Source organism: Bombina bombina, chromosome 10, assembly GCF_027579735.1.
Source record: "Bombina bombina isolate aBomBom1 chromosome 10, aBomBom1.pri, whole genome shotgun sequence".
Lineage (NCBI taxonomy): Eukaryota > Metazoa > Chordata > Amphibia > Anura > Bombinatoridae > Bombina > Bombina bombina.
In genome coordinates this window covers 8,080,541-8,333,040 of record NC_069508.1, presented here as the reverse complement: position 1 = coordinate 8,333,040, position 252,500 = coordinate 8,080,541, and the positions used below count along the sequence as shown (strand labels likewise).

Below are 252,500 nucleotides of genomic sequence, written 5' to 3'. Positions count from 1 at the left end.
GCGTCAAATATGGCGCGAAGTGCAGAATGGGACTTGTATTACATCGCTTAAACATGGTGCACATAGATTTTTCCAACAAATAAAAAGGAAGTTAGCTATATTATGTTGTGTATTTATTTCATTTTTATCTCTATATCTATTAGTGCGACAGGTTTGGGGCAAAACTTTCTACATATTTGGGGCACCAAATATGTAGAAATAATATTGTTTTGTAATGAGAGACAAAGTTGTAGCATAATCCATAAGTAGTAATGTATTTTTATCCCTATATCTACTAGTGCACCAAATGTGGAGCAATAATATTGTTTGATTTAGAAAGGGTATACAATTTTATTAGAGTTTCTAATTTACTTTTATTATGTAATATACTTCATTCTCTTGCAGCATCGAACATAAGCTTTCTGTGTTTTCAGACTCCTATTGAGTTCTATGGCATCCGCGACCTGAAGGATGGCAGATTGAAAACCAGGTATGCTGAGTCAGAAAAGACACGAGCGTAACTGTAGAAATTTTGATAACTTCGTGAGAGCCTCAAATAGTGTCGAATAGTAGGGCAAATGAACAGGAATCCGCTCAAATTCCACGGGTTTTCAACTTGCATCGATGTGCGTCGGATTGAGATCGCAAGATCGTATGTTACATCACAAATTTCAACATTTGCTGACCTTGATGCTTTGATAACTACGGCGAATCAATCTCGTGACAATTACGACGCAGAATTCCAGCATATTTTCAGTTGACGCTTTGATAAATATCCCCCATTGTGTGCACATTTACATGTTGTTTGCTGCAGTTGATTTTAATCAGGCAAACCCCCTACTACAACACTTGCCTCATTAGGAGGAGCCAAACCGGACTTGTAATGTAGTAGTCACAGCGACTGTGTAGCAGTATCTTATTTTCTCTTATCCCCTCTGATACAGACAGTTAGGGACAGGGTCAGGCTTTTGCAGTCTGCAGTGTGCGCTTCCTCTTCTCAGAACTGGAAAGACCACACCTTGCAGAGCTAAATTACATGAAGTGGGAGATAGGTGGTGAAAGTATCTTGCAAAGGTTTTTACTACACATAACAAACCATTTATAGAACAATTTCAATGTGCTCGGAATCTTCAGAAGAAATTGAGACTATTTACGTTGCTTTCACTTACAAACAACAAATCTGTTATGTAATATCAAGTTTTTCAAATGCTTCTAATTTTAAATGTTGTGGAAATGTTGCAACTTCGCGCTGTAGTAGAACCACATATATGGAACTGTAAGTGTGTTAAAGTGAAGCTCAATTTTGATGAATTAGTGTTGGGTTTTTAAATAATCTTATTAAAAACAAGGGCACTTTAATTCATGAAAATTGACATTTCCTTGACTTACCTTTTAATCCCTCGGTCGTCGGAAGCCTCTTCATACATCAGAAATGACGAATCTGGCTTCCTCCAATCGCGGCTTCCCATCCAGGGGAATCATGGCCTGAGGCAACGCTGTGATTGGAGGAAGCCGGATTCGTCATTTTGGACCCGCAAAGAGGGTTTGCGATGGGCGAAGGAAGCGCTGCAGCTGCTGTCAGGATTAAAAGGTAAGTTTATGAAGAAAACGAGTGAAATGTAAATTTGCAGTGGGAATGGCTGGATGCTGAGTAAGGGCTTTGCATTCAGTGCTGCACAGTGCACATCTAAAACAGCACATAGCACTAGCTTGGCTTGTCACTTGACACCGGCACGGTCTGGCACAGTATCTCATAAATAAATATAAGCAGAGAACGTTTTACTGTGACTGTATTAGGACTGAATGTGTGTGTTCCCCATGTCACATGACACCGGCACGGTCTGGCACAGTATCTCACAAATAAATATAAGCAGAGAACGTTTTACTGTGACTGTATTAGGACTGAATGTGTGTGTTCCCCATGTCACATGACACCCGCACGGTCTGGCACAGTATCTCACAAATAAATATATCCAGAGAACGTTTGACTGTGACAGTATTAGGACTGAATGTGCGTGTTCCCCATGTCACATGACACTGGCACGGTCTGGCACAGTATCTCACAAATAAATATATCCAGAGAACGTTTGACTGTGACAGTATTAGGACTGAATGTGCGTGTTCCCCATGTCACATGACACCGGCACGGTCTGGCACAGTTTCTCACAAATAAATATAAGCAGAGAACGTTTTACTGTGACAGTATTAGGACTGAATGTGCGTGTTCCCCATGTCACATGACACCCGGCACGGTCTGGCACAGTTTCTCACAAATAAATATAAGCAGAGAACGTTTTACTGTGACAGTATTAGCACTGAATGTGCGTGTTCCCCATGTCACATGACACCGGCACGGTCTGGCACAGTATCTCACAAATAAATATAAGCAGAGAACGTTTGGCTGTGACTGTATTAGGACTGAATGTGCGTGTTCCCCATGTCACATGACACCGGCACGGTCTGGCACAGTTTCTCACAAATAAATATAAGCAGAGAACGTTTTACTGTGACTGTATTAGGACTGAATGTGTGTGTTCCCCATGTCACATGACACCGGCACGGTCTGGCACAGTATCTCACAAATAAATATAAGCAGAGAACGTTTTACTGTGACTGTATTAGGACTGAATGTGTGTGTTCCCCATGTCACATGACACCCGCACGGTCTGGCACAGTATCTCACAAATAAATATATCCAGAGAACGTTTGACTGTGACAGTATTAGGACTGAATGTGCGTGTTCCCCATGTCACATGACACTGGCACGGTCTGGCACAGTATCTCACAAATAAATATATCCAGAGAACGTTTGACTGTGACAGTATTAGGACTGAATGTGCGTGTTCCCCATGTCACATGACACCGGCACGGTCTGGCACAGTTTCTCACAAATAAATATAAGCAGAGAACGTTTTACTGTGACAGTATTAGGACTGAATGTGCGTGTTCCCCATGTCACATGACACCGGCACGGTCTGGCACAGTTTCTCACAAATAAATATAAGCAGAGAACGTTTTACTGTGACAGTATTAGCACTGAATGTGCGTGTTCCCCATGTCACATGACACCGGCACGGTCTGGCACAGTATCTCACAAATAAATATAAGCAGAGAACGTTTGGCTGTGACTGTATTAGGACTGAATGTGCGTGTTCCCCATGTCACATGACACCGGCACGGTCTGGCACAGTTTCTCACAAATAAATATAAGCAGAGAACGTTTTACTGTGACAGTATTAGCACTGAATGTGGGTGTTCCCCATGTCACATGACACCGGCACGGTCTGGCACAGTATCTCACAAATAAATATAAGCAGAGAACGTTTGACTGTGACAGTATTAGCACTGAATGTGTGTGTTCCCCATGTCACATGACACTGGCACGGTCTGGCACAGTTTCTCACAAATAAATATAAGCAGAGAACGTTTGGCTGTGACTGTATTAGGACTGAATGTGCGTGTTCCCCATGTCACATGACACCGGCACGGTCTGGCACAGTTTCTCACAAATAAATATAAGCAGAGAACGTTTGGCTGTGACTGTATTAGGACTGAATGTGCGTGTTCCCCATGTCACATGACACCGGCACGGTCTGGCACAGTTTCTCACAAATAAATATAAGCAGAGAACGTTTGACTGTGACAGTATTAGGACTGAATGTTTGTGTTTCCCCATGTCACATGACACCGGCACGGTCTGGCACAGTTTCTCACAAATAAATATAAGCAGAGTACGTTTTACTGTGACAGTATTAGCACTGAATGTGCGTGTTCCCCATGTCACATGACACCCGCACGGTCTGGCACAGTTTCTCACAAATAAATATAAGCAGAGAACGTTTGACTGTGACAGTATTAGCACTGAATGTGTGTGTTCCCCATGTCACATGACACCGGCACGGTCTGGCACAGTATCTCACAAATAAATATAAGCAGAGAACGTTTGACTGTGACAGTATTAGCACTGAATGTGTGTGTTCCCCATGTCACATGACACCGGCACGGTCTGGCACAGTATCTCACAAATAAATATAAGCAGAGAACGTTTGACTGTGACAGTATTAGGACTGAATGTGCGTGTTCCCCATGTCACATGACACCGGCACGGTCTGGCACAGTTTCTCACAAATAAATATAAGCAGAGAACGTTTTACTGTGACAGTTTTAGGACTGAATGTGCGTGTTCCCCATGTCACATGACACTGGCACGGTCTGGCACAGTTTCTCACAAATAAATATAACCAGAGACCGTTTGACTGTGACAGTATTAGCACTGAATGTGTGTGCTCCCCATGTCACATGACACTGGCACGGTCTGGCACAGTTTCTCACAAATAAATATAAGCAGAGAACGTTTGACTGTGACAGTATTAGCACTGAATGTGCGTGTTCCCCATGTCACATGACACCGGTACGGACAAATAAATATATCCAGAGAACGTTTGACTGTGACAGTATTAGCACTGAATGTGCGTGTTCCCCATGTCACATGACACTGGCACGGTCTGGCACAGTATCTCACAAATAAATATAAGCAGAGTACTTTTTACTGTGACAGTATTAGGACTGAATGTGCGTGTTCCCCATGTCACATGACACCGGCACGGTCTGGCACAGTATCTCACAAATAAATATAAGCAGAGAACGTTTTACTGTGACAGTATTAGGACTGAATGTGCGTGTTCCCCATGTCACATGACACCGGTACGGACAAATAAATATATCCAGAGAACGTTTGACTGTGACAGTATTAGCACTGAATGTGCGTGTTCCCCATGTCACATGACACTGGCACGGTCTGGCACAGTATCTCACAAATAAATATAAGCAGAGTACTTTTTACTGTGACAGTATTAGGACTGAATGTGCGTGTTCCCCATGTCACATGACACCGGCACGGTCTGGAACAGTTTCTCACAAATAAATATAAGCAGAGAACGTTTGACTGTGACAGTATTAGCACTGAATGTGTGTTCCCCATGTCACATGACACCGGCACGGTCTGGCACAGTATCTCACAAATAAATATAAGCAGAGAACGTTTTACTGTGACAGTATTAGCACTGAATGTGCGTGTTCCCCATGTCACATGACACCGGCACGGTCTGGAACAGTTTCTCACAAATAAATATAAGCAGAGAACGTTTGACTGTGACAGTATTAGCACTGAATGTGTGTTCCCCATGTCACATGACACCGGCACGGTCTGGCACAGTATCTCACAAATAAATATAAGCAGAGAATGTTTGACTGTGACTGTATTAGGACTGAATGTTTGTGTTCCCCATGTCACATGACACCGGCACGGTCTGGCACAGTTTCTCACAAATAAATATAAGCAGAGAACGTTTTACTGTGACAGTATTAGCACTGAATGTGCGTGTTCCCCATGTCACATGACACCGGCACGGTCTGGAACAGTATCTCACAAATAAATATAAGCAGAGAACGTTTGACTGTGACTGTATTAGGACTGAATGTGCGTGTTCCCCATGTCACATGACACCGGCACGGTCTGGCACAGTTTCTCACAAATAAATATAAGCAGAGAACGTTTTACTGTGACAGTATTAGGACTGAATGTGCGTGTTCCCCATGTCACATGACACCAGCACGGTCTGGCACAGTATCTCACAAATAAATATAAGCAGAGAACGTTTGACTGTGACAGTATTAGGACTGAATGTGCGTGTTCCCCATGTCACATGACACCGGCACGGTCTGGCACAGTATCTCACAAATAAATATAAGCAGAGAACGTTTGACTGTGACAGTATTAGGACTGAATGTGCGTGTTCCCCATGTCACATGACACCGGCACGGTCTGGAACAGTATCTCACAAATAAATATAAGCAGAGAACGTTTGTGACAGTATTAGGACTGAATGTGCGTGTTCCCCATGTCACATGACACCGGCACGGTCTGGAACAGTATCTCACAAATAAATATAAGCAGAGAACGTTTGACTGTGACAGTATTAGGACTGAATGTGCGTGTTCCCCATGTCACATGACACTGGCACGGTCTGGCACAGTATCTCACAAATAAATATAAGCAGAGAACGTTTGACTGTGACAGTATTAGGACTGAATGTGCGTGTTCCCCATGTCACATCAGCAGTCTGGTATGAACCAAATTTTTTTTTTTTTTAAGGACTCTTGGGCCCCTCAACAAAGATTGGGCCCTGGGCAGCTGCCCCTTTTGCCCTGTGTTAAAGACGGCTCTGGGTATCACACTTTCCATAGCGCTGCAATAATGAGTTACTGAAAAACCTCCCTATGCTGTGCGGTATGATGCCATAAGCTGCATACCGCACAAAACTCAAGGCCTGACTTAACGTGCTCGTGCACGTTTTCCCCCATAGACATCAATGATTTGAACAGCCAATAGAATTTCAGTAGCTCTAATCCTATTGGCTGATTTGAAAATGTCAGCCAAAAGGAATGCAAGGTACCCCATTTTTACACGGGTACCTGGCATTCAAGCTTCAGTGAACGGCGGTAATCGTATGAAGAGGATGCTCCCCACTGGATGTTATCGCCGGTCCTGGACAGCTCCACGCATCCACAGCTCTGCCCCACCGGGATGAAGATACAAGATGGTCCCGCGATGGAGGAAGATGTTTCCGCTTGGATGAAGACTTCTCGCCGCCTGGATGAGGATAAATGACCGGACTTCAGGAACCGTGAATACATATTCTGCGGTTAATGTTAGGTTTTCTTTTAATTTTTTGGGTTTTTTGGGTTTTTTTTAGATTAGGGATGGGCAGTAAAAGAGCTGAATACCCCTTTAAGGGCAATGCCCATACAAATGCCGCTTTAGGGGCAATGGGTATCTTAGGATTTTTTTAGATTTAGGTTTTTTATTTTGGGGGGTTGGTTGGGTGGGGTTTTTTTATTTATAGGGGAGACTGTATTTTTGTAATGTAAAATAGCTGTTTAACTTAGGGCAATGCCTGGTTTATTGTTACATTAGGGGGTGTTTTTATTTTGGGGGCTGTTTTATTTTTATAGGGCTATTAGATTAGGTGCAATTGTTTTTATTTTTATAGGGCTATTAGATTAGGTGCAATTGCTTTTATTTTTATAGGGCTATTAGATTAGGTGTAATTGTTTTTATTTTTATAGGGCTATTAGATAGGTGTAATTGTTTTTATTTTTATAGGGCTATTAGATTAGGTGTAATTGTTTTTATTTTTATAGGGCTATTAGATTAGGTGTAATTGTTTTTATTTTTATAGGGCTATTAGATTAGGTGTAATTGTTTTTATTTTTATCGGGCTATTAGATTAGGTGTAATTGTTTTTATTTTTATCGGGCTATTAGATTAGGTGTAATTGTTTTTATTTTTATAGGGCTATTAGATTAGGTGTAATTGTTTTTATTTTTATCGGGCTATTAGATTAGGTGTAATTGTTTTTATTTTTATCGGGCTATTAGATTAGGTGTAATTGTTTTTATTTTTATCGGGCTATTAGATTAGGTGTAATTGTTTTTATTTTTATAGGGCTATTAGATTAGGTGTAATTGTTTTTATTTTTATAGGGCTATTAGATTAGGTGTAATTGTTTTTATTTTTATAGGGCTATTAGATTAGGTGTAATTGTTTTTATTTTTGATAAATTTGTTTATTATTTTTTGTAATCTTAGAGTTTTTAATTTTTCGTATTTTTACTGTTTATTATTTTTTATAATTTTTGTAGTATTAGCTTTATTTAATTTTTTTTATTATTATTTTATTAGAATAGTAATGTTAATTTATAGTTTAATGTTAGTTTGTTTTTTTTATTTCACAGGTAAGTTTTTATTTATTTAAAGTGAATGTAAATTTTGATGCTAAAGTGCCCGGTTTTTAAAAAATTTGATTAAAAACAGGGGCACTTTAATTTATCAAAATTTACATTTCACTCGTTGTGAAAATACTTACCTTTTAATCTTGACAGCTGCTGCATCGCTTCCTCCGCCCGTTGCAAAGCTTCTTCCTGGGTCTAAAAGGAGGAATCTGGCTTCCTCCAATCACGGCGTTGAATCAGATACTGATTCCCTGGGGGGGAAGCCGTGATTGGAGGATGAATTTCCATCATTTCTGACATCAGAAATGGCTTGCGACGACCGGAGAAAACTGGAGCTGCTGCAATGTTTAAAAGGTAAGTTTTTTTTCACAACAGGAGTGAAATGTAAATTTTGATGAATTAAAGTGCCCCTGTTTTTAATCGATTTTTTAAAAACCGGGCACTTAAGCATCAAAATTTACATTCACTTTAAAAATAGTTATATTGGGGGGGGTGTTAGGTTTAGGGGTTAACAGTTTAATTTAGTGTTTTGCGGTTTAGTTAAGATGTGGGGGGCTGGTGGTTTAGGGGTTCATAGATTTAGTTTATTAGTTGAGATGTGAAGGGGGTGGCGGTTTAGGGGCTATTAGATTTATTTAGTGTTGGCAATATGGGGGGCCGGCGGTTTAGGGGTTCATAGATTTACATAGTGTTGGTGATGTGGGGGCCGGCGATTTAGGGGTTAATAAATTTAGTTTATTAGTTGCGATGTGGGGGGGGGGTAGCGGTTGCTAGATTTATTTACTGTTGGTAATGTGGGGGGCGGTGGTTTAGGGGTTAATAGGTTTATTTTACTGTTGGCGATGTGGGTGGGCAGCAGATTAGGGGTTAATAAGTTTAATATATTATTTGCAATGCTGGAGGGTGGCGGTTTAGGGGTTAATAGGTAGTTTATGGGTGTTAGTGTACTTTGTAATATTTTAGTTATGAGTTTTGTGAAACATTTTTGTTTCGCAAAATCTATAACTACTGGCCTCAGATTGCGGAATGGCTCATGGCGGTATAGGCTGAAACGCAAGCATTTTAGCCACACTGCACAACCTGTAATACAGCGCTATGGAAAATCCTGCACTCAAACATAATTTATTGAGTGTGGAATTGACGTTGCGTTACAGGCTAAAATGCTAATAGCTATACCGCCGTGACTCGTAATATGCATTACCGGCCATTCCACGCGCAATGGCCAATTTTTCAGCAGTATTTTTTTCTTTCATGATTTCGAGCAGCAATTGTATGGCAATTTCCAAATTTAATCCTATTATCAATTTATCTTTGTTCTCTTGGTATTATCTTAGGATCTGGCCAATTTTTGGTTCAGCACCTGGTTAGTGCTTGCTGATTTGTGGCTAAATTTAGCGCTAGCCAAGTGCTGAACCAAAAATGAGCCGTCTCCAAAGCTTATATTACTACTTTTCAACTAAAGATAGCAAGAGAATGAAGAAAAAATGATAATAGGAGTAAATTAGAGTACATAGAGTACAGAAGTTACACTAGTGACTAGATAGGTTACTTATACTCACACAGATAGTGCAGAAGTGACACTAGTGACTAGATAGGTTACTTATACTCATACAGATAGTGCAGAAGTGACACTAGTGACTAGATAGGTTACTTATACTCACACAGATAGTGCAGAAGTGACACTAGTGACTAGATAGGTTACTTATACTCACACAGATAGTGCAGAAGTGACACTAGTGACTAGATAGGTTACTTACACTCACACAGATAGTACAGAAGTGACACTAGTGACTAGATAGGTTACTTACACTCACACAGATAGTGCAGAAGTGACACTAGTGACTAAATAGGTTACTTATACTCACACAGATAGTGCAGAAGTGACACTAGTGACTAGATAGGTTACTTATACTAACACATAGAATACAGAAGTGACACTAGTGACTAGATAGGTTACTTATACTCACACAGATAGTGCAGAAGTGACACTAGTGACTAGATAGGTTACTTATACTCACACATAGAGTGCAGAAGTGACACTAGTGACTAGATAGGTTACTTATACTCACACATAGAGTGCAGAAGTGACACTAGTGACTAGATAGGTTACTTATACTCACACAGATAGTGCAGAAGTGACACTAGTGACTAGATAGGTTACTTATACTCACACAGATAGTGCAGAAGTGACACTAGTGACTAGATAGGTTACTTATACTCACACATAGAGTGCAGAAGTGACACTAGTGACTAGCTATGTTACTTATACTCACACATAGAGTGCAGAAGTGACACTAGTGACTAGATAGGTTACTTATACTCACACATAGAGTGCAGAAGTGACACTAGTGACTAGATAGGTTACTTATACTCACACAGATAGTGCAGAAGTGACACTAGTGACTAGATAGGTTATTTATACTCACACAGATAGTGCAGATGTGACACTAGTGACTAGATAGGTTATTTATACTCACACAGATAGTGCAGATGTGACACTAGTGACTAGCTATGTTACTTATACTCACACAGATAGTGGAGAAGTGACACTAGTGACTAGATAGGTTACTTATACTAACACATAGAGTACAGAAATGACACTAGTGACTAGATAGGTTATTTATACTCACACAGATAGTGCAGATGTGACACTAGTGACTAGATAGGTTATTTATACTCACACAGATAGTGCAGATGTGACACTAGTGACTAGATATGTTACTTATACTCACACAGATAGTGCAGAAGTGACACTAGTGACTAGCTATGTTACTTATACTCACACAGATAGTGCAGAAGTGACACTAGTGACTAGCTATGTTACTTATACTCACACAGATAGTGGAGAAGTGACACTAGTGACTAGATAGGTTACTTATACTCACACAGATAGTGCAGAAGTGACACTAGTGACTAGATAGGTTACTTATACTAACACATAGAATACAGAAGTGACACTAGTGACTAGATAGGTTACTTATACTCACACAGATAGTGCAGAAGTGACACTAGTGACTAGATAGGTTACTTATACTCACACAGATAGTACAGAAGTAACACTAGTGACTAGTTATGTTACTTATACTCACACAGATAGTGCAGAAGTGACACTAGTGACTAGATAGGTTACTTATACTAACACAGATAGTGCAGAAGTGACACTAGTGACTAGATATGTTACTTATACTCACACAGATAGTGCAGAAGTGACACTAGTGACTAGATAGGTTACTTATACTAACACAGATAGTGCAGAAGTGACACTAGTGACTAGATATGTTACTTATACTCACACAGATAGTGCAGAAGTGACACTAGTGACTAGATAGGTTACTTATACTCACACAGATAGTGCAGAAGTGACACTAGTGACTAGATAGGTTACTTATACTAACACAGATAGTGCAGAAGTGACACTAGTGACTAGATATGTTACTTATACTCACACAGATAGTGCAGAAGTGACACTAGTGACTAGCTATGTTACTTATACTCACACAGATAGTGGAGAAGTGACACTAGTGACTAGATAGGTTACTTATACTCACACAGGACACCAGGGCTCCCACTGAACCAATCAGGAAATATCCCCCTAGTTATTTAATTCGTCCCTAGCCAGCTGCACACATATAATATAGTGAGAGTCCTGTATTTAGGAGGGGGAGGGGGGGGGGGCAACCAACCTGCAGAGCCCTGGATTTGGGGAGGGTCCTGGGATTTTGGAAGCTGAATACTATTTGCTGGTAGCAGAGAGCTAGGAGAGCCGACTCAGGGGTCTTAGCCCTGCCCTCTGACGGTGGGACTTTAGGAGGAGAGAGGGAGCTTTGCATTTTGATTAAAGCCCTCAACCCTTCCTCAGTCTTAGGCAGGGGTCTGGGGAGGAACACTTCTCAGCTGGGCACAGGAGAAGAAAATTCACCCAAAAAATCCCTCCCCCAGCTTCTCTCTGGGCTCCGTCCTCCCTATGGCTGTGTAGATCACTTGGACTTTGCAAGAAACTGGTTCTTTGGTACTGAGAGTTCTTTACTTTCTGGGGGTTTCCCAGTACTTGGAGTTTGAGATGGAGAGGTGGAGCACTAGGTGGAAAACGAAAAGGAGGTTGTGGGACCCATCCTTCAGCTCCATCATTGTCATCACATTGACTTTCTTACTGCAGACTGCAGAGGTCAGAGCAGGTAAGAACCCAACCCAAAGGAGTCAGACCTTAGCCCCACGGTTCCCACAGGTCCGGGCTGCAAGGAGTCCTACTCTCACTTGTACTTTGTCTCCAACCTCTCTCTGCGTGTCAGGGACTTTATTCATCACCAAAGTCTTAATATCTCCTCAGTGTGTATAAGTGTAGTGTGTGTGTTTGTTTGTATGTATATATATATATGTGTGTGTGTGTGTGTTTTTGTGCTTATATGTGTGTGTATATATATATGTCTGTGTGTAGTGTGTGTTTGTGTATATATGTATATATGTGTAATGCCTGGGTGTGTGTATCTGTGTGTACATGTGTAAAGTGTGTGTGTATATCTATATATATGTTTACATAAGTATATATTAGTGCATGTGTGTCTATATTATTGTGTATGCATGTGTGTGTGTATATGAGTGTATTTTTTGTATATGCATTGCATGTGTGTGTGTGTGTGTATATATATATATATATATATATATATATATATATATATATATATATATATATATATATATATATATTTATTTATATATATATTGTATGCATGTGTGAGTGTATATTTGTATGTGCATATGTTTGGATTTAGTTCCATTCTCAATACCAGAACAAATCTAACCTTAGATACTATTATGTAGTTGGTTGAGAGGTAACAGAGTACCTATTTGCCCTTATATGAGATGAAATAAGGATAATAAAGACATATTCTATATATGTGCATTCAGTACAGTAATATGTCAGGGCATACAGTAATATGTCAGGGCATACTGTAATATGTCAGTGCATACAGTAATATGTCAGGGCATACAGTAATATGTCAGGGCATACAGTAATATGTCAGGGCATACAGTAATATGTCAGTGCATACTGTAATATGTCAGTGCATACAGTAATATGTCAGGGTATACAGTAATATGTCAGGGCATACAGTAATATGTCAGGGCATACAGTAATATGTCAGGGCATACTGTAATATGTCAGTGCATACTGTAATATATCAGGGCATACTGTAATATGTCAGCTCACACAGGTTAATTTGATTCACTAGTCTAATCCAGTGATTCAGACACAACACATTGACAAGTAGGTGCACCTATATTATTATGTACAATGTCAGGTATGTGCCAGGCACGGTGCCCCACCTTCGTGCTTGTCTTGTGGATGCAGTGACTGGTGGTCCGTTAGGGGTCTTTAGACAAGGCTAGAAGGGAGGAATGTTTAGTGTAGTGATCCCTCTGTGCTTGGAATTCCCCCCCCCCCCCCCAGGATGTCACATTCAGACTTGTCTTTGTGAGGGGAGGTCCCAGACAGATTCAGTGGGGTAACATGGCAGCAGGTTTAGGGTCCCTCACCTTTACTGATATCTAGTATGTGCTCACAGGATGGACTTGCTACAGCATCATTTCTCACATATATGACAAGGGTACAAAGTTATTAGTTTTTGTATCAGTGAAACTTTTTTGTTTGTTACTCAGATACCTCAGCCCCTAGTTAGATGTGATGCACTTCTGTGTTTTATTCATTTATGTCAGGGGGAGATGTGCTGCACTCTTGTGTTTTATTCACTTATGTCAGGGGGAGATGTGCTGCACTCTTGTGTTTTATTCACTTATGTCAGGAGAGATGCACTGCACTCTTGTGTTTTATTCACTTATGTCAGGGAGAGATGCACTGCACTTCTGTGTTTTATTCACTTATGTCAGGGAGAGATACACTGCACTTCTGTGTTTTATTCACTTATGTCAGGGAGAGATGCGCTACACTTCTGTGTTTTATTCACTTATGTCAGGGAGAGATGCACTGCACTTCTGTGTTTTATTCACTTATGTCAGGGAGAGATACACTGCACTTCTGTGTTTTATTCACTTATGTCAGGGAGAGATACACTGCACTTCTGTGTTTTATTCACTTATGTCAGGGAGAGATGCACTGCACTTCTGTGTTTTATTCACTTATGTCAGGGAGAGATGCACTGCACTTCTGTGTTTTATTCACTTATGTCAGGGAGAGATGCACTGCACTTCTGTGTTTTATTCACTTATGTCAGGGAGAGATGCACTGCACTTCTGTGTTTTATTCACTTATGTCAGGGAGAGATACACTGCACTTCTGTGTTTTATTCACTTATGTCAGGGAGAGATACACTGCACTTCTGTGTTTTATTCACTTATGTCAGGGAGAGATACACTGCACTTCTGTGTTTTATTCACTTATGTCAGGGAGAGATGCACTGCACTTCTGTGTTTTATTCACTTATGTCAGGGAGAGATGCACTGCACTTCTGTGTTTTATTCACTTATGTCAGGGAGAGATGCACTGCACTTCTGTGTTTTATTCACTTATGTCAGGGAGAGATGCACTGCACTTCTGTGTTTTATTCACTTATGTCAGGGAGAGATGCACTGCACTTCTGTGTTTTATTCACTTATGTCAGGGAGAGATGCACTGCACTTCTGTGTTTTATTCACTTATGTCAGGGAGAGATGCACTGCACTTCTGTGTTTTATTCACTTATGTCAGGGAGAGATACACTGCACTTCTGTGTTTTATTCACTTATGTCAGGGAGAGATTGTCAGGGAGAGATACACTGCACTTCTGTGTTTTATTCACTTATGTCAGGGAGAGATTGTCAGGGAGAGATACACTGCACTTCTGTGTTTTATTCACTTATGTCAGGGAGAGATGCACTGCACTTCTGTGTTTTATTCACTTATGTCAGGGGGAGATGCGCTGCACTTCTGTGTTTTATTCACTTATGTCAGGGGGAGATGCACTGCACTTCTGTGTTTTATTCACTTATGTCAGGGAGAGATACACTGCACTTCTGTGTTTTATTCACTTATGTCAGGGAGAGATTGTCAGGGAGAGATACACTGCACTTCTGTGTTTTATTCACATGTCAGGGAGAGATGCACTGCACTTCTGTGTTTTATTCACTTATGTCAGGGGGAGATGCGCTGCACTTCTGTGTTTTATTCACTTATGTCAGGGGGAGATGCACTGCACTTCTGTGTTTTATTCACTTATGTCAGGGAGAGATTGTCAGGGAGAGATACACTGCACTTCTGTGTTTTATTCACTTATGTCAGGGAGAGATACACTGCACTTCTGTGTTTTATTCACTTATGTCAGGGAGAGATTGTCAGGGAGAGATACACTGCACTTCTGTGTTTTATTCACTTATGTCAGGGGGAGATGCGCTGCACTTCTGTGTTTTATTCACTTATGTCAGGGAGAGATGCACTGCACTTCTGTGTTTTATACACTTATGTCAGGGGGAGATGCGCTGCACTTCTGTGTTTTATTCACTTATGTCAGGGAGAGATGCACTGCACTTCTGTGTTTTATTCACTTATGTCAGGGAGAGATGCACTGCACTTCTGTGTTTTATTCACTTATGTCAGGGGGAGATGCGCTGCACTTCTGTGTTTTATTCACTTATGTCAGGGAGAGATGCACTGCACTTCTGTGTTTTATTCACTTATGTCAGGGAGAGATGCACTGCACTTCTGTGTTTTATTCACTTTTGTCAGGGAGAGATGCACTGCACTTCTGTGTTTTATTCACTTATGTCAGGGAGAGATGCACTGCACTTCTGTGTTTTATTCACTTATGTCAGGGAGAGATGCACTGCACTTCTGTGTTTTATTCACTTATGTCAGGGAGAGATACACTGCACTTCTGTGTTTTATTCACTTATGTCAGGGAGAGATTGTCAGGGAGAGATACACTGCACTTCTGTGTTTTATTCACTTATGTCAGGGAGAGATGCACTGCACTTCTGTGTTTTATTCACTTATGTCAGGGAGAGATGCGCTGCACTTCTGTGTTTTATTCACTTATGTCAGGGAGAGATGCACTGCACTTCTGTGTTTTATTCACTTATGTCAGGGGGAGATGCGCTGCACTTCTGTGTTTTATTCACTTATGTCAGGGAGAGATGCACTGCACTTCTGTGTTTTATTCACTTATGTCAGGGAGAGATACACTGCACTTCTGTGTTTTATTCACTTATGTCAGGGAGAGATGCACTGCACTTCTGTGTTTTATTCACTTATGTCAGGGAGAGATTGTCAGGGAGAGATACACTGCACTTCTGTGTTTTATTCACTTATGTCAGGGAGAGATACACTGCACTTCTGTGTTTTATACACTTATGTCAGGGAGAGATGCACTGCACTTCTGTGTTTTATTCACTTATGTCAGGGAGAGATGCACTGCACTTCTGTGTTTTATTCACTTATGTCAGGGAGAGATTGTCAGGGAGAGATACACTGCACTTCTGTGTTTTATTCACTTATGTCAGGGAGAGATACACTGCACTTCTGTGTTTTATTCACTTATGTCAGGGAGAGATGCACTGCACTTCTGTGTTTTATTCACTTATGTCAGGGAGAGATTGTCAGGGAGAGATACACTGCACTTCTGTGTTTTATACACTTATGTCAGGGAGAGATACACTGCACTTCTGTGTTTTATTCACTTATGTCAGGGAGAGATGCACTGCACTTCTGTGTTTTATTCACTTATGTCAGGGAGAGATTGTCAGGGAGAGATACACTGCACTTCTGTGTTTTATTCACTTATGTCAGGGAGAGATACACTGCACTTCTGTGTTTTATTCACTTATGTCAGGGAGAGATGCACTGCACTTCTGTGTTTTATTCACTTATGTCAGGGGGAGATGTGCTGCACTTCTGTGTTTTATTCACTTATGTCAGGGAGAGATGCACTGCACTTCTGTGTTTTATTCACTTATGTCAGGGAGAGATGCACTGCACTTCTGTGTTTTATTCACTTATGTCAGGGAGAGATACACTGCACTTCTGTGTTTTATTCACTTATGTCAGGGAGAGATACACTGCACTTCTGTGTTTTATTCACTTATGTCAGGGAGAGATGCACTGCACTTCTGTGTTTTATTCACTTATGTCAGGGAGAGATGCACTGCACTTCTGTGTTTTATTCACTTATGTCAGGGGGAGATGCGCTACACTTCTGTGTTTATTCAAGTCAAGTGAAGAATACTTTATTAGCATGACATTATTACACGTGTTGTCAGGGGGAGATGCGCTGCAGTCTTGTGGAATGTGATCCAGTGTCTAGATTTATAGAATGAAGCCATTTAGAACAAATGGAGCTTTGCAGATATCCCCCACAGCTCCTGGTCTGACTGAATCTGCAATGAGGGGAACAGGTGAGGGCTTGCAGGCCCCTCTGGCACCAAAGGTGTTAAATGTAGAGGAATGCAGTAATGGGACATATGGCTGTGTGCAGTGTGCTGCTGGGTATGTGTCTGCAATGTGCAGTCATATGTGAAATAGAATGTTTCATTATTAAGGCAGAATGGGACAAAATTTATAAGGATGTGGGTAGTAATATTCTGTGAAGTAATAGTTACTTAAGTATGTGTAGTAATTAGCTTGATCTGGAAGACTTTGTGCATAATATATTTATTGTACAGATCCTGTGCTACAGAGGGGTATCAGGCAAAGGGTGCTGCAGAGGGGTATTAGGCAGAGTGTGCTGCAGAGGGGTATTAGGCAAGGTGTGCTACAGAGGGGTATTAGTCAGAGTGTGCTGCAGAGGGGTGTCAGGCAGAGGGTGCAGCAGAGGGGTATTAGTCAGAGTGTGCTACGAAGGGGTGTTAGGCAGAGTGTGCTACAGAGGGGTATTGGTCAGAGTGTGCTACGAAGGGGTGTTAGGCAGAGTGTGCTACAGAGGGGTATTAGTCAGAGTGTGCTACGAAGGGGTGTTAGGCAGAGTGTGCTACAGAGGGGTATTGGTCAGAGTGTGCTGCAGAGAGGTATTAGACAGAGTGTGCTGCAGAGGGGTATTAGGCAGTGTGTGCTGCAGAGGGGTATTAGGCAGAGTGTGCTACAGAGGGGTATTAGTCAGAGTGTGCTACGAAGGGGTGTTAGGCAGAGTGTGCTACAGAGGGGTATTGGTCAGAGTGTGCTGCAGTGGGGTATTAGGCAGAGTGTGCTGCAGAGGGGTGTCAGGCAGAGGGTGCAGCAGAGGGGTATTAGTCAGAGTGTGCTACGAAGGGGTGTTAGGCAGAGTGTGCTACAGAGGGGTATTGGTCAGAGTGTGCTGCAGAGAGGTATTAGACAGAGTGTGCTGCAGAGGGGTATTAGGCAGTGTGTGCTGCAGAGGGGTATTAGGCAGAGTGTGCTACAGAGGGGTATCAGGCAGAGGTTGCTGCAGAGGGGTATTAGGCAGAGTGTGCTGCATAGGGGTATTAAGCAGAGGGTGCTGCAGAGGGGTATCAGGCAGAGTGTGCTGCAGAGGGGTATAGGCAGAGTGTGCTGCAGAGGGGTATTAGGTAGAGTGTGCTACAGAGGGGAATTAGGCAGAGTGTGCTGCAGAGATGTATTAGGCAGGGGGTGATACAGAGGGGTATTAGGAAGAGTGTGCTACAGAGGGGTATTAGGCAGAGTGTGCTGCAGAGGGGTATTAGGCAGAGGGTGCTGCAGAGGGGTATTAGGCAGAGTGTTCTGCAGAGGGGTGTCAGACAGAGGGTGCTGTAGATGGGTATTAGGCAGAGTGTGTTGCAGAAGGGTATCAGGCAGAGGGTGCTACTTAAGGGTATCAGACAGAGGGTGCTGCAGAGGGGTATCAGACAGAGTGTGCTGCAGAAGGGTATTAGGCAGAATGTGCTGCAGAGGGTATCAGGCAGAGGGTGCTGCCGAGGGGTATCAAGCAGAGTGTGCTGCAGAGGGGTATCAGAGTGTGCTATAGAAAGGTATCAGGCAGAGTGTGCTGCAGAGGGGTATCAGGCAGAGTGTGCTGCAGAGGGGTATCAGGCAGAGTGTGCTGCAGAGGGGTATTAGGCAGAGGGTACCGCAGGGGGGTATTAGGCAGAGGGTGCCACAGGGGGTAATTAGGCAGAGTGTGCTGCAGAGGGGTATCTGGCAGAGGGTGTTGTAGGTCATTTACACTGTGTGACGAATAATGAACCAAGCACTCTGTCTCTTACTCTTTCTCACATCTTCAAAGGTGAATTGAGGATTCTTTATGCTGCTGAAAGTTAACAGAAATCCTCTCAAGTGATTAGAGACGGGCAGCTTAGTGTGGCAGGGAGTAGTGCAGGAATGTGTGCACGTCTGTAACGGGCAGCAGAGTCACATATACAGGCTGTGTAAGTCACAGCACTGTCACACATACACACTGTACTGTCATAGCATTGTCACACATACACACTGTACTGTCATAGCACTGTCACACATACACACTGTACTGTCATAGCATTGTCACACATACACACTGTACTGTCATAGCACTGTCACACATACACACTGTACTGTCATAGCACTGTCACACATACACACTGTACTGTCATAACACTGTCACACATACACACTGTACTGTCATAGCACTGTCACACATACACACTGTACTGTCACAGCATTGTCACACATACACACTGTACTGTCATAGCACTGTCACACATACACACTGTACTGTCATAACACTGTCACACATACACACTGTACTGTCACAGCACTGTCACACATACACACTGTACTGTCATAGCACTGTCACACATACACACTGTACTGTCATAGCATTGTCACACATACACACTGTACTGTCATAGCATTGTCACACATACACACTGTACTGTCATAGCACTGTCACACATACACACTGTACTGTCATAGCATTGTCACACATACACACTGTACTGTCATAGCACTGTCACACATACACACTGTACTGTCATAGCACTGTCACACATACACACTGTACTGTCACAGCTCAGTCACACATACACACTGTACTGTCACAGCTCAGTCACACATACACACTGTACTGTCATAGCACTGTCACACATACACACTGTACTGTCACAGCTCAGTCACACATACACACTGTACTGTCACAGCTCAGTCACACATACACACTGTACTGTCATAGCACTGTCACACATACACACTGTACTGTCACAGCTCAGTCACACATACACACTGTACTGTCATAGCACTGTCACACATACACACTGTACTGTCATAGCACTGTCACACATACACACTGTACTGTCATAGCATTGTCACACATACACACTGTACTGTCATAACACTGTCACACATACACACTGTACTGTCATAGCATTGTCACACATACACACTGTACTGTCATAGCATTGTCACACATACACACTGTACTGTCATAACACTGTCACACATACACACTGTACTGTCATAGCATTGTCACACATACACACTGTACCTTCATAGCATTGTCACACATACACACTGTACTGTCATAGCACTGTCACACATACACACTGTACTGTCACATCTCAGTCACACATACACACTGTACTGTCACATCTCAGTTACACATACACACTGTAATGTCACAGCTCAGTCACACATACACACTGTACTGTCACAGCTCAGTCACACATACACACTGTACTGTCACAGCTCAGTTACACATACACACTGTACTGTCACATCTCAGTCACACATACACACTGTACTGTCACAGCTCAGTCACACATACACACTGTACTGTCACAGCTCAGTTACACATACACACTGTACTGTCACATCTCAGTCACACATACACACTGTACTGTCACAGCTCAGTTACACATACACACTGTACTGTCACATCTCAGTTACACATACACACTGTACTGTCACAGCTCAGTCACACATACACACTGTACTGTCATAGCTCAGTCATACATACACACTGTACTGTCACAGCTCAGTCATACATACACACTTACTGTCACAGCTCAGTTACACATACACACTGTACTGTCACAGCTCAGTCACACATACACACTGTACTGTCACAGCTCAGTCATACATACACACTGTACTGTCACAGCTCAGCTACACATACACACTGTACCGTCATAGCATTGTCACACATACACACTGTACCGTCATAGCATTGTCACACATACACACTGTACTGTCACAGCTCAGTCACACATACACACTGTACTGTCACAGCTCAGTTACACATACACACTGTACTGTCATAGCTCAGTCACACATACACACTGTACTGTCACAGCTCAGTTACACATACACACTGTACTGTCACAGCTCAGTTACACATACACACTGTACTGTCACAGCTCAGTTACACATACAAACTGTACTGTCATAGCAGTCACACATACACACTGTAGTGTCACAGCTCAGTTACACATACACACTGTACTGTCATAGCTCAGTCACACATACACACTGTACTGTCACAGCTCAGTTACACATACACACTGTACTGTCACAGCTCAGTTACACATACACACTGTACTGTCATAGCTCAGTCACACATACACACTGTACTGTCACAGCTCATTTACACATACACACTGTACTGTCACATCTCAGTCACACATACACACTGTACTGTCACAGAACCATCACACATACACACTGTACTGTCACAGCTCAGTCACACATACACACTGTACTGTCACATCTCAGTCACACATACACACTGTACTGTCACAGAACCGTCACACATACACACTGTACTGTCACAGCTCAGTCACACATACACACTGTACTGTCACAGAACCGTCACACATACACACTGTACTGTCACAGCTCAGTCACACATACACACTGTACTGTCACATCTCAGTCACACATACACACTGTACTGTCACAGCTCAGTCACACATACACACTGTACTGTCACAGCTCAGTTACACATACACACTGTACTGTCACAGCTCAGTCACACATACACACTGTACTGTCACAGCTCAGTCACACATACACACTGTACTGTCACATCTCAGTCACACATACACACTGTACTGTCACAGCTCAGTCACACATACACACTGTACTGTCACAGCTCAGTTACACATACACACTGTACTGTCATAGCACTGTCACACATACACACTGTACTGTCACAGCTCAGTCACACATACACACTGTACTGTCACAGCTCAGTCACACATACACACTGTACTGTCACAGCTCAGTTACACATACACACTGTACTGTCACAGCTCAGTCACACATACACACTGTACTGTCATAGCTCAGTCACACATACACACTGTACTGTCACAGCTCAGTCATACATACACACTGTACTGTCACAGCTCAGTCACACATACACACTGTACTGTCACAGCTCAGTCACACATACACACTGTACTGTCATAGCTCAGTCACACATACACACTGTACTGTCACAGCTCAGTCACACATACACACTGTACTGTCACAGCTCAGTTACACATACACACTGTACTGTCACAGAACCGTCACACATACACACTGTACTGTCACAGCTCAGTCACACATACACACTGTACTGTCATAGCTCAGTCACACATACACACTGTACTGTCACAGCTCAGTCACACATACACACTGTACTGTCACAGCTCAGTCATACATACACACTGTACTGTCACAGCTCAGTTACACATACACACTGTACTGTCACAGCTCAATTACACATAGACACTGTACTGTCACAGCTCAGTCATACATACACACTGTACTGTCACAGCTCAGTCACACATACACACTGTACTGTCACAGCTCAGTCACACATACACACTGTACTGTCATAGCTCAGTCACACATACACACTGTACTGTCACAGCTCAGTCACACATACACACTGTACTGTCATAGCTCAGTCACACATACACACTGTACTGTCACAGCTCAGTTACACATACACACTGTACTGTCACAGCTCAGTCATACATACACACTGTACTGTCACAGCTCAGTCACACATACACACTGTACTGTCACAGCTCAGTCACACATACACACTGTACTGTCACAGCTCAGTCACACATACACACTGTACTGTCACAGCTCAGTCATACATACACACTGTACTGTCACAGCTCAGTCACACATACACACTGTACTGTCATAGCACTGTCACACATACACACTGTACTGTCACAGCTCAGTCACACATACACACTGTACTGTCACAGCTCAGTCACACATACACACTGTACTGTCACAGCTCAGTCATACATACACACTGTACTGTCACAGCTCAGTCACACATACACACTGTACTGTCACAGCTCAGTCATACATACACACTGTACTGTCACAGCTCAGTTACACATACACACTGTACTGTCACAGCTCAGTTACACATAGACACTGTACTGTCACAACATTGTCACACATACACACTGTACTGTCACAGCTCAGTTACACATACACACTGTACTGTCACAGCTCAGTCACACATACACACTGTAATGTCACAGCTCAGTCACACATACACACTGTACTGTCACAGCTCAGTCACACATACACACTGTACTGTCACAGCTCAGTTACACATACACACTGTACTGTCACAGCTCAGTCACACATACACACTGTACTGTCACAGCTCAGTCACACATACACACTGTACTGTCATAGCTCAGTCACACATACACACTGTACTGTCACAGCTCAGTCATACATACACACTGTACTGTCACAGCTCAGTCACACATACACACTGTACTGTCACAGCTCAGTCACACATACACACTGTACTGTCACAGCTCAGTCATACATACACACTGTACTGTCACAGCTCAGTCACACATACACACTGTACTGTCACAGCTCAGTCACACATACACACTGTACTGTCACAGCTCAGTCACACATACACACTGTACTGTCACAGCTCAGTCACACATACACACTGTACTGTCACAGCTCAGTTACACATACACACTGTACTGTCACAGCTCAGTCACACATACACACTGTACTGTCACAGCTCAGTCACACATACACACTGTACTGTCACAGAACCGTCACACATACACACTGTACTGTCACAGCTCAGTCACACATACACACTGTACTGTCACAGCTCAGTCACACATACACACTGTACTGTCATAGCTCAGTCACACATACACACTGTACTGTCACAGCTCAGTCATACATACACACTGTACTGTCACAGCTCAGTCACACATACACACTGTACTGTCACAGCTCAGTCACACATACACACTGTACTGTCACAGCTCAGTCACACATACACACTGTACTGTCACAGCTCAGTCACACATACACACTGTACTGTCACAGCTCAGTCATACATACACACTGTACTGTCACAGCTCAGTCACACATACACACTGTACTGTCATAGCACTGTCACACATACACACTGTACTGTCACAGCTCAGTCACACATACACACTGTACTGTCACAGCTCAGTCACACATACACACTGTACTGTCACAGCTCAGTCATACATACACACTGTACTGTCACAGCTCAGTTACACATACACACTGTACTGTCACAGCTCAGTTACACATAGACACTGTACTGTCACAGCTCAGTCATACATACACACTGTACTGTCACAACATTGTCACACATACACACTGTACTGTCATAGCTCAGTCACACATACACACTGTACTGTCACAGCTCAGTCACACATACACACTGTACTGTCACAGCTCAGTCATACATACACACTATACTGTCACAGCTCAGTCACACATACACACTGTACTGTCACAGCTCAGTCATACATACACACTGTACTGTCACAGCTCAATTACACATAGACACTGTACTGTCACAGCTCAGTCATACATACACACTATACTGTCACAGCTCAGTCATACATACACACTGTACTGTCACAGCTCAGTCATACATACACACTGTACTGTCACAGCTCAGTCACACATACACACTGTACTGTCACAGCTCAGTCATACATACACACTGTACTGTCACAGCTCAGTTACACATACACACTGTACTGTCACAGCTCAATTACACATAGACACTGTACTGTCACAGCTCAGTCATACATACACACTGTACTGTCACAGCTCAGTCACACATACACACTGTACTGTCACATCTCAGTTACACATACACACTGTAATGTCACAGCTCAGTCACACATACACACTGTACTGTCACAGCTCAGTCACACATACACACTGTACTGTCACAGCTCAGTTACACATACACACTGTACTGTCACATCTCAGTTACACATACACACTGTACTGTCACAGCTCAGTCACACATACACACTGTACTGTCACAGCTCAGTCACACATACACACTGTACTGTCACAGCTCAGTCACACATACACACTGTACTGTCACAACATTGTCACACATACACACTGTACTGTCATAGCTCAGTCACACATACACACTGTACTGTCACAGCTCAGTCATACATACACACTGTACTGTCACAGCTCAGTCACACATACACACTGTACTGTCACAGCTCAGTCATACATACACACTGTACTGTCACAGCTCAGTTACACATACACACTGTACTGTCACAGCTCAATTACACATAGACACTGTACTGTCACAGCTCAGTCACACATACACACTGTACTGTCACAGCTCAGTCACACATACACACTGTACTGTCACAGCTCAGTCACACATACACACTGTACTGTCACAACATTGTCACACATACACACTGTACTGTCATAGCTCAGTCACACATACACACTGTACTGTCACAGCTCAGTCATACATACACACTGTACTGTCACAGCTCAGTCACACATACACACTGTACTGTCACAGCTCAGTCATACATACACACTGTACTGTCACAGCTCAGTTACACATACACACTGTACTGTCACAGCTCAATTACACATAGACACTGTACTGTCACAGCTCAGTCATACATACACACTGTACTGTCACAGCTCAGTCACACATACACACTGTACTGTCACATCTCAGTTACACATACACACTGTAATGTCACAGCTCAGTCACACATACACACTGTACTGTCACAGCTCAGTCACACATACACACTGTACTGTCACAGCTCAGTTACACATACACACTGTACTGTCACATCTCAGTTACACATACACACTGTACTGTCACAGCTCAGTCACACATACACACTGTACTGTCACAGCTCAGTCACACATACACACTGTACTGTCACAGCTCAGTCACACATACACACTGTACTGTCACAACATTGTCACACATACACACTGTACTGTCATAGCTCAGTCACACATACACACTGTACTGTCACAGCTCAGTCACACATACACACTGTACTGTCACAGCTCAGTCACACATACACACTGTACTGTCCCAGCTCAGTTACACATAGACACTGTACTGTCACAACATTGTCACACATACACACTGTACTGTCATAGCTCAGTCACACATACACACTGTACTGTCACAACATTGTCACACATACACACTGTACTGTCATAGCTCAGTCACACATACACACTGTACTGTCACAGCTCAGTCACACATACACACTGTACTGTCACAGCTCAGTCACACATACACACTGTACTGTCACAGCTCAGTCACACATACACACTGTACTGTCACAACATTGTCACACATACACACTGTACTGTCATAGCTCAGTCACACATACACACTGTACTGTCACAGCTCAGTCACACATACACACTGTACTGTCACAGCTCAGTCACACATACACACTGTACTGTCACAGCTCAGTCACACATACACACTGTACTGTCACAACATTGTCACACATACACACTGTACTGTCATAGCTCAGTCACACATACACACTGTACTGTCACAGCTCAGTCACACATACACACTGTACTGTCACAGCTCAGTCACACATACACACTGTACTGTCACATCTCAGTCACACATACACACTGTACTGTCACAGCTCAGTCATACATACACACTGTACTGTCACAACTCAGTCATACATACACACTGTACTGTCACAGCTCAGTCACACATACACACTGTACTGTCACAGCTCAGTCACACATACACACTGTACTGTCACAGCTCAGTCACACATACACACTGTACTGTCACAGCTCAGTCATACATACACACTGTACTGTCACAGCTCAGTCACACATACACACTGTACTGTCATAGCACTGTCACACATACACACTGTACTGTCACAGCTCAGTCACACATACACACTGTACTGTCACAGCTCAGTCACACATACACACTGTACTGTCACAGCTCAGTCATACATACACACTGTACTGTCACAGCTCAGTTACACATACACACTGTACTGTCACAGCTCAGTTACACATACACACTGTACTGTCACAGCTCAGTCACACATACACACTGTACTGTCACAGCTCAGTCACACATACACACTGTACTGTCACAGCTCAGTCATACATACACACTGTACTGTCACAGCTCAGTTACACATACACACTGTACTGTCACAGCTCAATTACACATAGACACTGTACTGTCACAGCTCAGTCATACATACACACTGTACTGTCACAGCTCCGTCACACATACACACTGTACTGTTACAGCTCAGTTACACATACACACTGTACTGTCACATCTCAGTCACACATACACACTGTACTGTCACAGCTCAGTCACACATACACACTGTACTGTCACAACATTGTCACACATACACACTTTACTGTCATAGCTCAGTCACACATACACACTGTACTGTCACATCTCAGTCACACATACACACTGTACTGTCACAGCTCAGTCATACATACACACTGTACTGTCACAACATTGTCACACATACACAATGTACTGTCACAACATTGTCACACATACACAATGTACTGTCACAGCTCAGTCATACATACACACTGTACTGTCACAACATTGTCACACATACACACTGTACTGTCACAGCTCAGCTGAGTGAATGTGATGCTTGTTGTTATTTCCTTACACAATCAGTAGGCTGCTAGTCTTGCTAATATTGTATGTGAACTTTTGTATTCTTATATTTTAAATGAAGATATTGTAAATTCATCTGAGTTTTTATCTTGATGATTATATTACGTGAGCACCATATTCTGTAGCGCTGAGTACATGAGCAGGGAGATATAATAATACATTACAGTAGGACAAATACATAGTAATGATACATGAGACAATGGCCCTGACCCAAGATCTATCTACATTTGATCCGAGATCTAGACAGAGCCAATACATTTTACAGCAGAATACCCACATGTAGTCAGTCTCCCAGCCCATAGTTCCCTCAGTGTGGGATGCAGAACAGATCAGGGGGTCTCTAGAACCACTTTACGAGGCTCTTCCTCCCACAGGGAACTATTTAAGCATTTGTCTGCTATTTCTTTGCTTTAGTATTATATCATGTGCTTGTCAGTGTGAAATATGAGGGCAGATAGTCATTACTAATAGGGCGATAGTCATTACTAATAGGGCGATAGTCATTACTAATAGGGCGATAGTCATTACTAATAGGCGATAGTCATTACTAATAGGGCGATAGTCATTACTAATGGGGCGATAGTCATTACTAATAGGGCAGATAGTCATTACTAATAAGGCGATAGTCATTACTAATAGGGCGATAGTCATTACTAATGGGGCGATAGTCATTACTAATAGGGCGATAGTCATTACTAATAGGGCGATAGTCATTACTAATAGGGCGATAGTCATTACTAATAGGGCGATAGTCATTACTAATAGGGCGATAGTCATTACTAATAGGGCGATAGTCATTACTAATAGGGCGATAGTCATTACTAATAGGGCGATAGTCATTACTAATGGGGCGATAGTCATTACTAATAGGGCAGATAATCATTACTAATAGGGCGATAGTCATTACTAATGGGGCGATAGTCATTACTAATAGGGCGATAGTCATTACTAATAGGGCGATAGTCATTACTAATAGGGCGATAGTCATTACTAATAGGGCAGATAGTCATTACTAATAGGGCAGATAGTCATTACTAATAGGGCGATAGTCATTACTAATAGGGCGATAGTCATTACTAATAGGGCGATAGTCATTACTAATATGGCGATAGTCATTACTAATAGGGCGATAGTCATTACTAATGGGGCGATAGTCATTACTAATAGGGCGATAGTCATTACTAATAGGGCGATAGTCATTACTAATAGGGCAGATAGTCATTACTAATAGGGCGATAGTCATTACTAATAGGGCGATAGTCATTACTAATAGGGCGATAGTCATTACTAATAGGGCGATAGTCATTACTAATAGGGCAGATAATCATTACTAATAGGGCGATAGTCATTACTAATAGGGCGATAGTCATTACTAATAGGGCGATAGTCATTACTAATGGGGCGATAGTCATTACTAATAGGGCGATAGTCATTACTAATAGGGCGATAGTCATTACTAATGGGGCGATAGTCATTACTAATAGGGCAGATAATCATTACTAATAGGGCGATAGTCATTACTAATGGGGCGATAGTCATTACTAATAGGGCGATAGTCATTACTAATAGGGCGATAGTCATTACTAATAGGGCGATAGTCATTACTAATAGGGCAGATAGTCATTACTAATAGGGCAGATAGTCATTACTAATAGGGCGATAGTCATTACTAATAGGGCGATAGTCATTACTAATAGGGCGATAGTCATTACTAATAGGGCAGATAGTCATTACTAATAGGGCGATAGTCATTACTAATAGGGCGATAGTCATTACTAATAGGGCGATAGTCATTACTAATAGGGCGATAGTCATTACTAATAGGGCGATAGTCATTACTAATAGGGCGATAGTCATTACTAATAGGGCAGATAGTCATTACTAATAGGGCGATAGTCATTACTAATAGGGCGATAGTCATTACTAATAGGGCGATAGTCATTACTAATAGGGCGATAGTCATTACTAATAGGGCAGATAGTCATTACTAATAGGGCGATAGTCATTACTAATAGGGCGATAGTCATTACTAATAGGGCGATAGTCATTACTAATAGGGCGATAGTCGTCATTACTAATAGGGCGATAGTCATTACTAATAGGGCAGATAGTCATTACTAATAGGGCGATAGTCATTACTAATAGGGCGATAGTCATTACTAATAGGGCGATAGTCATTACTAATAGGGCATTATTATTATTTATAAAACATCAACATATTCTGGATTATTATTACAATTACATAAAACAAAGGAATGTGCTCATATGTATCAGGGTGTAATGTGTGTCTAATGTTCTATAAATGGGTTGTAATGAGACCCCTCAGGTTCCAAAAAGTGGAGGCAAAAGCCGCACAAAAATCCCTCAGTAAAGCTGAATTGTAGGAAAAATAACATTGTAGAAACCCAAACCCCTGCTAAAAATACCAGCAGACGTGATAGAGGTTTGGGGGTAATGTCTGCCATCTGCTCAGGTCTGGAAGTTGCAATAAGACTCACTGCAAATTGTCTGTGAAATAGATTTATTCAGGTTGGATCAGAGTTTAACAAATAAATATGATTTAATAAGATTTATAGCTGGAATCTACCTCTTAATAACAAACCCTTTGCCATAAACCAGATAAATATCTGTTCTGCAGAATATCTAGAAAAAAACAACAGTATTTTTTGCTCAGTATTTAGATGTTGAATGTTATTCCAGACTGACATTAGACCTTTAGATTGTGAGGTTTCTAAACACTGTTTTGTAGCTGTGCCAGAAACCTAGTTTGGGCAGAAAAAGTATAGAAACTGTTAAAAAATGTGAGCGAGGAGCCGGCACACAATTGGTGCTCTGTTATTGCAATGAATCAGTCCCAGTGAGACCAAATGATCACACAGTGTGAGGTGAGGAATTGCTGCTTGGTGGTAGAGTCCCAGGGATCTGCAGGTGAAATGGTTCCTTCTAAAGAGCACACACTCAGGGCTTGCTAACAAAACAGTCTCACAGGCATGGCTTTTTACTCAGTCTGTCTCCCCTTTCATGGCCAAGGGGGCGTGGGTAAGGCTGCTCGCACCTCTGACTGTAGCTGACACACAAGTATGAAAGTTATGCAGATTTGTAGAATGTCCCTTTCAGCTGAATTCTCAGTGAGCACCATTGATCAGACCATGTAGATAAAGCATTCCTCATTCCTGCTGTAATTCATAAAAAATGACACATTAATGGAAAGTTGTTATTCAGTGTCTCAAGCTGTATGGGCTACTGTAGGTGAAAGTAGATCTCAGAGCTAGCTGTGTGCTCTGAGGGCTTTTTCCACAGTGTAGTTCTTACACAAGTGGGTCTGAGGGAGAGTCCAAGATGAGTATTGTGCTCTCTGACCCCTGGGCAGTCAGTGTGTGAAATGTGCGGATGTGAAGGACAGTTATGGACATCAGCCGTTGTACCTGCCAGTTATAGGCACAGCTTATATGAATGTGATGTTTGTCTGCTGACCTGACATCTAGAGGCACAGCTTATATGTAATGTGTGTCTGCTGACCAGACAGCTATTGGCACAGTTATACTTTATGTTTGTCTGCTGACCTGACATCTAGAGGCACAGCTTATATGTAATGTGTGTCTGCTGACCAGACAGCTATTGGCACAGTTATGCTTTATATTTGTCTGCTGACCTGACATCTAGAGGCACAGCTTATATGTAATGTGTGTCTGCTGACCAGACAGCTATTGGCACAGTTATGCTTTATGTTTGTCTGCTGACCTGACATCTAGAGGCACAGCTTATATGTAATGTGTGTCTGCTGACCAGACAGCTATTGGCACAGTTATGCTTTATGTTTATCTTCTGGCCTGACATCTAGAGGCACAGCTTATATGTAATGTGTGTCTGCTGACCAGACAGCTATTGGCACAGTTATGCTTTATATTTGTCTGCTGACCTGACATCTAGAGGCACAGCTTATATGTAATGTGTGTCTGCTGACCAGACAGCTATTGGCACAGTTATGCTTTATGTTTATCTTCTGGCCTGACATCTAGAGGCACAGCTTATATGTAATGTGTGTCTGCTGATCAGACAGCTATTGGCACAGTTATACTTTATGTTTGTCTTCTGGACTGACATCTAGAGGCACAGCTTATATGTAATGTGTGTCTGCTGACCAGACAGCTATTGGCACAGTTATGCTTTATATTTGTCTGCTGACCTGACATCTAGAGGCACAGCTTATATGTAATGTGTGTGTGCTGACCAGACAGCTATTGGCACAGTTATGCTTTATGTTTGTCTTCTGGCCTGACATCTAGAGGCACAGCTTATATGTAATGTGTGTCTGCTGACCAGACAGCTATTGGCACAGTTATGCTTTATGTTTGTCTGCTGACCTGACATCTAGAGGCACAGCTTATATGTAATGTGTGTCTGCTGACCAGACAGCTATTGGCACAGTTATGCTTTATGTTTGTCTGCTGACCTGACATCTAGAGGCACAGCTTATATGTAATGTGTGTCTGCTGACCAGACAGCTATAGGCACAGCTTATATGTAAGGTGTGTCTGCTGACCAGACAGCTAAAGGCACAGTTATGTTTTATATTTGTCTTCTGGTCTGACAGTTATAGGCACAGCTTATATTTATTGTATGTCTGCTGACCTGGCAGTTATAGGCACAGCTTATGCATAATGTGTGTCTGCTGACCTGACAGCTATAGGCACAGCTTATATGTAAGGTGTGTCTGCTGACCAGACAGCTATAGGCACAGTTATGCTTTATATTTGTCTTCTGACCTGACAGTTATAAGCACAGCTTATATGTAATGTGTGTCTGAGGACCTGGCAGTTATAGGCACAACTTATATGTATTGTATGTCTGCTGACCTGGCAGTTATAGGCACAGCTTATATGTATTATATGTCTGCTGATCTGGCAGTTATAGGCACAGCTTATGCATAATTTGTGTCTGCTGACAAGACAGCTATAAGCACAGTTATGCTTTATGTTTGTCTTCTGACCTGACAGCTATAGGCACAGCTTATATGTAATGTGTGTCTGTTGACCTGACAGCTATAGGCACAGATTATATGTAATGTGTGTCTGCTGACCAGACAACTATAGGCACAGTTTATATGTGATGTGTGTCTACTAACCTGGCAGTTATAGGCACAACTTATGCATAATGTGTGTCTGTTGACAAGACAGCTATAGGCACAGCTTATATGTGATATGTGTCTGCTGACCTGACATCTATAGGCACAGCTTATATGTGATGTGTGTCTGCTGATCTGACATCTAAAGACACAGCTTATATGTAATGTGTGTCTGCTGACCTGACATCTATAGGCACAGCTTATATGTGATGTGTGTCTGCTGATCTGACATCTATAGACACAGCTTATATGTAATGTGTGTCTGCTGACCTGACATCTATAGGCACAGCTTATATGTGATGTGTGTCTGCTGATCTGACATCTATAGACACAGCTTATACATTATGTGTGTCTGCTGACCTGGCAGTTATAGATACAGCTTATGCATAATGTGTGTCTGCTGACCTGACATCTATAGGCACAGCTTATATGTGATGTGTGTCTGCTGATCTGACATCTATAGACACAGCTTATACATTATGTGTGTCTGCTGACCTGGCAGTTATAGATACAGCTTATGCATAATGTGTGTCTGCTGACCTGACATCTATAGGCACAGCTTATATGTGATGTGTGTCTGCTGATCTGACATCAGTTCTTGCAAACTGCTGGTGCAATGCTGCCCCTAGCAGGGGGTGTCAATCAACCCAATCGTATTTGATCGGGTTGATTTCTCTCCGCAGCCTCAGAGCAGGCGGACAAGTTATGGAGCAGCGGTCTTTAGACGGCTGCTTCATAACTTCTGTTTCCGGCGAGCCTGAAGGTTCGCCGGAAACAAGGGGCCTCAAGCTCCGTATGAAGCTTGATAAATATGCCCCTTTGTGTTTACCACCTCAAATGGAAGTTTATTCCACAAATCCACCACCCTTTCTGTAAAAAAATGCTTCCTCACATTTCTCCTGAATCTGCTACCCTCTAACTTTAGATTGTGACCCCTTGTTCTGGCTTTTATTTTTATGTGAAAATACTTTCAGCTCTCACTTTATTAAGCCCCTTCATGTATGTGTCACCTCTTTCCCTTCTATCCTCTAAACTATACATATTTAGATCATAGAGTTTTTCTTTGTACGTTTTATATTTTAGACCATGTACCAATTTAGTAACCCTCTTTTGGAAAGCTTCTAGTTTAGTTATATCTTTCTGAAGATATGGGGCATATGTATCAAGCTCCGAATGGAGCTTGATGCCCCGTGTTTCTGGCGAGTCTTCAGGCTCGCCAGAAACAGCAGTTATGAAGCAGCGGTCACAAAGACCGCTGCTCCATAACCTGTCCGTCTGCTCTGAGCAGGCGACAGACATCGCCGGAAATCAACCCGATCGAGTACGATCGGGTTGATTGACACCCCCCTGCTAGCGGCCTATTGGCCGCGAGTCTGCAGGGGGCTGCGTTGCACCAGCGGCTCTTGTGAGCTGCTGGTGCAATGATGAATACGGCGAGCGTATTGCTCGCCGTATTCAGCGAGGTCTGGCGGACCTGATCCGCACTGTCGGATCAGGTCCGCCAGACTTTCATAACTAGAGGCCATGGTCTTCAGATATGATGTGTGTCTGCTGACCAGACAGCTATAGGCACAGCTTATGCGTAATGTGTGTCTGCTGACCTCACAGCTATAGGCACAACTTATATATGATGCATGTCTCCTGACCAGGCTGCTATAGGCACAACATATACCGGTATTATGCGTGTCTGCTGACCAGACAGCTATAGGCACAGCTTATATATGATGTGTGTGCTGACCTGATGTCTATAGGCACAGCTTATGCATAATGTGTGTCTGCTGACTTGACAGCTATATTCACAGCTTATATATGATGTGTGTTTGCTGACCTGATGTCTATAGGCACAGCTTATGCATAATGAGTGTCTGCTGACTTGACAGCTATATTCACAGCTTATATATGATGTGTGTCTACTGACCTGAGGTCTGTAGACACAGCTTATGCATAATGTGTGTCGGCTGACTTGACAGCTATAGGCACAACTTATATGTAATGTGTGTCTGCTGATCTGACAGTTATAGATACAGCTTATATGTAATCTGTGTCTGCTGACCTGGCAGTTATTAGACACAACTTATACATGATGTGTGTCTGCTGACCTGACAGCTGTAGGCACAAATTATATGTAATGTGTGTCTGCTGACCTGGCAGTTATAGATACAGCTTATATGTAATCTGTGTCTGCTGGCCTGGCAGTTAATAGGCATAACTTATATATGATGTGTCTGCTGACCTGACAGTTATAGGCACAACTTATACATGATGTGTGTCTGCTGACCTAACAGTTATAGGCACAACTTATACGTAATGTGTGTCTGCTGACCTGACAGCTATAGGCACAACTTATACATGATGTGTGTCTGCTGACCTGACAGCTATAGGCACAACCTATATGTAATGTGTGTCTGCTGACCTAACAGTTATCGGCACAACTTATACGTAATGTGTGTCTGGTGACCTGACAGCTATAGGCACAACTTATATGTAATGTGTTTCTGCTGACCTGACATCTATGGGCACAGCTTATATGTAATGTGTGTCTGCTGACCTGACAAGCTATATGCACAACTTATATGTGATGTGTGTGCTAACCTGACAGCTATAGGCACAACTTATGTGTAATGTGTGTCTGCTGACCTGACAGCTATAGACACAGTTATATGTAAGGTGAATCTGCTGACCTGACAGTTATAGGCACAGCTTATATGTAATGCGTCTCTGCTGACCTGACAGTTATAGGTACAGCTTATATGTAATGTGAATCTGCTGACCTGACAGTTATAGACACAGCTTATATGTAATGTGTGTCTGCTGACCTGACAGTTATAGATACAGCTTATATGTAATGTGTGTCTGCTGACCTGACAGTTATAGGCACAACTCATATATGATGTGTGTCTGCTGACCTGACAGTTATAGGCACAGCTTATATATAATGCATGTCTGCTGACCTGACAGTTATAGGCACAGCTTATATGTAAGGTGTGTCTGCTGACCTGACAGTTATAGGCACAGCTTATATATAATGCATGTCTGCTGACCTGACAGTTATAGGCACAGCTTATATATAATGCATGTCTGCTGACCTGACAGTTATAGGCACAGCTTATATGTAAGGTGTGTCTGCTGACCTGACAGTTATAGGCACATCTTATATGAAACGTGTGTCTGCTGACCAGACAGCTATAGGCACAGCTTATATATAATGCATGCCTGCTGACCTGACAGTTATAGGCACAGCTTATATGTAACGTGTGTCTGCTGATCTGACAGTTATAGGCACAGGTTATATATAATGTGTGTCTACTGACCTGACAGTTATAGGCACAGCGTTTATGTAATGTGTGTCTGCTGACCTGTTAGTTAATAGTCACAGCTTATATGTAACGTGTGTCTGCTGACCTGACAGTTATAGGCACAGCGTATATGTAACGTGTGTCTGCTGACCTGACAGTTATAGGCACATCTTGTATATGATGTGATAATAGAAACAAATTGGACATTTTTTGTTTTTTTTAGTGACTGGTGGGCTGGAAAACCCATTCATTATTAGATCAGTTTATTTCTATGTTTATATTCTATCATTTTATTAGATCAGTAAAGTCCAATGATTCTGCCGCACGTGAAAAAAGAGTCACATAAGCTTTTAAAGTGCACCAGGCAATCTCAGGTGTAGTCATTAGTGGTGGTCTTACTGACAGAGCTGCATCAATTCTGTAACTATTGGGGTGGTTAGCCCCCAGTACTCTCACTTTTAAGTACGTAAAATCAGAAGAATTATTTGCTCCTCTGCTTGATGGCCTTGTGTTTGTCACCAATTACTGTAGTACTTTGTCTATGAGCACTCAGTTTTACCAAACTCAATTGTGCTTTTAATAATAGAAAACTAACTGGGCACAAAGTGTGTGTAACTTACAGACAGTGCTGGTGTTAGGATCATTTTTCAGCCTATTTCTGTCCATCTGTTTTTTACCTCTTGCATTATGTCAGGCTGGTGACCCATAAACTGGTGAGTAAAAATAAACACACATGGTATGAATATGTCCCCAGGAGCAGACAGAGAAGCCCTTACCACCCAGGGGAGGTGTGAATATCCTGTGTGTGTGGGGGGGTGAGGAGCTTACAGAGGGCTGATGTATTCTGCATGTGGCCGGGGTCTGACACAGAGACCCCTCATATCCTGGCAAGTCCTCCTCCTCCAGAACACCACTCTATGATCTTCTGGGGTATGAATGAGGCTTTATTAATGTATCCCACATGGGGAAATGTCATTTTACATATTATAAGGGCTGAGGTGTCCGACAGTCACAGATAACTAGCCTGACATATGACATCATTACAGGGGATGTCTAATAAGAATCAGCTAAAATATATCATATAATATAATAATGTAATATATAATATATAATGTAATATAATGTAATATATAATATATAATGTAATATAATGTAATATATAATATATAATGTAATATATAATATATAATGTAATATATAATGTAATATATAATATATAATGTAATATAATGTAATATATAATATATAATGTAATATATAATATATAATGTAATATATAATATATAATGTAATATAATGTAATGTATAATATATAATGTAATATATAATATATAATGTAATATAATGTAATATATAATATATAATGTAATATATAATATATAATGTAATATATAATGTAATATAATGTAATATATAATATATAATGTAATATAATGTAATATAATATATAATGTAATATAATGTAATATAATATAATGTAATATACTGACCTCACAGTTATAGGCACAACTTGTGTCTGCTGACCTGAGGTCTATAGACACATTATGCATAATGTGTGTCTGTTGACTTTACAGCTATATGCACAGCTTATATATGATGTGTGTCTGCTGACCTTACAGCTATAGGCACAACTTATACATGATGTGTGTCTGCTGACCTTACAGCTATAGGCACAACTTATACATGATGTGTGTCTGCTGACCTGACAGCTATAGGCACAACTTATACATGATGTGTGTCTGCTGACCTGACAGCTATAGGCACAACTTATACATGATGTGTGTCTGCTGACTTGACAGCTATAGGCACAACTTATAAATGATCTGTTCCTGGTGACCTGACAGCTATAGGCACCGCTTATATATGATATGTGTCTGCTGACCTGACAGCTATAGGCACAACTTATACATGATGTGTGTCTGCTGACTTGACAGCTATAGGCACAACTTATACATGATGTGTGTCTGCTGACCTGACAGCTATAGGCAAAACTTATACATGATTTGTGTCTGCTGACCTGACAGCTATAGGCACAACTTATAAATGATGTGTGCCTGGTGACCTGACAGCTATAGGCACCGCTTATATATGATATGTGTCTGCTGACCTGACAGCTATAGGCACAACTTATAAATGATGTGTGCCTGGTGACCTGACAGCTATAGGCACAACTTATAAATGATGTGTGTCTGCTGACCTGACAGCTATAGGCACAACTTATAAATGATGTGTGCCTGGTGACCTGACAGCTATAGGCACCGCTTATATATGATATGTGTCTGCTGACCTGACAGCTATAGGCAAAACTTATACATGATGTGTGTCTGGTGACCTGACAGCTATAGGCACAACTTATACATGATGTGTATCTGCTGACCTGGCAGCTATAGGCACAACTTATACATGATGTGTGTCTGTTGACTTTACAGCTATATGCACAGCTTATATATGATGTGTTTCTGCTGACCTTACAGCTATAGGCACAACATATACATGATGTGTGTCTGCTGACCTGACAGCTATAGGCACAACTTATACATGATGTGTGTCTGCTGACCTGACAGATATAGGCACAACTTATACATGATGTGTGTCTGCTGACCTGACAGCTATAGGCACAACTTATACATGATGTGTGTCTGCTGACCTGACAGCTATAGGCACAACTTATACATGATGTGTGTCTGCTGACTTGACAGCTATAGGCACAACTTATATATGATGTGTGTCTGCTGACCTGACAGCTATATGCACAGCTTATATATGATATGTGTCTGCTGACCTTACAGCTATAGGCACAACATATACATGATGTGTGTCTGCTGACCTGACAGCTATAGGCACAACTTATACATGATGTGTGTCTGCTGACCTGACAGCTATAGGCACAACTTATACATGATGTGTGTCTGCTGACTTGACAGCTATAGGCACAACTTATATATGATGTGTGTCTGCTGACCTGACAGCTATAGGCACAACTTATATATGATGTGTGTCTGCTGACCTGACAGCTATAGGCACAACTTATATATGATGTGTGTCTGCTGACCTGACAGCTATAGGCACAACTTATACATGATGTGTGTCTGCTGACTTGACAGATATAGGCACAACTTATACATGATGTGTGTCTGCTGACTTGACAGCTATAGGCACAACTTATATATGATGTGTGTCTGCTGACCTGACAGCTATAGGCACAACTTATATATGATGTGTGTCTGCTGACCTGACAGCTATAGGCACAACTTATATATGATGTGTGTCTGCTGACCTGACAGCTATAGGCACAACTTATACATGATGTGTGTCTGCTGACTTGACAGATATAGGCACAACTTATACATGATGTTCTTACTATGGAGACAGCTCTGATTGGCTAAAATGCAAGTCTGTCAAAAGAACTGACATAAGGGGGTAGTCTGCTGAGGTTTAGATACAAGGTAATTACAGAAGTAAAACGTGTATAATTATAACTGTGTTGGTTATGCAAAACTGGGGAATTGGTAATTAAGGGATAATCTATCTTTTAAAACAACACCAATTCTAGTGTTGACTGTCCCTTAAATGAAAGAAATATACCTATCCTTCTATCCCTATCCCTCTATTCATCTATCCCTATCCCTCTGTCTCTATCCCTATCCCTCTGTCCCTATCCCTCTATCTCTATCCCTATGCCTCTATCTCTATCCCTGTCCCTATCCCTCTGTCTCTATCCCTCTATCCCTGTCCCTGTCCCTCTATCTCTATCCCTGTATCCCTATCCCTCTATCCCTGTCCCTATCCCTCTGTCTCTATCCCTGTATCCCTATCCCTCTATCTCTATCCCTGTCCCTATCCCTCTGTCTCTATCCCTGTCCCTATCCCTCTATCTCTATCCCTGTCCCTATCCCTCTGTCTCTATCCCTGTCCCTATCCCTCTGTCTCTATCCCTCTATCCCTGTCCCTGTCCCTCTATCTCTATCCCTGTATCCCTATCCCTCTATCCCTGTCCCTATCCCTCTGTCTCTATCCCTGTATCCCTATCCCTCTATCTCTATCCCTGTCCCTATCCCTCTGTCTCTATCCCTGTCCCTATCCCTCTATCTCTATCCCTGTCCCTATCCCTCTATCTCTATCCCTGTCCCTATCCCTCTGTCTCTATCCCTGTCCCTATCCCTCTATCTCTATCCCTGTCCCTATCCCTCTATCCCTCTATCCCTATCCCTCTGTCTCTATCCCTCTATCCCTGTCCCTATGCCTCTATCTCTATCCCTGTCCCTATCCCTCTGTCTCTATCCCTCTATCCCTGTCCCTATCCCTCTATCCCTATCCCTCTGTCTCTATCCCTCTATCCCTGTCCCTATCCCTCTATCCCTATCTCTCTGTCTCTATCCCTCTATCCCTGTCCCTATGCCTCTATCTCTATCCCTGTCCCTATCCCTCTGTCTCTATCCCTCTATCCCTGTCCCTATCCCTCTATCTCTATCCCTGTCCCTATCCCTCTGTCTCTATCCCTGTATCCCTATCCCTCTATCTCTATCCCTGTCCCTATCCCTCTGTCTCTATCCCTGTTCCTATCCCTCTATCTCTATCCCTCTATCCCTGTCCCTATCCCTCTATCTCTATCCCTGTCCCTATCCCTCTATCCCTATCCCTCTGTCTCTATCCCTATATCCCTGTCCCTATCCCTCTATCCCTATCCCTCTGTCTCTATCCCTCTATCCCTGCCCCTATCCCTCTATCCCTGTCCCTATCCCTCTATCTCTATTCCTCTATCCCTGTCCCTATCCCTCTATCCCTGTCCCTATCCCTCTATCTCTATCCCTCTATCCCTGTCCCTATCCCTCTATCCCTGTCCCTATCCCTCTATCTCTATGCCTGTCCCTATCCCTCTATCTCTATCCCTCTATCCCTATCCCTCTGTCTCTATCCCTCTATCCCTGTCCCTATCCCTCTATCCCTGTCCCTATCCCTCTATCTCTATCCCTCTATCCCTGTCCCTCTGTCTCTATCCCTCTATCCCTGTCCCTATCCCTTTATCTCTATCCCTCTATCCCTATCCCTCTATCTCTATCCCTCTATCCCTGTCCCTATCCCTCTATCCCTATCCCTCTATCCCTATCCCTCTATCTCTATCCCTGTCCCTATCCCTCTATCCCTGTCCCTATCCCTCTATCCCTATCCCTCTATCCCTATCCCTCTATCTCTATCCCTGTCCCTATCCCTCTATCTCTATCCCTCTATCCCTGTCCCTATCCCTCTATCTCTATCCCTCTATCCCTGTCTCTATCCCTCTATCCCTGTCCCTATCCCTTTATCTCTATCCCTCTATCCCTATCCCTCTATCTCTATCCCTGTCCCTATCCCTCTATCTCTATCCCTCTATCCCTGTCTCTATCCCTCTATCCCTGTTCCTATCCCTCTATCTCTATCCCTGTCCCTATCCCTCTGTCTCTATCCCTGTTCCTATCCCTCTATCTCTATCTCTATCCCTGTCCCTATCCCTCTATCTCTATCCCTCTATCCCTGTCCCTATCCCTCTGTCCCTGATCCCCCGTCAAACAGCTCTCTAACCCCCTATAACTATTACCCCCTTTTTTAAAAAATTATTTTTTATTTAAAAAAAATTCTGTAGTGTAGTGTCCCACCACCTGCCCCCCTAGAGATCACAATTTAGTCACCCCTGCACCCCCAAACCCCTTTTCTGTAGTGTAGCTGCCCCATCCCTCCCTGTTCCTTTAATGTCTGTAGTGTAAGGCCCTCCCACTCCCTCCCCCCTCCGCTGCTCAGCCGCCCACTCGCCACCCGCCTCCCGCCCAATCTCTCACCAGCACCAGCAGAAGATCGTTACAGACAGTGACACACACAGTATTACCGTCTGTAACGATCAGGCATCTGCCCTCATATGGAGGCGGAGCTCCAACTCTCGGCTGTAACATAACAACTGAGAGGGCTGGAGGTTCCTGAAGCTGTCTCGCGCAGCCGACATTCTTTTGGCTGCACGCTCAACTGATGACGGCAACGGACGCATTACAAACGCCTTTATTATATGATATATATGTGTGTGTGTGTGTGTGTAAATATGTGTATCTGTCTATGTATACATGTATATATATATAGATATATGTGTGTGTATATGTGCATTAGTATATATATATGTGTGTGTGTGTATATGTGCATTAGTATATATATATATATATATATATATATATGTATCTATATATGTATATATGTGCACATACATATTTACCCCTTTAAATACATAAATACACATGTATACACATATATAGACATGTACTCTCTCTCTCTCTCTCTCTCTCTCTCTCTCTATATATATATATATATATATATATATATATATATATATATATATATAAATATGTGTATCTGTGTTTGTAGACATAAAGGGGCATATTTATTAAGCGTTGAGTCTTCAGGTTAGTTATGAAGTTATGAAGCAGCGGTCTAAAGACTAACTTGTCTGCCTGCTCTGAGGCGGTGGACAGAAATCAACCCGATCCAATACGATCGGGTTGATTGACACTCCCTGCTAGCGGTCGATTGGCTGTGAATATGCAGAGGGCGGCATTGCACCAGCAGTTCACAAGAACTGCTGGTGCAATGATAAATGCTGACAGCGTATGCTATCAGCATTTTTCGATGTGCAGCAATGTGCAGTGGACATGATACGCTACTTTATTTTATGCTAGCTCGCACATTGTTAAATATGCCCCATATTATACCTTGGAGCCCTTTCCAGTCAAACACCTTGCCATATACCATATCCATTTTAACCCTTTTAAAACATTTAATAAAAAGTGTATATATGAGTATAATACTTTATTTTAATATGTTTTTTTAAATCCTTACACTTTACTGAAGGTCTCAGGTTGGGCTAATTCTTCTAAAGCTATTTGGGCTTTTGCTCAAGCGCAGCTCGTAACTTTTAACTTGTAATATCATTGCTATTTAGTGCAGTTGCGATATCCATTGAAAATAAGGGGTGCACTAGAGTGATGTTGGATGTGCTAACCCTTCTCTGAGGAATCTGATTTACCATGGACTTGTAATATCAATTTGTGCGCTAATGTTATTGCGGTCCAGCAATACTGCTCATCGCATCTCGTGCTATCATTAGTGCAGGGTGCCTTTGGGCCTTTGGGAAGGTGAATGAAGTCATTATAGTATTTACATCTGTACCTGTGTTGGGAACTTTACACCTTTAGAGCAAGCTAATATCTCATATCAATCAGATATTGTAATTCACTAAATGCTGTATAGGCAGAATCTGTGAAGCAGCCAGCAAATGTAACATCATATATCAGCCAGCGCACACACTGTATGTCACCGTAAAGAGCTACGGACACGATTTATTATCTGATTGGGAAACTCTGTGATCTAAAACAATCAGACTAGATAAACACAAAGAAATAGTGCATCAATTTATTTATTAGCTCAGTAGGGCAGGGCAGGAAAGAAGCTGAACTGGTCTCCATAATAAAGAGAAATAAGCAATAAAACATATAGATCAGATGCTCTCTGTGTACTGTACATATATCAGAAGCTCTCTGTGTACTGTACATAGATCAGACGCTCTCTGTGTACTGTACATATATCAGACGTTCTCTGTGTACTGTACATATATCAGACGCTCTCTGTGTACTGTACATATATCAGACGCTCTCTGTGTACTGTACATATATCAAACGCTCTCTGTGTACTGTACACATATCAGGCGCACAGTGCTACTCTCTCTAGTGTACGCTTTTTATTTTCCCTTGTTCAATAGCTGACAAATGTCTTCATAAAGCAACATTTTTCTTTATCTCTCTTTTGTTACATTTTTAGCGGCTTGTAAACAAAATACATTGTTACTAAAGGCTGATACAATTAATATACTGTTACTAAAGGCTGATACAATTAATATACTGTTACTAAAGGCTGATACAATTAATATAATGTTACTAAAGGCTGATACAATTAATATACTGTTACTAAAGGCTGATACAATTAATATAATGTTACTAAAGGCTGATACAATTAATATACTGTTACTAAAGGCTGATACAATTAATATACTGTATATTTTTTATTTTTAAATTGATAAAGATACTTAGCTGAGTTGTTTAGGTTCTTTGTAGTAAAATATCAGATGCTATAAACCCCAGTCATTTGCAGTAACAGCTGGGAATACCCTCTCTGGGAGGTTTTGCACCTTTTACAGTAAAGTGATAAAATGTGCAGCGTCTCAGCCCCAACTGAAATCATCATTGCTTAGAGCAGTAGACAAGTTGTGTTGCACATTAGTGAGCGATGCAGATTCTGTTATCTGCTGTTGTTTCCAGGAATCAGTAATTAGGTCTCACCACAGAGGAACAAGTAGTTTATTAGTCACAAATAACAGAACCAGAAGTAAAATGATATGAAGCCAGGGTTGTTAGTGCCCAGATGTGTCAGCACATGGTGAAAGGGTTAAAAGGACATGGAATTCAAAATTAAACTTTCATGTTTCAGATAGAGTTGCAATTTTAAAATATTTTTCCGTTTAATTCCATTATCAAAGCTCCCAGGTGCAGGACTTACACATTGGAGCAGGACTTACACATTAGAGCAGGGTTTACACATTAGAGCAGGGTTTACACATTAGAGCAGAGCTTACACATTAGAGCAGGGTTTACACATTAGAGCAGGGCTTACACATTAGAGCAGGGCTTACACATTGGAGCAGGGTTTACACATTGGAGCAGGGTTTACACATTAGAGCAGGGCTTACACATTAGAGCAGGGCTTACACATTAGAGCAGAGCTTACACATTGGAGCAGGGTTTACACATTGGAGCAGGGCTTACACATTGGAGCAGGGCTTACACATTGGAGCAGGGTTTACACATTGGAGCAGGGCTTACACATTGGAGCAGGGCTTACACATTAGAGCAGGGTTTACACATTGGAGCAGGGTTTACACATTAGAGCAGGGCTTACACATTAGAGCAGGGCTTACACATTGGAGAAGGGCTTACACATTGGAGCAGGGTTTACACATTGGAGCAGGGTTTACACATTAGAGCAGGGCTTACACATTGGAGCAGGGTTTACACATTAGAGCAGGGTTTACAAATTAGAGAAGGGCTTACACATTAGAGCAGGGTTTACACATTAGAGCAGGGCTTACACATTGGAGCAGGGTTTACACATTAGAGCAGGGCTTACACTTTGGAGCAGGGTTTACACATTGGAGCAGGGCTTACACATTAGAGCAGAGCTTACACATTGGAGCAGGGCTTACACATTAGAGCAGAGCTTACACATTGGAGCAGGGCTTACACATTAGAGCAGGGTTTACACATTGGAACAGGGCTTACACATTAGAGCAGGGTTTACACATTGGAGCAGGGCTTACACATTAGAGCAAGGTTTACACATTAGAGCAGGGCTTACACATTAGAGCAGGGTTTACACATTTTAGCAGGGCTTACACATTAGAGCAGGGTTTAACATTACAGCAGGGCTTACACATTGGAGCAGGGTTTACACATTAGAGCAGGGTTTAACATTACAGCAGGGCTTACACATTTGAGCAGGGTTTACACATTAGAGCAGGGCTTACACATTAGAGCAGGGTTTACACATTGGAGCAGGGCTTACACATTGGAGCAGGGTTTACACATTGGAGCAGGGCTTACACATTGGAGCAGGGCTTATACATTAGAGCAGGGCTTACACATTAGAGCAGGGCTTACACATTGGAGCAGGGCTTACACATTGGAGCAGGGTTTACACATTAGAGCAGGGCTTACACATTAGAGCAGGGTTTACACATTGAAGTAGGGCTTACACATTAGAGCAGGGTTTACACATTGGAGTAGGGTTTACACATTGGACCAGGGCTAACTCATTGGACCAGGACTATCTCATTGAATCAGTTCTTACACATTAGAGCAGGGCTTACACATTAGTGTAGGGCTAACTCATTGGAGCAAGGCTAACTCATTGGAGCAGGGCTAACTCCTTGTGACATGGTGCATAATTTTACAATTTACTGCAGGGATTATACAGTGAAGCACAGCCTACACATGGGAGTAATGCTTACACTCAAGAGCTTTGTTTAAGTATAGCCAGAATGCCAAATCCAAGCATTTTTTATGGCTGGATAGATTTTATATACAATAGAACAAACACACAGGAGAACAAACATTAGCCAGTGCTTCCAGGCACAGACAAGGGAATAGACATTAGCCAGGGCTGCCAGGCACACACAGGGGAACAGACATTAGCCAGGGTTGCCAGACACACACAGGGGAACAGACAGTTAGGACCACTGGTCACACCTAAGAGATCAGTCAAAAGCCAAGCCCACTAAGCACTCACAGGAGAGTAGACATCAGCACATATAGGGAGGCAGGCATTAGCCAGGTTCTGCTGGGTACACATAGGGGGGCAGGCATTAGCCAGGTTCTGCTGGGTACACATAGGGGGGCAGGCATTAGCTAGGTTCTGCTGGGTTCACATAGGGGGAAGACATTAGCTAGGTTCTGCTGGGTACACATAGGGAGGCAGGCATTAGCTAGGTTCTGCTGGGAACACATAGGGGGAAGACATTAGCTAGGTTCTGCTGGGTACACATAGGGGGAAGACATTAGCTAGGTTCTGCTGGGCACACATAGGGAGGCAGGCATTAGCTAGGTTCTTCTGGGTACACATAGGGGGAAGACATTAGCTAGGTTCTGCTGGGTACACATAGGGGGAAGACATTAGCTAGGTTCTGCTGGGTACACATAGGGGGGCAGGCATTAGCTAGGTTCTGCTGGGAACATATAGGGGGAAGACATTAGCTAGGTTCTGCTGGGTACACATAGGGGGAAGACATTAGCTAGGTTCTGCTGGGTACACATAGGGGGAAGACATTAGCTAGGTTCTGCTGGGCACACATAGGGAGGCAAGCTTTATCCAGGTTCTTCTGGGTACACATGAGGGGGGGCAGGCAATAGCCATGTTCTTCTGGGCTCACATGGGGGGAAGGCATTAGCCAGGTTCTTCTGTGCACAGATAGGGGGCAGACATTAGCCAATTTGCTGCTGGGCACACACAGGGGGGCAGGCATTAGCCAGGTTCTTCTGGGCACACACAGGGGGGCAGGTATTAGACAGGTTCTGCTGGGCACACATAGGGGGGCAGGCATTAGCCATGTTCCTCTGGGCACACATAGGGTGGCAGGCATTAGCCAGGTTCTTCTGGGCACACACAGGGGGCAGGTATTAGCCAGGTTCTGCTGGGCACACATAGGGGGCAGGCATTAGCCAGGTTCCTCTGGGCACACATAGGGGGGCAGGCATTAGCCAGTTTTTGCTGGGCACACATAGGGGGCCGGCATTAGCCAGGTTCTGCTGGGCCCACATAGGGGGGCATGCATTAGCCAGGTTCTGCTGGGCACACATATGGGGGCAGGCATTAGCCGGGTTCTTCTGGGCACACATATGGGGTTAGTCATTAGCCAGGTTCTGCTGGGCACACATAGGAGGCAGGCATTAGCCAGATTCTGCTGGGCACACATAGGGGAGCAGGCATTAGCCAGATTCTTCTGGGCACACATGGGAGGCAGGCTATTGCCATGTTCTGCTGGGCACACATAGGGGGCAGGCATTAGCCAGATTCTGCTGGGCACACATAAGAAGGCAAGCATTAGCCAGGTTCTGCTGGGCACACCTAGGGAGGCAGTCATTAGCTATGTTCTGCTGGACACACATAGAGAGGCAGGCATTAGCCAGCTTCTGCTGGGTACACATAGGGGAGCAGGCATTAGCCAGATTCTTCTGGGCACATATAGGGGGCAGACTATTGCCAGGTTCTGTTGGGCACACATAGGGGGGGCAGGCAATAGCCAGCTTCTGCTGAACACACATAGGGGGCAGACTATTGCCAGGTTCTGTTGGGCACTTATAGGGGGCAGGCATTAGCCAGGTTCTGCTGGGCACACATGAGGGGGGCAGGCATTAGCCAGGGCCTCTGGGCATACACAGTGGGGCAATCATTAGCCAGAGCCTCTGGGCATACACAGGGGGACAGGCATTAGCCAGTTTCTGCTGGGCACTTATAGGGGGCAGGCATTAGCCAGGGCTGACAGGTAGGAGCAGCTGCAAATGAACATACATATTTCAACTTGTCAGACATAATATCCTGTGACTTTGAGGCACGTTAAAACAGATCCCTCTGCCATAAATGTATGCCTCTTATTTCCCTTCTGGGCACATATCACACTAAGATGGACACGCTGAGGATGATATGGCTCATCTCAGGAAAGGCTTTATTGTTACGTGTTATGTATGACACTGTACCGACAAGCCTGCTTTATGCTGGTTTTAATTATTTTAAGAGTGAAGTCTTCAGTACATTATTCAGCACCACACTGAGCTGGAATTCCCTGTGCTTGAGCATAAACTTCTAATCATTTGCAGCAGGGTCCAACAAGTCCCCGGCTGCTGTGGGGGGCAGCCCCTTTGGGATGTAAATATAATGTAGCATGTGACAGTGTTTATTAGCAGGAACTATTCTCTGCAGTTAACAGACCCCAGCTTCCCGTATTATCCCACAGCTCTGATTGTAAGTGGCCAGATAAATAGGAGAACGTTCCTCATCTAATGTCTCCTATAGGAAGCCTCACCAGCCATAAATAGACAACTCCTGATGTGCAGGAAAATGTAAGATGTTTATGACTCAGTTGTTATGTTTGGGGAGCCCATGTTGCTTTCACAAAGTCTGCTGGTTGCTCCAGATAACTCTTTATATTCCCATTGCTTTATGTGTTCCTGACACCCTGTGTGCACGAGCACCTTTACACTATGAATCTTCTACACAAGTTAAATATAAAGATCTAAAGTGCAGTTAAGTTTTTGGAAGTTTAAAAATTTTAAAGGACCACTCAATGCAGTAGAGTTGCATAATTAACAGGTGCATAATAAAAAGACAATGCAATGATACCTACACTGAATTTTAAATACACAGTAGATTTTTTTACTGGCAAATTATTTGTTTTTCTGCCATTTTCCGGCCCCCTGTATCATGTGACAGACATCATCCAATCACAGACAAGTATAGTATACCCAGTGAGCTTGTGCACATGCTCAGTAGGATCTTGTTCCCCAAAAAGTGTTAATATAAAAAGACTGTGCAAAATGTTATTATGGAAGTAAATTGGAAAGTGTCTTTAAACTGCTGCTCTTTCTGAATCATTAAGTTTATTTTGACTTGCGTGTCCCTTTAAGAATAACATGAAATAAAATGATGGATAAATGAATTCTCTGTCGTGTTTTGCTTTGTGTGGACCCCTCCTAAAATCTGCATTTAGCCCGCTCCTTGCTGTTCTTTCTTTGCTTTTTATGTGTTTATTTAATCGCGAGCCAGGAAAATACAAAAGACCCAAAATATTTTCATGTTTTTTTAAAACGTATCTGGTGTTTTCAGTTATTGATTAGAGCAACTTTGACATTGATGATAAAAAATGTTTTCAGTTATTGTTTGTTCTCGCAAATATTTAAATCCAGGCAGATGAAGATGATAGTAATCTCCAGTGTTGCTTTCGCTCAGGTCCCAAGACATTAACGGGACACTACTTTATTTTGTGTTTGCTGTAACTGAGGGTTCATTATGTGTTGAAATGATCCTATGACTAAAAGGTCATTTTTGGGGGATATGATGCTGTGACTGAAGGTGACTGAAGGCCAGTCAAGTGGTGATATGATATTGCAACTAAGGGCCCATCTTCTGGTGATATGCGGCTATGACTGGGGGCCCGTTATAGGGTAAAATTATGCTTTGAATGAGTTTCATCACATTGTGATATGATATAGCTAGTGGACCATCATTGGGTTATATGATTCTATAACTAGTGGTCTATCATTGGGTGTTATGATGCTATAACTAGCGGACCATCATTGGGTAATATGATGCTATAACTAGCGGACCATCATTGGGTAATATGATGCTATAACTGTTGGTCTGTCATTGGGTGATATGGTGCTATAACTAGTGGTCTATCATTGGGTGATATGATGCTATAACTAGTGGTCTTTCATTGGGTTATATGATGCTATAACTAGTGGTCTATCATTGGGTGATATGATGCTATAACTAGTGGTCTATCATTGGGTGATATGATGCTATAACTAGTGGTCTGTCATTGGGTAATATGATGCTATAACTGTTGGTCTGTCATTGGGTGATATGGTGCTATAACTAGTGGTCTGTCATTGGGTGATATGATGCTATAACTAGTGGAACATCATTGGGTGATATGATGCTATAACGTTTGGTCTGTCATTGGGTGATATTATGCTATAACTAGTGATCTGTCATTGGGTGATATGATGCTATAACTAGTGGACCATCATTGGGTGATATAATGCTATACCTAGTGGATCATCATTGGGTGATATGATGCTATAACTGTTGATCTGTCATTGGGTGATATGATGCTATAACTGTTGGTCAGTCATTGGGTGATATGATGCTATAACTGTTGGTCTGTCATTGGTTGATATGATGCTATAACTAGTGGTCTTTCATTGGGTGATATGATGCTATAACTAGTGGTCTTTCATTGGGTGATATGATGCTATAACTAGTGGTCTTTCATTGGGTGATATGATGCTATAACTAGTGGTCTGTCAGTGGGTGATATGATGCTATAACTAGTGGTCTTTTATTTGGTGATATGATGCTATAACTAGTGGTCTGTCAGTGGGTGATATGATGCTATAACTAGTGGTCTTTCATTTGGTGATATGATGCTATAACTAGTGGTCTTTCATTTGGTGATATGATGCTATAACTAGTGGACCATCATTGGGTGATATGATGCTATAACTAGTGGTCTGTCAGTGGGTGATATGATGCTATAACTAGTGGTCTTTCATTTGGTGATATGATGCTATAACTAGTGGTCTTTCATTGGGTGATATGATGCTAGAACTAGTGGTCTTTCATTGGGTGATATGATGCTATAACTAGTGGTCTTTCATTGAGTGATATGATGCTATAACTAGTGGTCTTTCATTGGGTGATATGATGCTATAACTAGTGGTCTGTCAGTGGGTGATATGATGCTATAACTAGTGGTCTTTCATTTGGTGATATGATGCTATAACTAGTGGTCTGTCAGTGGGTGATATGATGCTATAACTAGTGGTCTTTCATTTGGTGATATGATGCTATAACTAGTGGACCATCATTGGGTGATATGATGCTATAACTAGTGGACCATCATTGGGTGATATAATGATATAACTGGTGATCTGTCATTGGGTGATATGATGCTATAACTAGTGGTCTTTCATTTGGTGATATGATGCTATAACTAGTGGACCATCATTGGGTTATATGATGCTATAACTAGTGGACCATCATTGGGTGATATAATGATATAACTGGTGATCTGTCATTGGGTGATATGATGCTATAACTGTTGGTCTATCATTGGGTAATATGATGCTATAACTAGTGGACCATCATTGGGTGATATGATGCTTTAACCGGTGGTCTGTCATTGGGTGATATAATGATATAACTGGTGATCTGTCATTGGGTGATATGATGCTATAACTGTTGGTCTGTCATTGGGTGATATGATGCTATAACCAGTGGTCTGTCAGTGGGTGATATGATGCTATAACTAGTGGTCTGTCAGTGGGTGATATGATGCTATAACTAGTGGTCTGTCAGTGGGTGATATGATGCTATAACTAGTGGTCTTTCATTTGGTGATATGATGCTATAACTAGTGGACCATCATTGGGTGATATGATGCTTTAACCGGTGGTCTGTCATTGGGTGATATGATGATATTATGATATAACTGCTGGGCCATCACTGGGTGATATGATGCTATAACTAGTGGACCATCATTGGGTGATATGATGCTATAACTAGTGGACCATCATTGGGTAATATGATGCTATAACTAGTGGACCATCATTCACACAAAAATAAGCAGGAAAAATTGTATTGTTAAGGCGCATCAAAAATCGTAACAAAATTCTTCACCAAAAATCAAATGTAAACAAAAAAGTTAAAATTTTATGTAATTTACACAGGAATAAATCAAATGAAATATGCACAGCGTAAATCGTAATTGTAGTACACTGGATTTGCAAAAATCACACAGAAATTTGAACTTATAAATACAAAATGCAAAGCGTAATTGTTGTTTTTTCTTAATTTGGGCTGAACATGGGCGTTTCATGGGCGTATATGACAATGTCTCACTAATCCCTGCGTAATTCTATAAAGATTATCGCACTGCAAATATCACAGTTTTTTCTCACCAACTAAAAGGTGGCAAGCTTTTGTCAGAACACAAAATAATTATAACCCTAATAGATAAACACATATATACGAAAATATAGGCAAATGTAAGATGCTCTATGCAGAAAGCAGCATAATGTAACTTATATTGGCTGCAGGATTTTAATTTTAATGTGCTCCCCCTGCTCCCTTATAACTTCGCTCTAAGGAGTGAAGTGTCCCTATCCAGCGAGCCCCTATACTTTTAATAGGAGCCATCTCACCACTTGCAGGGACTGCCTCTTTTTTATGATCATTCCACTGGGGCAGCCCTACAAGTGTCAACGAGAAAAAGTGGCTTTGAGCAGGCAAAGTTTATATCATCGAGCCCTATGACTGAGATTCCCTCATTGGTTGATATGATGCTATGACTGAGGTTCTATCATTGGGTGATTTGAGGCTATAACTAAGATTCCATCATTGGGTGATATGATGCTATGACTGAGGTTACCTCATTGGTTGATATGATGCTATGACTGAAGTTCTATCATTGGGTGATATGAGGTTATAACTGAGATTCTATCATTGGGTGATATGATGCTATGACTTAGGTTCTATCATTGGGTGATATGATGCTATGACTGAGGTTCTATCATTGGGTGATATGATGCTATGAGTGAGGTTCCATCATTGGGTGAAGAGATGCTATGAGTGAGGTTCTATCATTGGGTGATGTGATGTTATGACTAAGGTTTTATCATTGGGTGATATGATGCTATGAGTGAGGTTCTATCATTGGGTGGGGTGATATAATGCTATGACTGAAGTTCTATCTTTGGATGATATGATGCTATGACTGAGGGTCTATCATAGGGTGATGTGATGTTATGACTGAGGTTCTATCATTGTGTGATATGATGCTATGACTGAGGTTCTATCATTGGGTGATATGAGTCTGTGACTGAGGTTCTATCATTGGGTGATATGATGCAATTACTTAATTGGGTGATTACCTTCTGTTATTAAATGCACCTCTTCCTCTTGTTAACCTTTGTTGAATGTAATTACTTACATACTGAGGTAGAGTCTGGAATGTGCACATTTGAGCACTATATGTGTAAACACCTCTGCCAAATGCATACTACTACCTTAGTATGCTGTCACAGGAAGGAGATACGTTTCAACAAACGAGGCCAAGATAATGTAATGCATTAAAAAAAAGTAATGCTATGAGAAATAAATTGGGCATTTTTTAAACTTGATTTTCTATCTCAAAATTAATACTTCATTTGGAATTTTGTGTTGTTTCAAGCATGAGTTAAATAAAAGTGTAATGTAATATTGTGGTGTAACAGGGTTTGAATGATGTTACAGATGGTAGACCCAGTTGTTTAGTATTTAGCTAACAGAACGTGGCACTAATCTATACACGTTTTGTGCCACTTGAGAGGGTCACAGTAGCCATCAAAAGTCAGTATTGGTTTGCTTCAGATTACTTAAAATCAAAGTGCTTTATCATAACAGAGCTGGATATTCAGTTATAAAGAGGCATTGCTGTAACAAATGACATGTTTAACTCCACTCTGAATATTATTCCTCTTGTCAAAAGTATTGCTTTGAGGTCTTTCTTCTTCTGTTCTGATGAGTATCAGAGATAGTGCTATGATAGCGCAGACGGAGGAGGTTCTGTGTAGATAAGCTCTGTTAGTATGGATGCAGGATCCTGCCCTTAAGCAACCCTCAGTGTAGCCCAAACATAAAAAAGAAAACTCAGGTATCTGTCACACTAGCCCACAACACACATACACATGGTGGGTAAATCTGTGTAGGGCTTTTAAGTGGTGCTGTGAGTCAACCATAGAATTATGACTTCCGAATGTGAGCATCCTATGGTGCACTAGTGATGTGACGATGTGACAGTAATGTGAGCATCCTATGGTGCGCTAATGATGTGACCATGTGACAGTAATGTGAGCATCCTATGGTGCGCTAGTGATGTGACCATGTGACAGTAATGTGAGCATCCTATGGTGCGCTAGTGATGTGACCATGTGACAGTAATGTGGGCATCCTGTACTAGAACTGTTTCACTGCATAACCATTAACCTTACTTTCTCCTTTTTTGTTTGTCTTCCAGCTAGATCAGTCGATGTCCTCAAAGCATTAGAATTGAACAGTTTACCAAATGGAGTGTCGAGAACAGCAGGATTTTGCACAAACAGAAGAGCAACCAAAGGATCGGACACTGCCTTCCGAATTCACAAAGAGGCACAAATTAGTGCTCCCACTAGGCAACTATTTCCAGGTAAGTTGTGCTCAGCTCATGTATCATGTAATTCTAGTGACATTTTCTGTTTATGCACCTTTGTCATTTAGAATAAGTCACAAACCTAGAACAGTCTATTTCACATATTTACATATTAAATATCATTCTGTGGACACTAGCATTTCTCTCTTGGTATTAACCTCTCTCATCATTGTTCATAGAGTACATTGATTGTTTGATTCCTATGCTATACACCATGTTAGGCTCCTCAGCTATACACTCTCTTTGGCTCCTCAGCTATACACCATGTTTGGCTCCTCAGCTATACACTCTCTTTGGCTCCTCAGCTATACACCATGTTAGGCTCCTCAGTTATACACTCTCTTTGGCTCCTCAGCTATACAACATGTTAGGCTCCTCAGTTATACACTCTCTTTGGTTCCTCAGCTATACACCATGTTAGGCTCCTCAGTTATACACTCTATTTGGCTCCTCAGCTATACACCATGTTAGGCTCCTCAGTTATACACTCTATTTGGCTCCTCAGCTATACACCATGTTAGGCTCCTCAGTTATACACTCTCTTTGGCTCCTCAGCTATACAACATGTTAGGCTCCTCAGTTATACACTCTCTTTGGCTCCTCAGCTATACACCATGTTAGACTCCTCAGTTATACACTCTCTTTGGCTCCTCAGCTATACAACATGTTAGGCTCCTCAGTTATACACTCTCTTTGGCTCCTCAGCTGTGCATCATGTTCGGCTCCTCAGCCATAAACCATGTTCGGCTCCTCAGCTATAAACCATGTTCGGCTCCTCAGCTATACACCTTGTTTGATTTGTAAGCTATACACTATGTTAGGCTCTTCAGTTATACACTCTCTTTGGCTCCTCAGCTATACACCATGTTTGGCTCCTCAGCTATACACTCTCTTTGGCTCCTCAGCTATACACCATGTTTGGCTCCTCAGTTATATACTCTCTTTGGCTCCTCAGCTATACACCATGTTAGGCTCCTCAGCTGTACACTCTCTTTGGCTCCTCAGCTCTACACCATGTTTGGCTCCTCAGCTGTACACTCTCTTTGGCTCCTCAGCTATACACCATGTTTGACTCCTCAGCTATACATTCTCTTTAGCTCCTCAGCTCTACACCATGTTCGGCTCCTCAGCTATACACTCTCTTTGGCTCCTCAGATATACATTCTCTTTGGCTCCTCAGCTATACACCATGTTTGGCTCCTCATCTATACACTCACTTTGGCTCCTCAGCTATACACCATGTTTGGCTCCTCAGTTATACACTCTCTTTGGCTCCTCAGCTATACACCATCCAATATGGCGTCCCTTCAATTCTGATTGTCTGATAGAATTCTATCAGCCAATCGGAATTAAGGTAGAAAAAATCCTATTGGCTGATGCAATCAGCCAATAAGATTGAACTGGCATTCTATTGGATGATTGGAACAGCCAATAGAATGCCAGCTCAACCCTATTGGCTGATTGGATCAGCCAATAGGATTGAAGTTTTTCTACCTTAATTCCGATTGGCTGATATAATTCTATCAGCCAATCGGAATTGAAGGGACGCCATCTTGGATGACGTAACTTAAAGGAACCTTCATTCAGTCATCGGCCGTCGTATGAAGAGGATGCTCCGCGTCGGATGTCTTGAAGATGGACCCACTCCGCACCGGATGGATGAAGATAGAAGATGCCGTCTGGATGAAGACTTCTGCCCAGTTGGATGAAGACTTCTCCCGGATTCGTTGAGGACTTCGACCCAGTTGGGTGAAGATGTCTCACAGTAGGGTGATCTTCAGGGGGTTAATGTTAGGTTTTTTTAAGGGGGGATTCGGTGGGTTTTAGAGTAGGGTTGGTTGTGTGGGTGGTGGGTTTTAATGTTGGGGGGGGATTTGTACTTTTTTTTACAGGCAAAAGAGCTGATTACTTTGGGGCAATGCCCCGCAAAAGGCCCTTTTAAGGGCTATTTGTAATTTAGTGTAGGGTAGGGATTTTTATTTAGTGTATGGTGGGATAACTTTATTATTTTGTTAGGGGGATTAGATTAGGTGTAATTAGTTTAACAATCTTGTAATTTCTTTATTATTTTCTGTAATTTAGGTTTTTTTTTGTACTTTAGATAATTTTATTTAATTGTATTTAATTGTATTTAGTTTAGGGAATTAATTTAATTATAGTGTAGTTTTAGGTGTTAGTGTAACTTAGGTTAGGTTTTATTTTACAGGTAAATGTGTATTTATTTTAACTAGGAGGTTATTAAATAGTTAATAACTATTTAATAACTATTCTACCTAGTTAAAATAAATCCAAAGTTGCCTGTAAAATAAAAATAAACCCTAAGATACCTACAATGTAACTATTAGTTATATTGTAGCTATCTTAGGGTTTATTTTACAGGTAAGTATTTAGTTTTAAATAGGAATAATTTAGTTAATTGTAGTAATTTTATTTAGATTTATTTTAATTATATTTAAGTTAGGGGGGGGTTAGGGTTAGACTTAGGTTTAGGGGTTAATAACTTTATTATAGTGGTGGCGACGTTGGGGGTGGTAGATTAGGGGTTAATAAATGTCGGTAGGTGGCGGCGATGTTAGGGACGGCAGATTAGGGGTTAATAATATTTAACTAATGTTTGAGATGCGGGAGTGCAGCAGTTTAGGGGTTAATATATTTATTATAGTGGCGGCGATGTCCGGTTCGGCAGATTAGGGGTTAAAAAATGTATTTTAGTGTTTGTGATGTGGGGGGGGGGGCTCGCTTTAGGGGTTAATAGGTAGTTTATGGGTGTTAGTGTACTTTTTAGCACTTTAGTTAAGAGTTTTATGCTACAGCGTTGTAGTGTAAAACTCTTAACTACTGACTTTTAAATGCAGTACCAGGCTTGACAGGAGAGGGTGTACCGCTCACTTTTTGGCAGACTCGTAATACCGGCGCTATGCAAGTCCCATTGATAATATAGGATACGCAATTGACGTAAGTGGATTTGCAGTATTTCCGAGTCTGGCCAAAAAAGTGAGCGGTGAGCCTGTCATTTTAAGACTCGTAATACCAGCGGGCGTTAAAAACTTTTTAAGTCTAACGCAAGACTTGTAATCTAGCCGCATGTTTGGCTCCTCAGCTATACACCATGTTTGGCTCCTCAGCTATACACCATTGTTCGGCTCCTCAGATATACACTCTCTTTGGCTCCTCAGCTATACACCATGTTTGGCCTCTCAGCTATACACCATGTTTGGCTCCTCAGCTATACACCATTGTTCGGCTCCTCAGATATACACTCTCTTTGGCTCCTCAGCTATACACCATGTTTGGTTCCTCAGCTATACACCATGTTTGGCCTCTCAGCTATACACCATGTTTGGCTCCTCAGCTATACACCATTGTTCGGCTCCTCATATATACACTCTCTTTGGCTCCTCAGCTATACACCATGTTTGGCTTCTCAGCTATACACCATGTTTGGCTCCTCAGCTATACACCATGTTTGGTTCCTCAGCTATACACCATGTTCGGCTCCTCAGCTATACACTCTCTTTGGCTCCTCAGCTATACACCATGTTTGGTTCCTCAGCTATACACCATGTTCGGCTCCTCAGCTATACACTCTCCTTGGCTCCTCAGCTATACACCATGTTTGGCTCCTCAGCTATACACCATGTTTGGTTCCTCAGCTATACACCATGTTCGGCTCCTCAGCTATACACTCTCTTTGGCACCTCAGCTATACACTCTCTTTGGCTCCTCAGCTATACACTCTCTTTTGCTCCTCAGCTATACACTCTCTTTGGCTCCTCAGCTATACACTCTCTTTGGCTCCTCAGCTATACACTCTCTTTGGCTCCTCAGCTATACACTCTCTTTAGCTCCTCAGCTATACACTCTCTTTAGCTCCTCAGCTATACACTCTCTTTGACTCCTCAGCTATACACTCTCTTTGGTTCCTCAGCTCTACACCATGTTTGGTTTCTCAGCTATACACCACGTTTGGCTCATCAACTATATACTCTCTTTGTTTCCTCAGCTATACACTCTCTTTGTTTTCTCAGCTATACACACTCTTTAGCTCCTCAGCTCTACACCATGTTCGGCTCCTCAGCTATACACTCTCTTTGGCTCCTCAGCTCTACACCATGTTTGGCTCCTCAGCTATACACTCTCTTTGACTCCTCAGCTATACACTCTCTTTGGCTCCTCAGCTGTGCACCATGTTTGGCTCCTCAGCTATACACTCTCTTTGGCTCCTCAGCTATACACTCTCTTTTGCTCCTCAGCTATACACTCTCTTTGGCTCCTCAGCTATACACTCTCTTTGGCTCCTCAGCTATACACTCTCTTTGGCTCCTCAGCTATACACTCTCTTTAGCTCCTCAGCTATACACTCTCTTTAGCTCCTCAGCTATACACTCTCTTTGACTCCTCAGCTATACACTCTCTTTGGTTCCTCAGCTCTACACCATGTTTGGTTTCTCAGCTATACACCACGTTTGGCTCATCAACTATACACTCTCTTTGTTTCCTCAGCTATACACTCTCTTTGTTTTCTCAGCTATACACACTCTTTAGCTCCTCAGCTCTACACCATGTTCGGCTCCTCAGCTATACACTCTCTTTGGCTCCTCAGCTCTACACCATGTTTGGCTCCTCAGCTATACACTCTCTTTGACTCCTCAGCTATACACTCTCTTTGGCTCCTCAGCTGTGCACCATGTTTGGCTCCTCAGCTATACACTCTCTTTGGCTCCTCAGCTATAAACCATGTTCGGCTCCTCAGCTATACACTCTCTTTGGCTCCTCAGCTATAAACCATGTTCGGCTCCTCAGCTATACACTCTCTTTGGCACCTCAGCTATACACTCTCTTTGGCTCCTCAGCTATACACTCTCTTTGGCTCCTCAGCTATACACTCTCTTTGGCTCCTCAGCTATACACTCTCTTTAGCTCCTCAGCTATACACTCTCTTTAGCTCCTCAGCTATACACTCTCTTTGACTCCTCAGCTATACACTCTCTTTGGTTCCTCAGCTCTACACCATGTTTGGTTTCTCAGCTATACACCACGTTTGGCTCATCAACTATACACTCTCTTTGTTTCCTCAGCTATACACTATCTTTGTTTTCTCAGCTATACACACTCTTTAGCTCCTCAGCTCTACACCATGTTCGGCTCCTCAGCTATACACTCTCTTTGGCTCCTCAGCTCTACACCATGTTTGGCTCCTCAGCTATACACTCTCTTTGACTCCTCAGCTATACACTCTCTTTGGCTCCTCAGCTGTGCACCATGTTTGGCTCCTCAGCTATACACTCTCTTTGGCTCCTCAGCGATACACCATGTTCCACTCCTCAGCTATACACCATGTTCGGGTTACCCAGTACACAGCTTTTGATCCTGTAGGCATGAAACATGTTTTCCATTTTTTCAGGTGGTGTATTCCCTAAGGACTTCTCCATCCTGCTGACCGTGAAAGCTAAGAAGAACCTGCAATCATTCCTCTTGTCTATATACAGTGAAAAAGGTGTTCACCAAGTAGGCGTGGAAGTCGGCAGGTCCCCTGTATTCCTGTATGAAGATAATGCAGGACTCCCCGTACCAGAGGAGTACCCGATCTTTAGCACTGTCAACATTGCAGATGGAAAGTAAGTACACATAAAATCTATATGTAGTGTGTCTGCTTCAGTCTTATTTTTATGTGTGTCTTTGTCAATGTATGTGTGCATATTCTATATGGGTATCACGTGTATGTATCTCACTGTGTGCCTCTGGCAATGAAGGGGTTCTCCTAAAGGACTCTAGCAGTGAAGGGGTTCTCATGCTGGTCTCTGGCAGTGAAGAAGTTATCATGCTGGTCTCTATAAGTAAAAGGGTTCTCATGCAGGTCTTTGGCAGTGAATGGGTTTGCATGCAGGTCTCTGGCAGTGAAAGGATTCTCATGCAGGTCTCTGGCAGTGAAGGGGTTTTCATGCTGGTCTCTGGCAGTGAAAGGTTTCTCATGCAGGTCTCTGGCAGTGAAGGGGTTTTCATGCTGGTCTCTGGCAGTGAAAGGTTTCTCATGTAGGTCTCTGGCAGTGAAGGGGTTATCATGCTTGTTTCTGGCAGTTAAAGGTTTCTCATGCAGGTCTCTGGCAGTGAAGAGGTTATCATGCAGGTCTCTGGCAGTGAAAGGATTCTCATGCAGGTCTCTGGCAGTGAAGGGGTTTTCATGCTGGTCTCTGGCAGTGAAAGGTTTCTCATGTAGGTCTCTGGCAGTGAAGGGGTTATCATGCTTGTTTCTGGCAGTTAAAGGTTTCTCATGCAGGTCTCTGGCAGTGAAGAGGTTATCATGCAGGTCTCTGGCAGTAAATGGGTGTGCATGCAGGTCTCTGGGAGTGAATGGGTTTGCATGCATATCTCCGGCAATGAAAGGGTTCTCATGCTGGTCTCTGGCATTGAAAGGTTTCTCATGCAGGTCTTTAGCAGTGAAGGGGTTCTCATGCAGGTTTCTGGCAGTGAAGGGGTTGTCATGCAGGTCTTTAGCAGTGAAGGGGTTCTCATGCAGGTCTCTATCAGTAAAGGGTTATCATGCTGGTCTCTGGCAGTGAATGGGTTGTCATGCTGGCCTCTGGCAGTGAAGGGGTTCTCATGTTGGTCTCTGGCAGTGAAGAGGTTCTCATGCCGGTCTCTGGCAGTGAATGGGTTTGTATGCAGGTCTTTGGCAGTGAAGGGGTTCTCATGTTGGTCTCTGGCAGTGAAGAGGTTCTCATGTTGGTCTCTGGCAGTGAAGAGGTTCTCATGCCGGTCTCTGGCAGTGAATGGGTTTGTATGCAGGTCTCTGGCAGTAAAGGGTTATCATGCTGGTCTCTGGCAGTTAATGGGTTATCATGCTGGTCTCTAACAGTGAAGGGGTTCTCATGCAGGTCTCTGGCAGTGAAGGGGTTTTCATGCTGGTCTCTGGCAGTGAATGGGTTTGCATGCTGGTCTCTGGAGTGAATGGGTTTGCATGCAGGTATCAGGCAGTGAAGAGGTTCTCATGCTGGTCTCTGGCAGTGAAGGGGTTTGCATGCACATCTCTGGCTGTGAAGGGGTTCTCATGCAGGTCACTGGCAGTGAAGGGGTTCTCATGCAGGTCGCTGGCAGTGAAGGGGTTCTCATGCAGGTCGCTGGCAGTGAAGGGGTACTCATGCAGGTCTCTAGGAGTGAATGGGTTTGCATGCAGGTCTCTGGCAGTAAAGGGTTCACATGCAGGTCTCTGGCAGTGAATGGATTTGTATGCAGGTCTCTGGCAGTAAAGGGTTATCATGCAGGTCTCTGGCAGTAAAGGGTTATCATGCAGGTCTCTGGCAGTAAAGGGTTATCATGCTGGTCTCTGGCAGTAAAGGGTTATCATGCTGGTCTCTGGCAGTGAAGGGGTTATCATGCTGGTCTCTGGCAGTGAAGTGGTCTTGGAAATAAACTGTAGTAAAATAGCTAGTTACAAGGAGATTGGACAAAAGTGCCCTTCCTGCTGTGCACTAAAATAACCTTTATCTTTCTGACTTAGCCGGCACTTTGATTAAAATCTGCTGTGTTGTTTGTGCCAGAAAACTCAGCTGCTCGGCGCTGACTGCATAAACTCTGCACTCTGAGCCACTCTTTGTTGGTTTTGGTGAATTAAGAAGATCTCTAGTGAGTTACTGAGAGGAAGGCGCAGTGAATAAGATGTTAGCAGTTAGTGATCAGACAGCTGGGGGCATCAGATACACAAATATTCCCTCTCCCAGTCAGCTTATTCAGTTGTGCACCTACTGCCCTGGATACAAATCACCCTTCTTTTCTAAATGTGCAGCGCTCTGTAAGGGGAGCCAATAAAATACATATTAATGTGCATGAGGAAGGAGCTGGGTGAGGTACCATGAGGATTTCTGGGTTTGCCGCCTGGATATATACACAGCCGCCTTGAGTATACCAGGGGCTCAGTTACCCTGATGTCTTTTCAAGCTGTGTTAATTCATTGTTTTCCAACCATGATGTCATCTACAATAATAGATCTCAAGTTTCTGTTAAAAACATCAAACATTATTAATATATTATTTGCAATGGAATAAAAAAAACGCTCCAGGGGTCACGATCCCAGCCCTGTCTTATTATTGATAAAATTCATTTATATTATTGAGACTGCTTTAGTTACAGGGATATGAAACCCAACATTTTTCTTTCAGGATTCAGATACAGCAGCAATTTTAAACAACTTTCTAATTTACTTCTATTATCACTTTTTATTCATTCTCTTGGTGTCTTTTGTTGAAAAGCAGGGGCATATGCTTAGGAGCCGGACCATTTCTGAAGCACTATATAGCAGTAGTTTGGCAAGAATTATTCATTTGCAAGAGCACTATAGGGCAGCACTATTTCCTGCCATTCTGTGCTACAGATGCCTACCTAGGTATCTCTTCAACACAAAACATCATTGGAACGAAGCAAGTTTGATAATAGAAGTAAATTGGAAGCTCTGTCTGAGTCATAAAATAACATTTTGGGGTTCATATCTCTTTAATCAGTATCCAGTGCAGACTTTGCTGGCATTTTGGATGCACCCTTCTGATTGGTTAATTACACTTATTAACACTATTAAATGACATAATGAATGCATCCAGGCAACAGTGGTGACCCCAACCAGTAACACACATTGCCCTTGATATAATGCTCTTGGGATAAATCATAAGACCCAGAGGTGTCCCTGCTTGAGAATATCACGGTAGTAATTACACAGATCTTCACACAGTTATTTTATGGCTGTGTATTTGGTGATGCGGCTGCTGTGCCATTTACACGTTACTATGTGCATGATGAGTACAATGGCTGCTTTCGTACTGCTTACAACTTGGCACTAGGTTTTTGGCACAAGAAGGGAGCAGGTTACGGGCTTTGATTCCTGCTGAAGACTCATTTCATAAAGGTTCATGAACACTAACCATCCCTCTCCCTCTAACAGGTGGCACCGAGTCGCTATCAGTGTGGAAAAGAAAACAGTAACTATGATAGTAGATTGTACAAAGAAGGTCGTAAAACCTCTTCCAAGAAGTGACAAACCCATCGTTGACAGCAATGGGATTACTGTATTTGGCACCAGGATCCTGGACGCGGAGGTGTTTGAGGTGAGTGCGCATGTAATAGCACCTCTGTCAGCTGATTGTCTCTCTGCATATAATATTAATAATGTTCTGCCCACCGCTAGATTGTTACCTGAGATAGCCCAGCACAGGTGATGCTCTACGATGTCATTGCTATGGCGCCTGTGCTGTTCAGCAGTCATGTTACTTATGATTAAATAACAATATTTATTAAATAAAATGTCATGGATTCCGGCATCACTGTGCAGGGCTGCAAACTTTTTTTATGAAGACCGACAAATAACATAAAAAACAACTGCTAAATATATCAGGTTATTTTATGTGCCAGCCATAAATCACAATAATCAGTTTGTGACAGCAAAACAAGTTATTGTATCTTCTGCTTGTGAAGCGAACACAGAATTAGCAGTGACATCTGTATCTGACTTATAGCATTGCTACAATCTGGCACCCAAATGCCTCTACTTGGGTGTTTATTATCAAGATTTATGGGTCCCTGTGGAATCTGATTGTGTTGTTCCAGATGGGATCCGTTACACTTTGTAGGCGGCCCGAGCAATTTGTTGTATAAACAGCCTGACAGTGACACTTCTAATGCTAATTGTTGTGATAAATACGCACTGGATGTTTCTGCTACTTACAGAATAATATTCACTCATGATTTGTTTTACTTACTCTGAAGTGTCTCTAATGGTTTAACCCTTACAAATAAGTGACTTTATCCTGAAACGTTACAGTATTGAGAGTCTTGTTCCCAGCGAGTAATACTTGCTACCACTTTAACCAATAGCGTTTAAGGGGTGCTATTATTTTGTAACAGGCACTAGGGACAATACTGTATATGTCCAGTCAGTGTGAGGCTGCATAGGTGCAGCGATATTCTAAATTTGTTTAGGTGCCCAGGCTTCTGACTCTATTAGATCACGCTTTCCACTAAATCAGGGAGATACTTAACATCAGCAGTTAGGTTACCTGAGATATATCAGCAATTATTATAAAAAATCTGTGTTTTCTCAGATTGTGCGGAAGTGAAAATAAGTATTTGTTACCCACATTTGCACAGGGCAACAATGTATTCTATATAAATACTGTTAGTGAATCTAGTACGATATGATGTTTTTTATAATACGGTAGTTGTGCATTTCTGGTACCTGGTATATATACCTATATACCTTTCTATACTCCCTATCTACATATCTCTCCCCCATATATACCTATCTATATCCATATATCTAGCTATTTATGCAATTATATAATCATCCAAATCCATCTGTTTTTTTACCACCTGCCTAAATATCCCATTCCCTGCCTGCATATGTATCCCATTCTCTACCTATATATCTCATTATATATCTGTCTATATATCCCATTTAATGTCTACCTATATATGTCATTATACTGTATATCTCTATATATCTTATTACCTGTCTGCATATGTATCTCAATATATATCTGTCTATATGTAACTGTATATCTCTATATATATATATCTTATTACCTGCCTGCATATGTATCCCATTCTCTGTTTACCTATATATCTCATTATATATCTGTCTATATGCAACTGTATATCTCTATATATATATATCTTATTACCTGTCTGCATATGTATCTCAATATATATCTGTCTATATGTATCTCTTTCCCTGCCTGTATAACGTATTGCCTTTCTACCTATGTATCTCAGAACCTATGTGCCTAATTCTGTTCATTAGCTGCCTTTCTATGTATCTCATTCCCTGCCTATATATCTCATCATCTATCTGAAACTGTATCTCATTCCCTGCCTAAATAACTCATTCCCTTCCTATGTAACTCATTCCCTGCCTATATTACTTATTCCTTGCCAGTATAACTCATTCCCTGCCCATATAACTATTTCCCTGTCTATATAACTCATTCCCTGCCTATGTAACTCATTCCTGCCTATATTACTCATTCCGTGCCAATATAACTCGTCCTCTGCCTATATAACGAATTCCCTGTCTATACAACTAATTCCCTATCTATATAACTCATTCCCTGCCTAAATAACTCATTCCCTGTCTATATAACTCATTCCCTGCCAATATAACTAATTCCTGGAAATATAACTCGTTACTTGTCAATATAACTCATTCCTTGCCTAGAATCCTATATAACTCATCCCCTGCCTATATAACTCACTCCCTGCCTATTTAACTAATTCCCTGTCTATATAACGCATTCCTTGCCAATATAATTCATTACTGCCTATATAACTCATCCCCTGCCTATATAACTAACTCCTTGCCAATATAACTAATTCCTTGCCTATATAACTCATAACACAAAGCCTTTTCTTTCTCTCATGGTTAATGTTTGGCTGAAGCCATTTATTATCAATCAACTGTGTTTACTCTTTTTAAATCATAATGACAACAGAAACTACCCAAATGACTCTGATCAAAAGTTTACATACCCTGGCGATTTTGGCCTGATAACATGCACACAAGTTCAAACCCCTTGTGTCAACTTGTGTGCATGTTATCAAGCCAAAATCACCAGGGTATGTGCATTTTTGATCAGGGTAAAAAGAGTAAACACAGCTGATTGATAATAAATGGCTTCAGCCAAAACTAACCATGAGTGAAAGAAAAGGTTTTGTGTTATCATTCATATTCTCTGAAAAATGGCCAAGAAATCATAAATTCTGCCAGGGTATGTAAACTTATGAGCACAACTGTAACTCATTCCCTGCCTATATAACGTATTCCTTGCCTATATAACTTATTCCCTGCCTATACAACTAATTCCTTGCCAATATAGCTCATTCTTTATCAGTATAGCTCATTCCTTGTCAATGTAACTCATTCACTGCCTATTTAACTCATTCCCTGCCCATATAACTCATTCCCTGTCTATATAACTCATTCCTTGTCAATATAACTCATTCCTTATCAATATAACTCATTCCTTCTCAATGTAACTCATTTCCTGCCTATATAACTCATTCCCTGTCTATATAACTCATTCATTATCAATATAACTCATTCCTTGCCTATATAACTTCTTAATTACCTATATAGCTCATTCCCTGCCTATATAACTCATTCCCTGCCTATATAACTCATTCATTGCCTATATAGCTCATTCCCTGCCTATAAAACTAATTCCAGCCTATATAACTCCTTCCCTGTCTATATAATTGATTACTGCCTATATATCTCATTCCCTGCATATATAACACATTCCTTACCTATATAAATCCTATCCTGCCTATATAACTCGTTCCTTGCCTATATAACTTATTCATTGCCTATATAGCTCATTCCCTGCCTATATAACTAATCCCAGCCTATATAACTCCTCCCCTGCCTATATAACTCGTTACCTGCCTATATAACTCATTCCATGCCTATATAACTAATTCCAGCCTGTATAACTCCTTCCCTGCCAATATAATTCATTACTGCCTATATAACTCATTCCCTGTCTATATAACTCATTCCCTGTCTATATAACTCATTCCCTGTCTATATAGCTAATGCCCTGCCTATATCGCTAATTCCCTGCTTATATAACTAATTCCCTGCCTATATAATTCCTTCCCTGCCTATATATCTCATTCCCTGCCTATATAACTAATTCCAGCCTATATAACTTATTCTCTGCCTATATAACTCATCCACTGCCTATATAACTCATTCCATTCCAATATAACTTATTCTCTGTCTATATAACTAATTCCCTGCCTATATAACAAATTTCCTGCCCATATAACTCATTCCTTGCCAATAAAACTAATTTCTTGCCTATATAATTCATTACTGCCTACATAACTCATTCACTGCCTATATAAATTATTCCCTGCCTATAAAACTTATTTCATGCCTATATAACTAATTCCAGCCTATATAACTCATTCCCTACCTATATAACCCATTCCCTACCTATATAACTTATTCCCTACCTATATAACCCATTCCCTACCTATATAACTTATTCCCTGCCTATAAAACGAATTCCTTGTCAATATAACTAATTCCTTAGAAAAACACGTATGGTTCAAGCACAGTACAACTTCTGTGCTAACCAAAGAGAAAACAGAGGTGCGCCAGTTGACAAAACCACAAAATTATAATATTGGACTTATGAAATGCCAATATCAACGTTAGTTATACTCAATAAAATACAGTATAAAAGATGTTATTATGTTATAATAATACAGATAATTCCCAACATAGGAAGGGGGAGAGAAAGTTATGAATACTTATAATGTGTCCCTCTGGTAGATGCTCAGACCGATATTGGTCAATATGGGTAAAAAGTCCATCATTCAGATGATGAGCAGCTCTCTCCAAGATGTATGCAGAAATCATGAATGTCCTAAAAGACAAAAGAGTGCAGCAAGTTCCAATCAGCACGACAACCAGTGATTCGTAAAATAGGTAAGAAACTCACAAACAAATATGCACATGCAGTGCAATAATGGGCGGACCGAAACTTCAGAGCCGTTCGGCTGAGTCCTCAGTGGCAACTCTGCCAAGCGACGCTGTAACACCAGATAATGAATGCTGGAATCCAATCCTCCGTGATAACATCCGTAGCGACCTAGGATGATCGGCTGGGAGGTGAACGTAAAGTTCACAGACTGCTATGAGTAACAAACGATTATCCAGAGCAAGGAAGAGTGGTAAAAAGTTCTGTTTTATTAAAAACGCTTAAAAGTTGCTTTGCAACTCGTTTTTCGGCTAACAATGCCGTTTCATCAGGCTAGCTACAATGCCGTTTCATCAGGCTATTTTACGAATCACTGGTTGTCGTGCTGATTGGAACTTGCTGTACCAAGAGCGCCTCTTTTTCTTTTGTCTTTTAGGACATTCATCATAACTAATTCCTTGCCTAGATAACTAATTCCTTGCCTATATAACTAATTCCCTGCCCATATAACTCATTCCTTGTCAATATAACTAATTCCTTGCCTATATAACTCATTCCCAGCCTATACAACTAATTCCTTGCCAATATAACTCATTCTTTATCAATATAACTCATTACTTGTCAATGTAACTCATTCCCTGCCTATATAACTCATTCCTTGTCATTATAACTCATTCCTTGTCTATATAACTCATCCACTGCCTATATAACTCATTCCATTCCTATATAACTTATTCTCTGTCTATATAACTCATTCGCTGCCTATATAACAAATTCCCTGCCCATATAACTCATTCCTTGCCAATAAAACTAATTTCTTGCCTATATAATTCATTACTGCCTATATAACTCATTCACTGCCTATATAAATTATTCCCTGCCTATAAAACTTATTTCATGCCTATATAACTAATTCCAGCCTATATAACTCATTCCCTACCTATATAACTCATTCCCTACCTATATAACTTATTCCCTGCCTATATAACTAATTCCTTGTCAATATAACTAATTCATTGCCTAGATAACTAATTCCTTGCCTATATAACTAATTCCCTGCCCATATAACTCATTCACTGCCTATATAACTAATTCCCTGCCTATATAACTCATTCCTTGCCAATATAACTGATTCCTTGCCTATATAACTAATTTCCAGCCTATACAACTAATTCCCAGCCTATACAACTAATTCCTTACCAATATAACTCATTCCTTATCAATATAACTCATTACTTGTCAATGTAACTCATTCCCTGCCTATATAACTAATTCCTTGTCAATATAACTAATTCCTTGTCTATATAACCCAATCATTGCCTATATAACTCATTCCCTGCCAATATAGCTCATTCCCTGCCTATATACCACATTCCCTAAATATATAATGCATTTCCTGCCTACATAACACATGTCCTGCCTATATAACTCATTCCCTGCCTATATAACTCTTTCCCTACCTATATAACTAATTCAATGCCTATATAATTCATTCCTGCCTATATAACTCATTCCCTGCCTATATAACTAATTCCAGCCTATATAACTCATTCCCTACCTATATAACTCATTCCCTGCCTATATAACTCATTCCCTACCTATATAATTCATTCCATGCCTATATAACTAATTCCCTACCTATCAGAGGTGTAACTAGAAACCACAGAGCCCAGGTGCAAGAAGCTAAGAAGCCCCTCCCCCCCCCCCCAAAAAAAATGAATTTGATACATATCTTTTTTTTTTTTTTAACACAGAAAATAAAATGTGAATCAGATTACATGTCTGCAAAAGGAGGTACCCTGTGCTCACAGTCTGTGAGATGGTCTGACCCCCTATTACTGTATATAGTGACACTGTTTAACCCCCCAGTACTGTATATAGTGAGTTAGTGACACAGTCTGTAATCTGCCTGTGAGATGGCTGGCCTGACCCTACCCACCCCAGTACTTTATAAAGTGACCACAGTAGTCTGTGACATGGTGACACTGTTTACTCCCGCCCCCTCATGCTGTATTAACAAGGTCTGTAATTTGCTGGTTCCACAAACATACACACACATACACACACACACACATACATGCATAAATATACACACAGTCACATACATACATACACACACACACACACACACACACAAACATACACACACATACACACACACATATATGCATAAATAAACACACAGTCACATACATACATACACACACACACACACACAAACATACACACACACACATACATGCATAAAATACACACACAGTCACATACATACATAGATACACACACACATACATGCATAAATATACACACAGTCACATACATACATATACATACATACACACACAGTCAAATACATACACACACACATACATACATATATACATACACACACAAACATACACACACACATACATGCATACACACACAGTCACATACATACATACACACACACACATACATACATAAATACACACACATAAACACCAATGGGTAAAACAGAAAGACTAACCCCTGTACAAATAACGCATTTCCTGCCTATATAACGCATTTCCTGCCTATATAACTCATTCACTGCCTATATAACTCATTGCCTGCCTATATAACTAATTCCCTACCTATATAACTCATTCCCTGCCTTTATAACTCATTCCCTGCCTATATAACTCATTACTGCCTATATAACTCATTACTGCCTATATAACTCATTACTGCCTTTATAACTCATTACTGCCTATATAACTAATTCCTGCCTTTATAACTCATTACTGCCTATATAACTCATTACTGCCTATATAGCTAATTCCTGCCTTTATAACTCATTACTGCCTATATAACTAATTCCTGCCTATATAACTTATTACCTGCCTATATAACTTATTACCTGCCTATATAACTAATTCCAGCCTATATAACTCATTCCCTACCTATATAACTCATTCCCTGCCTATATAACTCATTCCCTACCTATATAATTCATTCCATGCCTATATAACTAATTCCCTACCTATCAGAGGTGTAACTAGAAACCACAGAGCCCAGGTGCAAGAAGCTAAGAAGCCCCTCCCCCCCCCCCAAAAAAAAATGAATTTGATACATATCTTTTTTTTTTTTTAACACAGAAAATAAAATGTGAATCAGATTACATGTCTGCAAAAGGAGGTACCCTGTGCTCACAGTCTGTGAGATGGTCTGACCCCCTATTACTGTATATAGTGACACTGTTTAACCCCCCAGTACTGTATATAGTGAGTTAGTGACACAGTCTGTAATCTGCCTGTGAGATGGCTGGCCTGACCCTACCCACCCCAGTACTTTATAAAGTGACCACAGTAGTCTGTGACATGGTGACACTGTTTACTCCCGCCCCCTCATGCTGTATTAACAAGGTCTGTAATTTGCTGGTTCCACAAACATACACACACATACACACACACACACATACATGCATAAATATACACACAGTCACATACATACATACACACACACACACACACACACACACAAACATACACACACATACACACACACATATATGCATAAATAAACACACAGTCACATACATACATACACACACACACACACACAAACATACACACACACACATACATGCATAAATATACACACAGTCACATACATACATAGATACACACACACATACATGCATAAATATACACACAGTCACATACATACATATACATACATACACACACAGTCAAATACATACACACACACATACATACATATATACATACACACACAAACATACACACACACATACATGCATACACACACAGTCACATACATACATACATACACACACACATACATACATAAATACACACACATAAACACCAATGGGTAAAACAGAAAGACTAACCCCTGTACAAATAACGCATTTCCTGCCTATATAACGCATTTCCTGCCTATATAACTCATTCACTGCCTATATAACTCATTGCCTGCCTATATAACTAATTCCCTACCTATATAACTCATTCCCTGCCTTTATAACTCATTCCCTGCCTATATAACTCATTACTGCCTATATAACTCATTACTGCCTATATAACTCATTACTGCCTTTATAACTCATTACTGCCTATATAACTAATTCCTGCCTTTATAACTCATTACTGCCTATATAACTCATTACTGCCTATATAGCTAATTCCTGCCTTTATAACTCATTACTGCCTATATAACTAATTCCTGCCTATATAACTTATTACCTGCCTATATAACTTATTACCTGCCTATATAACTCATTACTGCCTATATAACTAATTCTCTGCCTATATAACTAATTCCCTGCCTATATAACTAATTCCCAGCCTATATAACTAATTCCTGCCTATATAACTAATTCCTGCCTATATAGCTCATTACTGCCTATATAACTAATTCCTGCCTATATAACTAATTACTGCCTATATAACTAATTCCTGCCTATATAGCTCATTACTGCCTATATAACTAATTCCTGCCTATATAACTAATTCCTGCCTATATAACTCATTACTGCCTATATAACTAATTCCTGCCTATATAACTCATTCCTGCCTATATAACTCATTACTGCCTATATAACTAATTCCTGCCTATATAACTCATTCCTGCCTATATAACTCATTACTGCCTATATAACTCATTACTGCCTATATAACTAATTCCTGCCTATATAACTAATTCCTGCCTATATAACTCATTACTGCCTATATAACTAATTCCTGCCTATATAACTTATTACCTGCCTATATAACTTATTACTGCCTATATAACTAATTCCTGCCTATATAACTAATTCCTGCCTATATAACTCATTTCTGCCTATATAACTCATTACTGCCTATATAACTAATTCCTGCCTATATAACTAATTCCTGCCTATATAACTCATTCCTGCCTATATAACTTATTACCTGCCTATATAACTTATTACTGCCTATATAACTAATTACTGCCTATATAACTAATTCCTGCCTATATAACTCATTACTGCCTATATAACTCATTCCTGCCTATATAACTCATTCCTGCCTATATAACTCATTACTGCCTATATAACTAATTCCTGCCTATATAACTAATTCCTGCCTATATAACTCATTCCCTGCCTAAATAACTCATTACTGCCTATATAACTCATTACCTGCCTATATAACTCATTACTGCCTATATAACTCATTCCTGCCTATATAACTCATTCCTGCCTATATAACTCATTACTGCCTATATAACTAATTCCTGCCTTTATAACTCATTACCTGCCTATATAACTAATTCCTGCCTATATAACTAATTCCTGCCTTTATAACTCATTACTGCCTATATAACTCATTACTGCCTATATAGCTAATTCCTGCCTTTATAACTCATTACTGCCTATATAACTAATTCCGGCCTATATAACTTATTACCTGCCTATATAACTTATTACCTGCCTATATAACTCATTACTGCCTATATAACTAATTCTCTGCCTATATAACTAATTCCCTGCCTATATAACTAATTCCCTGCCTATATAACTAATTCCTGCCTATATAACTAATTCCTGCCTATATAGCTCATTACTGCCTATATAACTAATTCCTGCCTATATAACTAATTACTGCCTATATAACTAATTCCTGCCTATATAGCTCATTACTGCCTATATAACTAATTCCTGCCTATGTAACTAATTCCTGCCTATATAACTAATTCCTGCCTATATAACTCATTCCTGCCTATATAACTCATTCCTGCCTATATAACTCATTACTGCCTATATAACTAATTCCTGCCTATATAACTCATTCCTGCCTATATAACTCATTCCTGCCTATATAACTCATTACTGCCTATATAACTAATTCCTGCCTATATAACTCATTTCTGCCTATATAACTCATTACTGCCTATATAACTAATTCCTGCCTATATAACTAATTCCTGCCTATATAACTCATTCCTGCCTATATAACTTATTACCTGCCTATATAACTTATTACTGCCTATATAACTAATTACTGCATATATAACTAATTCCTGCCTATATAACTCATTACTGCCTATATAACTCATTCCTGCCTATATAACTCATTCCTGCCTATATAACTCATTACTGCCTATATAACTAATTCCTGCCTATATAACTAATTCCTGCCTATATAACTCATTCCCTGCCTAAATAACTCATTACTGCCTATATAACTCATTACCTGCCTATATAACTCATTACTGCCTATATAACTCATTCCTGCCTATATAACTCATTCCTGCCTATATAACTCATTACTGCCTATATAACTAATTCCTGCCTTTATAACTCATTACCTGCCTATATAACTAATTCCTGCCTATATAACTCATTCCTGCCTTTATAACTCATTACTGCCTATATAACTCATTACTGCCTATATAGCTAATTCCTGCCTTTATAACTCATTACTGCCTATATAACTAATTCCGGCCTATATAACTTATTACCTGCCTATATAACTTATTACCTGCCTATATAACTCATTACTGCCTATATAACTAATTCTCTGCCTATATAACTAATTCCCTGCCTATATAACTAATTCCCTGCCTATATAACTAATTCCTGCCTATATAACTAATTCCTGCCTATATAGCTCATTACTGCCTATATAACTAATTCCTGCCTATATAACTAATTACTGCCTATATAACTAATTCCTGCCTATATAGCTCATTACTGCCTATATAACTAATTCCTGCCTATATAACTAATTCCTGCCTATATAACTCATTACTGCCTATATAACTAATTCCTGCCTATATAACTCATTCCTGCCTATATAACTCATTACTGCCTATATAACTAATTCCTGCCTATATAACTCATTCCTGCCTATATAACTCATTCCTGCCTATATAACTCATTACTGCCTATATAACTAATTCCTGCCTATATAACTAATTCCTGCCTATATAACTCATTACTGCCTATATAACTAATTCCTGCCTATATAACTTATTACCTGCCTATATAACTTATTACTGCCTATATAACTAATTCCTGCCTATATAACTAATTCCTGCCTATATAACTCATTTCTGCCTATATAACTCATTACTGCCTATATAACTAATTCCTGCCTATATAACTAATTCCTGCCTATATAACTCATTCCTGCCTATATAACTTATTACTGCCTATATAACTAATTACTGCCTATATAACTAATTCCTGCCTATATAACTCATTACTGCCTATATAACTCATTCCTGCCTATATAACTCATTCCTGCCTATATAACTCATTACTGCCTATATAACTAATTCCTGCCTATATAACTAATTCCTGCCTATATAACTCATTCCCTGCCTAAATAACTCATTACTGCCTATATAACTCATTACCTGCCTATATAACTCATTACTGCCTATATAACTCATTCCTGCCTATATAACTCATTCCTGCCTATATAACTCATTACTGCCTATATAACTAATTCCTGCCTATATAACTAATTCCTGCCTATATAACTTATTTCCTTCCTATATAACTCATTACTGCCTATATAACTAATTCCTGCCTATATAACTCATTCCTGCCTATATAACTCATTCCTGCCTATATAACTTATTACCTGCCTATATAACTCATTCCTGCCTATATAATTAATTCCTGCCTATATAACTAATTTGTGCCTATATAACTCATTCCTGCCTATATAACTAATTCCTGAATATATAATTAATTCCTGCCTATATAACTAATTCCTGCCTATATAACTCATTCCTGCCTATATAACTAATTCCTGTCTATATAACTAATTCCTGCCTATATAACTCATTCCCTGCCTATATACCTAATTCCTGCCTATATAACTAATTCCTGCCTATATAACTAATTCCCTGCCTATATAAATAATTCCTGCCTATATAACTAATTACTGCCTATATAACTCATTACTGCCTATATAACTCATTACTGACTATATAATTAATTCCTGCCTATATAACTAATTCCTGCCTATATAACAAATTCCTGCCTATATAAATCATTACTGCCTATATAACTAATTACTGCCTATATAACTCATTTCCTTCCTATATAACTAATTCCTTCCTATATAACTCATTCCTGCCTATATAACTCATTCCTGCCTATATAACTCATTACTGCCTATATAACTAATTCCTGCCTATATAACTAATTCCTGCCTATATAACTCATTCCCTGCCTAAATAACTCATTACTGCCTATATAACTCATTACCTGCCTATATAACTCATTACTGCCTATATAACTCATTCCTGCCTATATAACTCATTCCTGCCTATATAACTCATTACTGCCTATATAACTAATTCCTGCCTTTATAACTCATTACCTGCCTATATAACTAATTCCTGCCTATATAACTAATTCCTGCCTATATAACTTATTTCCTTCCTATATAACTCATTACTGCCTATATAACTAATTCCTGCCTATATAACTCATTCCTGCCTATATAACTCATTCCTGCCTATATAACTTATTACCTGCCTATATAACTCATTCCTGCCTATATAACTAATTCCTGTCTATATAACTAATTCCTGCCTATATAACTCATTACTGCCTATATAACTAATTCCTGTCTATATAACTAATTCCTGCCTATATAATTAATTCCTGCCTATATAACTAATTCGTGCCTATATAACTCATTCCTGCCTATATAACTAATTCCTGAATATATAATTAATTCCTGCCTATATAACTAATTCCTGCCTATATAACTCATTCCTGCCTATATAACTAATTCCTGTCTATATAACTAATTCCTGCCTATATAACTCATTCCCTGCCTATATACCTAATTCCTGCCTATATAACTAATTCCTGCCTATATAACTAATTCCCTGCCTATATAAATAATTCCTGCCTATATAACTAATTACTGCCTATATAACTCATTACTGCCTATATAACTCATTACTGACTATATAATTAATTCCTGCCTATATAACTAATTCCTGCCTATATAACAAATTCCTGCCTATATAAATCATTACTGCCTATATAACTAATTACTGCCTATATAACTCATTTCCTTCCTATATAACTAATTCCTTCCTATATAACTAATTCCTGCCTATATAACTAATTCCTGCCTATATAACTCATTCCTGCCTATATAACTAATTTCCTTCCTATATAACTAATTCCTGCCTATATAACTCATTTCCTTCCTATATAACTAATTCCTGCCTATATAACTCATTTCCTTCCTATATAACTAATTCCTGCCTATATAACTAATTCCTGCCTATATAACTCATTACTGCCTATATAACTAATTCCTGCCTATATAACGAATTCCTGCCTATATAACTCATTTCCTTCCTATATAACTAATTCCTGCCTATATAACTCATTTCCTTCCTATATAACTAATTCCTGCCTATATAACTAATTGCTGCCTATATAACTAATTCCTGCCTATATAACTAATTCCTTCCTATATAACTAATTCCTGCCTATATAACTAATTCCTGCCTATATAACTAATTACTGCCTATATAACTAATTACTGCCTATATAACTAATTCCTGCCTATATAACTAATTCCTGCCTATATAACTAATTCCTGCCTATATAACTCATTACTGCCTATATAACTCATTCCCTGCCTATATAACTAATTCCTGCCTATATAACTCATTTCCTTCCTATATAACTAATTCCTGCCTATATAACTAATTCCTGCCTATATAACTCATTACTGCCTATATAACTAATTCCTGCCTATATAACTAATTCCTGCCTATATAACTCATTCCCTGCCTATATAACTAATTCCTGCCTATATAACTCATTTCCTTCCTATATAACAAATTCCTGCCTATATAACTCATTTCCTTCCTATGTGTATCACCCTGGCCTCCCTCTTTGGCAGCATCTGCATCACCCTCCCTTACTACCTATGTATTGCCCTCTAAGCATACACGTCCCCTTCATGTCTATGGCTCCTTGCCGGCATCTGTACCTTCCTGATGTTTCCTATCACATTATGTAGCAGTGACTCATTTATCATTATTTGGCCAAGGTGCAACCTTACCTGAACACAAATAGACCACATGTGACACTCATACAACTAGCTCAGCGCCATAAAGACATTGTTGTAGTATGTTTGTGAAAGAGTTAATGTGCGTCTTTATGATTCTGGCACACATGGGCACTGTGTCTGGGCTGCTGAGAGTAGGACAAATAATGACTTTCCCAGAGATGAAATTTACAGGTCTCAGACGAGTATTTTTCCGGTATTTGCGTCCTGTTACATTCCTTTCTGATGAGGTGTAATCCGCTCAGTGCAGCCGGGCAGAAGTATGCAGCGCATAGGGCTCTTAAAGAGCTTTTTTTCTGTTGGGGCGATATGCTCAGACGCCCGGGATGTCTCATAGCCACTCCTCTAATCTTCTCATCTATAAGTGACATTAAGTTTCATAATATTCATTTCACTAAATCTATTTTTGTGTGGTTTTGTTAATATTGCATAAATGTAATTGACAGCAGGTGAAAACCTTGTGGTATTGGGGTTATCAAGCCGACAAACTTACACCACTCTCTATAGGGCAGGATCCTAGAATATTATGTGGTTGTAAGGCACAGGGGATTTGCTCTGAAAGGAGGTGTTTGTGGGTGACATAGAATATAATATGCCATTTATGTATGTAGTTATGTCATTTACTTTGTGCTATAATAGAATATCATATGTTAATAACAGTTGTTGTCTCTTTTACAGGGCGATATCCAGCAGCTACTGATTGTCAATGACCCCAAAGCGGCACATGACTACTGTGAGCATTACATGCCAGACTGTGACACCCCTTCCCCTAATATACCCCAGGCACAGGAACCACAGGTAGACGAGGTAAGTTGCCAGCCTTTTGTTCAGTGGGGTTAGTTGGCTGTGTGATTGCCAGCCTGCTATTTGCTGTGTATGATCAGGTGACAAATATATAGTGATGACATCTCCTCATTATACCGATATAGGGCTAGATAAAACGTGTCGCTCTAATGTTAGTGCAGGTGCAATAAGCAATATCACCACCGCTCTAATACACATATTACAAGTTGAAAGTAAACGGTTGTGCCCCAACACAAACTGTGTAAAGTGTAAGGGTTAAAAAATAAGACACTGTGATATGTCACTAGGTCATCCAGGACAATAAGGTACACAGAGATAGATACCTAGTGTTGTGATCCCCTATAAGCTACTGAGATATGTCACTACATAACGTCATCCAGGGCAATAAGGTACACAGAGATAGATAGTGTTGTGATCCCCTATAAGCTACTGAGATACGTCACTACATAACGTCATACAGGACAATAAGGTACACAGAGATAGATAGTGTTGTGATCCCCTATAAGCTACTGAGATATGTCACTACATAACGTCATACAGGGCAATTAGGTACACAGAGATAGATAGTGTTGTGATCCCCTATAAGACAATGAGATATGTCACTACATAACGTCATACAGGACAATTAGGTACACAGAGATAGATAGTGTTGTGATCCCCTATAAGACAATGAGATACGTCACTACATAACGTCATACAGGACAATAAGGTACACAGAGATAGACAGTGTTGTGATCCCCTATAAGACAATAAGATACGTCACTAGATAACGTCATACAGGACAATAAGGTACACAGAGATAGATAGTGTTGTGATCCCCTATAAGTAACTGAGATATGTCACTACATAACGTCATACAGGACAATAAGGTACACAGAGATAGATAGTGTTGTGATCCCCTATAAGACAATGAGATATGTCACTACATAACATCATACAGGACAATAAGGTACACAGAGATAGATAGTGTTGTGATCCCCTATAAGACAATAAGATACGTCACTAGATAACGTCATACAGGACAATAAGGTACACAGAGATAGATAGTGTTGTGATCCCCTATAAGACAATAAGATACGTCACTACATAACATCATACAGGACAATAAGGTACACAGAGATAGATAGTGTTGTGATCCCCTATAAGACAATAAGATACGTCACTACATAACGTCATACAGGACAATAAGGTACACAGAGATAGACAGTGTTGTGATCCCCTATAAGACAATGAGATATGTCACTACATAACATCATACAGGACAATAAGGTACACAGAGATAGATAGTGTTGTGATCCCCTATAAGACAATAAGATACGTCACTAGATAACGTCATACAGGACAATAAGGTACACAGAGATAGATAGTGTTGTGATCCCCTATAAGACAATAAGATACGTCACTACATAACATCATACAGGACAATAAGGTACACAGAGATAGATAGTGTTGTGATCCCCTATAAGACAATAAGATACGTCACTACATAACGTCATACAGGACAATAAGGTACACAGAGATAGACAGTGTTGTGATCCCCTATAAGACAATGAGATACGTCACTACATAACGTCATACAGGACAATAAGGTACACAGAGATAGATAGTGTTGTGATCCCCTATAAGACAATGAGATACGTCACTATATAACATCATACAGGACAATAAGGTACACAGAGATAGATAGTGTTGTGATCCCCTATAAGACAATGAGATACGTCACTACATAACGTCATACAGGACAATAAGGTACACAGAGATAGATAGTGTTGTGATCCCCTATAACACAATGAGATATGTCACTACATAACGTCATACAGGACAATAAGGTACACAGATAGATAGTGTTGTGATCCCCTATAAGACAATGAGATACGTCACTAGATAACGTCATACAGGACAATAAGGTACACTGAGATAGATAGTGTTGTGATCCCCTATAAGACAATGAGATACGTCACTATATAACGTCATACAGGACAATAAGGTACACAGAGATAGATAGTGTTGTGATCCCCTATAAGACAATGAGATACGTCACTACATAACGTCATACAGGACAATAAGGTACACAGAGATAGATAGTGTTGTGATCCCCTATAAGACAATGAGATACGTCACTACATAACGTCATACAGGGCAATAAGGTACACAGAGATAGATATTATTGTGATCACCTATAAGACAATGAGATACGTCCCTACATAACGTCATACAGGGCAATAAGGTACACAGATATAGATAGTGTTGTGATCCCCTATAAGACAATGAGATACGTCACTACATAACATCATACAGGACAATAAGGTACACAGAGGTAGATAGTGTTGTGATCCCCTATAAGACAATGAGATACGTCACTACATAACGTTATACAGGACAATAAGATACACAGAGATAGATAGTGTTGTGATCCCCTATAAGACAATGAGATACGTCACTACATAACGTCATCCAGGGCAATAAGGTACACAGAGATAGATAGTGTTGTGATCCCCTATAAGACAATAAGATACGTCACTACATAACGTCATACAGAACAATAAGGTACACAGATATAGATAGTGTTGTGATCCCCTATAAGACAATAAGATACGTCACTACATAACGTCATACAGGACAATAAGGTACACAGAGATAGATAGTGTTGTGATCCCCTATAAGACAATGAGATACGTCACTATATAACATCATGCAGGGCAATAAGGTACACAGAGATAGATAGTGTTGTGATCCCCTATAAGACAATAAGATACGTCACTATATAACATCATACAGGGCAATAAGGTACACAGAGATAGATAGTGTTGTGATCCCCTATAAGACAATAAGATACGTCACTATATAACATCATACAGGGCAATAAGGTACACAGAGATAGATAGTGTTGTGATCCCCTATAAGACAATAAGATACGTCACTAGATAACGTCATACAGGGCAATAAGGTACACAGAGATAGATAGTGTTGTGATCCCCTATAAGACAATAAGATACGTCACTACATAACATCATACAGGGCAATAAGGTACACAGAGATAGATAGTGTTGTGATCCCCTATAAGACAATGAGATACGTCCCTACATAACGTCATACAGGACAATAAGGTACACAGAGATAGATAGTGTTGTGATCCCCTATAAGACAATAAGATACGTCACTACATAACGTCATACAGGACAATAAGGTACACAGAGATAGATAGTGTTGTGATCCCCTATAAGACAATGAGATACGTCCCTACATAACGTCATACAGGACAATAAGGTACACAGAGATAGATAGTGTTGTGATCCCCTATAAGACAATAAGATACGTCACTACATAACGTCATACAGGACAATAAGGTACACAGAGATAGATAGTGTTGTGATCCCCTATAAGACAATAAGATACGTCCCTACATAACGTCATACAGGACAATAAGGTACACAGAGATAGATAGTGTTGTGATCCCCTATAAGACAATGAGATACGTCACTAGATAACGTCATACAGGGCAATAAGGTACACAGAGATAGATAGTGTTGTGATCCCCTATAAGACAATGAGATACGTCCCTACATAACGTCATACAGGACAATAAGGTACACAGAGATAGATAGTGTTGTGATCCCCTATAAGACAATAAGATACGTCACTACATAACATCATACAGGACAATAAGGTACACAGAGATAGATAGTGTTGTGATCCCCTATAAGACAATAAGATACGTCACTACATAACATCATACAGGACAATAAGGTACACAGAGATAGATAGTGTTGTGATCCCCTATAAGACAATGAGATATGTCACTACATAACGTCATACAGGACAATTAGGTACACAGAGATAGATAGTGTTGTGATCCCCTATAAGACAATGAGATATGTCACTACATAACGTCATACAGGACAATAAGGTACACAGAGATAGATAGTGTTGTGATCCCCTATAAGACAATGAGATATGTCACTACATAACATCATACAGGACAATAAGGTACACAGAGATAGATAGTGTTGTGATCCCCTATAAGACAATAAGATACGTCACTACATAACATCATACAGGACAATAAGGTACACAGAGATAGATAGTGTTGTGATCCCCTATAAGACAATAAGATACGTCACTACATAACATCATACAGGACAATAAGGTACACAGAGATAGACAGTGTTGTGATCCCCTATAAGACAATAAGATACGTCACTACATAACATCATCCAGGGCAATAAGGTACACAGAGATAGATAGTGTTGTGATCCCCTATAAGACAATGAGATACGTCACTACATAACGTCATACAGGGCAATAAGGTACACAGAGATAGACAGTGTTGTGATCCCCTATAAGACAATGAGATACGTCACTACATAACGTCATACAGGGCAATAAGGTACACAGAGATAGATAGTGTTGTGATCCCCTATAAGACAATGAGATACGTCACTACATAACATCATACAGGGCAATAAGGTACACAGAGATAGACAGTGTTGTGATCCCCTATAAGACTATGAGATACGTCACTACATAACGTCATACAGGACAATAAGGTACACAGAGATAGACAGTGTTGTGATCCCCTATAAGACAATGAGATACGTCACTACATAACGTCATACAGGACAATAAGGTACACAGAGATAGATAGTGTTGTGATCCCCTATAAGACAATAAGATACGTCACTACATAACGTCATACAGGGCAATTAGGTACACAGAGATAGATAGTGTTGTGATCCCCTATAAGACAATGAGATACGTCACTACATAACATCATACAGGGCAATAAGGTACACAGTGATAGATAGTGTTGTGATCCCCTATAAGACTATGAGATACGTCACTACATAATGTCATACAGGGCAATAAGGTACACAGAGATAGATAGTGTTGTGATCCCCTATAAGACTATGAGATACGTCACTACATAACATCATACAGGACAATAAGGTACACAGTGATAGATAGTGTTGTGATCCCCTATAAGACTATGAGATACGTCACTACATAATGTCATACAGGGCAATTAGGTACACAGAGATAGATAGTGTTGTGATCCCCTATAAGACAATGAGATACGTCACTATATAACGTCATACAGGACAATAAGGTACACAGAGATAGATAGTGTTGTGATCCCCTATAAGACAATGAGATACGTCACTACATAACGTCATACAGGACAATAAGGTACACTGAGATAGATAGTGTTGTGATCCCCTATAAGACAATGAGATACGTCACTACATAACGTCATACAGGACAATAAGGTACACAGAGATAGATAGTGTTGTGATCCCCTATAAGACAATGAGATACGTCACTACATAACGTCATACAGGACAATAAGGTACACAGAGATAGATAGTGTTGTGATCCCCTATAAGACTATGAGATACGTCACTACATAACATCATACAGGACAATAAGGTACACAGTGATAGATAGTGTTGTGATCCCCTATAAGACTATGAGATACGTCACTACATAATGTCATACAGGGCAATTAGGTACACAGAGATAGATAGTGTTGTGATCCCCTATAAGACAATGAGATACGTCACTATATAACGTCATACAGGACAATAAGGTACACAGAGATAGATAGTGTTGTGATCCCCTATAAGCTACTGAGATACGTCACTACATAACGTCATACAGGACAATAAGGTACACAGAGATAGACAGTGTTGTGATCCCCTATAAGACAATGAGATACGTCACTACATAACGTCATACAGGGCAATAAGGTACACAGAGATAGACAGTGTTGTGATCCCCTATAAGACAATGAGATACGTCACTACATAACGTCATACAGGGCAATAAGGTACACAGATATAGACAGTGTTGTGATCCCCTATAAGACAATGAGATACGTCACTACATAACGTCATACAGGACAATAAGGTACACAGAGATAGATAGTGTTGTGATCCCCTATAAGACAATAAGATACGTCACTACATAACGTCATACAGGACAATAAGGTACACAGAGATAGATAGTGTTGTGATCCCCTATAAGACAATGAGGTACGTCACTACATAACGTCATACAGGACAATAAGGTACACAGAGATAGATAGTGTTGTGATCCCCTATAAGACAATAAGATACGTCACTACATAACGTCATACAGGGCAATAAGGTACACAGAGATAGATAGTGTTGTGATCCCCTATAAGACAATGAGATATGTCACTACATAACGTCATACAGGGCAATAAGGTACACAGAGATAGATAGTGTTGTGATCCCCTATAAGACAATAAGATACGTCCCTACATAACGTCATACAGGACAATAAGGTACACAGAGATAGATAGTGTTGTGATCCCCTATAAGACAATGAGATACGTCACTACATAACGTCATACAGGGCAATAAGGTACTTAGAGATAGATAGTGTTGTGATCCCCTATATAAGCTACTGAGATAAGTCACTACATAACATCATCCAGGGCAATTAGGTACACAGAGATAGATAGTGTTGTGATCCCCTATAAGACAATGAGATACGTCACTACATAACGTCATACAGGACAATAAGGTACACAGAGATAGATAGTGTTGTGATCCCCTATATAAGCTACTGAGATACGTCACTAGATAACGTCATACAGGGCAATAAGGTACACAGAGATAGATAGTGTTGTGATCCCCTATAAGCTACTGAGATACGTCACTACATAACATCATACAGGACAATAAGGTACACAGAGATAGATAGTGTTGTGATCCCCTATAAGACAATAAGATACGTCACTACATAACATCATACAGGGCAATAAGGTACACAGAGATAGATAGTGTTGTGATCCCCTATAAGACAATGAGATACGTCACTACATAACGTCATACAGGACAATAAGGTACACAGAGATAGATAGTGTTGTGATCTCCTATAAGACAATAAGATACGTCACTACATAACATCATACAGGGCAATAAGGTACACAGAGATAGATAGTGTTGTGATCCCCTATAAGACAATGAGATACGTCACTACATAACGTCATACAGGACAATAAGGTACACAGAGATAGATAGTGTTGTGATCCCCTATATAAGCTACTGAGATACGTCACTAGATAACGTCATACAGGGCAATAAGGTACACAGAGATAGATAGTGTTGTGATCTCCTATAAGACAATAAGATACGTCACTACATAACATCATACAGGGCAATAAGGTACACAGAGATAGATAGTGTTGTGATCCCCTATAAGACAATGAGATACGTCACTACATAACGTCATACAGGACAATAAGGTACACAGAGATAGATAGTGTTGTGATCTCCTATAAGACAATAAGATACGCCACTATATAACGTCATACAGGACAATAAGATACACAGAGATAGATAGTGTTGTGATCCCCTATAAGACAATGAGATACGTCACTATATAACGTCATACAAGGCAATAAGGTACACAGAGATAGTGTTGTGATCCCCTATAAGACAATAAGATATGTCCCTACATAACGTCATACAGGACAATAAGGTACACAGAGATAGTGTTGTGATCCCCTATAAGACAATGAGATACGTCCCTACATAACGTCATACAGGACAATAAGGTACACAGAGATAGATAGTGTTGTGATCCCCTATAAGACAATGAGATACGTCACTATATAACATCATACAGGACAATAAGGTACACAGAGATAGATAGTGTTGTGATCCCCTATAAGACAATGAGATACGTCACTACATAACGTCATACAGGACAATAAGGTACACAGAGATAGATAGTGTTGTGATCCCCTATAAGACAATGAGATACGTCACTACATAACGTCATACAGGACAATAAGGTACACAGAGATAGATACTGTTGTGATCCCCTATAAGACAATAAGATACGTCACTACATAACATCATACAGGACAATAAGGTACACAGAGATAGATAGTGTTGTGATCCCCTAAAAGACAATAAGATACGTCACTACATAACGTCATACAGGACAATAAGGTACACAGAGATAGATAGTGTTGGGATCCCCTATAAGACAATGAGATACGTCACTACATAACGTCATACAGGACAATAAGGTACACAGAGATAGATAGTGTTGTGATCCCCTATAAGACAATAAGATACGTCACTACATAACGTCATACAGGGCAATAAGGTACACAGAGATAGATAGTGTTGTGATCCCCTATAAGACAATGAGATATGTCACTACATAACGTCATACAGGGCAATAAGGTACACAGAGATAGATAGTGTTGTGATCCCCTATAAGACAATAAGATACGTCCCTACATAACGTCATACAGGACAATAAGGTACACAGAGATAGATAGTGTTGTGATCCCCTATAAGACAATGCGATACGTCACTACATAACGTCATACAGGGCAATAAGGTACTTAGAGATAGATAGTGTTGTGATCCCCTATATAAGCTACTGAGATACGTCACTACATAACATCATCCAGGGCAATTAGGTACACAGAGATAGATAGTGTTGTGATCCCCTATAAGACAATGAGATACGTCACTACATAACGTCATACAGGACAATAAGGTACACAGAGATAGATAGTGTTGTGATCCCCTATATAAGCTACTGAGATATGTCACTACATAACATCATACAGGGCAATAAGGTACACAGAGATAGACAGTGTTGTGATCCCCTATAAGACAATGAGATACGTCACTAGATAACGTCATACAGGGCAATAAGGTACACAGAGATAGATAGTGTTGTGATCTCCTATAAGACAATAAGATACGTCACTACATAACATCATACAGGGCAATAAGGTACACAGAGATAGATAGTGTTGTGATCCCCTATAAGACAATGAGATACGTCACTACATAACGTCATACAGGACAATAAGGTACACAGAGATAGATAGTGTTGTGATCTCCTATAAGACAATAAGATACGCCACTATATAACGTCATACAGGACAATAAGATACACAGAGATAGATAGTGTTGTGATCCCCTATAAGACAATGAGATACGTCACTATATAACGTCATACAAGGCAATAAGGTACACAGAGATAGTGTTGTGATCCCCTATAAGACAATAAGATATGTCCCTACATAACGTCATACAGGACAATAAGGTACACAGAGATAGTGTTGTGATCCCCTATAAGACAATGAGATACGTCCCTACATAACGTCATACAGGACAATAAGGTACACAGAGATAGATATTATTGTGATCCCCTATAAGACAATGAGATACGTCACTATATAACATCATACAGGACAATAAGGTACACAGAGATAGATAGTGTTGTGATCCCCTATAAGACAATGAGATACGTCACTACATAACGTCATACAGGACAATAAGGTACACAGAGATAGATAGTGTTGTGATCCCCTATAAGACAATGAGATACGTCACTACATAACGTCATACAGGACAATAAGGTACACAGAGATAGATAGTGTTGTGATCCCCTATAAGCTACTGAGATACGTCACTACATAACGTCATACAGGGCAATAAGGTACACAGAGATAGATACTGTTGTGATCCCCTATAAGACAATAAGATACGTCACTACATAACGTCATACAGGACAATAAGGTACACAGAGATAGATAGTGTTGTGATCCCCTATAAGACAATGAGATACGTCACTATATAACATCATACAGGACAATAAGGTACACAGAGATAGATAGTGTTGTGATCCCCTATAAGACAATAAAATATGTCACTACATAACATCATACAGGACAATAAGGTACACAGAGATAGATAGTGTTGTGATCCCCTATAAGACAATGAGATACGTCACTACATAACGTCATACAGGGCAATTAGGTACACAGAGATAGATAGTGTTGTGATCCCCTATAAGCTACTGAGATATGTCACTACATAACGTCATACAGGGCAATAAGGTACACAGAGATAGATACTGTTGTGATCCCCTATAAGACAATAAGATACGTCACTACATAACGTCATACAGGACAATAAGGTACACAGAGATAGATAGTGTTGTGATCCCCTATAAGACAATGAGATACGTCACTACATAACATCATACAGGACAATAAGGTACACAGAGATAATGTTATACAACACTAAGTTTTGATAAGTTGGAGGGAAAATATACTTTGAGACACTTTGTGAGCTCACTCGTCCCCTCGTGTTGTTATGTCAGATATATCCTCGTAGAGTGTTACCCTCACATCATTAGATATAAAACTGCAGCTCATGGAGTCAGGATTACAGATGTCCCCTTTTCTAACATATTAATCACATTTATGCTTATTCTGAGAAATACATCCCAGCCATTTAATTCCGCTGGAGAACCGGGCGCCCCACATCTGCTTAGTTAGCTGGTATATCAGTGGCACGTACTTCCTGCACTGGGGGGTAATTTCAAGCATCATTCGAGAGACTTTCTGCGTCAGGTATTTGTAGAAGAATAGACTTATATATAAGAGGAAGGAATTGCTGCTCTAACCACGGGACCTCACAGCTGCCTTTGTGTCTGCTGTCGATGAGAACCATATGTGTGTGCCTTGGAGAGACCTCTGGGGCCCAGCTTCTGATTCGTCCCCTGATCCAGATGTCTCTCTCTGCTACTGTGTAACACGATAACGTCGTGTCTTGTGGGAAATAGGGGAGCTCAGATTGCTATGGAAATATTCTGGGGCATAAAGGAAATATACATCTAGAAAAAAACATTTTACCTTTAATGATTTTTCCAGACAATGTCTCAGCAGAGCTTTAATTTATGGCACATTTAACCCTCCCCCACTATGGTATGCATTGGAACACTCACATGATGTGTTTGGCAGGACAAGGGTTAATCTATAAAAATATTCTGGTCGCCAGTTCCTTGCAAAGAGACAGAAGGATTTGTACTATTGTTGGCGCTTTACGTGAATCACTGTGCGCAGTCTCACAACACAAGGCCCAGTTCCTGGGTAAAATAAGACTCATAACACGTTAGGGTGTTGTAGGTAATTCGTAGGCTGGATAGTAAAGAGCAGTGGCTGCAGCATACATGTGTATCCTCTTAGTGCTGAGGGTGAGGTGTCTGTGTGCTCATCTGTCTAATTGTCCTTAGGTAGTAACTAGAAACAAAACTAGATTTATAATCAGGACAAGGAATTTACTGACATTGTTACGTTAATCTGCTGCTCACAGAGGCACAAGATATGGCAGAACACAAGCTCATTAGGGAGAATTCACAAATGCTTTAGGCCTCAGATTTGGAAATATGAAGTAAGTTTATGTACGCTAAGAAAGATACTTACAATTAGCATGTTATGTGTTTGTGCTAATGTTTGTGTACGTGTGTATTTATGGGGACAGTACATACATGATCATGTGATACAAAGAATTTAAACTAATTGAAGCAAAACAAGTGTGATACCTTCATTATATGTTATTTTCCTTTTACAGCCAGTGTCACGGTCATTATCTTTAAGTAAATAAGTTGCTTTTGAAGGAAATATATGACCAAATAAATCCTAGTTGGATACCTACTGTATTATTTCCTTAAATAAAAAGACAAACAATACCTGGGGCTGAACGAGGAAAATTAGTGTGTACTTAAAATTAGCGCATTTATTATAAACCACATTGAACTATAAACTTCTAGGCTATGTAATTGCTTTGGTAAAAACACATTGACATTGCTGTGCTGAATTACAGAGAATCCACAGACACCTTAGGAAAAATGTAAAGTGATGTCTACGCGTTTCACTCTTATGTAGTAGCAGATACTGTATGTTTTATTTTCATGTGGTCTAGAATAGAAGTGTATTTTAAGTAAAGACAGAATTTCCTTTTTCCTCACATGTAACTCAGGGGAGTGAGAGGGAGGAGAGAAACTGACCCCTAAAGAGGGAGATCCAGGGGAGTGAGAGGGAGGAGGGAGACTGACCCCTAAAAAGGGAGATTCAGGGGAGTGAGAGAGAGAAGGCAGACTGACCCCTAAAAATGCTATTCAGGGGAGCGAGAGGGAGAGAGAGACTGACCCCTAAAAAGGGAGATTCAGGGGAGTGAGAGGGAGGAGAGAAACTGACCCCTAAAGAGGGTGATACAGGGGAGTGAGAGGGAGGAGAGAGACTGACCCCTAAAGATGGAGATACAGGGTGTGAGAGGGAGGAGGGAGACTGACCCCTAAAGAGGGAGATTCAGGGGAGTGAGAGGGAGGAGAGAGACTGACCCCAAAAGAGGGAGATTCAGGGGAGTGAGAATGAGGAGAGAGACTGACCCCAAAAGAGGGAGATTCAGGGGAGTTAGAGGGAGAAGAGAGACTGACCCCAAAAGAGGGAGATTCAGGGGAGTGAGAGGGAGGAGAGAGACTGACCGAAAAGAGGGAGATTCAGGGGAGTGAGAATGAGGAGAGAGACTGACCCCAAAAGAGGGATATTCAGGGGAGTGAGAGGGAGGAGAGAGACTGACCCCAAAAGAGGGAGATTCAGGGGAGTGAGAGGGACGAGAGAGACTGACCCCAAAAGAGGGAGATTCAGTGTATTGAGAGGGAGGAGAAAGACTGACCCCAAAAGAGGGGGAGTGAGAGGGAGAGAGACCCCAAAAGGAGGGGGATTCAGGGGAGTGAGATGGAGACTGACCCAAAAGAGGGGGATTCAGGGGAGTGAGAGGGACTAGAGAGACTGACCCCAAAAGAGGGAGATTCAGTGTATTGAGAGGGAGGAGAAAGACTGACCCCAAAAGAGGGAGATTTAGGGGAGTGAGAATGAGGAGAGAGACTGACCCCAAAAGAGGGAGATTCAGGGGAGTGAGAATGAGGAGAGAGACTGACCCCAAAAGAGGGAGATTCAGTGTATTGAGAGGGAGGAAGGTAACCCTACATGAGAGATACTTATTGGATCTCTGGAGAACTTATGGAATAAAGCTGCTATTTCTGTGCTACTTTATTAATAAGTAAAATTGTTGTTTGGTAGAAATGTCATTACCGTTACTATAGTAACATCTGACCAAAGATTCATAGAATTGGTGACAAGATTGTTAGACTTAACAATTTGTAATAAATTGCACATTCAAAAATAAAAGACACATTTCCACCAAACTTTATACTTTGCAGCCGGTCATGTTTCTGCCATAAATCCCCTGTGCCTCAGTATATAGGGGATCTATGGTGTCATTATGTGGGTAACATGGGTGAGTATCTGCATTGTAATGGACTCACTGACAAAGAGAGCCTGGTGAATAGTATATGACAGGGTCCATTCCAATCTTGCTTGTTGTCTAGTTGTGTGACATTGTCTGCCGCATTCACCCTGTGAGACATCACAGTCAGTATGCCGATGCCATTTAAATGTCTGATGATCACAAAAAGCACATCAGGTGCCTAATACTGGGTCCTATTAGTTCCCCCACTCTAGTCCCTTCTCAATGAAGGATTTTGGCCAACGTCGCCAATACCATGAAAGCTTCTCCGACTTCTTTTTGTTTGGCTTCACATGGCTTATTGCTCATCCTGAGATACCTGAACATGATTTAGATTCATATTTATTTTACAGTGACCCAAATAAAGCAAATATCTATTTTGTGTTTACAATTATATATCAAAAGCTTTGCATTTTTCATTTATTTGTTGAGCATTTCTTGATAATGAATGGATTAAACATCAGAATGACACCTACATATGGTGCTGAAAGACTTAAAGGGCCATTATGCACTCATTTTTTCTTTGCATAAATGTTTTGTAGATGATCTATTTATATTGCCCATAAAGTTTTTTTTTTTATGTATAGTTTTGCTTATCTTTAAATACCATTGCTCTGATTTTCAGACTCCTAACCAAGCCCTAAAATTTTATGAGAATACTGACGTATACCTACTCCAGCTTGCTCCTGTTTGTGTAAAGGGTCTTTTCATATGCAAAAGAAGGGGGAGGGGGGGGGAGTGTCTTATTTCCCACTTGCAGTGGGCTTTCCAGCTACCTTTTCAACAGAGCTAAACTGACAGCTTCTAAGTAAGATTTTAACCAGTTTTATACTGGATTTTTATATCAGTATCTGTGCATCTTATTCTTTATAGTAGTGTCTATTACATGCAGTTATATGAAAATGAGTGTATATTGTCCCTTTAATGAATGTGTTTCTGAGGGTTTTAACTGTTGGTTTAACTTATGGGAGATTTTTGTCCAGTAGCTTCTATAGGTATAAGCTGTAGTTTGTGGCAAGATTGGAATCTACCCCTAGGCTCAGCTATAGTGTGAGGTTGTTGTGCCTGATACTGCCACCCCTGGTACCCTCATATGGCTTTACTACCCTTAGTGCTTCATGTCATAAGTGACCCATGGCTCTACCTACCCAGGACCATCTTGGTCAAGTCAGATTACATGGCATGAAGGCTCTGGGCAGCCCCCGCTCACTAACACAGCTTGGCTTAACGCATTTCCCTCCTGCTGTATAGTATGCACCTGAGGAACTGATTGAGTATGACTATGAATACGGCGATTACAAGGAGTCTGATCTTGTAACTGATGCCCCGGCACTCACCGAGCAACTGGTGGCTCAGACAGAGGTACAGTATCTAAATGTCACATGTGTGTCTCTGTGCAGCAATTGCATGCCACATGTGTATATAGCTGCGTGTTATGTCTGTGCTCTGTATATAGTATCTGCTTGTCACAAGTGCATGGTCTGTCCCGTGTATGGTATCTGCATGTCACCTATGTGTGTAAGTGCATGCCACATGTGTATATAGCTGCGTGTTATGTCTGTGCTCTGTATATAGTATCTGCTTGTCACAAGTACATGGTCTGTCCCGTGTATGGTATCTGCATGTCACCTATGTGTGTAAGTGCATGGTCTGTTTCGTGTATAGCAGATGTTTGTTACATGTCACTGATATGTACCTTGATTTATATTAAGTAATTAAGTAACTGCTTATCATGTAAATACATATAACGTGCATGTCCTGCCCTGCTAGTGTGTGTGTTCCTTGTACACTGTTTGTACACATAAGTGTGCCCTGCTCTTTGCACAATCATTGCATTTCATGTGTTTATCGTTACATGTAAAATAATGTCACATGTGTAGCCTACACTGTGTTTCATGTAACATACAATGCATATGCAGTCACGCCCTGTATGTGCAGCTATTCCTTATCATGTATTTCTTTTGCTGTGTAAGTATCACAAGTCTATAGATGTCACCTGTCCTCATGTACAACAAATATGTGTGTACATGTTTCTATGTTTCTTTTATGTTTGGGGCATGTGTCTATTGTCTCTGTTATGTTACGTGCCTGTATCATATGGTGTGCTTGTGTCTTGTACATATGTTGTTGTCCTATATATGTGTATGTGTCTTGTAAACATGTCTTTGTCCTATATATGTGTCTGTGCCTTGTACGTGTCTCTTTGTTCTATATATGTGTCTGTGTCTTTTATGTGTGTCTTTGTTCTATATATGTGTCTGTGTCTTTTATGTGTGTCTTTGTTCTAAATATGTGTCTGTGTCTTTTACGTGTGTCTTTGTTCAATATATATATGTTCCTGTGTCTTGTATGTATGTCTTTGTACTATATATATGTCTGTGTCTTTTACGTGTGTCTTTGAAATATATATGTGTCTGTGTCTTTTACGTATGTGTTTGTTATATATATATATATATATATATATATATATATATATATGTCTATGTCTTGTACATATGTTTTTGTACTATATATGTGTCTGTGTCTTTTACGTGTGTCTTTGTTCTATATATATATGTGTCTGTGTCTTGTACATATGTCTTTGTACTATATATGTGTCTGTGTCTTGTATGTATGTCTTTGTACTATATATATATATATGTCTGTGTCTTGTACGTATGTCTTTGTACTATATATGTGTCTGTGTCTTGTACGTATGTCTTTGTCCTATAAATGTGTCTGAGTCTGGTACGTATGTCTTTGTCCTTTATATGTGTCTGTCTTTTACATATGTCTTTGTCCTTTATATGTGTCTGTGTCTTGTACGTTTGTCTTTATCCTATTTATGTGTATCTGTGTCTTGTACATATGTCTTTGTCCTATATATGTGTCTGTGTCTTGTACTTATGTCTTTGTCCTATTTATGTGTCTGTGTCTTGTACATATGTCTTTGTCCTATATATGTGTCTGTATATTTTATGTATGTCTTTGTCCTATATATGTGTTTGTGTCTTTCTCCTATATATGTGTCTGTGTCTTTTACGTGTGACTTTGTTCTATATATATGTGTCTGTGTCTTGTACATATGTATTTGTACTATATATGTGTCTGTGTCTTGTATGTATGTTTTTGTACTATATATGTGTCTGTGTCTGGTACGTATGTCTTTGTCCTTTATATGTGTCTGTCTTTTACATATGTCTTTGTCTTTTATATGTGTCTGTGTCTTGTACGTTTGTCTTTGTCCTATTTATGTGTCTGTGTCTTGTACATATGTCTTTGTCCTATATATGTGTCTGTATATTTTATGTATGTCTTTGTCCTATATATGTGTTTGTGTCTTTCTCCTATATATGTGTCTGTGTCTTTTACGTGTGACTTTGTTCTATATATATGTGTCTGTGTCTTGTACATATGTATTTGTTCTATATATGTGTCTGTGTCTGGTACGTATGTCTTTGTCCTTTATATGTGTCTGTCTTTTACATATGTCTTTGTCTTTTATATGTGTCTGTGTCTTGTACGTTTGTCTTTGTCCTATTTATGTGTATCTGTGGCTTGTACATATGTCTTTGTCCTATATATGTGTCTGTGTCTTGTACTTATGTCTTTGTCCTATTTATTATGTGTATCTGTGCCTTGTACATATGTATTTGTCCTATATATGTGTCTGTGTCTTGTAAATATGTATTTGTACTATATATGTGTCTGTATCTTGTACATATGTCTTTGTTTTATATATATATATATATATATATATATATATATATATATATGTGTGTGCCTGTGTCTTGTATGTATGACTTTGTACTATATATGTGTCTGTTTCTTGTATGTATGTCTTTGTCCTATACATGTGTCTGTGTCTTGTACATATGTCTTTGTCTTTTATATGTGTCTGTTTCTTGTATTTATGTCTTTGTCCTATACATGGGTCTGTGTCTTGTACATATGTCTCTGTCCTATATATGTGTCTGTGTCTTGTACATATGTCTTTATCTTATATATGTATCTGTGTCTTTTACATATGTCTTTGTCCTATATATGTGTTTGTGTCTTGTACGTATGTCTTTGTACTATATATGTGTCTGTGTCTTGTACGTATGTCTTTGTCCTAAATATGTGTCTGTGTCTTGTACATATGTCTTTGTCCTATATATGTGTCTGTGTCTTGTACGTGTGTCTTTGTCCTATGTTTGTGTCTGTGTTTTTTACGTCTGCCTTTGTTCTATATATGTGTCTATGTCTTGTACGTAAGTCTTTGTCCTACATATGTGTCTGTGTCTTTGACATATGTCTTTGTCCTTTATATGTGTCTGTGACTTGTACGTATGTCTTTGTACTATATATGTGTCTGTATCTTGTACATATGTCTTCGTCCTATATATTTGTCTGTGTCTTTGACATATGTCTTTGTCCTTTGTATGTGTCTGTGACTTGTACGTATGTCTTTGTACTATATATGTGTCTGTGTCTTGTACATATGTCTTCGTCCTATATATGTGTCTGTGTCTTGTACATATGTCTTTGTACTATATATGTGTCTGTGTCTTGTACGTATGTCTTTGTCCTAAATATGTGTCTGTGTCTTTGACATATGTCTTTTTCCTTTATATGTGTCTGTGTCTTGTATGTATGTCTTTGTACTATATACAGTATGTGTTTGTGTCTTGTACATATGTCTTTGTCCTATACATGTGTCTGTGTCTTTGACATATGTCTTTGTCCTTTATATGTGTCTGTGTCTTGTACATATGTCTTTGTCCTATATATGTTTCTGTGTCTTGTACATATGTCTTTGTCCTATACATGGGTCTGTGTCTTGTACATATGTCTTTGTCCTATATATCTATCTGTGTCTTTTACATATGTCTTTGTCCTATATATGTGTTTGTGCCTTGTACGTATGTCTTTGTCCTAAATATGTGTTTGTGTCTTGTACATATGTCTTTGTCCTATTTATATATCTGTCTTGTACATATGTCTTTATCCTATATATTTGTCTGTGTATTATACATATGTCTTTGTCATATATATATATATATATATAAATATATATATGTGTGTGTGTGTGTGTGTGTGTGTCTGTGTCTTGTACGTGAGTCTTTGTTCTATATATGTGTCTGTGTCTTTTACATATGTCTTAGTCCTATATATATGTCTGTGTCTTGTACGTGAGTCTTTGTCCTTTATATGTGTCTGTGTCTTGTACGTCCTTTATATGTGTCTGTGTCTTGTACGTATGTCTTTGTCCTATATATGTGTCTATATCTTGTACCTATGTCTTTGTCCTATATATGTGTCTGTATCTTGTACGTATGTGTCTATCCTATATATGTGCCTGTGTCTTGTATGTGTGTCTTTGTCCTATATATGTGTCTGTGTCTTGTATGTGTGTCTATGTCCTATATATGTGTCTGTGTCTTGTATGTGTCTGTGTCTTGTATGTGTGTCTTTGTCCTATATATGTGTCTGTGTCTGGTATGTGTGTCTTTGTCCCATATATGTGTCTGTATCTTGTACGTATGTGTTTGTCCTATATATGTGTCTAGAGTTCTCCCAAACCTCCCAATGTTCCCTATGTGAGAGGGACAGTTTTCCTATGTGAAAGGGACAGTCCTGATTCTGAGTTATGTCCCTCTGAGGCAGCCATTTGTCCCTCTTTACCGAACTTCCCTTAGCCACATACACAGAACACACAGAAACACCCATAAACTTTCCAGACACATCTACACACCACCCAGACACACCCACAATTCTGCCCACTAACAACCCATGATCCCTCCCAACATGGCTCCACCCAAAAAAGAGTGACAGGCCCTCATCAACTTTTTGAGTCCCTGATACCCAGCCACACATGTGTGGAGGTTTGCTGTCCACAAAAATACTGGAAAATCTCTAGGTGACCTCCCACAGTTGTACCTGGGGTCACACAATTCTCCCCCCAAAAGCCCCCACAATGGGTTCAACCATATATATTTTTCACAATTGATCAGTTTTTTTTACACAAGTGACTTTCAAATCAACCATTTTACCTCTTCAGCTACAGCACCACACAAGCAGTAGTGATTTGACCCCTTGACTGTCACTTATTTCTCTCTGCTCCATATTTTTAATAGATTGAGGCATAGGTGGCCTTTAAATTTAATTAAAACCCACATATTTAAAAAAATAATAATAATTAAAAACTGAACATTTAAGTATCCAGTATGTTTGTGAAGATTTTATTGGACAGCCTGCTAAAATACCGTTTGGTTAAATACTGGACACCTGGCAACCCTATGTGTGTCTAAGTCCTGTTTGTGTGTCTGTGTCCTGTATGTGTATTTGTCTATGTTCTGTTTGTGTGTCTGTATCCTGAATGTGTGTTTGCCTCAGTCCTGTTTGTGTGTCTGTGTCCTGTATGTGTGTGTGTCTATGTCCTATTTGTGTGTCTGTGTCCTGCATTTGTGTTTGTGTGTCTATGTCCTATTTGTGTGCCTGTATCCTGTATGTGTGTATGTCTGTCATATTTGTGTGTCTGTGTCCTGTATGTATGTGTGTCTATGTCCTATTTGTGTGTCTGTGTCCTGTATGTGTGTGTGTGTTTATGTCCTATCTGTGTATCTATGTTCTGTATGTCTATGTCCTGTATGTGTGTCCATTTCCTGTATGTGTGTCTATGTCATGTGTGTCTATTTCTTGCATGTGTGTCTATGTAATGTGTGTCTATTTCTTGTATGTGTGTTTATTTCCTGTATGTTTGTCTATTTCCTGTATGTGTGTCTATGTCCTGTATGTTTGTCTATTTCCTGTATGTGTGTCTATGTCCTGTACATTTGTCTATTTCTTGTATATGTGTCTATGTCCTGTATGTGTGTCACTGTGCTGTACGTGTGTCTGTAGATTTGTCTATATACCATATGTGTGTTTATGTCATGTATGTGTCATTGTGCTGTTTGTGTCTGTAGGTCTGTATACCCTTTGTGTGTCTGTGTCATGCATGTGTGTTATTGTGCTGTATGTGTGTCTATGTCATGTATGTATGTCATTGTGCTGTATGTGTGTCTATGTCATGTATGTCTATGTCATCTATGTGTCATTGTGCTGTATGTGTGTCATTGGGCTGTATGTTTGTAGGTTTGTCTGTATAGCATATGTGTGTATATGTCATGTATGTGTGTCTATGTCATGTACGTGTGTCACTGTGCTGTATGTGTGTCTGTAGTTGTGTCTGTAAAGCATATGCATGTCTATATCATGCATGTGTATCATTGTCTTGTGTGTGTGTCTGTTGGGTTGTCTATATACCATAAGTGTGTCTTTGTCCAATGCATGTGTCTCTGGCCTGTATATAGCTGTGTTTTTCATGTGTGTGCTTGTCTATGTCCTGTATATAGCTGTGTGTTTCATGTGTGTGCTTGTCTCTGGCCTGTATATAGCTGTGTGTTTCATGTGTGTGCTTGTCTATGTCCTGTATATAGCTGTGTGTTTCATGTGTGTGCTTGTCTCTGGCCTTTGCACTGTCATGATTTAATCTCTTTCTAGCGACATTAGGGCAGGCACCTTTGCCTTTATCTCTCTGTGGCTCTAATGGTGCTGCCCCTTCATTTCCATATCAGTGAATCTGTATGTGAGGGGGTGCAAAATCATTATTAGCCCCCTGGGCAGTTAGGAGTTTGCTGTTTGAAAAGCACAGCATAGTGAAATTTATTATTCATCAATCTACGTCAGCACAGTCCTGGCCTAGCGTATAGCAGGAGGAGTCTCATGACACATTTCCTCTCTTACTGTGATTCCAAAACACAAGATTGTTGTCTAGGTCAAGGCTGGCCAACTCCAGACCTAAAACCCCACAAACGGGCCTGGTTTTAATTTTCAGCACAAGTTCTGATGCTTTATTTTACTATAGAGGGAATGGTAAAACCAGCCCCGTTTGGGTGGGGCTTAAAGAATGCAGTTGACCCCCCCTTGTCTAGATCATGCTTTATAAATTCAGATCATTCAGGATTGCTCTGCTCACACTCTCTGTCCACAGCCTTCTGCTCAGCTGGTAAATCTGTATGAAAATAGTAGAGTACTGGCACATCCATAGCTCTAATCCAGTATGTTAGTTAAATGCCTTGGCTTCAGGTCTCTAAACCAAGTAGCGCAGGTGTCTCCCAGTGCATCTTTATTGAGTAAATGATTCAGAATTCTATTGAATGTTTGCAAAATTTGTATTTGCTTATTTTTTTTCACAGTTATCTTCTATACGTCACTTGTTACCTGTGACTTAAAGAAGGGAATCCATGTGTTCCACGTTGCAATGCAACAATAACCCTCATACTGTGGATTCAAATGTTTTATTGAGCAAGAAAGTATTCCTGAGAATAGCATGTAATAGAAAATCTAATTTTATAAAAAAGGCATTAGTCTTAGTCTTAAACGTCCGCCTCCACGCCTTCTATTTGCTTTTTATTTATGGTTTCCATTCGGTCTTTCACCACATTTTTGCAGAAGAAGAAACACAATCCTAAATTGAAGAAGAAGCCAGTGCCCTTTAAATCAAAGGACAAACCAAAAAAAGTCACGTCCAAAAACTCATTTGCAGCTAAGAAGAAGAAAAGCAGAAACGGTTATCAAGCGTCTGCAAGAAAAACTATAGGGGTAAAGGTAGCAGACAAAAAATCAAGATCTTCAGTAGGGTCGGCCCTGAAGATCTGTGATCATGAGACATGCAATGTCCTAACCCCACTAGATATCTCCACCAGCTATGGCTAATCCCATAACATGACTATACCTAAACTCCCGCTTAATCCCATGTGACCTTTTGCTTTTTTGTAGTCTGAATAAACTTGTTTTTGTTTCCAGGCCAATGTGGTTGAAGATTTCCAGTACAGTGAAGGAGACTATGGATACCAAACCGATCCACCTGCTCTAACCACTGGACCCAATGAGGTATAAACTGTTATGCATTGGTGTCTGTCATTATTATGGCTTGTACATTTTTCCTTCTGTTTTAGAACACAAATCTAAGGTGAAGTTTGTTTATCTGGATGTCTTAGAAAATATATCAGTGTCAGTGAACTTTCAAAAACAGTCCTCTCTGACAACCACGTGCTGGCAAGTCTACATACTTGGTGTAATTTTCCATATCCAGTTAGAGCAGCCTGGAAGATAAATCAGATATAGTGTATCTTAGTGTAGTAAATCATTAATAGATAAGATTCTGACAAAAAGAGTAAGTGGAGAGCGAAACCACTCTTAGCACAATGGTAATGTAACTATCATAAACCTGCTTTTGCTTCTGCTATTAGACTCCAAGTCTACACATTGATTTTGCTTTGCCAGAAAATATTTTGATGATTATGCTATGAATAAAAATGGCAGAACGTCTGTGACTTGTCACATGGGAAGTATTTACCATGAAGTCACTCTCTGTATGATCACAACATACATTGTCTTGTTGCAGAACAAAACATTTCTGCTTCAGTAAACTTACATGTTCACTCAATAATTAATCATGCAACTTATTTAAAGTATTTTACCAATTTTTTGCAAGACAAGTGGAAAATCTCAGCTCTTATATTGGGAAATTTTATTGTTTCTTGTTTAAAATAATTAACTTTAGGAAAAAGTTATTTTCACGTTGTAAAATATGAGAATTTCTACTTTGTGTTGTCACATGTTGGTTTGCACACAGTGATTTTGGTGATGTGATTTTAAAATATATTTAAATCAAGTTAAATAATCCAATGCTTTCAGAATTTGCTAAAATATTTTATGAATGTCATCATATAGCAAATGTGAATATTCCTTGTTTTTTTTTTACTAAACTGATATTTAAAACATCAATGAACAAAAATGTAATTATATGATGGATTTGTTGGACAGAATATGTATCATATATTTAATAACATTTTCTAATTTACTGAATATGATCATCTAAAAATACTTTTTGAATAAATTAAAAGTATTTTTTTTTATATACTAAAAGAAATGAATCTGGGGTTCACATTTGTATATGAAAACATTTGCTACCGCATTTTTAGGAGCTTTGTATCTTGATATGTTTAATATAAATATCTTTTGTGCTGGACATCTGCTGGCATCAAAGATGTTTGCACTTTGCTTTCAAAGTGGCAGCAACTCTTAAATCTTAGTTTTATAATATGTTGAAATTAAAATATTGTTGTAGAAAATATTTTGACCTCAGCACCAGTTTGACATTATTATGTCAAAGGCAAAACGGAAGAAAGTGTAATAATAACACCATAGTAGATCTCACTAAATTGCTTTTAAATAAATATGACTTTCTTCCTTCTACGTCTAATAATGTGTATGCCATTTGGTTCTTCTGCTGCTGCTTTGCTCTTAGCACCCCATTTGAAATCTTTTAATTAGTTTGGGGATTGCCCTTCAAATGGAATTAAAAGATAAACAACCTTGAGTATGATATATTGATGACATCTCCAAGAGCCTCACTGCCTAAATGCATCTAACAGCTTTTTACTAACCATAACCCGTGTGTTCCTCCCACTTCTCACTTCCATGCGGATAGCAAGCCCCTGTGGAGGAGACTTTTGTGGATGAGTCCTTTGCAGAGGAGTACATAACCGGAGAGGATTATGACTCAGAGAAAAAGCTGGTTGAGGAATCAGACTATGGCTTGACAACTGTAGCCCCCACACAGTCTGAGACAGTGGTGGGAGGTGATTTAGGAGAATATGATATGTATGAATATAAAGAATATGACGAGAAGCCGACTAATCCCTCCAGGGAGGAGTTTGGACCAGGAGTACCCGCTGAGACTGATATCACAGAAAGCAATGTAAGTTTGTTCATACTGGTATGGTCCATCTGTCAGTCTGGTACTCAACAACCACTTCTCAACAGGTTGTTATATCATCATACCTTAAAACCTTAAAAACACACACACATATATATATATATATATATATATATATATATATATATATATATATATATATATATATATATATCTCAATAGTGGAGAAGCGCACTCCCACTCGCTCATAAAACTAGTACCAGGGTCACGGGTGCAAAAATCCTTAATAAACACAGTCCAGCAATAGCACTCCTCTGTGACTTAAATCCAGAGAGTTCTATTGCTGGACTGTGTTTATATATATATAATATCTAGTGGTTCTTTATAGGGTATATGTCTAAAGGGTGCAAGTTGTTTGTGTTTATATTCTTGTATTGTTGCACTTTTATAAGTGATTGAATAACATTGAACATGTACATATGTTGTTATAATCTGCTGGTGATGATATTACAGGTGAATCAATATGGTGCTTATGGTGAGAAAGGTCAGAAGGGAGAGCCAGCTGTGATTGAGCCGGTAAGTTAAGTGTTTTATGAGATTACATGCCACACGTCAACAACATGAAGGGTATACACTTTAGGAATGTGAAAATGCACTTTAATGAAGCTGGTTTCAGTTAGCATTGTTTTCCTGTTATTATTTTATGCTGTGAGGAGTTTTTGTTCTGGATTGCAATGTGTTTTGGATCACACATTATGGACCATTTTCTTAAATTCACAGTATGGTGGATTACACTCAAGGAATATATGTTTTGGATTACCTTTTTGAAAACTATGTTCTGGATTACTAAAAAGGACTATATGTTCTGGAAAGCTCAATAGGGATTTATGATCTGGACTGCAAAAAAGAACTGTGACCTGGATTACAAAGATGCATGTTCTAGGTAACCTGATATCCTTCAGTTCTCTGAATCATATGATAGGAATTTATTGTGGATTGAACAGTATGTCTCTCTCCAGGATTATACATATCCGTTTTCTGGATTACACAATATATCTGCTCTGGATAACTATAGAGCTCTGCATTCTGGATTCCATGTTTTGGATTTAATTATACAATTGTGTGTTCTAAACTACATGATACGACGTACACATCATTTTAGATCTGTATTTCAATTTGGACTTGGACTCTGACATAGGACTAAATTGTCTTTTTATGAGCCCAATAAGTGCATTGAAGACCTTCAGCCTTGTATGATGTCATATATTGAAACAACATATAATAGACCATATACACTAAACAATGCTATCTGAAATCAGCTGTGTATTAATTGTATGATAGTGTTAGCCTTGTTTGGCTTTCATCTTATTGATATTATATTTTTTTCATTAAAGGGGATGCTGATTGAAGGACCATCTGGACCAGAAGGACCTGCTGTATGTAACTGTCTACTGTTCCTTCTATTACATGTTCATATATAAATGGGGGCTCAGACAGGACACATTGTTGATTCTTGGTTAAGAAAAAAATAATAATGTGATATTACTCTAACTTTTAGGGTCTTACTGGTCCACCTGGTTTGCAAGGACCTCCTGGTACCCCTGGGGATCCCGGTGAGAGAGTAAGTATTCTCCTTTGTTTTTATTTGTTCTTACCTGGTCCTTCCTGAGCTCAACCTATCACATCAGACACCTCTGATTTTTATCCTATTATAATCCATGTCTGATATGATTGTCTTCTTCTCATCTTCCCTCTTTATTATTACTTTTCTTCCCCCATCCTTCATCTCTCACCACTTTTATTCTTCTTTTCACTTATCCTCCCCTTTCTCTCATTCCACCTTTGTTATTTGATTCTCAGCATCTTCCGATTCTGTGGTCCTGGGCTCTTCTCACCTCCCTATCTAATCTAGTTGTCCCCCACCTAATCTTGTTGCCTCCAACTTAATCTAGTTGTCTCCCACCTAATCTTGTTGTCTCCCACCTAATCTTGTTGTCTTCCAAAATTATCTAGTTGTCTCCCACATTAACTAGTTGTTCTCCACCTAATCTAGTTGTCTCCCACCTAATCTATTTTTCTCCCACCTAATCTTGTTGTCTCCCACATTATCTAGTTGTCTCAAACCTAATCTAGTTTTCTCCCACCTAATCTTGTTGTCTCCCACCTAATCTTGTTGTCTCCCACCTAATTTAGTTGTCCCCCACCTAATCTTGTTGTCTCCCACCTAATTTAGTTGGCCCCCACCTAATCTTGTTGTCTCCCACCTAATCTAGTTGTCTCCCACCTAATCTTTATGTCTCCCACCTAATCTAGTTGTCTCCCACCTAATCTTGTTGTCTCCCACCTAATCTTGTTGTCTCCCACATTATCTAGTTGCCTCCCACATTATCTAGTTATTATCCACATAATCTATTTGTCTCCCACCTAATCTTGTTGTCCCCCTAACCTATTTGTCTTCCACCTAATCTAGTTGTCTCCTATCTAATCTAGTTGTATCCCACATTATCTTGTTATCCCCCACCTAATATAGTTATCTCCCACCTAATCTAGTTTTGTACCATAATCTGGTTGTCTACTACCAAATCTAGTTGTCTTCCATCTAATCTAGTTGTCTCCCACCTAATCTAGTTGTCTTTCACCTAATCTAGTTGTCCCCATCTAATCTGGTTGTCTCCCACCTAATCTTGTTATCTCCCACCTAATCTAATCTAGTTGTCTCCCACCTAATCTAGTTGTCTTCCACCTAATCTAGTTGTCTTTCGTTGTCTTCCACCTAATCTAGTTGTCTTCTACCTAATCTAGTTGTCTTCCACCTAATCTAGTTTTCTACTACCACATCTAGTTGTCTTCCATTGTCTCCCACCTAATCTAGTTGTCTTTCATTTTATCTATTTGTCCCCACCTAATCTGGTTGTCTTCCACCTAATCTTGTTATTTCTCACCGAATCTTGTTGTCTCCCACCTAATCTAGTTGTCTTCTACCTAATCTATTTGTCTTCTACCTAATCTAGTTGTCTTCCATTGTCTTCAACCTAGTCTAGTTGTCTTCTACCTAATCTAGTTGTCTTCCACCTAATCTTGTTGTCTTCTACCTTATCTAGTTGTCTTCCACCTAATCTAGTTTTCTACTACCAAATCTAGTTGTCTTCCATTGTCTTCTACCTAATCTAGTTGTCTCTCGTCTAATCTAGTTGTCTCTCACCTAATCTAGTTGCCCCCCACCTAATCTGGTTGTCTTCCACCTAATCTAATCTAGTTGTCTTCTACCTAATCTAGTTGTCTCCCACCTAATCTAGTTGTCTTCTACGTAATCTAGTTGTCTCTCACCTAATCTAGTTGTCTTCCTCCTAATCTCGTTATCTCCCACCTAATCTAGTTGTCTTCCACCTAATCTAGTTGTCTTCCATTGTCTTCCACCTAATCTAAATGTCTTCCACCTAATCTAGTTTTCTACTACCAAATCTAGTTGTCTTCCGTTGTCTACCACCTAATCTAGTTGTTTTCCTTCTAATCTAGTTCTCTTCCACTTAATCTAGTTGTTTTCTACCTAATCTAGTTGTTTTTCACCTAATCTAGTTGTCCCCCACCTAATCTGGTTGTCTCCCACCTAATCTTGTTATCTCCCACCTAATATAATCTAGTTGTCTTCTACCTAATCTAGTTGTTTCCTACCTAATCTAGTTGTCTTCCACCTAATCTAGTTGTCTTTCACCTAATCTAGTTGTCTTCCACCTAATCTAGTTTTCAACTACCAAATCTAGTTGTTTTCTGTTGTCATCCACCTAATATAGTTGTCTTCTACCTAATCTAGTTTTCTCCCACCTAATCTAGTTGTCCCCCACCTAATATGTTTGTCTTCCACCTAATCTTGTTATTTCTCACCTAATCTAGTTGTCTTCTACCTAATCTAGTTGTCTTCCATCTAATCTTGTTATTTCTCACCTAATCTAGTTGTCTCCCACCTAATCTAGTTGTCTTCTACTTTATCTAGTTGTTTTCCACCTAATCTAGTTGTCTTCTCTTGTTTTACACCTAATCTGGTTGTCTTCCACCTAATCTAGTTGTCTCACCTAATCTAGTTGCCCCCCGCATAATCTCTTTTTCTCACATAATCTAGTTGTCTTCCACCTAATCTAGCTGTCTTCCATTGTCTTCCACCTAATCTAGTTGTCTTCCACCTAATCTAGTTTTCTCCCACCTAATATAGTTGTCTTTTACCTAATCTAGTTGTCCCCCACCTAATCTTGTTATTTCTCACCTAATCTAGTTGTCACCCACCTAATCTAGTTTTCTTCTACCTAATCTAGTTGTCTCACCAAATCTAGTTGTCTCCTGTTGTCTTCCACCTAATCTAGTTGTCTTCTACCTAATATAGCTTTCTCCCACCTAATATGGTTGTCTTCCACCTAATCTTGTTATTTCTCACCTATTCTAGTTGTCTCACTGAATCTAGTTGTCCCCCACCTAATCTATTTTTTCTCACATAATCTAGTTGTCTTCCACCTAATCTGGTTTTCTCACCTAATCTAGTTGTCTTCCACCTAATCTAGTTGTCTTCTACCTAGTCTAGTTGTCCTCCATCTCATCTGGTTTTCTAACCTATTCTAGTTGTCTCATCTAATCTAGTTGTCCCCCATATCATCTGGATTTCTCACCTAATCTAGTTGTCTTCCACCTAATCTAGTTGTATTCTATCTAATCTAGTTGTCCCCCATCTAATCTAGATGTCTCACCTAATCTAGTTGTCTAATACCTTATCTAGTTGTCCCCCATCTAATCTAGTTGTCTCACCTAATCTAGTTGTTTCACCTAATCTAGTTTTCCCCCATCTAATCTGGTTTTCTCACCTAATCTAGTTGTATTTCTTCAATTCTCTTCTACCTTCTGGTCATTAAACTCATACCCCACCAGTGCTTTCTGGTCTTATTCCTCTCATTTTTCTCCAATTTAAACTATATGTTTTGTTCATCTTTTACCATTTTCTTCTCATCATCCCACCACCTCTAGGTTTCATTTTCCTTGTCTGCCATTTTCTCTTCATCTACTGATGTTGTATATTCTGTCTATGCAGGGACCTCCCGGTCGGGCTGGATTGCCTGGAGCTGATGGATTACCTGGACCTCCTGGCACTATGCTAATGTTACCAGTGGGTAAACTTTCATATATAGGGGACAATGTGAACACTGTAGTGTGATACATGATATTTATGTTACTTTAAGACTATAACGCCAGATTATGTCTGCTCTTGTGGTGAAATAAACTGCAATGTTTCTATGCTAACTTTAGTAAGAGAGAAGCAACCAATTGCTTTTTGTCTTCTACTAAAGTCAATCATCATAATCTTGTCTCACAGTTTCGATGGGGGAGCGATGGAGAGAAAGGACCACCCATTTCTGCTCAAGAAGCACAAGCCCAGGCTATCCTTCAGCAGGCAAGGGTGAGTGACACCCAAAAATGTTATATATATATATATATATATATATATATATATATATATATATATATATATATATATATATATATATATATATATATATATATATATCTGGCTTCCAGAGATTGCAACAGACATTCCAGGTCATTATATTAACTAAATCTCATCCCTGAGAGATGGCACATTGTCATATAACCCTGAGAGATGGCACATTGTCATATAACCCTGAGAGATGGCACATTGTCATATAACACTGATAGATGGCACATTGTCTTATTACCCTGAGAGATGGCACATTGTATTATAACACTGAGAGATGGCACATTGTATTATAACACTGAGAGATGGCACATTGTCATATAACACTGAGAGATGGCACATTGTATTATAACACTGAGAGATGGCACATTGTATTATAACACTGAGAGATGGCACATTGTCTTATAACACTGAGAGATGGCACATTGTATTATAACACTGAGAGATTGCACATTGTATTATAACACTGAGAGATGGCACATTGTATTATAACTATGAGGGATGGCACATTGTCATATAACACTGAGAGATGGCACATTGTATTATAACACTGAGAGATGGCACATTGTATTATAACACTGAGAGATGGCACATTGTCATATAACACTGAGAGATGGCACATTGTATTATAACACAGAGAGATGGCACATTGTATTATAACACTGAGAGATGGCACATTGTATTATAACACTGAGAGGTGGCACATTGTATTATAACACTGAGAGGTGGCACATTGTATTATAACACTGAGGGATGGCACATTGTCATATAACACTGAGAGATGGCACATTGTCATATAACACTGAGAGATGGCACATTGTATTATAACACTGAGAGGTGGCACATTGTATTATAACACTGAGGGATGGCACATTGTCATATAACACTGAGAGATGGCACATTGTCATATAACACTGAGAGATGGCACATTGTATTATAACACTGAGAGATGGCACATTGTATTATAACATTGAGAGATGGCACATTGTCATATAACACTGAGAGATGGCACATTGTCATATAACACTGAGAGATGGCACATTGTATTATAACACTGAGGGATGGCACATTGTCATATAACACTGAGAGATGGCACATTGTATTATAACACTGAGAGATGGCACATTGTATTATAACACAGAGAGATGGCACATTGTATTATAACACAGAGAGATGGCACATTGTATTATAACACTGAGTGATGGCACATTGTATTATAACACTGAGAGATGGCACATTGTCTTATAACACTGAGAGATGGCACATTGTCATATAACACTGAGAGATGGCACATTGTATTATAACACTGAGAGATGGCACATTGTCATATAACACAGAGAGATGGCACATTGTATTATAACACAGAGAGATGGCACATTGTATTATAACACAGAGAGATGGCACATTGTATTATAACACTGAGAGATGGCACATTGTATTATAACACTGAGAGATGGCACATTGTATTATAACACTGAGAGATGGCACATTGTATTATAACACTGAGAGATGGCACATTGTATTATAACACTGAGGGATGGCACATTGTCTTATAACACTGAGAGATGGCACATTGTATTATAACACTGAGAGATGGCACATTGTCATATAACACTGAGAGATGGCACATTGTATTATAACACAGAGAGATGGCACATTGTATTATAACACAGAGAGATGGCACATTGTATTATAACACTGAGTGATGGCACATTGTATTATAACACTGAGAGATGGCACATTGTATTATAACATTGAGAGATGGCACATTGTATTATAACACAGAGAGATGGCACATTGTATTATAACACTGAGAGATGGCACATTGTATTATAACACTGAGAGATGGCACATTGTCTTATAACACTGAGAGATGGCACATTGTATTATAACACTGAGAGATGGCACATTGTATTATAACACTGAGAGATGGCACATTGTCTTATAACACTGAGAGATGGCACATTGTATTATAACACTGAGAGATGGCACATTGTATTATAACACTGAGAGATGGCACATTGTCATATAACACTGAGAGATGGCACATTGTATTATAACACTGAGAGATGGCACATTGTCATATAACACTGAGAGATGGCACATTGTATTATAACACTGAGTGATGGCACATTGTCATATAACACTGAGTGATGGCACATTGTATTATAACACAGAGAGATGGCACATTGTATTATAACACTGAGAGATGGCACATTGTCATATAACCCTGAGAGATGGCACATTGTCATATAACACTGAGTGATGGCACATTGTATTATAACACTGAGTGATGGCACATTGTCTTATAACACTGAGAGATGGCACATTGTCATATAACACTGAGTGATGGCACATTGTATTATAACACTGAGGGATGGCACATTGTCATATAACACAGAGAGATGGCACATTGTCATATAACACTGAGAGATGGCACATTGTATTATAACACTGAGAGATGGCACATTGTATTATAACACTGAGAGATGGCACATTGTCATATAACACTGAGAGATGGCACATTGTATTATAACACTGAGAGATGGCACATTGTATTATAACACTGAGAGATGGCACATTGTCATATAACACTGAGAGATGGCACATTGTATTATAACACTGAGGGATGGCACATTGTCATATAACACTGAGAGATGGCACATTGTATTATAACACTGAGAGATGGCACATTGTATTATAACACAGAGAGATGGCACATTGTATTATAACACTGAGAGATGGCACATTGTCTTATAACACTGAGAGATGGCACATTGTATTATAACACTGAGAGATGGCACATTGTATTATAACACTGAGAGATGGCACATTGTATTATAACACTGAGAGATGGCACATTGTATTATAACACTGAGAGATGGCACATTGTATTATAACACTGAGAGATGGCACATTGTCTTATAACACTGAGAGATGGCACATTGTATTATAACACTGAGAGATGGCACATTGTATTATAACACTGAGAGATGGCACATTGTATTATAACACTGAGAGATGGCACATTGTATTATAACACTGAGGGATGGCACATTGTATTATAACACTGAGAGATGGCACATTGTCATATAACACTGAGAGATGGCACATTGTATTATAACACTGAGAGATGGCACATTGTCATATAACACTGAGAGATGGCACATTGTATTATAACACTGAGAGATGGCACATTGTATTATAACACTGAGAGATGGCACATTGTCATATAACACTGAGAGATGGCACATTGTATTATAACACTGAGAGATGGCACATTGTCATATAACACTGAGAGATGGCACATTGTATTATAACACTGAGTGATGGCACATTGTCATATAACACTGAGAGATGGCACATTGTCTTATAACACTGAGAGATGGCACATTGTATTATAACACTGAGAGATGGCACATTGTCATATAACACTGAGAGATGGCACATTGTATTATAACACTGAGAGATGGCACATTGTCATATAACACTGAGTGATGGCACATTGTCATATAGCACTGAGTGATGGCACATTGTCATATAACACTGAGAGATGGCACATTGTCATATAACACTGAGAGATGGCACATTGTATTATAACACTGAGAGATGGCACATTGTCATATAACACTGAGTGATGGCACATTGTCATATAACACTGAGTGATGGCACATTGTCATATAACACTGAGAGATGGCACATTGTCATATAACACTGAGAGATGGCACATTGTATTATAACACTGAGGGATGGCACATTGTATTATAACACAGAGAGATGGCACATTGTCATATAACACTGAGAGATGGCACATTGTATTATAACACTGAGAGATGGCACATTGTCATATAACACTGAGAGATGGCACATTGTATTATAACACTGAGAGATGGCACATTGTATTATAACACTGAGGGATGGAACATTGTATTATAACACTGAGAGATGGCACATTGTATTATAACACTGAGAGATGGCACATTGTATTATAACACTGAGAGATGGCACATTGTATTATAACACTGAGAGATGGCACATTGCATTATAACTATGAGGGATGGCACATTGTCATATAACACTGAGAGATGGCACATTGTATTATAACACTGAGAGATGGCACATTGTATTATAACACTGAGAGATGGCACATTGTCATATAACACTGAGAGATGGCACATTGTATTATAACACTGAGAGATGGCACATTGTATTATAACACAGAGAGATGGCACATTGTCATATAACACTGAGAGATGGCACATTGTCTTATAACACTGAGAGATGGCACATTGTCATATAACACTGAGAGATGGCACATTGTCATATAACACTGAGAGATGGCACATTGTATTATAACACTGAGAGATGGCACATTGTCTTATAACACTGAGAGATGGCACATTGTATTATAACACTGAGAGATGGCACATTGTATTATAACACTGAGAGATGGCACATTGTATTATAACACTGAGGGATGGCACATTGTCATATAACACTGAGAGATGGCACATTGTATTATAACACTGAGGGATGGCACATTGTATTATAACACTGAGGGATGGCACATTGTCATATAACACTGAGAGATGGCACATTGTCATATAACACTGAGTGATGGCACATTGTATTATAACACTGAGTGATGGCACATTGTCTTATAACACTGAGAGATGGCACATTGTCATATAACACTGAGAGATGGCACATTGTCATATAACACTGAGAGATGGCACATTGTATTATAACACTGAGAGATGTCACATTGTCTTATAACACAGAGAGATGGCACATTGTCATATAACACTGAGAGATGGCACATTGTCATATAACACTGAGATATGGCACATTGTATTATAACACTGAGAGATGGCACATTGTCATATAACACTGAGAGATGGCACATTGTCATATAACACTGAGAGATGGCACATTGTATTATAACACTGAGAGATGGCACATTGTATTATAACACTGAGTGATGGCACATTGTCATATAACACTGAGAGATGGCACATTGTCTTATAACACTGAGAGATGGCACATTGTATTATAACACTGAGAGATGGCACATTGTCATATAACACTGAGAGATGGCACATTGTATTATAACACTGAGAGATGGCACATTGTCATATAACACTGAGTGATGGCACATTGTCATATAGCACTGAGTGATGGCACATTGTCATATAACACTGAGAGATGGCACATTGTCATATAACACTGAGAGATGGCACATTGTATTATAACACTGAGAGATGGCACATTGTATTATAACACAGAGAGATGGCACATTGTCATATAACACTGAGAGATGGCACATTGTATTATAACACAGAGAGATGGCACATTGTCATATAACACTGAGAGATGGCACATTGTATTATAACACAGAGAGATGGCACATTGTCATATAACACTGAGTGATGGCACATTGTCATATAACACTGAGAGATGGCACATTGTATTATAACACTGAGAGATGGCACATTGTCATATAACACTGAGAGATGGCACATTGTATTATAACACTGAGAGATGGCACATTGTATTATAACACTGAGAGATGGCACATTGTATTATAACACTGAGGGATGGCACATTGTCATATAACACTGAGAGATGGCACATTGTATTATAACCCTGAGTGATGGCACATTGTATTATAACACTGAGAGATGGCACATTGTCTTATAACACTGAGAGATGGCACATTGTCTTATAACACTGAGAGATGGCACATTGTCATATAACACTGAGTGATGGCACATTGTCTTATAACACTGAGAGATGGCACATTGTATTATAACACTGAGAGATGGCACATTGTCTTATAACACTGAGTGATGGCACATTGTCTTATAACACTGAGAGATGGCACATTGTATTATAACACTGAGAGATGGCACATTGTCATATAACACTGAGAGATGGCACATTGTATTATAACACTGAGAGATGGCACATTGTATTATAACACTGAGAGATGGCACATTGTCATATAACACTGAGAGATGGCACATTGTCATATAACACTGAGAGATGGCACATTGTATTATAACACTGAGAGATGGCACATTGTATTATAACACTGAGGGATGGCACATTGTATTATAACCCTGAGTGATGGCACATTGTATTATAACACTGAGAGATGGCACATTGTCTTATAACACTGAGAGATGGCACATTGTATTATAACACTGAGAGATGGCACATTGTCATATAACACTGAGAGATGGCACATTGTATTATAACACAGAGAGATGGCACATTGTATTATAACACTGAGAGATGGCACATTGTCATATAACACTGAGAGATGGCACATTGTATTATAACACTGAGAGATGGCACATTGTATTATAACACTGAGAGATGGCACATTGTATTATAACACTGAGGGATGGCACATTGTATTATAACACTGAGGGATGGCACATTGTCATATAACACTGAGAGATGGCACATTGTATTATAACACTGAGAGATGGCACATTGTATTATAACACAGAGATGGCACATTGTCATATAACACTGAGAGATGGCACATTGTATTATAACACTGAGAGATGGCACATTGTATTATAACTATGAGGGATGGCACATTGTATTATAACACTGAGGGATGGCACATTGTATTATAACACTGAGAGATGGCACATTGTATTATAACACTGAGGGATGGCACATTGTATTATAACACTGAGGGATGGCACATTGTCATATAACACTGAGAGATGGCACATTCACCAGTATTCCTATTAGCTACCATTTGATTTTCACTAATAACCATATTGTATTTCTATTTCAGATCGCTATGAGGGGACCCCCAGGGCCTATGGGTCTAACTGGCAGATCTGGCCCAGTGGTAAGTACTTTATGTGATAGTGTGAGCCAAGATAATAAAGGATATTATTACAGACTGATAAATATTATAAGAGGACCCATTTTTTTAACATGATATAAAAATATACTATTCTTGCAATACTTCAGGAATAGCAGCTGTAAAATGCTCAGATTTTCAGTTTTTCGACCACATTAAACCAGATTCAGATCACACAAGTTCCAGGCTAAATGTACTGAGCACAACATAATTTACTAAATTAGCCTTTTGTGCAAATAAAATGTATTTGTATAACCCAATAACTCACTCACTACACAGCAGCGGAGCGCTTCATATTGATTGTGGTCACGTTGTTAATACTTATTTTGTCAAATTAAACAGCAGAATAACAAACCATCTGCAATAAAATATAATCATAAGGTTTTCATATAGGACTGACTGTGTGATGTAAAGTAGCAACATCAAAACAGCTCAGACATAACATTTAACTGTAAATGTGCTGCAGGTTAGTGCAGGACTGTGCTATAGATTAGTGTAGGGCTGTGCTACAGATTAGTATAGGGCTGTGTTACAGATTAGTGTAGGACTGTGTTACAGATTAGTGTAGGACTGTGCTATAGATTAGTGTAGGACTGTGTTACAGATTAGTGTAGGACTGTGCTATAGATTAGTGTAGGACTGTGTTACAGATTAGTGTAGGACTGTGTTATAGATTAGTGTAGGACTGTGTTATAGATTAGTGTAGGGCTGTGCTACAGATTAGTGTAGGACTGTGCTACAGATTAGTGTAGGACTGTGTTACAGATTAGTGTAGGACTGTGCTACAGATTAGTGTAGGACTGTGTTACAGATTAGTGTAGGACTGTGCTACAGATTAGTGTAGGACTGTGCTACAGATTAGTATAGGGCTGTGTTACAGATTAGTGTAGGACTGTGTTACAGATTAGTGTAGGACTGTGTTACAGATTAGTGCAGGACTGTGCTATAGATTAGCATAGGGCTGTGATACAGGTTAGTTTAGGGGTGAGTTACAGATTAGTGTAGGGCTGTGTTACAGATTAGTGTAGGACTGTGTTACAGATTAGTGTAGGGCTGTGTTACAGATTAGTGTAGGACTGTGTTACAGATTAGTTTAGGACTGTGTTACAGATTAGTGTAGGACTGTGTTACAGATTAGTGCAGGACTGTGCTATAGATTAGCGTAGGGCTGTGATACATGTTAGTTTAGGGGTGAGTTACAGATTAGTGTAGGGTTGTGTTACAGATTAGTGTAGGGCTGTGTTACAGATTAGTGTAGGGCTGTGCTACAGATTAGTGTAGGGCTGTGTTACAGATTAGTGTAGGGCTGTGTTACAGATTAGTGCAGGACTGTGCTATAGATTAGCGTAGGGCTGTGATACAGGTTAGTTTACGGGTGAGTTACAGATTAGTGTAGGGCTGTGTTACAGATTAGTGTAGGGCTGTGTTACAGATTAGTGTATGACTGTGTTACAGATTAGTGTAGGGCTGTGTTACAGATTAGTGTAGGACTGTGTTACAGATTAGTGTAGGGCTGTGTTACAGATTAGTGTAGGGCTGTGCTATAGATTAGCGTAGGGCTGTGATACATGTTAGTTTAGGGGTGAGTTACAGATTAGTGTAGGGCTGTGTTACAGATTAGTGTAGGGCTGTGTTACAGATTAGTGTAGGACTGGGTTACAGATTAGTGTAGGGCTGTGCTATAGATTAGCATAGGACTGTGATACAGGTTAGTTTAGGGCTGTGTTACAGATTAGTGCAGGACTGTGCTATAGATTAGCGTAGGGCTGTGATACAGGTTAGTTTAGGGGTGAGTTACAGATTAGTGTAGGGCTGTGTTACAGATTAGTGTAGGGCTGTGTTACAGATTAGTGTAGGACTGTGTTACAGATTAGTGTAGGGCTGTGTTACAGATTAGTGTAGGGCTGTGCTATAGATTAGCATAGGACTGTGATACAGGTTAGTTTAGGGGTGTGTTACAGATTAGTGTAGGGCTGTGTTACAGATTAGTGTAGGACTGTGATACAGATTAGTGTAGGACTGTGTTACAGATTAGTTTAGGGCTGTGTTACAGATTAGTGTAGGGCTGTGTTACAGGTTAGTTTAGGGCTGTGCTACAGATTGGTGTAGGGCTGTGCTATAGATTAGCATAGGACTGTGATACAGGTTAGTTTAGGGGTGTGTTACAGATTAGTGTAGGGCTGTGTTACAGATTAGTGTAGGACTGTGTTACAGATTAGTTTAGGGCTGTGTTACAGATTAGTGTAGGGCTGTGTTACAGGTTAGTTTAGGGCTGTGCTACAGATTGGTGTAGGGCTGTGCTACAGATTAGTGTAGGGCTGTGTTACAGATTAGTGTAGGGCTGTGTTACAGATTAGTGTAGGGCTGTGCTATAGATTAGTGTAGGGCTGTGATACATGTTAGTTTAGGGGTGAGTTACAGATTAGTGTAGGGCTGTGTTACAGATTAGTGTAGGGCTGTGTTACAGATTAGTGTAGGACTGTGTTACAGATTAGTGTAGGGCTGTGCTATAGATTAGCATAGGACTGTGATACAGGTTAGTTTAGGGGTGTGCTACAGATTAGTGTAGGACTGTGCTATAGATTAGCATAGGACTGTGATACAGGTTAGTATAGGGCTGTGTTACAGATTAGTGCAGGACTGTGCTATAGATTAGCGTAGGGCTGTGATACATGTTAGTTTAGGGGTGAGTTACAGATTAGTGTAGGGCTGTGTTACAGATTAGTGTAGGGCTGTGTTACAGATTAGTGTAGGACTGTGTTACAGATTAGTGTAGGGCTGTGTTACAGATTAGTGTAGGGCTGTGCTATAGATTAGCATAGGACTGTGATACAGGTTAGTTTAGGGGTGTGTTACAGATTAGTGTAGGGCTGTGTTACAGATTAGTGTAGGACTGTGTTACAGATTAGTTTAGGGCTGTGTTACAGATTAGTGTAGGGCTGTGTTACAGGTTAGTTTAGGGCTGTGCTACAGATTGGTGTAGGGCTGTGCTACAGATTAGTGTAGGGCTGTGTTACAGATTAGTGTAGGGCTGTGTTACAGATTAGTGTAGGGCTGTGTTACAGGTTAGTTTAGGGCTGTGCTACAGATTAGTGTAGGGCTGTGCTACAGATTAGTGTAGGGCTGTGTTACAGATTAGTGTAGGGCTGTGTTACAGGTTAGTTTAGGGGTGAGTTACAGGTTAGTGCAGTACTGTGCTATAGATTAGTGTAGGACTGTGTTACAGGTTAGTTTAGGGGTGTGTTACAGATTAGTGCAGGGCTGTGCTATAGATTAGTATAGGACTGTGATACAGGTTAATTTAAGGGTGTGCTACGGATTAGTATAGGACTGTTCTACAGATTAGTGTAGGGGTGTGCTACAGATTAGCGTAGGACTGTGCTACAGATTAGTGTAGGGCTGTGTTACAGATTAGTGTAGGGCTGTGCTACAGATTGTTGTAGGACTGTGCTACTGATTAGTTTAGGACTGTGCTACAAATTAGTGTAGGACTGTGTTACTGATTAGTGTAGGACAGTGCTACAGATTAGTGTAGGGCTATGCTACAGATTAGTGTAGGGGTGTGCTACAGATTAGTGTAGGACTCTGCTACAGATTAGTGTAGGGCTGTGCTACAGATTAGTATAGGGCTGTGCTACAGATTAGTGTAGGGCTGTGCTACAGATTAGTGTAGGGCTGTGCTACAGATTAGTATAGGGCTGTGCTACAGATTAGTGTAGGGGTGTGCTACAGATTAGTGTAGGGGTGTGCTACAGATTAGTGTAGAGCTGTGCAACATATTAGTGTAGGACTGTGCTACAGATTAGTGTAGGGGTGTGCTACAGATTAGTGTAGGGGTGTGCTACAGATTAGTGTAGGACTGTTCTACAGATTAGTGTAGGGCTGTGCTACAGATTAGTGTAGGACTGTGCTACAGATTAGTGTAGGACTGTGCTACAGATTAGTGTAGGGCTGTTCTACAGATTAGTGTAGGGTTGTGCTACAGATTAGTGCAGGACTGTGCTACAGATTAGTGTAGGGGTGTGCTACAGATTAGTGTAGGGCTGTGCAACATATTAGTGTAGGGGTGTGCTACAGATTAGTGCAGGGGTGTGTTACAGATTAGTGTAGGGGTGTGTTACAAATTTGTGTAGGGGTGTGCTACAGATTAGTGTAGGGCTGTGCTACAGATTAGTGTAGGGGTGTTCTACAGATTAGTGTAGGGGTTTGCTACAGATTAGTGTAGGGGTGTGCTACAGATTAGTGTAGAGCTGTGCTACAGATTAGTGTAGGGCTGTGTTACAGATTAGTGTAGTGGTGTGCTACAGATTAGTGTAGGGGTGTGCTACAGATTAGTGTAGGGCTGTGTTACAGATTAGTGTAGGGCTGTGCTACAAATTAGTGTAGGGCTGTGGTACAAAATAATGTAGGGCTGTGCTACAGATTAGTGTAGGGCTGTGCTACAGATTAGTGTAGTGCTGTGCTACTGATTAGTATAGGGCTGTGCTACAAATTAGTGTAGGGGTGTGCTACAGATTAGTGTAGGTCTGTGCTACAGACTAATGTAGGACTGTGCTACAGATTAGTGTAGGGCTGTGCTACAAACTAATGTAGGGTTGTTCTACAGATTAGTGTAGGGCTGTGCTACAGATTAGTGTAGGGCTGTGCTACAGATTAGTATAGGGCTGTGCTACAGATTAGTGTAGGGGTGTGCTACAGATTAGTGTAGGGCTGTGCTACAGATTAGTGTAGGGCTGTGCTACAGATTAGTGTAGGGCTGTGCTACAGATTAGTATAGGGCTATGCTACAGATTAGTGTAGGGCTGTTCTACAGATTAGTATAGGGCTGTGCTACAGATTAGTGTAGAGGTGTGCTACAGATTAGTGTAGGGGTGTGCTACAGATTAGTGTAGGACTGTGCTACAGATAAGTGTAGGACTGTGCTACAGATTAGTATAGGGCTGTGCTACAGATTAGTGTAGGGCTGTGTTACAGATTAGTATATGACTGTGATACAGGTTAGTTTAGGGGTGTGCTACAGATTAGTGTAGGGCTGTGCTACAGATTAGTGTAGGGCTGTTCTACAGATTAGTGTAGGGCTATGCTACAGATTAGTGTAGGGCTGTGCTACAGATTAGTATAGGGCTGTGCTACAGATTAGTGTAGGGCTGTGCTACAGATTAGTATAGGGCTGTGCTACAGATTAGTGTAGGGCTGTGCTACAGATTAGTATAGGGCTGTGCTACAGATTAGTGTAGGGCTGTGCTACAGATTAGTATAGGGCTGTGCTACAGATTAGTGTAGGGGTGTGCTACAGATTAGTGTAGGGGTGTGCTACAGATTAGTGTAGAGCTGTGCTACAGATTAGTGTAGGGCTGTGCTACAGATTAGTATAGGGCTGTGCTACAGATTAGTGTAGGGGTGTGCTACAGATTAGTGTAGGGGTGTGCTACCGATTAGTGTAGAGCTGTGCAACATATTAGTGTAGGACTGTGCTACAGATTAGTGTAGGGGTGTGCTACAGATTAGTGTAGGGGTGTGCTACAGATTAGTGTAGGACTGTTCTACAGATTAGTGTAGGGCTGTGCTACAGATTAGTGTAGGACTGTGCTACAGATTAGTGTAGGACTGTGCTACAGATTAGTGTAGGGCTGTGCTACAGATTAGTGTAGGGATGTGCTACAGATTAGTGCAGGACTGTGCTACAGATTAGTGTAGGGGTGTGCTACAGATTAGTGTAGGACTGTGCTACAGATTAGTGCAGGACTGTGCTACAGATTAGTGTCAGGCTGTGCTATAGATTAGTGTAGGGCTGTGCTACAGATTAGTGTAGGGGTGTTCTACAGATTAGTGTAGGGGTGTGCTACAGATTAGTGTAGGACTGTGCTACAGATTATCGTAGGACTGTGCTATAGATTAGTGTAGGGGTTTGCTACAGATTAGTGTAGGGTTGTGCTACAGATTAGTGTAGGACTGTGCTACAGATTAGTGTAGGGCTGTGCTACAGATTAGTGTAGGGGTGTGCTACAGATTAGTGTAGGACTGTGCTACAGATTAGTGTAGGTCTGTGCTACAGATTAGTGTCGGACTGTGCTACAGATTAGTGTAGGACTGTGCTACAGATTAGTGTCAGGCTGTGCTACAGATTAGTGTAGGGCTGTGCTACAGATTAGTGTAGGGGTGTTCTACAGATTAGTGTAGGGGTGTGCTACAGATTAGTGTAGGACTGTGCTACAGATTATCGTAGGACTGTGCTATAGATTAGTGTAGGGGTTTGCTACAGATTAGTGTAGGGTTGTGCTACAGATTAGTGTAGGACTGTGCTACAGATTAGTGTAGGGCTGTGCTACAGATTAGTGTAGGGGTGTGCTACAGATTAGTGTAGGACTGTGCTACAGATTAGTGTAGGTCTGTGCTACAGATTAGTGTCGGACTGTGCTACAGATTAGTGTAGGACTGTGCTACAGATTAGTGTAGGACTGTGCTACAGATTAGTGTAGGTCTGTGCTACAGATTAGTGTCGGACTGTGCTACAGATTAGTGTAGGACTGTGCTACAGATTAGTGTAGGGGTGTGCTACAGATTAGTGTAGGGCTGTGCTACAGATTAGTGTAGGGCTGTGCTACAGATTAGTGTAGGACTCTGCTACAGATTAGTGTAGGGCTGTGCTACAGATTAGTATAGGGCTGTGCTACAGATTAGTGTAGGGCTGTGCTACAGATTAGTGTAGGGCTGTGCTACAGATTAGTATAGGGCTGTGCTACAGATTAGTGTAGGGGTGTGCTACAGATTAGTGTAGGGGTGTGCTACAGATTAGTGTAGGGCTGTGCAACATATTAGTGTAGGGGTGTGCTACAGATTAGTGCAGGGGTGTGTTACAGATTAGTGTAGGGGTGTGTTACAAATTTGTGTAGGGGTGTGCTACAGATTAGTGTAGGGCTGTGCTACAGATTAGTGTAGGGGTGTTCTACAGATTAGTGTAGGGGTTTGCTACAGATTAGTGTAGGGGTGTGCTACAGATTAGTGTAGAGCTGTGCTACAGATTAGTGTAGGGCTGTGTTACAGATTAGTGTAGTGGTGTGCTACAGATTAGTGTAGGGGTGTGCTACAGATTAGTGTAGGGCTGTGTTTCAGATTAGTGTAGGGCTGTGCTACAAATTAGTGTAGGGCTGTGGTACAAAATAATGTAGGGCTGTGCTACAGATTAGTGTAGGGCTGTGCTACAGATTAGTGTAGGGCTGTGCTACAGATTAGTGTAGTGCTGTGCTACTGATTAGTATAGGGCTGTGCTACAGATTAGTGTAGGGGTGTGCTACAGATTAGTGTAGGGCTGTGCTACAAACTAATGTAGGGTTGTTCTACAGATTAGTGTAGGGCTGTGCTACAGATTAGTGTAGGGCTGTGCTACAGATTAGTATAGGGCTGTGCTACAGATTAGTGTAGGGGTGTGCTACAGATTAGTGTAGGGCTGTGCTACAGATTAGTGTAGGGCTGTGCTACAGATTAGTGTAGGGCTGTGCTACAGATTAGTATAGGGCTATGCTACAGATTAGTGTAGGGCTGTTCTACAGATTAGTATAGGGCTGTGCTACAGATTAGTGTAGAGGTGTGCTATAGATTAGTGTAGGGGTGTGCTACAGATTAGTGTAGGACTGTGCTACAGATAAGTGTAGGACTGTGCTACAGATTAGTATAGGGCTGTGCTACAGATTAGTGTAGGACTGTGTTACAGATTAGTATATGACTGTGATACAGGTTAGTTTAGGGGTGTGCTACAGATTAGTGTAGGGCTGTGCTACAGATTAGTGTAGGGCTGTTCTACAGATTAGTGTAGGGCTATGCTACAGATTAGTGTAGGGCTGTGCTACAGATTAGTATAGGGCTGTGCTACAGATTAGTGTAGGGCTGTGCTACAGATTAGTGTAGGGCTGTGCTACAGATTAGTATAGGGCTGTGCTACAGATTAGTGTAGGGCTGTGCTACAGATTATTATAGGGCTGTGCTACAGATTAGTGTAGGGCTGTGCTACAGATTAGTATAGGGCTGTGCTACAGATTAGTGTAGGGCTGTGCTACAGATTAGTGTAGGGCTGTGCTACAGATTAGTGTAGGGCTGTGCTACAGATTAGTGTAGGGCTGTGCTACAGATTAGTATAGGGCTGTGCTACAGATTAGTGTAGGGCTGTTCTACAGATTAGTATAGGGCTGTGCTACAGATTAGTGTAGGGCTGTGCTACAGATTAGTGTAGGGCTGTGCTACAGATTAGTGTAGGGCTGTGCTACAGATTAGTGTAGGGCTATGCTACAGATTAGTGTAGGGCTGTGCTACAGATTAGTGTAGGGCTGTGCTACAGATTAGTGTAGAGCTGTGCTACAGATTAGTGTAGGGCTGTGCTACAGATTAGTATAGGGCTGTGCTACAGATTAGTGTAGGGCTGTTCTACAGATTAGTATAGGGCTGTGCTACAGATTAGTGTAGGGCTGTGCTACAGATTAGTGTAGGGCTGTGCTACAGATTAGTGTAGGGCTGTGCTACAGATTAGTGTAGGGCTATGCTACAGATTAGTGTAGGGCTGTGCTACAGATTAGTATAGGGCTGTGCTACAGATTAGTGTAGGTCTGGGCTACAGATTAGTGTAGGGCTGTGCTACAGATTAGTGTAGGTCTGGGCTACAGATTAGTATAGGGCTGTGCTACAGATTAGTGTAGGGCTGTGCTACAGATTAGTGTAGGTCTGTGCTACAGATTAGTGTAGGTCTGTGCTACAGATTATTGTAGGGCTGTGCTACAGATTAGTGTTGGGCTGTGCTACAGATTAGTGTAGGTCTGTGCTACAGATTAGTGTAGGTCTGGGCTACAGATTAGTGTAGGGCTGTGTTACAGATTAGTATATGACTGTGATACAGGTTAGTTTAGGGCTGTGCTACAGATTAGTGTAGGGGTGTGCTACAGATTAGTGTAGGGCTGTGCTACAGATTAGTATAGGGCTGTGTTACAGATTAGTGTAGGGCTGTGCTACAGATTAGTGTAGGGGTGTTCTACAGATTAGTGTAGGGCTGTGCTACAGATTAGTGTAGGGGTGTTCTACAGATTAGTGTAGGTCTGTGCTACAGACTAATGTAGGGCTGTGCTACAGATTAGGATGAGACTGTTCTACAAACATTAAGCTTTAGCAAATTCATTGAGCACATTATACTGATATATACCAGATGACATTTGAGTTGAAGAGATATTAATGAGTTACATCTGAGAAGGTTTATGTTGTGGTTACTTAAACATCAGATCATCTCTGAAGCACTGTTATATTCAGTGAATAAAGGGTTGTGACAGTTTTTATTCAGCCTGCACTTCCTGATTATTGCCAGAAGGAGGCAGTAAACTCACAGTGATTTTGCCCTCCTGCACTTGTCTATAGGTCATAAAATCTCATTACAATGAGTGCACTTTATTTATATTCTGAGCTGTGCTGCTGCATTAGGTGTTTTATAGAATCATTGAGATGCATCCCCTATATTTATTTTGTATCTGAGCATTCTTGTTTCAGATATTTTAGCCATTTGTTTCCATAGCAACAATAAATACAATCTTTGTAAATAATTAGCTATTGTTGGTGTGTTGGGGAGGTGAATATTGCTGTGGTCTAAAGCGCTTACACCAAATGTTCCAGTATATTTTTACCTGTTACTGATACATTAGCATTGAATTATACACCAGTTATCTTTTCCCCTCTAGCTCTTTATTTCATAGGGGGATTTTCAATACTGAGATTAATTAATTGTTTTTCCAAAAAAGATATCAAAATATCAACAGTGTGAAAAACAGCAAGCGAGCTAACCCGCCCAGTAAAATCCTGTAGCCTTACAAAAACAAACAATAAGAAAAATAACTCACTGTGCAAAGCACACAACTCCTGCTTAGAATTATCCAAAATTATCTGCTTCATTTAAATATTAGCGGCTAGATTACGAGTTGTGCATTAGGGTAAAAAAGCAGCGTTAACAGGTCCTAATACTGCTTTTTTACTCCCGCTGGTATTACGAGTCTTGAAGTTTTGGTGTACCGCACACTTCTTTGGTCTTACCGCAAAACGACTTACGTAAACTTCGTAAAGTCTTTTTTCTATGGGACTTCCATAGCGCCGGTTTTACAAGTCTGTCCTGGGAGGCCAAAAAGTGAGCGGTACACCCAACCCCGTCAAGAGTCCTAACGCATTTAAAAGTCAGTAGTTAAGAGTTTTATGGTACAACGTCGTAACATAAAATTCATAACTAAAGTGCTAAAAAGTACACTAAGACCCATAAACTACCTATTAACCCCTAAACCGAGGCCCTCCCACATCGCAAACACTAAAATAAAAATTTTAACCCCTAATCTGCCACTCCGGACACCACCGCCACCTACATTATATTTATGAAACCTTAATCTGCTGCCCCCAACATTGCCGACACCTACATTATATTTATTAACCCCTAATCTTCCGCCCCCAATGTCGCCGCAACCTACCTACACTTATTAACACCTAATCTTCCGCCCCAATGTCGCTGCCACTATAATAACATATTAACCCCTAAACCGCTGCACTCCCGCCTCGCAAACATTAGTTCAATATTATTAACCCCTAATCTGCCGTCCCTAAAATCGCCGCCACCTACCTACATTTATTAACCCCTAATCTGCCTCCCCCAACGTCACCGCCACTATACTAAATGTATTAACCCCTAAACCTAAGTCTAACCCTAACCCTAACACCCCTTAACTTAAATATAATTTAAATAAATCTAACTAAAAATTCCTATCATTAACTAAATAATTCCTATTTAAAACTAAATACTTACCTGTAAAATAAACCCTAAGCTAGCTACAATATAACTAATAGTTACATTGTAGCTAGCTTAGGGTTTATTTTTATTTTACAGGCAAGTTTGTATTTATTTTAACTAGGTACAATAGTTATTAAATAGTTATTAACTATTTAATAACTACCTAGCTAAAATAAATACAAAAGTACCTGTAAAATAAAACCTAACCTGAGTTATAATAACACCTAACACTACACTATCATTAAATTAATTACATAAAATACCTACAATTAATTACAATTAAATTAAATATACTAAATTACACTATAATTAAATAAATTAACTAAATTAACAACAATTAAATAAATAAAATTAAATTAACTAAAGTACAAAAAAAACACACTAAATTACAGAAAATAATAAACAAATTACAAGATATTTAAACTAATTACACCTAATCTAATAGCCCTATCAAAATAAAAAGCCCCCCCAAAATAAAAAAAAAACCTAGCCTAAACTAAACTACCAATAGCCCTTAAAAGGGCCTTTTGCGCGGCATTGTCCCAAAGTAATCAAAAGTCACTAACCTAAAAATAAAACCCACCCAATACACCCTTGAAAAAACCAAACACTAACCCCCTGAAGATCGACTTACAGTTCTGAAGACCGGACATCCACCCTCAAGGAAGCGGCAGAAGTCTTCATCCAACTGGGCCGAAGTCCTCAACGAAGCCGGGAGAAGTCTTCATCCAAGCCGGGAGAAGTGGTCCTCCAGACGGGCAGAAGTCTTCATCCAGACGGCATCTTATATCTTCATCCATCCGACGCGGAGCAGCTCCATCTTCAAGACATCCGACGCGAAGTACCCTCTTCTTTGACCTCTTAAGACTAATGAAGGTTCCTTTAAGTGACGTCATCCAAGATGGCGTCCCTTAGATTCTGATTGGCTGATAGAATTCTCTCAGCCAATCGGAATTAAGGTAGAAAAAATCCTATTGGCTGATGCAATCAGCCAATAGGATTTTTTCTACCTTAGTTCCGATTGGCTGATAGATTCCAATCGGAATCTAAGGGACGCCATCTTGGATGACGTCACTTAAAGGAACCTTCATTCGTCTTTAGTCGTCGGAAGAAGAGGATGCTCCGCATTGGATGTCTTGAAGATGGAGCCGCTCCGCGTCGGATGGATGAAGATAGAAGATGCCGTCTGGATGAAGACTTCTGCCCGTCTGCAGCATCACTTCGCCCGGCTTGGATGAAGACTTCTCCCGGCTTCGTTGAGGACTTCGGCCCGGTTGGATGAAGACTTCTGCCGCTTCCTTGAGGATGGATGTCCGGTCTTCAGAACTGTAAGTCGATCTTCAGGGCGTTAGTGTTAGGTTTTTTTAAGGGTGTATTGGGTGGGTTTTATTTTTAGGTTAGGGACTTTGGGCCGCAAAAGAGCTAACTGCCCCTTTAAGGGCAATGCCCATCCAAATGCGCTTTTCAGGGCAATGGGTAGCTTAGGTTTTTTTAGATAGTATTTTATTTGGGGGGGTTGGTTGTGTGGGTGGTGGGTTTTACTGTTGGGGTGGTTGTTAGTATTTTTTTTATAGGTAAAAGAGCTGATTACTTTGGGGCAATGCCCTGCAAAAGGCCCTTTTAAGGGCTATTGGTAGCTTAGTTTAGGGTTTTTTTTTATTTTGGGGGGGCTTTTTTTTATTTTGATAGGGCTATTAGATTAGGTGTAATTAGTTTAAATATCGTGTAATTTGTTTATTATTTTCTGTAATTTAGTGTTTTGTTTTTTTTGTACTTTAGCTAATTTAATTTAATTTATTTAATTGTTGTTAATTTATTTAATTTATTTAATTATAGTGTAGTGTTAGGTTTTATTGTAACTTAGGTTAGGTTTTATTTTACAGGTACTTTTGTATTTATTTTAGCTAGGTAGTTATTAAATAGTTTATAACTATTTAATAACTATTCTACCTAGTTAAAATAAATACAAACTTGCCTGTAAAATAAAAATAAACCCTAAGGCCTAGATTTGGAGTTCGGCGGTAGCCGTCAAAACCAGCGTTAGAGGCTCCTAACGCTGGTTTTGGCCGCCCGCTGGTATTTGGAGTCAGTGATTAAAGGGTCTAACGCTCACTTTTCAGCCGCAACTTTTCCATACCGCAGATCCCCCTACGCCATTTGCGTAGCCTATCTTTTCAATGGGATCTTTCTAACGCTGGTATTTAGAGTCGTTTCTGAAGTGAGCGTTAGAGCTCTAACGACAAAATTCCAGCCGCCTGAAAATAGCAGGAGTTAAGAGCTTTCTGGCTAACGCCGGTTTATAAAGCTCTTAACTACTGTACCCTAAAGTACACTAACACCCATAAACTACCTATGTACCCCTAAACCGAGGTCCCCCCACACTGCCGCCACTCGATTAAAATTTTTAACCCCTAATCTGCCGACCGCCACCTACGTTATATTTATGTACCCCTAATCTGCTGCCCCTAACCCCGCCGACCCCTGTATTACATTTATTAACCCCTAACTTGCCCCCCACAACGTCGCCGCCAGCTACTTAAAATAATTAACCCCTAATCTTCCGACCGCAAATCGCCGCCACCTACGTTATCCCTATGTACCCCTAATCTGCTGCCCCTAACATCGCCGACCCCTATATTATATTTATTAACCCCTAATCTGCCCCCCTCAACGTCGCCGACACCTGCCTACACTTATTAACCCCTAATCTGCCGAGCGGACCTGAGCGCTACTATAATAAAGTTATTAACCCCTAACCCGCCTCACTAACCCTATCATAAATAGTATTAACCCCTAATCTGCCCTCCCTAACATCGCCGACACCTACCTTCAATTATTAACCCCTAATCTGCCGACCGGAGCTCACCGCTATTCTAATAAATGTATTAACCCCTAAAGCTAAGTCTAACCCTAACACTAACACCCCCCTAAGTTAAATATAATTTAAATCTAACGAAATAAATTAACTCTTATTAAATAAATGATTCCTATTTAAAGCTAAATACTTACCTGTAAAATAAATCCTAATATAGCTACAATATAAATTATAATTATATTATAGCTAATTATATTATAGCTATATTATAGCCAATCAGCCAATCAGATTGAGCTCGCATTCTATTGGCTGTTCCGATCAGCCAATAGAATGCGAGCTCAATCTGATTGGCTGATTGGATCGGCCAATCGGATTGAACTAGATTCTGATTGGCTGATTCCATCAGCCAATCAGAAAATTCCTACCTTAATTCCGATTGGCTGATAGAATCCTATCAGCCAATCGGAATTCGAGGGACGCCATCTTGGATGACGTCCCTTAAAGGAACAGTCATTCGTCGTTCAGTCGTCGGTCCGGATGGATGTTCCGCGCTGGATGTCTTCAGGATCCTGCCACTTCGCTCCAGATGGAAGAAGATCGAAGATGCCGCCTGGATGATGACTTCAATCGGATGGAAGATCCTCTTCTGCCCCGCTTGGATGAAGACTTTGACCGGATCATGGACCTCTTCAGCCCCCGCTTGGGCTTGGATCAGGACATCGGAGGAGCTCTTCAGGACGGATCGGTGAACCTGGTATGGTGAAGACAAGGTAGGAAGATCTTCAGGGGCTTAGTGTTAGGTTTATTTAAGGGGGGTTTGGGTTAGATTAGGGGTATGTGGGTGGTGGGTTGTAATGTTGGGGGGGGGGGGTATTGTATGTGTTTTTTTTACAGGCAAAAGAGCTGAAATTCTTGGGGCATGCCCCGCAAAGGGCCCTGTTCAGGGCTGGTAAGGTAAAAGAGCTTGTAACTTTTTTAATTTAGAATAGGGTAGGGAATTTTTTATTTTGGGGGGCTTTGTTATTTTATTAGGGGGCTTAGAGTAGGTGTAATTAGTTTAAAATTGTTGTAATATTTTTATTATGTTTGTAAATATTTTTTTATTTTCTGTAACTTAGATCTTTTTTATTTTTTGTACTTTAGCTAGTTTATTTAATTGTATTTATTTGTAGGAATTGTGTTTAATTAATTTATTGATAGTGTAGTGTTAGGTTAATTGTAGGTAATTGTAGGTAGTTTATTTAATTATTTTATTGATAGGGTAGTGTTAGGTTTAATTATAATTTAGGTTAGGACTTATTTTACAGGTAATTTTGTTATTATTTTAACTAGGTAACTATTAAATAGTTCTTAACTATTTAATAGCTATTGTACCTGGTTAAAATAATTACAAAGTTGCCTGTAAAATAAATATTAATCCTAAAATAGCTATAATATAATTATAATTTATATTGTAGCTATATTAGGATGTATTTTACAGGTAAGTATTTAGCTTTAAATAGGAATCATTTATTTAATAAGAGTTAATTTATTTCGTTAGATAAAAATTATATTTAACTTAGGGGGGTGTTAGTGTTAGGGTTAGACTTAGCTTTAGGGGTTAATACATTTATTAGAATAGCGGTGAGCTCCGGTCGGCAGATTAGGGGTTAATAATTGAAGTTAGGTGTCAGCGATGTTAGGGAGGGCAGATTAGGGGTTAATACTATTTATGATAGGGTTAGTGAGGCGGATTAGGGGTTAATAACTTTATTATAGTAGCGCTCAGGTCCGCTCGGCAGATTAGGGGTTAATAAGTGTAGGCAGGTGTCGGCGACGTTGAGGGGGGCAGATTAGGGGTTAATAAATATAATATAGGGGTCGGCGATGTTAGGGCAGCAGATTAGGGGTACATAGGGATAACGTAGGTTGCGGCGGTTTACGGAGCGGCAGATTAGGGGTTTAAAAAAATATGCAGGGGTCAGCGATAGCGGGGGCGGCAGATTAGGGGTTAATAAGTGTAAGGCTAGGGGTGTTTAGACTCGGGGTACATGTTAGAGTGTTAGGTGCAGACGTAGGAAGTGTTTCCCCATAGGAAACAATGGGGCTGCGTTAGGAGCTGAACGCTGCTTTTTTGCAGGTGTTAGGTTTTTTTTAAGCTCAAACAGCCCCATTGTTTCCTATGGGGGAATCGTGCACGAGCACGTTTTTGAGGCCGGCCGCGTCCGTAAGCAACTCTGGTATCGAGAGTTGCATTTGCGGTAAAAATGCTCTACGCTCCTTTTTTGGAGCCTAACGCAGCATTTGTTTGAACTCTCGATACCAGAGTTAAATTTATGGTGCGGCCAGAAAAAAGCCCGCGGAGCGTTAGCAGCCCATTTACCGCCGAACTCCAAATCTAGGCCTAAGTTAGCTACAATGTAACTATTAGTTATATTGTAGCTAGCTTAGGGTTTATTTTATAGGTAAGTATTTAGTTTTAAATAGGAATAATTTAGTTAATGATAGGAATTTTTAGTTAGATTTATTTAAATTATATTTAAGTTAGTGGGTGTTAGGGTTAGACTTAGGTTTAGGGGTTAATACATTTAGTATAGTGGCGGCGACATTGGGGGCGACATATTAGGGGTTAATAAATGTAGGTAGGTGGCGGCGATGTTAGGGTTGGCAGATTAGGGGTTAATAATATTTAACTAATGTTTGCGAGGCGGGAGTGTGGTGGTTTAGGGGTTAATATGTTTATTATAGTGGCAGCGACGTTGGGGCAGCAGATTAGGGGTTGATAAGTGTAGGTAGGTTGCGGCGACATTGGGGGCGTAAGATTGTGGGGGGTAGTTATCAAGCCGTCAACCTCAAATACGCTGCGTATTCCGCAGCGTATTTGTGGCGAGGCTGATACGCCTTAGTTATCAAAGGCTCGAGACCGGCAAAAGTAGAATTTTGTGACGTCAGCTTCGATCCGCCGGACTCAGTCCGACACAGATCGATTCTTACGTCACTCCAGATGTTCCGCACACAAGTGCGGCACATTCTCACTACTTTTGCTAGCTATCAAAAAACTAGCAGGTACGCTCTGCACTTTTACGGCCCAGCGTACCTGGTTTTCAAAGCGCCAGCCTGGAGGCGGCGGATCCCATAGGAATCAATGGGAGTCTGACCATAGCGAAAGTACAAGTTCGCTGCTGACAGACATCCCATTGATTTCTATGGGAGCTGTCTACACCTAACACCCTAACATGTACCCCGAGTCTAAACACCACTAATCTGACCCCCCCTACACCGCCGCAACTAAATAAAGTTATTACCCCCTAAACCGCCGCTCCCGGAGCCCACCGCAACTATAATAAGTGTATTAACCCCTAAACCGCCGCTCCCTGAACCCGCCGCAACCTATATTAAATGTATTAACCCCTATCCTGCCCCCCCTACACCGTCGCCACCTATAATACATTTATTAACCCCTAATCTGCCCCCCCTACACCGTCGCCACCTATAATAAATTTATTAACCCCTATCCTGCCCCCCACTACGCCGCCGCCACTGTAATAAAATGATTAACCCCTAAACCTAACCCTAACCCTAACGCCCCCTAACTTAAATATTAATTAAATAAATCTAAATAAATTAACTCTTATTAACTAAATGAATCCTATTTAAAACTAAATACTTACCTTTAAAATAAACCCTAATATAGCTACAATATAAATAATAATTATATTATAGCTATCTTAGGATTTATATTTATTTTACAGGTAACTTTGTATTTATTTTAGCTAGTTAGAATAGTTATTAAATAGTTATTAACTATTTAATAACTACCTAGCTAAAAGAAATACAAAATTACCTGTAAAATAAATCCTAACTTAAGTTACAATTAAACCTAATACTACACTATCATTAAATTAACTAAATAAACTACCTACAAAGAACTACAATGAAATACAATTACATAAACTAACTAAAGTACAAAAAATAAAAAAAGCTAAGTTACAAAAAATAAAAAATTAAGTTACAAACATGTTAAAAATATTACAACAATTTTAAGCTACTTACACCTAATCTAAGCCCCCTAATAAAATAACAAACCCCCCCAAAATAAAAAAAATCCCTACCCTATTCTAAATTACATAAATTTCAAAGCTCTTTTACCTTACCAGCCCTTAAAAGGGCCATTTGTGGGGGCATGCCCCAAAAAGTTCAGCTCTTTTGCCTGTAAAATAAAAATACAACCCCCCCCCCAACATTAAAACCCACCACCCACATACCCCTAATCTAACCCAAACCCCCCTTACAAAAACCTAACACTAATCCCCTGAAGATCATCCTACCTTGAGTCGTCTTCACTCAGCCGAGCCACCGATGGAACTGAAGAGGACATCCGGAGCGGAAGAAGTTAATCCTCCAAGCGGCGCTGAAGAAATCTTCCATCCGATGAAGTCATCATCCAGGCGGCGCTGAAGAAGTCTTCGATCCGGCCGATGTCATCTTCAAAGAGGCGCTGAAGAGGTCTTCTATCCGGGCGAAGTCATCTTCCAAGCCGGGTCTTCAATCTTCCTTCCGCCGACGCGGAACCACCTTCTTCACCGACGGACTACGACGAATGATGGCTCCTTTAAGGGACGTCATCCAAGATGGCGTCCCCTCAATTCCGATTGGCTGATAGGATTCTATCAGCCAATCGGAATTAAGGTAGGAAAATCTGATTGGCTGATAGAATCAGCCAATCAGATTCAAGTTCAATCCGATTGGCTGATCCAATCAGCCAATCAGATTGAGCTCGCATTCTATTGGCTGATCGGAACAGCCAATAGAATGCGAGCTCAATCTGATTGGCTGATTCCATCAGCCAATCAGATTTTCCTACCTTAATTCCGATTGGCTGATAGAATCCTATCAGCCAATCGGAATTGAGGGGACGCCATCTTGGATGACGTCCCTTAAAGGAGCCGTCATTCGTCGTAGTCCGTCGGTGAAGAAGGTGGTTCCGCGTCGGCGGAAGGAAGATTGAAGACCCGGCTTGGAAGATGACTTCGCCCGGATAGAAGACCTCTTCAGCGCCTCTTTGAAGATGACATCGGCCGGATCGAAGACTTCTTCAGCGCCGCCTGGATGATGACTTCATCGGATGGAAGATTTCTTCAGCGCCGCTTGGAGGATTAACTTCTTCCGCTCCGGATGTCCTCTTCAGTTCCATCGGTGGCTCGGCTGAGTGAAGACGACTCAAGGTAGGATGATCTTCAGGGGATTAGTGTTAGGTTTTTGTAAGGGGGGTTTGGGTTAGATTAGGGGTATGTGGGTGGTGGGTTTTAATGTTGGGGGGGGGGTTGTATTTTTATTTTACAGGCAAAAGAGCTGAACTTTTTGGGGCATGCCCCCACAAATGGCCCTTTTAAGGGCTGGTAAGGTAAAAGAGCTTTGAAATTTATGTAATTTAGAATAGGGTAGGGATTTTTTTTATTTTGGGGGGGTTTGTTATTTTATTAGGGGGCTTAGATTAGGTGTAAGTAGCTTAAAATTGTTGTAATATTTTTAACATGTTTGTAACTTAATTTTTTATTTTTTGTAACTTAGCTTTTTTTATTTTTTGTACTTTAGTTAGTTTATGTAATTGTATTTCATTGTAGTTATTTGTAGTTCATTTATTTAATTAATGTAATGATAGTGTAGTGTTAGGTTTAATTGTAACTTAAGTTAGGATTTATTTTACAGGTAATTTTGTATTTCTTTTAGCTAGGTAGTTATTAAATAGTTAATAACTATTTAATAACTATTCTAACTAGCTAAAATAAATACAAAGTTACCTGTAAAATAAATATAAATCCTAAGATAGCTATAATATAATTATTAATTACATTGTAGCTATCTTAGGGTTTATTTTACAGGTAAGTATTTATTTTTAAATAGGAATAATTTATTAAAGTATAGTGTAGTGTTAGGTGTAATTGTAACTTAGGTTAGGATTTATTTCACAGGTACATTTCTCTTTATTTTAGCTAGGTAAGCTATTAAATAGTTAATAACTATTTAATAGTTATTGTACATGGTTAAAATAAATTGAAAGGTACCTGTAAAATAAAAATAAATCCTAAGATAGCTAGAATATAATTATTATTTATATTGTAGCTATATTAGGGTTTATTTTAAAGGTAAGTATTTAGTTTTAAATAGGATTCATTTAGTTAATAAGAGTTAATTTATTTAGATTTATTTAATTAATATTTAAGTTAGGGGGGCGTTATGGTTAGGGTTAGACTTAGGTTTAGGGGTTAATCATTTTATTACAGTGGCGGCGGCGTAGTGGGGGGCAGGATAGGGGTTAATAAATTTATTATAGGTTGCGGCGGGTTCATGGAGCGGCGGTTTAGGGGTTAATACATTTATAAGACTTGCGGCGGGGTCTAGGAGCGGCGGTTTAGGGGTTAATACATTTATAAGACTTGCGGCGGGGTCTAGGAGCGGCGGTTTAGGGGTTAGTAACTTTATTTAGTTGCGGGGGCCTCCGGGGGCGCCGGTATAGGGGGTAGAACAGTGTAGTTTAGTGTGAGTGCTTAGTGACAGGCTAGCAATAAAGCTGGGAAAAAGCCGAAGGGCAGCGAGATCGGATGAGTGATAACTGTCACAGTCCGCTGCTCATCGCCCCGCGGCTTTTTGACAGCTTTATTTGATAACTTAGGCGAACGTATTCAAGGTCCACGGCGGCGAAGGTAGGCGAGCTTAGGCGGACGTATTGGGCCGGCGAAGCCAGAAAAGTAGACGGCTTGATAAGTAGCCCCCTAGGGGTTAATAAATAAAATGTAGGTGTCTGCGATGTTGGGGGCAGCAGATTAGGGCCTCTATTTATCATAGCCTGGCTGACCTGATCCGACAGTGCGGATCAGGTCCGCCAGACCTCGCTGAATACAGCGAGCAATACGCTCGCCGTATTCAGCATTGCATCAGCAGCATTGCACCAGCAGCTCACAATGGGCCGCCAGCAGGGGGGTGTCAATCAACCCGATCGTACTCAATCGGGTTGATTTCCGGCGATGTCTGCAGGCTCGCCAGAAACACGGGGCATCAAGCTCCATACGGAGCTTGATAAATATGCGCCTAGGGGTTCATAAGTGTAAGAGTAGGGGTGTTTAGACTCGGGGTTCATGTTAGGGTGTTAGGTGTAAACATAACTTTTATTTCCCTATAGGAAACAATGGGGCTGCGTTAGTGAGTTTTACGCTGCTTTTTTGCAGGTGTTAGACTTTTTCTCAGCCAGCTCTCCCCGTTGATTCCTATGGGGAAATCATGCACAAGCAGGTACGACCAGCTCACCGCTGACTTAAGCAGCGCTGGTATTGGAGTGCAGTAAGGAGCAAAATTTTGCTCAATTCTTGCCGGGTTTATACAAACCTGTAATACCAGCGCTGTAGGTAAGTGAGCGGTGAGAGAAAACTGCTCGTTAGCACCACATAGCCTCTAACGCAAAACTCGTAATCTAGCCGTAGGTGTTCTCTGAAGTGTTTACAAATAACTGAATTCTTCACGCAAACATTAACGTGATAGTAATGATGTCACATTAACGTGATAGTAATGATGTCACATTAACGTGATAGTAATGATATCAGATTAACGTGATAGCAATGATGTCACATTAACGTGATAGTAATGATGTCAGATTAACGTGATAGTAATGATGTCACATTAACGTGATAGCAATGATGTCACATTAACGTGATAGTAATGATGTCAGATTAACGTGATAGCAATGATGTCACATTAACGTGATAGTAATGATGTCACATTAACATGATAGCAATGATGTCACATTAACGTGATAGTAATGATGTCACATTAACGTGATAGCAATGATGTCACATTAACTTGATAGTAATGATATCACATTAACGTGATAGCAATGATGTCACATTAATGAATATTCTCATCAATATAATCCCTTACAATCCCTCCAAATATCTTCCCCACTATTGATGTCAGACTAACTGGTCTATAGCTACCTGGATAATCCCTGCTTCCCTTTTTGAAGAGTGGCACAACATCAGCTTTACGTCAATCCTGGGGTACTATGCCTGAGGATAATGAGTCTTGAAAAATTAAGAGGAGAGGTTTGTCTATAACAGTGCTAAATTCCCGTAACACCCTTGGGTGTATTGCATCTGTGCCTGGAGTTTTATTCACCTTAATATTATCCAGTTTTTGTTTCCTGATATCCTTTAGACATAACCCAGTTAATGGTATGGGCTGGAATGTTCTAGTTTGTTCCAAAATATCCTCCATTGGTTCCTCTCTTGTGTAAACAGAAGAAAATAACTGGTTTAGTACCTCAGCCTTCTCCCTGTCACTGTTAATCATGCTACCCTCCACGCATTTTAATGTAGCTACTTTGTCTTTCTTAGATTTTTTGCAGTAACCAGGATATTTATTAGTGTGTGACCAGGAAATTTATTAATGTGTGACCACGATATTTATTATTGTGTGACCAGGATATGTATTAATGTGTGACCGAGATATTTATTATTGTGTGACCAGGATATTTATTAATGTGTGACTGAGATATTTATTATTGTGTGACCAGGATATTTATTAATGTGTGACCAAGATATTTATTATTGTGTGACCAGGATATTTATTAATGTGTGACCAGGATATTTATTAATGTGTGACCAGGATATTTATTATTGTGTGACCAGGAAATTTATTAATGTGTGACCAGGATATTTATTATTGTGTGACCAGAATATTTATTAATGTGTGACTGAGATATTTATTATTGTATGACTGAGATATTTATTTATGTGTGACCGAGATATTTATTATTGTGTGACCAGGATATTTATTATTGTGTGACCAGGATATTTATTAATGTGTGACCAGGATATTTATTATTGTGTGACCAGGCTATTTATTATTGTGTGACCAGGATATTTATTAATGTGTGACCAGGATATTTATTATTGTGTGACCAGGATATTTATTATTGTGTGACCAGGATATTTATTAATGTGTGACCAAGATATTTATTAATGTGTGACCAGGATATTTATTATTGTGTGACCAGGATATTTATTAATGTGTGACCAGGATATTTATTAATGTGTGACCAGGATATTTATTATTGTGTGACCAGGATATTTATTAATGTGTGACCGAGATATTTATTATTGTGTGACCAGGATATTTATTAATGTGTGACCGAGATATTTATTATTGTGTGACCGCTATATTTATTATTGTGTGACGAGGATATTTATTAATGTGTGACCAGGATATTTATTAATGTGTGAGCAGGATATTTATTAATGTGTGACCAGGATATTTATTATTGTGTGACCAGGATATTTATTAATGTGTGATCGAGATATTTATTATTGTGTGACCAGGATATTTATTATTGTGTGACCAGGAAATTTATTAATGTGTGACCAGGATATTTATTATTGTGTGACCAGAATATTTATTAATGTGTGACTGAGATATTTATTATTGTATGACTGAGATATTTATTTATGTGTGACCGAGATATTTATTATTGTGTGACCAGGATATTTATTAATGTGTGACCAGGATATTTATTATTGTGTGACCAGGCTATTTATTATTGTGTGACCAGGATATTTATTAATGTGTGACCAGGATATTTATTATTGTGTGACCAGGATATTTATTATTGTGTGACCAGGATATTTATTAATGTGTGACCAGGATATTTATTAATGTGTGACCAGGATATTTATTATTGTGTGACCAGGATATTTATTAATGTGTGACCAGGATATTTATTAATGTGTGACCAGGATATTTATTATTGTGTGACCAGGATATTTATTAATGTGTGACCGAGATATTTATTATTGTGTGACCAGGATATTTATTAATGTGTGACCGAGATATTTATTATTGTGTGACCGCTATATTTATTATTGTGTGACCAGGATATTTATTAATGTGTGACCAGGATATTTATTAATGTGTGAGCAGGATATTTATTAATGTGTGAGCAGGATATTTATTAATGTGTGACCAGGATATTTATTATTGTGTGACCAGGATATTTATTAATGTGTGATCGAGATATTTATTATTGTGTGACCAGGATATTTATTAATGTGTGACCAGGATATTTATTAATGTGTGACCTGGATACTTATTAATGTGTGACCGAGATATTTATTATTGTGTGACCAGGATATTTATTAATGTGTGACCGAGATATTTATTATTGTGTGACCAGGATATTTATTAATGTGTGACCAGGATATTTATTAATGTGTGACCAGGATATTTATTATTGTGTGACCAGGATATTTATTAATGTGTGACCAGGATATTTATTAATGTGTGACCAGGATATTTATTATTGTGTGACCAGGATATTTATTAATGTGTGACCAGGATATTTATTAATGTGTGACCAGGATATTTATTAATGTGTGACCAGGATATTTATTATTGTGTGACCAGGATATTTATTAATGTGTGACCAGGATATTTATTAATGTGTGACCAGGATATTTATTATTGTGTGACCAGGATATTTATTAATGTGTGACCAGGATATTTATTAATGTGTGACCAGGATATTTATTATTGTGTGACCAGGATATTTATTAATGTGTGACCAGGATATTTATTAATGTGTGACCAGGATATTTATTATTGTGTGACCAGGATATTTATTAATGTGTGACCAGGATATTTATTATTGTGTGACCAGGATATTTATTAATGTGTGACCAGGATATTTATTAATGCGTGAGCAGGATATTTATTAATGTGTGACCAGGATATTTATTATTGTGTGACCAGGATATTTATTATTGTGTGACCAGGATATTTATTAATGTGTGACCAGGATATTTATTATTGTGTGACCAGGATATTTATTAATGTGTGACCAGGATATTTATTATTGTGTGACCAGGATATTTATTATTGTGTGACCAGGATATTTATTATTGTGTGACTGGGATATTAAGTGTTTAGAATATTTAAAAATATAAAGAATTAAAAGCAACTGTACAGAAAAAACAGATGTTCTGTTCTCTACCAAGTAGTTTAATAAAGTTTAATTGGATAAAAAAAACTTGAGCATAAAGTGTTTTGTGCTGGAGGCATAAGCTGCATTGTCCCTCTGTACAGCAGCATATGATGTCACTCAGTGGTGTCACTGCAGGTCACAGACGCACAGGTGAATAGGACTGGACTCTCCCTTCTGGCTATAACTCTTTTTTTTATCTCAAACACAGGGATCCCCTGGTGCTCCGGGAATTAAAGGCGAGTCCGGAGATCCAGGACCTCAGGTAACATCTCATTACTGCAGCATTAATCTCTAATTTCCCTCCTGTTCTCAACTCCATCTGCTATATATCTCTCATAACCCAACTCCTTGTAACTTAAACCTCCCAGTCCTCTATAGAATCCACCTCGTCTGCCTCTGACTTCTATAGAACCCACCTCGTCTGCCTCTGACCTCTATAGAACCCACCTAATCTGCCTCTGACCTCTATAGAACCCACCTCGTCTGTCTCTGACCTTTATAGAACCCACCTCATCTGCTTCTGACCTCTATAGAACCCACCTTGTCTGCCTCTTAACTCTATAGAACCCACCCCATCTGCCTGTGACCTCCATAGAACCCACCCTGTCTGCCTGTGACCTCTATAAAACTCACCTTGTCTGCCTCTAACCTCTATAGAACCCACCTAATCTGCCTCTGACCTCTATAGAACCCACCCCACCTGCCTGTGACCTACATAGAACCCACCCTGTCTGCCTGTGACCTCTATAGAACTCACCTTGTCTGCCTCTAACCTCTATAGAACTCACCTCATCTGCCTCTGACCTCTATAGAACCCACCCCATCTGCCTGTGACCTCCATAGAACCCACCCTGTCTGCCTATGAGCTCTATAGAATTCACCTTGTCTGCCTCTAACCTCTATAGAACCCACCTCATCTGCCTCTGACCTCTATAGAACCCACCCCATCTGCCTGTGGCCTCCATAGAACCCACCCTGTCTGCCTATGAGCTCTATAGAATTCACCTTGTCTGCCTCTAACCTCTATAGAACCCACCTCATCTGCCTCTGGCCTCTATAGAACCCACCCCATCTGTGACTTCCATAGAACCCACCCTGTCTGCCTGTGACCTCTATAGAACTCACCTTGTCTGCCTCTAACCTCTATAGAACCCACCTCATCTGCCTCTGACCTCTATAGAACTCACCCTATCTGCCTGTGACCTCCATAGAACCCACCCTGTCTGCCTGTGGCCTCTATAGAATTCACCTTGTCTGCCTCTAGCCTCTATAGAACCCACCTCATCTGCCTCTGACCTCTATAGAACCCACCCCATCTGCCTGTGACCTCCATAGAACCCACCCTGTCTGCCTCTGACCTCTATAGAACCCACCCCGTCTGCCTCTGATCTCTATAGAACCCACCCCATCTGCCTCTGACCTCTATAGAACCTACTTCATCTGCCTCTGACCTCTATAGAACCCACCCCATCTGCCTGTGACCTCTATAGAACCCACCCCGTCTGCCTGTTACCTCTATAGAACCAATCTCTTCTGCCTCTGACCTCTAAATAACCCACCCATCTGCCTGTGTGACCTCTATAGAACCCACCCCATCTGCCTGTGACCTTTATAGAATCCACCCGTCTGCCTGTGTGACCTATATAGAACCCACTCCATCTGCATGTGACCTCTTTAGAACCCCCCTGTCTACCTGTTACCTTTATAGAACCCACCCCGTCTGCCTGTTACCTCTATAGAAATTACCCTGTCTGTCTGTGACCTCTATAGAATCCACCCTGTCTGCCTGTTATCTCTATAGAACCCACCCCGTCTGCCTGTTACCTCTATAGAACCCACCCCGTCTGCCTCTGTGACCTATATAGAACCCACCCCATCTGCTTGTGACCTCTATAGAACCTACCCCATCTGCCTGTGTGATCTATATATAATCCACCCTATCTGCTTGTGACCTCTAAAGAAACCACCCCATCTGCCTGTGTGACCTATATAGAACCCACCCCATCTGCTTGTGACCTCTATAGAACCCACCCCATCTGCCTGTGTGACCTATATAGAATCCACCCCATCTGTTTGTGACCTCTATAGAACCCACCCCATCTGCCTGTGTGACCTATATAGAATCCACCCCATCTGCTTGTGACCTCTATAGAACCCAACCTGTCTGCCTGTGTGACCTCTATAAAACACACCCCATCTGCTTGTGACCTCTATAGAACCCACCCCGTCTGCCTGTGACCTCTATAGAACAGACCCCATCTGCCTGTAACCTCTATAGAACACACCCCATCTGCCTTTGATCTCTATAGAACCCACCCCTTCTACATGTGACCTCCCCAGTCTCTATGCATGTGTCTTTCACAGGCCCCCGCCTCTCTTTGTGTGGCCTCCACAGCATGCAGCCTCTCTTCATGTGACCTCCCCAGTACCCAGCTTATGTAAATATGACCTCTATAGATCCCACCCCATCGATCTGTGGCCTCTATAGAATCCACCAAATCTGTCTGTGACCACTAAAGAACTTGCCATGTCTGCCTGTGACCTCTATAGAATCCACCCATTCTGCATATGACCTCTATAGAACTCACATCTTCTACATGTGACCTCCCCAGTACCCAACCTCTATACATGTGACTTTCCCAGGCCTCAGCCTCTCTACATGTGACCTCCATAGAACCTGCCCCTTCTATATGTGACCTCCCTAGTACCCAGACTTCTACATGTGACCTCCATAGAACCCATCCTGTCTGCCTGTGACCTCTATAGATCCCACCCTTCCTGTCTGTGACTTTTATAGAACCCACCCCATCTGCTTGTAACCTCTATAGAACTCCCCCTTCTGTAAGTGACCTCCCCAGTACCCAGCCTCTGTGCATTTTAATTACTCAGACCTCAACCTCTCTACATGTGCCCTCCCCAGTACCCAGCCTCTATACATGTGACTTTCCCAGGCCTAAGGCTCTCTACATGTGCCCTCCCCAGTACCCAGCCTCTATACATGTGACTTTCCCAGGCCTAAGGCTCTCTACATGTGCCCTCCCCAGTACCCAGCCTCTATACATGTGACTTTCCCAGGCCTAAGGCTCTCTACATGTGCCCTCCCCAGTACCCAGCCTCTATACATGTGACTTTCCCAGGCCTAAGGCTCTCTACATGTGCCCTCCCCAGTACCCAGCCTCTATACATGTGACTTTCCCAGGCCTAAGGCTCTCTACATGTGCCCTCCCCAGTACCCAGCCTCTATACATGTGACTTTCCCAGGCCTAAGGCTCTCTACATGTGCCCTCCCCAGTACCCAGCCTCTATACATGTGACTTTCCCAGGCCTAAGGCTCTCTACATGTGCCCTCCCCAGTACCCAGCCTCTATACATGTGACTTTCCCAGGCCTAAGGCTCTCTACATGTGACCTCCCCAGTACCCACCTCTTTTACACATGACCTCCCCAGTACCCACCCTTTTTACACATGATCTCCTCAGTACCCACCCTGTTTACACATGACCTCCCCATTACCCACCCCTTCTACATGTGACCGCCATATAAATCACCTCTTCTATATGTGACCTCCCCAGTACCCAGCCTCTATACAGGTGACTTTACCAGGCCTCAGCCGCTCTACATGTGACCTCTCCAGTACCCACCCCTTCTACATGTGACCTTCCCAGGACACATCCTCTCTACATGAGACCTCCCCAGTACACACCCCTCCTGCATTTGACCTTCAAAGAACTTGCCCCATCTTCATGTGACCTCCACAGAACCCAACCCTTCTACATGTGACCCCCATAGAACCTGCCCCTTCTACATGTGACCTCCCCAGTACTCAACTCTTGTACATGTGTCCTCCATAGAACCTACTATATGTGACCTCCATATAATCCACCCCTACTATATGTGACCTCCATCGAACCCAACCCTTCTACCTGTGACCTCCATAGGACCCACCCCTTATACATGTGTCATCCATAGAAACCACCCCTTCTACATTTGACCTATAGAACCCACACCAATTACATGTGATCTCCATATAACCCACTCCTTCTATATGTGATCTCCCCAGTACTAGAGTGACCATATTGCTGCTTTTAAAAGGGACACATATGAAAAATACATATGTCAGGGTTCTTATACAAAACATTTCTTTAAATAATCCTGAAAGGACAGCCCTGACATATGTATTTTTCATATGTGTCCCTTTTTAAAGCAGCAATATTGTCACCCTACCCAGTACCCATCCCTTCTACATGTGATCTCCTCAGTACCCACTGCTTCTATATTTGACCTCTATAGAACCCACTCCTGTACATGTGATCTCCATAAAATCCACCCCTCTGCATGGGATTTCCCCAGTACTCACCCCTTCTTCATGTGATCTCCCCAGTACCCACCCATTCTACATGTGATCTCCCCAGTATCCACCCCTTCTACATGTGACTACCACAGGACCTACCCCTCTACATGTGATCTCCATAAAACCCACCCCTCTAAATGTGATGTCCCCAGGATCTACCCCTCTACATGTTATCTTCATAGCCATGGAACCCCTTCTTCAAATGACCTCCCCAGTAAACAAACCTTCTACATGTGACTTCCCTAGCTCTTCTACATGTGACTTACAGTACCCATCCCTCCTACACGTGTCCTCCCCAGTATCCACCACTTCTACACTTAACCTCACCTGTTTACACTCCTCCTACATTTGTGCTCCCCAGTACCCTCCCCCTCCACATTTGACCTCTCTAATACCCACCCCTTCTACAAGTGACCTCCTAGTATCAATGTATTCACTCGCTCAAGCACTACGGGGCTATTGTTTGAACTGTCTAACAATAAATTCATTACCGCAGTACACCGATCTGTGCTCCTCTACTTTTTCTTTATCAATTTATTCTACATGTGACCTTCCTAGTACCTGTTTCTTTCTGCATGTGAACTTCCCAGGACTCTGCCCTTCTACATGCGACCTCCCTAGTACCCACAACTTCTATATTTGACCTTTCCAGTACCGTCCCCTCCACATGTGACCTTCCAGTACTCACTCCATCTACATGTGACCTGTCTGGTGCTCATCTCTTCTCTATGATCCTTCATAACATCTTTGTCCATCCACCCACAAACACCCTTTACCGCATTACATTTCTGCATGGGCTTATCTTCTTTTGTTTGCACATTAGGGTCCAAGAGGAATTCAAGGTTCTTCAGGTCCAATGGGAAAAGCTGGTAAGAGGGTAAGTTTGGGGATATATAGATATATATTTATACATATATATATATAAATAAAGAAAATATATTTAGATCTTAGCATGGCACCAACACATTTTAACATTTCCTGGGTAAATGTAACTGTCTCACTGTATTACATCAGTGTGATATTGTGACTCTATATTAAATGTGTCACACTGTGTCTGCATATTATAGCTTAGGTGACGTACAGTATGTTCTTGGATAGCACTAACACCTCAGGATGGCATGGCACTGTATTACAATACTGTATGTTCTTGGATAGCATTAACACCTCAGGATGGCATGGCACTGTATTACAATACTGTATGTTCTTGGATAGCATTAACACCTCAGGATGGCATGGCACTGTATTACAATACTGTATGTTCTTGGATAGCATTAACACCTCAGGATGGCATGGCACTGTATTACAATACTGTATGTTCTTGGATAGCATGGCACTGTATTACAATACTCATTATGTTACTTTGAGTCATCAGTGTAAAGTTTAGTTCTATATTGTGCTATATGGTGATTCTATATTATTTACATAACTTTAAAGGACCAGTAAAAACAGTAGATTTGCATGATCAACAAATGCATGATTAAAAGACATTACAAAATCACTTAGGGGCCCATTTATCAAGCTCTGGATGGAGCTTGAGGGCCCGTGTTTCTGGCGAGCCGAATTGTTTAAAATTACATGTTCTATCTGAATAATGAAAGTTTAATTTTGACTGAGTGTCCCTTTATGGGAATCTGCTCCATTATACCTCTTGTGGGCATGACACAACGTCTTCTACCTTGGGGTGCCATTAGTATGAGCCCTTTTAATGGTATTACCTTGTATAATTATATTTGTTTTGTTTTTATTCTTTGGATCCTTGTTGAGGATTTGAAGAGGACAAATGTTTCAGTTTGCATCATGTAAATAGGTTGCAAGGAATGATCTGCTGTGGGTTAGAAGAAGGTCATTTACTTTGTTCATGTGACACATTTTTCTTTTAGGGACGCCCTGGTACTGATGGAGCTCGTGGGATGCCAGGAGAGCCTGGATCTAAGGTACACCATGATAAAGTTATGGCAATGTCCACAAGAAGCAGCCACTCAGCTTAAGTTGAGACAATGAGAGGTGAATGACAGCTTCCTCTAATAGGCCTCCTTCTTTTGCAGGGAGATAGAGGGTTTGATGGTCTTCCCGGTCTGCCTGGTGAGAAAGGACACAGGGTGAGTCTTTTCCTTTGTAAAGAAGCAGAAGTTTCCTGATGAGCTACTCCAATCATTATTGTACTCTAAGAACTACTTTGTTATGACACCAGCAGAAATGGGACACCTGGGTGTGATCTTGGGTTTGGGTCTTACCCCTCAGCTCCAGCATGGGGTGTTAGATATCAGGTGCTCAGCATGTCTTTAAGTTCCATTTATTTTAGTGGTCAAAGGTTAGAGGCAAGGAGGAGATTTTATCCCTATTGAACTTTTTGTTGACACTGACACAATATATCAGTTATTTGTGTCTTCACATAAGAAGTTGTTATTGTTTGTTCATAGGGCCAATGAACGCATTCCAGAAATGAAATTCACTGAAACAAAATATATAATGTATTCTACAGCATCAGCAGACATTTCAGTGCATGCGTTATACGGATTCATTGAAAAAGTAGAAAAAACAATGTAGGATCATAGTGAAATGTTTCCCTAGAACATCACACAATGACTCAAATGTTTGTGACACAAAAGACAAATGTATGTGACACAAGACACATGTATGTGACACAAAAGACAAATGTATGTGACACAAGACACATGTATGTGACACAAAAGACACGTGTATGTGACACAAAAGACAAATGTATGTGACACAAGACAAATGTATGTGACATGAAAGACACATGTATGTGACACAAAAGACAGGTGTATGTGACATGAAATACACATGTAAGTGACATGAAAGACACATGTATGTGACACAAAAGTCACATGTATGTGACACAAAAGACACATGTATATGACACAAAAGACATGTATGTGACATGAAAGACACATGTATGTGACACAAAAGTCACTTGTATGTGACATGAAAGGCACATGTATGTGACACAAAAGACACGTTATGTGACACAAAAGACACATGTATGTGACACAAATGGCACATGTATGTGACACAAATGACACATGTATGTGACATGAAAGATACATGTATGTGACATAAATTACACATGAATGTGACACAAAAGACACATGTATGTGACATGAAAGACACATGGATGTGACACAAAAGACATATGTATGTGACATGAAAGACACATGTATGTGACACAAAAGACACATGTTATGTGACACAAAAGACACATGTATGTGACACAAGCCACATGTATGTGACACAAATGACACATGTATGTGACACAAAGACACATGTATGCTGGAATAATGGTAATATTTTAAAATAAATGATTGATAACAACATTTGCTGTAATTGAGCATCTTGTAGTAACTTACAGTTTACAAAATACACCAACAGATTAGATAGTTATGTTCTATATTGTGAGCACATTTTGGGGAGGGGTAGACCTGGAAATCACATCCTATATCTGTATATGAACATTTATACCCAATTAAACATACTTTATATGGTGCTCTGACAAAATGCCGACGGACATTTGGCCGACAGACAGAATGCCGACGCATGTTTCAAGTTGTAATTCTCTGTCTGTAAAATTATCTATCTATCGAATCTATCTATTTATATATCTATTGAATCTATCTATCTATCTATCAAATTTATCTATCTATCTATTGCATCCTTTTATCTATCTATCTACCTATCTACCTATCTATAAAATCTATCGATCTATCAAATCTATCTATTTACCTATCTTGTGGCCGGACTTTTATTTGACAGCCACTTGTGTGTCGGACTATTATCCGTCGGTCAAATGTCCGTCTGCCAAACGTCTGTCGGCCAAATGTCCGTCGGCTAACAGTCCGGCCACAACTTTATTTTCACTTAAATTCAGCTTAGATTGAGGTGTTGAAGCCCTATATTATATTATGTTATATTATGTTATATTATGTTATATTATGTTATATTATTTTACATTATATTATGTTACATTATATTATTTTACATTATATTATGTTATATTATGTTATATTATGTTATATTATTTTACATTATATTATGTTACATTATATTATTTTACATTATATTATGTTATATTATATTATTTCGCATTATATTATGTTATATTATGTCATATTATGTTATATTATGTTATATTATGACTATAGACCCCATGGTTTGTGAACTTATATATTAATCATGCAGATTTCCCACTTAAACCTGAGAGCCATTCATAGCCTTAGTGTCCATACTGTAGATTAACCCATTGGATCCCAGCTAGGTCTGCAACCTATTACTATGAAAACCATTGCACCAAAAGCCATTACTTCTAACTCATTGTAATGTATTTTATTGGTATACAACTGGGATCTCATGGGTTTATAAGTGTATAAACTGGGCTCAATTCTCATGGATTTATTTTAGGGTTCCTTGTTTCTGCAGACAAATCCTGCTGTGGGCTTCCATATATTTGAAGCTTTGCTCTAGAAAGAATGTAAATAAATGCTTATGCCTTCAGGACCATAAATGCTGCAAGTTTAAATTTTCTGTAGTCAGATACTATTTCTAGTGCTAGCTGTCATCTCAAAAGGAGGAGGGAGGAGTTTCACCATGTGATTGACACCTTGCTTCCCTCATGCACCAATAGTTGGAGGGAGGAGTTTCACAGTGTGAGTGACACTTTGCTTCCCTCTTGCACCAATAGAAGGAGGGAGGAGTTTCACACTGTGATTGACACCTTGCTTCCCACATGCACCAATAGAAGGAGGGAGGAGTTTCACAGTGTGATTGACACTTTGCTTCCCTCTTGCACCAATAGAAGGAGGGAGGAGTTTCACAGTGTGATTGACACTTTGCTTCCCTCTTGCGCCAATAGAAGGAGGGAGGAGTTCACACTGTGATTGACACCTTGCTTCCCTCTTGCACCAATAGAAGGAGGGAGGAGTTTCACAGTGTGATTGACACCTTGCTTCCCTCTTGCACCAATAGAAGGAGGGAGGAGTTTCACAGTGTGATTGACACCTTGCTTCCCTCATGCACCAATAGTAGGAGGGAGGAGTTTCACAGTGTGATTGACACTTTGCTTCCCTCTTGCACTAATAGAAGGAGGGAGGAGTTTCACAGTGTGATTGACACCTTGCTTCCCTCATGCACCAATAGGAGGGAGGAGTTTCACAGTGTGAGTGACACCTTGCTTCCCTCTTGCACCAATAGAAGGAGGGAGGAGTTTCACAGTGTGATTGACACCTTGCTTCCCTCATGCACCAATAGGAGGGAGGAGTTTCACAGTGTGATTGACACTTTGCTTTCCTCATGCACCAATAGAAGGAGGGAGGAGTTTCACAGTGTGATTGACACCTTGCTTCCCTCATGCACCAATAGGAGGGAGGAGTTTCACACACATGCACCAGCATCAGCTTCAGTCATTCATCTCTCCTATAATGTCTCTAGGCTTGTGTTCTATTAAAATGATTCTTAACACTAAGGGCCAGATTACAAGTGGACTGGATTGCACTAGTATTACAATTTGAAAGTAAACAAGACCGCTTAAGCACAATTCAAGTTAAAGCTCGTTGGGGTTAGCGCATCCTCAGAGCTGTGGTTAACTGTTTCTGCGAAACAAAAAAAGTCTCACAAAACACATCTAAAATACATTACAAAATACACTCGTAATAACACCATCTAATAATAATGATAAAAAAAATATTGCACAAAAAAGTTATAAAGGTTCAAGATATGAGATCTCAGGTGTTAGAAAAAAAGGCTGCAAAAGGCTTTAACATTGACATACATATATATACATGTCTAAAGATGTATTGGTATGTATATATAAATGTCTATATATGTGTACATATGTATTTATATGTGTACATATGTATTTATATGTGTATATATCTTTATATGTGTATATATGTATTTATATGTGTACATATGTATTAATATGTTTATATATGTATTCATATGTGTACATATGTATTTATATGTGTATATATATATATATATATATATATATATGTATTTATATGTGTATATATGTATTTATATGTATACATATGTATTTATATGTGTATATATCTTTATATGTGTATATATATATATATATATATATATATATATGTATTTATATGTGTACATATGTATTTATATGTTTATATATGTATATATATATATATGTATTTATATGTGTATATATATATATATATATATATATATGTATTTATATGTGTATATATATATATATATGTATTTATATGTGTACATATCTATTTATATGTGTACATATGTATATATATGTATTTATATGTGTACATATCTATTTATATGTGTATATATATATATATATATATATATTTATATGTGTACATATGTATTTATATGTTTATATATGTATTCATATGTGTACATATGTATTTATATGTGTATATATATATATATATATGTATTTATATGTATACATATGTATTTATATGTGTATATATGTATTTATATGTGTATATATATATATATATATATTTATATGTGTACATATCTATATTTATATATGTATATATCTATTTATATGTGTGTGTATATATATATATATATACATATATATATATATATATGTGCACATATCTATTTATATGTGTGTATATATATATATATATATATATATATATATATATATATATATATATATATATATATATATGTATTTATATGTGTACATATGTATTTATATGTGTCAGCCAAGGTCAGCCACCTGGGTGCAAACAAGCTTATAATAGTCCTGAAACAAAAGATGCACTCTCAGGAATTTCACTCAAAAAGTGTCAGCTTTATTAGATGACGTTTCAGAGACCAACCGTCTCTTTTATCAGATCAAAGTGACAGTTGGTCTCTGAAACGTCATCTAATAAAGCTGACATTTTTGAGTGAAATTCCTGAAAGTGCATCTTTTGTTTCAGGACTATTTATATGTGTATATACTGTATGTATTTACATGTGTACATATGTATTTATATAAGTATATATGTATTTATATGTGTATATATGTATTTATATGTGTATGTATGTATTTATATGTGTATATATGTATTTATATGTGTATATATGTATTTATATGTGCATATATGTATTTATATGTGTACATATGTATTTATATATGTGCATATGTATTTATATGTGTATATATGTATTTATATGTGCATATATGTATTTATATGTGTACATATGTATTTATATGTGTACATATGTATTTATATGTGTATATATGTATTTATATGTGTACATATGTATTTATATGTGTACATATGTATTTATATGTGTATATATGTATTTATATGTGTACATATGTATTTATATGTGTATGTATGTATATGTGTACATATGTATTTATATGTGTATATATGTATTTATATGTGTACATATGTATTTATATGTGTACATATATATTTATAGGTGTACATATGTATTTATATGTGTATATATGTATTTATATGTGTACATATTTATTTATGTGTGCATATATGTATTTACAGATTTATATACACATATAAACACATAAATACATATGTATACATATATAGGCATTTATATATGTGCATTGGAACCCTTTGCAGTTAAGTAGATGAAAACATGAAAAAACATATTTATGCAATATTCATATTTAATAAAGTGTTTAACTATGTTTTACTGTACGTATATCACTAATCACAATATTGACAGCACCACTTAAACTAGAATTTAAAGCAAATACATTAAAGAGAAGATGCACAGGAAAAAATGCTGCCGTGCATTTCCTAAACCTTATATAAACAAATATAGAGCTATAACTTTTTTACTTTCAACACCAGCGCAATCCGACACGCACAAAAGGTTTACTTCCAGTTCAATTAGCGAGCTAGTGAAAGCTCTAAATAGCGCTCCACTCGTAATCCGGCCCTAAATACATTACATGTACCACCCTCTAATTATTAGTACTGCTATTTTGGAACCTAAGTTACACTGCAGGTATCTGAAGGAGAGTTACTGCAAACGCATCAGCAATGGAATGTAGTGATAGATAGAATTCAACATGGCGGCACCATGACTAGAGGAAGGCGGCAAATAACCTTAAAGGGAAATGAAACCCAAAAATGTTCTTTCATGATTCAGATAGATAATACAATTTTAAACAACTTTCCAATTGACTTCTTTTATTTAATTTGCTTCCTTCTCTTGATATCATTTGCTGAAAGGTTTATCTAGGCTCACCCATGTGGTCAGTTAGAAACCAGTAGTGCATTGCTACTCCTTCAACAAATGATACCAAGAAAATGAAACAAATTGGATAATATAAGTAAATTAGAAAGTTGTTTAAAATAGTTTTCTCTATCTGAATTATGAAAGAAAATATTTGGGTTTCATGACCCTTTAATACTATGCTTTAAAATGTAATGATATCTGCCCTGGGAGAGCACAAGACTATTGAGTTTTTGTTCTAAAGATGGTGCAGAGTTATATTTATATGTTTTGTGTATTTGTTTAATGATAGAGTGGAGAGTAAAATTAGTTTGGGTCTGTATTCTGAATTTAAATGAACTGAGCAGAATCAGTGCTAAACCACCATTAGCAAAGAGTGCTGGGTTTGTATGTGTAGGTCTCTTTATATCACTCCTACTGCACGTGTGTGAACCATGATGCATGTCCATACTGTATCCATATGGGATAAATACATTAGCAATACAAGCATAGAAATATTTTTATTTTAGAAAACAAAGTTCTGTTAGTAATGGTAAACTGAGTATCAGATGTGAAGCTGCTCTTCAGGAAACTACAGCAAAGACAAAACAGGCTGATGAGAGCATTAAATAATAACAATTTAATTCATGCAGTATTTACACTGAAGCCAGAGACAACTTATAAATGTCTTTATAGAAACAGCTGTCTGTGGGTAGGCTTGCTGGCTCTGCATTACAACCTAAGCATAGATAGATAGACATCTTCTTTAAATTAATGATGACCAAAAACAATGACACTGTGATGTCTCTGGCTGCAGTTGGGACATTGCATGCTGGCATTTTTCTCATGAGTAGTTTTTCTCTTTGCTGTACTTTGTACGGTTTTATCTATTTTACAAAGACTGCAGCTGCTTTGGATGTCTGGTACAGAGGTTTCTATGACAGCTTCAGTCTGCAGAGTCAGTTACCGGCACGACACTGATGAGACTTAAAGGTCGAAACGGCTGTCTATGGGTAGGTTTACTGGCTCTGCACCCCAAAGCCTTGAATATGGGGAGTAATTACCAATGGAATTGTTTGTCTCAGGGAGTAATAGATTCCAAAAAAGTCATATTTAATTGAAGTTTTATTTTGTTTGTTTTTAGTTTAGAGGGCTGAGTCAGGTTTATATACCACAAGTACATGGATATGTTTAACCATTTGGCTACTAGAGGAGTTTGCGCTGCATTGCTATGATAAATGTTACTGCTCTGATTAGCTTACAATAGTCTGCTCTTGTGGTCTACAAAGGAGATCATTTCTCAAAGTTATATAGAATTTGAATCATAAAGAGGTCATTGATAAGGTTAACATAAGATTGAAAGAAATGACCCGTTTTAAGATTAATTTTATATTCTAACCTTCTGTTTATATTCTAACCTTTTTTGTTTGGACTTTATTTGGAAATTTATTTCCTAAGAAATACGTCCATTAGTAATTACCACCCTTAGGGCTCGTTTTCATTAAGCGGTAATTAGGTTTGCGCAAGGTCGCAAACCAATAAATATGCTGTCGGAAACAATTTAGTTTTTCGACTGCTTCCAATTACGCGGTATACCTCAATATGGGCAGCCAGGGTCCGGCTGCCGAAAACATTTCCGCGTCCCATGGAAAGTATTAGAAGCAGTTAAGTGATAACTTATATCAGGTTTCCAATGAAAGCGCAAATCGTTAATACACTGTCGGAAGCTGTCGATATATTTAAAAACATGGCAACCAGCTCATCTAGGTGTAAAAGAGGAAACTTGAGCTTTTTGAGACCATTTTTTTGCAAGTGTTTCATGTGGAAATAAATTGTAATATGTCATATTTATTGTTGTCCCATGTATAGTAATAGTTGCACTTATGTTCTTATGGAAATATCAGTAGGTATTTATATATAAAAATATATGCAAGCACATACTGTATCTACAGAATTCAAACTAGACCTATGCCTAGGGCAGCAATACATATTACATATATTAATAAAGTGGAAACTATAATTATAATAAAAATAGTATTTGCTTGTAGTTAAAAAAAATCTGTATTATAAATAAGTGTATCTATGTGTTTTGTTTGTCTTTAGAGGTGATAACAGGTAAGGAGCCCAGACATTAAACATACATTTTATAGTGTAAGGTCGGGTTACCATAGCAACTAATTGAAATCCAACGTTGCATGTAAGCATTAACACAACATTAAACAGACAATCTACACCAGATGTTTTATTGTTTAAATAGATAGATAATCCTTTTATTACCCATTCCCTAGTTTTCCATAACCACACAGTTATATAAATACATTTTTTACCTCTGTGAATACCTTGTATCTAAGCCTTTGCAAACTGCCCCCTTATTTCAGTTCTTTTGACAGACAGCCATTTTAGCCAATCAGAGCTGGCTACCTGGAACTCCACGTGCGTAAGCACAGTGTTATCAATATGACACACATGAACTAACACCCTCTAGTGGTGAAAAACTGTCAAAATGCCCTGCGAGAAGAGGCGGCCTTCAAGGGCTTAGAAATTAGTATATGAACCTCCTAGGTTTAGTTTTCAACTAAGAATACCAAGAGAATAAAGCAAAATCGGTGCTAAAAGTAAATTGGAAAATTGTTTAAAAATACATGCCCTATCTGAATCATGAAAGTTTATTTTGGACTAGACTGTCTCTTTACACCTTTACACCTACCCAAAAAGAGCGACTGCACGAAATGCGGAAAATATTTCACTGGAAACCTAATTACTTTTAGCTGTTGTCCACTTCAGAAGATTACGGCTCCATTTTTAAAGTCTCAATGGAAGTGAGCCCTTAATGCTTTAATTCCGTTTTCATGTGAATGTCATTGTTTTCCCATCTCATACAGGGTTATTACAGAATAGAATTTATTTCTGCCATCATGAATACTTGTCACAGCTTTTGTTCTTTTCCAGGGTGATAAAGGTCCACAGGGTCCCCCTGGGTCACCTGGTGAAGACGGAGAGAGGGTAAGATCATTTCACCTCTATCAGGATAGGCAAATTGGCTCCTGAGGACCAGGGGATCATTATTAAACATATAAACCAACCTATATCAAATATAACCACTTATTTTTATAAATAATCTTGTACAGAGAAAAGAGCATTTAATAAATTTACAGTGATATATACAGAAAGTGATAAATGCAGATAGTGGTCATATATATAGGCACTTGTGATATGTACAGATTATAGGGATATATATATATATATGTACACACTGTAGTGATATAAATCTATACAGACACTAGGGATACACCGTGTCATGCACAGGTTCTGGTGATATATTGTGTAAAGACCACTCTCACTCTGAGTTTATGTTTACCATCACTCTGGTTTGTTTATCACTCTCACGTTTTGTTCTTTTCTGCACAAAGGGAGAAGATGGAGAGGTTGGACCCAGAGGTCTGCCCGGTGAGCCTGTAAGTCATATGTTAATCATACAGAGGTTTAGTCTTTATGTTTGTCTGAAAGGGACTGTCCTCTCACAATGCTCCAGACTGCATTTTTATGTATTTTCTGCTCAGTTACCCTTTGATCAGGAATAAATATTTTACCTCTTTATCTATGCAAGGATACAAAATAACTGTTAGGTGTTGGTTGGTACCTGTGTCCCGGTATTTACCTGCTCAGTGTGATTGCAAGGGGATTCGGGTGCTAAATATCATCCTAAGGGTGACAGACTAACTTGTTATAAGGAGGTGGTGGCCTAATTAAACCATTTGTGAAGAGAAAAGACAATTCAACAGCTTATGGCGACACTGAATTATTTCATTTTGTTTTGTTTTTCAGGGTGAACGAGGATTGTTAGGGCCAAGAGGACCCCCTGGACCTACAGGACAACCTGTAAGTATTGATAAGATTAATGAAAAGGTAGTACCCATTAATTAGAGACCTGAGAAAATGATAAGGTAGTAACCATTGATTAGAGACCTAAGACAATGATAAGGTAGTACCCATTGATTAGAGACCTAAGGCAATGATAAGGTAGTACCCATTGATTAGAGACCTAAGGCAATGATAAGGTAGTACCCATTGATTAAAGACCTAAGGCAATGATATGGTAGTACCCATTGATTAGAGACCTAAGACAATGATAAGGTAGTACCCATTGATTAGAGACCTAAGACAATGATAAGGTAGTACCCATTGATTAGAGACCTAAGGCAATGATAAGGTAGTACCCATTAATTAGAGACCTGAGAAAATGATAAGGTAGTACCCATTGATTAGAGACCTAAGGCAATGATGAGGTAATACCCATTGATTAGAGACCTGAGACAATGATAAGGTAGTACCCATTAATTAGAGACCTACGGCAATGATGAGGTAATACCCATTGATTAGAGACCTGAGACAATGATAAGGTAGTCCCCATTAATTAGAGACCTGAGAAAATGATATGGTAGTACCCATTGATTAGAGACCTAAGGCAATGATAAGGTAGTACCCATTGATTAGAGACCTAAGACAATGATATGGTAGTACCCATTGATTAGAGACCTGAGACAATGATGAGGTAATACCCATTGATTAGAGACCTAAGACAATGATATGGTAGTACCCATTGATTAGAGACCTAAGACAATGATATGGTAGTACCCATTGATTAGAGACCTGAGACAATGATGAGGTAATACCCATTGATTAGAGACCTAAGACAATGATATGGTAGTACCCATTGATTAGAGACCTAAGACAATGATAAGGTAGTACCCATTGATTAGAGACCTAAGGCAATGATAAGGTAGTACCCATTGATTAGAGACCTAAGGCAATGATAAGGTAGTACCCATTGATTAGAGACCTAAGGCAATGATAAGGTAGTACCCATTGATTAGAGACCTGAGACAATGATAAGGTAGTACCCATTGATTAGAGACCTAAGGCAATGATAAGGTAGTACCCATTGATTAAAGACCTAAGGCAATGATAAGGTAGTACCCATTGATTAGAGACCTAAGACAATGATAAGGTAGTACCCATTGATTAGAGACCTAAGGCAATGATAAGGTAGTACCCATTGATTAAAGACCTAAGGCAATGATAAGGTAGTACCCATTGATTAGAGACCTGAGACAATGATAAGGTAGTACCCATTGATTAGAGACCTAAGGCAATGATAAGGTAGTACCCATTGATTAGAGACCTGAGACAATGATAAGGTAGTACCCATTGATTAGAGACCTAAGGCAATGATAAGGTAGTACCCATTGATTAGAGACCTAAGGCAATGATAATGTAGTACCCATTGATTAGAGACCTAAGGCAATGATAAGGTAGTACCCATTGATTAGAGACCTAAGGCAATGATAATGTAGTACCCATTGATTAGAGACCTAAGACAATGATAATGTAGTACCCATTGATTAGAGACCTAAGACAATGATATGGTAGTACCCATTGATTAGAGACCTAAGGCAATGATAATGTAGTACCCATTGATTAGAGACCTAAGGCAATGATAATGTAGTACCCATTGATTAGAGACCTAAGGCAATGATAATGTAGTACCCATTGATTAGAGACCTAAGACAATGATGAGGTAATACCCATTGATTAGAGACCTAAGACAATGATGAGGTAGTACCCATTAATTAGAGACCTGAGAAAATGATAAGGTAGTACCCATTGATTAGAGACCTAAGGCAATGATAAGGTAGTACCCATTGATTAGAGACCTAAGACAATGATAAGGTAGTACCCATTGATTAGAGACCTAAGACAATGATAAGGTAGTACCCATTGATTAGAGACCTAAGACAATGATAAGGTAGTACCCATTGATTAGAGACCTGAGACACTAATAAAGAGGTACCCATTGATTAGAGACCTGAAACAATAATGAGGTAGTACCCATTGATTAGAGACCTGAGACAATGATATGGTAGTACCCATTGATTAGAGACCTGAGACAATGATATGGTAGTACCCATTGATTAGAGACCTGAGACAATGATATGGTAGTACCCATTGATTAGAGACTTGAGACAATGATAAGGTAGTACCCATTGATTAGAGACCTGAGACAATGATATGGTAGTACCCATTGATTAGAGACCTGAGACAATGATAAGGTAGTACCCATTGATTAGAGACCTGAGACAATGATAAGGTAGTACCCATTGATTACAGACCTAAGACAATGATAAGGTAGTACCCATTGATTAAAGATCTGAGAAAATGATGAGGCAGTACCCATTGATTAGAGACCTAAGACAATGATAATGTAGTACCCATTGATTACAGACCTAAGACAATGATAAGGTAGTACCCATTGATTAGAGACCTGAGACAATGATATGGTAGTACCCATTGATTAGAGACCTAAGACAATGATAAGGTAGTACCCATTGATTAGAGACCTGAGACAATGATATGGTAGTACCCATTGATTAGAGACCTGAGACAATGATATGGTAGTACCCATTGATTAGAGACCTGAGACAATGATATGGTAGTACCCATTGATTAGAGACCTAAGACAATGATAAGGTAGTACCCATTGATTAGAGACCTAGGGGTCTCTAATATAGCTATATTGAATCATCTTCGCCATGCATCGCTAAATGCCAACAGCATATGCTGTCAGCATTTAACATTGCACAAGCATTTCTGGTGAAATGCTTGCACAAAGTTGCCCCCTGCACATTCACAGCCAATTGGTTGCTAGCAGGGGGTGTTAAAGGACCAGTCAACACAGTAGATGTGCATTATCAACAAATGCAAGATAACAAGACAATGCAATAGCACTTAGTCTGAACTTCAAATGAGTAGTAGATTATTTTTCTGACAATTTTAAAAATTATGTATTTTTCCACTCCCTCTGTACCTTGTGACAGCCATCAGCCATTCACAAATGCATACACGTACCATGTGACAGCCATCAGCCGTTCACAAATGCATACACGTACCATGTGACAGCCATCAGCCGTTCACAAATGCATACACGTACCATGTGACAGCCATCAGCCGTTCACAAATGCATACACGTACCATGTGACAGCCATCAGCCATTCACAAATGCATACACGTACCATGTGACAGCCATCAGCCGTTCACAAATGCATACACGTACCATGTGACAGCCATCAGCCGTTCACAAATGCATACACGTACCATGTGACAGCCATCAGCCGTTCACAAATGCATACACGTACCATGTGACAGCCATCAGCCGTTCACAAATGCATACACGTACCATGTGACAGCCATCAGCCGTTCACAAATGCATACACGTACCATGTGACAGCCATCAGCCGTTCACAAATGCATACACGTACCATGTGACAGCCATCAGCCGTTCACAAATGCATACACACTTATTCTTGCACATGCTCAGTAGGAGCTGGTGACTCAAAAAGTTTAAATGTAAAAAGACTGTGCACATTTAGATAATGGAAGTAAATTGGTGGCGAATGAGTTAAGGGGGCCGATTTATTAATGTCCACCCCACATCGATAAATGCAGACAGCATACGATGTCAGCAATTATTATTGCACAATCATTTCTAGTGAAATGCTTGTGCAATGCTGCCCCCTGCACTAGCAGGGGGTGTCAATCATCCCGATCGTATCCGATCGGCGTGATTGTTGTCCGCCACCTTAGAGGTGCTTCTTAACTTATGTTTCCAGCGAGCCTAAAGGCTGGCACGGAAACAGCAGCATACACTGCTTCTTAAATCGGCCCCATAGAGCAGCGGTCTTTCGACCGCTGCTTCTTAACTTATGTTTCCGGTGAGCCTGAAACATTGGGCGGAGCAAGCAGCATCCGCTGCTTGATAAATCTCCCCCCTAATCTCTAATGAGAAGCTTTGGATGCTGTGCTACATTACACAGTTTGCTGTCCCCAAATTATCCCACACATGGTGCTCTATGCTATGATGTCACTATAATAGCTCTCTATGTGATGATGTCACTATAATCGCTCTCTATGCTATGATGTCACTATAATCGCTCTCTATGCTATGATGTCACTATAATTGCTCTCTATGCTATGATATCACTATAATCGCTCTCTTTGCTATGATGTCACTATAATCGCTCTCTTTGCTATGATGTCACTATAATAGCTCTCTATGCTATGATGTCACTATAATCGCTCTCTATGCTATGATGTCACTATAATCGCTCTCTTTGCTATGATGTCACTATAATTGCTCTCTATGCTATGATGTCACTATAATCGCTCTCTATGCTATGATGTCACTATAATCACTCTCTATGCTATGATATCACTATTATCGCTCTCTTTGCTATGATGTCACTATAATTGCTCTCTATGCTATGATGTCACTATAATCGCTCTCTATGCTATGATGTCACTATAAACGCTCTCTATGCTATGATATCACTATAATCGCTCTCTTTGCTATGATGTCACTATAATCGCTCTCTTTGCTATGATGTCACTATAATAGCTCTCTATGCTATGATATCACTATAATCGCTCTCTTTGCTATGATGTCACTATAATCGCTCTCTTTGCTATGATGTCACTATAATAGCTCTCTATGCTATGATATCACTATAATCGCTCTCTTTGCTATGATGTCACTATAATCGCTCTCTTTGCTATGATATCACTATAATCGCTCTCTTTGCTATGATGTCACTATAATCGCTCTCTATGCTATGATGTCACTATAATAGCTCTCTATGCTATGATATCACTATAATCGCTCTCTATGCTATGATGTCACTATAATCGCTCTCTATGCTATGATGTCACTATAATCGCTCTCTATGCTATGATATCACTATAATCGCTCTCTTTGCTATGATGTCACTATAATCGCTCTCTATGCTATGATGTCACTATAATCGCTCTCTATGCTATGATATCACTATAATCGCTCTCTATGCTATGATGTCACTATAATCGCTCTCTATGCTATGATGTCACTATAATCGCTCTCTTTGCTATGATATCACTATAATCGCTCTCTATGCTATGATGTCACTATAATCGCTCTCTATGCTATGATGTCACTATAATCGCTCTCTATGTTATGATGTCACTATAATCTCTCTCTATGCTATGATATCACTATAATAGCTCTCTATGCTATGATGTCACTATAATCTCTCTCTATGCTATGATGTCACTATAAACGCTCTCTTTGCTATGATGTCACTATAATCGCTCTCTATGTTATGATATCACTATAATCGCTCTCTTTGCTATGATGTCACTATAAACGCTCTCTATGCTATGATATCACTATAATAGCTCTCTATGCTATGATGTCACTATAATCGCTCTCTATGCTATGATGTCACTATAATCGCTCTCTATGCTATGATGTCACTATAATCGCTCTCTATGCTATGATATCACTATAATTGCTCTCTTTGCTATGATGTCACTATAATCGCTCTCTATGCTATGATATCACTATAATCGCTCTCTTTGCTATGATATCACTATAATCGCTCTCTATGCTATGATATCACTATAATCGCTCTCTTTGCTATGATATCACTATAATCGCTCTCTATGCTATGATATCACTATAATCGCTCTCTTTGCTATGATGTCACTATAATCGCTCTCTATGCTATGATGTCACTATAATCGCTCTCTATGCTATGATGTCACTATAATCGCTCTCTATGCTATGATATCACTATAATCGCTCTATATGCTATGATGTCACTATAATCGCTCTCTATGCTATGATGTCACTATAATCGCTCTCTATGCTATGATATCACTATAATCGCTCTCTATGCTATGATGTCACTATAATCGCTCTCTATGCTATGATATCACTATAATCGCTCTCTATGCTATGATATCACTATAATTGCTCTCTATGCTATGATGTCACTATAATCGCTCTCTATGCTATGATGTCACTATAATCGCTCTCTATGCTATGATATCACTATAATCGCTCTCTTTGCTATGATATCACTATAATAGCTCTCTATGCTATGATATCACTATAATAGCTCTCTATGTTATGATGTCACTATAATCGCTCTCTTTGCTATGATATCACTATAAACGCTCTCTATGCTATGATGTCACTATAATCGCTCTCTATGTTATGATGTCACTATAATCGCTCTCTTTGCTATGATGTCACTATAAACGCTCTCTATGTTATGATGTCACTATAATCGCTCTCTTTGCTATGATGTCACTATAATCGCTCTCTATGCTATGATGTCACTATAATCGCTCTCTTTGCTATGATGTCACTATAATCGCTCTCTATGCTATGATGTCAATATAATCGCTCTCTTTGCTATGATGTCACTATAATTGCTCTCTATGCTATGATGTCACTATAATCGCTCTCTATGCTATGATGTCACTATAATCGCTCTCTTTGCTATGATGTCACTATAATCGCTCTCTTTGCCATGATATCACTATAATCGCTCTCTATGCTATGATGTCACTATAATCGCTCTCTTTGCTATGATATCACTATAATCGCTCTCTATGCTATGATGTCACTATAATCGCTCTCTTTGCTATGATATCACTATAATCGCTCTCTATGCTATGATATCACTATAATCGCTCTCTTTGCTATGATATCACTATAATAGCTCTCTATGCTATGATGTCACTATAATCGCTCTCTATGCTATGATGTCACTATAATCGCTCTCTTTGCTATGATATCACTATAATAGCTCTCTATGCTATGATATCACTATAATTGCTCTCTATGCTATGATATCACTATAATCGCTCTCTATGCTATGATATCACTATAATAGCTCTCTATGTGATGATGTCACTATAATAGCTCTCTATGCTATGATATCACTATAATCGCTCTCTATGCTATGATGTCACTATAAACGCTCTCTATGCTATGATGTCACTATAATCGCTCTCTATGCTATGATATCACTATAATCGCTCTCTTTGCTATGATGTCACTATAATCGCTCTCTTTGCTATGATGTCACTATAATAGCTCTCTATGCTATGATGTCACTATAATCGCTCTCTTTGCTATGATGTCACTATAATCGCTCTCTATGCTATGATGTCACTATAATCGCTCTCTTTGCTATGATATCACTATAATAGCTCTCTATGCTATGATATCACTATAATTGCTCTCTATGCTATGATATCACTATAATCGCTCTCTATGCTATGATATCACTATAATAGCTCTCTATGTGATGATGTCACTATAATAGCTCTCTTTGCTATGATGTCACTATAATCGCTCTCTTTGCTATGATGTCACTATAATCGCTCTCTATGTTATGATATCACTATAATCGCTCTCTTTGCTATGATGTCACTATAAACGCTCTCTATGCTATGATATCACTATAATAGCTCTCTATGCTATGATGTCACTATAATCGCTCTCTATGCTATGATGTCACTATAATCGCTCTCTATGCTATGATGTCACTATAATCGCTCTCTATGCTATGATATCACTATAATTGCTCTCTTTGCTATGATGTCACTATAATCGCTCTCTATGCTATGATATCACTATAATCGCTCTCTTTGCTATGATATCACTATAATCGCTCTCTATGCTATGATATCACTATAATCGCTGTCTCTTTGCTATGATATCACTATAATCGCTCTCTATGCTATGATATCACTATAATCGCTCTCTTTGCTATGATGTCACTATAATCGCTCTCTATGCTATGATGTCACTATAATCGCTCTCTATGCTATGATGTCACTATAATCGCTCTCTATGCTATGATATCACTATAATCGCTCTATATGCTATGATGTCACTATAATCGCTCTCTATGCTATGATGTCACTATAATCGCTCTCTATGCTATGATATCACTATAATCGCTCTCTATGCTATGATGTCACTATAATCGCTCTCTATGCTATGATATCACTATAATCGCTCTCTATGCTATGATATCACTATAATTGCTCTCTATGCTATGATGTCACTATAATCGCTCTCTATGCTATGATGTCACTATAATCGCTCTCTATGCTATGATATCACTATAATCGCTCTCTTTGCTATGATATCACTATAATAGCTCTCTATGCTATGATGTCACTATAATAGCTCTCTATGTTATGATGTCACTATAATCGCTCTCTTTGCTATGATATCACTATAAACGCTCTCTATGCTATGATGTCACTATAATCGCTCTCTATGTTATGATGTCACTATAATCGCTCTCTTTGCTATGATGTCACTATAAACGCTCTCTATGTTATGATGTCACTATAATCGCTCTCTTTGCTATGATGTCACTATAATCGCTCTCTATGCTATGATGTCACTATAATCGCTCTCTTTGCTATGATGTCACTATAATCGCTCTCTATGCTATGATGTCAATATAATCGCTCTCTTTGCTATGATGTCACTATAATAGCTCTCTATGCTATGATGTCACTATAATCGCTCTCTATGCTATGATGTCACTATAATCGCTCTCTTTGCTATGATGTCACTATAATCGCTCTCTTTGCCATGATATCACTATAATCGCTCTCTATGCTATGATGTCACTATAATCGCTCTCTTTGCTATGATATCACTATAATCGCTCTCTATGCTATGATGTCACTATAATCGCTCTCTTTGCTATGATATCACTATAATCGCTCTCTATGCTATGATATCACTATAATCGCTCTCTTTGCTATGATATCACTATAATAGCTCTCTATGCTATGATGTCACTATAATAGCTCTCTATGTGATGATGTCACTATAATAGCTCTCTATGCTATGATATCACTATAATCGCTCTCTATGCTATGATGTCACTATAAACGCTCTCTATGCTATGATGTCACTATAATCGCTCTCTATGCTATGATATCACTATAATCGCTCTCTTTGCTATGATGTCACTATAATCGCTCTCTTTGCTATGATGTCACTATAATAGCTCTCTATGCTATGATGTCACTATAATCGCTCTCTTTGCTATGATGTCACTATAATCGCTCTCTTTGCTATGATGTCACTATAATCACTCTCTTTGCTATGATGTCACTATAATCGCTCTCTATGTGATGATGTCACTATAATCGCTCTCTTTGCTATGATGTCACTATAATCGCTCTCTATGCTATGATGTCACTATAATAGCTCTCTATGCTATGATATCACTATAATAGCTCTCTATGCTATGATGTCACTATAATCGCTCTCTTTGCTATGATGTCACTATAATCGCTCTCTATGCTATGATATCACTATAATCGCTCTCTATGCTATGATGTCACTATAATCGCTCTCTATGCTATGATATCACTATAATCGCTCTCTATGCTATGATATCACTATAATTGCTCTCTATGCTATGATGTCACTATAATCGCTCTCTATGCTATGATGTCACTATAATCACTCTCTATGCTATGATATCACTATAATCGCTCTCTTTGCTATGATATCACTATAATAGCTCTCTATGCTATGATATCACTATAATAGCTCTCTATGTTATGATGTCACTATAATCGCTCTCTTTGCTATGATATCACTATAAACGCTCTCTATGCTATGATGTCACTATAATCGCTCTCTATGTTATGATGTCACTATAATCGCTCTCTTTGCTATGATGTCACTATAAACGCTCTCTATGTTATGATGTCACTATAATCGCTCTCTTTGCTATGATGTCACTATAATCGCTCTCTATGCTATGATGTCACTATAATCGCTCTCTTTGCTATGATGTCACTATAATCGCTCTCTATGCTATGATGTCAATATAATCGCTCTCTTTGCTATGATGTCACTATAATTGCTCTCTATGCTATGATGTCACTATAATCGCTCTCTATGCTATGATGTCACTATAATCGCTCTCTTTGCTATGATGTCACTATAATCGCTCTCTTTGCCATGATATCACTATAATCGCTCTCTATGCTATGATGTCACTATAATCGCTCTCTTTGCTATGATATCACTATAATCGCTCTCTATGCTATGATGTCACTATAATCGCTCTCTTTGCTATGATATCACTATAATCGCTCTCTATGCTATGATATCACTATAATCGCTCTCTATGCTATGATATCACTATAATAGCTCTCTATGCTATGATGTCACTATAATCGCTCTCTATGCTATGATGTCACTATAATCGCTCTCTTTGCTATGATATCACTATAATAGCTCTCTATGCTATGATATCACTATAATAGCTCTCTATGCTATGATATCACTATAATCGCTCTCTATGCTATGATATCACTATAATCGCTCTCTATGTGATGATGTCACTATAATAGCTCTCTATGCTATGATATCACTATAATCGCTCTCTATGCTATGATGTCACTATAAACGCTCTCTATGCTATGATGTCACTATAATCGCTCTCTATGCTATGATATCACTATAATCGCTCTCTTTGCTATGATGTCACTATAATCGCTCTCTTTGCTATGATGTCACTATAATCGCTCTCTTTGCTATGATGTCACTATAATAGCTCTCTATGCTATGATGTCACTATAATCGCTCTCTTTGCTATGATGTCACTATAATCGCTCTCTTTGCTATGATGTCACTATAATCACTCTCTTTGCTATGATGTCACTATAATCGCTCTCTATGTGATGATGTCACTATAATCGCTCTCTTTGCTATGATGTCACTATAATCGCTCTCTATGCTATGATGTCACTATAATAGCTCTCTATGCTATGATATCACTATAATAGCTCTCTATGCTATGATGTCACTATAATCGCTCTCTTTGCTATGATGTCACTATAATCGCTCTCTTTGCTATGATGTCACTATAATCACTCTCTTTGCTATGATATCACTATAATCGCTCTATATGCTATGATGTCACTATAATCGCTCTCTATGCTATGATATCACTATAATCGCTCTATATGTTATGATGTCACTATAATCACTCTCTTTGCTATGATATCACTATAATCGCTCTATATGCTATGATGTCACTATAATCGCTCTCTATGCTATGATGTCACTATAATCACTCTCTTTGCTATGATGTCACTATAATCACTCTCTATGCTATGATGTCACTATAATCGCTCTCTTTGCTATGATGTCACTATAATAGCTCTCTATGTGATGATGTCACTATAATCGCTCTCTTTGCTATGATGTCACTATAATAGCTCTCTATGTGATGATGTCACTATAATCGCTCTCTTTGCTATGATGTCACTATAATAGCTCTCTATGTGATGATATCACTATAATCGCTCTATATGTTATGATGTCACTATAATCACTCTCTATGCTATGATATCACTATAATCGCTCTCTATGCTATGATATCACTATAATCGCTCTCTATGCTATGATATCACTATAATCGCTCTATATGTTATGATGTCACTATAATCACTCTCTTTGCTATGATATCACTATAATCGCTCTATATGCTATGATGTCACTATAATCGCTCTCTATGCTATGATGTCACTATAATCACTCTCTTTGCTATGATGTCACTATAATCGCTCTCTATGCTATGATGTCACTATAATCGCTCTCTTTGCTATGATGTCACTATAATAGCTCTCTATGTGATGATGTCACTATAATCGCTCTCTTTGCTATGATGTCACTATAATAGCTCTCTATGTGATGATGTCACTATAATCGCTCTCTTTGCTATGATGTCACTATAATAGCTCTCTATGTGATGATGTCACTATAATAGCTCTCTATGCTATGATGTCACTATAATCGCTCTCTATGCTATGATGTCACTATAATCGCTCTCTTTGCTATGATGTCACTATAATCGCTCTCTTTGCTATGATGTCACTATAATCGCTGACTGATTCTTCTTCATTCAGGGTGTTGCTGGTGTGGATGGACCTCCAGGTCCCAAAGGAAACTTGGTGAGTATCTTTGTTCTTTAAATTCCTATCATTTCTTTTTTAACCAGGTTACAGAAATTATAGTATTTTTTTAGATAGTGGGGAGGGGGGAGAGGTAAAAAAAAACTTGTGACCTTTCAGGTAGCGGCTTTGGTGAATTATTTCACCACACTTAATGACATTCATTAAGAGAGTACATTTATAGACAGGTGGCACCTGGATATTCCTATAACATCCTGTTCTAAGCCAAAAGAATAAGCAATCTGTTGGTGCTCTACAAATACCATATACACAGGCACACATATAAACATGCACACACATATAAACATGCACACACATACACGCATATAAACATGCACACACATACACACATATAAACATGCACACGTATAAACATGCACACACATACACACATATAAACATGTACACGTATAAACATACACACATATAAACATGCACACACATACACACATATAAACATGCACACACATACACACATATAAACATGCACACACATACACACATATAAACATGCACACACATACACGCATATAAACATGCACACACATACACACATATAAACATGCACACGTATAAACATGCACACACATACACACATATAAACATGCACACGTATAAACATACACACATATAAACATGCACACGTATAAACATACACACATATAAACATGCACACACATACACACATATAAACATGCACACACATACACACATATAAACATGCACACACATACACACATATAAACATGCACACGTATAAACATGCACACACATACACACATATAAACATGCACACGTATAAACATACACACATATAAACATGCACACGTATAAACATACACACATATAAACATGCACACACATACACACATATAAACATGCACACGTATAAACATACACACACATACACACATATAAACATGCACACGTATAAACATGCACACACATACACACATATAAACATGCACACGTATAAACATGCACACACATACACACATATAAACATGCACACATATATACATACACACACACATATACACACACATATAAACATGCACACATATAAACATGCACACACATACACACATATAAACATGCACACATATAAACATGCACACACATACACACATATAAACATGCACACACATACACACATATAAACATGCACACACATACACACATATAAACATGCACACACATACACACATATAAACATGCACACACATACACACATATAAACATGCACACGTATAAACATGCACACACATACACACATATAAACATGCACACACATACACACATATAAACATGCACACACATACACACATATAAACATGCACACACATACACACATATAAACATGCACACACATACACACATATAAACATGCACACACATACACACATATAAACATGCACACGTATAAACATGCACACACATACACACATATAAACATGCACACGTATAAACATGCACACACATACACACATATAAACATGCATACATATATAAACATGCACACACACATACACACACATATATAAACATGCACACATATAAACATGCACACATATACACATGCACACATATATAAACATGCACACATATACACATGCACACATATATAAACATGCACACATATACACATGCACACATATATAAACATTTACACGTATAAACATGCACACATATACACATGCACACATATATAAACATTTACACGTATAAACATGCACACATATACACATGCACACATATATAAACATGCACACATATAAACATGCACACATATACACATGCAAATATATACACATGCAAATATATACACATGCACACATATACACATGCACACACATATACACATGCACACACATATACACATGCACACAAATATAAACATGCACACATATACACATGCACACATATATAAACATGCACACATATACACATGCACACATATATAAACATGCACACATATACACATGCACACATATATAAACATGCACACATATACACATGCACACATATATAAACATGCACACATACACACATGCACACATATATAAACATGCACACATATACACATGCACACATATATAAACATGCACACATATACACATGCACACATATATAAACATGCACACATATACACATGCACACATATATAAACATGCACACATATACACATGCACACATATATAAACATGCACACATACACACATGCACACATATATAAACATGCACACATACACACATGCACACATATATAAACATGCACACATATACACATGCACACATATATAAACATGCACACATATACACATGCACACATATATAAACATGCACACATATACACATGCACACATATATAAACATGCACAGATATACACATGCACACATATAAACATGCACATTGCACTAGAACTGCTTGTTTATGTGACCATATGTTGCTGTACAATGTCACATGGGTGTCACGCTGTCATCTCTCTGCACGTTACGTATCATGCCACCTATCTGTCTGTGTAGTCTGAGCTGTACAGTATACGAGGATGTTTATTAATGCTCTTTCTTTAGCAAATTAATTACCCTCTTTTCTAGCCTTTAGACAAATGATATTTATGTTGCCATTCTTTGCTATTACATTAGCCTCTCATGCTGTACCCTGAGGCTGGGAAGGTTAATTAACTTTGCGCATCTTTTCCGTGATTGAACTCTGAAAACCACTTTTACACCACACAGTTACTTCCTAATTCCTTTTAATTTTATTATAAGAATATAACAGGGTTTTCTGCAAAGGTCTAATGCTGCCATCATGCTGCCCCGGCAACGCAGTGCCCCTGCCAAGGGAAAGGTTAATTTAAACGACCAAACTTTTGTAAAATGAATTAATACTCTGTGACAAATGGAAATGTATTCTCTGGAAGAACATTTGTGTTAATGAAGAAACGTGAGACAGTGAAACTGAAGTCTTCCTATTCTGTAACGTGTGTTTTAGGGTCCCCAAGGAGAGCCAGGCCCTGCAGGTCAACAAGGAATTCCCGGCCCTCAGGTGAGTGTCACAAGTAGGACCCTGTGGTGCAGAGCACAAGTCTGCGGGGGAGGAGTCAGCAGGAGTGTATATGACAGATTTAGGGGCGAGGTCTAGTGTGCTGAAGTGTTAATGCTGCAGCTGAATTGTCCCTAAAGACAAATTATACTCAAAATATATTTCACCAGTTAAAGTTTAATTATGTATAGAGAAATCCTTTGCAATGCACTTGCATTATTTTGCCTGCTTTCCCTGGAATTAAGATCTGAAACATTGTAGTTTTTCATAGACCAATAGAGGCTAGCATGCATTCCATGGAATTCAGGAAACTGATCTTCCTACATGGTTCACAGTGATTGATTAGTGTACTAACTAATTTGTTTATGACCCTGAACAACAGAGATGAGATAACAGGCTTTTAAGAAAACACAGGAAAGGAGGGCAAATGGTGCTATATGTAACAAGGCTGAGTTTGCTTCTCCACATAAGACAAGTGGTCTGTGGGGGTATTGTTTCAGCAAACAAGGTATTAACGTATTTAGAATGTTTTCACACTATGCTGATATTATTTATTGCAAGTTTGTAAAATAATTGTTGTCATTAAATCTCACCAAAGGCTGTAAGAATAAATATATTTTTGGCATCGGGCAGCCTGTTACTTGCCACTGAAGTAGACTGACACCATTTGCAATGAAAACTAAGCAAGACATTTATTCACCATATAACACTTCCTCTACTGTAAGCTACTGTTGCGCACCTTCACTGTGAGTTCCTGGAGAAGAATGAGGGATTGTGGGTTTAGGAATGAAGCGCGTAGAGCCAGTGACATAAACGCTGCTCTGTTCTCAACACACAGTAATGAATGAGGTGCTCACATGTAATGTTTTCTTTCTCTGCAGGGTCTTCCAGGGCCACAAGGTCCCATCGGTCCTCCTGGTGAAAAGGTAAATGATTTGTGTTGTGTCCCTTTGTTCTGTTACTGTGAGGTCCTAAGGTAGAAGAAGGGAGGTGATAGTAACATCAGTTAGGGGAGGACATTAATATCCTGCTGGTTCTGTAGAGTCTTTATTGGTTCTGTAGAGTCTATATTGGTTCTGTAGAGTCTATATTGGTTCTGTAGAGTCTTTATTGGTTCTATAGAGTCTTTATTGGTTCTGTAGAGTCTATATTGGTTCTGTAGAGTCTATATTGGTTCTGTAGAGTCTTTATTGGTTCTATAGAGTCTTTATTGACGCATTTATATTTCCTACATTTGTTTGAATTCTGATCACACCAAAGGAAAAGAATCAGGGTAGCTGTGAGAACTTCACACAACCCTTTGTATTAAACTCGTTTTACTTCTGTGTATTTAGGGGCCACATGGAAAGCCTGGTCTTCCTGGATTACCCGGATCTGATGGTCCCCCGGTGAGTATCAAAAGCAGAGGAAGCTCAGGTGGAATTATAAATGCATTGTGCAACCCTTCTATAATACCCCATCAGTGTCACCTGATAAAGGCTATCGGCCAGATTACGAGTTTTGCGTTAGAGGCTATGTGGTGCTAACGAGCAGTTTTCTCTCACCGCTCACTTACCTGCAGCGCTGGTATTACAGGTTTTTACAAACCCGGCGTTAAAAGGCAAGAAGTGAGCGTAGAGCAAAATTGTGCTCCTTACCGTACTCCAATACCAGTGCTGCTTAACCCCTAATCTGCCGCCCCCAACGTCGCCGCCACTATACTAAATGTATTAACTAGTGATGTCGCAAACATAAAAATTTGGGTTCGCGAACGGCGAACTTCCACAAATGTTCGCGAACCGGGCGAACCGCCATAGACTTCAATAGGCAGGCGAATTTTAAAACCCACAGGGACTCTTTCTGGCCAGAATAGTGATGGAAAAGTTGTTTCAAGGGGACTAACACCTGGACTGTGGCATGCCGGAGGGGGATCCATGGCAAAACTCCCAAGGAAAATTACATAGTTGATGCAGAGTCTGGTTTTAATCCATAAAGGGCATAAATCACCTAACATTATAAAATATGAGGAAAAAATGGAAGAAAACACACTTTTTCTAACTTTAACCCCCAAAATCTGTTACACATCTACAACCACCAAAAAACAACCATGCTAAATAGTTTCTAAATTTTGTCCTGACTTTAGAAATACCCAATGTTAACATGTTCTTTGCTTTTTTTGCAAGTTATAGGGAAATAAATACAAGAAGCACTTTGCTATTTCAAAACCACTTTTTTTCAAAATGAGCGCTAGTTACATTGGAACCCTGATATCTCTCAGGAATACCTGAATATCCCTTGACATGTATATATTTTTTTTTAGAAGACATCCCAAAGTATTGATCTAGGCCCATTTTTTTATATTTCATGCCACCATTTCACCGCCAAATGCGATCAAATAAAAAAAAATTGTTCACTTTTTCACAAACTTTAGGTTTCTCACAGAAATTATTTACAAACAACTTATGCAATTATGGCATAAATGGTTGTAAATGCTTCTCTGGGATCCCCTTTGTTCAGAAATAGCAGACATTTATGACTTTGGCGTTGCTTTCTGGTAATTAGAAGGCCGCTAAATGCTGCTGCGCATCACACGTGTATTATGGCTAGCAGTGAAGGGGTTAATTAGGTAGTTTGTAGGGAGCTTGCAGGGTTAATTTTAGCTTTAGTGTAGAGATCAGCCTCCCACCTGACACATCAGACCCCCTGATCCCTCCCAAACAGCTCCCTTCCCTCCCCCACCCCACAATTGTCCCCGCCATCTTAAGTACTGGCAGAAAGTCTGCCAGTACTAAAATAAAAGGTTTTTAAAAAATGTTTTTATTATTTTTAGCATATTTACATATGCTGTGGTGTAGCATCCCCCCTTAGCCCCCCAACCTCCCTCATCCCCCCCAAAATAGCTCTCTAACCCTCCCCATCTGCCTTATTGGCAGCCATCTTGGGTACTGGCAGCTGTCTGCTATTATTTCACAGTCAAAAAAGTGTTGTTTTTTTTTAAATGTACACTACTGTTACACCAGATATGAGTGGTGGCACTGGGCAAGTGGGCACAGTATACGCTGTGAGTCTGACACACACGCTGGCAGGCAGGCAACTGCAATTAGATTACACAGGAAAAAAAAAAAGCAGACTGATGTTCTAGCTCTAAAAAGGGCTTTTTGGGGTTCTGTCCTTAGAGCAGAGATCAGATGAGTCCTTCAGGACTGTAGTGGACACTGAATACACTAGCCTAGCTATCGATTTCCCTATAAAATCAGCAGCAGCTACACTGTCCCTCCTCTCTCTATGAATACAGCTTCCGAATGAATCTAAAATGGATGCTGTCCAGGAGGTGGGAGGCTGGAATGTGTCTACTGACTGTGAGGTACAGGGTCAAAGTTTACTCAATGATGACGAATAGGGGGCGGATCGAACATTGCATATGTTCGCCCGCCGCGGCGAACGCGAACAAGCTATGTTCGCCGGGAACTATTCACCGGTGAACTATTCGCGACATCACTAGTATTAACCCCTAAACCTGTCTAACCCTAACACCCACTAACTTAAATATAATTACAATAAATCTAAATACAAATTAATATTATTACCTAAATAATTCCTATTTAAAACTAAATACTTACCTATAAAATGAACCCTAAGCTAGCTACAATATAACCAATTACATTGTAGCTAGCTTAGGGTTTATTTTTATTTTACAGGCAAGTTTGTATTTATTTTAACTAGGTACAATAGTTATTAAATAGTTATTAACTATTTAATAACTACCTAGCTAAAATAAATACAAAAGTACCTGTAAAATAAAACCTAACCTAAGTTACAATAACACCTAACACTACACTATGCTTAAATAAATGTACTAAATTAAAAACAATTAAATAAATTAAATTAGCTAAAGTACAAAAATAACAAACACTAAATTACAGAAAATAATAAACAAATTAAAAGATATTTAAACTTATTACACCTAATCTAATAGCCCTATCAAAATAAAAATAAATAAAAAATAAAAAAAACCTAGCCTAAACTAAACTATCAATAGCCCTTAAAAGGGCCTTTTTGCGGGGCATTGCCCCAAAGTAATCAGCTCTTTTACCTTTAAAAAAAAATACAAACAAACCCCCCAACAGTAAACCCACCACCCACACAACCAACCCCCCAAATAAAATACTAACTAAAAAAACCTAAGCTCCCTATTGCCCTGAAAAGGGCATTTGGATTTACATTGCCCTTAAAAGGGCAGTTAGCTCTATTGCAGGCCCAAACCCTAGCCTAAAAATAAAACCCACCCAATACACCCTTAAAAAAACACTAACCCCCTGAAGATCAACTTACTGTTCTGAAGACCGGACATCCATCCTTAAGGAAGCGGCAGAAGTCTTCATCCAACCGGGCCGAAGTCTACAACGAAGCCGGGAGAAGTCTTCATCCAAGCCGGGTGAAGTGGTCCTCCAGACAGGCAGAAGTCTTCATCCAGACGGCATCTTCTATCTTCATCCATCCGACGCGGAGCGGCTCCATCTTCAAGACATCCGATGCGGAGCATCCTCTTCCTCTGACGACTACCCGACGAATAAAGGTTCCTTTAAGTGACGCCATCCAAGATGGCGTCCCTTAGATTCCGATTGGCTGATAGAATTCTATCAGTCAATCGGAATGAAGGTAGAAAAAATCCTATTGGCTGATGCAATGAGCCAATAGGATTGGAGTTCAATGCTATTGGCTGATCCAATCAGCCAATAGGATTGAGCTTACATTCTATTGGCTGTTCTAATCAGCCAATAGAATGCAAGCTCGATCCTATTGGCTGATTGCATCAGCCAATGGCATTTTTTCTACCTTAATTCCGATTATTTTAGCTAGGTAGTTATTAAATAGTTAATAACTATTTAATAACTATTCTACCTAATTAAAATAAATACAAACTTGCCTGTAAAATAAAAATAAACCCTAAGCTAGATACAATGTAACTATTAGTTATATTGTAGCTAGCTTAGGGTTTATTTTATAGGTATTTCGTTTTTAATAGGAATAATTTAGTTAATGATAGTAATTTGTATTTAGATTTATTTAAATTATATTTAAGTTAGGGGGTGTTAGAGTTAGGGTTAGACTTAGGTTTAGGGGTTAATAAATTTAGAATAGTGGCGGCGATGGTGGGAGCGGCAGATTAGGGGTTAATAAAAATAATTTAGGTGTCAGCGATGTTGGGGGCAGCAGATTAGGGGTTACTAAGTATAATGTAGGTGGCAGCGATTAGGGGTTAATCAAAATAATGTAGGTGTCGGCGATGTTGGGGGCAGCAGATTAGGGGTTACTAAGTATAATGTAGGTGGCGGCGATGTCCGGAGCGGCAGATTAGGGGTTAATAAGTATAATGTAGGTGGCGGCTATGTTAGGGGCGGCAGATTAGGGGTTAATAATATTTAACTAGTGTTTGCGAGGTGGGAGTGCGGCGGTTTAGGGGTTAATATGTTTATTATAGTTGCGGCGATGTCCAGAGCGGCATATTAGGGGTTAAAAATTTTATTATAGTGTTTGTGATGCGGGAGGGCCTCGGTTTAAGGGTTAATAGTTAGTTTAGGGGTGTTAGTGTACTTTTTGGCACTTTAGTTATGAGTTTTATGCTACGGAGTTGTACCATAAAACTCTTAACTACTGACTTTAAAATGCGTTAGGGATCTTGGAGGTAGAGGGTGTACCGCTCACTTTTTGGCCTCCCAGGACAGACTCGTAATACCAGCGCTATGGAAGTCCCATCGAAAAAAGGGTTTACGAAGTTTACGTAAGTCGTTTTGCGGTAAGGCCAAAGAAGTGTGCGGTGCCCCTAAACCTGCAAGACTCGTAATAGCAGCGGTAGGGAAAAAGCAGCGTTAGGACCTGTTAACGCTGCTTTTTCAGCCTAACGCACAATTCGGAATCTAGCCGAATGTATACAAAGCACATCTAAACCTTCTACTTCTTGTATCTAATATAACCATTGGCCTGAAGGAACTGTTACACTGTCTAGTTTTGGCTTACAAATTAAACTTCCCATCTATCTATCTTTTTTAAACGTTGTTTTGTCTATTTTAGGGACACCCAGGTAAAGAAGGTCCTCCAGGAGAGAAGGGCGCAGTGGTAAGTGTTGTTTTTTTATGACTGAATTACTTAATAAATTTATGGTAAATCATATAAAACACAATAGCCAGATACACACTGCGTATCATTATGTAATCTGAGGCTGTATCACACAGGGGAGACAAAGACAATAGCCAGACACACACGGGGTATCACTATGTAATCTGAGGCTGTATCACACAGGGGAGACAAAGACAATAGCCAGGCACACACCGCGTATCACTATGTAATCTGAGGCTGTATCACACAGGGGAGAGAAAGACAATACCCAGACACACACTACGTATCATTTTGTAATCTGAGGCTGTATCACACAGGGGAGACAAAGACAATAGCCAGACACACACAGAGTATCACTATGTAATCTGAGGCTGTATCACACAGGGGAGAGAAAGACAATAGCCAGACAAACACCGGGTATCATTATGTAATCTGAGGCTGTATCACACAGGGGAGACAAAGACAATAGCCAGACACACACCGAGTATCACTATGTAATCTGAGGCTGTATCACACAGGGGAGAGAAAGACAATAGCCAGACAAACACCGGGTATCATTATGTAATCTGAGGCTGTATCACACAGGGGAGACAAAGACAATAGCCAGACACACACCGAGTATCACTATGTAATCTGAGGCTGTATCACACAGGGGAGAGAAAGACAATAGCCAGACAAACACCGGGTATCATTATGTAATCTGAGGCTGTATCACACAGGGGAGACAAAGACAATAGCCAGATACACACCGCGTATCATTATGTAATCTGATGCTGTATCATACAGGGGAGAGAAAGACAATAGCCAGATACACACTGTGTATCGCTATGTAATCTGATGCTGTATCATACAGGGGAGAGAAAGACAATAGCCAGAGACACACCGGGTATCACTATGTAATCTTAGGCTGTATCATACAGAGGAGAGAAAGACAATAGCCAGAGACACACCGGGTATCACTATGTAATCTGATGCTGTATCATACAGGGGAGAGAAAGACAATAGCCAGAGACACACCGGGTATACCTCTGTAATCTGAAGCTGTATCATACAGGGGAGAGAAAGACAATAGCCAGAGACACCCCGGGTATCACTATGTAATCTGATGCTGTATCATACAGGGGAGAGAAAGACAATAGCCAGAGACACACCGGGTATACCTCTGTAATCTGAAGCTGTATCATACAGGGGAGAGAAAGACAATAGCCAGAGACACCCCGGGTATCACTATGTAATCTGATGCTGTATCATACAGGGGAGAGGCAGACAATAGCCAGATACACACCGGGTATACCTCTGTAATCTGATGCCATATCATACAGGGGAGAGAAAGACAATAGCCAGAGACACACCGGGTATCACTATGTAATCTGATGCTGTATCATACAGGGGAGAGAAAGACAATAGCCAGAGACACCCCAGGTATCACTATGTAATCTGATGCTGTATCATACAGGGGAGAGAAAGACAATAGCCAGAGACACACCGGGTATACCTCTGTAATCTGATGCCATATCATACAGGGGAGAGAAAGACAATAGCCAGAGACACACTGTGTATCACTATGTAAACTGATGCTGTATCATACAGGGGAGAGGCATACAATAGCCAGAGACACTCCGGGTATACCTCTGTAGTCTAATGCTGTATCATACAGGGGAGAGAAATACAATAACCAGATACACTCTACATATCGTTATGTAATCTGATGCTGTATCATACAGGGGAGAGAAATACAATAACCAGATACACTCTACATATCGTTATGTAATCTGATGCTGTATCATACAGGGGAGAGAAATACAATAACCAGATACACTCTACATATCGTTATGTAATCTGATGCTGTATCATACAGGGGAGAGAAATACAAAACCCAGATACACACCGCGTATCGTTATGTAATCTGATGCTGTATCATATAGGGGAGAGGCAGACAATAGCCAGATACACACCGCGTATCGTTATGTAATCTGATGCTGTATCATATAGGGGAGAGGCAGACAATAGCCAGAGACACACCGGGTATACCTCTGTAATCTAATGCTGTATCATACAGGGGAGAGAAATACAATAACCAGATACACTCTACATATCGTTATGTAATCTGATGCTGTATCATACAGGGGAGAGAAATACAAAACCCAGATACACTCTACATATCGTTATGTAATCTGATGCTGTATCATACAGGGGAGAGAAATACAATAACCAGATACACTCTACATATCGTTATGTAATCTGATGCTGTATCATACAGGGGAGAGAAATACAATAACCAGATACACTCTACATATCGTTATGTAATCTGATGCTGTATCATACAGGGGAGAGAAATACAATAACCAGATACACTCTACATATCGTTATGTAATCTGATGCTGTATCATACAGGGGAGAGAAATACAAAACCCAGATACACACCGCGTATCGTTATGTAATCTGATGCTGTATCATATAGGGGAGAGGCAGACAATAGCCAGAGACACACCGGGTATATCTCTGTAATCTGATGCTGTATCATACAGGGGAGAGGCAGACAATAGCCAGAGACACACCGGGTATCACTATGTAATCTGATGCTGTATCATACAGGGGAGAGAAAGACAATAGCCAGAGACACACCGGGTATACCTCTGTAATCTGATGCTGTATCATACAGGGGAGAGGCAGACAATAGCCAGAGACACACCGGGTATCACTATTTAAAATGATGCTGTATCATACAGGGGAGACAAAGGCAATAACCAGATACACTCTACATATCGTTATGTAATCTGATGCTGTATCATACAGGGGAGAGGCAGACAATAGCCAGAGACACACCGGGTATATCTCTGTAATCTGATGCTGTATCATACAGGGGAGAGAAATACAAAACCCAGATACACACCGCGTATCGTTATGTAATCTGATGCTGTATCATATAGGGGAGAGGCAGACAATAGCCAGAGACACACCGAGTATACCTCTGTAATCTGATGCTGTATCATACAGGGGAGAGAAATACAATAACCAGATACACTCTACATATCGTTATGTAATCTGATGCTGTATCATACAGGGGAGAGAAATACAAAACCCAGATACACTCTACATATCGTTATGTAATCTGATGCTGTATCATACAGGGGAGAGAAATACAATAACCAGATACACTCTACATATCGTTATGTAATCTGATGCTGTATCATACAGGGGAGAGAAATACAATAACCAGATACACTCTACATATCGTTATGTAATCTGATGCTGTATCATACAGGGGAGAGAAATACAATAACCAGATACACTCTACATATTGTTATGTAATCTGATGCTGTATCATACAGGGGAGAGAAATACAAAACCCAGATACACACCGCGTATCGTTATGTAATCTGATGCTGTATCATATAGGGGAGAGGCAGACAATAGCCAGAGACACACCGGGTATATCTCTGTAATCTGATGCTGTATCATACAGGGGAGAGGCAGACAATAGCCAGAGACACACCGGGTATCACTATTTAAAATGATGCTGTATCATACAGGGGAGACAAAGGCAATAACCAGATACACTCTACATATCGTTATGTAATCTGATGCTGTATCATACAGGGGAGAGAAATACAAAACCCAGATACACACCGCGTATCGTTATGTAATCTGATGCTGTATCATATAGGGGAGAGGCAGACAATAGCCAGAGACACACCGAGTATACCTCTGTAATCTGATGCTGTATCATACAGGGGAGAGAAATACAAAACCCAGATACACACCGCGTATCGTTATGTAATCTGATGCTGTATCATATAGGGGAGAGGCAGACAATAGCCAGAGACACACCGAGTATACCTCTGTAATCTGATGCTGTATCATACAGGGGAGAGAAATACAATAACCAGATACACTCTACATATCGTTATGTAATCTGATGCTGTATCATACAGGGGAGAGGCAGACAATAGCCAGAGACACACCGGGTATATCTCTGTAATCTGATGCTGTATCATACAGGGGAGAGAAATACAAAACCCAGATACACACCGCGTATCGTTATGTAATCTGATGCTGTATCATATAGGGGAGAGGCAGACAATAGCCAGAGACACACCGAGTATACCTCTGTAATCTGATGCTGTCTCATACAGGGGAGAGAAATACAATAACCAGATACACTCTACATATCGTTATGTAATCTGATGCTGTATCATACAGGGGAGAGAAATACAAAACCCAGATACACACTGCGTATCGTTATGTAATCTGATGCTGTATCATATAGGGGAGAGGCAGACAATAGCCAGATACACACCGCGTATACCTCTGTAATCTGATGCTGTCTCATACAGGGGAGAGAAATACAATAACCAGATACACTCTACATATCGTTATGTAATCTGATGCTGTATCATACAGGGGAGAGAAATACAAAACCCAGATACACACTGCGTATCGTTATGTAATCTGATGCTGTATCATACAGGGGAGAGAAATACAATAACCAGATACACACCGCGTATCGTTATGTAATCTGATGCTGTATCATACAGGGGAGAGGCAGACAATAGCCAGAGACACACCGAGTATACCTCTGTAATCTGATGCTGTATCATACAGGGGAGAGAAATACAATAACCAGATACACTCTACATATCGTTATGTAATCTGATGCTGTATCATACAGGGGAGAGAAATACAAAACCCAGATACACTCTACATATCGTTATGTAATCTGATGCTGTATCATACAGGGGAGAGAAATACAATAACCAGATACACTCTACATATCGTTATGTAATCTGATGCTGTATCATACAGGGGAGAGAAATACAATAACCAGATACACTCTACATATCGTTATGTAATCTGATGCTGTATCATACAGGGGAGAGAAATACAATAACCAGATACACTCTACATATCGTTATGTAATCTGATGCTGTATCATACAGGGGAGAGAAATACAAAACCCAGATACACACCGCGTATCGTTATGTAATCTGATGCTGTATCATATAGGGGAGAGGCAGACAATAGCCAGAGACACACCGGGTATATCTCTGTAATCTGATGCTGTATCATACAGGGGAGAGGCAGACAATAGCCAGAGACACACCGGGTATCACTATGTAATCTGATGCTGTATCATACAGGGGAGAGAAAGACAATAGCCAGAGACACACCGGGTATACCTCTGTAATCTGATGCTGTATCATACAGGGGAGAGGCAGACAATAGCCAGAGACACACCGGGTATCACTATTTAAAATGATGCTGTATCATACAGGGGAGACAAAGGCAATAACCAGATACACTCTACATATCGTTATGTAATCTGATGCTGTATCATACAGGGGAGAGGCAGACAATAGCCAGAGACACACCGGGTATATCTCTGTAATCTGATGCTGTATCATACAGGGGAGAGAAATACAAAACCCAGATACACACCGCGTATCGTTATGTAATCTGATGCTGTATCATATAGGGGAGAGGCAGACAATAGCCAGAGACACACCGAGTATACCTCTGTAATCTGATGCTGTATCATACAGGGGAGAGAAATACAATAACCAGATACACTCTACATATCGTTATGTAATCTGATGCTGTATCATACAGGGGAGAGAAATACAAAACCCAGATACACTCTACATATCGTTATGTAATCTGATGCTGTATCATACAGGGGAGAGAAATACAATAACCAGATACACTCTACATATCGTTATGTAATCTGATGCTGTATCATACAGGGGAGAGAAATACAATAACCAGATACACTCTACATATCGTTATGTAATCTGATGCTGTATCATACAGGGGAGAGAAATACAATAACCAGATACACTCTACATATTGTTATGTAATCTGATGCTGTATCATACAGGGGAGAGAAATACAAAACCCAGATACACACCGCGTATCGTTATGTAATCTGATGCTGTATCATATAGGGGAGAGGCAGACAATAGCCAGAGACACACCGGGTATATCTCTGTAATCTGATGCTGTATCATACAGGGGAGAGGCAGACAATAGCCAGAGACACACCGGGTATCACTATTTAAAATGATGCTGTATCATACAGGGGAGACAAAGGCAATAACCAGATACACTCTACATATCGTTATGTAATCTGATGCTGTATCATACAGGGGAGAGAAATACAAAACCCAGATACACACCGCGTATCGTTATGTAATCTGATGCTGTATCATATAGGGGAGAGGCAGACAATAGCCAGAGACACACCGAGTATACCTCTGTAATCTGATGCTGTATCATACAGGGGAGAGAAATACAAAACCCAGATACACACCGCGTATCGTTATGTAATCTGATGCTGTATCATATAGGGGAGAGGCAGACAATAGCCAGAGACACACCGAGTATACCTCTGTAATCTGATGCTGTCTCATACAGGGGAGAGAAATACAATAACCAGATACACTCTACATATCGTTATGTAATCTGATGCTGTATCATACAGGGGAGAGAAATACAAAACCCAGATACACACTGCGTATCGTTATGTAATCTGATGCTGTATCATATAGGGGAGAGGCAGACAATAGCCAGATACACACCGCGTATACCTCTGTAATCTGATGCTGTCTCATACAGGGGAGAGAAATACAATAACCAGATACACTCTACATATCGTTATGTAATCTGATGCTGTATCATACAGGGGAGAGAAATACAAAACCCAGATACACACTGCGTATCGTTATGTAATCTGATGCTGTATCATACAGGGGAGAGAAATACAATAACCAGATACACACCGCGTATCGTTATGTAATCTGATGCTGTATCATACAGGGGAGAGGCAGACAATAGCCAGAGACACACCGAGTATACCTCTGTAATCTGATGCTGTATCATACAGGGGAGAGAAATACAATAACCAGATACACTCTACATATCGTTATGTAATCTGATGCTGTATCATACAGGGGAGAGAAATACAAAACCCAGATACACACTGTTACGGTACCAACAGTGTACCAAGGGTTAATACCAGGGAACAACGTCCTGCATAGGGAATCAGCAATTCACAAACCAGCCAGTTTTCAGGTTTAAACAGAATATATGCTTTATTTGAAGGCAGCACACAGATTTATATCCCTGGCTTCAGGTTACAAAGGGCATTGGTTTAACAGTAAAGCAAACATATGAACAATGCATCAAACAATTGTCTATTCACAGGTAAAACAGATTAACATATTAAGTTAATTAACTAGGGAAGGACGTTTACTCAGACAATCTGATGTTGGGCAGTCTAGTTAACATAATCACACAATGACACAATCAGTTTACCCAGACAGACTCCTGAGACACAATCAGATCTTAAACATACATAGAATACATCTTATTACAGAATATAGGAACAGTTCTTATTAGCTATAAAGTCTTTTATGCCCACTTTGCTTATAGAGTCACAATTGCTCCCACAAGGGGCACTCACACCCTGTACCCATCCTGTATTTATGGATACAGGGTGACATAGACATAAGACAGAGGTATGAAAGTACATGGGGTGTCCAGCATATAAAATTCCATATTTCCATGCAGTCTCTGGGTATCCTTAAGCCCATGTACCTCCAGCCCAAAGAATGTTCCATAACAGGCCCTCCAATGTACAGTGGCGAGATTGGTTTTGTCACATCTCTCCCCTTTTCCAAACAGACTAACAGGGTATCTGACCTCCTGCCGGTCAGTGCCCTGGTTAGTCCAGCAACCCACCCATAAAACACAATTAGTAGTACAGCCCACCCACAATAAATGGTTACTACACCTGAGTACGGGGAAAACTTGTCCATGTCCAGGTGCCTCACCACAGCTGTGTGGGGGACTGGTACGCTGAATTGGTGGGTTGCGAGGTGGGCAGAGACCAGCTGTACTCTGCCCGGGTGCCAGCACTACCATGGAAGTAGCCTGGTGGGAGCCTGGTTGCTGGAGGGGAAGACCGACTGTCTCCCCTTCGGATACATAGCTGTGCTGCTGGAGGGGGAGACCAATCGTCTCCCCTTTGGCTAAACAGCCGTGTTGCTGGGGGACAGGACCATCAAACTCCTCTCCCTCTGGTTTGTCATGCTCGGCTGTCCAGGGTATATACTGTGGCATATACCACCAGAGCGCCTGGTAGGCATGTCAGTTTGCTGGGACAATCCATCTGTATTCCCGTTATGAGAGAGAATTCCTGTCCATACAAACAAGGGTTCAAATTCCTCAGTGCCCAGACCAGGGCCAAACAGTCCTTCAAAATCCCATCAGCTTCTTTACGAGTTTTCTGTACCTGCTCTTTATAGGTATCCACAATCCCTTCATACTGACATAGGGTGCCCTTGAGTTGCTGCACCTCACTATGAGCCAGCGTCAGCTTCTCCTCCAGTGTCACTAAGTTTGTCTTTAATGTTTCATGTTCCACTCTCAAGCTGGTGTTTTCTGCAGTTTGTCGGTGCAGCTTGTCTAGCAGAGATTCCTGTTCTAAACGTGCTTTTTCCTCTGCGCTCCTCTTCTCCTTCATCAGCGCATTGTAACGGGACCTCCACATATCAATAGCGGATAGAGATTTACTGAGCTCAGCGTCCTGGGGCTTAGCAGCAGGTGGGTCAGTCTCTGCTGCACGGATCTGGGCACGGGTAGTCACAGAGTTAACATCAGCGGGACCCATAGGAGCGTAGGCAGAAACAAGGGGGGCCAAGTCATTTCCAAGAAGAACATCAGCAGGTAAGTCCTTCTTGACCCCCACATTCACAGGTCTAGCGCCCACTCCCCAATCCAAATGTACCCTGGCAACAGGTAGGCTGAACACATCGCCCCCTGCTACCCTCACAGCCACAGTGTCTCCAGTGTACTGTTTCTCAGACACCAAGTTCTTTTGAAGCAAGGTCATGGTAGCACCAGTATCCCGTAGACCACTGACCTTCTTCCCATTCACTTTAACCAGTTGCCGGTTATTCCGGTGGGCAGCTTGCACAAGGTCTGCCTCATGTAGGATGCTCCAGCATTCTTGCGCCTCTACGTAGCGGGCCGCAGGCTGAGGATTACGTGGGATTCCGCCGGCGGGTCTTCTCCAGGACTGCGCTTGGTTCGCTGCGTTTAGGGGACACTCTGGTCTTTTGTGCCCTAGTTGCTTACATCTAAAGCACCGAATAGGTTGTGAGTAGCCCCGCGAATTGAACAGGGCTCTCTGAGGGTAGTTCGTGGCCGGAGGCCGTGTGGTATAGCGTTGCGCCGGGGTTTGGTAACTGGCAGCTGCTGGGGTGACTGGGGGTCTGTACTCCACTCTAGCAGGGGGCTTAGTGGTAGCAATGTCCAGTTTGCGGGCATCCGTATACTCATCTGCCAAGCGAGCCGCTTCCTGCAGGGTGGAGGGTTTACGGTCCCGAACCCACTCTCGAACTCCTGCGGGTAATTTGTCGAAGCAATGTTCCAACAGGAATAGCTGCAGCACCTCTTCCCCAGATATGGCTTGGCACCCCGCTATCCAGTGAGCTGCTGTGCGGTGCACCTTACATGCCCACTCAAGGTAGGAATCTCCAGCTAATTTAACAGTGTCTCTGAACCGTCTCCGGTATGCCTCCGGTGTAACCGCATACCTGGAGAGCAGAGCCTCTTTTACAGTATTATAATCCCTGACTTCCTCATCTGGAATGGCCCGAAAAGCCTCTCTGGCCCGGCCGGATAATTTTCCAGATAATATCGTGACCCAGTCCTCTGCGGGTACCTTGTGTAGTGCACATTGCCTCTCAAAATCCGCAAGGTACCCATCAATCTCTCCTTCTGTTTCCAGGAAGTTTTTAAAAGCTGCAAAATTTACTTTTCTCTTTTCCATCTTAGTCAGTATTGTAATAATCCCCCTCTTCCTGAGGTTACTGGCTTGTGTAGTTGCTCTTCTGGGCGATAAGGTTCATTCCGTCGCTGCCACCAATGTTACGGTACCAACAGTGTACCAAGGGTTAATACCAGGGAACAACGTCCTGCATAGGGAATCAGCAATTCACAAACCAGCCAGTTTTCAGGTTTAAACAGAATATATGCTTTATTTGAAGGCAGCACACAGATTTATATCCCTGGCTTCAGGTTACAAAGGGCATTGGTTTAACAGTAAAGCAAACATATGAACAATGCATCAAACAATTGTCTATTCACAGGTAAAACAGATTAACATATTAAGTTAATTAACTAGGGAAGGACGTTTACTCAGACAATCTGATGTTGGGCAGTCTAGTTAACATAATCACACAATGACACAATCAGTTTACCCAGACAGACTCCTGAGACACAATCAGATCTTAAACATACATAGAATACATCTTATTACAGAATATAGGAACAGTTCTTATTAGCTATAAAGTCTTTTATGCCCACTTTGCTTATAGAGTCACAATTGCTCCCACAAGGGGCACTCACACCCTGTACCCATCCTGTATTTATGGATACAGGGTGACATAGACATAAGACAGAGGTATGAAAGTACATGGGGTGTCCAGCATATAACATTCCATATTTCCATGCAGTCTCTGGGTATCCTTAAGCCCATGTACCTCCAGCCCAAAGAATGTTCCATAACAGGCCCTCCAATGTACAGTGGCGAGATTGGTTTTGTCACACACACCGCGTATCGTTATGTAATCTGATGCTGTATCATATAGGGGAGAGGCAGACAATAGCCAGAGACACACCGAGTATACCTCTGTAATCTGAAGCCATATAATGCTATTGTCTGTGGATGTGACTTTGGACTTTATCTGCGTCCCTCCCTAATGTGCAAATTTTCTAAATATCCCTGAAAATTAACCACTCTTATAATAATGTACAATTCTTCCTTGTTTTATAGGGTCCTAATGGTCCCCAAGGTCCAATTGGTTACCCTGGACCTCGAGGTGTAAAGGTAAGTAGAGCTTTGTCTGTATATGATGACTGCGCATACAGGTATATCACTCTCACTCACATGTTTGTCCTGTGATACACGTGTATGACTACTGCTCACATGAACAAATGTATTAGTACAACTGTCGTACCCACAGTTATACCTAAATACACAGCACTGGGAAACATACATATATGAAAACATGGTGTCTCGCTATATCTTGTCTTGCTGTGGTGTCTCACTATAACTTATCTTGCTTTGGTGTCTCACTATATCTTGTCTTGTTTTGGTGTCTCACTATATCTTGTCTTGTTTTGGTGTCTCACTATATCTTGTCTTGCTATGGTGTCTCACTAAATCTTGTCTTGCTATGGTGTCTCACTATATCTTGTCTTGCTATGGTGTCTCACTATATCTTGTCTTGCTATGGTGTCTCACTATATCTTGTCTTGCTATGGTGTCTCACTATATCTTGTCTTGCTTTGGTGTCTCACTATATCTTGTCTTGTTTTGGTGTCTCACTATATCTTGTCTTGCTGTGGTGTCTCACTATATCTTGTCTTGCTATGGTGTCTCACTATATCTTGTCTTGCTGTGGTGTCTCACTATATCTTGTCTTGCTGTGGTGTCTCACTATATCTTGTCTTGCTGTGGTGTCTCACTATATCTTGTCTTGCTATGGTGTCTCACTATATCTTGTCTTGCTGTGGTGTCTCACTATATCTTGTCTTGCTATGGTGTCTCACTATATCTTGGCTTGCTTTGGTTCCTCGCTATATCTTGTCTTGCTATGGTGTCTCACTATATCTTGTCTTGCTGTGGTGTCTCACTATATCTTGTCTTTCTTTGGTGTCTCACTATATCTTGTCTTGCTTTGGTGTCACACTATATCTTGTCTTGCTGTGGTGTCTCACTATATCTTGTCTTGCTTTGGTGTCTCACTATATCTTGTCTTGCTGTGGTGTCTCACTATATCTTGTCTTGCTTTGGTGTCTCACTATATCTTGTCTTGCTATGGTGTCTCACTATATCTTGTCTTGCTATGGTGTCTCACTATATCTTGGCTTGCTTTGGTTCCTCGCTATATCTTGTCTTGCTATGGTGTCTCACTATATCTTGTCTTGCTGTGGTGTCTCACTATATCTTGTCTTGCTGTGGTGTCTCACTATATCTTGTCTTGCTATGGTGTCTCACTATATCTTGGCTTGCTTTGGTTCCTCGCTATATCTTGTCTTGCTGTGGTGTCTCACTATATCTTGTCTTGCTTTGGTGTCTCACTATATCTTGTCTTGCTATGGTGTCTCACTATATCTTGTCTTGCTATGGTGTCTCACTATATCTTGTCTTGCTCTGGTGTCTCACTATATCTTGTCTTGTTTTGGTGTCTCACTATATCTTGTCTTGTTTTGGTGTCTCACTATATCTTGTCTTGCTCTGGTGTCTCACTATATCTTGTCTTGTTTTGGTGTCTCACTATATCTTGTCTTGCTATGGTTTCTCACTATATCTTGTCTTGTTTTGGTGTCTCACTATATCTTGTCTTGCTGTGGTGTCTCACTATATCTTGTCTTGTTTTGGTGTCTCACTATATCTTGTCTTGCTCTGGTGTCTCACTATATCTTGTCTTGTTTTGGTGTCTCACTATATCTTGTCTTGTTTTGGTGTCTCACTATATCTTGGCTTGCTTTGGTTCCTCGCTATATCTTGTCTTGCTGTGGTGTCTCACTATATCTTGTCTTGCTTTGGTGTCTCGTTATATCTTGTCTTGCTATGGTTTCTCACTATATCTGGTCTTGCTATGGTGTCTCACTATATCTTGTCTTGCTTTGGTGTCTCACTATATCTTGTCTTGCTTTGGTGTCTCACTATATCTTGTCTTGCTTTGGTGTCTCACTATATCTTGTCTTGCTATGGTGTCTCGTTATATCTTGTCTTGCTATGGTGTCTCGTTATATCTTGTCTTGCTTTGGTGTCTCACTATATCTTGTCTTGCTCTGGTGTCTCACTATATCTTGTCTTGCTATGGTGTCTCACTATATATTGTCTTGCTGTGGTGTCTCACTATATCTTGTCTTGCTGTGGTGTCTCACTATATCTTGTCTTGCTATGGTGTCTCACTATATCTTGTCTTGCTTTGGTGTCTCACTATATCTTGTCTTGCTTTGGTGTCTCACTATATCTTGTCTTGCTATGGTGTCTCACTATATCTTGTCTTGCTTTGGTGTCTCACTATATCTTGTCTTGCTATGGTGTCTCGTTATATCTTGTCTTGCTGTGGTGTCTCACTATATATTGTCTTGCTGTGGTGTCGCACTATATCTTGTCTTGCTGTGGTGTCTCACTATATCTTGTCTTGCTTTGGTGTCTCACTATATCTTGTCTTGCTGTGGTGTCTCGTTATATCTTGTCTTGCTTTGGTGTCTCACTATATCTTGTCTTGCTATGGTGTCTCACTATATCTTGTCTTGCTGTGGTGTCTCACTATATCTTGTCTTGCTTTGGTGTCTCACTATATCTTGTCTTGCTGTGGTGTCTCACTATATCTTGTCTTGTTATGGTGTCTCACTATATCTTGTCTTGCTATGGTGTCTCACTATATCTTGTCTTGCTTTGGTGTCTCACTATATATTGTCTTGCTGTGGTGTCTCACTATATCTTGTCTTGCTATGGTGTCTCACTATATCTTGTCTTGCTTTGGTGTCTCACTATATCTTGTCTTGCTGTGGTGTCTCACTATATCTTGTCTTGCTATGGTGTCTCACTATATCTTGTCTTGCTTTGGTGTCTCACTATATCTTGTCTTGCTATGGTGTCTCGTTATATCTTGTCTTGCTTTGGTGTCTCACTATATCTTGTCTTGCTATGGTGTCTCGTTATATCTTGTCTTGCTGTGGTGTCTCACTATATCTTGTCTTGCTATGGTGTCTCGTTATATCTTGTCTTGCTTTGGTGTCTCACTATATCTTGTCTTGCTATGGTGTCTCGTTATATCTTGTCTTGCTGTGGTGTCTCACTATATCTTGTCTTGCTTTGGTGTCTCACTATATCTTGTCTTGCTATGGTGTCTCGTTATATCTTGTCTTGCTTTGGTGTCTCACTATATCTTGTCTTGCTATGGTGTCTCGTTATATCTTGTCTTGCTTTGGTGTCTCACTATATCTTGTCTTGCTATGGTGTCTCGTTATATCTTGTCATGCTTTGGTGTCTCACTATATCTTGTCTTGCTGTGGTGTCTCGTTATATCTTGTCTTGCTTTGGTGTCTCACTATATATTGTCTTGCTATGGTGTCTCACTATATCTTGTCTTGCTTTGGTGTCTCACTATATCTTGTCTTGCTTTGGTGTCTCACTATATCTTGTCTTGCTATGTTGTCTCGTTATATCTTGTCTTGCTTTGGTGTCTCACTATATCTTGTCTTGCTATGGTGTCTCACTATATATTGTCTTGCTATGGTGTCTCACTATATATTGTCTTGCTATGGTGTCTCACTATATATTGTCTTGCTTTGGTGTCTCACTATATCTTGTCTTGCTATGGTGTCTCACTATATATTGTCTTGCTATGGTGTCTCACTATATATTGTCTTGCTTTGGTGTCTCACTATATCTTGTCTTGCTATGGTGTCTCGTTATATCTTGTCTTGCTTTGGTGTCTCACTATATCTTGTCTTGTCATGGTGTCTCACTATATCTTGTCTTGTCATGGTGTCTCACTATATCTTGTCTTGCTATGGTGTCTCACTATATATTGTCTTGCTATGGTGTCTCACTATATATTGTCTTGCTATGGTGTCTCACTATATATTGTCTTGCTATGGTGTCTCACTATATCTTGTCTTGCTGTGGTGTCTCACTATATCTTGTCTTGCTGTGGTGTCTCACTATATCTTGTCTTGCTGTGGTGTCTCACTATATCTTGTCTTGCTCTGGTGTCTCACTATATCTTGTCTCGCAGTTGTTTTTCACTATAACTTGTCTCGCCGTTGTGTCTCACTACATGTTGTCTCGTCGTTGTGTCTCGCTATATCTTGACTTGTGGTTTTGTCTCACTATATCTTGTCTCGTGGTGGTGTATCGCTTTCACTTGTTTCGCTGTTGTGTCTCACTATAGCTTGTCTTGCGGTGTTGTCTCACTATATCTTGTCTCACGGTGGTGTCTCACTATATCTTGTCTCGCACTCAAGTCTCGCTATATCTTGTCTTGCTGTGATGTCTTGCTATATCTTGTCTCATGGTGGTGTCTCACTATATATTGTCTCGCCGTGGTATCTCGCTATATCTTGTCTCATGGTGGTGTCTCACTATATATTGTCTCGCCGTGGTATCTCGCTATATCTTGTCTCATAGTGGTGTCTCACTATATTTTGTCTCGCGGTGGTGTCTCTCTATATCTTGTCTCATGGTGGTGTCTCACTATATATTGTCTCGCGGTGGTGTCTCGCTATATCTTGTCTTGCTGTGGTGTCTCACTATATATTGTCTCGCGGTGGTGTCTCGCTATATCTTGTCTCATGGTGGTGTCTCACTATATATTGTCTCGCGGTGGTGTCTCGCTATATCTTGTCTTGCTATGGTGTCTTGCTATATCTTGTCTTGCTATGGTGTCTTACTATATCTTGTCTTGCTGTGGTGTCTCACTATATCTTGTCTTGCTATGGTGTCTCACTATATCTTGTCTTGCTATGGTGTCTCACTATATCTTGTCTTGCTATGGTGTCTCGTTATATCTTGTCTTGCTGTGGTGTCTCACTATATCTTGTCTTGCTGTGGTGTCTCACTATATCTTGTCTTGCTTTGGTGTCTCACTATATCTTGTCTTGCTATGGTGTCTCACTATATATTGTCTTGCTGTGGTGTCTCACTATATCTTGTCTTGTCATGGTGTCTCACTATATCTTGTCTTGTCATGGTGTCTCACTATATCTTGTCTTGTCATGGTGTCTCACTATATCTTGTCTTGCTGTGGTGTCTCACTATATCTTGTCTTGCTATGGTGTCTCACTATATCTTGTCTTGTCATGGTGTCTCACTATATCTTGTCTTGTCGTGGTGTCTCACTATATCTTGTCTTGCTGTGGTGTCTCACTATATCTTGTCTTGCTGTGGTGTCTCACTATATCTTGTCTTGCTGTGGTGTCTCACTATATCTTGTCTTGCTTTGGTGTCTCACTATATCTTGTCTTGCTATGGTGTCTCACTATATCTTGTCTTGCTGTGGTGTCTCACTATATCTTGTCTTGCTGTGGTGTCTCACTATATCTTGTCTTGCTGTGGTGTCTCACTTTATCTTGTCTTGCTGTGGTGTCTCACTATATCTTGTCTTGCTGTGGTGTCTCACTATATCTTGTCTTGTTATGGTGTCTCACTATATCTTGTCTTGCTATGGTGTCTCACTATATCTTGTCTTGCTATGGTGTCTCACTATATCTTGGCTTGCTTTGGTTCCTCGCTATATCTTGTCTTGCTGTGGTGTCTCACTATATCTTGTCTTGTTATGGTGTCTCACTATATCTTGTCTTGCTATGGTGTCTCACTATATCTTGTCTCGCGGTTATGTCTCACTATATCTTGTCTTGTCATGGTGTCTCACTATATCTTGTCTTGCTGTGGTGTCTCACTATATCTTGTCTTGCTGTGGTGTCTCACTATATCTTGTCTTGCTATGGTGTCTCACTATATCTTGTCTTGCTGTGGTGTCTCACTATATCTTGTCTTGCTGTGGTGTCTCACTATATCTTGTCTTGCTGTGGTGTCTCACTATATCTTGTCTTGTTATGGTGTCTCACTATATCTTGTCTTGCTATGGTGTCTCACTATATCTTGTCTTGCTGTGGTGTCTCACTATATCTTGTCTTGCTATGGTGTCTCGCTATATCTTGTCTTGCTATGGTGTCTCACTATATCTTGTCTTGCTATGGTGTCTCACTATATCTTGTCTTGCTGTGGTGTCTCACTATATCTTGTCTTGCTGTGGTGTCTCACTATATCTTGTCTTGTTATGGTGTCTCACTATATCTTGTCTTGCTGTGGTGTCTCACTATATCTTGTCTTGTTATGGTGTCTCACTATATCTTGTCTTGCTGTGGTGTCTCACTATATCTTGTCTTGCTGTGGTGTCTCACTATATCTTGTCTTGTTTTGGTGTCTCACTATATCTTGTCTTGCTGTGGTGTCTCACTATATCTTGTCTTGCTATGGTGTCTCACTGTCTCTTGTCTTGCTGTGGTGTCTCACTATATCTTGTCTTGTTATGGTGTCTCACTATATCTTGTCTTGCTGTGGTGTCTCACTATATCTTGTCTTGCTGTGGTGTCTCACTATATCTTGTCTTGTTTTGGTGTCTCACTATATCTTGTCTTGCTGTGGTGTCTCACTATATCTTGTCTTGCTATGGTGTCTCACTATATCTTGTCTTGCTGTGGTGTCTCACTATATCTTGTCTTGTTTTGGTGTCTCACTATATCTTGTCTTGCTGTGGTGTCTCACTATATCTTGTCTTGCTTTGGTGTCTCACTATATCTTGTCTTGCTATGGTGTCTCACTATATCTTGTCTTGCTGTGGTGTCTCACTATATCTTGTCTTGCTATGGTGTCTCACTATATCTTGTCTTGCTTTGGTGTCTCACTATATCTTGTCTTGCTCTGGTGTCTCACTATATCTTGTCTTGCTGTGGTGTCTCACTATATCTTGTCTTGCTGTGGTGTCTCACTATATCTTGTCTTGCTATGGTGTCCCACTATATCTTGTCTTGCTGTGGTGTCTCACTATATCTTGTCTTGCTGTGGTGTCTCACTATATCTTGTCTTGTTATGGTGTCTCACTATATCTTGTCTTGCTATGGTGTCTCACTATATCTTGTCTTGCTATGGTGTCTCACTATATCTTGGCTTGCTTTGGTTCCTCGCTATATCTTGTCTTGCTGTGGTGTCTCACTATATCTTGTCTTGCTATGGTGTCTCACTATATCTTGGCTTGCTTTGGTTCCTCGCTATATCTTGTCTTGCTATGGTGTCTCACTATATCTTGTCTTGCTATGGTGTCTCACTATATCTTGTCTTGCTGTGGTGTCTCACTATATCTTGTCTTGCTGTGGTGTCTCACTATAACTTATCTTGCTGTGGTGTCTCACTATATCTTGTCTTGCTGTGGTGTCTCACTATATCTTGTCTTGCTATGGTGTCTCACTATATCTTGTCTTGCTATGGTGTCTCACTATATTTTGTCTTGCTGTGGTGTCTCACTATATCTTGTCTTGCTGTGGTGTCTCACTATATCTTGTCTTGCTGTGGTGTCTCACTATATCTTGTCTTGTTATGGTGTCTCACTATATCTTGTCTTGCTATGGTGTCTCACTATATTTTGTCTTGCTATGGTGTCTCACTATATCTTGTCTCGCAGTTGTGTCTCACTATATCTTGTCTCGCGGTTATGTCTCACTATCTCTTGTCTTGCTTTGATGTCTCACTATATCTTGTCTCGTGGTGGTATCTCGCTATATCTTGTCTCGCAGTTGTTTCTCACTATATCATCTCACTATATCTCATCTCGCAGTCGTGTCCCGTTATAATTGCTGACAAAGTTGTTTTGGTTTATATATTGTTTTTTTTCTCTTTAACTGTCTACAAACTTTTTTCTTGCATATGTTAGTGCGGGCAGATACTTTTTTTCTATACAGTTTAGAAGGAATTTTGTGATCTCAGTATCCTTCACAGTTGAGATTGTTCTATGCCCTGAGAAGTGATTGGTTTATTTATATATATGATGAGTTGTGGGTACCAATCTATTTGATTTGTGCAACTCATTTGAGATGTTAATCTCACAGCAGATGATTTTAGGCCATTAACTTATACCACAAGGGGAGGGGATGCATATTTATGATATAGTAACAATATATACATATATTATACATATTATAGCTAATGCATGCGAAATGTATTGTGCCTCTGATGTTTAATAACAATAAATTATGTTATAGGGAGCAGATGGTGTCCGTGGTTTGAAGGGAGGTAAAGGAGAAAAGGTACGTAAGATATATGTTATATATACATACATATATACATTCTTAAATACTTACAGTGTGTATCTGTTAATGTGTCACTGTGTACCTATATTTGTCTGTGTGTGTCATGATATGACTGTGTGTGTGTGTCACTGTGTACCTATGTGTCTGTGTGTGTCATGATATGACTGTGTGTGTGTCACTGTGTACCTATATGTGTCTCTGTGTGTCATGATATGACTGTGTGTGTGTCACTGTGTACCTATATGTGTCTGTGTGTGTCATGATATTACTGTGTGTGTCACTGTGTACCTATATGTGTCTCTGTGTGTCATGATATGACTGTGTGTGTGTCACTGTGTACCTATATGTGTCTGTGTGTGTCATGATATGACTGTGTGTGTGTCACTGTGTACCTATATTTGTCTGTGTGTGTCATGATATGACTGTGTGTGTGTGTGTCACTGTGTACCTATATGTGTCTGTGTGTGTCATGATATGACTGTGTGTGTGTCACTGTGTACCTATATGTGTCTGTGTGTGTGATGATATGACTGTGTGTGTTTCACTGTGTACCTATATGTGTCTGTGTGTGTCATGATATGACTGTGTGTGTGTCACTGTGTACCTATATGTGTCTGTGTGTGTCATGATATTACTGTGTGTGTCACTGTGTACCTATATGTGTCTCTGTGTGTCATGATATGACTGTGTGTGTGTCACTGTGTACCTATATGTGTCTGTGTGTGTCATGATATGACTGTGTGTGTGTCACTGTGTACCTATATGTGTCTGTGTGTGTCATGATATGACTGTGTGTGTGTCACTGTGTACCTATATTTGTCTGTGTGTGTCATGATATGACTGTGTGTGTGTCACTGTGTACCTATATGTGTCTCTGTGTGTCATGATATGACTGTGTGTGTCACTGTGTACTTATATGTGTCTCTGTGTGTCATGATATGAGGGTGTGTGTCACTGTGTACCTATATGTGTCTGTGTGTGTCATGATATGACTGTGTGTGTGTCACTGTGTGTCATGATATGACTGTGTGTGTGTCACTGTGTACCTATATGTGTCTTTGTGTGTCATGATATGATTGTGTGTGTCACTGTGTACCTATATGTGTCTCTGTGTGTCATGATATGAGGGTGTGTGTCACTGTGTACCTATATGTGTCTGTGTGTGTCATGATATGACTGTGTGTGTGTCACTGTGTACCTATATGTGTCTGTGTGTGTCATGATATGATTGTGTGTGTCACTGTGTACCTATATGTGTCTCTGTGTGTCATGATATGAGGGTGTGTGTCACTGTGTACCTATATGTGTCTCTGTGTGTCATGATATGATTGTGTGTGTCACTGTGTACCTATATGTGTCTCTGTGTGTCATGATATGATTGTGTGTGTCACTGTGTACCTATATGTTTCTCTGTGTGTCATGATATGACTGTGTGTGTCACTGTGTACCTATATGTGTCTGTGTGTGTCATGATATGACTGTGTGTGTGTCACTGTGTACCTATATGTGTCTGTGTGTGTCATGATATGACTGTGTGTGTGTCACTGTGTACCTATATGTGTCTCTGTGTGTCATGATATGACTGTGTGTGTCACTGTGTACCTATATGTGTCTCTGTGTGTCATGATATGACTGTGTGTGTGTCACTGTGTACCTATATGTGTCTGTGTGTGTCATGATATGACTGTGTGTGTTTCACTGTGTACCTATATGTGTCTCTGTGTGTCATGATATGACTGTGTGTGTGTCACTGTGTACCTATATGTGTCTCTGTGTGTCATGATATGACTCTGTGTGTCACTGTGTACCTATATGTGTCTCTGTGTGTCATGATATGACTCTGTGTGTCACTGTGTTCCTATATGTGTCTGTGTGTGTCATGATATGACTGTGTGTGTGTCACTGTGTACCTATATGTGTCTCTGTGTGTCATGATATGATTGTGTGTGTGTGTCACTGTGTACCTATATGTGTCTCTGTGTGTCATGATATGATTGTGTGTGTCACTGTGTACCTATATGTGTCTCTGTGTGTCATGATATGATTGTGTGTGTCACTGTGTAACTATATATGTCTCTGTGTGTCATGATATGACTGTGTGTGTGTCACTGTGTACCTATATGTGTCTCTGTGTGTCATGATATGACTCTGTGTGTCACTGTGTACCTATATGTGTCTCTGTGTGTCATGATATGATTGTGTGTGTCACTGTGTACCTATATGTGTCTCTGTGTGTCATGATATGACTCTGTGTGTGACTGTGTAACTATATGTGTCTCTGTGTGTCATGATATGACTGTGTGTGTGTCACTGTGTACCTATATTTGTCTGTGTGTGTCATGATATGATTGTGTGTGTCACTGTGTACCTATAAGTGTCTCTGTGTGTCATGATATTACTGTGTGTGTCACTGTGTACCTATATGTGTCTCTGTGTGTCATGATATGATTGTGTGTGTCACTGTGTACCTATATGTGTCTCTGTGTGTCATGATATGACTGTGTGTGTGTCACTGTGTACTTAAATGTGTCTCTGTGTGTCATGATATGACTGTGTGTGTCACTGTGTACCTATATGTGTCTCTGTGTGTCATGATATGATTGTGTGTGTCACTGTGTACCTATATGTGTCTCTGTGTGTCATGATATGACTCTGTGTGTCACTGTGTACCTATATGTGTCTGTGTGTGTCATGATATGAGGGTGTGTGTCACTGTGTACCTATATGTGTCTGTGTGTGTCATGATGTGACTGTGTGTGTGTCACTGTGTACCTATATGTGTCTCTGTGTGTCATGATGTGACTGTGTGTGTGTCACTGTGTACCTATATGTGTCTCTGTGTGTCATGATATGATTGTGTGTGTCACTGTGTACCTATATGTGTCTGTGTGTGTCATGATGTGACTGTGTGTGTGTGTCACTGTGTACCTATATGTGTCTCTGTGTGTCATGATATGACTGTGTGTGTGTCACTGTGTACCTATATGTGTCTCTGTGTGTCATGATATGACGGTGTGTGTCACTGTGTACCTATATGTGTCTCTGTGTGTCATGATATGACTGTGTGTGTGTCACTGTGTACCTATATGTGTCTGTGTGTGTCATGATATGAGGGTGTGTGTCACTGTGTAACTATATTTGTCTGTGTGTGTCATGATATGACTGTGTGTGTGTCACTGTGTACCTATATGTGTCTGTGTGTGTCATGATATGATTGTGTGTGTGTCACTGTGTACCTATATGTGTCTCTGTGTGTCATGATATGACTGTGTGTGTGTCACTGTGTACCTATATGTGTCTCTGTGTGTCATGATATGACTGTGTGTGTGTCACTGTGTACCTATATGTGTTTCTGAGTGTCATGATATGATTGTGTGTGTCACTGTGTACCTATATGTGTCTCTGTGTGTCATGATATGACTGTGTGTGTGTCACTGTGTACCTATATTTGTCTGTGTGTGTCATGATATGACTGTGTGTGTGTCACTGTGTACCTATATGTGTCTGTGTGTGTCATGATATGATTGTGTGTATCACTGTGTACCTATATGTGTCTCTGTGTGTCATGATATGACTGTGTGTGTGTCACTGTGTACCTATATGTGTCTGTGTGTGTCATGATATGACTGTGTGTGTGTCACTGTGTACCTATATGTGTCTGTGTGTGTCATGATATGATTGTGTGTATCACTGTGTACCTATATGTGTCTCTGTGTGTCATGATATGACTGTGTGTGTGTCACTGTGTACCTATATGTGTATTTGTGTGTCATGATATTACTGTGTGTGTGTCACTGTGTACTTATATGTGTCTCTGTGTGTCATGATATGACTGTGTGTGTCACTGTGTACCTATATGTGTCTCTGTGTGTCATGATATTACTGTGTGTGTCACTGTGTACCTATATGTGTCTCTGTGTGTCATGATATGACTGTGTGTGTGTCACTGTGTACCTATATGTGTCTCTGTGTGTCATGATATGACTCTGTGTGTCACTGTGTACCTATATGTGTTTGTGTGTGTCATGATATGATTGTGTGTGTCACTGTGTACCTATATGTGTTTGTGTGTGTCATGATATGACTGTGTGTGTGTCACTGTGTACTTATATGTGTCTCTGTGTGTCATGATATGATTGTGTGTGTCACTGTGTACCTATATGTGTCTCTGTGTGTCATGATATGACTGTGTGTGTGTCACTGTGTACCTATGTGTCTGTGTGTGTCATGATATGACTGTGTGTGTGTCACTGTGTACCTATATGTGTCTATGTGTGTCATGATATGACTGTGTGTGTCACTGTGTACTTATATGTGTCTCTGTGTGTCATGATATGACTCTGTGTGTCACTGTGTACTTATATGTGTCTCTGTGTGTCATGATATTACTCTGTGTGTCACTGTGTACTAATATGTGTCTCTGTGTGTCATGATATGACTGTGTGTGTGTCACTGTGTACCTATATGTGTCTGTGTGTGTCATGATATGACAAGGTATAATAAATACTTATTGTAGGGCCCAGATATCTATACACCTTACGTCCTGGCTATTAGAAAGGACTACAAAGTTTTTCTGCAGTAGTCAGTGGCCATCTGATTACAGGTGCTCATTCATTTAGCACATTAGTGGCCATATTGCAGTGTGTGTTTGCCAAGCACAGGGTCCGGCCTGCGTCAGTCACTGCGGATTAGTCTTTATTAGCAGCTGGCTGAGGACTTATCTATCTGACTCAAGACAAGTTGTCGCGTTTGCTTTGTTAGCTGAGCTAATAGCACTTAAGCCCCATCCCGGTGGTGAGCGGCTCATGTATTCTGCTGTACAAGTGGACCTAAGACGTGAGCAAACACACTAATCCTGTGCTCTCTATTAGTGCAGTCTGTGTCACTGTCCTCAAGCCCTGAGTCTGCAGGCTGCTGCTGCCGATAATATTTACTGGGAAGATCTCTTCCTAAATCCCACAGCGATGTCAGAACCCATCTTAAATATCTTTATTAGTTGTACACAGGTCAACATCTTACTGAGACACAAATATGTGTACACAATATACACCAGCCCAAGCTATGTCAGAACCCATCTTAAATATCTGTATTAGTTGTACACAGGTCAACATCTTACTGAGACACAAATGTGTGTACACAATAAACACCAGCCCAAAGCTATGTCTTGTGGTCAAATGAAAAAAAACACAGGGGGTCTATTTATCAAGCTTCTGAATGGAGCTTGATGCCGCGTGATTCCGGCAAGCCTTCAGGCTCACCAGAAACACAAGTTATGAAGCAGCGGTCTAAAAACCGCTGCTCCATAACCTGTTCGCCTGCTCTGAGGCGGTGCACAGAAATCAACCCGATCGAATACGATCGGGTCGATTGACACCCCCTGCTAGCGGCTGATTGGCCGCAAATCTGCAGGGGGCGGTATTGCACCAGCAGCTCACAAGAACTGCAATGATAAATGCAGAGAGTATGCTGTCTGCATTTATCGATGTGCGGCGGACATGGTTCGCTATAGCGGATCTTGTCCGTCCGCACAATGATAAATGAACCCCTAAAGGTTTTTTGGCAAAGCTCCCAAAGGGGTCTAAAGTGACGTTAAAGGGATAGGACATTTTAAGCAACATTCCAATTTACTTCTATTATCTAATTTGTTTTGTTCTCTTGTTATCCTTTGTTGAAAATGATACCTAGGTAGGCTCAGGAGCTGCTGGTTGGTTGCTGCACCTATATGCCTCATATTATTAGCTCACCCAAAGTTTAGCTAGCTCCCAGAAGGGGATTGCTGCTTCTTCAACAAAGAATACCAAGAGAGTTAAGCAAACTCGATAATAAATTGGAATTTTTTTTAAATTGTATTCTCTGTCTGAATAATGAAAGAATTATGGCAAATGAAAAGTTTATCCCAGATGCCATTGGTTATTGCTGATAGCTGCCTGGTGTTTTTGTTTATGGTTTTAATAAAGCTCAGTACATGACGTGTGCCCATCAGTTTGTATCCAGAATTCATAATGTTTATGACGTCCAAATATTTGTTACAATCATGAAGATGAATATTATGAAATTCTCACCATTTAAGAGTGCGATTAATGGTATCGAGCCTGTGCAGGAGTGAGAGCCCAAAAACAGGAGGAGACAAAACAGAAGGTGGAAAACTGACCACAATGTTTCTCAAGAGATAAAAGCACTAGAATTACAGAAAATAAAAAAAATCACTGGTGCAAAAGGTGTGAAGGAAAAGAATAGATTTGTTTACGCAGCACAAACTCTTTTTAAAGCCTTTAGGAAATCTGATTTTCTGGTTCATTGGAATTGGTTCAAAACAGTTTACAAATATCTCCTCCAACAGACGGTAATCTGAAAAAGAGTATAAAATGCGCTGGGTTTTAACTTTAAGAGACATGATTAAGTTATAATAAAATATTCAAATGCGCTAGAGAACTTTATCATTTCACATTTAGTTGCACAGAACTATTTCCATGCAAAAGGGTAAACACATAGTTAAGGTCAGATCTGTACCAGCAATGAGCTACTGATTCTGAGCTGAACACAGCTGCTGAGCTAATCAGGAGTGGGATATCTCCATAGCCACCAAACACCAGCCGTATTCAGCTATGGAGCACAAGTTTATTGCCAGAATGGAGCTGACTGCTGTCAGACAAAGTTCCCAGCTAGGCAACATGTCTGCATGAATTTGTGGCAAGTGAACAACACTTTCCGCCTGCATTTATCATTCCGCAACCGCTTGTTAATTTAATTATTTGAATATATTTCTTTTTATTTTAATCTTAATCTGGTCATTATTTACAGCATCTTATAAGAGCTCAGTGTAAATATGACTGTCCTGTGCCATTTTAGTAACTGGCTAAGGACCCAATAAATATCGAATAAAACAATGAGAAACATTATACATAAGAAATATAATACTTGTAAACTATAAGTTGATTTTATTTAATAACTATCGGCTAGATTACGAGTTTTGCTGTAAGAGCGGCTCGGTACTAATTTGCAAGTTATTTCCACCGCTCACCTCCCTATAACGCTGCTATTACAGGTTTTAATAAACCCGGCGTTAGCAGGCAATATTGAAGCGTTGAGCAAAATTGAGCTCCATACCGCACACAAATACCAGCGCTGCTTTGAGCTGGTTTTACGTGCTTGTGCAAAATTTCCCCATAGAAATCAATTGGGAGAGCAGGCTAAAAAAAAAGTCTAACACCTGCAATAAAGGAGCGTAAAGCTCCGTAACGCTGCCCCATTGATTCCTATGGGGAAAGAAAATTTATGTTTACACCTAACACCCTAACATAAACCCTGAGTCTAAACACTCCTAATCTGCTGCCCCCGTCATCGCCGCCACCTACAGTACACTTATTAACCCCTAATCTGCCACCCCTAACATCGCCGCCACCTGCCTACACTTATTAACCCCTAATCTTCCGCCCCCAACGTCGCTGCCACCACTATACTAAAGTTATAAACCCCTAAACCTAACCCTAACACTCACTAACTTTAATATAATTAAAATAAATCTAAATAAAAATTACAATTAATACCTAAATAATTCCTATTTAAAACTAAATACTCACCTATAAAATAAACCCTAAGCTAGCTACAATATAACTAATAGTCTCTATCAAAATAAAAAAGCCCCCCCAAAATTAAACCCACCCTAGCCTAAACTAAACTGCCAATAGCCCTTAAAAGGGCCTTTTGCGGGGCATATGTATGGGCATTTAGCTCTTTTTCCACGCAAACCCTAAGCTAAAAATAAAACCCACCCAATAAACCCTTAAAAAAAGCCTAACACTAATCCCCGAAGATCCATTTACAGTTTTTAAAGACTCGACATCCATCCTCAACGAAGCGGCAGAAGTCCTCATCGAAGTCGGCAGAAGTCTTCATCCAGACGGCATCTTCTATCTTCATCCATCCGGCACGGAGCGGCTCCATCTTCAAGACATCAGGCATAGAGCATCCTCTTCAATCGATGGCTCTTCCAGAATGAAGGTTCCTTTAAGGGACATCATCCAAGATGGCGTCCCTTGAATTCCAATTGGCTGATAGAATTCTATCAGCCTATCGGAATTAAAGGGTAAAAAATCCTATTGGCTGAGACAATCAGCCAATAGGATTGAGCTTGCATTCTATTGGCTGATTGGAACAGCCAATAGAATGCGAGCTCAATCCTATTGGCTGATTGGATCAGCCAGTAGGATTGAAGCTCAATCCTATTGGCTGATTGCATCAGCCAATAGGATTTTTTACCCTTTTATTCCGATTGGCTGATAGAATTCAGAAAATCGGTATTCAAGGGACGCCATCTTGGATGACGTCCCTTAAAGGAACCTTCATTCTGGAAGAGCTGTCGATTGAAAAGGATGCTCTGCGCCGGATGGAGCCGCTCCACGCCAGATGGATGAAGATGCCGTCTGGATGAAGACTTCTGCCCGGCTTGGATGAAGTCTTCGGCCTGCTTGGATGAAGACTTCTGCCGGCTTCAATGAGGACTTCTGCCACTTCATTGAGGATGGATGTCGGATCTTCAAAAACTGTAAGTGGATCTTCGGGGGTTAGTGTTAGGTTTTTTAAAGGGTTTATTGGGTGGGTTTTATTTTTAGCTTAGGGCGGAAAAAGAGCTAAATGCCCTTTTAAGGGCAATGCCCATTCAAATGCCCTTTTCAGGGCAATGGGGAGCTTAGGTTTTTTAGATAGGATTTTATTTGGGGGGTTTGGTTGTGTGGGTGGTTTAGTTTAGGCTAGGGTTTTTTTATTTTGGGGGGCTTTTTTATTTTGATAGGGCTATTAGATTAGGTGTAATTAGTTTAAATATTTGATAATACGGAAAAATGTAAGGTTCTACATTTTGGAAGTAAAAATAAGCAGGCTATGTATTTTTTAAATGGGACAAGACTTAGCCAAACACAGGAGGAAAGGGATTTGGGAGTAGTAATAGATAACAAGCTAAAGATGAGTGCACAATGCAGGGCAGCGGCTTCAAAGGCTAATACGATACTAGCATGTATTAAAAGAGGCATTGATTCAAGGGAGGAAAGCATAATTCTGTCATTATATAAAGCCCTGGTAAGACCTCACCTTGAGTTTGGAGTGCAGTTCTGGGGACCGATTGCTAAAAAAGATATTGCAGAACTAGAAAAAGTTCAGAGAAGGGCCACAAAGCTAATAAGGGGATTGGAGAAATTAACCTATGAGGAGAGGCTAGCCAAACTGGGTCTGTTCTCTTTAGAAAAAAGGCGCTTGAGAGGTGACATGATTACTTTATATAAATATATTCAAGGCCCATATACAGAGATGGCAGAAGCTCTTTTTATTCCAAGAAAATTGGTTCTGACAAGAGGTCATAATTTAAGGTTGGAGGAAAGGAGATTTAATCTCCTGCAACGGAAACGTTTTTTCACTGTAAGAGCAATAAAATTGTGGAACTCATTACCAAAGGAGGTAGTGAATGCCAATACCATAGATACATTTAAAAATAGTCTGGATAAATTTCTGTATATAAACAAAATTCATGGATATGATTACTAGTATTAAATGGGTCACATTTTAATGGGGTTATTTAAGCTTAACTGGAGCTTTTTGTAAGTATTTTAGATTTGTATAGGTTGAACTCGATGGACTTCAGTCTTTTTTCAACCTTATCTACTATGTTACTATGTTACTATAATTTCTTTTTTATTTTGTGTAATTTAGTGTTTGTTTTGTAATTTAGTTAATTGTATTTAATTAATGTAATTTATTTAATTGTAGTGTAAGGTTAGGTGTTAGTAAAACTCAGGTTAGGTTTTATTTTACAGATAAATTTGTATTTATTTTAACTAGGTAGTTAGTAATTAGTTAATAACAATTTACTAACTAATCTACCTAGTTAAAATAAATACAAACTTGCCTGTGAAATAAAAATAAACCCTAAGCTAGATACAATGTAACTATTAGTTATATTGTAGCTAGCTTAGGGTTTATTTTATAGGTAAGTATTTAGTTTAAAATAGGAATTATTTTGTTAATTATAGTAATTTTTATTTAGATTTATTTTAATTATATTAAAGTTAGGGGTGTTAGGGTTAGGGTTAGACTTAGGGTTAGGTTTAGTGGTTAATAACTTTAGTATAGTGACGGCGATGTTAGGGACAGCAGATTAGGGGTTAATAATATTTAACTAGTGTTTACGATGTGGGAGTGCGGCGGTTTAGGGGTTAATATGTTTATTATAGTGACGGTGATGTCCGGAGCGGCATATTATGGGTTAATAATTTTATTTTAGTGTTTGCGTTGCGGTAGTTTATGGGTGCTAGTGTACTTTTTAGCACTTTAGTTATGCGTTTTATGTTACGGCTTTGAAGCATAAAAGCCATAACTACTGACTTTCAGTTTACGGTATGGATCTTGATGGTATAGGCTGTACCGCTCACTTTTTGGCCTCCCAGGCAAACTCGTAATACTGGCGCAAAGGAAGTCCCATTGAAAAAGGACTTTTGGAAAGCTTCGGTAGTTACGTTGCGTTACGGCCAAAAAAGTGTGCGGTGCATCTAAACCTGCAAGACTAGTAATACCAGCGGTAGTGAAAAAGAGCCATAACGCTGCTTTTTCACTCATACCGCAAAACTCGTAATCTAGCCATATATTATTATTATTAAATTTAAGTCACAACATAAAGTGAGCTTGCATGCTTTGGAATACGATAGTTAATCAATGTTTTAAATTTTAGGCTGCAGATTACAATTATTTGCATTCTGATATTTAAATTATTATATCGCTAATAATTTATTGGACTGACAGCATCTAAGCAGCTATATTTATAGGGTTTAGTCAGTTATTGTATTGGGCAGTTATATTTATAGGGTTTAGTCAGTTATTGTATTGGGCAGTTATATTTATAGGGTTTAGTCAGTTATTGTATTGGGCAGTTATATTTATAGGGTTTAGTCAGTTATTGTATTGGGCAGTTATATTTATAGGGTTTAGTCAGTTATTGTATTGGGCAGTTATATTTATAGGGTTTAGTCAGTTATTGTATTGGGCAGTTATATTTATGGTAAATATGTTAATGCAGGAAACAAACATTTTGTTTATGTAAAGCTAAGGATAGTGCAACAGTATTAGCTTTTAGTTTGTAAAATGTGGCCAAATTGTGTCCTTGTAGTCACTTATTTAGACTGGAATATTATAAATGACTTGCAACATGAACCTGAACAGAAACAATTAAAATGTGATTCATTTTTAAACATTTCTTGGAAGCGGAGTGAGTCGGAGAAGCAATCTGATCATATTGACTGTTATAAATCATTTTTTGTTACAAGCCTCTCTGCAGAATAGTAATACGCAGGGTGTATAAGGTCAGCAGTTATGTTCTGCTGGTTACAGAGTGACTCAGGATCTGCTCTTGCAAATCATAAGTGATACTCTGATTGTTCAAACCTTCTGTTAACAGGTAAAACACATACTAATGGGTATTTAAATAGAAAGCAGTTAAATTATATGTTTTTTGTGCCTCAATATATATTTCCCATAGTGCTGAGATTTCCTACACATGGGAATTTTTAATAGTCCCTGTAAATTGCTTAAATTATCTTGTTAATTGCAATTCACCTCTTCCACTGTAGGGTGAAGACGGGTTTCCTGGATTTAAGGGCGATATGGGACTCAAAGGAGACCGGGTGAGTATAAAAAGTTGTCATAAACATGAAATTAACAGTGTGTTTGGAGATTTAGTAAGCTCCCTCTATTGAGTAAACCCCTGCAGAAGATCTCTTACCTCTTCAGTTTCCTTCAGAATCATTCAGGTCCTTCTGTCTCTGTTGCTTACACGGCTTGTGATTCTGGCTTCTCATTTTAGGGAGAGGTTGGTCCATTAGGTCCAAGAGGAGAAGATGGTCCAGAAGGTCCAAAGGGAAGATCTGGTCCCAATGGGGACTCTGGTCCTACTGGTCTAGCTGGTGAAAAGGTGAGTGGTTCTGATGTTATGTAAAAGCAAAGCCCTGACGTTGGTGCTGAGCTGTCCATGGTGCTGAAACATCAATATGCACCCTTCTAATACATACCGGCACAGATTCACCAGCAAATACATCAATATGCATCCAGACTGATACATCCTGGCACAGATTCACCAGCAATACATCAATATGCACCCAGACTGATACATACCGGCACAAATTCACCAACAATACATTAATATGCACCCAGACTGATACATACCGGCACAGATTCACCAGCACATACATCAATATGCACCCTTCTGATACATACTGGCACAGATTCACAAGCAATACATCAATATGCACCCAGACTGATACCTACCGGCACAGATTCACCAGCAAATACATCAATATGCACCCTTCTGATACATACTGGCACAGATTCACCAGCAATACATCAATATGCACCCATACTGATACATACCGGCACAGATTCACCAGAACATACATCAATATGCACCCAAACTGATACATCCTGGCACAGATTCACCAGCATTTACATCAATATGCACCCTTCTGATACATACTGGCACAGATTCACCAGCAATAGATTAATATGCACCCAGACTGATACATCCTGGCACAGATTTACCAGCATTTACATCAATATGCACCCTTCTGATACATACTGGCACAGATTCACCAGCAATAGATCAATATGCACCGACTGATACATACCGGCACAGATTCACCAGCACATACATATATATGCACCCAAACTGATACATTACGGCATGGATATACAAACACAAATATACTGATATGCATATAAACAAGGACACAGATATATCAGAATAAACATACTGATATGTATGCTCATGTACACATATACACATAATGACATGTATTGTATACACACATGTACCCTTACACACCAGCCAAAATATGCTAACATAAATATGCACATGTACATATATACAGCAGCCTAAAAATAGTGACATAAATAAACGCATGTACACATATACACCAACATTCTTGGACAGACAACTGATTGTGATCTTTGTATTTTAGGGTAAACTTGGAGTTCCAGGATTGCCCGGCTACCCAGGAAGGCAGGGGCCCAAGGTACGTTGTCTTTCTTGGTGCTGATATGTGAGTGAACTCTAGCGATCCTGTACTACACATACAATAGTGTCACTGTATCACAGTCATCTGGTAGGAATCCTACAGGGACGTGTTAATCAGTGACAGAGGATAAAATGCTTCATAGCTCACCTTTCATATTGCACCTAGTTTCCTGAATATGTTTTATCACTATCCTAGAACGTGCCTCTTAGTTCACCTTCCTGCCGTATATAATATAATACCCTAGCGCGTCCCTCTAAGTATTCAGTTCACCTTCCTGCCGTATATAATATAATACCCTAGCACGTGCCTCTCAGTATTTAGTTCACCTTTCTGCTGCATATAATATAATACCCTAGCGCGTGCCTCTCAGTATTCAGTTCACCTTCCTGCTGTATATAATATAATACCCTAGCGCGTCCCTCTAAGTATTCAGTTCACCTTCCTGCCGTATATAATATAATATCCTAGCACGTCCCTCTCAGTATTAAGTTCACCTTCCTGCTGTATATAATACCCTAGCACGTGCCTCTCAGTATTTAGTTCACCTTCCTGCTGTAGTTAAAGAGTTTACCTTGCTGACCAAGTCTGTATCCCAATAAACTAGTGGATATACTTTGACAATCCAGCGTGTTTCTTTTTCCTCATTTTATATATAATATAATACCCTAGTACGTGCCTCTCAGTATTCAGTTCACCTTCCTGCTGTATATAATATAATACCCTAGCACGTGCCTCTCAGTATTTAGTTTACCTTCCTGCTGTATATAATATAATACCCTAGCACGTGCCTCTCAGTATTAAGTTCACCTTCCTGCTGTATATAATATAATACCCTAGCACGTGCCTCTCAGTATTCAGTTCACCTTCCTGCTATATATAATATAATACCCTAGCTCTTCTCTCTCAGTATGTAGCACCTACCGGTGCTTGATCATGTTTGCTGACTCCTGTATATAATATAATACCCTAGCTCTTCCCTCTCAGTATTTAAGTTCACCTTCTTGCTGTATATAATATAATACCCTAGCTCTTCTCTCTCAATATGTAACACCTACCGGTGCTTGATCATGCTTGCTGACTCCTGTATATAATATAATACCCTAGCGCGTCCCTCTCAGTATTTAAGTTCACCTTCTTGCTGTATATAATATAATACCCTAGCTCTTCTCTCTCAGTATTCAGTTCACCTTCTTGCTGTATATAATATAATACCCTAGCTCTTCCCTCTCAGTATTCAGTTCACCTTCTTGCTGTATATAATATAATACCCTAGCTCTTCTCTCTCAGTATGTAGCACCTACCGGTGCTTGATCATGCTTGCTGACTCCTGTATATAATATAATACCCTAGCTCTTCCCTCTCAGTATTCAGTTCACCTTCTTGCTGTATATAATATAATACCCTAGCTCTTCTCTCTCAGTATTCAGTTCACCTTCTTGCTGTATATAATATAATACCCTAGCTCTTCCCTCTCAGTATTTAAGTTCACCTTCTTGCTGTATATAATATAATACCCTAGCTCTTCTCTCTCAATATGTAACACCTACCGGTGCTTGGTCATGCTTGCTGACTCCTGTATATAATATAATACCCTAGCTCTTCCCTCTCAGTATTCAGTTCACCTTCCTGCTATATATAATATAATACCCTAGCTCTTCCCTCTCAGTATGTAACACCTACCGGTGCTTGATCATGCTTGCTGACTCCTGTATATAATATAATACCCTAGCGCGTCCCTCTCAGTATTTAAGTTCACCTTCTTGCTGTATATAATATAATACCCTAGCTCTTCTCTCTCAGTATTCAGTTCACCTTCTTGCTGTATATAATATAATACCCTAGCTCTTCCCTCTCAGTATTCAGTTCACCTTCTTGCTGTATATAATATAATACCCTAGCTCTTCTCTCTCAGTATGTAGCACCTACCGGTGCTTGATCATGCTTGCTGACTCCTGTATATAATATAATACCCTAGCTCTTCCCTCTCAGTATTCAGTTCACCTTCTTGCTGTATATAATATAATACCCTAGCTCTTCTCTCTCAGTATTCAGTTCACCTTCTTGCTGTATATAATATAATACCCTAGCTCTTCCCTCTCAGTATTTAAGTTCACCTTCTTGCTGTATATAATATAATACCCTAGCTCTTCTCTCTCAGTATTCAGTTCACCTTCTTGCTGTATATAATATAATACCCTAGCTCTTCCCTCTCAGTATTCAGTTCACCTTCTTGCTGTATATAATATAATACCCTAGCTCTTCTCTCTCAGTATGTAGCACCTACCGGTGCTTGATCATGCTTGCTGACTCCTGTATATAATATAATACCCTAGCTCTTCCCTCTCAGTATTCAGTTCACCTTCTTGCTGTATATAATATAATACCCTAGCTCTTCCCTCTCAGTATTCAGTTCACCTTCTTGCTGTATATAATATAATACCCTAGCTCTTCTCTCTCAGTATGTAGCACCTACCGGTGCTTGATCATGCTTGCTGACTCCTGTATATAATATAATACCCTAGCTCTTCCCTCTCAGTATTCAGTTCACCTTCTTGCTGTATATAATATAATACCCTAGCTCTTCTCTCTCAGTATTCAGTTCACCTTCTTGCTGTATATAATATAATACCCTAGCTCTTCCCTCTCAGTATTTAAGTTCACCTTCTTGCTGTATATAATATAATACCCTAGCTCTTCTCTCTCAATATGTAACACCTACCGGTGCTTGGTCATGCTTGCTGACTCCTGTATATAATATAATACCCTAGCTCTTCCCTCTCAGTATTCAGTTCACCTTCCTGCTATATATAATATAATACCCTAGCTCTTCCCTCTCAGTATGTAACACCTACCGGTGCTTGATCATGCTTGCTGACTCCTGTATATAATATAATACCCTAGCGCGTCCCTCTCAGTATTTAAGTTCACCTTCTTGCTGTATATAATATAATACCCTAGCTCTTCTCTCTCAGTATTCAGTTCACCTTCTTGCTGTATATAATATAATACCCTAGCTCTTCCCTCTCAGTATTCAGTTCACCTTCTTGCTGTATATAATATAATACCCTAGCTCTTCTCTCTCAGTATGTAGCACCTACCGGTGCTTGATCATGCTTGCTGACTCCTGTATATAATATAATACCCTAGCTCTTCCCTCTCAGTATTCAGTTCACCTTCTTGCTGTATATAATATAATACCCTAGCTCTTCTCTCTCAGTATTCAGTTCACCTTCTTGCTGTATATAATATAATACCCTAGCTCTTCCCTCTCAGTATTTAAGTTCACCTTCTTGCTGTATATAATATAATACCCTAGCTCTTCTCTCTCAATATGTAACACCTACCGGTGCTTGGTCATGCTTGCTGACTCCTGTATATAATATAATACCCTAGCTCTTCCCTCTCAGTATTCAGTTCACCTTCCTGCTATATATAATATAATACCCTAGCTCTTCCCTCTCAGTATTCAGTTCACCTTCTTGCTGTATATAATATAATACCCTAGCTCTTCTCTCTCAGTATGTAGCACCTACCGGTGCTTGATCATGCTTGCTGACTCCTGTATATAATATAATACCCTAGCTCTTCCCTCTCAGTATTCAGTTCACCTTCTTGCTGTATATAATATAATACCCTAGCTCTTCCCTCTCAGTATTCAGTTCACCTTCTTGCTGTATATAATATAATACCCTAGCTCTTCTCTCTCAGTATGTAGCACCTACCGGTGCTTGATCACGCTTTCTGACTCCTGTATATAATATAATACCCTAGCGCGTCCCTCTCAGTATTTAAGTTCACCTTCTTGCTGTATATAATATAATACCCTAGCTCTTCCCTCTCAGTATGTAGCACCTACCGGTGCTTGATCATGCTTGCTGACTCCTGTATATAATATAATACCCTAGCGCGTCCCTCTCAGTATTCAGTTCACCTTCCTGCTGTATATAATATAATACCCTAGCACGTGCCTCTCACTATTTAGTTCACCTTCCTGCTGTATATAATATAATATTGGGTTTGTACTCATTGCAACTAAACAGAATCCAGAAACCTGACTTTGCTCTAATTTATGACGTTCATATGAACAAATCTAAGCCAAGTATAACAGGCGTCTGATGGTGAATACATGACTGAAATGTCTAGTCTGGAGCACAGAATATGGCTTGTATGGCTGTTCACTGACTTGATCCCTGACTTAGCCAGACTCCAGTAATGAGACATCTGAGATGTAATAATGACTTAGTTTTGAGTTGCAGCTGGTTTGATCACACATTATGTTTTTTTCCCCTTGCATCTGGATTCTGTTGGTAAGAGACTCATCACATATCTATGTGCTGCATACGTAGGAGATGTTGTGCTTTTGTGCATATAGTAAATGGTATCTGTGGTCTTCTCTGCACATTATTTAATATAATCTTGGCTTTAATTTATTCCCTGTCAGGGGTCTACAGGTTTCCCCGGATTCCCAGGAGCCAACGGTGAAAAAGGAGCTCGGGTATGATACTGTTCTGCATTATTCCCACAGCAAAGACAGCAGTAGAACATTGTAACCATAGACTATAGATTTGCCACACAGCTCCAACACCAAGAGGATACACTGGGATACAAAGAGTTTGTAGACGAGAGAACTGAAACCTTCAAAGAGAATGTCATGCAAAATAGAAACCAATAGGATCCTTAGAACAAACTGCAACCACCTGCTAGTTTATTGTTGACAATTATAACAGCTTTAGATAAATAAAAAAAGATATTATACCAGGTATAATGGTCATTATAAGTCACTTTGCTCCTGTGACATTGGGTGGGTCACATGATATGTTTTCCATTCACCAGATTAGCACAGTGTGGGTAAATAAACCTTGTTCTGTGCCTCCCTCATATAGACACATCACACTAATTAGTCTTTTTGCCTTTTCGCAGGGTGTAGCTGGCAAACCGGGTCCAAGGGGGCAACGAGGTCCAACGGTGAGTTTCTGCCTCGTTTACCTTGTTCATTTGTTGTGTAGTTCAGTTCCAGGTGTTAACCAGTTCTGTCATGATATCTAATGGAGTTCATCTTGTTTCTCAGGGTCCACGAGGTGCTAGAGGTCCCAGAGGTCCTACTGGAAAACCAGGTCCTAAGGTAAGTGTCCTTATACGATATTGTTCATATCACATGGTGCTCATGTGACACTGACATACTCAGGTATGCCCATACAGATGAGATCAGGGCTTATACAGTGGGCATTGTTCATATCACATGGTGCTCATGGGACACTGACATACTCAGGTATGCCCATACAGATGAGATCAGGGCTTGTACAGTGGGCATTATTCATATCACATGGTGTTAATGTGACACTGACATACCCAGGTATGCACCTGCCCATACAGATGAGATCAGGGCTTGTACAGTAGGCATTGTTCATATCACATGGTGCTCATGGGATACTGACATACTCAGGTATGCACCTGCCGATATAGATAGATCAGAACTTGTACAGTGGGCATTTTTCATATCACATGGTGCTCATGTGACACTGACATATTCAGGTATGCACCTGCCCATACAGATGAGATCAGGGCTTGTACAGTAGGCATTGTTCATATCACATGGTGCTCATGTGACACTGACATACTCAGGTATGCCCATATAGATAGATCAGAACTTGTATGAGGGGCATCAGGCAAGGGGCTGGGGTTGCTTTTGATAAACCTTTTTATTTTCTACTGTTTGGTATTTGTTTTTGAATCTTGTTGACTGATTTATTAATTTCCTCTATATATTGTAGGGCACAGCAGGAAACGATGGTCCTCCCGGCCCACCTGGTGAAAGAGTAAGTGCATCTTATACTCTACTGAGCTAAACCCAAGAAAGGGCAGATTATAGATGCTCTCTTATAAAATAATATTGTTCCTTTATCTAGTTTTCTTCTTCTGTACCTATTGCTAAATCTGTATTCACCACTGTCACTTAACAAGGACAAGGGAATGAATAACACTAGTATCTGCCGCTGGGTACCCACTGCCGCCAGTAACATTTGCTTTCTATATGTATCTTTTATTTTCATAATTCTGCCCATTTCAGCTGAGCACCTCTCTGGTCCTCTGGAAACGGCACTTACTGAGCATAGTGACATTGATGGTGCATGCCTGGAGGGCGCTACTCACAATGATAAATCTTCTTGTGAAGCTGTCACAACGGTGCTACCAAAGATAAATGAGATTCTATAACAGACGGTGTCCATCATGTATCTGCTAACCAGCAACAAGATGACTATACATGAGTCTGTCGTATTGTCATGTGCTGTGCGCTAAGACTACAAAGCTGCAGCTTTCAGATTAGCATCATGGGAAAACAGCAGAAAGAATGCAGCGATAAAATAAACCAGCAGAGTAATCTGTGCAAGTTGCATATTAGATGTGTACGCTGTGTCTTAATCCATAAAAACTTGCATGTGATCTTTCTACAAGACAATATCTGTCCCAATAAAATGCCTTCCCCTCCAGAATAAATTACTTCTTGTATTGCAGTTGTTCTTCTTAGTTCTGTAAAGCAAATGATTTGTCCCCATAGACTGTCATGGGGCCCCTCTACAGTAAATGATTTGTCCCCATAGACTGTCATGGGGCCCCTCAACAGTAAATTATTTGTCCCCATAGACTGTCATGGGGCCCCTACAGTAAATAATTTGTCCCCATAGACTGTCATGTAACCCCTCTACAGTAAATTGTTTGTCTCTATAGACTGTCATGTGACCCATCTACAGTAAATGTTTTGTCCCATAGACTGTCATGTGACCTTTTTAGAGTAAATTATTTGTCCCCATAGACTGTCATGTAACCCCTCTACAGTAAATTATTTGTCTCTATAGACTGTCATGTGACCCCTCTACAGTAAATTATTTGTCTCTATAGACTGTCATGTGACCCCTCTACAGTAAATTATTTGTCTCTATAGACTGTCATGTGACCCCTCTACAGTAAATTATTTGTCCCATAGACTGTCATGTGACCTTTTTAGAGTAAATTATTTGTCCCCATAGACTGTCATGTAACCCCTCTACAGTAAATTATTTGTCTCTATAGACTGTCATGTGACCCCTCTACAGTAAATTATTTGTCTCTATAGACTGTCATGTGACCCCTCTACAGTAAATTATTTGTCTCTATAGACTGTCATGTGACTCCTCTACAGTAAATTATCTGTCTCTATGGATTGTCATGTGACCCCACTACAGTAAATTATTTGTCTCTATAGACTGTCATGTGACCCCCTCTACAGTAAATGATTTGTCTCTATAGACTGTCATGTGACCCCTCTACAGTAAATTATTTGTCCCCATAGACTGTCATGTGACCCCTCTACAGTAAATTATTTGTTACTATAGACTGTCATGTAACCCCTCTACAGTAAATTATTTGTCTCTATAAACTGTCATGTGACCCCTCTACAGTAAATTATTTGTCTCTATAGACTGTCATGTGACCCCTCTACAGTAAATTATTTGTCCCCATAGACTGTCATGTGACCCCTCTGCAGTAAATGATTTGGCTCTATAGATTGTCATGTGACCCCTCTACAGTAAATTATTTGTCTCTATAGATCGTCATGTGACCCCTCTACAGTAAATTATTTGTCTCTATAGACTGTCATGTGACCCCTCAACAGTAAATTATTTGTCTCTATAGACTGTCATGTAACCCCTCTACAGTAAATGATTTGTCTCTATAGACTGTCATGTGACCCCTCTACAGTAAATTATTTGTCTCTATAGACTGTCATGTGACCCCCTCTACAGTAAATTATTTGTCTGTATAGACTGTCATGTGACCCCTCTACAGTAAATTATTTGTTACTATAGACTGTCATGTGACCCCTCTACAGTAAATGATTTGTCTCTATAGACTGTCATGTGACCCCTCTACAGTAAATTATTTGTCTCTATAGATTGTCATGTGACCCCTCTACAGTAAATTATTTGTCTCTATAGACTGTCATGTGACCCCTCTACAGTAAATGATTTGTCTCTATAGACTGTCATGTGACCCCTCTACAGTAAATTATTTGTCTCTATAGACTGTCATGTGACCCCTCTACAGTAAATTATTTGTTACTATAGACTGTCATGTAACCCCTCTACAGTAAATTATTTGTCTCTATAGACTGTCATGTGACCCCTCTACAGTAAATTATTTGTCTCTATAGACTGTCATGTGACCCCTCTACAGTAAATTATTTGTCTCTATAGACTGTCATGTGACCCCTCTACAGTAAATTATTTGTCTCTATAGACTGTCATGTAACCCCTCTACAGTAAATTATTTGTCTCTATAGACTGTCATGTGACCCCCTCTACAGTAAATTATTTGTTACTATAGATCGTCATGTGACCCCTCTACAGTAAATTATCTGTCTCTATGGATTGTCATGTGACCCCACTACAGTAACTTATTTGTCTCTATAGATCGTCATGTGACCCCTCTACAGTAAATTATTTGTCCCTATAGACTGTCATGTGACCCCTCTACAGTAAATGATTTGTCCCCATAGACTGTCATGTGACCCCCTCTACTGTAAATGATTTGTCTCTATAGACTGTCATGTGACCCCTCTACAGTAAATTATTTGTCTCTATAGACTGTCATGTGACCCCTCTACAGTAAATTATTTGTTACTATAGACTGTCATGTGACCCCTCTACAGTAAATTATTTGTCTCTATAGACTGTCATGTGACCCCTCTACAGTAAATTATTTGTTTCTATAGACTGTCATGTGACCCCTCTACAGTAAATTATTTGTCTCTATAGACTGTCATGTGACCCCTCTACAGTAAATTATTTGTCTCTATAGACTGTCATGTGACCCCTCTACAGTAAATTATTTGTCTCTATAGACTGTCATGTGACCCCTCTACAGTAAATTATTTGTTTCTATAGATTGTCATGTGACCCCTCTACAGTAAATTATTTGTCTCTATAGACTGTCATGTGACCCCTCTACAGTAAATTATTTGTCTCTATAGACTGTCATGTGACCCCTCTACAGTAAATTATTTGTCTCTATAGACTGTCATGTAACCCCTCTACAGTAAATGATTTGTCTCTATAGACTGTCATGTAACCCCTCTACAGTAAATGATTTGTCTCTATAGACTGTCATGTGACCCCCTCTACAGTAAATGATTTGTCTCTATAGACTGTCATGTGACCCCTCTACAGTAAATTATTTGTCTCTATAGACTGTCATGTGACCCCTCTACAGTAAATTATTTGTCTCTATAGATCGTCATGTGACCCCTCTACTGTAAATTATTTGTCTCTATAGATCGTCATGTGACCCCTCTACAGTAAATTATTTGTCTCTATAGATTGTCATGTGACCCCTCTACTGTAAATTATTTGTCTCTATAGACTGTCATGTGACCCCTCTACAGTAAATGATTTGCCTCTATAGATCGTCATGTGACCCCTCTACAGTAAATTATGTGTCTCTATAGATCGTCATGTGACCCCCTCTACAGTAAATTATTTGTCTCTATAGACTGTCATGTGACCCCTCTACAGTAAATTATTTGTCTCTATAGACTGTCATGTGACCCCTCTACAGTAAATTATTTGTCTCTATAGACTGTCATGTGACCCCTCTACTGTAAATTATTTGTCTCTATAGACTGTCATGTGACCCCTCTACAGTAAATTATTTGTCTCTATAGACTGTCATGTGACCCCTCTACAGTAAATTATTTGTCCCCATAGACTGTCATGTGACCCCTCTGCAGTAAATTATTTGTCTCTATAGACTGTCATGTGACCCCTCTACAGTAAATTATTTGTCTCTATAGACTGTCATGTGACCCCTCTACAGTAAATTATTTGTCTCTATAGATTGTCATGTGACCCCTCTACAGTAAATTATTTGTCTCTATAGACTGTCATGTGACCCCACTACAGTAAATTATTTGTCTCTATAGACTGTCATGTGACCCCTCTACAGTAAATTATTTGTCCCCATAGACTGTCATGTGACCCCACTACAGTAAATTATTTGTCTCTATAGACTGTCATGTGACCCCTCTACAGTAAATTATTTGTCCCTATAGACTGTCATGTGACCCCTCTACAGTAAATTATTTGTTACTATAGACTGTCATGTGACCCCTCTACAGTAAATTATTTGTCTCTATAGACTGTCATGTGACCCCTCTACAGTAAATTATTTGTCTCTATAGACTGTCATGTGACCCCTCTACAGTAAATTATTTGTCTCTATAGACTGTCATGTGACCCCTCTACAGTAAATTATTTGTCTCTATAGACTGTCATGTGACCCCTCTACAGTAAATTATTTGTCTCTATAGACTGTCATGTGACCCCTCTACAGTAAATTATTTGTTTCTATAGATTGTCATGTGACCCCTCTACAGTAAATTATTTGTCTCTATAGACTGTCATGTGACCCCTCTACAGTAAATTATTTGTCTCTATAGACTGTCATGTGACCCCTCTACAGTAAATTATTTGTCTCTATAGACTGTCATGTAACCCCTCTACAGTAAATGATTTGTCTCTATAGACTGTCATGTAACCCCTCTACAGTAAATGATTTGTCTCTATAGACTGTCATGTGACCCCCTCTACAGTAAATGATTTGTCTCTATAGACTGTCATGTGACCCCTCTACAGTAAATTATTTGTCTCTATAGACTGTCATGTGACCCCTCTACAGTAAATTATTTGTCTCTATAGATCGTCATGTGACCCCTCTACTGTAAATTATTTGTCTCTATAGATCGTCATGTGACCCCTCTACAGTAAATTATTTGTCTCTATAGATCGTCATGTGACCCCTCTACTGTAAATTATTTGTCTCTATAGACTGTCATGTGACCCCTCTACAGTAAATGATTTGCCTCTATAGATCGTCATGTGACCCCTCTACAGTAAATTATGTGTCTCTATAGATCGTCATGTGACCCCCTCTACAGTAAATTATTTGTCTCTATAGACTGTCATGTGACCCCTCTACAGTAAATTATTTGTCTCTATAGACTGTCATGTGACCCCTCTACAGTAAATTATTTGTCTCTATAGACTGTCATGTGACCCCTCTACTGTAAATTATTTGTCTCTATAGACTGTCATGTGACCCCTCTACAGTAAATTATTTGTCTCTATAGACTGTCATGTGACCCCTCTACAGTAAATTATTTGTCCCCATAGACTGTCATGTGACCCCTCTGCAGTAAATTATTTGTCTCTATAGACTGTCATGTGACCCCTCTACAGTAAATTATTTGTCTCTATAGACTGTCATGTGACCCCTCTACAGTAAATTATTTGTCTCTATAGACTGTCATGTGACCCCTCTACAGTAAATTATTTGTCTCTATAGACTGTCATGTGACCCCTCTACAGTAAATTATTTGTCTCTATAGATTGTCATGTGACCCCTCTACAGTAAATTATTTGTCCCCATAGACTGTCATGTGACCCCACTACAGTAAATTATTTGTCTCTATAGACTGTCATGTGACCCCTCTACAGTAAATTATTTGTCCCCATAGACTGTCATGTGACCCCACTACAGTAAATTATTTGTCTCTATAGACTGTCATGTGACCCCTCTACAGTAAATTATTTGTCCCTATAGACTGTCATGTGACCCCTCTACAGTAAATTATTTGTTACTATAGACTGTCATGTGACCCCTCTACAGTAAATTATTTGTCTCTATAGACTGTCATGTGACCCCTCTACAGTAAATTATTTGTTTCTATAGACTGTCATGTGACCCCTCTACAGTAAATTATTTGTCTCTATAGACTGTCATGTGACCCCTCTACAGTAAATTATTTGTCTCTATAGACTGTCATGTGACCCCTCTACAGTAAATTATTTGTCTCTATAGAATGTCATGTGACCCCTCTACAGTAAATTATTTGTTTCTATAGATTGTCATGTGACCCCTCTACAGTAAATTATTTGTCTCTATAGACTGTCATGTGACCCCTCTACAGTAAATTATTTGTCTCTATAGACTGTCATGTAACCCCTCTACAGTAAATGATTTGTCTCTATAGACTGTCATGTAACCCCTCTACAGTAAATGATTTGTCTCTATAGACTGTCATGTGACCCCCTCTACAGTAAATGATTTGTCTCTATAGACTGTCATGTGACCCCTCTACAGTAAATTATTTGTCTCTATAGACTGTCATGTGACCCCTCTACAGTAAATTATTTGTCTCTATAGATCGTCATGTGACCCCTCTACTGTAAATTATTTGTCTCTATAGATCGTCATGTGACCCCTCTACAGTAAATTATTTGTCTCTATAGATCGTCATGTGACCCCTCTACTGTAAATTATTTGTCTCTATAGACTGTCATGTGACCCCTCTACAGTAAATGATTTGCCTCTATAGATCGTCATGTGACCCCTCTACAGTAAATTATGTGTCTCTATAGATCGTCATGTGACCCCCTCTACAGTAAATTATTTGTCTCTATAGACTGTCATGTGACCCCTCTACAGTAAATTATTTGTCTCTATAGACTGTCATGTGACCCCTCTACAGTAAATTATTTGTCTCTATAGACTGTCATGTGACCCCTCTACTGTAAATTATTTGTCTCTATAGACTGTCATGTGACCCCTCTACAGTAAATTATTTGTCTCTATAGACTGTCATGTGACCCCTCTACAGTAAATTATTTGTCCCCATAGACTGTCATGTGACCCCTCTGCAGTAAATTATTTGTCTCTATAGACTGTCATGTGACCCCTCTACAGTAAATTATTTGTCTCTATAGACTGTCATGTGACCCCTCTACAGTAAATTATTTGTCTCTATAGATTGTCATGTGACCCCTCTACAGTAAATTATTTGTCCCCATAGACTGTCATGTGACCCCACTACAGTAAATTATTTGTCTCTATAGACTGTCATGTGACCCCTCTACAGTAAATTATTTGTCCCTATAGACTGTCATGTGACCCCTCTACAGTAAATTATTTGTCCCTATAGACTGTCATGTGACCCCTCTACAGTAAATTATTTGTCCCCATAGACTGTCATGTGACCCCTCTGCAGTAAATTATTTGTCTCTATAGACTGTCATGTGACCCCTCTACAGTAAATTATTTGTCTCTATAGATCGTCATGTGACCCCCTCTACAGTAAATTATTTGTCTCTATAGACTGTCATGTGACCCCTCTACAGTAAATTATTTGTCTCTATAGACTGTCATGTGACCCCTCTACAGTAAATTATTTGTCTCTATAGACTGTCATGTGACCCCTCTACAGTAAATTATTTGTCTCTATAGACTGTCATGTGACCCCTCTACAGTAAATTGTTTGTCTGTATAGACTGTCATGTAACCCCTCTACAGTAAATTATTTGTCTCTATAGATCGTCATGTGACCCCTCTACTGTAAATTATTTGCCTCTATAGATCGTCATGTGACCCCTCTACAGTAAATGATTTGTTACTATAGACTGTCATGTGACCCCTCTACAGTAAATTATTTGTCTCTATAGATCGTCATGTGACCCCTCTACAGTAAATGATTGGTCTCTATAGATTGTCATGTGACCCCTCTACAGTAAATTATTTGTCTCTATAGATCGTCATGTGACCCCTCTACTGTAAATTATTTGCCTCTATAGATCGTCATGTGACCCCTCTACAGTAAATTATTTGCCTCTATAGATCGTCATGTGACCCCTCTGCAGTAAATTATTTGTCTCTATAGACTGTCATGTAACCCCTCTACAGTAAATTATTTGTCTCTATAGACTGTCATGTGACCCCTCTACAGTAAATTATTTGTCTCTATAGACTGTCATGTGATCCCTCTGCAGTAAATTATTTGTCTCTATAGACTGTCATGTGACCCCCTCTACAGTAAATTATTTGTCTCTATAGACTGTCATGTGACCCCTCTACAGTAAATTATTTGTCTCTATAGACTGTCATGTGACCCCTCTACAGTAAATTATTTGTCTCTATAGATCGTAATGTGACCCCTCTACAGTAAATTATTTGTCTCTATAGATCGTCATGTGACCCCTCTACAGTAAATTATTTGCCTCTATAGATCGTCATGTGACCCCTCTGCAGTAAATTATTTGTCTCTATAGACTGTCATGTGACCCCTCTGCAGTAAATTATTTGTCTCTATAGATCGTCATGTGACCCCTCTACAGTAAATTATGTGTCTCTATAGATCGTCATGTGACCCCTCTACAGTAAATGATTTGTCTCTATAGACTGTCATGTGACCCCCTCTACTGTAAATTGTTTGTCTCTATAGACTGTCATGTGACCCCTCTACAGTAAATGATTTGTCTCTATAGACTGTCATGTGACCCCCTCTACTGTAAATTGTTTGTCTCTATAGATTGTCATGTGACCCCTCTACAGTAAATTGTTTGTCTCTATAGACTGTCATGTGACCCCCTCTACAGTAAATTGTTTGTCTCTATAGACTGTCATGTGACCCCCTCTACAGTAAATTGTTTGTCTCTATAGATTGTCATGTGACCCCCTCTACAGTAAATTGTTTGTCTCTATAGACTGTCATGTGACCCCCTCTACAGTAAATTGTTTGTCTCTATAGATTGTCATGTGACCCCTCTACAGTAAATTGTTTGTCTCTATAGACTGTCATGTGACCCCCTCTACAGTAAATTATTTGTCTCTATAGACTGTCATGTGACCCCCTCTACAGTAAATTGTTTGTCTCTATAGACTTTTACGGGAATCCTGTACATTTTCTCATAGACCTGCATATTCTTTCCTTGGTTATTGTGTAGTCTTTATTAGATACAGCTGCCTCAGTTAATTTACCCACTGTTAAAATGCTTTTGTTTATTTTGAATTTCAGGGACCTCAAGGACCACAGGGCCCAGTTGGGTTCCCAGGACCAAAGGGTCCCCCTGTAAGTATATGATCTCTTGTAGCACAGGCTTATACTGTAGATATGTATTTGTAGCTCACTGGGAGTCTAACCATTGTCTTTGTCTTTCAGGGACCTCCTGGAAAGGATGGGTTGCCCGGCCACCCTGGTCAGCGTGGAGAGACAGTAAGTTTTGATGCCCATCACCCCCTGCAGCCACCCCACACTCGTCCCTCCTCCGAGAGTGGCTTTCCCCAAACACTCCTGGCCAGATAAGAGAAGATGCTCTGGCATTACAGGTTATGTTCCTTTACCTGGTCAGACCTGTTTATGGCAAGCTGCGCCCATTTATAGCTCGTGGGAGCAGGTGTCTGGTGGCTGTATTTGCCCCCACCATCTTACAAAGGGAGATTTAGCCAATCAGATGAGCTCATTGCACTGTGCAGGGCCCTTAGCCTTCATGTGCAGTTCTCTAAGCTCTCTGAATGGCTAATGTCATTCTTTCCTCTGAGAAGGAACCCCTCATAGCACTTACTGGTTGCTGCATTTGTTTTCATCATACAAATGTCCACACACACATACGTACATATCAATACATACACACACATGTACATATCATTACATACACACACATACGTACATATCAATACATACACACACATGTACATATCATTACATACACACACATACGTACATATCATTACATACACACACATGTACATATCATTACATACACACACATGTACATATCACTACATACACACACACATACATATCATTACATACACACACATGTACATATCATTAGATACACACACATGTACATATCATTACATACACACACATACATATCATTACATACACACACATACATATCATTACATACACACACATGTACATATCATTACATACACACACATAAGTACATATCATTACATACACACACATACGTACATATCATTACATACACACACATGTACATATCATTACATACACACACATACGTACATATCATTACATACACACACATACGTACATATCATTACATACACACACATATGTACATATCATTACATACACACACATGTACATATCATTACATACACACACATGTACATATCATTACATACACACACATACATATCATTACATACACACACATGTACATATCATTACATACACACACATACATATCATTACATACACACACATGTACATATCATTACATACACACACACCTACATATCATTACATACACACACATGTACATATCATTACATACACACACATGCACATATCATTTCATTACATACACACACATGTACATATCATTACATACACACACATGTACATATCATTAGATACACACACATGTACATATCATTACATACACACACATAAGTACATATCATTACATACACACACATACGTACATATCATTACATACACACACATGTACATATCATTACATACACACACATACGTACATATCATTACATACACACACATACGTACATATCATTACATACACACACATATGTACATATCATTACATACACACACATGTACATATCATTACATACACACACATGTACATATCATTACATACACACACATACATATCATTACATACACACACATACATATCATTACATACACACACATGTACATATCATTACATACACACACATACATATCATTACATACACACACATGTACATATCATTACATACACACACACCTACATATCATTACATACACACACATGTACATATCATTACATACACACACATGCACATATCATTTCATTACATACACACACATGTACATATCATTACATACACACACATGTACATATCATTACATACACACACATGTAAGCACATACACATCTTTACACACACATGTACAAGTCTACTCATAACCACACATTTACATACATGTACCTGTCCACATATACACCCAGGTACATATATCCACATGTGCATATCATTACATACACACACATCTACATATCATTACATACACACATGCACATATCATTACATGCACACATGTACATATCATTACATACACACACGTGTACATATCATTACATACACACACATGTACATATAATACATACACACATGTACATATCATTACATACACACACATGTACATATAATTACATACACACATATATACATATCATTACATACACACACATGTACATATCATTACATACACACACATGTACATATCATTACATACACACACATGTAAACACATACACATCTATGCACACACATGTACATATAATACATACACACATGTACATATCATTACATACACACACATGTACATATAATTACATACACACATATATACATATCATTACATACACACACATGTACATATCATTACATACACACACATGTAAACACATACACATCTATGCACACACATGTACAAGTCCACTCATAACCACGCATTTACATACATGTGCCTGTCCACACATACACCCAGGTACATACATCCACATGTGCACACACATGTATATGCACATATACATGTATACACATGCACACATCCATACACATTAACACACATGTCTGCATATACACACATATGTATACAAAAGCATACAAACAAACACTCATGCACACACATGTATACATGTGCACATATAAACACATGTACACACAAGCACACTTATGTACACACATACACATATATACATGTGCACATACACACACATTAACATATATGTCACGCATACAAAATCACACACACACACGTACACACATGTATGTATACATGTGCACACTGCACAGATACATACAAATGTACATACACCTATGTACAAACATACATATATGTATGTATATATAGTATATACACCGATTCACACACATACTGTATAAACACATATAAATACATACACAACTCACACTTACATGCTGAGACTGATTACCATTTAGCTCACATGATACAACGATATTTATAACATGTAATTACCCCAGGTCACAATATACAGTTCCCAGTATTACTAGGGTTGCCACCGTAGCCAGGTTTTTCTGGACAGTTATGAGTTATACATGTTGCAGGGTGCACAGAAGGGAACATGCATTGTGCACCTGGACACCACATGAATAGTGACCCTGAACAGCACTATACATGTTCCTCCTTGCACACTCTGCAGCATGTGTAACTCATAAGTGTCCAGGAATACATGGACTAGGCGGCAACATTACACACGAGTGGCACAATATAATGCGCTCTGCACACCCCAAGTCCCCCCAGCTGCAGCTCACACACCTGTATCTACTCTCAGATAATTATTCGCTTCTCATGTACATTCTGCCTGTGCTGCTTAAAACCTGAGATTTCCTACTAGGTGCACTGCACGTTAATCACTGCTTTGCTCCTGCAGAGACTGCGCGCCATTCTTACTGTAATATATTCATTCAGCTTTCCCAGCTCAGAACTCCAAGTACAATTCCCATATTACCCTACAGAGCTGATCTCCTTCGTTCAGCAACCTCACACGAGTCAGCTCACTAGGGTAACATGAGAATTGTACAGATTTGTTACATTACTCAGTGACTTTAGACTCACAATCTGTAAGATTAAGGAATCGAGGGGCAGTGATCCCTTTTTCATTAGCCTCAGTAATGGTCATAGTGATTGTGAGTCAGACAGAAACTGTTATCAGCTATTTGTAGAGATTGTTGTGCTTCCCTGACAGATCAGTAAAGTCGCGTTAGCACCAGGCGATATATGTATATAATATAGGAATATAGTACAGTGATGGCAAATCCTCACACTGATGATACTTTGTTAAATTGAATAAATAAGTATATCAAGTGTAAATATGTTTATAATATAATAGTGGTCAAGTCAATTCCTTAAAGGGTCAACACCAGAATTTCTGTTGTTTAAAAATAAATTGAATCCCTTTATTACCCATTCCCCAGTTTTGCACAACCAACACAGTTATATTAATATACTTTTTACCTCTGTGATTACCTTGTATCTAAGCCTCTGCAGACTGCCCCTTATCTCAGTTATATTAATATACTTTTTACCTCTGTGATTACCTTGTATCTAAGCCTCTGCAGACTGCCCCTTATCTCAGTTATATTAATATACTTTTTACCTCTGTGATTACCTTGTATCTAAGCCTCTGCAGACTGCCCCTTATCTCAGTTATATTAATATACTTTTTACGTCTGTGATTACCTTGTATCTAAGCCTCTGCAGACTTCCCCCTTATTTCAGTTCTTTTGACAGATTTGTATTTTAGCCAATCAGTGCCCTCTCATAAGTAACTCCACGGGCATGAGCACAATGGTATCTATATGGCGCACATGAACTAACGCCCTCTATCTGTGAAAAAATGTCAAATCCATTCAGATAAGAGGTGGCCTTCAAGGGGTTAGAAATTAGCATATGAGCCTACCTAGGTTTAGTGGTCAACTAAGAATATCAAGAGAAAAAAGCACATTTGATGATAAAAGTAAATTGGAAAGTTGTTTAAAATTGCATGCCCTATTTGAATCATGAAAGTTTATTTTGAACTTGACTGTCCCTTTAAACAGTTTTAAATATAAATTCCCTTTGTGAAAGTTAATATAAACCTTTGATGAGTTGTGTTATTATACAGTTCAAAAAGCATTAGACCTAGGAAAGTTGTTATATAGAAATCAAATGGTTAATGTTTGCATATGATATTGACCTACAATTGGTTCTCATTTTTATATTTCGTGTTACCATAAAAAACCTTCTTTACAGCCATGCAGTGTAATATGTGTATTAGCGTTACTCACTATTACCCAGAACAAATAGTGAAACTAGCAATTTATTACAGACATTCTAGAGGAATCTAGCGGGACACTAAATGACAACAAAATTATTATTATAATTGTGAATCCAGATGAGGTTGAGAGCTCCTGTGATATAATTATGATTTCTATCTGCGCGAAAAGCCTTGGTAGACGGTGACCTCTTGTGTCATTCTGTAATGCGCATCAGCAGGAGAGCGAGGAGATAATTGCAGTATTATATACACACCCTGTATGTGGTAATGAAAGCTATTCTCCCGCTGCCTGCTGGGAGACTCTTTGTGTCATTTCTTGTCACCAGCGTACTGACAAATGCTTGTCACATTGTCTCTGCTGTACCCATTTTACAAACCTATTTGATTGCTTTTCTAATCCCGAAGCTGCACTGTCCGCAGATATCGCAGTGCATTTGTTAATGATTCCTCCTGTGCAACTATAACCTGTTATTTACACACTAAATGCTTTTATTTATCTTTGTTTAACCCCTTCACATCAAGCTGCACCATGCAGAAGGGGTTAATGCAGCTTGGCACAAGCTAGATGCGCTTCAGCTTGCTTGTGCACACTTTAACTGTTGGAGACGTGGTAAGTACAGGAGACATTCAAATGCTTTGTAGTACAAATAGCAAAGTACACGATAATAGTAATTAGTGAATACTCACAACACACAGTATACAAAGTCTGGCATAGGCTGGTCTGGGTCACAGATAACGCACCTCACGGAATTACTCACATTATAGATGTTCTGTCCTTTATGTGGACAAAGTTATTACTATTATTACTTCACCTCTACTCCGGCCAGACTCGTACTCCTTGTTATACCTGGTATCGTTGCCAACCACTCTGTCTGCTTTGTAGGGATTCCAAGGCAAGACAGGTCCTCCAGGACCAGGAGGTGTAGTGGGTCCTCAGGTAAGTTTCTTCTTACTGCCCAATCTCTCATCTTCTTGATTTCTTATCTGTTCTACTCATGTTATTCTAAGGCTCTTCTCTTCCTCCTGCTGTCATCCTATCAGTTGTCTCCTGCTATTGCCCCACTCGGTTGTCTCTTGCTATTGCTCCTCTCTGTTGTCTCCTAAAAATTGCCCCTCTCTGTATTTCTCTTTATCCATCTAAGCTCTATCTCCATCCTCTCAAATGTCTCTCCCTTGCTTGCCCAATCTTATTTTCTTCATGATCCCACTCTCTTGTCTGTCCCTTGAAGTTCCTATATCTTTTTCCTCTCCCTCCCATTACCTCTTCTTGTCCATCATAATCCCTTCGCCTTGATCTGTCTATAAGCTATTATCTTTCTAATCAGTATTTGCTTTCCTTTGCTTAGATCCTCCTTTGTCATCTCAGCTTATTTGCTATGTCTCTGTCCGTCATGATGCACCCCTGCTCATTATATCTCATACCTAACTAGCTTTCAGTCATATTGTACATTCCTCCTGTGTCAGTATTTCCTCTCTCTCTCATTGGCTTATGCACCTACATATACATACATCTCATTTCTCTTAATTCTCTATCCTGGGTTCATCGCTGTCTTTTACTTTTCTCTCCCTTGTGTTCCATGTAACCCATCTGTGTACCCTTATTCCAACCCCTTTCTTTAAACCAAATCAACTTCCCCTCTTTACCTCTTCACCCTGTCCTCAAAATCCTTTGTCTTCCTGTTTCTCATTAATCCATCTGTAATAAATTAGACATTCTACTTCAACCATTCCCTTTAAGCCATTCATTGTTAGACCTCCCCATTCCTTCATTTCTATTCAATTCCTCATATCATTTTGTAGCCGCCTTGACCTCTTTTTCTCAACTTCATCTTCCCTGGTGCTCATCACTGTATCCTTAACCTTTCATTCCCCATGTATCTGATTTGTCTATCATTTTCAACCAGATCATATAAAAGAGACTGTCTTGTTGTATGTAAATATTTATCAGCAGTTCGTCTCACTCTTTAGCTGTTCATCCTGCTCTTTAGCTGTTCATCCCTCCACTAAAATGTATTTTTCCTCTACTCTTATTCTCACATCCTTTACTCACCTCCCTCATGTCAGATCTTGTTTTCGCCATTTCTCTGTTCTCCTATTAAGCACATCTTCTGACCCATTTGTGTCTATTGTGTGACCCACCTCGGCTTTCCTTCTTTTTTTCATGATATTCCTCTTCTTGATTTCCTCTGCATCTGACATGTGCAATGTCTTCTGCTTTATATATATCTTTACAGTTAATTTCCCTCCGCTCCACTTACTCTTATTCCCTTGTCATTCACATTTAATTATCACACCTTGACTTGACTTTTTCTTTTCTTCAGGGTCCTACTGGAGAAACTGGTCCAATTGGAGAAAGAGGTCACCCTGGTCCTCCTGGACCACCTGGAGAGCAAGGTTTGCCTGGGGCAGCAGGAAAGGAAGGTGCTAAGGTTAGTATGTGATAGGGCAGCTTAAATGTGTAGAGTGAAGACTGAAATACAGTGTTCTGTGTTAAATAAAGATGAATCCCTCTTGTTTACCTTATATCAGAACGTCAGCTCAGTAATAAAAGTTCTCTAATGTCAATTGTACAAGTGATTTATTGTGACATTGAGTCTAACATTACAAATCTCATGTGGTTTTGTGTTTAATGTTCTTAGGACACACATGTTACACTGCTGTAGTTATTCTGATCTGTCATCTAATGTTTTTAAACCAAATACAAAGATTAACATCTTTACTTTCCAAAAGGGAGATCCAGGCCCCCAGGGTGTTGCTGGTAAAGATGGTCCCCCAGGTCTGCGTGGGTTCCCCGGAGAGAGAGGTCTTCCTGGTGCCCAGGTAAGAATTTAATCAGAACATGAAGACTAAATAACTGAGCCAGTTTGTGTGTTCATGTTTTCTCACACTTCAGAGATCTTACTGCATAGAGCCTAAATTTACAGCACATTGATAAGGTGACCCCAACAACCAAACTAGTGAAATCAGGAAGCTTCTGTATAAAAGAGGCTAATACCAGACATAACTCTCATTCTGTGCTCTACTGATCCAAATGGCTCCTTATCATGGCTTAGTCACTTATGTGCTTCAGATAACACTTGTATCTGAAAGATCTAACCTCTCCCATATAAGTTGGTGTACTCTTATTGCTATGACTTTAACTTTGTATTTATTTATGTCATTTATTTTTTAGGGACCTTCAGGTTTGAAGGGAGGAGAAGGACCTCAAGGCCCATCTGGTCCAGTTGTAAGTACCATTATACCTTCCTATGGAAATTACAAATTAGCATTACAATAGAAAGAGCCACTGTAATATTAGGACCTTCTGTCTCCAGGTGCCCATTGTATTTTACCCAGGCACAGTAAGCAATAAACTAAGGACTGTGTTTCAGAGAGCTCCTGTGTTTACCCTTTTGATAACAATATTACTGTATCAACTACTTTGCCAGTATATAATACTGTAGGAAACCTTGCATTGCTCCTCCACCTGCTCATTCACATGTATGTTACCTTTCTATACTGCAGGGTTCTGCTGGAGAGAGAGGAGCAGCGGGCACTGCTGGGCCAATCGGTTTACCAGGAAGACCAGGTCCTCAGGGACCACCTGGACCAGCAGGAGAAAAGGGAGCTCCAGTAAGTGTCACAAATGGATAATGAAACCAAATGGAATCAGTGGCACTGTGTGAGAAAACATATACAGAAAAGATGTTGCATCAGATTAATGAGTGTGGGTTACTTATGTGACACTACACAGATAGGAGACTAAATTAAACAACCAGAGGAGTTCTGCAGACCGGCATTTGGGTCTAGATGAATGTTAATAAACCTCTGAAAGTCTTTCAAATATACAGTAAAGTTGTAAAATTGATTTTGTTGTGTGAAATTTTATGGGATGCACCAAACTTTAAAGTCAAGGAAGAGGAGATAACGGGTAATCCCCATGTTGTGATTTAGTGCCAGATCAGAGTCTGTACCCTAATGTCATCTGTGTGATGGCAGACCATGTTAACTAGGGATCTAATAGGAAAAAATAATCTCACAGCATTAGCAACTAGGAGCAAGTTCTACTTGTTTTTTCTGTAGAGGAAGAATTATTAACAGTGCAGCATGCGGTTATTTGCCTTAGACAAGATATAGTTGTCACATGTCACCAGCCCATTTAACATTATGTTTAAATTCAAGAGTGGAAAACAAGATGTAGGATCAGGAAGTTTATGCGTTCTTACCTCTCCAGTGAATCGAGCCCACTGTTCTACATGTTCAATATATAATGTTAATTTATTATATCCCATAGGGAGAAAAAGGTCCTCAGGGTCCAGCTGGAAGAGATGGAGTACAAGGTCCTGTGGGATTACCTGGGCCTGCTGGGCCTCAGGGACAGCCTGGTGAAGATGGTGACAAGGTAAATGTTGAGTTTCTTAGTCTGTATAACAGGAGCCATAGGGGCCTATTTATCAAAGCGTCAACTGAAAATACGCTGGAATAATTGTTGTGAAATTGATCCGCCGTAGTTATCAAAGCGTCAAGATCGGCAAATGTTGAAATTTGTGACAAAAATACGATCCCGGGATCTCAATCCGACACAGATCGATGCAAGTTGAAAACCCGTGGTATTCAAGTGAAATCGTGTTCATTCGCCCTCCTATTCGACACTATTTGAAGCTCTCACAAAGTTATCAAAAATTTTACATTTACGCTTGCGTCTTTTCCCACGCAGCGTACCTAGTTTTCAACCCACCACCCTTGAGGTCGCGGATGCCATAGAACTCAATAGGAGTCTGAAAACACAGAAAGCTTATGTTTGATGCTACAAGAGAATGAAGTATATTACATAATAAAAGTAAATTAGAAACTTTATTAAAATTGTATACCCTTTCTAAATCAAACAATATTATTGCTACACATTTGGTGCACTAGTAGATATAGGGATGAAAATGAAATAAATACATTACTACTTATGGATTATGCTTCAAATTTGTCTGTCATTACAAAGCAAGGGGACAATGTTATTTCTACATATTTGGTGCAAAGTTTTGCCCCAAACTTGTTGCACTAATAGATATAGAGATAAAAATAGAATAAATACACAACATAATATAGCTAACTTTCTTTTTATTTTTTAGAAAGATCTATGTGTACCATGTTTAAGCCATGTAATACAAGTCCCACTCTCCACTTTGCGCCATATTTGACTCCACACTATTCGCACCAATTATGACGCAAACTCCTAAATAACCCACACACTAGTGAATTTTTCCACCACTTTCGATTGGAATATGCATAATAACATGATTTAGGACATCACCCAATCTGATTCAAATACACATTATATACTATCACTAGCGAATCAAATTGCTCGATACTTGTGTCATTGATCACTCATCAGAAATTGTAAGTGCCATTTATTACATTGTGTATTATACTTTGAAAGTATGTATATGTGAAATTATTAAAGATAAACATTGATGCTGACATTAGGACACACAGTGTAATATTTTAGACAAGGATTTTAAAATTCGAACTGATGTTTGATTCAATAGAATCTTAAGCTGATAGCTCAAAGGGATAGCCCACCTAACATTAAACTGTCATTATTCAGATACAGCAGAACTTAAAATCACCTCTTTACTGGCATGGTATTTTCAGTGTATTTCTTCCTTCTCTTGAATTTCTTTTTCAGTAAGAAATGTCATCTTATATGCCAGCCCATTTTATAATACCTGTGTAGGGGTGGTTTTTAAAACTAGATTGCAATCAGGAGGGGTTAGACAGGTGCAGAGAGAAAACTGACCCAGCTCTTAAAGGGACAGGAAACCCCAAAATATTCTTACTTGATTTGGATAGAACATACAATTTTAAACAACTTTAAAATTTACGTATATTATCTAATTTGCTTAATTATCTTGTTATCCTTTGCTGAAGGAACAGCATTGCACTATTGGCAGCTAGCTGAACACATCTATGTAGCCAATCACAAGAGACAAATGTGTGCAGGCACCAATTAGCAGCTAACTCCCACTAGTGTAGGCTATGTGCGTATTCTTTTCCAACAAGGGATACCAAGAGAACAAAGCACATTTGAGAATAGAAGTGTGTTTTAATATGACATGCTCTATCTGAATCATGCAACTTAAATGTTTACTTTCCTATCCCTTTAAAATATCCATTGATTGCAAATAAATACATATGATACCCTGATTACGTTATATTCACTCTTATTCCTGCTCAGAATAATAATAAATTTACAATATATACATATGATACCCTGATTACGTTATATTAGCACTTATTCCTGCTTAGAATAATAATACATTTACACTATATACATATGATACTCTGATTACATTATATTAGCACTTATTCCTGCTCAGAATAATAATACATTTACACTATATACATATGATACTCTGATTACGTTATATTAGCACTTATTCCTGCTCAGAATAATAATACATTTACACTATATACATATAGTGGTATAAATAAACACAGAGATATGACAGACAACAGAATAATAATACATTTACACTATAGACATACAGTGGTATAAATAAACACAGAGATATGCCAGACAACAGACTAATAATACAGTTACACTATATACATATAGAGGTATAAATAAACACAGAGATATGACAGACAGCAGAATAATAATACTGTTACACTATATACATATAGAGGTATAAATAAACACAGAGATATGACAGACAACAGAATAATAATACAGTTACACTATATATATATAGAGGTATAAATAAACACAGAGATATGACAGACAGCAGAATAATAATACTGTTACACTATATACATATAGAGGTATAAATAAACACAGAGATATGACAGACAGCAGAATAATAATACAGTTACACTATATACATATAGAGGTATAAATAAACACAGAGATATGACAGACAACAGAATAATAATACTGTTACACTATATACATATAGAGGTATAAATAAACACAGAGATATGACAGACAACAGAATAATAATACAGTTACACTATATATATATAGAGGTATAAATAAACACAGAGATATGACAAACAACAGACTAATAATACATTTACACTATATACATATAGAGGTATAAATAAACACAGAGATATGACAGACAACAGACTAATAATACATTTACACTATATACATATAGAGGTATAAATAAACACAGATATATAACAGACAACAGAATAAAAATACATTTACACTATATACATATAGAGGTATAAATAAACACAGATATATAACAGACAACAGAATAATAATACATTTACACTATATCCATATAGAGGTATAAATAAACACAGAGATATGACAAACAACAGACTAATAATACATTTACACTATATACATATAGAGGTATAAATAAACACAGAGATATGACAGACAACAGAATAATAATACAGTTACACTATATACATATAGAGGTATAAATAAACACAGATATATGACAGACAATAGACTAATAATACAGTTACACTATATACATATAGAGGTATAAATAAACACAGAGATATGACAGACAACAGAATATTAATACATTTACACTATATACATATAGAGGTATAAATAAACACAGAGATATGACAGACAACAGAATAATAATACATTTACACTATATACATATAGAGGTATAAATAAACACAGAGATATGACAGACAACAGAATAATAATACAGTTACACTATATACATATAGAGGTATAAATAAACACATAGATATGACAGACAAATGAATAATAATACATTTACACTATATACATATAGAGGTATAAATAAACACAGAGATATGACAGACAACAGACTAATAATACATTTACACTATATACATATAGAGGTATAAATAAACACAGAGATATGACAGACAACAGACTAATAATACATTTACACTATATACATATAGAGGTATAAATAAACACAGAGATATGACAGACAACAGAATAATAATACATTTACACTATATACATATAGAGGTATAAATAAACACAGAGATATGACAGACAACAGACTAATAATACATTTACACTATATACATACAGTGGTATAAATAAACACAGAGATATGACAGACAACAGAATAATAATACAGTTACACTATATACATATAGAGGTATAAATAAACACATAGATATGACAGACAACAGAATAATAATACAGTTACACTATATACATATAGAGGTATAAATAAACACAGAGATATGACAGATAACAGAATAATAATACAGTTACACTATATACATATAGAGGTATAAATAAACACAGAGATATGACAGACAACAGAATAATAATACAGTTATACTATATACATATAGAGGTATAAATAAACACAGAGATATGACAGATAACAGAATAATAATACAGTTACACTATATACATATAGAGGTATAAATAAACACAGAGATATGACAGACAACAGACTAATAATACATTTACACTATGTACATATAGAGGTATAAATAAACACAGAGATATGACAGACAACAGACTAATAATAGATTTACACTATATACATATAGAGGTATAAATAAACACAGAGATATGACAGACAACAGACTAATAATACATTTACACTCTGTACATATAGAGGTATAAATAAACACAGAGATATGACAGACAACAGACTAATAATACATTTACACTATATACATATAGAGGTATAAATAAACACAGAGATATGACAGACAACAGACTAATAATACATTTACACTATGTACATATAGAGGTATAAATAAACACAGAGATATGACAGATAACAGAATAATAATACAGTTACACTATATACATATAGAGGTATAAATAAACACAGAGATATGACAGACAACAGAATAATAATACAGTTACACTATATACATATAGAGGTATAAATAAACACAGAGATATGACAGACAACAGACTAATAATACAGTTACACTATATACATATAGAGGTATAAATAAACACAGAGATATGACAGACAACAGACTAATAATACATTTACACTATATACATATAGAGGTATAAATAAACACAGAGATATGACAGACAACAGACTAATAATACATTTACACTATATACATATAGAGGTATAAATAAACACAGAGATATGACAGACAACATAATAATAATACATTTACACTATATACATATAGAGGTATAAATAAACACAGAGATATGACAGACAACAGAATAATAATACAGTTACACTATATACATATAGAGGTATAAATAAACACAGAGATATGACAGACAACAGACTAATAATACATTTACACTATATACATATAGAGGTATAAATAAACACAGAGATATGACAGACAACAGAATAATAATACATTTACACTATATACATATAGAGGTATAAATAAACACAGAGATATGACAGACAACAGAATAATAATACAGTTACACTATATACATATAGAGGTATAAATAAACACAGATATATGACAGACAACAGAATAATAATACAGTTACACTATATACATATAGAGGTATAAATAAACACATAGATATGACAGACAACAGAATAATAATACAGTTACACTATATACATATAGAGGTATAAATAAACACAGAGATATGACAGACAACAGAATAATAATACAGTTACACTATATACATATAGAGGTATAAATAAACACAGAGATATGACAGACAACAGACTAATAATACATTTACACTATATACATATAGAGGTATAAATAAACACAGAGATATGACAGACAACAGAATAATAATACAGTTACACTATATACATATAGAGGTATAAATAAACACAGAGATATGACAGACAGCAGACTAATAATACAGTTACACTATATACATATAGAGGTATAAACACAGAGATATGACAGACAACAGACTAATAATACTGTTACACTATATACATATAGAGGTATAAATAAACACAGAGATATGACAGACAACAGAATAATAATACAGTTACACTATATACATATAGAAGTATAAATAAACACAGAGATATGAGAGACAACAGAATAATAATACAGTTACACTATATACATATAGAGGTATAAATAAACACAGAGTTATGACAGACAACAGAATAATAATACAGTTACACTATATACATATAGAGGTATAAATAAACACAGAGATATGACAGACAACAGACTAATAATACATTTACACTATATACATATAGAGGTATAAATAAACACAGAGATATGACAGACAACAGAATAATAATACAGTTACACTATATACATATAGAGGTATAAATAAACACAGAGATATGACACACAACAGAATAATAATACATTTACACTATACACATATAGAGGTATAAATAAACACAGAGATATGACAGACAACAGAATAATAATACAGTTACACTATATACATATAGAGGTATAAATAAACACAGAGATATGACAGACAACAGAATAATAATACAGTTACACTATATACATATAGAGGTATAAATAAACACAGAGATATGACAGACAACAGACTAATAATACATTTACACTATATACATATAGAGGTATAAATAAACACAGAGATATGACAGACAACAGAATAATAATACAGTTACACTATATACATATAGAGGTATAAATAAACACAGAGATATGACAGACAGCAGACTAATAATACAGTTACACTATATACATATAGAGGTATAAATAAACACAGAGTTATGACAGACAACATAATAATAATACTGTTACACTATATACATATAGAGGTATAAATAAACACAGAGATATGACAGACAACAGAATAATAATACAGTTACACTATATACATATAGAAGTATAAATAAACACAGAGATATGAGAGACAACAGAATAATAATACAGTTACACTATATACATATAGAGGTATAAATAAACACAGAGTTATGACAGACAACAGAATAATAATACAGTTACACTATATACATATAGAGGTATAAATAAACACAGAGATATGACAGACAACAGACTAATAATACATTTACACTATATACATATAGAGGTATAAATAAACACAGATATATGACAGACAACAGAATAATAATACTGTTACACTATATACATATAGAGGTATAAATAAACACAGAGATATGACAGACAACAGAATAATAATACAGTTACACTATATACATATAGAGGTATAAATAAACACAGATATATGACAGACAACAGAATAATAATACATTTACACTATATACATATAGAGGTATAAATAAACACAGAGATATGACAGACAACAGAATAATAATACAGTTACACTATATACATATAGAGGTATAAATAAACACAGATATATGACAGACAACAGAATAATAATACATTTACACTATATACATATAGAGGTATAAATAAACACAGAGATATGACAGACAACAGAATAATAATACAGTTACACTACATACATATAGAGGTATAAATAAACACAGAGATATGACAGACAACAGAATAATAATACAGTTACACTATATACATATAGAGGTATAAATAAACACAGAGATATGACAGACAACAGACTAATAATACATTTACACTATATACATATAGTTGTATAAATAAACACAGAGATATGACAGACAACAGAATAATAATACAGTTACACTATATACATATAGAAGTATAAATAAACACAGAGATATGAGAGACAACAGAATAATAATACAGTTACACTATATACATATAGAGGTATAAATAAACACAGAGATATGACAGACAACAGAATAATAATACATTTACACTATATACATATAGAGGTATAAATAAACACAGAGATATGACAGACAACAGAATAATAATACAGTTACACTATATACATATAGAGGTATAAATAAACACAGAGATATGACAGACAACAGAATAATAATACAGTTACACTATATACATATAGAGGAATAAATAAACACAGAGATATGACAGACAACAGACTAATAATACATTTACACTATATACATATAGAGGTATAAATAAACAGATATGACAGACAACAGAATAATAATACATTTACACTATATACATATAGAGGTATAAATAAACACATAGATATGACAGACAACAGAATAATAATACATTTACACTATATACATATAGAGGTATAAATAAACACAGAGATATGACAGACAACAGAATATTAATACATTTACACTATATACATATAGAGGTATAAATAAACACAGAGATAAGACAGACAACAGACTAATAATACATTTACACTATATACATATAGAGGTATAAATAAACACAGAGATATGTCAGACAACAGACTAATAATACATTTACACTATATACATATAGAGGTATAAATAAACACAGAGATATGACAGACAACAGAATAATAATACTGTTACACTATATACATATAGAGGTATAAATAAACACAGAGATATGACAGACAACAGAATAATAATACAGTTACACTATATACATATAGAGGTATAAATAAACACAGAGATATGACAGACAACAGACTAATAATACATTTACACTATATACATATAGAGGTATAAATAAACACAGAGATATGACAGACAACAGACTAATAATACATTTACACTATATACATATAGAGGTATAAATAAACGCAGAGATATGACAGACAACAGAATAATAATACATTTACACTATATACATATAGAGGTATAAATAAACACAGAGATATGACAGACAGCAGACTAATAATACCTTTACACTATATACATATAGAGGTATAAATAAACACAGATATATGACAGACAACAGAATAATAATACATTTACACTATATACATATAGAGGTATAAATAAACACAGAGATATGACAGACAGCAGACTAATAATACCTTTACACTATATACATATAGAGGTATAAATAAACACAGATATATGACAGACAGCAGACTAATAATACCTTTACACTATATACATATAGAGGTATAAATAAACACAGAGATAAGACAGACAACAGACTAATAATACTGTTACACTATATACATATAGAGGTATAAATAAACACAGAGATAAGACAGACAACAGACTAATAATACTGTTACACTATATACATATAGAGGTATAAATAAACACAGAGATATAACAGACAACAGAATAATAATACAGTTACACTATATACATATAGAGGTATAAATAAACACAGAGATATGACAGACAGCAGACTAATAATACCTTTACACTATATACATATAGAGGTATAAATAAACACAGATATATGACAGACAGCAGACTAATAATACCTTTACACTATATACATATAGAGGTATAAATAAACACAGAGATAAGACAGACAACAGACTAATAATACTGTTACACTATATACATATAGAGGTATAAATAAACACAGAGATATAACAGACAACATAATAATAATACAGTTACACTATATACATATAGAGGTATAAATAAACACAGAGATATGACAGACAACAGAATAATAATACAGTTACACTATATACATATAGAGGTATAAATAAACACAGAGATATGACAGACAACAGAATAATAATACATTTACACTATATACATATAGAGGTATAAATAAACACAGAGATATGACAGACAACAGACTAATAATACATTTACACTATATACATATAGAGGTATAAATAAACACAGAGATATGACAGACAACAGAATAATAATACATTTACACTATATACATATAGAGGTATAAATAAACACAGAGATATGACAGACAACAGACTAATAATACAGTTACACTATATACATATAGAGGTATAAATAAACACAGAGATATGACAGACAACAGAATAATAATACATTTACACTATATACATATAGAGGTATAAATAAACACAGAGATATGACAGACAACAGACTAATAATACATTTACACTATATACATATAGAGGTATAAATAAACACAGAGATATGACAGACAACAGAATAATAATACATTTACACTATATACATATAGAGGTATAAATAAACACAGATATATGACAGACAGCAGAATAATAATACAGTTACACTATATACATATAGAGGTATAAATAAACACAGATATATGACAGACAACAGAATAATAATACATTTACACTATATACATATAGAGGTATAAATAAACACAGAGATATGACAGACAGCAGAATAATAATACATTTACACTATATACATATAGAGGTATAAATAAACACAGAGATATGACAGACAACAGACTAATAATACAGTTACACTATATACATATAGAGGTATAAATAAACACAGAGATATGACAGACAACAGAATAATAATACAGTTACACTATATACATATAGAGGTATAAATAAACACAGAGATATGACAGACAATAGACTAATAATACAGTTACACTATATACATATAGAGGTATAAATAAACACAGAGATATGACAGACAGCAGAATAATAATACAGTTACACTATATACATATAGAGGTATAAATAAACACAGAGATATGACAGACAACAGTATAATAATACAGTTACACTATATACATATAGAGGTATAAATAAACACAGAGATATGACAGACAACAGAATAATAATACAGTTACACTATATACATATAGAGGTATAAATAAACACAGAGATATGACAGACAACAGAATAATAATACAGTTACACTATATACATATAGAGGTATAAATAAACACAGAGATATGACAGACAACAGAATAATAATACATTTACACTATATACATATAGAGGTATAAATAAACACACAGATATGACAGACAACAGACTAATAATACAGTTACACTATATACATATAGAGGTATAAATAAACACACAGAGATATGACAGACAACAGAATAATAATACAGTTACACTATATACATATAGAGGTATAAATAAACACATAGATTTGACAGACAACAGACTAATAATACAGTTACACTATATACATATAGAGATATAAATAAACACAGAGATTTGACAGACAACAGACTAATAATACAGTTACACTATATACATATAGAGGTATAAATAAACACAGAGATATGACAGACAACAGAATAATAATACAGTTACACTATATACATATAGAGGTATAAATAAACACAGAGATATGACAGACAACAGAATAATAATACATTTACACTATATACATATAGAGGTATAAATAAACACAGAGATATGACAGACAGCAGAATAATAATACATTTACACTATATACATATAGAGGTATAAATAAACACAGAGATATGACAGACAGCAGAATAATAATACATTTACACTATATACATATAGAGGTATAAATAAACACAGAGATATGACAGACAACAGACTAATAATACAGTTACACTATATACATATAGAGGTATAAATAAACACAGAGATTTGACAGACAACAGACTAATAATACAGTTACACTATATACATATAGAGGTATAAATAAACACAGAGATATGACAGACAACAGAATAATAATACAGTTACACTATATACATATAGAGGTATAAATAAACACAGAGATATGACAGACAACAGACTAATAATACAGTTACACTATATACATATAGAGGTATAAATAAACACAGAGATATGACAGACAACAGACTAATAATACAGTTACACTATATACATATAGAGGTATAAATAAACACAGAGATTTGACAGACAACAGACTAATAATACATTTACACTATATACATATAGAGGTATAAATAAACACAGAGATATAACAGACAACAGACTAATAATACAGTTACACTATATACATATAGAGGTATAAATAAACACAGAGATATAACAGACAACAGACTAATAATACAGTTACACTATATACATATAGAGGTATAAATAAACACAGAGATATGACAGACAACAGAATAATAATACAGTTACACTATATACATATAGAGGTATAAATAAACACATAGATATGACAGACAACAGACTAATAATACAGTTACACTATATACATATAGAGGTATAAATAAACACAGAGATTTGACAGACAACAGACTAATAATACATTTACACTATATGCATATAGAGGTATAAATAAACACAGAGATATGACAGACAACAGAATAATAATACATTTACACTATATACATATAGAAGTATAAATAAACACAGAGATATGAGAGACAACAGACTAATAATACATTTACACTATATACATATAGAGGTATAAATAAACACAGATATATGACAGACAACAGAATAATAATACTGTTACACTATATACATATAGAGGTATAAATAAACACAGAGATATGACAGACAACAGACTAATAATACAGTTACACTATATACATATAGAGGTATAAATAAACACAGAGATATGACAGACAGCAGAATAATAATACATTTACACTATATACATATAGAGGTATAAATAAACACATAGATATGACAGACAACAGACTAATAATACATTTACACAATATACATATAGAGGTATAAATAAACACAGAGATATGACAGACAACAGAATAATAATACAGTTACACTATATACATATAGAGGTATAAATAAACACAGAGATATGACAGACAGCAGAATAATAATACATTTACACTATATACATATAGAGGTATAAATAAACACAGATATATGACAGACAACAGAATAATAATACATTTACACTATATACATATAGAGGTATAAATAAACACAGAGATATGACAGACAACAGAATAATAATACATTTACACTATATACATATAGAGGTATAAATAAACACAGAGATATGACAGACAACAGAATAATAATACATTTACACTATATACATATAGAGGTATAAATAAACACAGAGATATGACAGACAACAGAATAATAATACATTTACACTATATACATATAGAGGTATAAATAAACACAGAGATATGACAGACAACAGAATAATAATACAGTTACACTATATACATATAGAGGTATAAATAAACACAGAGATATGACAGACAACAGAATAATAATACAGTTACACTATATACATATAGAGGTATAAATAAACACAGAGATATGACAGACAACAGACTAATAATACATTTACACTATATACATATAGAGGTATAAATAAACGCAGAGATATGACAGACAACAGAATAATAATACATTTACACTATATACATATAGAGGTATAAATAAACACAGAGATATGACAGACAACAGACTAATAATAATACAGTTACACTATATACATATAGAGGTATAAATAAACACAGAGATATGACAGATAACAGAATAATAATACATTTACACTATATACATATAGAGGTATAAATAAACACAGAGATATAACAGACAACAGAATAATAATACATTTACACTATATACATATAGAGGTATAAATAAACACAGATATATGACAGACAACAGAATAATAATACATTTACACTATATACATATAGAGGTATAAATAAACACAGAGATATGACAGACAACAGAATAATAATACAGTTACACTATATACATATAGAGGTATAAATAAACACAGAGATATGACAGACAACAGAATAATAATACATTTACACTATATACATATAGAGGTATAAATAAACACAGAGATATGACAGACAACAGAATAATAATACATTTACACTATATACATATAGAGGTATAAATAAACACAGAGATATGACAGACAACAGACTAATAATACATTTACACTATATACATATAGAGGTATAAATAAACACAGAGATATGGCAGACAACATTGTTTAGAACAAAAAGATGGAAGTTAGGAACATGTAAATATGTTTGCAAAAGATTTCTGACATAACAGACACACACACATATATATATATATATATATATATATATATATATATATATATATATATATATATACAAATATGTGCAAGGATATATATGTACAAATACTAGCATTAAAAATAATTTAAAAAATAAATAAAAAATATGACTCCTGGAAATACAAATACACATTAACTTCTGTGAAAGTATCATTTCTTGGACATTAACAAATCCTATATAATAAAAGGCCAAGTGTGTTTGTCTGAAGCTGTCATGCGCAAGGACAAACACACCTGGCCTTAGAGTCCCTACCTGAAAAGCCGGTGCGGGCGAAAATGGGCGTTGCTAGGGCGTGAACGGCATGATGGGGTTCGTGACGGGGCATGGGCGGGGCGTCGTGGGGACGTGGCCGCGCGCTTGAGAGGGATAGAGGGGAGAGATATAGAAAGAGAAGGGGAGAGAGATAGAATGAGAGGGGGAGGGAAAAATAGATGGGAAAGAGCAAGAGAGGGGGGGAGAGAGCGCAAAATAGAGGGGAAAGAGCAAAAGAGATGGGAATGAGCAAAATTGAGGGAAGAGAGAGAGAGCAAAAGAGAGGGGGAGAGAGAGCAAAAGAGAGAGGGAGAGAGAGAGCAAAAGAGAGGGGGAGAGAGAGCAAAAGAGAGGAATGGAGATAGAGAGTAAAAGAGAGGTGGAAGACAGTGCAAAAGAGAGGGGGGAGAGAGAGAGCGCAAAAGAGAGGTTGGGAGATAGAGCGCAAAAGTGAGGGGGAGAGAGAGTGCAAAAGAGAGGGGGAGAGAGAGAGTGCAAAAGGGAGGGGGGAGAGAGAGAGCAAAAAAGAGGGGGAGAGAGAGCGTAAAAGAGAGGGGGGGATAGAGCGCAAAAGAGAGGGGGGGAGAGAGAGCGCAAAAGAGAGGGGGGATAGAGCGCAAAAGAGAGGGGGGAGAGAGAGCGCAAAAGAGAGGGGGGATAGAGCGCAAAAGAGAGGGGGAGAGAGAGCGCAAAAGAGAGGGGGGAGAGAGCGCAAAAGAGTGGGGGGAGAGAGAGCGTAAAAGAGAGGGGGGATAGAGCGCAAAAGAGAGGGGGAAAGAGAGAGCGCAAAAGAGAGGGGGAGAAATAGCAAAAGAGAGGAATGGAGAGAGAGACAGAGCAAAAGAGAGGGGGAAGAGAGAGAGCGCAAAACAGAGGGGGGAGAGAAAGAGCGCGCAAAAGAGAGGTGGGAGAGAGAGAGCGCCAAAGAGAGGGGGAGAAAGAGCAAAAGAGAGGGGGAGAGAGAGAGAGCAAAAGAGAGGGGGGAGAGAGAGAGAGCACACAAAAGAGAGGGGGAGAGAGCGAGCATGCAAAAGAGAGGGGGTAGAGAGCGCAAAAGAGAGGTGGGAGAGATAGAGCACAAAAGAGAGGGGGAGAAAGAGCAAAATAGAGGGATGGGAGAGAGGCAGAGCAAAAGAGAGGGATGGAGAGAGAGCGCAAAAGAGAGGGGAAAGAGAGAGAGTGCAAAAGAGAGGGGGAGAGAGAGAGAGCACAAAAGAGAGTAGGGAGAGATTGCAAAAGAGAGGGGATAGAGAGAGCACAAAAGAGGGGGATAGAGAGAGCACAAAAGAGAGGGGGGAGATAGAGAGTGCAAAAGAGAGGGGGGAGAGAGAGAGTGCAAAAGAGAAGGGGAGAGAGAGAGAGCGCAAAAGAGAGGGGGGAGAGAGAGAGAGAGCGCAAAAGAGAGGGGAAAGAGAGTGCAAAAGAGAGGGGGAGAGAGAGACCACAAAAGAGAGTAGGGAGAGATCGCAAAAGAGAGGGGATAGAGAGAGCACAAAAGAGAGGGGGATAGAGAGAGCACAAAATAGAGGGGGGAGATAGAGAGTGCAAAAGAGAGGGGGGAGAGAGAGAGTGCAAAAGAGAAGGGGAGAGAGAGAGCGTGCAACAGACAGGGGGAGAGAGAGCGCAAAAGAGAGGGGAGAGAGACGGCAAAAGAGAGGGGGAAGAGAGAGCAAAAAAGAGGGGGAGAGAGAGCGCAAAAGAGAGGGGGGAGAGAGCAAAAGAGAGGGGGGAGTGAAAGCAAAAGGGAGGGGGGAGAGAGGGAGCAAAAAGAGAGGGGAAAGAGCAAAAGAGAGGGGAGAAAGAGCAAAAGAGAGGGGGGATAGAGAGAGCCAAAGAGAGAGGGTAGAGAGCGCAAAAGAGAGGTGGATCGAGAGAGAGCGCAGAAGAGAGGGGGAGAGCGCACAAAAGAGGGGGGGAGGGAGAGCAAAAGAGAGGGGGGAGAGAGAGAGCAAAAGAGAGAGGGAAGGAGAGAGCGCAAGGGGTGGGACCGCTGTACTGCAAAAAATAGCCCTTGTGAACGGGCTTTAGGACTAGTCAAAAATAAAAGATTAGCTTTAGAGATATGTGCTTGTTCATGGACAGTAATGAAATGGTATAAATAAAGTTGGGAAAAACCCAAATGAATAGCCGCAACATCGATGACTGTTAGTTAACACCAGTCCGATGCTCTTCACACCGTACTTGATGCACATGTTTTTGACAGGATTTTTGATAAATAAGGAGATCGTATTCAGATCCGCGGAAGCGATGTTTGGCAAGCGTATTGACACCGGCGAATGCAACATAATTGATGCTTTGATAAATAGGCCCCATAGTGTTTTCTTGCATCTAAACCTTACAAGCCCAGTTCAAAACCGTAAGAACTGAATATCATCTCACATTTTATTTCCCATCTCACATTATGCTTCTCTTACCACATTTTATTTCCCATCTCACATTATGCTTCTCTTACCACATTTTATTTCCCATCACACATTATGCTTCTCTTACCACATTTTATTTCCCATCTCACATTATGCTTCTCTTACCACATTTTATTTCCCATCTCACATTACACTTCTCTTACCACATTTTATTTCCCATCTCACATTATGCTTCTCTTACCACATTTTATTTCCCATCTCACATTACACTTCTCTTACCACATTTTATTTCCCATCTCACATTATGCTTCTCTTACCACATTTTATTTCCCATCACACATTATGCTTCTCTTACCACATTTTATTTCCCATCACACATTATGCTTCTCTTACCACATTGTATTTCCCATCACACATTATGCTTCACTTCTCACATTACACTTCCCTTCTAACATTTCACTTCCCATTTTACATTACATTCCTTATCTTACATTACACTTAAGATCTCACATTACACTTAACATCTCACATTTCATTTCCCATCTCACATTTTATTTCCCCTCTCACATTACACTTCTCTTACCACATTGGCCTCTATTTAACAAAGTCTGCCGGACCTGATCCGACAGTGCGGATCAGGTCCGCCAGACCTTGCTGAATACGGAGAGCAATACGTTCTCCGTATTCAGCATTGCAAAGCAGCCCCCTGCAGACTCGCGGCCAATGGGCCGCCAGCAGGGAGGTGTCAATCAACCCGATCGTACTCGATCGGGTTGAATTCCGACGATGTCTGTCCACCTGCTCAGAGCAGGTGGACATGGTTATGGAGCAGCGGTCTTTGTGACCGCTGCTTCATAACTGCTGTTTCTGGCGAACCTGCAGGCTCACCAGAAACACGGGGCATCAAGCTCCATTCAGAGCTTGATAGATAGGCCCCATTGTATTTCCCATCTCACATTACACTTCTTTTACCACATTGTATTTCCTATCTCACATTATGCTTCACTTCTCACATTACACTTCCCATTTTACATTACATTCCTTATCTTACATTACACTTAACATCTCACATTACACTTAAAAATCTCACATTTCATTTCCCATCTCACATTACATTTCCCATCTTACATACATTTCCTATTTCAGATTACATTTCCTATCTTACATAACATTTCCTATCTCACATTACACTTTCTAACTCACAGTACATTCCCCATCTCACTTTACACTCCCCATGTTATATTACATTTCCCATCTCACATTATGCTTCTCTTACCACATTTTATTTCCCATCTCACATTACACTTCTCTTACCACATTTTATTTCCCATCTCACATTATGCTTCTCTTACCACATTTTATTTCCCATCACACATTATGCTTCTCTTACCACATTTTATTTCCCATCACACATTATGCTTCTCTTACCACATTGTATTTCCCATCACACATTATGCTTCACTTCTCACATTACACTTCCCTTCTAACATTTCACTTCCCATTTTACATTACATTCCTTATCTTACATTACACTTAAGATCTCACATTACACTTAACATCTCACATTTCATTTCCCATCTCACATTTTATTTCCCCTCTCACATTACACTTCTCTTACCACATTGGCCTCTATTTAACAAAGTCTGCCGGACCTGATCCGACAGTGCGGATCAGGTCCGCCAGACCTTGCTGAATACGGAGAGCAATACGTTCTCCGTATTCAGCATTGCAAAGCAGCCCCCTGCAGACTCGCGGCCAATGGGCCGCCAGCAGGGAGGTGTCAATCAACCCGATCGTACTCGATCGGGTTGAATTCCGACGATGTCTGTCCACCTGCTCAGAGCAGGTGGACATGGTTATGGAGCAGCGGTCTTTGTGACCGCTGCTTCATAACTGCTGTTTCTGGCGAACCTGCAGGCTCACCAGAAACACGGGGCATCAAGCTCCATTCAGAGCTTGATAGATAGGCCCCATTGTATTTCCCATCTCACATTACACTTCTTTTACCACATTGTATTTCCTATCTCACATTATGCTTCACTTCTCACATTACACTTCCCATTTTACATTACATTCCTTATCTTACATTACACTTAACATCTCACATTACACTTAAAAATCTCACATTTCATTTCCCATCTCACATTACATTTCCCATCTTACATACATTTCCTATTTCAGATTACATTTCCTATCTTACATAACATTTCCTATCTCACATTACACTTTCTAACTCACAGTACATTCCCCATCTCACTTTACACTCCCCATCTCACATTACACTTCCCATCTTACATTACACTTTCTATTTTACATTACATTTCCCACCTCACATTACATTCCCCATGTTATATTACATTTCCCATCTCACATTACATTTCCCACCTCACATTACATTCCGCATTTTACATTACATTCCCCATTTTATATTACATTTCCCATCTCACATTACATTTCCCACCTCACATTACATTCCGCATTTTACATTACATTTCCCATCTCACATTACATTCCCCATCTCACATTACATTTCCTATCTCACTTTACACTCCCCATCTTACATTACACTTTTTAACTCACATAACATTTCCCTTCTCATGTTACATTTCCCATCTCACATTACACTTTCTAACTCACATTACATTTCCTATCTCACATTATACATCCCATCACACATTACACTTTCTAACTTACATTATATTTCCCATCTTATGTTACATTTCCCATCTAACATTACATTTCCCATCTCACCTTACATTTCCCATCTCACATTACATTTCCCATTTCACATTACATTTCCCATCTCACATTACATTTCCCATCTCACATTATACTCCCCATCTCACATTACACGTTTTAACTCACATTACATTTCCCATCTCACATTACATTTCCCATCTCACATTACATTTCTAATCTTACATTACACTTTCTAACGCACATTACATTTCCTATATCACATTATACATCCCATCAAACATTACACTTTCTAACTCACATTACATTTGCCATCTTATGTTACATTTCCCATCTCACATTACATTTCCCATCTCACATTACATTCCCAATTTCACATTACATTTCCCATCTCACATTACATTCCCCATCTC

The 252,500-nt window shown here is 39.2% G+C and overlaps 1 protein-coding gene across 6 annotated transcripts; it reads left to right on the top strand.

Annotated features, from left to right (window-relative positions):
• The first annotated feature begins 11,596 nt into the window (after window positions 1–11,596).
• LOC128641190 (collagen alpha-1(XI) chain-like) lies at window positions 11,597–234,049 on the top strand. Of its 6 annotated transcripts, none has more exons than XM_053693754.1 (43): window positions 11,597–11,947; window positions 54,513–54,680; window positions 60,088–60,301; window positions 63,613–63,775; window positions 78,901–79,029; window positions 100,641–100,790; window positions 100,995–101,081; window positions 102,685–102,954; window positions 103,426–103,488; window positions 104,307–104,348; window positions 104,471–104,533; window positions 107,984–108,058; window positions 108,266–108,349; window positions 115,203–115,259; window positions 140,104–140,157; window positions 145,069–145,122; window positions 146,126–146,179; window positions 146,291–146,344; window positions 155,388–155,441; window positions 155,849–155,893; window positions 156,264–156,317; window positions 168,282–168,326; window positions 171,322–171,375; window positions 172,254–172,298; window positions 172,707–172,760; window positions 177,424–177,468; window positions 188,309–188,362; window positions 196,318–196,362; window positions 207,978–208,031; window positions 208,211–208,318; window positions 209,361–209,414; window positions 213,859–213,912; window positions 214,338–214,382; window positions 214,486–214,539; window positions 215,189–215,233; window positions 224,296–224,349; window positions 224,440–224,493; window positions 229,992–230,045; window positions 231,430–231,537; window positions 231,839–231,928; window positions 232,281–232,334; window positions 232,613–232,720; window positions 233,382–234,049. In XM_053693754.1, exons 1-43 carry the CDS (start codon window positions 11,833–11,835, stop codon window positions 233,571–233,573), a joined length of 3,519 nt encoding a protein of 1,172 aa, XP_053549729.1. In that variant the 5' UTR covers window positions 11,597–11,832; the 3' UTR covers window positions 233,574–234,049. The 6 variants fall into 6 exon arrangements, with proteins under 6 accessions (XP_053549729.1, XP_053549730.1, XP_053549731.1 ...); XM_053693755.1 differs by lacking the exon at window positions 100,641–100,790 and adding an exon at window positions 93,435–93,545; XM_053693756.1 differs by lacking the exon at window positions 100,641–100,790.
• The last annotated feature ends 18,451 nt before the right edge of the window (window positions 234,050–252,500 follow it).

Excerpts from the sequence above, each read along its gene's own strand:
- LOC128641190 (XM_053693754.1), top strand. The coding sequence starts at position 11,833 with ATGGAGAGGTGGAGCACTAGGTGGAAAACGAAAAGGAGGTTGTGGGAC. Across the intron at positions 60,302-63,612 it reads GTCAACATTGCAGATGGAAA|GTGGCACCGAGTCGCTATCA; the intron begins GTAAGTACACAT and ends TCCCTCTAACAG. Across the intron at positions 100,791-100,994 it reads CTGCAAGAAAAACTATAGGG|GCCAATGTGGTTGAAGATTT; the intron begins GTAAAGGTAGCA and ends TTTTGTTTCCAG.